The 288,358-nt window shown below is 40.5% G+C and overlaps 1 protein-coding gene across 2 annotated transcripts; it reads right to left on the bottom strand.

Moving 5' to 3' along the window:
* Positions 1 to 71,864: 71,864 nt before the first annotated feature.
* On the bottom strand, positions 71,865 to 267,489 carry MMP16 (matrix metallopeptidase 16). 2 transcript variants are annotated; one of them, XM_075826025.1, is made up of 11 exons: positions 267,072 to 267,489; positions 173,716 to 173,864; positions 168,615 to 168,629; positions 164,277 to 164,399; positions 146,999 to 147,303; positions 129,665 to 129,826; positions 122,240 to 122,460; positions 102,662 to 102,800; positions 90,904 to 91,054; positions 78,506 to 78,621; positions 71,865 to 77,283 (listed from the first exon to the last, which is right to left on the bottom strand). In XM_075826025.1, exons 1-11 carry the CDS (start codon positions 267,195 to 267,197, stop codon positions 76,949 to 76,951), a joined length of 1,842 nt encoding a protein of 613 aa, XP_075682140.1. In that variant the 5' UTR covers positions 267,198 to 267,489; the 3' UTR covers positions 71,865 to 76,948. The 2 variants fall into 2 exon arrangements, with proteins under 2 accessions (XP_075682140.1, XP_075682141.1); XM_075826026.1 differs by lacking the exon at positions 168,615 to 168,629.
* Between the last annotated feature and the right edge of the window lie 20,869 nt (positions 267,490 to 288,358).

Raw genomic sequence — 288,358 nt, 5'->3', positions numbered from 1 at the left:
CTAATTTTCTCCAAATCTTGGTGTTTTTTACAAATAAATATTGAATTTATCGACCAATTTTTTCACTAACATAAATTACAATGTGTCACGAGAAAACAATCTCAGAATCACTTTGATATGTAAAAGCATTCCAAAGTAATTACCACATAAAGTGACACATGTCAGATTTGAAAAATTGGCTTCGTCCTGAAGGCCAAAACAGGCTCAGTCCTGAAGGGGTTAATAAAATATAATGAATTTAAAAAAAACAAAACATAACACACAGAGGAGACAAGGAGACGAATGTAAGAGCTGCTCCTACACAGACACTGTCAGACATGATGAGATGTTGCTGTATGTATAATTGTGTATTTTTAGACAGAGGCATCTGCACTGATATAAGAAAGGAATTTAAGCAGAATTTTAAATACATGTATATAAAAAATTCATATGATTTCATATTGTTTAAATAAATTAATACAAAAATAAAGTGGACAACCCCTTTAAGTGTCGGCTTCACTTGGAAAAAACAGTAATAACTTGAAAACTATTTAATTTCAAGAAAAAATAAATACCGGCTAAATTTTAGTAAATTGTAGAAGCCGATAATTGCTTATGTATTAGAGCACAAATATAGCTTAAAGTAATGTTGAGATCCAACTGTAAAGCAGTAACTTCCAATTGACTACAGAATAAGTTCCAATCATGCCATGAAAAATCTGCCCATGTTTTAGCGGAAAGGGAATGTTTAATATAATCCACAATTAATCCAAAATCAAATCCCATAGACGGTTCGGGCATGGAACAACGTCGATATCTGCATCCGGAACAAGTTCCCGAAACCTGTTCAGCTGCCAACGAGACAATGAATCAGCAATTTGGTTTTTATGGCCTTCCACATACTTTGCTTTTAGCCAGATATTAAAGGGGTTGTCCACCTTCTGACAACTGATGACCTATCCCCCGGATTAAGTGCCATCAAACGATCTACAGAATCAGCTTTACGTACAAATAAAAAATAGTCTAAGTAGTGTAATATGCCAACATAGGGCAGCTCTTGTTCTACTATCCAATTAATAATTGAGGAAAACGCTTCAAAATAGAAGCATGAAAATGGAAATCCCATTGGCATTTATCTATTATGCAAATATTAATTATCAAATTGGATTCCTAATGAACTATATCTCTTAGGATTCACTAGTAAAAGCCTAAATAGTGACCTAATGTCAGTTTTGGCTAAAAGAGCACCTGAACCAAAATTACTCAACAGAGATACTGCACTGTCAAAGCAAGAATTGACAGAAGCATTCGTTTTGTTAGTAACATAGTTTACTGAACACTTCTCTGGATATGAAAAATTATGAATAGGCTCCTTTTTTTGGAATAATACCTAATGGGGATAACGTGAAATTCTTCACACTGATAGGACCAGCAATCCTTCCAACTTCTAACTTTTTAAAAAGCTTAATGGGGTTTTCCACCTTCTAAGAACTAATGACCTATCCACCGTATAGGTCATCAGTACATGATCTGTGGGGGTTCGACACCCGGGCCCTGTACAGATCAGCTGGTCCCGTGCCTCCGTGTACCGGACGTACATGCCGGAAGCAGTTGGCTCCGGCCACGGAAGAATGGCTGAGCTGCAGTACTGCAGCTCTGCTCCTATTCAAGTGAATAGGAGCGGACCTGCAGTTCTGCAACACGGCCGCTATGCTACGTACATAGCAATATGGGACATAACATCCGGTGCACGGCAGGCCACCGGAGTGGCTTATCGGTGCGGGGTCTGGGTGTAGAACCAGCATCGATGATATACTGATGACCTATCCGGTGGGTAGGTCATCAGTTGTCAGAAGGTGGACAACCCCTTTAACCCTAGCAACTTTTTTATGTGTATCAACAGATTTAAGGTTATCTACCCATATACATCCATTCCTTTCAAGCTCTGGTACTTCAAAACCAAACTGACAACCATTATATAACAGTACCGCTTTAGATCTATCTGGATACATTTCCAGCCACGGCAACATTTTTTGTAGGTTCACTGGAGTCCAGGATTTTTGTTACCAATTCCTCAGTACTACACTGCTGTTGTCCAGACTGAATTATTTTAAAACATTTTGATATCGAGTGCATTCCAGCACAAAAGGAGCACTCGTGATTGTTCTGACAATTGCCGGGCCATTTGCACTGCAATTCGTTGTATGTGAAGCAGACGCCTTTCCTCAGTGTACCTACAGAAGATGTGACTTGCTTAGCAGAGTGCTCCTTTATGGAAGCATTCGATTTAATCATAAACCCTTTGACTCCATTTCATGGAGGGATAAACTGCCATATTTGTCTGTGTGACTAGTCATAATAGTACCAGGCCATCCCCACAAAATACTGATACGCCTCAAGCACTATATCTAAGTGCTGGAATAATCCTGAGCATTTGTCAGGATGTTTTTCACCTAATACAGCAGAGTACACACAGACTGCTTGTGTCCAATTATTAAAAGAACAAGGGACTACCCTCTTCCTTTCCTCCATTTTTCCATCCGCCTTTTTATCATGTTTAGGGCTTATTCAGACGAACGTGATATACAGTGAAGGAAATAAGTATTTGATCCCTTGCTAATTTTGTAAGTTTGCCCACTGTCAAAGACATGAACAGTCTAGAATTTTTAGGCTAGGTTAATTTTACCAGTGAGAGATAGATTATATTAAAAAAAAACAGAAAATCACATTGTCAAAATTATATATATTTATTTGCATTTTGCACAGAGAAATAAGTATTTGATCCCTTTGGCAAACAAGACTTAATACTTGGTGGCAAAACCCTTGTTGGCAAGCACATCAGTCAGACGTTTTTGGTAGCTGATAATGAGGTTTGCACACATGTTAGATGGAATTTTGGCCCATTCCTCTTTGCAGATCATCTGTAAATCATTAAGATTTCGAGGCTGTCGCTTGGCAACTCGGATCTTCAGCTCCCTCCATAAGTTTTCGATGAGATTAAGGTCTGGAGACTGGCTAGGCCACTCCATGACCTTAATGTGCTTCTTTTTGAGCCACTCCTTTGTTGCCTTGGCTGTATGTTTCGGGTCATTGTCGTGCTGGAAGACCCAGCCACGAGCCATTTTAAATGTCCTGGTGGAGGGAAGGAGGTTGTCACTCAGCATTTGACGGTACATGGCTCCATCCATTCTCCCATTGATGCGGTGAAGTAGTCCTGTGCCCTTAGCAGAGAAACACCCCCAAAACATAATGTTTCCACCTCCATGCTTGACAGTGGGGATGGTGTTCTTTGGGTCAAAGGCAGCATTTCTCTTCCTCCAAACACGGCAAGTTGAGTTAATGCCAAAGAGCTCAATTTTAGTCTCATCTGACCACAGCACCTTCTCCCAATCACTCTCAGAATCATCCAGATGTTCATTTACAAACTTCAGACGGGCCTGTACATGTGCCTTCTTGAGCAGGGGGACCTTGTGGGGACTTCAGGATTTTAATCCATTACGGTGTAATGTGTTACCAATGGTTTTCTTGGTGACTGTGGTCCCAGCTGCCTTGAGATCATTAACAAGTTCCCCCCGTGTAGTTTTCGGCTGAGCTCTCACCTTCCTCAGGATCAAGGATACCCCACGAGGTGAGATTTTGCATTGAGCCCCAGATCGATGTCGAATGACAGTCATTTTGTATGTCTTCCATTTTTTTACTATTGCACCAACAATATTGTCTCCTTCTCACCCAGCGTCTTACTTATGGTTTTGTAGCCCATTCCAGCCTTGTGCAGGTCTATGATCTTGTCCCTGACATCCTTAGAAAGCTCTTTGGTCTTGCCCATGTTGTAGAGGTTAGAGTCAGACTGATTAATTGAGTCTGTGGACAGGAGTCTTTTATACAGGTGACCATTTAAGACAGCTGTCTTTAATGCAGGCACCAAGTTGATTTGGAGCGTGTAACTGGTCTGGAGGAGGCTGAACTCTTAATGGTTGGTAGGGGATCAAATACTTATTTCTCTGTGCACAATGCAAATAAATATATATAATTTTGACTATGTGATTTTCTTCTTTTTTTTTAATATAATCTATCTCTCACTGGTAAAATTAACCTAGCCTAAAAATTCTAGACTGTTCATGACTTTGACAGTGGGCAAACTTACAAAATCAGCAAGGGATCAAATACTTATTTCCTTCACTGTACATCCGTGCAACCAACCTATATTAGTCTATGGGGCCGTGCAGACAATTGCGTGATTTTGCGCAGCGTGAGTCCGCTGCGTAAAAGTCACGACATGTCCGTTCTTTGTGCGTTTTTCGCGCATCACGCACCCATTGAAGTCAATGGCTGCGTGAAAATCACGCGCACCACACGGAAGCACTTCCGTGGGACGCGCGTGATTCGCGTAACAGCAATGAAAAGGATGAATGAAAACAGAAAAGCACCACGTGCTTTTCTGTTTACAAACATCCAAGCGGAGTGTCATAATGATGGCGGCTGCGCGAATAGCACGCAGCAGCGCATCATACAGGGCTGACACACGGAGCTGTTAAGTGCCTTTTGCGCACGCAAAATGCTGCGTTTTTTGCGTGCGCAAAACACACATGCTTGTGTGAATCCGGCCTTAAGGGTATGTTCACACAGGATACGCTGCAGATTTTCTGCAACAGAAAATCTGCAGCATAATCTCTAGAAAACAGCTGGTAAATCTGTCACAGAAGTGCTTTTTTCCTGCTCATATTGCTGCTGTAACACTGCATTTTTTCCGCAGTGTTTTTACCTGAGGATTTAGTATTAAACAATGGTTATAGTAAAGCATATGTGCACCTGCGGATTTCCAGCGGTTTATACTACGTTGCTGCTGCGTAAACGCTGTAAAAACCGCAACAACATAAATCTTTTGCAGACTTTCTGCTCTCCATTGAAGTCTATGGGCCAAACACACAGCATCTCCGCACAGAACACGCAGCATAAATTGACATGCTGCAGAATTGAAAAACTCACTGCAGAACACATTCCACACGACTTTTGTGTGTTTTTTTTGGCAGCATGGGCATGAGATTTTCTAAATCTCATTCACTTTGCTGCTACTGTACAGAATTCCGTTACTTAGCTTTTACACTACGTGGGAACCAGGGCCAATTCTAGCTTTACTGCTGCTTGAGGCGAAAATTTAAATGGCGCCTCCCCCAGATTTTGATTGACATTCCCCTGGCTGTTCTATATCACTATCAGCCACCTCCAACTCGCCGTTGAATTGTACTGTCATGCATGGTGCCGCCTGGCAGAGAACACTTCACTGCACGGTGTGTGCCCAAGGAGTACAAGGCAATGGGGCATCCAAGAAGGTTGGAGGAGACTGGTAGGGATGAATAACAGCCAGGGGAATGTCAATCAAGCATGGAACGGTGGGTTTGGAGGCAGGACTATGTGACTCTTCAGGATAGTGGCACCGCACCATGACCTTTTATAGAGTAATTAGCATATAGTGTGTGCCGTTTCAAAAGTTGATTTTATAGATTTTGCTGCATCTGAAAAAAACATACAAGGGAATGTTTGGAAATATTGTCAGGTCATTTATTACTGCATGGTGATTGTTCAAGAGGTTAAAACTATGAGACAGGTTCCCATTAAATATACAAAGAACTGAAAACAGTTCTATCTGCCCTGAAATTTTGTTATTATAAATATATCCTATATAATTACAGCTTCAGAACCAAGCTCTGACATATACGGCTCCAGAACCAAGCTCAATACATATATACAGCACCAGAACAAAGCTAAGTACATAAATACAGCACTAGAACCAAACTCTGACATATATACAGTACCAGAACCAGGCTCAATACTTATATACAATACCAGTACCAACCTCAGTACATATATACAGTACCAGAACCAAGCTCAGTACATATATACAATACCAGAACCAAGCTCAGTATATATATACACAATACCAGAACAAAGCTCAATACATATATACATCACCAGAACAAACCTCAGTACATATATACAGCACCAGAACTAAGCTCAGTACATAAATACAGCACTAGAACAAAGCTCTGACATATATACAGTACCAGAACCAAGCTCAATACATATATACAATACCAGAACCAAGCTCAGTACATATAGATAGACCACAACCAAGCTCAATACATAAATACAACACCAGAACCAAGCTCGTATATATAGACAGACCAGAACCAAGCTCATACATATATACGGCATGAGAACCAGACTCATTACATATATACAATACCAGAACCAAGTTCAGTATATATATATATATACACACAATACCAGAACAAAGCTCAGTACATATATACATCACCAGAACAAACCTCAGTACATATATACAGCACCAGAACTAAGCTCAGTACATAAATACAGCACTAGAACAAAGCTCTGACATATATACAGTACCAGAACCAAGCTCAATACATATATACAATACTAGAACCAACCTCAGTACATATATACAATACCAGAACCAAGCTCAGTACATATAGATAGACCAGAACCAAGCTCAGTACATAAATACAACACCAGAACCAAGCTCAGTACATATAGACAGACCAGAACCAAGCTCATACATATATACAACACCAGAACCAAACTCAGTACATAAATACAACACCAGAACCAAGCTCGTACATATAGACAGACCAGAACCAAGCTCATACATATATACGGCATGAGAACCAAGCTCAGTACATATATACAATACCAGAACCAAGTTCAGTATATATATACAATACCAGAACAAAGCTCAGTACATATATACATCACCAGAACAAACCTCAGTACATATATACAGCACCAGAACTAAGCTCAGTACATAAATACAGCACTAGAACAAAGCTCTGACATATACACAGTACCAGAACCAAGCTCAATACATATATACAATACTAGAACCAACCTCAGTACATATATACAATACCAGAACCAAGCTCAGTACATATAGATAGACCAGAACCAAGCTCAGTACATAAATACAACACCAGAACCAAGCTCGTACATATAGACAGACCAGAACCAAGCTCATACATATATACGGCATGAGAACCAAGCTCAGTACATATATACAATACCAGAACCAAGTTCAGTATATATATACACAATACCAGAACAAAGCTCAGTACATATATACATCACCAGAACAAACCTCAGTACATATATACAGCACCAGAACTAAGCTCAGTACATAAATACAGCACTAGAACAAAGCTCTGACATATATACAGTACCAGAACCAAGCTCAATACATATATACAATACTAGAACCAACCTCAGTACATATATACAATACCAGAACCAAGCTCAGTACATATAGATAGACCAGAACCCAGCTCAGTACATAAATAAGACACCAGAACCAAGCTCGTACATATAGACAGACCAGAACCAAGCTCATACATATATACGGCATGAGAACCAAGCTCAGTACATATATACAATACCAGAACAAAGTTCAGTATATATATACAATACCAGAACAAAGCTCAGTACATATATACATCACCAGAACAAACCTCAGTACATATATACAGCAACAGAACTAAGCTCAGTACATAAATACAGCACTAGAACAAAGCTCTGACATATATACAGTACCAGAACCAAGCTCAATACATATATACAATACCAGAACCAACCTCAGTACATATATACAATACCAGAACCAAGCTCAGTACACATATACTATACCAGAACCAACCTCAATACATATATACAATACCAGAACAAAGCTCAATACATATATACAATACCAGAACAAAGCTCAGTACATATAGATAGACCAGAACCAAGCTCAGTACATAAATACAACACCAGAACCAAGCTCAGTACATATAGACAGACCAGAACCAAGCTCATACATATATACAACACCAGAACCAAGCTCAGTACATAAATACAACACCAGAACAAAGCTCGTACATATAGACAGACAAGAACCAAGCTCATACATATATACGGCATGAGAACCAAGCTCAGTACATATATACATGGTACATATACATATATATATAGGTCTGCTGGGGCTGAACGACCAAAGGCATTAATTGACAGGGCAAGTCATTCTGCCCTGCCAATCAGCGCCTTTCAACAATGCAAGCGGCGCGACACAGTCATCGCGCCACTTGCGTAGTTGAAAAGTGCAGAATAGCTGGGAGCGGCGCTCGGCCATTCATCGCTTATGCAATTATAGTGCAAGAGGGTGTGGTGGCGGCTGGTTTCAGTGTTGCTCATCTCACCTCATGGATGGTGCTGCTCTGGTCGGAACTTAGCCTAAGTGCAGATTCCTTAGAAGATGGTAATAATACTAACAATTCAATAAATTTACCTCTCCAAATTTTTTCCTTGAAATCCCAAAGGGGAAATATCACAAGTTAGAGACTCTTTAACACATGACACTAAGACACCAGAACCTTTTTCAATAACAGGAGCAATAACTGAACAGTTCACCACAGAAATGGGCAAAGCTGTATGAGAAACATGTGTGGCTGTTACCTCAGGTTTGTCAGCCCCCACATTAGCAACAGCAATACTAATTTCACCAGACTTGGTCATAAAAAAACACATATGCACAGGGTCAGACTGGCCCACCAGTGATCCAGAGAATCCTCTGGTGGGCCCATGCTCTGACACATTAATGGGCCAGCAGAAGATAACTCTATTCTGAGCCAATCACTATTTCTTATGGAATGATTCACAAATAACCTATTAGACCTTATTGATGATATATCCTGTGTGTATAATGATAACAACCAGGACTGTGATGAAATTAAAAGTGGACATGTACATGTTCTATATAGATGGAGGGATGGCTCTCAGAATCGTCTCCTCTGGTGGGCCCAACGATCTTAGAACAAAGGCAGAAACTCATTTAAAATGGCAATTTGTCTCCCTCAATTTGCCAAAAACTCAAGTTTTAAACGCTTACAAGGCAATGCTGGTAATGCAATGGACAGGATTTGATCCCAAAAACTCTCCTGTTTAGGGTGCAGTTACACTCACTGACCTACCTGACATGCTAGTCAGCTCCTCTTCCAATGTCAGTGTCCACTTTTACCCAGGTCTCATCACTACTGTTTCTTGTCCTAGAACTGCTATCTCCACCTGCTGCCGTGCCTGTGAATTTCCTGTTGTGCTTTGCCTCTAATATAGATTTGTGTTACCAGACTCTCCAAACTTTGTCTATCAATTTGTTTAACATTTCATTTGACCACAAAGCTGCTCTTAGGCTGATTTCAAACAGTCATGATCCTTAATACAGACGATAAATGGCCCATATTACAGCAGTCTAAGGCTAAATTCACATGAGCGTGGGGAAACTCGGACGTGAAAAACGTGACGTTGTTTCAACGGTCGTCACACGGACGTCTTCAACGCACGTGTGAATAAGGCCTTGCACATTAAACTGTTGCTACTTATTTGTGCACTAAATTTAACCTGTTACTTGATAATTCTTGCTATATCAATAACATACTTAAAGGAGTTATTCAGGAAGTGAATTTTTTTTTAGTAGAGGCTGCAAGTGAAATAAATAAATCAAATATTTACCTATCCTTGCCTTCGGCGATCCAGCGCTAACGTCCCAGTGGTTGTTTACATGCAGGTAGTATTGCTTATTTGGTTTATTTATTTTATTTGCAGCTCCTATTAAAACATTTTCACTTTCCGGATAACCCCTTTCAGACCGCCACTGGACTCCAAACATAAGCAGAAAAAATGGGACATAGATAACATCAAAACCACAAAAAAGGCCATACTTACTAGGTAGGTGGGTGGGTGAAAACCCGTTCCCAGCAGGACGCAGACAGGTCAAAAAATGCTGCAGAAGGAGTGTGCATTAAATAGTGATAGCCACTCCCACTAGTCTTGAGGGGAGTGGCAAACTAAGTGCTCACGCTTTAGCTAACAGTAGCGGCGTTACAAATAGGCTGTGATTCGGCAAGATATGCTTTGCCTGACGACCAGCACATTATCCCTCCACGTATTACACATAGTACTGACACCCCATGTACTATTCACAGCACTGACCCCTATTCATCACATTTATTTATTATTTATTTTTATTACATTATCACACAGTTCTGACACTTTCATACATACACATTTCTTTTTTACCATACATTCACACCCTAGCACTACACTAACACTGACACTCATTTATCGCACACCTTTGAGCACTTAGTTCGCCACTCCCCTCAAGACTAGTGTTAGTGGCTATCACTATTTAATGCACACTCCTTCAGCAGCATTTTTTGACCTGTCTGCGTCCTGCTGGGAACGGGTTTTCACCCACCCACCTACCTAGTAAGTATGGCCTTTTTTGTGGTTTTGGACTCCAAACATGCTTCCTGATCTTGTCAGCAAAGGTCAACTCTTGCATTAACCCCTTTCAGCCACAGCCAGTTTTTGTTTGTTAATTTTCGTTCTTTCATCCGCCACCCACCAAGAGCCCTGACTTTTTTATTTTTCCTTTGAGATAGGGCTTGATTTTTGCAGGGCGAGTTCTATTTTTTAATGGCACCATGTAATCTACAGCAAAATTCCATGTTAACTATAGATTGCGGATTCAGTTGGATTACCAAATTTATATATTTTGCATTATGTATTACTACTTTTACAAAATAAAAATACTTAAATATTGTTTTTGTCGCCATATTCTGAGACCATAATATTTTTATTTTCCCGTCAATAGGGCTTTATGAGGGCTTGTTTTATGTGGAACACGGTGTTGTTTTTTTGGTACCAATTTGGTGTACATACAACTTTTTGATCAGGCAAGGTGACTAAAAAACAGCAATTCGGCCATTTTAATTTTTTATGGCAATAACTGTACGTGATAAATAACGTTTTATTTTAATAGTACAGATTGTTATGGACATGGGGATACTGCATCAATTATATTTATTTTGATTTGGTTACAATATTTTCCCCAAAAAATTAGAAAAGTTTTTAACTTTTAATGTTTTTTTATTTATTTTTAAAAAATGTTGTAAACGTTATTTACATTATTTTTCAGTTTTACTAGTAGATTTAAACATGGGATAGTTTGATTAATTGTACAATACACTGCAATACTTATTTATTGAATTGTATTGTGTCTTAAGTAGAGATGAGCGAACCGGGACAACCAAACCCGGTTTTGGTCCGAACATCAGGAAAAGTTCGGTTCGCAGCGAATCCGAACTTCACCGGGTTTGGCCGAACCCGTTTTTACCGAACCCGGTCAAAAATATTATACAAATCGGCAGCCACTTGTCTCTATCAATCACTGATAGAGAAAAGAAGCTGCTGATTAAAAATAAAATAAAAAGCATTTCATACGTACCCGGTCGTTGTCTTGGTGACGAGTCCCTCTTCTTCCTCCAGTCCGACCTTCTTTTCTGACGCGGCAGCCTGTGATTGGCTGCAGCGGTCACATGGGCTGTAACGTCACCCAGGAATGTCGGGTCGGATGTCGAGAGGGACGCGTCACCAAGGCAACGGCCAGGAGACCGGACTGGAGGAAGCAGAAAGTTCTCGGTAAGTATGAACGTCTTTTTTGACAGGTTACTCTATATTCTGATCGGAATTCACTGTCCAGGGTGCTGAAACAGTTACTGCCGATCAGTTAACTCTTTCAGCACCCTGGACAGTGACTATTTACTGACGTCGCCTAGCAACGCTGCCGTAATGACGGGTGCACATACGTAGTCACCCGTCATTACGGGGCCTCATGCACACGACCGTAAAAACACCCGTTATTACGGGTCGTAATTACGACTTGAAATAGCGGGCCCATAGACTTCTGTTAGCCACGGGTACCTTCCCGTTCTCTCACGGGAAGGTGCCCGTGCCATAAAAAAAAATAAAATATGTTCTATTTTTTTATTTTACGGGCCGTGCTCCTATACTTTATAATGGGAGCACGGCTCGGAAAAACGACCGGCTGCCCGTGGCCGGCCGTGCTCATCTCCTGAAATACTCTGTGCTGCCTTAAACTCTGTGGACCGGTCAGGATAATGTTCCTTTTAAATGCTGCTGGGGAACCCGCTCGATCCACTATATAAGGCTGCGCTACAGTGCAGCATTTAAAAGAAACAAGATCCTGACCTGTCCACAGAGTTTAAGGCAGCACAGAGTATTTCAGGAGATGAGCGTGCAGAATCAGTGCTGCTGTGAACTCTGCTCTTACCATTACGTAGCTCTCAGTCTGTTACCTCTCCTCCACTCAATAACACCTTCACATGATTGGCAAGTCACCACGTAATGGTAAGAGCAGAGTTCACAGCAGCACAGAGTATTTCAGGAGATGAGCGTGCGGATCTTGTGCGGGGTGGTGACTTGCCAATCATGTGAAGGTGTTATTGAGGACAGGAGTGGAGGAGAGGTAACAGACTGAGCTACGTAATGGTAAGAGCAGAGTTCACAGCAGCACAGAGTATTTCAGGAGAGGAGCGTGCAGATTCTGTGCTGCTGTGAACTCTGCTCTTATCATTACGTACCTCTCCTCCACTCCTGTCCTCAATAACACCTTCACATCATTGGCAAGTCACCACCCCACACAAGATCCGCACGCTCATGTCCTGAAATACTCTGTGCTGCCTTAAACTCTGTGGACAGGTCAGGATCCTGTTTCTTTTAAATGCTGCACTGTAGCGCAGCCTTATATAGTGGATCGAGCGGGTTCCCCAGCAGCATTTAAAAGTAACAGGATCCTGACCTGTCCACAGAGTTTAAGGCAGCGTAGCACAGAGTATTTCAGGAGAGGAGCATGTGGTTGGCTGCAGAGGCCGCTGCAGCCTATGATTGGCTGCAGAGGCCGCTGCAGCCTGTGATTGGCTACAGAGGCGGTCACGTGGGATGAAGCGTCATCCCTGGAGGCCGGCCTTCTGACGTCATCCTGACGTGCGTGACCACCACTACAGCCTGTGATTGGCTGCAGTGGCGACATGGATGAAACGTCATCGCTGGAGGCCGGACAGGAGGAATGTAAGTATGAACGTATTTTTTTAATTTTTTTATTACATTAAAATTGTATTTTCCGTGCGCCGAGCATGGTACTGTCAAGGTTGCTGAAAGAGTTAGTGCAGCCCATTAACTCTTTCAGCACGCTGGACAGTGCCATGCTCGGCGCACGGAAATTACAGGTTCGGTCAGAACTAGTTCGGTCCGAATCTAACTTTTTCGTGAAATTCGGCGAACTAGCAGAAATGAACTTTTCATAAATTCGCTCATCTCTAGTCTTAAGCATTCTAACAATACACCCCACCTATCCGAGGGCTTAATAGGAGGACTAGTATGGCAGGCCTGGGGGCCTCTCATTAGGCCCCGACTGCTATGACATCCCATTGGCACCCTTCAATTGTGTTGTGGGGTGGCAGATGGGATGGCAAGGGCCCGATCTAAGTGGTGTAACAGCTGGGATTGTCTGTCATATACAGGTGTCACCTCCTACTTATGCTTATGGAGCGACCTCGTCTCCTGTGTCTGCTCCAGGTACATCAAATTGGGAAGGGGTTAAAGTAACACCTCTCTCTACATACGGGATGTCTGATTCACTTTTCTAAATGGAAGGATTTTATACATGTATATATATATATATATATATATATATATATATATATATACACAGTGAAGGAAATAAGTATTTGATCCATTGCTGATTTTGTAAGTTTGCCCACTGTCAAAGTCATGAACAGTCTAGAATTTTTAGGCTAGGTTAATTTTACCAGTGAGAGATAGGTTATATTAAAAAAAAAAAAAAGAAAATCACATAGTCAAAATTATATATATTTATTTGCATTGTGCACAGAGAAATAAGTATTTGATCCCCTACCAACCATTAAGAGTTCAGCCTCCTCCAGACCAGTTACACGCTCCAAATCAACTTGGTGCCTGCATTAAAGACAGCTGTCTTAAATGGTCACCTGTATAAAAGACTCCTGTCCACAGACTCAATTAATCAGTCTGACTCTAACCTCTACAACATGTGCAAGACCAAAGAGCTTTCTAAGGATGTCAGGGACAAGATCATAGACCTGCACAAGGCTGGAATGGGCTACAAAACCATAAGTAAGACGCTGGGTGAGAAGGAGACAACTGTTGGTGCAATAGTAAGAAAATGGAAGACATACAAAATGACTGTCAATCGACATCGATCTGGGGCTCCATGCAAAATCTCACCTCGTGGGGTATCCTTGATCCTGAGGAAGGTGAGAGCTCAGCCGAAAACTACACGGGGGGAACTTGTTAATGATCTCAAGGCAGCTGGGTCCACAGTCACCAAGAAAACCATTGGTAACACATTAAGCCGTAATGGATTAAAATCCTGCAGTGCCCGCAAGGTCCCCCTGCTCAAGAAGGCACATGTACAGGCCCGTCTGAAGTTTGCAAATGAACATCTGGATGATTCTGAGAGTGATTGGGAGAAGGTGCTGTGGTCAGATGAGACTAAAATTGAGCTCTTTGGCATTAACTCAACTTGCCGTGTTTGGAGGAAGAGAAATGCTGCCTTTGACCCAAAGAACACCATCCCCACTGTCAAGCATGGAGGTGGAAACATTATGTTTTGGGTGTGTTTCTCTGCTAAGGGCACAGGACTACTTCACCGCATCAATGGGAGAATGGATGGAGCCATGTACCGTCAATTCCTGAGTGACAACCTCCTTCCCTCCACCAGGACATTAAAAATGGCTCGTGGCTGGGTCTTCCAGCACGACAATGACCCGAAACATACAGCCAAGGCAACAAAGGAGTGGCTCAAAAAGAAGCACATTAAGGTCATGGAGTGGCCTAGCCAGTCTCCAGACCTTAATCTCATCGAAAACTTATGGAGGGAGCTGAAGATCCGAGTTGCCAAGCGACAGCCTCAAAATCTTAATGATTTACAGATGATCTGCAAAGAGGAATGGGCCAAAATTCCATCTAACATGTGTGCAAACCTCATTATCAGCTACCAAAAACGTCTGACTGCTGTGCTTGCCAACAAGGGTTTTGCCACCAAGTATTAAGTCTTGTTTGCCAAAGGGATCAAATACTTATTTCTCTGTGCACAATGCAAATAAATATATAGAATTTTGACTATGTGATTTTCAATTATTTTTTTTATATAATCTATCTCTCACTGGTAAAATTAACCTAGCCTAAAAATTCTAGACTGTTCATGTCTTTGACAGTGGGCAAACTTACAAAATCAGCAAGGGATCAAATACTTATTTCCTTCACTGTATATATATATATATATATATATATATATATATATATATATATATACAGTCACTGTTTAGACTAAATATATATCATCCCCTGCTACTTCAAGATTGTTGACAGCCTTCATCATTTTCTCATAGGAATTTTTTTTAACCCTTCTCTATTATTTCTCACCGAAGCAGAAACCACTAACAGATATCAATAAAATGGCTGTAAAGCTGCTGAAATATTCCCCATAACAGCTGAAAAACTAACGTGTTAATTTTATGCTCAAGTCTTCTTTCTGCCTTGTTTCTTAATTACAGTTCTCCAGGCCAAAATCTGCCAGCTGCCTCCTCTGCCAGGGATAAGCAAATCAACTGTATAAGGCACTTATCAAGATGTATTCAGAACATTAAATGAACTCCAAAAATAGAAATTGTATTAGGCAGAAATTTAGTGCCTTACTGCTCAGGGAAATTCTCCATTCATTTTCCATTCATACTGAAGCTATTTTGTGCTCATTACACCTTACCAATAGAGATTGATGGGTTATGAGTGGTTAGAATTTTCATTTTAATTCATCATTTCCTGTAATTGCACCAGAATATGAGGATATTGTCTAAACTAAATAATCCAGGAATAAGGCCAGTCAATTCAATTGAAAAGAAATTATGTAGACCTCTGACAGACAAAGCCCTAGGCCCCATGCACACGGCCATCATTTTGATCTGCAATTATGGACTGTAATTGCGGATGAAAGTATGGACCTATTCATTGTTATTGCCCACGGACACCTTCCCGTATATTTACGTGGAATGTGTCCGGCCCGTAGAAATGACCCGCAAAAAATAGGACATGTCCTATTTTTTTATTTTAAACTTTAGACTGTGCTCCCATACTTTATAATGGGAGTACAGCCCGCAAATGCAGATGACTGTCTGTGGCCGGCCGTACCTGTAATCACGGACCATGATTACGGGCACGACCGTGTGCAGGTGGCCTTAGACTTCAGTTTAAATTCTTCTGCAATTTTTAAGGGTTGTTTCTTTGTTTAAAGGGGGTTTCCCACTAAATATATTTATCATCTATCCACAAGATAGGTAATATATGTTTTATTTTTGGTTGCTGGTTTCTAATTTCCCCAATCTTACTCACCCAGTTTGTATTGTGCCGGTCAAGCATGTGCAATTCCACTCCATTCAAACTATGAGCAAAGCAGTGAAAATTTGCGTAAACAGTTTTTTTGCCAGTGGAAGAGTTTCCTTTTATGCATCAGTGCTGATTATGCAAGAAAAACAGAGTCTCCAAGGGCGCTGCTGCACTAAAAACGTTTTTAGTGCAGCAGCGCCCTTGGAGACTCTGTTTTTCTTGCATAATCAGCACATCCTCTGCGGTTTTCCCTGGAACACCGGTCATGAGTCCTGGCAGCAGCAGCAACTGTGCTCTAAATTGTTCATTATCCTCTTACCCAAGGTGAGCAGTAATTGCATATTGCACCTCATCCTACCTGGGTAATCTGCACTATGTGGCGCTGTGTTTTCTATTTCTCATCTTTTATGCATCAGCATTTGTCTCAGAAGAAACTGCCGAAATACTTATCCATATTTTGACCTCCAATGTCTTATGTCCAGCAAATGTGGCACTGTGATAGGAAATTTGCCCATTGTCACATGCCAGGGAGGCAGATTTTTTATACTGATTTGCTCATTTTTAGTGACAACCAAGATTACCACCTGCGTTGTAACTCAGTTTACCAGTTCAGTACTAATTATAGTGTTTTTGTGCTGCTCCCCTCTTAGTACAATCTCCATGAGTGATCCCTATTTTCATGTAGCTTTTCCTTCGTAATGTGAGACTCCTTGGTTACTGATTTCTAGCTTGGATCTGACTAAGCTCTTGTCTCATGATTTGGTCTAATGTCCTACTCTCCTAACATATCCAACTTACTGCTTCACATCAGACTACCATACCCTAATAGATTCTTCCAGCCAATTTACTTATGGCTTATTTTTTTCTCCAGGTGATGGTTTAGCCCGAACGTTGGTGGCAACAGAATACTTACTTTCTCAGTCCAAATGTATTCTGGGAGTACACTTGGGAAAAACCAACTTGTTTGAATGTCCTGGTGGATGCAAAGTACTAAGGACCCTAACAAAAATCTATGGGAAAATTATATTGGCTAATGGGCTGATCCCACTCCATACAGCTGGGACTATTAGGAGCAGGTAGGTAGCACAATACAATGCAATTCATAAGTATTGCAGTGTATTGTACCAGCGAACAAACAATCAATGTTTAAGTCTCCTACAGGGACTAAAAACCTTAGATCCCCCCATAAAATGTAATAAAAGGTGATAAAAAAAATTACAGTATGTGTACCCCTAAAGGGGTTTAAATAAAAACTACATCTCGCCCCGCAAAAAAACATGAAGCCCTTTAAACAACCAAATATTCAAATATCTAACTAAATATAAAGAAATTTAGTTCAAAATTATAAAAGTATCACTGCCTGTGTGAACGATTAAAAACGGAAGTTTTTTTAGGTAAGGGCGTTGCTGCGTGGGAAAGGCCGGCCAGTTGGCGCATCATCGTCTAGTGGGAGGAACAATACTTATAAATGTCCGGCGTCTACCCGGCGCGTGTAGGGCCAGTTGACTAGTGTTGTGTACACGCCGGTAGACTATAGAGCATTCAATAGGTGCTCACTGTCTATTGGGTGTTTAATAATTAATAAATGTGACCCCTGATGATGGACTCTAAAAACGAGGGCTGTAGAAACGCGTAGGGATGCAACTCTAAGTAGCAATAGTGACCAGACTGCTATTTAATAAGAAGGGACAGTGGCATATTGGTGCTGTAGATATACATGGAACTGTGATACCAAATACGTATATCTACACTGAACTGTGATACCTCATAACAAACCCTCCCCCTTCTGGTCATATTACTTACGTCTGTTTAGTATCTTGGCTATCGAGCCTTATTTTCGAATTTTGAATTGCCTAAAAAAAATTCAGTTTTTAATCTTCAATACAGGCAGTGATATCTTGAAATAACCACAACCCAAAAAATCAATGCGAAATATTCAGATAAACAAGATATTTATTTGTTAATAAATCCATAAGAGTATTTTGGAGATCTCCATCACTAGAAATCTCTCACAAAACACTTACAAATAGACCATCATTCATTTTTATTAAGAGACTACATCAATATCCCTTCTGACGTGGCTATATGATGTGAGATTTAACTAGGAAATCCCAATTTCTGAAAACTGTCATTAGCCCCAAAATTGTTTAGTTCCACCTAAATCTGTGTGAGTAGTTAAACTTTTAAAGAGTAGACATACAGTAGATCATGCCTTGGTGCACGGCCCTGCAAATAATGTATGGGTTAAAAGTATATTCACATGCGCTAGATTTGCTGCAGAAATTATTGTGACTGAAAATCCATTCCATACATCTGAATGGGGTTATTTCTAAAGCATGTGCATGGATTTCTGAAAGCCCCATTCAGTTGAATGGAACAGTCACAGAAATTTCTGCAACAAATCTGCCACGTGTGAATATACCCTAAAAGCTATTATAACATTTTGACTTATTTTAAGAATGACCTGTGACACCACATGCCCATCATTAATCAAAACACACCACTGATATATATCCTAATGTGTTAAGTATTATCTGTACATAAAAATATTGTAAGACTAAACTCAAATTACACTAAATCTATATGTTCTGAGGAAGCCACATTGGCGAAACGCGCGTCGGGGCGCTACGTTGTCAGGCTGCAGTGCGGGGCCTTTACCACGTCCATCTGCATGGGTAAGCCCACCTTCACATTCTCTATGTAAGATACTCGACTCTCTCTCTGGCGAACCTAGTCACACCACTATACTCTGATCTTGGTCTATCTTTTCATTTTATTTATGTAATGCGATTATTAACTATGGACACAAATCTCTAACATTCTGAGTAATTTTCGGACATATATATATATGACCCTTTGAGTGATTTCCTTTCACTCCAAATTTGCACATACTCAGTAGTCATTATCTCCACAGTTACGCATGTATAATTTCACTTAGACTTTGCCACCTACCATTCATTTTGGATCGTGACTCATTGCCAGGGAATTTGTGTCGTGGTGGGCTTAATATCCCAAATTTATAATACCTTTGAAGCCGCCACACTGTGTTCCTATTTTTATTCGGATCTGTCTTTGAATTTTATGTAATACCTTTTATGTTGTATGTCCTAATAAAATGTGTTACATTTTTTACTATATCTATGGCGTAATGACTTCTCTTTCTCAAAGTTTTTCATGATATAATGAAGTTTGCTACATTTTTTATATATAATGAGGCGTATTGGACACTTGTTAATGACGCCTAACTCTCTACTTAACCTGGTAAGTCCTTATATTTCAAATGTTTTTCATCTAGTGGAAAAATCATGTATTACGTTTGCTTTGTCGCCACTGAAAGTCCTGAAGTTTTTACTTAAATTGCCATTGAATTTTGATGTATTATTTGTCTGTGCCATTGCATGGAAAGCTAACTTTGGATTTGCTAAAAGGGTCTGACAGTCGGAGCAGTGTACTTTTCATTCCAGTTAATTAGTAAGGACACAGGAAATAATGTGCCGGTTTTGCATACAATAAGTTTCTTGCAATATTGTTCTATATATGATTAATTAAGCTTGGAGGCAGTGAGCCCCTAGACAACAAAGGTCCATGTTATACTAAGGGAAAATGTTATAAATTCTCCCAATTCAGCAGTATAGTACATAATTAAAGTAATCATGTTTCATTAATGTCTCATTGTGAAGGAATAATAATATAGTCTGAAACAAAGTGTGAAACAAACTGTACAGTGTAATGCTGAAATAAAGGTGCCGGCTTCTTTTATTACGGTAGCCCATAAATTTTGGCTATAAAAGACTTCTATGCCAACATGTGCCATGCTGTGATTCCTTAATGACCATATGAAGACAAATATGAAAACATAAATCAAAAATACTAAATCACCTATTGTAGATTTACACTGCTGGAACCTGTAGTGACACTACCAATGGTACCCAAAGTATTAACGTATCTAGTTGGCACATTATACCATATTCTGTAGTCCCATTACACCAGTTGTCACCAACCAATAGCCAACAATCTACACCTTCCACTCTTTCAACATATATATTATTTGAGGCTGGAAATATTGAGGGAGCGAAAGGGGCTTCATGTAGGCAGGACTAGGTCCGTAGGGGATTTTAGGTTTTGGATGTAAATAAGAATTCACTGACAGCTAGCATAGACGGTAAAAATAAGAGGAATTGCAAAACAATGTATAAGTTAAAAAACTTCTTATTAAACACTAAGTAAGATTTATTTGAAATAAACCAAAAGCTCCATTAAAAACAGTTTATATCTTGACCAAATATATCTTCAAAAATGAATAATCTGTATTATAACTGTGAGTTGCAGAAGGCAAAGGAAACACATAATCCTCTGTTTGATGTATTTTGGCTGATTTGTAGGAAAGGATTGGACATTTTTTTGCTGTGTAATAAATGAAGTACTGTGTTCTGCTTATGAGAGAGCCAAGCACTCACTTTTGAGTCAGCAGCAATGAGACGAGGATATTTTCAAAAAACCTTCACAAAGAAAGCTATTGATATGAAATATATCACTAAGAAGCACGGCTGCTCTAGAGCCCGTGACGATAAACAATCGCACAATTTTTTAGATACTGATGGTAAATATGTTTTTCAACAGAAATGCTTAGTCTTAATTAAAATATTTTTTACAATGGTGAGTTATGTTACCAACAGCTCCATTTTGTGTTCAACAATTAAAAGGGGCTATAAAGTTAATTCTAGCCTATGATTTTCTTTGGGATCTTATGCACTTCTTGACATCCAGATCCTTATAAAACCAAGCAACTAAGTCCACATAGATTTTACATTGCAACTACAGAATTATTTCCAACTTTAAACTGCAGTCACATACCATGCCCCCCTAAAACTGTCATTGCTAATCTTCATTAAGTAGAAAACGGTATTTAAAACTATGGCAGAGCATTGAGCCATTTGCTCCCTGCCCTGTCATTTACTTTTGAAGGCCACAGGCTGGTTTAGGCGCACGCTGAAGACGCCATAGAAAGGAAGAAGTACCAGCACATTGTGGGAAAGGAAGGGTTAGATAAGTATAGTCTTTTTTAGGGGCGCAGAGGGGGCACAAAAGAGACACTATTATTGTGTGAGGGGAAAATTACATCGGTAAAGGCACAAAGGGAGGCAATACTGTGTAGGGGGATATAAAAGGGGCATTATTACTGAGTGGGGGCACATAATAGGGCATTAATAATAAGTGGCATAAGGAGGACATTATTACTGAGTGGGGGCATAAAAGGGAGCATTATTACTTAGTGGTGGCATAAAAAGGGCATTATTACTTAGTGGGAACCTAAGAGGGGCATTATTACTGAGTGGGGGCACAAAAGGGGAACTTTTACTCTGTGGGGCACTAAGGGGGCCACTTTTACTGTGGAGAGCACTATTTCTGTTAGGGCACTATGGTTGGGGAGTTTGTGTTGAGGGGGGCTACTGGAAAAGCAAAAAGTCAACGATGTAAGTGTGCATATTCTGCAGATACAAGTTGTGGCTAGAAGAAATCTTTATGGCGGTCTGGGCCAGATTGAGAAGAATCGCTAAAAGGAACAACTCCAATCAGAGAAAATGTCAACTGTGAGACACTGGAGTAACCTGTAGTCTGTTCATTGATATGGTCTGCAGAGTGCCTGTATAGAACTGCTTTTTACCACTATATGGTCAATGTATGATGGTAGTATGTCTTTGTATAGTTGTTTCTTTTAGTAATAGTATGGTGGTATTATTCAGTCACTATGTGGTGGATAATATGTGGTCCAGGTGTGGCATTATTCAGTCACTATGTAGTGGAGAACATCAGGTTCTGGGGAGGAGGTATTATTTGGTAACAGTATGTTGGTATTATTCAGTCACTATTTGGTCGAGAATATCTGGTTATGGTAAGAAGGTATTATTTTGAAACAGTATGGTGGTAATACTCCTTATATATTGTTATTATTGGTAATATTGGTCTTGGTATACTTGGTTTTGTTCAGTAACACTATGATGGTAATATGTATGGTAATAATATTTGCTCCTTGTATAGTGGTATTATTTGGTAATTGTTTAAGTGCATTATTTAGAGGTATACTATGATACATACAGTAAAATTGTGCTTTTGATGAAGCAAATTATTTGTAGGCCCCACAGAGCTCACTTTCATAATAAAGCATATCCAGGGAGGCACTGTGTCATGTGCCATAAATGTTAATGATATTTTTTTTATTTTTTTGGGGGGCAGGCAAAATATATGCCTTGGTTCTTGTGTCCCTGATCTTTAAAGACCATAGCAGCACCCCTACCAGTCTGGCACACTATGTCCTGACCAGACACCTGCCCAGTCCAGCACACAAGATTATGAAACTGGCCAATGTCAGGAGTTTTTGCAAGGTGGCGCCCGGAAGTTAAATGGACCAAGAAAACCTGAGATTGAAAAGTATATAGGGGTCTGATCTGGGGTCTGAATGTTTTGGTCTGGTCTAATAAGGATTCTGGTCTGGATTCTGTTAATTTAGGAGTCCTGTTAGGAAACCGATAATTAAGGGGTCTGGTCTGGGATCTAAAGAAATTTAGCTATATCGCTATGTGCAGCCACATAAACACATTATAACGTTACTGCAGGGTCCTGACAATGAATAAACATTACCTCCAGCCGGGATGGGATGTGTATTCAGAATCCTGACCACTTCTGTAGCGTCTGTGTGAGACTACAGCACTCATTCAGGATTCTGAATATACATGACGTCCTGGCTGGAGGTAATGTATATTCATTGTCAGGACACTTGATTAACATTAATGTGTGTGTATGTGGCTGCACATCGTGTTCTAGTAAGAACACAATGCTGCTGTGTAAATGAATGGAGAGAAGTGTATGACGCTGATTGGTCACTGATTGGTCAGCGTCATACACTTCTCTCCACTACGCCCACTTGGTCAAAAAGTAAAACACGCCCAGTTGGTCATTAAGAAACTCATTAACATAAAGCTAAAATAGGTCATAACTCCGTCAAAAATGATTGTTTTTCTAAATAAAAAACACTGCTGTAATCTACATTACAGCGCCGATCATATTATGTAGAAGATAGGCCATTTATAATGTGGTGACAGAGCCTCTTTAATGGTTTGTTATGTAATTCCTAAACCTGTAAAAGGGTCCAAAGAGGCAGGCCTAGTTGTATTTTTTTTTTTCGCAACTCAGCAGGAGATTGTGTACTTGCCCTAACTTTAGCGTGGTGCGGGTAAATGTTTGAATTTTCTCTGAGGCCTAACCTCTTCTAGTTCCTTGACTGCAGTCTTTTGGTCTCCTCTGAGATTATCCTTAGCGTCATTGCAGTTTATGTTTAGGAGCATACATCGTATATATAAATTTGGGTGGATGGGAACAGGTATACAGTTGAGGGTATAGCACGCATCTAGTGAACCTTGAGGACAAAACAATAAAAATAATTGACTTGCTTTATATTAATAGTAAGACCTCAGAGGTTATTTGTTGGTGCTATCAACCAGCATCTTTGGACATTTATACTACGTCTAAAAGATTTCTCGTAAGTGTAACAAAAAGTAATTTTTGCCTAGAAACACTGAAACATGTTTGTTATTATTATTGTTAGTGCTACATTCTACACACCATCCAGAACACCAAAATTTGATATAAAAAAAGAAAATTAAATTATAGCGACCCACCAGTCAAAAGTACATATTCGACTATACATTACAAATCATTGTCAACATACTGGTGTCCTCCTCCTGAACAATCCTGCCACCATTTATATGTTTCGGTCTCCCATTTTCTTATACCAAAATGGCAGCTACAGTCTCAGACTTCCCTAGGCTGTGCGTTATTATGGAGTCTGACACCTTCTCCTCCATTTCCCTTTAAAGGACCAGTGCCGATGACGTCTATGGTGCTATGAGTCATCGTGCTGGTTCATCGTAGGGCAGTAGAGGTAGGTGTTTGTGTCCCAAGCTTCCTAAGAATGCCAACATAGGGATGTCTGAGACTGTAGTAGCCATACTGGGAAGATAAAAACAGGGGACTTGAACACAGGAACAGCGGCAGGATCGTTCAGGACATCAGGTATGCTGACTATACATTTGAAATACATTTGAAATATATAGTCACATTTTTTCTTTAGCCTGGAGGCTAAATATATTATATTTTAAAGCTAACATTCCCACCGCCAGTCATGCTGTCTTATGAAAGACATGCTACTAGCTATAAGGAAATCTCTCCAAATAAAGTTTTTTTCATACGATGCAAAAGTTTAAATCATGTTTAAATGATTTGGAATAACAAAATATACCTTGAAAATCTAGAAATGAGAGTCTTTGTCAACACTTACAACCAATAGTTCCCATAATTTTAATTTCTAAAGATAATATGGATCTACTCATATTCAACGTATCAGTCATAGGCTAGTTCTGCAGAAATAATATTAAATTTAGATGGATATCTATAGTAAGTAATTCAATTGATCCTCTTATTGTAAAAGCCCATAGGTTGCTTAATTAAAAATATCTACCAAAAAAATCTATTGATGCTCTAAAATTCACTTCTTCTCTTCTACCATATGAAGGAAAATCTTATGACGACATCACACATAACCCAATGTCAGCCAGAGTCATAGCCCTGCATTACAGACATGGGAATAACTACCAGGGTAGCAGGCACAGCGACTGCTATGGGATCGATTAGCCAACAGGGTCCACCTCATAGTTGATGTGTAGTTAGGAATCATTGGGGATAATGGAATTGGAGAGTGAAAGGTGGCAGTGGAAAATTAGATGCAGATTACTGAGAGACCAAGGAAGTGAGAAAAATACACAATGCCAATCTTTTTATGACCTGGACTCCATTGTTGAAGATGGTTGTAGTAGACTGGGGCCCCATTCCAAGCATTTCAATTGGGTCCCATGGTTGGTGCGCCTCTGGTCCTACTGTACTATGACCTTTCACTGGCAACTCTCCAAACAAGAAAAAAAAATGTTGCGATAGCAACACTGAATCAAGGTCTCAGCACAGGGAAAAAATAAACTTTCCCTAGTATCAGTATTCATATTTAGTAAAACAAAAATATATCGAACGCAGAATGGATCTCAAAGTGGATCTCCATTCAAAAGAAAAAATTTGCCATATGCCAGTAAATCAAGATTTAGCAGTGTTTGTTGGTTAGTTTGGTAATTATATTCCTTGTAGTTACGAAAATGTTTTTTGTATTCAGCTATGGTGGACATTTTTACAAATGTGATCATAATCAATTGCCACCTTGTGCTAAATATAATTACTGACAAAATCACACTTGAACAATAGTTTCTGAGAAGTTAATACAAAAGTGACAACTAAAATGGCGCCACTTTCTGTGTTTTTTTTTGTTAAAAAAACCAAAAACAGTTTACATGTTGACTTTTTGCTATCAATAGCCATAATCTTAAATCAAACAAACATATTTTATCATTAAAACGTGATTAAATTGCACCCAAAAAAAAAATTTTTTTAAATCTTTCGTTATATATTTTACAGATTGCTAATAAAAATAAAAAATAAAATACAAAAAAAGTCAATGTAGCTAAAAATGACTCACATTTTGCCAAATGTCTAACAACCTAACAAGATTCCTTTAACCTTTAAAAATGCTCAGTTTCTTGACTTTTCTTTTCACTATAGTTTGTCATTGGCTTTAAGGAAAATGTTAAAGAGATTTAAATGTCCACATCAGTTTTAAAGGTCAGTCGTCCAAACTGGTATTTGATCTTTTTGTTCAGAGGAAAATAAAATGTTTAACTCTCTTCTGTAGAGTATTTTGCAAACTTTTGTTCTCCAATCAATCATGATATATCATTTATATTACAGGGGCTTTTATGTTTCTAAGAGGTGGTCCACCTTGTAATAAATATAATCGAATACAAGTGGAATTTAGACAATTGCAATGGTTACTACACCATTACTGAAAATTATTAAAAATTATGCTCCATAGGAAGTAAGATATCTTTAAATAAAGTATAGGAAGAGTGATGGAATTTAGATAATTAAAAGTTATGACTGGATCTAGTTTGCAGAAGATTGTACACTTGAAACTTATTTTACTGCACTACAGCACTGAGCGCAAAGCACTTAATGTGTATGTATTTATATTTGTTGAGTCAGGAATATTAGTGAGACAGTACATCAATACTTCCAAAAAGTTGATAGCTTATACAATTGCCATGCTCTGGAAATAATTATTTCCAAAATGTCTGGCTGACAGGTCGACTCTAACAAGGCATATATTCCCATATCTACCAAAAGCCTTACTTCAAATGTAATATAAGAAACACTCATTTATCCAGTCTTAGCCAGTCATAGAAACTTCTTCAGGATTTGAGACCTAGGAAATGTATGGTTCAATTAATCATATAGTACAAGTGCAACACTAGAGCAGATTGGATGCCTTGGCAGGTGTTAAATGACCACAATTTAGCCCTTCTTCTCAAACTGCGAGGTGGGCCACAGCAGTGAGGGGCGCCCTCTAGTTTTTGGTGGTGTGCAGCTGGGGAGGCAGTTTTCCCAGAAGTGGTCATAATCTGCACAGTCCTTTCTCTGTACCAATCTCTGGTTTAGCAAAATAATTGACTTCTTGTGTTCTTATTTTAATGTTCTACTGGGATCAGGAAAAAAATGAAAGGTAAATTAAGCAATATTTTTCATTTTGTCATTGACTTCGCCCATTGGTGCTGAGGCCCAGATATCACCATGCTCTGAATGGTAAGGCCCCAGTAGAAAAATATTGAGAAACCCTGGTTTACAATATTCATCTACATAAATAACCCGTGGTTGTTCTGACATCTAATTGCATGTTTAGGACACCATGAAAAATAACGTTATGTAGTTAGTGACTCTGCTGAGGAAACATTAGTATTTTTATTTACAGTAGACTTCATAAATTACCCTCAATAAGCTCCTAAGTATGGATTGGTGACGTCTAGAGCTGGCCATACACATGAAATGACTGTTGGTCCAACAGCTATGTCTCCCCACTCCACCAAAAACATACACGCTCAGCTTGGCCGAAGGAACAAATTACTTACTGTATCATACAGCTCTGGCAGTGGCCTATTTTCCCATGTGAATAAAGGATCAAGCATTTTGAAATACAATATGCAAGATGCTTCTTTGCCCAAGATCTTCTGTCCGGAATCTCACATACAAATAAAATTGTCAGCTAATCCCACTGCTATTGGCAGGTTTGGCTGACTTTTATCTTATTTGTTTAGCCAGCTTAAACAATGGAGTTTATATAAAGTAAATGTCCACTTTTTAAACACAATTTTATTTTTCAGTCTAAATAGGTCCAAATTCTGTGCTGATTCTTTTCATAATATGTCTTTATAGGGGTCTGAGCTCTGATAAATAACTCCTAAATAGATGTAATAACAACCCCACTCCATATGCCCTGCCATATGGACATCTTAGAGGGGGTCCTTACTGCTCAGGACCACCCCTCTATGAGTCAGAATGAGGAGCAGCTCTGTATAAGCGAATTTTGTTCTGACTGGATCCAGCCATCCTAGTAATACAAGGATGACCATTCACCTGAATGGGTGCCATATAATTTTATGCTGCAGGGGAAATATGCCTGGCTAGCTGTGGCGTCCCATGACAAAAATTAGCTGTTTGCCGGGAACACGAGGAGCCAGACCAGGGGTAATCTGCTGATCGTCACGGTGGGCGCATTTTAAAAGAAGCTGTCTCTAATGATAAAATTCCGGCATACTGCAGTAACCACTAGGGGGAGCTTACTTTTCAATGTTCACACATTCTGTTTAATTTCTTATTTAGAATTTAAAAAAAAGCACAGATTAGCAGCAGCACCAAGGGTGAGGGGGGGGGGGACGGGACACAGAGAAGCATTAAAGATGAGAGAGGTATTTCAATACAGCAAATTACTTTCAAACAGCATTTATGGATTTTTGGTATAACAATGATTCATGGGATCACCCCTTTTAACATCAAGCTGTATGTACTACCACAAACATCAGATCTAAGAGTTTTTGCTTATCATTCATCATCGTTTGTCCCGGAACAATGGGACAATGCCGAAGGTACTGTACAGTTCTGCAATGTGCTTGGGAGCCATAGATGTATCTTACTGAAGAAAGGCCTTTATAACTGAAATGTCAATAGGTGTCTACTTTATTGTTTATTTTAGTTTCAAATCATTTTAGTGAACATAGTTTTCTCAGTTTGTGTTGTTTTCTTACACTTTTTGTTATGATACTGTACATTGTATATTCCTTGTGTAGCATACTGAGGCAGCTATACTATATTCTACTATTTTAAACAGTTTTTTAAATTACTAAGAAAATTGGTAAATTCAGAAAAAGATATACACTTTCGACCCTTGTTATTTATGTAATTTTCAGAACGCCATATGTACAATGGTAAATTTGCTGTGCATCTTCTATTGGTGGTAGGGATATTTAATATGGGTACTTTAACAGGTATCATTGATGTATTATTTTAGTTAATTATACATTATACAAGCCTAACAACTAGTGGGGTACCAGAGAGGTAAATATTGGGTTGTATTATTTACAATATATTTCTTAACTCCTTCCCGCTTTGGCCACTTTTGACCTTCTTGACAGAGACCCATTTTTCAAATCTGACATGTTCCACTTTATGTGGTAATAACTTTGGAATGCTTTTACCTTTCCAAGCGATTCTGAGATTGTTTTCTCGTGACACATGGGACTTTATGTTAATGGAAAAATTGACTTGATACATTCAGTATTTAAATGTGAAAAACACCAAAATTTTGCGAAAAATTGCAAAAATTTGCATTTTTCTAAATTTGAATGTATCTGCTTGTTAGACAGGCAGTTATACCACACAAAGTTGTTGCTAATTAACAACCCCCATACATCTACTTTACATTGGAATCATTTTTTGAACATCCTTTTATTTTTCTAGGATGTTACAAGGCTTAGCACTTTAGCAGCAATTTCTCATATTTGAAAGAAAATGTCAAAAGGCTATTTTTACAAGGGCCAGTTCAGTTGTGAAGTGTCTTTGAGGGACTTATTTATCAGAAGCCCCCACATTTTAAAATCTGCACCCCTCAAAGTATTCAAAACAGCATTTAAAAAGTTTCTTAACCCTTAAGACGTTTCACAGGAATTAAAGCAAAGTAGAGGGGAAACTTACAAATTTCATTTTTTTTTGCAGAAATTCAAATTTAATCTATTGTTTTTGTAACACAGAACGTTTTACCAGGGAAACGTAATTCAATATTTATTGCCCAGGTTCTGCAGTTTTTAGAAATATCCCACATGTGGTCCTAGTGTGCTTATGGACTGAAACACAGGGCTCAGAAGTAAAGGAGCACCTAGTGCACTTTGGGCCTCCTTTTTATTAGAATATATTTTAGGCACCATGTCAGGTTTGAAGGGCTCTTGTGGTGCCAAAATAGTGAAAATCCCCACAAGTGACCCCATCTTAGAAACTACACCCCTTGAGGAATCTATCTAGGGGTATAGTGAGCATTTTGACCCCACATGTTTATTGCAGAAATTATTGTAAGTAGGCCGTGAATATTGATGTAGGTTCAGCTGATTCTTTTTCTCATTTCTACAAGGACTAAAGGAGAAAAAGCACCACAACATTTGTAAAGCAATTTCTCCCGAGTAAAACAATACCCCACACTTGTTCATAAACGGCTGTTTGGACACGCAGCAGGGCTTAGAAGTTTGGCATTTGGAGCTCAAATTTAGTAGGAATGGCTTGCGGAGGCCATGTCGCATTTGCAAAGCCCCTGAGGGGACAAAACAGTAGAAACCCCTACAAGTGATCCAATTTTGGAAACTACACCCCTTGAGAAAATTATCTAGGGGTATAATGAGCATTTTGACCCCACAGGTTTTTTGCAGAAATTATTGGAAGTAGGCCGTGAAAATGAAAATCTAAATTTTTTCAAAGAAAATGTAGGTTTAGCTAATTTTTTAGAATTTCCACAAGGACTAAAGGAGAAAAAGCACCACAAAATTTGTAAAGCAATTTCTCCCGAGTAAAACAATACCCCACATATGGTCATAAACGTCTGTTTCGACACACAGCAGGGCTTAGAACGGAAGGAGCGCCATTTAGCTTTTGGAACACATATTTTCTGGATTGGTTTCTTGACACCATATCGCTTTTGCAAAGCCCCTAAGGTACCAGTTCAGTGGAAACTACCTAAAATTGACTCCATTCATGAAACTACACCCCCTTGAAGAATTCATCTATGGGTGTAGTGAGAATTTTGACTCCACAGGTGTTTCATAGATTTTATTAGAATTGGGCAGTGAAAATAAAAAAAAATCCTTTTTCTTCAATAAGACGTAGCTTTAGCTCAAAATTTTTATTTTTCTCAACAAAAAAAGGAAAAAAAGAACCCCAACATTTGTAGCAATTTCTCCAGAGTATGGAAATACCCCATTTGTAGTCATAAACTGCTGTTTGGGCACACAGTAGGGCTCAGAAGGGATGGAGCGCCATTTGGCTTTTGGAGTGCAGATTTTGTTGGATTGGTTTCTGGTCACTATGTCGCATATGCAAAGCCCCTGTGGGACCAAAACAGTGCAACCCCCCCCCCAGAAGTGACCCCATTTTGGAAACGACACCCCTCAACATATTCACCTAGGGGTGTAGTGAGCATGCTAACCCCGCAGGTGTTTTGCAGAAATTAGTGTGCACTCGATGTTGCAGAGTGAAAATGGGATTTTTTTCCCATAGATATGCCAATGTGTGGTGCCCAGCTTGTGCCACCATAACAAGACAGCTCTCTAATTGTTTTAGAATCACCCTACATTTGGCCCTAATCTTTTGCCTGGACATTCGACCAGGCTCAGGAGTGAAGAGTACCATGCAAAATTGAGGCCTAATTTGTCGATTTACAAAGTATTGGTTCACAATTTCAGAGGCTCTGATGTGAAATAATAAAAGAAACCCCTGACAAGTAACCCCATTTTGGAAACTGTACCCCTTAAGGCATTTATTAAGGGGTGTAGTGAGCATTTTCACCCACAGGTCTTTTCCATAAATGATTGCGCTCTGGATGGTGCAAAGTAAAAATTTTAATTATTCCCTAGATATGCCATTTCAGTGGCAAATATGTCGTGCCCAGCTTGTGCCACTGGAGACACACACCCCAAAAATTGTTAAAAGAGTTCTCTCGGGTAGGGAGATGCCATATATGTGGAAGTAAACAGCTGTTTGGGCACGCTGTAGTGTTCAGAAGGGAGGGAGCACCATTTGGATTTTGGAGCGTGGATTTTGCTTGGTAGTAGTTTTGTTTGGAGTTTTACTGGTATTTCAGTTTATAATGTGGGGATAGATGTAAGCTGGGCAGAGTACATCAGGGGGATCGTCAGGTTGTATAATAATGGGGTAAAAAAAAACAATAAAATAATTCATAGATGTGTGTTACACTGTGAAGCAATGCTTTATGCACAGGCCAGTGTTGCACTGAAAATTGATGTCCTTACTTATACCCCTTTTGGTCCGCACTCCGCACCTTTGCAGTTTGGGGAATTGTGCTGGGAAAGCGTTGTCCTGGTATAATACGGGCACCCTCGCTTCCAGCAGATATGTTTGGGCCCTACCCTCACTGGTTCCCTAATTTTCGGGCCTTGATAAATCCCCACTTGAAACAGAAGAAATGTTCCCCTCGGGCCGGCACAACTGCATATTTTTTATTTCCTGACTTATTGGAGCCTTAACTAATTACATTTTTTCATAGACCTAGTGGCATAAGGGCTGTTTTTTTGCGGGACAAGATGTAGTTATTATTGTTACCATTTTGGGGTACATGTGACTTTTTGATCACTGCTTATCCTATTTTTGGGAGGCAAGGTGACCAAAAAACTGCAAATCTGGCATAGTTTTCTTGTTTTTTTTTTTACAGCATTCACCATGCATTATAAATGACATGTTAGCTTTATTCTGTGGGTCTGTACGATTCCGACAATACCTAATTTATAGCACTTATTTTTTTTACAACATCTTTTTGCACAATTTCTTTTGTAAAAAGAATGTATTTTTTATGTTGTGAGAACCATAACTTGTACATTTTTTCATAGACGGAGCTGTATGAGGGGTTGTTTTTTGCGAGACAAGCTATAGTTTTATAGGTACCGTTTTTGGATACATGCGACTTTTTGATCGTTTTATATTCCAATTTTTGTAGGGCAAAGTGACCAAAAAACTGAAATTCTGGCATGGTTTTTTTTTACGCCGTTCACCGTGTAGAATAAATAACATAATATTTTTATAGTTTACGGACGCGGCGATACCAAATATGTATGGTTTATTATTTATATTCAATAATAAAGGACTTGATAAGGGAAAAAGGGCAATTGTGATTTATTTTATTACTTGAAACTTTTATTATATTTTTTACAACTTTTTTTTCCACTTTTCTTTAGTCCCACTAGGGGACTTGAAGGTCCAACTGTCAGATTTTTTTTTTCTAATACATTGCATTACCTATGCAGTGCAATGCATTAGATCTGTCAGTCATTCACTGACAGCAAGCTGATTAGGATTCGCCTCCGGAAGGGGCCTAATCGACTTCCATAATGGCAGAGCAGGATGCCATTGTTAGGCCTCCTGTTGCCATAGCAGCAGTCGGCAGCCCTGTGATTGCATGGCAGGGCTGCCAATCTGCTACAAACTTCTAAGATGCAGCGATCGCTTTTACATAGTTACATAGTTCGTATGGTTGAAAAAAGACACATGTCCATCAAGTTCAACCAAGGGATGGGAAAAGGGAAGGTAAAAATTTCTACACATAGGAGCTAATATTTTTTTGCTCTAGGAAATTATCTAAGCCTTTTTTTTATAGCCATCTATTGTCCCTGCTGTGACCAGCTCCTGCGGTAGACTATTCCATAGATTCACAGTTCTCACAATAAAGAAGGCTTGTCTCCTCTGCAGCTTAAACCTTTTTTTCTCCAGATGGAGGTGCCCCATTGTTTTTTGAGGGGGTTTTACATGGAACAGGATTTCACCATATTTTTTGTATGTCCCATTCATATATTTATATAAGTTAATCATGTCCCCCCTTAGTCGTCTTTTTTCTAGGCTAAATAGGTTTAGTTCTTTTAATCTTTCCTCATAACTAAGATTCTCCATGCCCCTTATTAGCTTCGTTGCTCTTCTTTGTATGTTTTCTAACTCCAGGGCATCCTTTCTATGAACTGGAGCCCAGAACTGCACTGCATATTCTAGATGAGGTCTTACTAATGCTTTGTAAAGTGGCAATATTACATCCCTGTCCCGCGAGTCCATGCCTCTTTTAATACACGACAGTATCTTGCTGGCCCTCGAAGCAGCTGATTGACATTGCATGCTGTTATTTAGTTTATGATTTACAAGTACACCCAGTTCCTTCTCAACAAGTGACTCCCCCAGTGTAACTCCCCCTAGGACATATGATGCATGCAGGATGTTGGTACCCAGGTGCATAACTTTACATTTATCTACATTAAACTTCATTTGCCAAGTGGACGCCCAAACACTTAGTTTGTTTAAATCTGCCTGCAATTCACGAACATCTTCCATAGTCTGAACTATATTGCATAGCTTGGTTTAATCTGCAAAAATAGAAATAGTGCTATTAATCCCATCCTCTATATCATTAATAAATAAGTTGAATAATAGTGGTCCCAGCACAGAACCCTGGGGTACACCACTTATAACCGGGGACCATTCAGAGTAGGAATCATTTACCACAACTCTCTGGATACGGTCCTTGAGCCAATTCTCAATCCAATTACCAACTATACTTTCTAAACCTATAGTCCTTAATTTACCCATTAGACGTCTATGAGGGACAGTGTCAAATGCTTTTGCAAAGTCCAAAAACACTATATCCACAGTGGCCCCTCTGTCTAGGCTTCTGCTTACCTCTTCATAAAAACAAATCAGGTTAGTTTGACAACTTCTGTCCTTAGTAAAACCGTGCTGGCTGTCACTTATAATACTATTTTTTTGTCACATAATACTGTATATAGTCCCTCAATAGCCCCTGAAACATCTTCCCCACAATGGATGTTAAGCTTACTGGTCTATAATTACCCCGGGAAGACCTAGAGCCCTTTTTGAAAATAGGAACCACATTTGCCCTGCACCAGTCCCTTGGCACTATACCAGTCACTAGAGAATCTCTAAATATTATGAAGAGGGGACAGAAATAACTGAACTAAGCTCTGTAAGAACTCTAGGGTGTAACCCATCTGGTCCCGGGGCCTTGTGTACATTTATTTTGTTTAATTTAGCTTGAACCTTCTCTATATTCAACTAATTCAGTATATCAATTGATATATTAACAGCACTGGCACAGGCTACATCAGCTGCTCTTTCTTCTGTTGTATATACAGAGCTGAAGAACCCATTTAGTAACTCTGACTTCTCTTGATCCCCTGTGACCAACTCCCCATTACCACTATCTAGGGGTCCTACATGTTCAGACCTTGGCTTTTTTGCATTTATATACTTGAAGAATTTTTTGGGATTTGTTTTACTATCCTTGGCCACCTGCCTTTCATTTTATATTTTTGCTGATTTTATTACCTTTTTACAAATTGTATTAAGCTCTTTATAATTTACAAAGGCTACAGCTGTACCCTCAGATTTGTATTTTCAAATGCCCTTTTTTTTGTTATGTATTGCCCTTTTTACAGAATGTGTAAGCCATGTGGGGTTTAATTTTAGTCATTTATACTTGTTACCTATAGGAATAAATTTTGCACTATAATTACCAAGAAGTAGATTTGAAAATCTCCCATTTATCATTTGTCCCATTATTTGACATTAGTTCTTGCCAGTGTATATCCTGTATTGCAGCCCTCATCCTGGGGAAATTGGCCTTCTTAAAATTAAGTGTTTTTGCCCTCCCAGCCTGTGTCTATTTTTTACAGTATAGGTAAAATATAACTATATTATGATCACTGCTACCAATGTTTTCACAAACATTGACGTTCCCAACAAGCTCTGCATTATTAGAAATGACCAGATCCAATGGCGTTTCACCTCTAGTCGGGTCTTCCACAAACTGGCCGATAAAATTTTCCTGCAACACGTTGAGGAAATTTCTCCTCTTTGCAGTTGAAGCCGAAGCATGACACCAATTAATATCCCGGTAATTAAAGTCTCCCATTATCACTACAGTACCCGCCTGTGCAGCCCGCTCCATCTATTTATATAGCTGAACTTCCATCTCCTCAGTTATATTGGGGGGTCTATAGATTACACCAAAAGTAATTTTTTCAGTGTTTGCTTCCCTTTGTAATTCCACCCACAAGGTTTCAACCTCCTCACAATCTTCACCCTCTGTCTCCTTCACACTCACCTTCATATCACTTCTCACATACAGACATATACCACCACCGTTCCTATTCGCCCTGTCTTTCTGAAACAGTGTAAAACCCTATACATTTACAGCCCAGTCATGAGAAGAGTCCAGCCATGTTTCAGCAACACCAACTATATCTATATTTTCTTCCAGTACCAAGGCCTCCAGCTCCCCCATTTTGCTTGATAGACTTCTGGCATTTGTGAACATACCCTTTAACTTGCCTTTAAATGTTTCACTTTCATTATCAGAAATGTGATTATTTGGGCATTTTTATTTTCATTGCTGTTTTGTAACGAAAGGATCTCCTTATCTTGTTGCCTAGTCCTCTCTCCACAGTCTGTTTCTTCCCCCAAAAATATAGTCTGACCCCTAAATGGCTCTGAGGAAATCCCGGTTCGGGATGAAACATATCAGCTGATCAATTAGTCTACACCTGGCAGGTAGTGACGTCAACCTTGCCTCGTCTTGCAGTCTCCAGTGTTGCCAGAAAGAAACAACGTGGATACCAGCATATTACGATACCGACTCTCCAATGAGGAGTGTGTTCCATTGCTATAATTTGCTCACCTTGGGTGAAACCTCGGCTGCCCCCGAGTATAGGAAGATCCAAGCTATTCAACATAAGGATTGACCGTGGATGGAGTGGATATAAGGAGAACCTTCCATGTGGGAATTGTGATCTGCCAATGATGAGATTGAAGGGGTGAAAAACGCGATTGATATATTTTTTTAAAATCTGCCTTAACTCTACAATTGCTCCAGGAGGAGGAACATAGTGAAAAAGAGTGAACTTTCAGTCCACCTTGAGTTGCGAGATCAACATAAAGATGAGTATTCAACTCTTTATCTATATTTGCATGGCTATTATATAAGAGGAACTGCTCCTGTTGGTTTCGGACCAAAATTCTAAAAGAAGGAGGAAAAAGCAAAAACTGCAAGTGTGAACTGAGACCAATGGTGTCTGAATAAAAATTTAACGTGGATACCAGCATAGCAGGATTCCGACTCTTAAATGTAGGAGCGTGCTCCATTGCTTAAATTTGCTCACCTTTGGGTGAAATCTCGGCTGCCCCCGAGTATAGGAAGATTTAAAGATGAATATTTAACTCCTTATATACAATTGCATTGCTATCACACAAGAGGAACTGTTTCTGTTGGTTTCGGACCAAAATTAGAAAAGAAGGAGTAAAAAGAAAAAAGCGCAAGTGTGAACGGAGACCAATGGTGTCTGGATAAAAAAAAAAAAAAAAAAAAAAAAATCTTCAGAACCGGTTCTTATAGCTAATCTCTTATATGGGTCTGATTTTGGCTTATGTATAGAACACCTATTACCTAGATATCTCATCATGACATGTCATTGTGTTTAGAGGGGGATAAATTAATGGCAGTAATGTTATAAAAGTCTGTGTTGGTATCCTGGCCAGGAGACATTTTTTTTTTTTTTTAAATTATGTACATCTAGTTTGAAACAAATGTGTTTTCTCAAACCCTTTTCTTTTCCTATAAAAAATCTTTGTATTATGGATAAAAGAGGAAAGAGATATATTTATATATGAAAAATCTTTAAAATATATTTTTATATGGAATTTAATAAAAATTTATATAAAATTATTCTTATCCCAAAGAGTGCCTGGTATGTTTTGGAAAATATTTTTTGTTTTTTTCTTTTTGAATTGTTGCTCTCCGAAACGGCACCGTGCTATATATGGATTGCATATTTTGGGATTTCTATTAGGTATGGTTTATAACCATTTCTTGTGTTTAGCTCATAGTCTGACCCCTCTCTAGCTTAACTACCCATTTATTTTCTACATTGACCTCCCTCCTCAGCCCTAGTTTAAATACTCCGCCACCCTAGCTAGAATTCTCTCCCCCAGCACAGTGGACCCCCTTCCATTTAGGTGAAAATCATCTGCAAAATACAGTTTGTACCCCAATGAAAAGTCAGCCCAGTGCTCTAGGAACCCAAAGCCTTCTCCTCTACACCAAGACTTAAGCCATGCATTTAACTCCCTGAACTCCCGCTGTCTTTCCTGTGATGCGCATGGCATAAGCAGTATTCCTCAGAATACTACTTTGGAGGTCCTTCCCTTCAGCTTGTAGCCTAGTTCTTTAAAATTATTCTTAAGGCTCCTGCATCTACCATTTATTCTGTCGTTGGTACCCACATGGACCAAAACAGCTGGATCATCACCAGCCCCTCCCAGCAATTTGTCCACCCGTTCCACCACATGCCGAACCCTGGTACCAGGGAGACAGCAAACCATTCGGTTGAGGCGGTCTTGGCGACAAATTATTCTATTTGTCTTTCTGATTATAGAATCCCCTACAACTATTAATTGTCTTAATTTACCTGCATTACCATCCTGCCGACTACTAGCTGGGCTGTTCACCCGGCTGTTAGGGAGATCAGTATCCACTAGGGCTGCCATTTCTGAGACCGACACCCTCGCATCATCACCCAACTTGGCAATTTTGCTTGGAATATCAGAAACAGGATTGGCCTTCCTTTTCTTGGACCCCTTTCAACTGCCCATAACTACATTAACCCAGCTACTTGCCTGATCGTGCTGACCCATGTCTTCACCCTCCAGATCTACCCCACTAACTGCTTGTTCCGTCAGCAGCAAGCTCAGCTCAAGATTGTCTATCTTCCTCAGTGTTGCATTCTGCTCCTCCAGATCTCTAATGCGAGATTCCAGGTGACCAACATGCTCACATCTGCCACAGAGGTATTCACCCTGGGACTCCAGCTCCAGTCGTGCATACATATGGCAAACTGTGCACTGAAGAAAACCTACAATCTTGCTTTCCATTATCCCAGTTACAAAAAAAATGTGTAAACAATTGAAAATGTAAAAGAAGAGTACTTAAAGGGGCTTTAACCCCTCTTTTTAACTCCGGTTTTATAACTCAACTTATATCACAAGCCGCTTAATTAAGCTAGCTCAGAAAAGGGCTAGCTCAGAGTGAGTTCTGCAGGCTAATTTATATCACCTGAGAGCAATTAACCCCTCCCCTAGGCAGCTGCTCAGCAGGAAGGAAGCTGCAAAGATAAAAAGGTTTTTAAATTGTGTCAGTTTTTGCAAGTTTCTATTTCCAAGCACTCAATTCAGTTATCTCGCACAGATTCGCACACAGAACACAGCAACACTATCCGGTTTTATAACTCCACTTATATCACAAGCCACTTAATTCAGCTGGCTCAGAAAAGATTGCTGCATCTAAGGGGTTAATGGCAGAAATCAGAGCTAGCTCTGGTTCTTGACATTACAGGTGGATGTCAGCTGTAACATACAGCCGACATCCACCACTGATGACGCCGGCTCAGCTCCTGAGCCGGCGCCATCTTTCTGGCAGCTATGGAAGCCTTTTAGGCCCCACCTCCAGGCGGGGCCTGACAGGCTTCCATGTTAGGCATACTGGGAGACTAGTGTTAGACCTCCGGTTGCCTTTTCAGCCACCGGAAATTTAATTGCTGGGGTGCCGATGAGCTGAAAACTCCTTAAATGCAGCGATCGCTTTTGACTGCTGCATTTAAGGGGTTAATGGTGGGGATCAGAGCAAATTTCTGTCTGCGCAATTACCCCAGGGTGTCATCTGTAACATGCAGCTGACACCCGGGGATGGTGGCACCGACTCAGCTTCTGAGCCGGTGTCCGCCATTTGTCATATGGATACGGCAAAATGCGGGAAGCACTAGCTTTCCATGACGTATCCATACGACATATGTCGGGAAGGGGTTAATGATCTTGGAAAAGGCTTGGAAAAGGACTTAGGTGTGTCAATGAATGGCAAAATGAACTTTAGTAACATGATGGACTTGATGGACATGTGTCTTTTTTTAAACCGTACTATGTAAGGCATCATTTACATGACCGTGATATACGTCCGTGCGACGCGCGTGCTTTTCACGCGAGTCGCACGGACCTATACAAGTCTATGGGCCAGTGCAGACAGTGCGTAAGTTTTGCGCAGCGTGAGTCCGCTGCGTAAAACTCACGACATGTTCTATATTCCCCCATTTTTCGCACATCACGCACCCATTGAAGTCAATGGGTGCGTGAAAACCACGCAGGTCGCACGGAAGCACTTCCGTGCGAACTGCGTGGTTCGCGCAACAGCTGTCATTCTCTGAATGTAAACAGAAAAGCACCACGTGCTTTTCTGTTTACAAACATCCAAACGGAGTGTCAAAATGATGGCGGCTGCGAGAAAATCTCGCAGCCGCGCATCATACACTGATGACACACGCAGCTGTTAAGTGCCTTTTGCGCACGCAAAACGCTGTGTTTTTTGCGTGCGCAAAACGCACACGCTCGTGTAAATCAGGCCTAACTATGTAACCAGTGCCAGGTAGCAGCTGCCAAGAGAAGTGGCAACTCATCAGTATTTTGCACCTGTATTACCTTCCTCATATAACATTGTGGCTTGTTCGCATGCTGCTGGGAAGTTGTATCAGTAAGTATGGTCTTTTTCTGTGATTTGATCCCATTTTCTGTGATTTGCCAAGACAACAGCACGTTTAGGATAACTATTTAGCTATAACTTCAGTTAAGTACAAAAATTAACATTCCTAATGTATAAATATATTTAAATAGTGCCCTCTGTGTAAATCTGCTACCCGAAGACCAAATCTACAGTATATCTGACCTCTTTACAAATACAGGACTAACATCAATTCTGCGCTCTATTATTTATTATAGAGAGTAACACAGACGTAACATATTAACATACTGTATGTTACCAGTTATCTGGAGTACGGCGGTTTCCATGGCCCGGGTACTCCAGGCAAGGTGGCCAAAAGCTGATTCAAGAGGTGGCTGAGTACATTTGGGAGGCTTTGGGAGTACTTTAGGAGTTTAGAATAAAGCAGAGAAAGCTTGTAGGGAACCCCTGTTCTCATTCTACCGCTGGAATTCCCACTGGCAGACATTTTTTGGCACGTGTAATGAACATAAATGTCTCAGATGGAAATACACCTTTCAAGGTAGGAATTGTTGTACACAAGACTATTACATATTTTAAGTTCTTATGATCCAATCTGATATTATTGTTCACCCAACAGTATTTTGTAATTCACATATTTAAAAGACATAATAAAATGGGCACTAAAAGCTAAAAAAAAACATACAAAGTATACATTGTAACTAAGTGGAACATTTTTACTGCAGCAATAAGAATAGAACTCAAGTATTTAGTGGTTTGTGAACTAGAAAATCACATATAAACAGTGTGGATAAATCTTCAGCTCAAAATTGCCCTTTAGCTCTGACATATTTTAGAAACCAGATTTAGAAGGCAAAAACTTTGTTTCAATTTTTTATGAAATAGTCAGAAAAATCTTCAATGCGACAAGATGAAAATATGTCAGCATGAATCACAAATCTATCAATTAGACAGTGAGAAGGCTAATGAAGGAACCTACGCATGTCCCTTCAGGGGTCTGTTTAAAAATAGATGAAAATGTCCTAGTAAAAAGGAGAAACATAATCAATATAGTGATTAATGGGAAGGAATTCACACAAACATCTGGGCAATTAATTCTGCTCTTTAGGATATTTCCATCCCTGAAATATTTTTTTTTTTAAACTTGCCTCATAGACTATAAGTTTTATAGCAAAAGTAAGTACTCAGAGAAGCAACTAAAATACTTTCCTATCTTTTTAATGGTGACATTTTATTTTTATACAAACCTAAAATGTCAAATTGGAACTATGTAGAATAAAAAACAAAACTTTGTCTGAAAACGAAATCCATATTTTTAAACATGTCTATTTCAATACACAGTCCACATTTCTAAAAATGGACCATGCACTAATGGAGGATGAACGATTACGGTGATACCAAATTTATATATATTTTTTTATGTTTTACCACTTGTACAAAGAAAAATTATTTTATTGTTTCTGTCTATTGGGCGGTATAAGGGCTTACTTTTTGCGGGGTAAGCTGTACTTTATATTGGTACCATTTTGGGGTACAATCAACTCTTTGATCACTTTTTATTTTATTTTTGGGGTTTTAATTATCTTTTCTTTTTTTACATCATTCACCATCCTGGTTAAATAACATTATACTGTAATAGTTCGGACTTTTATGGATGCGGTGATACTATATATGTTAATTTTTTTATTTTTTAACATTACTTTAGGGATAAAAAAATTGTGAATAAAGTTTTTTTTTTAACTTTTAATATACATAATTGTTTATTATTGCTGCCACTGGCTAGACACAAATGAATCTATCTTTTATTATTTTATAAAAAATAATTTATTGCTTGCCTGACAAACATTAGCAGCACACACACACACACACACACACACACACACACACACACATACACACACTGTTAGGTAAACACCTGTTCCCTTAAGGTCGCTTTGACAACTTGTCTAGTTTATGGGCGGTTCCTCTTTTACCTTGAGCATATCTCTCTTCTCTGTCCTTCTGCCAATCTGCTGTGAGGTTTTATTTATATCTGTCTTCCTCCACCTATCTGTGCTTGTGAATTTTCCTGTCCTGGTGTCTGATCAAGCTTCCTACATTTTGGAAACTGACCTACATAGATAGATATGAGTTGTTTTGTGGGGTCCTCACACTGTAGAGCTACTTTAGCCTCCCCTGTACCTACCTATGATATGGTAAGAGTACAGTGGTCACCAATGGTTTTCTTCTTTCTTCTAACTAAACAACAAATCTAAAAGACAGAAAAAAAAATCTATTTTGGTCTTTTCTTGTGCAGCAAAATCTGAACGTTTTGGTTTTGAGAAGAATTAGACTTTAACCCCTTCCCGACATTTGCCGTATGGGTACGCCATGGAAAGCATTGACTTCCCGCAAATTTCCGTACCCATACGCCAAATGTTTGGCACCGGCTCAGAAGCTGAGCCGGTGCAATCATCGCCGGATCTCAGCTGTATCTTACAGCTGACATCCGGCTGTAATGGCAGGGACCGAAATGAGCTTCGATCCCTGCCATTAACCCCTTAAATGCAGAGCTCAAACGCGAGTGCTGCACTTAAGGTGTCTGCAGCTCATCGGAACCCCAGCAATGAAATTGCCGGGGTTCCGGTGGCTGCAATGGCAACCGGAGGCCTAATACAGGCCTCCCGGTCTGCCTAGCATGGAAACCGGTCAAGACCCGTCCGGCTCTGGAGCCTGATCGGCTTCCATAGCCGCTGGCAAGTTGGTGCCGGCTCTGGAGCTGATCCGGCGTCATCAGCGGTGGAAGTCAGCTGTATGTTACAGCTGACATCCACCTGTAACGGCAGGAACCAGAGCTAGCTCCGATCCCTGCTATTAACCCCTTCGATGCAGCAATCGTAAGCGATTGCTGCATCGTAGCAGTTACTAGCAGATCGCCAGCCCTGACAGGCAATCAGGACTGGCGACTGCTGGTATGGCAACAGGAGACACAATGGCCTCCTGCTCTGCCATTACGGAAGCCGATTAGGCCCCGCCGGGAGGAGAAGCCTAATCGGCTTGCTGTCAGTGAATAACTGACAGATCTAATACATTGCACTACATAGGTAGTGCAATGTATTAGAAAAAAATAAATCTGACGGCTGGACCTTCAAGTCCCCTAGTAGGACTTGAGAAAAAGTGTAAAAAAAAAAGTATAAAAAACTATAAAAAAAGTGAAAAAAATAAAAGTTTGAAAACAATAAAAGTTTCAAGTAATAAAATAAAACACAATCCCCCTTTTACACTTATCAAGTCCATTATTATTGAAAAAAATAATAATAAACCATACGTATTTGGTATCGCCGCGACCGTAACGACCTGAGGTATCAAAATATTATATCATTTATTGCACGCGGTGAACAGCATAAAAAAAAACGTAAGAAACTATACCAAAGTTTCTGTTTTTTTGTCACTTTTCCCTATAAATATAGGAATAAAAAGTGATCAAAAAGTTGCACGTATTCCAAAAATGGTACCTATAAAAACTATAGCTCGTCTCGCAAAAAACAAACCCTCATACAGCTCCGTCGACAAAAAAATTAAAAAGTTATGGTTCTCACAACTTGGCGACAGAAAAAATACATTCTTTTTACAAAAGTAGTTTTATTGTGCAAAAAGTTGTAAAACGTAAAAAAGTGCTATAAATTAGATATCGCCGGAATCGTACTGACCCGCATAATAAAGGTAACATGTAATTTATAACGCTTGATGAACGCTGTATAAAAAAAAAAAAAAAACTATGCCAGAATTGCGTTTTTTTGTTTAACCGGCCTCTCAAAAAATAGGATAAAAGGTGATCAAAAAGTCGCATGTACCCCAAAATGGTACCAATAACACTACAGCTTGTCTCGCAAAAAAAAAGCCCTCATACCACTACGTCTATGAAAAAATAAAATTAGTTATGGCTCCAATAAGTCAGGAAATAAAAAATATGCAGTTGTGCCCGAGGGGAACATTTCTTCTGTTTGAAGAGGCAATTTATCAAGGACCTAAAATTAGGGAACCAGGAAAGGGAGGGCCCAAACATATCCGCTGGAAGCGATGGTGCCCGTATTATACTAGGACAATACTTCGCACCTTTGCAGTTTGGGGAATTTTGCTGGGGAGTGTGGACCAAAAGGGGGATAAGAAAGGACGCCATATTTTAGTACCACACCGGCCTGTGCAGAAAGGACTGCTTCACAGCGTAACACACGTCTATGGATCATTTTATTGTGTTTTTTTTACCCCATTATTATACCACCTGACTATGCCCCTTATATACTCCGCCCGGCTTACATGTACCCCCACATTATAAACGGAAACACCAGCAATACTCAAACAAAACTACTACCAAGCAAAATCCGCTCTACAAAAGCCAAATGGCGTTCCCTCCAAACTGAACCCTACAGCGTTCCCAAACAGCAGTTTCCTTCCACATACACTACCGTTCAAAAGTTTAGGGTCACTTAGAAATTTCCTTATTTTTGAAAGAAAAGCACAGTTTTTTTCAATGAAGATAACATTAAATTAATCAGAAATACACTCTATACATTGTTAATGTGCTAAATGACTATTCTAGCTGCAAACGTCTGGTTTTTAATGCAATATCTACATAGGTGTATAGAGGCCCATTTCCAGCAACCATCACTCCAGTGTTCTAATGGTACATTGTATTTGCTAACTGTGTTAGAAGGCTAATGGATGATTAGAAAACACTTCAAAACCCTTGTGCAATTATGTTAGCACCGCTGTAAACAGTTTTGCTGTTTAGAGGAGCTATAAAACTGACCTTCCTTTGAGCTGGTTGAGAAACTGGAGCATTACATTTGTGGGTTCGATTAAACTCTCAAAATGGCTAGAAAAAGAGACTCGACAGTCTATTCTTGCTCTTAGAAATGAAGGCTATTCCATGCAAGAAATTGACAAGAAACTGAAGATTTCCTACAACGGTGTGTACTACTCCCTTCAGAGGACAGCACAAACAGGCTCTAACCAGAGTAGAAAGAGAAGTGGGAGGCCCCGCTGCACAACTAAGCAACAAGACAAGTACATTAGAGTCTCTAGTTTGAGAAATAGACGCCTCACAGGTCCTCAACTAGCAGCTTCATTAAATAGTACCCGCAAAACGCCAGTGTCAACGTCTACAGTGAAGAGGCGACTCCGGGATGCTGGCCTTCAGGGCAGAGTGGCAAAGAAAAAGCCATATCTGAGACTGGCTAATAAAAGGAAAAGATTAATATTGGCAAAAGCACACAGACATTGGACAGAGGAAGATTGTAAAAAAGTGTTATGGACAGACGAATCGAAGTTTGAGGTGTTTGGATCACACAAAAGAACATTTGTGAGACGCAGAACAACTGAAAAGATGCTGGAAGAGTGCCTGACGCCATCTGTCAAGCATGGTGGAGGTAATGTGATGGTCTGGGGTTGCTTTAGTGCTAGTAAAGTGGGAGACTTGTACAAGGTAAAAGGGATTTTGAATAAGGAAGGCTATCACTCCATTTTGCAACGCCATGCCATACCCTGTGGACAGCGCTTGATTGGAGCCAAATTCATCCTACAACAGGACAATGACCCAAAGCACACCTCCAAATTATGCAAGAACTATTTAGGGAAGAAGCAGGCAGCTGGTATTCTATCTGTAATGGAGTGGCCAGCGCAGTCACCAGATCTCAACCCCATAGTGCTGTTGTGGGAGCAGCTTGACCGTATGGTACGCAAGAAGTGCCCATCCAACCAATCCAACTTGTGGGAGGGGCTTCTGGAAGCATTATGGTGAAATTTCTCCCGATTACCTCAGCAAATTAATAGCTAGAATGCCAAAGGTCTGCAATGCTGTAATAGCTGCAAATGGAACATTATTTGACGAAAGCAAAATTTGAATGAGAAAATTATTATTTCAAATAAAAATCATTATTTCTAACCTTGTCAATGTCTTGACTATATTTTCTAGTCATTTTGCAACTCATTTGATAAATATAAGCGTGAGTTTTCATGGAAAACACAAAATTGTCCGGGTGACCCCAAACTTTTGAACGGTAGTGTATATGGCATCGTCATACCCGGGAGAACCATTTTAACAATTTTTGGGGTGTGTGTCTCTAGCGTCATAAACTGGGCATGACATATTTGCCACTGAAATGGCATATCTGGGGAAAAATATACATTTTTAATTTGCACCATCCGCAGCGCATTCATTTATGGAAAAGACCTGTGGGGTGAAATGCTCACTACACCCCTTAACAAATGCCTTGAGGGGTGTAGTTTCCAAATAAGGTCACTTCTCAGGGGTTTCTTTTTATTATTTCACATCAGAGGCTCTGCAATTGTGAACCAATACTTTGTAAATCGCCAAATTAGGCCTCAATTTCGCATGGTGCTCTTTCACTCCTGAGCCTTGTCAAATGTCCAGGCAAAAGATTAGGGTCACATGTAGGGTGTTTCTAAAACCGGGAAACACTGCATAATAATTAGAGGGCTGTCATGTTTTGGTGGCACAAGCTGGGCACCACATATTGGTATATCTATGGAAAAGAATCCCATTTTCCCTCTGCAACATCGAGTGCACACTAATTTCTACAAAACACCTGCAGGGTTAAAATGCTTACTACACGCCTAGGTAAATGCATTGAGGGGAGTAGTTTCCAAAATTGGGTCACTTCTGGGGGGTTTCCACTGTTTTGGGCCCACAGGCACCCAGAAACCAATCCAGCAACATCTGGACTCCAAACGGCGGTCCTTCCCTTCTGAGCCCTGTCGTTTTCCCAAACAGCAGTTTGTGACCACATATGCGGTATTGCTGTACTCAGGAGAAATTGCTTTACAAATGTTGGCATTATTTTTTTCCTTTATTTGTTGAGAAAATGAAAACATTTGCGCTAAAGCTACGTCTTATTGAAGAAAAAGGATTGTTTTTATTTTCACTGCCCAATTCTAATAAATTCTATGAAACATCTGTGGGGTCAAAATGCTTACTACACCCTTAGATGAATTCCTCAAGAGCTGTAGTTTCCTAAATGGAGTCACTTTTTGGGCGTTTTCATTGTTTTGTCCCCTCAGGGGCTTTGTAAATGTGACCTGGCCTCCGCAAACCATTCCTGCTAAATGTGATCTCCAAAAGCCAAATAGTTCTCTTTCCCTTCTAAGCCCTGCCGTGTGTTCAAACAGCCGGTTATTACCACATGTGGGGTATTGTTTTACTCGGGAGAAATTGCTTTACAAATTTTGTGGTGCTTTTTCTCCTTTAGTCCTTGTGGAAATGAGAAAAAATTAGCTAAACCTACATTTTCCTTGAAAAAAATGTAGATTTTTATTTTCAGGACCTACTTCCAATAATTTCTGCAAAAAACTCTGGGATCAAATTGCTCACTATACCCCTAGATAATTTCCTCAATGGGTGTAGTCTCCAAAATGGGATCACTTGTGGAGGGGTTTCCACTGTTCTGTACCCTCAGGGGCTTTGTAAATGTGACATGGCCTCTGCAAACCATTCCTGCTAAATGTGAACTCCAAAAGCCAAATTGCGCTCCATCCCTTCTAAGCCCTGCCGTGCGTCCAAACAGCCGTTCATTACCACATGTGGGGTATTTTTTTACTCGGGAGAAATTGCTTTACAAATCTAACGGTGCTTTTTTCTCCTTCAGTCCTTGTGGAAATGAGAAAAAATTAGCTAAACCTACATTTTGTTTGAAAAAATTTAGATTGTAATTTTCCGGGCCTACTTCAAATAATTTATGCAAAAAACCTGTGGGGTCAAAACGCTCACTATACCCATAGATAATTTCCTCAATGGTTATAGTTTCCAAAATGGGGTTACTTGTGGGGGGGTGTCCACTGTTTTGTCCCCTCAGGGGCTTTTTAAATGTGACATGGCCTCCGCAAACCATTCCTGCTAAATTTGAGCTCAAAAAGCCAAATAGCGCTCTTTCCCTTCTAAGCCCTGCCGTGTTTCCAAACAGCCGTTTATTACCACATGTGGGGTATTGTTTTACTCGGGAGAAATTGCTTTACAAATTTTGCGTGCTTTTTCTTTTTTTAGTCCTTGTGCAAATGAGAAAAAAAAATTGCTAAACCTACATTTTCTTTGAAAAAAATGTCGATTTTAATTTTCACGGCCAACTTCCAATAATTTCTGTAAAAAACCTGTGTAGTCAAAATGCTCACTATACCCCTAGATAATTTCCTTGAGGTGTGTAGTTTACCAAATGGGGTCACTTTTGGGGGATTTTCACTGTTTTGGCACCGCAAGAGCCCTTCAAACCATGGTGCCTAAAATATATTCTAACAAAAATAAGGCCCCAAAATCCTCTAGGTGCTCCTTTGCTTCTGAGGCCGGTGCTTCAGTCCAGTAGCAAGCTACAGACACATGTGGGATATTTCCTAAAACTGCAGAAACTGGGCAACAAATATTGAGTTGCATTTCTATGGTAAAACCTTGTGTGTTATAAAAAAAATTGTATTCAAAATGTATTTCTGCAAAAAATTATGAAATTTGTAAATTTCACCTCTACATTGCTTTAATTCCTGTGAAATGTGTAAAGGGTTAAGACATTTTCTAAATGCTGTTTTGAATACTTTGAGGGGTGAAGTTTTTAAAATGGTGTGACTTTTTGGGGGTTTCTAATATATAAGGCCCTCAAAGCCACTTCACAACTGAACTGGCCCCTGTAAAAATAACCTTTTGAAATTTTCTTGAAAATGTGAGGAATTGCTCCTAAAGTTCTAAGCCTTGTAACGTCCTAGAAAAATAAAAGGATGTTCAAAAAACGATGCCAATCTAAAGTAGACATATGGGAATGTTAATTAGCAACAATTTTGTGTGTTATAACAGCCTGTCTTACAAAGCAGATACATTTAAATTGAGAAAAATGCTAATTGTTGACAAAATTTTGGTGTTTTTCACAATTAAATACTGAACATATCGAGCAAATTTTGCCAGTAACTTAAAGTGTAATGTGTCACGAGAAAACAATCTCAGAATCGCTTGGATAGGTGAAAGCATTCCGACGTTATTACCACATAAAGTGACACATGTCAGATTTGAAAAATGAGGCTCTGTCAGGAAGGTCAAAAGTAGCTAAAGAGGGAAGGGGTTAAGATTACTTAGTAGGTTTTATGTTGTAACAGTTTTAGTGAGGGAAGGGGCTATCATAAGTTTCAGCAAGGCTACATTAATTTACTGGTTTTGGGACAATGAGCACTTTGCATGCATATATCTTGCCACTTGCACCAAGCAACAACATTCAAACTTCAGTAGGAATTTTACATTATCACATTATTTTCACACGTGTCCTTCCAGGTATTGCGTCACAACAATAATGAATGATTAAATATTAATATGTGGTCTACTTACCCCTCTGTTGTACACATTATAAAGTAAGTGATTCACAATGTGGATTGGTAACCGTGCACTTTGTGAACATAAGTTGTATGTTTGGAGAGGAAAAAGTCAGCACTTATTTACAGGTGCAAGCCATATGAAGGGCTATCTACCTAAATGCAGACACACAGTATTGATTCTCTGTGTTCTACAACTTACATCACTGTTACAATATGATGACCTATTTGCCTTATAAATAAGTTGGCTTATCATTCCCCTTTACTTTGTCAACTTACCCTATATTTTCACGTGTTTCCTGTTTTTTTCTATCTGCCTCACATGTTCACCAGATTGTTCAGGGCATTCACCCGGCTGCTTAAACAGACACTTGGGTAAATGCAGACTTGCCCCATTTGTTTGTTCCTCCCTGTGCCCTGTTTCCTTTACAGATGATTCTCTACCCTCTTCACCCTTCTAGACAAAGACAATGAATAGGCTACAAACCTAGCCCTCTGCAGAGACCATCTAATGCCAATGTGAGGGAAGAGCCTGGAGGGAAGCTGCAGCAGTGAGATGAATACCGTGCTGGTCTGGGACACAGGAGAATGAATGGTGAAGAGCGTGCAAGGTCATAAGACTGAAAAGACAAGACAACAATGAGCCCAGGAACAAGTAGAAGGACTGGTTGACGGGTGGATGGGTATAGATGGAGGTAGGACAGAGGAATGAAGTAAAGAGCCACATGCTTCCTACAATGTTCCTTATGATATGACATTAACACTAAACTGCCCTAGACTACCAGGGATATGTTAATTAACCACATCACTACAGTAGAGCATATGTTAATTGACATCTTTGCCATTCTAGACCACCAGGGAAATGCTTATTAATCCCTTGACGACCCAAGACCACCAGAAATATGTTAACTAACCTCTAAATCTCTCTTTTTATAGAAAGACCTTTAAAATTTTGTTTGTAAATTTGGAGACATCTCTAAACTTAGCAGCCCATGTGGCTGTAGTGGAGGTTCGAGTCCGCTTTGGGAACAACCAACGTGATCAGTGCTGATTGTCCCTATAAGTATGTTTTTCTGCTCTCCATTCCACATGATTTCAAAATGTTAAAGATCTAAGAAATCTATGATTAATAAAAAATAAATAAGTAAATAAATAAATATATATATATTTATTATACTGTATATTCAACTTTCCAGCATGATATGAGTTGTAGTTGCCAGACAGCTGGAGAGCCACAATTGTATTTGAAGATTTCTATAGTGTTCTCAAGAAGCCAGTGACTATGGCTGCAAAATTGTGAATGGTTCTTGGTTACCCAAAAAAAACTCCATTCTTGGGATTTACCTTACAGCAGAAAGAATTTGGGTTTAGTAAATTTTGCACATCTGAATAAATCTACATCCAGAACTGCAGAAGAAAATGAGATTAAGACTTTGTGGAAACTTCTGACTTCAGGAAGGGAAAATATTTCTTATTCAACGTAAATGTGAAGTATCTGTTATTAACATTATTCTATGCAAATGCAAATAGCTACACCTCATCTAGAAAAATAAATATTAATAGTCTACCTTCTCATTTGTAAGTGTCCTATAAATAACAAGAAACACATGGAAATATGGAATTTACTGAAGTTTCAGCAGTCTGAGAGAGGTACAGGAATATTCTGCACTAGTTCTATATTTCCTATTAACAGATTTATTCCTAAATACTAGCAAATGGAATTGTAACTTTTTTTTCAGATCCGACCAACTTAGGTTAAGTTCAGACTACAGTTGACCATACAGTTAACTGTATATATATAAAAATATAAAAAAGTCCAAATACAATGTGAGCCGCACAGCCTTATAAATCGTAGGTGGGTGCCGAGCTGCCCAGGTCAGGGCTAACAGACCTGCTGAAGTAGGATCCAAAAATCAGGCAGCACTCCAAGGTATAAGCAAAGTAGAAAAAGGTGCTTTATTGGTCCATATACACACGACGTTTCAGCTCCACGCAGGAGCTTTTCTCGAGTGAATAGATTCATGTCATGACCACACATTTATAAGAGAACCAATATTATAAAAAAGTAGTGCCAATAAAATGCAACAACACATATAAGGTTGCCAAAAGGTACATAGTGAATTCATATATGCAACATTAAATGAGTGAGGAATGTGTTATAAAGATACTATCACAACAGAGCTGTAATACATAATATAATACATTACAGAAAGTTATATAGTTTAACAATCTTTTAATTGTATATAATTAGATAGGATCGTGCACATGTGTAGATATCACTACACTTGAGGGACTCACCGAGAGTAAGGATCCGGCTCCAACGTAAACACAAAACATGTGCTGCAATCACCATTGTAGAGCTGTCAGAAGCATTAGTATTCGTGCTGCGCATGTCACGCATGCGCAGTCACGAAGGGAACGCCAATCAGCCATGCCTGAAGAGGGCAAATGCTAATCATAGACATGCGAAGAAAATCCACAATGAGAAATGGAATTTTACGAGTGAAGGGGAAAAACCTTTATCACTCCTATTTGATACAGGAAGACAATATGTACTAGAATGCCAAATATGTATGTGTATATATAAAGAGACCTCAGTCTACTACGTAGAGGATTAAAAACAGAACCCTAAATCACAGGTATTCTGCAAAGATAAATCAACTCCTGATAGTGTATATATATATATATATATATATATATATATATATATATATTACATAGTTACATAGTTACATAGTTAGTACGGCTGAAAAAAGACACATGTCCATCAAGTTCAACCAAGGGACGGGAAAAGGGATGGAAAAAATTTCTACACATAGGAGCTAATATTTTTTTGTTCTAGGAAATGATCTAACCCTTTTTTAAAGCCATCTACTGTCCCTGCTGTGACTAGCTCCTGTGGTAGGCTATTCCATAGATTCACAGTTCTCACAGTAAAGAAGCCTTGTCGCCTCTGCAGCTTGAACCTTTTTTTCTCCAGACGGAGGGAGTGCCCCCTTGTTTTTTGAGGGGGTTTTACAAGGAACAGGATTTCACCATATTTTTTGTATGTGCCATTAATATATTTATATAAGTTAATCATGTCCCCCCTTAGTCGTCTTTTCTCAAGGCTAAATAGGTTTAATTCTTTCAATCTTTCCTCATAACTTAAATTCTCCAAGCCCCTAATTAGTTTCGTTGCTCTTCTTTGTATTTTTTCCAACTCCAGGGCATCCTTTCTATGAACTGGAGCCCAGAACTGAACTGCATATTCTAGATGAGGCCTCACTAATGCTTTGTAAAGTGGCAATATTACATCCCTATCCCGCGTGTCCATGCCTCTTTTAATACACGACAATATCCTGCTGGCCTTTGAAGCAGCTGATTGACACTGCATGCTGTTATTGAGTTTATGATTTACAAGAACACCCAGATCCTTCTCAACAAGTGAATCCGCCAGTGTAGCTCCCCCTAGGACATATGATGCATGCAGGTTGTTGGTACCCAGATGCATAACTTTACATTTATCTACATTAAACTTCATCTGCCAAGTGGACGCCCAAACACTTAGTTTGTTTAAATCTGCCTGCAATTCATGAACATCTTCCATAGACTGAACTATATTACATAGCTTGGTGTCATCTGCAAAAATAGAAATAGTGCTATTAATCCCATCTTCTATATCATTAATAAATAAGTTGAATAAAAGTGGTCCCAGCACTGAACCCTGGGGTACACCACTTATTACCGGGGACCATTCAGAGTAGGAATCATTGACCACAACTCTCTGGATACGGTCCTTGAGCCAATTCTCAATCCAATTACAAACTATATTTTCTAAACCTATAGTCCTTAATTTACCCATTAGACGTCTATGAGGGACAGTGTCAAATGCCTTTGCAAAGTCCAAAAACACTAAATCCACAGCGGCCCCTCTGTCTAGACTTCTGCTCACCTCTTCATAAAAACAGATTAGGTTAGTTTGACAACTTCTGTCCTTAGTAAAACCGTGCTGGCTGTCACTTATAATACTATTTATTGTCACATAATCCTGTATATAGTCCCTCAATAGCCCCTCAAACATTTTCCCCACGATGGATGTTAAGCTTACTGGTCTATAATTACCCGGGGAAGACCTAGAGCCCTTTTTGAAAATAGGCACCACATTTGCGCTGCGCCAGTCCCTTGGCACTATACCAGTCACTAGAGATTCTCTGAATATTATGAAAAGGGGGACAGAAATAACTGAACTAAGCTCTTTAAGAACTCTAGGGTGTAACCCATCTGGTCCCGGGGCCTTGTTTACATTTATTTTATTTAATTTAGCTTGGACCATATCTACATTCATCCAATTCAGTATATCAACTGATATATTAACAGCACTTGCACCGGCTACATCAGCTGCTCTTTCTTCTGTTGTATATACAGAGCTAAAGAACCCATTTAGTAACTCTGCCTTCTCTTGATCCCCTGTGATCAACTCCCCATTACCATTATCTAGGGGTCCTACATGTTCAGACCTTGGCTTTTTAGCATTTATATACTTGAAGAATTTTTTGGGATTTGTTTTACTATCCTTGGCCACCTGCCTTTCATTTTGTATTTTTGCTAATTTTATTACATTTTTACAAATTTTATTAAGCTCTTTATATTTTACAAAGGCTGCAGCTGTACCCTCAGATTTGTATTTTTTAAATGCCCTTTTTTTGTCGTGTATTGCCCCTTTCACAGAAGGTGTAAGCCATGTGGGGTTTAATTTGAGTCGTTTATACTTGTTACCTATAGGAATAAATTTTGCACTATAATAACTCAAAGTAGATTTGAAAATCTCCCATTTATCATTTGTTTCATTATTTGACATTAGTTCCTCCCAGTCCATATGCTGAATTGCAGCCCTCATCCTGGGGAAATTGGCTTTCTTAAAATTAAATGTTTTTGCCCTCCCAGCCTGCGTTTGTTTTTTACAGTATAGGTAAAATGTAACTATATTATGATCACTGTTACCGAGGTTTTCACGAACATTAACATTCCTAACAAGATCTGCATTATTAGAAATGACCAGATCCAACAGAGCTTCACCTCTAGTCGGGTCTTGCACAAACTGGCCCATAACATTTTCCTGCAACAGGTTGAGGAAATGTCTCCCCTTTGCAGTTGAAGCTGAACCATGACACCAATTAATATCCCGGAAATTAAAATCTCCCATTATCACTACAGTACCCGCCTGTGCAGCCCGCTCCATCTGTTTATACAGCTGAACTTCCATCTCCTCAGTTATATTGGGGGGTCTATAGATTACACCAAAAGTAATTTTTTCAGTGTTTACCTCCCTTTCTAGTTCCACACATATAGCGCAAAAATTGCACATATTGCATAGTTGTACATGTCTAACTCAAACCACATGTCAAATATTGGCGCGTCTCAATGCATTTGAAAATACTAATTATAGTTGTCAAGATTTTCAACAGAAATTACAATAAGCATATTTCTTTAGTATAAATGAGCCAGTCCCAGTATCGGTGAGTCGATCAATGACGCGATGTGATATGAAAATACGTGATCTGTGAATAAAGAGAAGTGTATTAAAAACATGTAATAAAATTTTGAAAAGGACATGAAATGGTAAGCAATCCTGATACCAAGGAAGACGTGGATTGAATATCTAATGTAAGAGGTGTGACTGTATGCAAAATGTATTTAATAACGGTACCCAGAGGAAACTCAACGTTTAAGCCACCTGGTTTAAGTGTACCCAATCTGTAAATCCACTGCAACTCGCGGCGTTTCAACAATCTAACTCTATCGCCACCCCTGCGTAGTGGGGGTACATGATCTACTATCCAAAATTTCAAGTCTCTTTCACCGTGTTTAAAATCAGAAAAATGTTTAGAGACCAGAAGATCAAGTCTCTTTTTTCGTATAGTATAGCGGTGTTGGTTCAGTCTCGTTTTAGCATCAAGTGTCGTTTCTCCTACATACAGGAGACGGCACGGGCATTGGAGTAAATAAATAATAAATTCAGTATTGCATGTCAAAAAGTAATTGATGAAGAATTGTTTACCAGTATCAGGATGCACAAACTGACTGCCCTTGACCAAAAGCGTGCAGTTCGTACAACTGAGACATGGGAAACAGCCCTTCCTGGGGGAAGATAAAAAAAGTCTGTCATTTAATTCTTGATGGACCAAAGTCCGATTTGACTAACTTATCTCTCAAATTGGGTGGTCTACGGTAAGTGAACAGGGGCGGTTTTCTGAAAGGTTCTACATGTGGGAAACATCGACCCAACATGGGCCAATGCAACCGTATAACATCATATATCCGATTACTCATCTGTGTATGAGTGGTAATAAATGGGATACGTTTTTGATCCCGGTGTATCCTGTCCTGTAAAAGATCAGCTCTAGGGCTAGAATCTACCCTAAGTCTGTGCTGTTCTAATATACGTTTTGGGTATCCTCTGGCTTTGAACTTATCCATCATCTGATCAAGGCCAACAGAAAGTTTGTCAGGTCTATCTATGATTCTCTTGGTTCGCATAAGTTTACTAACCGGCAAAGAATTAATCATTTTTCTAGGATGTGAGCTGTCATATCTCAGTAAGCTATTCCTATCCGTAGTTTTAACGAATAAGTCAGTGTAGAATGTAGTTCCACTCAGTTCCACTAGCACATCCAAAAATTGCAAAGTACTTTTGGAACTGACTAATGTAAACTTCACTGTCTGATCTATGGTATTCAAGAAAATATGGAAATCCGTAAGCTCAGAGGAACTAAGGGAATTTGCTATGGGGGCACGTACTTATATACGAGACACAGCAGATTTTTAAAATAAATTACAGGAGATTAAACTTGATGAAGGAGCGGAGGTCATCTTGGCCTCCTTCGATGTAACTTCGCTTTACACGTCCATACAGCATGAGGGTGGATTGAGAGCCGTTGTGATACTATTACAACAATCGGATTACTCTATTGAATGTAGATCCTTTATATTATCACTTTTGGAAATGATTCTATCAAAGAATTATTTCCTTTTTCGTGATCAGTTTTTTATCCAATGCCAGGGAACTGCCATGGGCTCCAACATTGCCCCTACATATGCCAACATATATATGCGTTCACTCGAGGAGGATCCCGTCTATGTGTCCCACCATTTTCAGCATGTGCTGAGATGGTGGAGGTACATAGACGATGTCTTCCTCGTCTGGACTGGCAGTTCCTCTGAGCTTACGGATTTCCATAATTTCTTGAATACCATAGATCAGACAGTGAAGTTTACATTGGTCAGTTCCAAAAGTACTTTGCAATTTTTGGATGCGCTAGTGGAACTGAGTGGAACTACATTCTACACTGACTTATTCGTTAAAACTACGGATAGGAATAGCTTACTGAGATATGACAGCTCACATCCTAGAAAAATGATTAATTCTTTGCGGGTTAGTCAACTTATGCGAACCAAGAGAATCATAGATAGACCTGACAAACTTTCTGCTGGCCTTGATCAGATGATGGATAAGTTCAAAGCCAGAGGATACCCCAAACGTATATTAGAACAGCACAGACGTAGGGTAGATTCTATCCCTAGAGCTGATCTTTTACAGGACAGGATACACAGGGATCAAAAACGTATCCCATTTATTACCACTCATACACAGATGAGTAATCGGATATATGATGTTATACGGTTGCATTGGCCCATGTTGGGTCGATGTTTCCCACATTTAGAACCTTTCAGAAAACCGCCCCTGTTCACTTACCGTAGACCACCCAATTTGAGAGATAAGTTAGTCAAATCGGACTTTGGTCCATCAAGAATTAAATGACAGACTTTTTTTATCTTCCCCCAGGAAGGGTTGTTTCCCATGTCTTAGTTGTACGAACTGCACGCTTTTAGTCAAGGGCAGTCAGTTTGTGCATCCTGATACTGGTAAACAATTCTTCATCAATTACTTTTTGACATGCAATACTGAATTTATTATTTATGTACTCCAATGCCCGTGCCGTCTCCTGTATGTAGGAGAAACGACACTTGATGCTAAAACAAGACTGAACCAACACCGCTATACTATACGAAAAAAGAGACTTGATCTTCCGGTCTCTAAACATTTTTCTGATTTTAACCCCTTCCCTCTTTAGCCACTTTTGACCTTCCTGACAGAGCCTCATTTTTCAAATCTGACATGTGTCACTTTATGTGGTAATAACTCCGGAATGCTTTCACCTATCCAAGCGATTCTGAGATTGTTTTCTCGTGACACATTGGACTTTATGTTACTGGCAAAATTTGCTCGATATGTTCAGTATTTAATTGTGAAAAACACCAAAAATTAGCGAAAAATTGCAAAAATTAGCATTTTTCTCAATTTAAATGTATCTGCTTGTAAGACAGGCAGTTATACCACACAAAATTGTTGCTAATTAACATCACCCATATGTCTACTTTAGATTGGCATCGTTTTTTGAACATCCTTTTATTTTTCTATGACCTCACAAGGCTTAGAACTTTAGCAGCAATTTCTCACATTTTCAAGAAAATTTCAAAAGGCTATTTTTACAGAGGCCAGTTCAGTTGTGAAGTGGTTTTGAGGGCCTTATATATTAGAAACCCCAAAAAAGTCACCCCATTTTAAAAACTTCACCCCTCAAAGTATTCAAAACAGCATTTAGAAAATGTCTTAACCCTTTACACATTTCACAGGAATTAAAGCAAAGTAGAGGTGAAATTTACAAATTTCATATTTTTCTGCAGAAATACATTTTTAATACAATTTTTTTTATAAAACAGAAGGTTTTACCAGAGAAATGCAACTCAATATTTGTTGCCCAGTTTCTGCAGTTTTAGGAAATATCCCACATGTGGCCGTAGCGTGCTACTGGTCTGAAGCACCGGCCTCACAAGCAAAGGAGCACCTAGTGGATTTTGGGGCCTTATTTTTGTTAGAATATATTTTAGGCACCATGTCAGGTTTGAAGGGCTCTTGCGGTGCCAAAACAGTCAAAATCAACCAAAAGTGACCCCATCTGGGAAACTAGACACCTTAATGAAATTATCTAGGGGTGTAGTGAGCATTTTGACCGCACAGGTTTTTTACAGAAATTATTGGAAGTAGGCCGTGAAAATTAAAATCAACATTTCTTCAAAGAAAATGTAGGTTTAGCGATTTTTTTTCTCATTTCCACAAGGACTAAAGGAGAAAAAGCACCGCAAAATTTGTAAAGCAATTTCTCCCGAGTAAAACAATACCTCACATGTGGTAATAAACGGTTGTTTGGAGACACGGCGTGGCTGAGAAGGGAAAGAGCGCTATTTGGCTTTTGGAGTTCACATTTAGCAGGAATGGTTTGCGGAGGCCATGTCACATTTACAAAGCCCCTGAGGTGACAAAACAGTGGAAACCCCAAACAAGTGACCCCATTTTGGAAACTATACCCCTTGAGGAAATTATCTAGGGGTATAGTGAGCATTTTGACCCCACAGGTTTTTTGCAGAAATTTTTGCAAGTAGGCTGTGAAAATGAAAATCTACATTTTTTCAAATAAAATGAAGGTTTAGCTAATTTTTCTTCATTTTCACAAGGACTAAAGGAGAAAAAGCACCATAAAATTTGTAAAGCAATTTCTCCCGAGTAAAACAATACCCCACATGTGGTAATAAACGGCTGTTTGGACACACGGCGAGGCTGAGAAGGGAAAGAGCGCTATTTGGCTTTTGGAGTTCACATTTAGCAGGAATGGTTTTCGGAGGCCATGTCGCATTTACAAAGCCCCTGAGGGGACAAAACAGTGGAAACCCCAAACAAGTGACCCCATTTTGGAAACTACACCCATTGAGGAAATTATCTAGGGGTATAGTGAGCGATTTGACACCACAGTTTTTTTGCAGAAGTTATTGGAAGTAGGCCCTGAAAATAATAATCTACATTTTTTCAAAGAAAATGTAGGTTTAGCTAATTTTTTCTCATTTCCAGAAGGACTGAAGGAGAAAAAGCACCACAAAATTTGTAAAGCAATTTCTCCCGAGTAAAACAATACCCCACATGTGGTAATAAACGGCTGTTTAGACACACGGCAGGGCTTAGAAGGGAAAGAGCACTATTTGGCTTTTTGAGATCACATTTAGCAGGAATGATTTGCGGAGGCCAGGTCACATTTGCAAAGCCCCTGAGGGGACAAAACAATGAAAACGCCCAAAAAGGGACTCCATTTAGGAAACTACACCTCTTGAGGAATGCATCTAGGGGTGTAGTGAGCATTTTGACCCCACAGATGTTTCATAGAATTTATTAGAATTAGGCAGTGAAAATAAAAACAGTCCTTTTTCTTCAATAAGACGTAGCTTTAGCGCAAATTTTTTCATTTTCTCAACAAATAAAGGAAAAAAAGAACCCAACATTTGTAAAGCTATTTCTCCCAAGTACGGCAATACCCCATATGTGGTCATAAACTGCTGTTTGGGCAAACCGCAGGGCTCAGATGGGAAGGACCGCCATTTGGAGTCCAGATGTTGCTGGATTGGTTTCTGGGCACCTGTGGGCCCAAAACAGTGGAAACCCCCCAGAAGTGACCCCATTTTGGAAACTACACCCCTCAATGCATTTACCAAGGGGTGTAGTAAGCATTTTAACCCTGCAGGTGTTTTGTAGAAATTAGTGTGCGCTCAATGTTGCAGAGTGAAAATGGGATTTTTTTCCATAGATATGCCAATATGTGGTGCCCGGCTTGTGCCACCATAACAAAACAGCTCTCTAATTATTATGCGGTGTTTCCCGGTTTTAGAAACACCCTACATGGGGCACTAATCTTTTGTCTGGACATATGACAGGGCTCAGAAGTGAAGAGTACCATGCGGAGTGGAGGCCTAATTTGGCGATTTACAAAGTATTGGTTCACAACTGCAGACGCTCAGATGTGAAATAATAAAAATAAACCCCTGATAAGTGACCCCCACTATGGAACTGCACCCCTCAAGGCATTTATTAAGGGGTGTAGTGAGCATTTTCACCCCACAGGTCTTTTCCATAAATGAATGCGCTGTGGATGGTGCAAATTAAAAATGTATATTTTTCCCTAGATATGCCATTCAGTGGCAAATATGTCATGCCCAGCTTATGACGCTGGAGACACACACCCCAAAAATTGTTAAAAGGGTTCTCCCGGGTATGACGATGCCATATATGTTGAAGGAAACTGCTGTTTGGGGACGCTGCAGGGTTCAGGGCCGAGGGAGCACCATTTGGCTTTTGGAGAGCGGATTTTGCTTGGCACTATATTTGTTTGAGTATTGCTGGTGTTTTATAATGTGGGGGTACATGTAAGCGGGGCGGAGTATATAAGGGGCATAGTCAGGTGGTATAAAAAAATAAAAATAATCCATAGATGTGTGTTACGCTGTGAAGCAATCCTTTCCGCACAGGCCGGTGTCGCACTGATAAATGGTGTCATTTCTTATCCCCCTTTTGGTCCACACTCCGCGCCTTTGTAGTTTGGGGGAATTTTGCTGGGAAAGTATTATCCTGGTATAATACGGGCACCGTCGCTTCCAGTGGATATGTTTGGGCCCTCCCCTTCCTGGTTCCCTAATTTTAGGTCCTTGATAAATCGCCTCTTGAAACTGAAGAAATGTTCCCCTCGGGCACAACTGCATATTTTTTTATTTCCTGACTTATTGGAGCCATAACTAATTTTATTTTTCATAGACGTAGCGGTATGAGGGCTGGTTTGTTGCGGGACGAGCTGTAGTTATTATTGGTACCATTTTGGGGTACATGCGACTTTTTGATCACCTTTTATCCTATTTTTTGGGATGCCAGGTAAACAAAAAAACGCACAGCTTTTTTCGTTTTTTTATACAGCGTTCACCACGCATTATAAACTACATGTTAACTTTATTCTGCGGGTCAGTACGATTCCGGCGATACCTCATTTATAGCACTTTTTTATGTTTTAAAACTTTTTGCACAATAAAATTACTTTTGTAAAAAGAATGTATTTTTTCTGTCGCCAAGTTGTGAGAACCATAACGTTTTAATTTTTTTGTCGACGGACGTGTATGAGGGCTTGTTTTTGCGGGACGAGCTATAGTTTTTATAGGTACCATTTTTGGATACGTGCGACTTTTTGATCACTTTTTATTGTAATATTTGTAGGGCAAAGTGACCAAAAAACAGAAACTCTGGTAACGTTTTTTACGGGTTTTTTTTACGCTGTTCACCGCGTGCAATAAATAATATAATATTTTGATACCTCCGGTCGTTACGGTCGTGGCGATACCAAATACATATGGTTTATTATTATTTTTCAATAATAAAGGACTTGATAAGAGTAAAAGGGGGATTGTGTTTTATTTGATTACTTGAAACTTTTATTGTTTTCAAACTTTTATTTTTTGCACTTTTTTTTTACACTTTTTTATACTTTTTTTACACTTTTTCTCAAGTCCCACTAGGGGACTTGAAGGTCCAACGGTCAGATTTTTTTTTTTCTAATACATTGCACTACCTATGTAGTGCAATGTATTAGATCTGTCAGTCATTCACTGACAGCAAGCCGTTTAGGCTTCGCCTCCCGGCGGGGCCTAAATCGGCTTCCGTAATGGCAGAGCAGGAGACCATTGTGTCTCCTGTTGCCATAACAGCAGTCGCCAGTCCCGATTGCCTGTCAGGGCTGGCGATCTGCTAGTAACCGCTACGATGCAGCAATCGCTTTCGATTGCTGCATCGAAGGGGTTATTGGCAGGGATCGGAGCTAGCTCCGGTTCCTGCCGTTACAGGTTGATGTCAGCTGTACAGTACAGCTGACCTCCACCGCTGATGACGCCGGATCAGCTCCTGACCCGGCGCCATCTTGCCGGCAGCTACGGAAGCCGATCAGGCTCCGCCGCCGGGCGGATCTTGACCGGCTTCGGTGCTAGGCAGACCGGGAGGCCAGTATTAGGCCTCCGGTTGCCATTGCAGCCACCGGAACCCCGGCAATTTCATTGCTGGGGCTCCGATGAGCTGCAAACACCTTAAGTGCAGCGATCGCGTTTGAGCGCTGCACTTAAGGGGTTAATGGCGGGGATCGAAGCTAATTTCGGTCCCCGCCGTTACAGTCGGATGTCAGCTGTAAGATACAGCTGAGATCCGACGATGATGGCACCGACTCAGCTTCTGAGCCGGTGCCAAACGTTTGACGTACATGTACGGCATTTTGCGGGAAGTCAATGCTTTCCATGACGTACATGTACGTCAAATGTCGGGAAGGGGTTAAACACGGTGAAAGAGACTTGAAATTTTGGATAGTAGATCATGTACCCCCACTACGCAGGGGTGGCAATAGAGTTAGATTGTTGAAACGCCGCGAGTTGCAGTAGATTTACAGATTGGGTAAATTTTGCATACTGTCACACCTCTTACATTAGATATTCTGTCTACATCTTCCTTGGTATCAGGATTGTTTACCATTTCATGTCCTTTTCAAAATTTTATTACATGTTTTTAATACACTTCTCTTTATTCACAGATCACGTATTTTCATATCACATCGCGGCATTGATCGACTCACCGATACTGGGACTGGCTCATTTATACTAAAGAAATATGCTTATTGTAATTTCTGTTGAAAATCTTGACAACTATAATTAGTATTTTCAAATGCATTGAGACGCGCCAATATTTGACATGTGGTTTGAGTTAGACATGTACAACTATGCAATATGTGCAATTTTTGCGCTATATGTGTATATATATATATATATATATATATATATATATATATATATAATGTATACACTATGAGGAGTTGATTTATCTTTTCAGAATACCTGTGATTTAGGGTTCTGTATTTAATCCTCTACGTAGTAGACTGAGGTCTCTTTATTTATGCACATACATATTTGGCATTCTAGTACATATTGTCTTTCTGTATCAAATAGGAGTGATAAAGGTTTTTCCCCTTCACTCGTAAAATTCCATTTCTCATTGTGGATTTTCTTCGCATGTCTATGATTGGTATTTGCCCTCTTCGGGTATGGCTGATTGGCGTTCCCTTCGTGACTGCGCATGTGTGACATGCGCAGCACGAATACTAATGCTTCTGACAGCTCTACAATGGTGATTACAGCACATGTTTTGTGTTTACGTTGGAGCCGGATCCTTACTCTCGGTGAGTCCCTCAAGTGTAGTGATATCTACACATGTGCACGATCCTATCTAATTATATACAATTAAAAGATTGTTAGACTATATAACTTTCTGTAATGTATTATATTATGTATTACAGTCCTGTTGTGATAGTATCTTTATAACACATTCCTCACTCATTTAATGTTGCATATATGAATTCACTATGTACCTTTTGGCAACCTTATATGTGTTGTTGCATTTTATTGGCACTACTTTTTATAATATTGGTTCTCCTATAAATGTGTGGTTATGACATGAATCTGTTCACTTGAGAACGGCTCCTGTGTTGAGCTGAAACGTCATGTGTATATGGACCAATAAAGCACCTTTTTCTACTTTACTTATACCTTGGAGTGCTGCCTGATTTTTGGATCCTATATATATATATATATATATATATATATATATATATATATATATTACAATGCATTCGGAAAGTCTTCAGACCACTTCAATTTTTTCACATTTTGTTATGTTGAGGCCTTGTGCTAGAATAAAAACAAATCCAAGTTTTTCCCCCTTCAGTCTGAACCCATAATGGCAAAGTGAAAACAGAATGTTATTAATCTTTACTAATTTATTGAAAAGGAAAACCTAAAAACTTGCATTGACATGAGTATTCAGACCCTTTACTCAGCACTTAGTTGAAGCACCTTTGGCAGCGATAACAGCCTCCAGTCTTCTTGGGTATGATGCCACTATGTTTGCACACTTGGATTTGGGGGTTTTCTGCCATTCCTCTTTGTAGATCCTCTCAAGCACTGTCATGTTGGATGGGGAGCGTTTGGTGGACAGCCATTTTCATATCTCTGTACTTTGCTCCATTTATCTTTCCCTCAAACCTGGCCAGTCTCCCTGTTCCAGCCACTGAAAAACACCCACACAGAATTATGCTGCCATGACCATTCTTCACTGTAGGGGTAGAATTGTGCAAGGGATGAGTCTGGTTTCCTCCATACATGATGCTTGGAATTGAGGCCAGAAAGTTCAATCCTGGTTTCATCAGACCACAGAATCTTGTTTCTCACAGTCAGAGTCCTTTAGGTGTTTTTTTTGCAAACTCCTGGTGGGCTTTCATGTGCCTTTTACTGAGGAGAGGCTTCTTTCTGGCCACTCTGCCAGAAAGCCCAGATTGGTGGAGTGCTGCAGTGATGGTTGACCTTCTAGAATCTTGTCCCATCAGCACACAGGATCTTTGGAGATCAGCCAGGGTGACCATTGGGTTTTTGGTCACATCTCTTACCAAGGCTCTTCTCCCTTCTTGATTGGTGGGGCGACCAGCTCTAGGAAGGGTCCTGGTTGTTCCAAACTTCTTCAATTTAAGAATTATAGAGGTCACTGTTCTCTTGGGACTTTTCAGTGCAGCAGAATTTTATTTGTACCCTTCTCCAGATCTGTGCTTCCACACAATCCTGTCTCTGAGCTCTACAGGCAGTTCTTTCCTCCTCGTGGCTTGGTTCTTGCTCTGATATGCATTGTCAGCTGTAACACCATATATAAACAGGTGTGTGTCTCTCCAAATCAGATCCTATCAAATAAATTTTCCACAGGTGAACTCGGATCAAGGTGTAGAAACATTTCAAATGGGAGGCCCCCCAGACCTAAATTTCTAGTGTCATAACAAAGGGTCTGAATACTTACGTCCATGAGAAATTTGGGTTTTTAATTTTTTTATAAATTTGCAAATAAATAAATCCTGTTTTCACTTTATGGGGTATTGAGTGCAGAATAATGGGGAAAACGTGATCTTTTTTTATTTTACCACAGTGCCTCATCATAACAAAATGCGAAAAAAGTAAAAGGGTCTGAAGGTTTTCCGAATGCACTGTGTATATATATGTGTGTCTGTGTGTGTGTGTGTGTGTGTGTGTGTGTGTGTGTGTGTGTGTAGATACATATGACATTAGCTTCCATTATATAAAGAACATTTATACCATAATGTATACTTTTTGTGGTTTTATGTTGTTTTTTTGGAAGCATAGCTAGCCACAATTTTCAATACTGTAAAGAAAAATAAGGGATCGAAAAGTAATTATGTAAAAAATATTTTTAACCCGTTAGTGACCGGCCCATCGTGTTTCTACGTCGGTCACTAACGGGCCTTATTCCGATGCCATAGACTTTTTACGTCGCGGCATCGGAATAAGTTTACAGAGCAGGGAGATGTCAAATCTGCCTGCTCTCAGCTGCTAGAGGCAGCTGAGGGCTGGGAGCGTCCCTGCTCTGCCGTGTGAGATCGATATAAGTATCGATCTCACACGTTTAACCGCATCTGAGTGGTTTTGGAGAGAGGGAGGGAGCTCCCTCTCTCCCCCACCGACACCCGGTGATACGATCGCCGAGTGTCTGTGTCTCTAATGGCAGCCGGGGGTCTAATAAAGGCCCCCAGGTCTGCCTGGAGTGAATGCCTGCTAGATCATGCCGCAGGCATGACCTAGCAGATGCTTGTCCGTGTTAAACGGCCAGGCAGTAATACACTGCAATACAAAAGTATTGCAGTGTATTATAAATGCGATCGCAGAATCGCATATTATAGTCCCCTAGAGGGACTAGTAAAAAAGTGAAAAAAAAGTTTAATAAAGTTAATTTAAAAAAAAATGTGAAAAAAATGAAAAACCCCCACTTTTCCCCTTACAAAATGCTTTACTATTAAAAAAAACAAAATAAAGTTAAAAAGTTACACATATTTGGTATCGCTGCGTCCGTAACGACCCCGACTATAAATCTATTACATTATTTAACCCGCACGGTGAACGGCGTAAAAAATGTAATAAAAAACTATGGAAAAATTGCTGTTTTCTGTGAATACTGACTTTAAAAAAATGTGATAAAAAGTGATCAAAAATTCACATCTACTCCAAAATGGTACCAATAAAAACTACAAGTCTTCCCGCAAAAAAAAAGCCCTCATACAACCGCATCGGCGAAAAAATAAAAACGTTACGGCTCTTCAAATATGGAGATACAAAAACAAATAATTTTGAAAAAAAAGCGTTTTTACTGTGTAAAAGTAGTAAAACATACAAAAACTATACAAATTTGGTATCGTTGCAATCGTAACAACCCGCTGAATAAAGTTATTGTGTTATTTATACCACACGGTAAACAGCGTAGGTTTAGGACGCAAAAAAGAGGGGCGAAATTTCTGATTTTTTTCTATTCCCCCCCCAAAAAAAGTTAATAAAAGCTAATCAATAAATAATATGTACCTAAAAATGGTGCTATTAAAAAATACAACTTGTCCCGCAAAAAACAAGACCTTATACAGCTATGTCGACGCAAAAATAAAAAGGTTATAGCTCTTGGAATGCGACGATTGAAAAACGTAAAAAATAGCTTGGTCATTAAGGTCCAAAATAGGCTGGTCATTAAGGGGTTAAAGGATGACATTTTGTGTGGACTCCATCTTGTATGGTTGGCATTCATTTTGGATCATTGGAATCCATCTTGTGGCCTGAAGGAGCCATTTCGAGATTAATAAGTCATGGCTGCTTTAAAGCGAATATATCTGTGAGCATTGTCTGAAACAATTCTATGTTGTTTGTTCTTGAGTTAAATGTTTTTGTTTTTTTTATTTAGTCTCTCTCTTGCTCTGGAGAATACAGATGAATATTTACCTAATTTTGTATGATAAGGAGCCGATCATCCTTGGGAAGCCTCTGGAGAATGACATTGTTTATTATGAGGGGGTGGGTCAGTTTGACTCTTAGGGTATGTTCACACGGCCTATTTACGGACGTAATTCGGGCGTTTTAACCCCCGAATTACGTCCGAAATTACGGCTTGAAAGCGTTGACAAACATCTGCCCATTGAAAGCAATGGGCTGACGTTTGTCTGTTCACACGAGGCGTATATTTACGTGTCGCTGTCAAAAGACGGCGCGTAAATAGACGCCCGCGCCAAAGAAGTGTCATGTCACTTCTTCAGACATAAATGGAGCCGTTTTCCATGGACTCCATGGAAAACCAGCTCCAGTTACGTCCATAATGGACGCGGCGTTCAAGCGCCTCAACATGCCGTTACGGCTGAAACGACGGGGCTGTTTTCTCCTGGAAACAGCCCCGTAATTTCGGCCGTTACGGACGCTGCCGTGTGAACATACCCTTAGTCTTGAAGAAGGGTTTTGTTTAGTTTAAGGGAGGGGGTAGCCTGACTACTAGCATCTATGGAGGAGAGAAAAACAGAAATACACGGTGCCACATGGTGCAAATAAAAGATAATAATAAAACACAAATGAAGGGGAGCAAGTAGAATGCTCACCTTGTGGGGGGCAAATCCCAGGCACAACTCTGTTGTGGGCAGAGAGTAATAAAGGTGATTAGCTGCAGCCAGGTCCAATCTGGTAATAGGAGGTAGTTACTGCTAGTTGTAGAGAGTAAAGTATGAAAAAACATATATTGGGGACCTATAGTGAAACTATCCTATAGAAACTGGATAAATCACTGAAGGGTGGGTATTGGTTGACATATCCAATACAAATTTCAGTCTAATATATTTTGGCTCAATTGTTGCGTCAACACACCCTCTGACAGTAGGGCTACATTCAGACAAGCGTGTCCAATTTGCACACATAAAAAACAATGAAGCGTTTTTCCATTTCATGTCCATGTGCCATCAGTGTGCTTTGCGTGTGGCATGCGTTTTTCACTTCCATGCAAGCACTTTTTAAAAAAAAAAAAATATTTCTCTGCAATTCTTTGTAACTGATGTGTGAAACACGGACAGCACACAATGTCGTCCGTATGCTGTCCGTGGTTTTCACGCACCCATAGACTTCAATGGGTAAACACACCAATATAGGACATGCAATGTGTTTCACGCAACAGATGTTCGCAGCGTGAAAACTCACGCATGTCTGAATAGCCCCATTAAAATTAATGGGTCAGTGTGCTGTCAGTTATTTTTGCGCACAGCACACGGACGAGGAACACGCTGTCTGAATGAGCCCTTTGAATCGTGGCTCCATATCATATCATGAAGCATATTTCTCAGTGATATGCAAAATGATGGGAAAGACCTATTAAAGTTGCCAAGTTACACACTAGAGACAGTTTTATAGTAGGTACTATGCACATAGTATTGGGGCATTTTTCTGGGCATGCAGGACACACGATTAGTAAGGGTAAGTCAATTGATTCACATCTATTTATACATCTATTTCTGTGAGACTATCTTTTTTTTTGAAGTGTGAGGGGTCACTCCCTCCATATGACAGTGCATACATATGCTTACCACGGTCTTCCCCAAGTAATTATAGACCAGTAAGCTTAACATCCATTGTGGGGAAAATGTTTGAGGGGCTATTGAGGGACTATATACAGAATTATATGACAATAAATAGTATTATAAGTGACAGCCAGTGCGGTGTTACTAAGGACAGAAGCTGTCAAACCAACCTGATCTGTTTTTATGAAGAGGTGAGCAGAAGCCTAGACAGAGGGGCCAATGTGGATATAGTGTTTTTGGACTTTGCAAAGGCATTTGACACTGTCCCCTATAGACGTCTAATGGGTAAATTAAGGACTATAGGTTTAGAAAATATCGTTTTTAATTGGATTGAGAATTGGCTCAAGGACCGTATCCAGAGAGTTGTGGTCAATGATTCCTACTCTGAATGGTCCCCGGTTATAAGTGGTGTACCCCAGGGTTCAGTGCTGGGACCACTATTATTCAACTTATTTATTAATGATATAGAGGATGGGATTAATAGCACTATTTCTATTTTTGCAGATGACACCAAGCTATGTAATATAGTTCAGTCTATGGAAGATGTTCATGAATTGCAAGCGGATTTAAACAAACTGAGTGTTTGGGCATCCACTTGGCAAATTAAAGAGGCTCTGTCACCAGATTTTGCAACCCCTATCTGCTATTGCAGCAGATCGGCGCTGCAATGTAGATTACAGTAACGTTTTTATTTTTAAAAAACGAGCATTTTTGGCCAAGTTATGACCATTTTTGTATTTATGCAAATGAGGCTTGCAAAAGTACAACTGGGCATGTTTACAGTAAAAGTACAACTGAGCGTGTATTATGTGTGTACATCGGGGCGTTTTTACTTCTTTTAATAGCTGGGCGTTAGGAATGGGAGTGTATGATGCTGACGAATCAGCATCATCCACTTCTGTTCGTTAACACCCAGCTTCTGGCAGTGCAGACACACAGCGTGTTCTCGAGAGATCACGCTGTAACGTCACTTCCTGCCCCAGGTCCTGCATCGTGTTGGCCACATCGGCACCAGAGGCTACAGTTGATTCTGCAGCAGCATCAGCGTTTGCAGGTAAGTAGCTACATCCACTTACCTGCAAACGCCAATGCTGCTGCAGAATCAACTGTAGCCTCTGGTGCCGATGTGTCCTCGCTCGTCCGACACGATGCAGGACCTGGGGCAGGAAGTGAGTGACGACACAGCGTGATCTCTCGAGAACACGCTGTGTCTGCACTGCCAGAAGCTGGGCGTTGTGAAGAGAAGTGGATGATACTTCTCGTCAGAACGCCCAGCTAGTAAAAGAAGTAAACACGCCCAGATGTAACACACATAATACACGCCCAGTTGGACTTTTACTTTAAACACGCCCAGTTGGACTTTTACTTTAAACACGCCCAGTTGGACTTTAGCAAGCCTCATTTGCATAAATACAAAAATGGTCATAACTTGGCCAAAAATGCTCGTTTTAAAAAAAATAAAAACGTTACTCTTATCTACATTGCAGCGCCGATCTGCTGCAATAGCAGATAGGGGTTGCAAAATCTGGTGACAGAGCCTCTTTAAGTTTAATGTAGATAAATGTAAAGTTATGCATCTGAGTACCAACAACCTGCATGCATCATATGTTATAGGGGGAGCTACACTGGGGGAGTTACTTGTTGAGAAGGACCTGTGTGTACTTGCAGATCATAAACTAAATAACAGCATGCAATGTCAATCAGCTGCTTCAAAGGCCAGCAAGATATTGTTGTGTATTAAAAGAGGCATGGACTCGCGGGACAGGGATGTAATATTACCACTTTACAAAGCATTAGTGAGGCCTCATCTAGAATATGCAGTTCAGTTCTGGGCTCCAGTTCATAGAAAGGATGCCCTGGAGTTGGAAAAAATACAAAGAAGAGCAACAAAGCTAATAAGGGGCATGGAGAATCTAAGTTATGAGGGAAGATTAAAAGAATTAAACCTATTTAGCCTTGAAAAATTAAAAAAAGATGACTAAGGGGGAGACATGATTAATTTATATAAATATATTAATGGCACATACAAAAAATATGGTGAAATCCTGTTCCATGTAAAACCCCCTCAAAAAACAAGGGGGTACTCCCTCCGTCTGGAGAAAAAAAGGTTCACTCTGCCGAGGCGACAAGTCTTCTTTACTGTGAGAACTGTGGAATCTATGGAATAGTCACTGCAGGAGCTGGTCGCAGCAGGGACAGTAGATGGCTATAAAAAAAAAAGGCTTAGATAATTTCTTAGAACAAAAAAGTATTATCTCCTATTTGTAGAAAATGTTACCTTCCCTTTCCCATCCATTGGTTGAACTTGATGGACATGTGTCTTTTTTCAACCGTTCTAACTATGCAACATGAGATTTTGTTGCTACTTTTATGTGTTACTGCTCTGTATGTAGCCCATATACAGTTATCTATTCGAATTCTCTATTTTAATAAGTGTTGTTATTTAATAAAATTAGAATTTTTTTCTACTCTTTGAAATATTGGCAATAGTTTATGACTCCTTTCTTTGTATATAAATAGTATGAGCTTGTTTCCAATATTTTTAGGACTATGGGGCAGCCATTCACAATGAAAGTGCTCCAGTTAGTCCAAGTGACCATACTGAAACCAGAACTCCTGAGTTAAAAACAAGAGTTAAAAAACAATACCTACTGCTAGAAATTAGCAGCTCCAAAACGCCAAAACATACTTGATAATATTACAGTTCTCTTTCCCTAGTACTATGCTTTCTGCTTTCCCTGACACATATACAGATGAAGACCTTTACCAAAATTGAAGATGCATTGGCCCACTAGTGATGGCAACAGACAGCTGGATTTTTGTTAACATGTTTGGGGGGGGGGGGGGGGTGGAGCACCGGAATGGAATCTATACTACAGAAAAAGTTCTATAACCTTATCAAGTAAAATAGAGGATCACTTCAAATAACTTAAGTTACTAGTTTTCAAGGTAAACTTTAAAAATATAACTTAGTGTAAAAGTTTTAATACACAAGACATTAGAAATGTCCAGATAGAAAAGCAATAGTAATAACAAGATAATCATATTGTCTGCTATTTATTTGCAGCTTTATTTGTCTTTTAATTACAACACAATAAAACAATGGTAATTACAGAAGATGCAATAGTATAAAAGCCAATGATCCCTTCCCTTAAGACACTTACAGCAGACAACCTGCGTTACCTGCCCTATCCCCAAACAGCCCTCCTTAAGAGAAACATAAAATAAATAGTAATAAATAGAAATGAATCACTGCACAGCCTTTACCACTATGACTGACATGGTGAACACTTGTTGGAAAGCACAGAGGCTTGCAATCTGTTGCTCACTGTTTGGTGAGTTGAAGCTGCTAAAAACTGTGCTACCGATTTTCAGAACGATGCAGTCACAGTGATAAAGCTTTGTAAACATGTTTTTCCTTAAAAAACAAAACTTGCCGTGTTATGGTATACAATACATTAAAATAAAATTATTAATAATAAGAGTTATTGAGCCATGTATCTTAGATGATGCAATAGGAGGCATCACAAAGCCTTTTTTTTTTTTAATTTCAAATAAATTTAAATTTTTACTTTATTTTCTGTGCATTGACTTTAGGTATTAAAATATGACTTATGCAAATAACATACTGTTTATGCACTGATTTCCAATAACCCACGTAAATAGTCAGTCTAAACACTACAGACATTGCCCGGTTACTTCTCACAGTCTCGATATACATTAGCACCAGTTATTCAACTCCGCACTTGCACACAAATGAACTTTGTGTTTGTCATTAAAATCAAAATAGAATATTTTAAACTACCGGACCCTAAGTGAAAATAAAATAAAACTTATTTCATAAAGGAAATCTAATCTGGCGACATTTAATTAGAACATAAATAACACAGTGAAACTTTCTATTTCTTTGTCCACCATGTGTACAAGGTAACTCTGTTATCTGTATCTATATTACATATCGACCCTTATGGGACGTAAATCTCTATAGGTTTCTGCTTCTCATGTAATGTAAAATACAGATTTTCTGCTTGGCTTGCTAATAGTTTTTACTTTATGTAGGTTAATATTAGTTTTTGTTATAGTATAAATTTAAAATTAATTAATTCAATGGGATTTGTGGTTTCTGCTCTTCAAGCCCTACTGCATTCAAAGACTAAAAATTCAGGTATGAATGTAGAGAACCCCAAAATCTTACTCCACTCCCCCATTTTGCACTCACATAGATATAGGAAGGCTTGAGAGAGAAAATACCCACCAGTGATTGTCTCTCCTTGGGACTGTATTGTTAGTTAGTTAAGCAAAATCACCAGGGCAAAAGACAATGCTAGGCTTCATTGCAAATATTAATTTCAGTGCCCCTCCACCACAAAGTAATACATTCACAGCAAGTGCTACTGCTAGGGTGCAGCCCTCTCTCCTCCACCACCAAGATTGCAAACTATGTATTCTCGTTATTATTCTTCCAAGTACTCTGTTTTCATCACATACTCCAAAAACATACTGATAGGGTAATTTGTGTTTGAGATTGGGGAATTAGATTGTTAGCCCCACAGGGGACATAGACTGATGTGAGTGATGATAATCTACATGCAGTGCTGCAGATTATGTTGGCACTATTAAAGCAACTGGAGTTGCATAAGTACATACATAATTATGACATGGGGCAATAAGATATTGGTGTTACTCTGCGTGGAGTTAGGGTCTAAGAACTGAAATGTCAATATAATCTGATATAGGAAGGTGATGCTATATACATATAATGACATTTTACAGGTCACAAACACTGACATTTCTCATTCTATGTTTCAAACACTGCCATAGCAATCTATTCTCGCTGCTCCTGCTTGTACATGGAGTACAGCGGGGTCGGTCACATGACGAAGAGTTGCATCGTCATCAAAGAAGGGTGTGCAACTAGAATTCCAGTCCCCTGGCAGATCTATAAAAATCAATGACAATCTCAGAATCAGCGCGACAGGGATCGGAATGTATATTAGCGAGTGTACTCACAAACTGCAGTGATTACACTGCTAACAATTTTTGGTCCCCACATAACCCCCTTAAGCAGTGCCAGAAGATTGCACTTGAATGTAATTTAACATCCTGGATTTTCAAAATCCACTTAATTTTTTTTTTATTTGGGAGGGGAATGGAATTGTGCCAATAGGAGTCCCAATATAGGGACAACTTTAACAACTATCTTTATGATATTACTGTAGTATAGCCCAGTTTTTTATAAGCTCCATTTATTTTATTTTATATACATCTCTGTTTATTATGACAATATTCCAAAATATTTTATCATAAATTGTACTACTTTTAATAGGTTATAATCTGAGTAAAGTAGGAGGTGCAATGTTTTAAATCACTTAATGTGCAAATCTGATACTTTTTATACCAAGTACTTTTCTATTATATATTCTATGGTAACCTTGCTCTGCTCCCACAAAAAGTCAAACCTAAAACCAGCAAGTAATCTTTGTATGAAAAAAATAAAATGTATTGGACTCCTTTTTAAAGTCAACTATAAATACATGGGCATTTTAATGGGATTTTCCAACCACAGACATTTCTGACATATCAATAGCATATCAATATCAACCTTATGGCTCTTTGGCTTTTCCCTGACACAACTCCACTTTCATCCCAGCGCTGTGTAGAACACCAACACAGGTCCATTCATTAGAATTAGGTTGTGTTACAATTTACTTCACAGCACCTGGTTGGGAATAGTGCTTGGCCAGAAATTCCAAAGAGCCATAGCATTGATATCAATATCCTGTCAATATATCACTAATGTCTCTGGTGGGAAAACCCCTTTCAGTGAACTGTGGTTTAGTACATAACTTTTCAAACCTTAAGAGTAAATGCTAAAGGATTTTTTAACCAAAATATAAAAATAAGCTAAGGCTTAATTAATTCACTGCAAGACAATGGAGATGTAATTGTTAATACACTTTGTGGGACCGTGATGGGGTCTGTCGGAATCCCCAAAATAAAGTATGTCTGCCATAATTGTACTTAGCCTATAAATTTCACAATGAAATACAACAGTTGGAATGATAAAAAGGAATAGAGCCGCAAGGTTGCCGTTTTCATATGTCTATCTCCCGTAAGTAACATTGCAGGGATGAGGCAGTAATACTATGTGCTATATACTAAATGCCCACATAGACATTTGTGTGCAAATTATTCCACCTGGTCATACACAAATATTCTTTCAAAATTCAAGTATTCTTGAATTTAAAAAAATATGCGATATCGAAATGCGAGTATATGCACACACCCTATGTGTTATAAATATACTAGACAAACCTAATTTATAAACTGTCATTCATTTACAACTTGCATTCGCCGTACATCTTAAGTATAAGTTTCTCTTGCTTAACATTAGCTAAAGGTCAGAGGACACAAAAAGCGAGAACGTTGCTCTGTTTTACACAGAAAAGCTTTCTAAAAAACAAAAAAGTTTAAGTCATGACAGTCAACAGGACTCAATGTTGGGTAAAGGCATACTGGTTCCATAGAACATCCAGTTCCCTATATGTGACTTTAAGATAAAGCCAGCTGACCACTCTGCAACTGCATTCAATATATCTTGTATTAAGTGTTTATAGCATAGTGCTAGTAAAAGTATAATACTGCAAAAAGCAGTTTTAAAATCACTCACTGACTCCTCTAGGAACGCAAAAAAATTAAAAAGGACTTAACGCTGGAGATCAGATGGAAAGATGAATATAATACGTTTGACAAGAAGAAAATGCTTTGGTGCTCCTCCTACTCTGGTATGCCTCTGATGAGGTTTTACCACTTTTTCACCCTTTGAGAACTATAGTAAACATGCAATTGGAGGACAAATTAGTTTGATTTCTGAAATATTCAGATTTCCCCCTAGTTTTGATAGTACTTATGCCCAGGTGTAACCATGTAAGACAATGCAGATTTCCATGCAACAATATATTTTGTTCCATAGCCTCGTCTTTCCTACCATCGTTAGTTATTACAAACACCATCTCCCTTTACATATCCTTTTTTTTTATATCTCTGTACTACAATAAAATAAAATTTAGAATCTGTTCTAAAATTCTTTTATCAAAATACGGAATTCTGTATCTTCTTATTTAACTCTTATTTCATTCTTCTGCACATTCATATTATTTAACTGACATGCAAGCCTAGTCAATTGGAATCTGAGAATTCATACAATAGTCCTCAAAGGGTTACAGAGTCATAATACTTGTTGCAATTTTCTTCACAACAGGACTGCCATGTTGCCGCAGCTCATAGCAACCCACTTCAGAGACAATCTGCTTCCCGCCAAGGTTCCAAATGAATGTTCCTGTCAGACCTAATAAGTGCCCTAGGCAGTTGATCAAATATCATGATGCAAAAATAAAATAAAAAAGAAAATTAAAGTAAAGACGTTTTTGTTCAGTATATTAATGACTAAAAATGTGTTCAAAACATTTTGGACAAAGCTCAGAAAAAGTTGTATAAAACACAAAATGAATGTATCATTAAGGCTGTTACTGTATTGCAGATAATTTGGCCCCTTGTTTGTTGGAAAAAAAAAGTCTGTCCAAACAGTCTCAAGGTCCCACATCACGTTGTTCTCCCACAAGTTTAGTTATGGGCATCTAGCCATAGCAGACAGAGAATCAATCCTCTTTGGAAACAAAGCTGTTTTGGGTCTTCACACTCCCTCGAAGGTTCATTTTGGGTGATTCTTCTGTTAATTTGATGCTTGCAAATTGCAGCATAAAACTTTTCAAAGAATATCTGCAGTATTCAAAACAAGAGTAATTTAAAAAAAAAGGTATTTCAGGATTTATTCTACCTCTTCGTTGGTACTTCTGGACACAAAGTTTGCCTCCAGAGTGCAGAGGAAAGGTATAAAACTGAATGACAAAGAAAAACAAAAACTGGAGGATCGGCAAAAACTGTATTTCATGGAAGCTCCCCAGATGATTGAATCCCCACTCAAGTGCAGGACACAAAACCTCTTGGATTTTAAAGATCAGCCATATGACCCTGGCTCACAGATGCCAGTGTCTAGCTAGGGAACAGCATAATAGCTCTGATGTTGAATCTCAAGTAACCTCAAATTTCTACAATAAGAATCTCTACATCACACCCACTCTTGCATAGAGCGTTTACAGTACAGTATGTGGCGGGGTGTTCCTTTCCTTTTGAATTGAAACACGGTGTAAACCAAGACAAGGAGGCACAGGGCCAGAATACACGGGATTACAATAGCTATGGCTTTCACAGTGCTGGCTGTGTTGTCTAGCTTCATGACAATGTCTACATCATCTTGAGTACTGGTACGATCTTTGTCTCGGTCAACTGAAGTCTCACATCCCATGTAATCTTTAAGAATTGACCGTGGGTATCCAGGTTCTACTTTCAGTCTCTGGTTGTGAAATTTCCAGTATTCTTTGCCTTTATAGAAGTAAGTGTAGCCTGAAAAGATAGAAAAAGCTTAGAATGCATTCTATTTTAGGTTAAGAAATATCGAAAAGGAGATCATATTACACTTCAATTGCAGGGATGGGAACCAGTTGGTTCATCCCAGTGCTGGCCATCTGGATTATAAAATCACTGCTGGATCACAGAACCAGGGAGAAGCGTCCTGACCTGGCCCTTCTCCCTCATTGCGTCGGTCGGCCACACTTACAAGTCCAGCTCTCACTGCCCTCAGGTAAGATGTGAACTGACATCCCCTGCGGAGGCAGAAGCTATGCTGCAACAGGAGCTTAATCTGCCACAGTCTCCTCCTTTCTCCTCACGTCTGTCATGCTGTGCCAGTGCACGCTCTGCAGTACTGGCACAGTATTTCCCTGTATTTTTTACTTTCTCTTTCTATTGACTGGCAGACAATTATTTTGCAGGCTTAGACAAGGCCAGGCAGACAAACATTCCAGGCAGTGAAGATTCCCCTTTTTTTTACTGGTGGGGTGCATTGGAGAGCAGGTTAAGCCTGCATGTATATAAATTGGAGTGTGAGGCAGGACTAAGTTACTGTGCCTTTGCAGATTGTGTGGCTTTGAGAAGAACCCTATTTGAATAGGTATGGTACAAAGGCAGACTGTTATGCATTTTTATACCAAACAGAAACTTCACTGTTGACCTCCGCATCAATCAAATACCTTACTATTTCTACTAACCCCCCCCCCCCCCCATGGTGTAGCCAAAGATTTTTGAGGGGTAGACCAGATAGAGAGGGAAAGGGAAAAAAGAACAACTACAATTAGAAAAGTTGTCACCTGTGAGTGATTTGATTTAAATGGTGTGTTATCTGCCTCTGACTGCTTCAGATGAAAACTGTGTTCACGTGTCTGGTCTGAAGCGTAATAAACATAACGCTCTGCAAATGCTGCCATTTTGTTCTGTATACCAGATTGGAGAAAAGTCAAAGCAATTGTTATGCCTCTCAAAGTGTCTCTAGGTGCTAAGCTTTGATGTTTTGTACTTGTTCTCTGTCCTGCATTCAATAAATAGAAGTTACAGTAGTTACAGGATATTACCAAGGCCAATGGTGATTTACATGGATCTGCTCTTGATAATGTGAACCTATTATGTTTAGTCGTTCTTGTGGTATGTAACAATAAGTAAAAGTACATACAGTAATGTCCAAATGATCACACTATATATACAAGATAAACTGGATAATAGTTATGTATACCGTTCTCTTTGTCAACAAAAGCTCCTTCAGGGGATTCTGGTATTCCTTTCCAAATAGTTATTGATTTGGGGTAACCAGGGTCCATAACTCTCATTTCTTCATTATACCTCCAGTACCTGAAATAAAGTAACTCCATTTAAATCCATATTTCCATAGGGTATCAGTAGAGGATCAGTGGTTTTAAAGAGTTGCCTCCCAGAACCCTAAAAGACCACAATGCCATCTAAACCTAAAAGCCACTGGATAGTGCAATTCATTTTATTAGGCAGTCATATTTTATGATCATATTTTAATCTGAAGGTCATCCACATCAGTAATTTTGGAATACTGTACCCTGTTATCCTCCCCTTAGGTGCCACTCTTGACAGCACTTTTAAATGACATAATATACTACATATAGATAAGAGACACCAGAAGACAAAGGGGTTGTAAATAACCTTGCTGAAGAAATAGCAATAGTGTTATTCTGCTAGAAGAGGTTTTCATTGAGTGACCAATTGTAATAATAATAATAATAATAATAATAATAATAGTCTGTATTTATATAGCACCAACAAATTTCGCAGCACTTTACAAATTAGAGAGAACATGTACAGACAATATCTGACATTACATATTGACAAAACTAATTTACAATTCAAACAAGAGGAGTGAGGACCCTGCTCACAAGAGTTTACAATCTATGAGCAATTAGAGGGAGGAACAAAATGTAACAAAGTGCTTGTTAAGTACAATGGTCCAGCCATCTTTTATATACTGTATTTGGGGTAGTACACATAAAGCTGCATGAGCCGGTCACCAGCCAGTATCTGTGTATGACAGACATGAAGTGCATTAAGGTCAAGGAGTGTGGGGGACAGTGGCGTAGCTATAGGGGTCAAAGCGGTCGCAATTGCGACAGGCCCCAAAGCCAGGGGGGCCCGCGGCCCCCCGCACCACATCACTAAAAAGTTACTATAGTAACTGGGGCCGTGGGCCCCTGTTACTATAGTAACTACAGTACTTGCCTTCCTGCTTCCGGAGCGCACCGGAGGTTCTGACGTCACAGCGCTGTTCGCCGCACACAGCATCCTGATCCTGGATAGAGTCAGGAGCTCCGCTGCGGCTGAAGAGCAGGGTAAGAATAATATCCCTGTCTGCTGAAGCTGATTGACGGGGTCCGACTCCCGGGACCCCCGCCAATCAGCTGTTTTGAAGGGGCTGCAGCGCTCGTACGAGAGCTGCTGCCCTTCATTCCGGTCACTTGCTCACACTGTGAATCTGTGTCAGCGACTGACCATGTGAGCGAGTAAGGAAGTGAAGGGGAAGCAGCTCCAATACGAGCGTTGCGGCCCCTTCAAAACAGCTGATTGGCGGGTCCCGGGAGTCGGACCCTGACCCATCAGCTATTAATGGCCTATCCTGAGGATAGGCCTTCAACGTGTAGGGACTGGACAACCCCCTTAAGACTACGATGTAGCAGACTTAGAGTGCCCATGAGAAAGGATCACAGACAGTTTGTGTGATGCTGTCTGCTGAGCCCTGTATTTAAGCCAATCACATGGTAGGCTTAAATACATGGCCCATGTGTGATCCTGTCTTATGGGCCCTGTATAAGCCTACCACACGGTAGGCTTATATACAGGGCCCCAGCAGACCGTAATCTTATACTGTATAAGATTACTGTCTGCTGAGGCCCTGTATCTAAGCAGCTTACCATAACCACATGGTAAGCTTAGATACGGGGCCCATATGTGAAACGGTCTGTTTGACCCTGTATCTAAGCCTACCACATGGTAGGCTAAGATACAAGGCTCCAGCAGACAGTAATCTTATACTGTATAAGATTACTGTCTGCTGGACCCTGTATCTAAGCCTACCTTCACAGACAGTATCACACATGGGCCCCTGTATCTAAGCCTACCACATGAGTTACTAATCGTTTTTTTGTTGTGTTTGTGTTTTTTTTTACAGGTTCGGTCATTGGACTACGTCGGATTCGAGGACTACTTTGATGACGGCTTTTTTTAATTATCAATAAAATGGTTAATGAGGGTTGTGTGTTTTTTTTTTTATTTCAATAAAATATTTTTTCTGTGTCCTTGTGGTTTTTTTTTTAAACTATATTACTACCGCCTTAGTAATGGCTGCTGGCTGAGTGACAGCGTCCATTACTAAGGTGGGGCTTAGTGTTAACCGGTGCAGAGGCTAACACTAACCCCCATTATTACTCCGGTACCCACCGCAACCAGGGGTGCTGGGAAGAGCCGGGTACGATCCAGTACCTGACCATCTGTAGTGATGGTCGGGTAATGTTGCGGCCGCAGGATGGTATTATCAGGCTGGGACAGGCCAGAAACTGCAGCCTTTCCCAACCTGGTAATGCTGGCCTGCTGCTGCTTTATTGTATCTGGCTGGTTATGAAAAATGGGGGGGGGGACCCCACGTCATTTAAAAAAATAAAATAAAATTGGAAAGAACGATGTGGGGTCCCCTCAATTTTCATAACCAGCCAGATACAACACAGCAGCAGCGGGCTAGCATTACCAGGGTGGGGAGGGCTACTGTTTTTGGCCTTCCCCAGCCTAATAGTACCAGCCTGCGGCCGCCTCGGTGCCCGTTCATCACTACAGATGGTCGGGTACTGGTTCATACCCGGCTCTTCCCAGTACCCCTGGTGGTGGTGACCGGGATAATAATGGGGGTTAGTGTTAGCCTCTGTACCTGCTAACATTAAGCCCCGCCTTAGTAATGGAGTCAATCAGCCAGCGGCCATTACTAAGGCGGTAGTAATAAAGTTAAAAAAAATACAAGGATATAGAAAAAAAAATGTATTGAAATAAAAAAGCACACACATGCCTCATTACCCATTTTATTGAGAAAAAAAAAACACTGTCATTGAAGTAGTCCTCAAATCCGACGTAATTCAACAACCGAACCTGTAAAAAAACACAAACACAAAAAAAATTAGTAACACATAAAAAAGCAAAACAATTATTATTCTTACCTTTCCTAGGTCCAGCGCTGGAGCCGCAATGTCAGCGAGCTGGGCCCTATATCTAATCCTATCATGTGTGATACTGTCTGCTGAGCTGCTGTATCTAACCCTATCCATCGTTTATAGGGTAGTAGTGCTATAGATATGCTGTCTCCTATACACACACACACACACACACACACACACACACACACACACACACATTTTTTGGGGGTATACAGTGAAGGAAATAAGTATTTGATCCCTTGCTGATTTTGTAAGTTTGCCCACTGTCAAAGACATGAACAGTCTAGAATTTTTAGGCTAGGTTAATTTTACCAGTGAGAGATAGATTATATAAAAAAAATATAAAAAAAATAACATTGTCAAAATTATATATATTTATTTGTATTGTGCACAGACAAATAAGTATTTGATCCCTTTGGCAAACAAGACTTAATACTTGGTGGCAAAACCCTTGTTGGCAAGCACAGCAGTCAGACATTTTTAGTAGTTGATGATGAGGTTTGCAGACATGTTAGATGGAATTTTGGCCCACTCCTCTTTGCAGATCATCTGTAAATCATTAAGATTTCGAGGCTGTCGCTTGGCAACTCGGATCTTCAGCTCCCTCCATAAGTTTTCGATGGGATTAAGGTCTGGAGACTGGCTAGGCCACTCCATGACCTTAATGTGCTTCTTTTTGAGCCACTCCTTTGTTGCCTTGGCTGTATGTTTCGGGTAATTGTCGTGCTGGAAGACCCAGCCACGAGCCATTTTTAATGTCCTGGTGGAGGGAAGGAGGTTGTCACTCAGGATTTGACGGTACATGGCTCCATCCATTCTCCCATTGATGCGGTGAACTAGTCCTGTGCCCTTAGCAGAGAAACACCCCCAAAACATAATGTTTCCACCTCCATGCTTGACAGTGGGGATGGTGTTCTTTGGGTCATAGGCAGCATTTCTCTTCCTCCAAACATGGCGAGTTGAGTTAATGCCAAAGAGCTCAATTTTAGTCTCATCTGACCACAGCACCTTCTCCCAATCACTCTCAGAATCATCCAGATGTTCATTTGCAAACTTCAGACGGGCCTGTACATGTGCCTTCTTGAGCAGGGGGACCTTGCGGGCACTGCAGGATTTTAATCCATTACGGCGTAATGTGTTACCAATGGTTTTCTTGGTGACTGTGGTCCCAGCTGCCTTGAGATCATTAACAAGTTCCCCCCATGTAGTTTTCGGCTGAGCTCTCACCTTCCTCAGGATCAAGGATACCCCACGAGGTGAGATTTTGCATGGAGCCCCAGATCGATCGATGTCGATTGACAGTCATTTTGTATGTCTTCCATTTTCTTACTATTGCACCAACAGTTGTCTCCTTCTCACCCAGCGTCTTACTTATGGTTTTGTAGCCCATTCCAGCCTTGTGCAGGTCTATGATCTTGTCCCTGACATCCTTAGAAAGCTCCTTGGTCTTGCCCATGTTGTAGAGGTTAGAGTCAGACTAATTAATTGAGTATGTGGACAGGAGTCTTTTATACAGGTGACCATTTAAGACAGCTGTCTATAATGCAGGCACCAAGTTGATTTGGAGCGTGTAACTGGTCTGGAGGAGGCTGAACTCTTAATGGTTGGTAGGGGATCAAATACTTATTTCTCTGTGCACAATGCAAATAAATATATATAATTTTGACAATGTGATTTTCTTTTTTTCTTTTATATATAATCTATCTCTCACTGGTAAAATTAACCTAGCCTAAAAATTCTAGACAGTTCATGACTTTGACAGTGGGCAAACTTACAAAATCAGCAAGGGATCAAATACTTATTTCCTCCACTGTATGTATTGGGGCTATTTCCCCAGACATTTTAAGTCCTTAGTGAGGCCCCTGGCTGCTAGTGCTGCATTGTTGGGTCACTTAGGAGACCCAGCGATGCAGCTGAAAGCTGCGGGCGGTCGGCCATGAGAAGTTTACAGGGGGGGGGGGCAATAAGAGCTTTTGCATTGGGCCCATGAGCCTTTAGCTACGCCCCTGGGGGGGATACTACTGAATGAGGGGTTCAAGTCCTCATGACTAATGTAAAAGGAGGACCAGGGAAAGGAGTTAGATGTGGTTTAAAACTGTGGATGTTGGGAATTAATCTGATTTTCTGGGGTAGAACATTCCAGAGGACTGGTGTAAGATTGGTGTAAGGAGGTGCAGCACTGTGGAGAGCTTTGTGGATGAGAGAAATACGTTTTAATTTTATTCTGAAGTAGATGGGCAACCACTGCAGTGACTGGCACAGGGTAGAGGCATTGGTGTAGTGGTGGGTCAGAAAGATGAGCCATGCTGCGGCATTAGGGATAGATTGGAGAGGGAAGAGTTTAGTGAATGAAAGACCAATTAGTAATGAATTACAGTAGTTAAGACCAGAGTGAATCAGAGCGACAATGAGAGTTTTGGCTGTTTCCACAGTAATAAAAGTGTGGATTCTGGAGATGTTTTTGAGGTGAAAGTGACAAGAGCGTGAAAGTGATTGAATGTGTGAAGTAAAGGAAAGATCTGAGTCAAAAGTAACCCCAAGACAGCGGGCGTGCTGCCTGGGAGTTATAGTAGAGCCACACACTGAGATGGAGACGTCAGGTTTGGGTAGGTTAGTAGATGGTGGGAATACAAGGAGCTCAGTTTTATAAAGATTCTGTTTCAGATAGAGAGAGGACATGATGTTAGAGACAGCGGACAGACAATCACTGGTGTTTTGTATTAGAGCAGGGGTGATGTCATGGGTAGAGGTATATAATTGGATGTCATCAGCTTAGAGATGGTACTGGAAGCCAAATCTGCTGAAGGTTTGTCCAATAAGGGTTGTGTAAGATTGTGTAGAGAAAAGATTAACGGACCTAGGACTGATCCCTGAGGAACCCTGATAGTAAGGTTAAGAGAAGAAGAGGTTTAACCAGCAAATGACACACTGAACGTGCGGCCAGAGAGATAGTAAGAAAACCAAGAGAGAGTAGCAGGGACATAACTAGGAAAGACTGGGCCCCATAGCAAACTTTTGACTGGGCCCCACCCCTCCCCCTGTGTGCCACACACAGCCCCCCTTGCAGATAGTGCCCCCTGCAGATTCTGCCACACAGCGCACCCTTGTTGATAGTGCCCCCCTGTAGATAGTGCCATAAAGCCCCCCCTGTAAATTGTGCTATACAGCCCCCCGTAGATAGTGTCCCACCCACTTGTAGATAGCGCCCCCCACCTCCGCCTTGTAGATATAGTGCCATACAGCCCCTCTTGTAAATAGTGCCATATTGCCCCCTGTAGATAGTGCCATACAGCTCCCCTTGTAGATCGTGCCATACAGCCCTCTCCTGTAGATAGTGCCATACAGCCCCCTGTAGATAGCACCATACAGCCCCCTCCTGTAGATTGCGCCATAAGCCCCCCTGTAGATAGCGCTATACAGCCCCCTCCTGTAGATAGCGCCATACATGTGATTCCTCTGCAGGAGTTGCCCCTGATGTCACTGCCCTTATATGGACAGTGAAATCATGGGCTACTCCTGGAGGACCAGAATCCCCGGCCAAAGCGTTGCTGAAGCCCTGGCTGGGAATTCTGCTCATAGAGAGAACCCTGACTTCATTGTCCATATAAGGGCAGTGACATCAGTGGCACTTCCTGCAGCGGAATCCCCGGCCAGGGCATCGGCAATGCTTTAGCTGGGGAATTCACTCCAGGAGGAGTGAATGGCAAAGCAGGAAGCGGATAGTTTCCTGAGGATGCAGATACAATTGAATGTAGCAGTTGCCGGGACAAGATCCGAGACAGTAATTTGCCGGGACTGCCTCTGTAAAATCCAGACAGTCCCGGCAAATTCGGGACAGTTGGCAAGTATGCACATGTATCTCCTAACCTGTGGATAGGGGATACATGTGTTTTGTGGGACAACCCCTTTAATGGCAGAGCGGGGAGATACCTCCCTGCTCTGCCGTACTTTCAATAGTATCTGCGTCCTAAGGACGCAGATACTATTGAACGTGGCATCGCTGCCGCTGTAGCGGCCTTAGCGGCTGCTAGCGGAGCCGCCGGCCATAAGGGGGGAGGCCATGAAGGGGGCGGCACGGGCCCCCTCATGCCGAGGACCCCGTAGCAGCCGCTATGGCTGCTATAGTGGTAGTTACGCACTGAAGAGCAGTGTCTTTAAGGCCAAAAGAGTGGAGCATGTTAAATAGGTGTTAATGGTCTACAGTGTGAAAGGCTGCAGAGGGATCCAGAAGAATCAGGAGAGGGTATTTGCCCTTAGATTTAGTCGCCAATAGATCATTTGAGACTTTAGTAAGGGCAGTTTTTGTGGAGTGTAGAGTGCGGAAACCACATTGTAAGGGGTCAAGAATGGAGTTAGCAGAGAGATAGCGGATAAGGTGAGAATAGACCAAGCATTCCAGGAGTTTGGAGATGAAGGGGAGATTAGAGAGGGGCCGGTAGTTAGCACCGCTGGTTGGGTCAAGAGTTGTTTTTTTCAGTAATGTGTTTATAACGGCATGTTTAAAAGAGGAGGGAAAGATTCCAGAAAAAGAGAGGTTAAATATTTTAGTCAGGTGACTAGTGACAGCTGGGGAGAGGGACTGGATGAGGTGTCACCAGGGCAGTAGTAGGACGAGTAGAAGAAAGGAGCCTAGAGACTTCTTTACTTTCAGCATTTGACCCAATAACAGAACAAGAAGAGGGGGTGCGGGAGGGAAGGGGATTGATGTTACTAGGGGACTGGGAGATAATATCATGCCGGATGCTGTCAATTTTAACTTTAAAATAAGTGGCCAGGTCTTCAGCACTGAGATCTGTGATTGGCGTCTGCACTTTAGGACTAAGGAGGGGATGAAAAAGTATCCAGGAGGCGTTTTGGATTATTAGATGTAGAGGTGAAATAGAGTTGATTGGCTCGGAAGGGCGTAGTTGTAAATTCTCAGCATAAATTTGTAATGGAGGAAGTCTGCTGACAAATGCGATTTTCTTCACAGACGTTCGGCCCATCTCGAGCACTGCTGAAGAAAGCGCAATTGGGGCGTGTGCCAGGGTTGTGGATGTCTTTGCCGTGTGGTTCGGAGTGTAGGGGGGCTGCTTCATCCAGAGTGTTATTGTAATATTTGGCAGCCAGATTGGGACAGGAGAGGGAAGAGATTGGGGGCAATGTGGACTGTCTATGAGTTGCTGAGTGTTAATGGAATGTAGATTTCTGTATATCTGATGGGTAGGCAAGTTTTGAGGTGGCAGAGAATTTTTGATAGTAAAGAGAGAAGGTTGTGATCAGAGAGCGGGAGAGGAGAGATATTAAAGTCAGAAACTGAGCAGAGACGGAAGAAGACCAGGTCAAATGAATGCACGTCTTCATGTGTAGGAGAGTTGTGACAGACCTCGGGAGGAGGTTAAAGATAGAAACTGGGAGGCAGATGGGGAGATTGGGTTATCAATGGGTATCAATGGGGATGTTAAAGTCACCCACGATGAGAGTTGGTGTTTCAGATAATAGTAATTGTGGAAGACAGGCAGCAAAATGATTCAGAAATTGCTGTGGTGAGCCCGGGGGCGGTAGACAACTGCCACTCGGAGGGAGAATGGGTGAAAGAGTTTGAGGGTGTGGACTTCAAAAGAGGGAAATGTGAGTGAGGGTGCCGAGGGAATGGCCTGGAAAGAGCATTGTGGGGAAAGAAGTATAAATTACACAATAGGGGAAACCACAATAAAGGCTTTTCTACTGGTTGTATGTTACTTCGCCAAATCATTCCGTAATTATTCCTAGTGAAAATATTTGTTATGTACAAATCTTCTACCTCATTTCTTTCTCTTATATTAATCATAAAATGTCCTCACATGGTACACCTTCCATTACTTTGTTAGGTTCACAAAGCTTCATTAATGGTAGACTTGCATATGATGCAAAATAAGGCTTTATTCAGACGAACAAGTGTAAACTCGGATGTCAAAAACGGACGTTTTTCACGACTGAGTTGCAACGGTGTGGGACCCGTTTTCACTGAATACATCATAGACTTGAGTCTTTTGAGGGATCTGTGAAAACGGACAGAAATAGGACATGTCCTATTTTTTCACGGGCCCTTCACAAGGTTCGTTAAAACAACGGCCTTGTGAACAGCCCCATGGAAATACATGCAGCCGTGTGACGGCCTTAAAACAATGGCAGTCACCCAGACTATATTTCCGTTTGTCTGAATAAGCCCTAAGCCACATGCATCTCAAGCGTCCTGATCGTATAATATTGCTTCAAGCTGCAAATGTCATGATCACAGCTCAGTTGTCACATTAGTTTTATGACGTTGGATGTCATCAGCTTTCAATGACCACAGCAGGAGACATTCATGATATTGCAGTCATATTCTACTAGTTCATAGAGTTCTCCACCAAGGAGACAAAAACAATAAAAAGATGGGTTCTTGGAGAATCTACGTACACTTTATACATTTCATTGGAGTTATCCTTCGATATTATCTCTGAAATTGGAAGTAAGCTAAAATTCTGAAACAGATCCATCATTCCTGCAAGCTGGGACAGTGATGAGTTGAAGTGTTGAAGTGTTCTTTGAAGCCTCCTGTGATACCACACACTATTTTTGGAAAGTGCGTGATTGCTGAATACGATAATTAGAACTAAATAATGATTATCTTCACCATAATGACTCTTCAAAATGAATCAACAACTACATAGATAGCTACTTCATATGCCAATAAATGCTTATTACTTTAGACAGAAATTAAATCAAGGCATCTGGGTAATGCATGGAACAACTTGATTTAATGAAGAGATTTAATATTATTTTGTACCATATGTCTCTTTTTGGATTGCAGCATGAGATGACATACCAGACACAGATTACATCAATTTGGGAATTATCTGTACATAGAGCATTAATGGTCTGTAAATTGCAAAAATATACAGATAATAATTTACTATATAAAATGGGTCTTAAGTAAATGTCTGTGCCACATCATAATATTAATCTTGTTTTTTAAGTCAATGCATCCGTTTGCATACGATTTCTAATGATCCCACACACATTAAAATATGTTGTGCATATTAATTCCTCAAAATTTTCATGAATAGGACTCGGAGGTTGTCATAGCCCTACCACTCTTACTGATATCACTTCTTAGTGATGTGGAATTGATCCCCATTGGCATTTATGATTTCATGATATGTCCATCATCCTTGCCATCAAAATTCACGAATAATTGTCCATTTCTCCTCAGTCCTTCATCCAAAGCTTTCAATCGGGGAAGAGCGAGAGTGAGTTCAAATAACAATATCAAAGTTATATGGTTTGATTTAAATCGGGCATTAAAGGGGACCTGTCAGCAGCATTTCACCTATTAAACCAGCAATACCAGGTGGTAGTGGGTGAAAAATCATTTCTATATAACCTATAATTATCTTCTTAGTCGGCTCTATAGCTTTAGTATTCAGTTTTTTGGTGTTCCCACACCGTATGCTAATGAGTATAAAAGAGGTCATATCTTCATTTGAAAAGAGTTAAATCTTCATTTGAAAAGAGTCAAATCTTCATTTGAAAAGAGTCAAATCTTCGTTTGAAAAGAGTCATATCTTCATTCCTCAAGCCTTTCCGAGTTTACCCCGTCTCCTTACTTTTGATTAACAGCTCCTCGCCTTCCCCCAGCACACAAAATCCTGTGCTTGTGCATTGATGTCCTCTCCTGGGGTGTGCGCACAAAGGAATACCGGATTATTACGATAAAAGGCGCAAAATGTTTGCAGACCGTTATTTGCGGTCGGAGGAGGAGTTTAGAAGAGGGGAGAACGGCAATGAACTTTTTATAGCAGCGGCCAGTGAGGGATAAGTAAAGTTCAATAGGTGAAATGCTGGTGACAGGTTCCCTTTAAGTTTGAAGTACACAACTTTGGTGTCCAGTGGTCACCTTACATTCCACTCCTGGGCAACTCCTCTGCTGAAAGAAAACTTCAAAGCTTCATGAAAATGAGTGGCATTTCCGTCATGGTCTCCCTCAATTTACCGAAAAAATAGCGCAGCATGCTGCACTATTTTGTCTGACAAATCGAGGGAGTCTCCAACGGAGGACCCTAACGGAGCCTCCAACACAGATCTGAGCACAGTCTCTGCCTTTCTGAATAGAGCTCTTGGTTTTACATTACATATGGTTCTTCTTGGACCTTCCCAATTTAATATTCTTGTACTAAATGGGCATCTAAAAGAACATTTCTGCCTGTAGATAATCTCTTTAAAATAAAGGGGTTTAGGGTAGTCAATAGAAATGAGGTGCTACTGTACTGATTTCCTTAACCAATAAGGCTTTTTTTTTGTGATAGACCTACTGTGAGAACACCAAGTGACACAAAGACTGCTCTCTGGTTCTTCTTCAAGCTGTAATATATTTATAATTTTCCGAGAGACTCTTTTCATCATTAAACCATAATACATACATTTTACCATTGCTCTGTTGGCTTATCATTGGTTTACTTGTGCAGTCCTTCTTGAAAGACTAATAACGGTAAAGCGCAACCCTTATAACAAACATAAACGGATAGCAAAATAATATGAACTAATGCACCTACACCGATGTAGAAAGGATAATTTCACCAAAAATATTTCTTTTTTTCTTGAAGTCTACAGAATATATTCTTCCAACTTGTGCCAGATCCATTTTTTAGTTGTGGGAGAATATAGAATTTTGATTGATTCTTCATTAGGCTCTTAGCTTGTATACCTAGACATACCCCCATTGAGCTACCACAGATTTTTCTTGTTGCTTATTTAGTTGCTGTGCTTTTCTTTAATACCTTTTTCTAAAGAGGAACTAGATGTAATTCATTCACGCCATAATTTACTGTGCTCAGTTTTGAAACGATTGGCAATATGAAAGAACATGGACTATTTTGGAACATAATGAATAATGTCCCTTGCGGGTGTAAAATAATCACATTTCTGAATAACATTAATGCTTTCCAAATACCAGAATATATTAACGACAGCAAGGATTTGCTGAGCAGCATCTTTAAATCTAGCAAAGGCTCACATATTTTAATTTTCAATACTTCTGCTCCGAACCAGAGGATCTTGCTTAATATTTTGCAGGAAAGAAATTATATTTTATTTTATTCTGACATAGTTAATAGATTAAATGTTCAAATTTCCCTGTGCCTGTCAAATTGCCGTCGAATGCGCTCCCTTCATTTAAATCACTTTCTATCAGCAGCTGCCCGCTACCATATAAGCTCTATCGCCCCAGGCAAAATACATGACAAATTCTTTTTCCAGCATTAAAATTTCATTGGTAAAATAAAATGGCTGAAAATATTGCAAGTGGACCTTTTTTGGTTTATCATATTACATTTAAAAACGTACATATACTCCAACTTTTTTGCTGGGTTCGATCATTTTGAAGATAGATTTTCCTTTTTCTACTTTTACGTACCTGTCGCCTTTGAAAAAATAAGTCTTCCCGACATCTTCCCACCAAACTGCAGTGTCTATCCCATGAGGCGGAATACCGTGTCCTAAATGTATCAAGTCGTAAGGATAACCGGGTTGTAATGTTGTATCTTTGAACACCCAATATTTGTTACCTGTAAAGTAGAAACAAAACTGTAAAGATCCAAATAAAGAATTTGTTTTATGCCACTCTTTACACTGGAGTCCAAAGCAATTCCACTATTGTTATTTGTGTTTTTTTTTAAAACTTTTGTTAACTTTAATAAATATTTTTTTTTAATGTTTGATAACTTTTTTTAAATAAATAATATTTTTATAGATGAAATGTGTTTATTCTAGATTTTATTAGTCTTTCTTTTTTTGTCTAACTTTTTTTTCCCACTGGTGGACTTTTACTTATGATTTCTACTTTTAACAAATAATACATTAGAATACCTCTGTATTCCAATGCATTAGTGCCTGTCATTAAAAAAACTGACTGGCACCTATTAGGCCATGCCTAAGACACGGCATAATACAGTAAGCCTGGCGTGAGTTTCGGCGATGGGGAGTCAAAGGGCGCCCCCTCTCTCTGTTTTTATCACTTAGATGTTGTGGTCATTATTGACCGCGGCATCTAAGGGGTTTAATGGCTGAGATCAGCCAGCTGTCATACCCAATACTCACAATGTGACCACATCATCACATCGCCATACCTTTACGGTACTGGTCCTCAACATCAGGCTTTCAGGGCCAAAAATGCACGTCACATGTTGTCAAGGTGTTAAAGAAGTTGTAAACACAAAAAAACAAAAATGGTCCCTATAAAAAGAAAATGTTTATGCATGCAGGACTGGCTCCAGCTTTATGTGATCCTTTGGGCAACGGATTCACATTGGACCCCGCTTATGCCTCACCCTCACTCATCCACTTAGTATATTATACACCAATAATGGCGCCAGTGGCACTAAGACATCTGTTCCCAAGTAAAGTTTTTCGCCACAGTTTTTTGTGTGTGTGTGTTTTTATTATTTTTGTAAAAATGAAAAAATATATATATTTTCCAGCTATTTTTACCAAATAAATGTAAAAAAAAAAAAACACAGGGGAAAACACCTTAGTAGGAGAGAGGCAGCTTTATGCCGCAAAGTTTCTAATTTAGCCCTTTTCCTGCTGGAAATTATTTAGATAGGCAGAAGATTTTTCCTTTGTTTTTGCCTTGTTTTTTGACAGACGAGCTGTCGATTTTTAGGTAACATTTTGTGATACACGTAAGTAACCATTTACAGTAATATATTTTAACTATAATTATGGTGGAAATGAAGAAAAAAAGAAATTCCAGCAATTTTTTTTTAACGCTATATAAATATTGTGATAATTGTATGTATGGGTTTGTTATGGGGATCCCAAATATGTTTATGTTATTTATTGTTTTGTGATGTTTATTACTGTATTCAAATATTGATTTTATTGTAATTTGTTTGCTCCATTGTTTTCTTTAGAAATGTTATCTTTACTAGAAAATATCATCCTCAGGGCACTATAAATGTTTCAGGAGGGCCCCTCTCCCAACGTCCCATGTAGGAGAATCTACACGGGGCGTAAGAATATAGCAGGGTCCTGTGTAGTTTTCCCTACTATCCTGTGTAATAGAAACTACACAGGACATAAATACAGGGCAAACTTGCCGTAGGCTGACGACGACCCTGCATGCATGAAATGTGAATGTGATTATATACAAAATTGTCACATGCTTCTTTCTAAATGTAATATGACTTTTTAGTGTAATGCAAGTCATAGGTATTTTTGCCTCACTTTTACATTTCCTTAAAAATATCATATTATTTTTGCATAACCATTACATTGCAATCCATATGCATTTTCTGCTGGAAATGACAAGCTGCATGATTATATGTTATACAATTTTATAATACTTTACCAAGAAAGTGGACGGGGAAAATGGAATTCAGGAAATTGCCCTGATGGCTGAGTTGTTTTAAATTGCAGCTTTTACATTGCTTTTCCTTTTTGCTACCATGTTTCAAGAACAAACTTACACACAACAGCCTTGAAATTTTCCAATTTAACTCAATTCAGTTAGCCAATACAGATATCACTAGCAGTTCCATTTTCCTTGGATTAGAGGTTTATTGTATGACGGGTGATGCTTTTGTGATACATATTTGCTTCTGGCATTGACTAGATGACAGAAAGGAGTTTTAAGCTGATGGTTTGGGAGGCAGACATGCCACTTGAATGCGCTGTGCTGGCCACATGCAAGTGGTAAACATTTATACTCTCGGAAATTGGAATTTTAATAAATTAGTAATGAGCAGTGAGCCAACAAAGCCAGATCTATGTAAACCAAGAATACAATGACATAGAATTAACCATAAAAACATTTCGTATTGGCTTAAATATAAATAGATCAGATATATAAGTAAATACTTCTAGGCAATGAAGAGACCTAATTTATTGAGACATTAAAGGGGTATTTTAGGATTAGAAAAACATGGCTGTGTTCTTCCAAAAATAAAAACACTAATGAATACCTATAAAGATACAGACCAAACGATAAACGCTTATAATAAACGTCCACACATATGAAAAGAGAAATGAAGAATGAATACCCATAACTGTACGTGTGGACAAATCACACATCCAAACAGGAATAAATACAACAAGTACACATTTGTACCTTGTAATAATGACAATACTTTATTCAAATGCACATAAAAACATATTGGCCATCAAGACCTAAAATAAGACACACAATTTAAAATGCATAGATGTGGAGCACATAGAGGCTATTGTGAGTAGAATATACTCAGTAGATAACAACATCAAAATATATAGAGGGTAACTCGGGACGGCATATACAAATGAAAAGATTCAAATACCACAAGTGTGTTACTTACACCCAAGCCTTCACAAGAAATCAATTAAGCCATGATAAGTATAGACAGGGGAAGGCACACCACACGCTGGTATACGTGTGATGGTAAAGATATCAACAAAGAGTAGCCATAATGAAGCCTAATCCCCAAAAACTATACCAACCAGTATATGTCATGTTGAGCCTAGATATGAACACCACACTGCAAGCCCCGACACACGTTTCGCGGTAGCTTTATCAAGGGGTACTGACAGGAGAGGTGACTGACGCTCTATTTGTATTGCAATGGTAGGAGGGGTTAGATTAAGGAGGGCCAATGAGGGCATACTGCTGCAAGTGAATACTAATGAGGTTTAAGTGGTGCATCAGGTCTATGCATCACCTAGAAAGACCGTTTATAATTTCCTGAGTAGCAAGAAAGGAACGGCCGATGCCCCCAATATGGCTCTTAGCAACTGCGCACCCGACACGCGAGTGCGCATGCGCGTATACGTAACTACAAGGCGCTGTGAGAGGGCAGTGTAGTCACGTGCATATGACATGTCAAAACGCGGTGGCCATTTTAGAAGCTGGAACAGACACCCGAAAGTGTCTACGTCGCATGGGCCAGTTACATAATGCATAGTTCAATAACCCGTTTAAAGGCCGGCCAAACAGGAGAGAAAAACGAAATATAGTATTGTGCCAGTGGGGGTCATCAATAATACAATAAAATATACATACAGCATAAATATGTGCAAAAATCATGTAAAGTATTACAGACAGTGGTAAATTTTATATAATGTTCAAATATAATTATATGATTACATAAATATACATAAATGCATTCAAGTGTATATACAAAAAATAAGCAGCCCTGTTGTTTCTAATTGTGGACAACCTCTTTAATTAGCTAAGTGGTTTATTGTTATCGTCTAATTTTACAGCCCAGTTGACGTAATCCATGTCCATTTTTGAGTACACAGCTATCACATTTATATAATAACTGTAATGACAGGGATAGGGAAACAGACAAATGAGCCCTAAACTACCCGCCACTCAGTCCCTGCCTACTTGCAACGACCCGCCCTAGGCGACGGGGTACAACTGGGTGACGGTCCCTATACTCAGTAAGTGCACGACAGACAACCAGACAAGGAAACACAGAACAAGGGAAACGGGGCAGTTGCCCACGGCAACACCGTGAGCAACAAGAGTAGTAAACGAGCCGAGTCAAACCAGGAGAGTACGAGGTGCCAAACGCAGAGCAGGAGAGTAGTGAACAAGCCGAGTCAAACCAGGAGTGTACGAGGTACCAAACGCAGAGCAGAAGAGTAGTCAGTAAACCAGGGTCAAAACGAAGCAGGGACAAGTAGTTCAAGAAGCTGCAGCAGGGCCAGGAAACCACACGAGAAGAATCACAAGCAAGGAGGAACAGGAAAGGCAGGTATAAATAGACAGCTCCGTCTGGCCAGGCTGTGATAGGCTCTCCCACTCCTAAGCCTGCCATCCTGAGTGGTGGAAGATGGAATCAGTCTCACAGACATAGAAGCAGTTGCAGACTGATTACCAATGGGCGTGGATACAGAAGCTGTGCCTGGCAGATCCTTAACAGTACCCCCCCCCCCTTTATGAGGGGCCACCGGACCCTTTCTAGATGGACCTGGTTTATTGGGGAAACGAAGGTGGAACCTCCTGACCAATACCCCAGCGTGAACATCCCGGGCGGGTACCCAAGTCCTCTCCTCAGGCCCGTATCCTCTCCAATGGACCAGGTACTGGAGGGAGCCTTGGACCATCTTGCTGTCCACAATCTTGGCCACCTCGAATTCTACCCCCTCAGGGGTGAGAACGGGGACAGGAGGTTTCCTCGAGGGAGCCAAGGACGAGGAGCAGCGTTTAAGGAGGGAGGCATGAAACACGTCGTGTACTCGAAAAGATGGGGGCAACTCCAGTCGGAAGGAGACAGGATTGAGGACTTCAATGACCTTGTACGGCCCTATAAACCGGGGAGCAAACTTCTTGGACGGGACTTTAAGGCGCAAGTTCTTTGACGATAGCCACACCAGATCCCCGACCATAAACAAGGGGTTAGCAGAACGTCTTCTATCTGCCTGAGTTTTTTGTATGCTCTGGGATGCCTCTAGGTTCTTCTGAACCTGGGCCCAGACTGTGCACAGTTCCCGATGAACGACCTCTACCTCGGGATTGTTGGAACTACCAGGTGAAACGGAGGAGAACCGTGGATTAAACCCAAAATTACAGAAAAAGGGGGAGACCCCTGACGAGTTACTGACCCGGTTATTAAGGGAAAATTCGGCGAGGGGAATGAATGAGACCCAATCATATTGTCAGAGATAAAACACCTTAAATATTGTTCTAGAGACTGATTAGTCCTCTCGGTTTGGCCATCAGTTTCAGGATGGAAGGCAGAGGAGAAGGACAGATCAATCTCCAACTTTTTACAGAAGGCTCTCCAAAACAAAGAAACAAATTGTACCCCTCTGTCAGAAACAATATGGCCAGGGACCCCATGGAGACGCAGGATGTGTTTGACAAACAAGGTAGCTAACGTCTTAGCATTGGGTAGTTTTTTGAGGGGCACAAAGTGACACATCTTACTGAAGCAGTCTACTACAACCCACACCACCGACTTGCCTTGAGATGGAGGCAAATCGGTGATAAAATCCATGGAGATATGGGTCCAAGGTCTCTGGGGAATGGGCAAAGAACGTAGTAAGCCCGCTGGTCGGGACCTGGGAGTCTTGGACCTAGCACAAACCTCACAAGCGGCGACGGAGGCCTTAACGTCTTTAGGCAACCCAGGCCACCAATAGTTTCTGGCAATGAGGTGCTTGGTACCCAGGATGCCTGGATGACCAGATAGTGCGGAGTCATGATTTTCCCTAAGTACCCTTAGCCGGAATTGCAGGGGAACAAACAGCTTGTTCTCAGGAAGGCTCCCGGGAGCTGAACCTTGATCAGCAGAAATTTCAGAGACTAAATCAGAATCAATAGTGGAAATGATTATACCTGGAGGCAAAATACAAGCAGGATCTTCCTCCGAAGGAGGGCTGGCCATGAAGCTACGTGACAGTGAATCAGCCTTAATATTTTTAGACCCAGCCCTATAGGTAACCAAAAAATTGAATCTGGTAAAAAATAACGCCCATCGAGCTTGTCTCGGGTTTAGCCTCCGGGCCCATTCTAGGAAAACCAGATTCTTGTGGTCGGTAAGGACCGTTACCTGGTGCCTAGCCCCCTCCAGGAAGTGGCGCCACTCTTGAAATGCCCATCTAATGGCTAAGAGTTCGCGGTTGCCAATATCATAGTTACTCTCAGTGGGCGAAAACTTCCTGGAGAAGTAGGCACAGGGACGGAGATGGGTGAGGGACCTGGTACCCTGGGACAAGACAGCCCCCACTCCCACCTCGGACGCGTCAACCTCCACGATAAATGGCTCCATTTGGTTGGGCTGAACCAACACCGGGGCCGAGATAAAGCACTTCTTAAGGGCCTCAAAAGCCTGGACAGCCTCAGGAGGCCAGTGGAGGAGATCAGCACCCTTGCGAGTGAGGTCCATAAGAGGCTTAGCGATGACCGAGAAGTTAGCAATAAATCTCCTGTAATAATTAGCGAACCCCAAGAAGCACTGTAACGCCTTCAGGGAGGCAGGTTGGACCCATTCTGCCACAGCCTGGACCTTGGCGGGGTCCATGCGGAATTCATGAGGAGTGAGGATTTGACCCAAAAATAGTATCTCCTGCACCCCAAACACACATTTTTCGGTCTTCGCAAACAGTTTGTTTTCCCGAAGGACCTGGAGCACCTTCCTGACATGCTCAATGTGGGAGGACCAGTCCTTGGAAAACACAAGTATGTCATCAAGGTACACTACAAGAAATACCCCCAGGTAATCTCTTAAAATCTCATTTATGAAATTCTGGAAGACCGCGGGAGCATTACACAACCCAAAGGGCATAACGAGGTATTCGAAATGACCTTCGCGCGTGTTAAACGCAGTCTTCCACTCATCCCCCTCTTTGATGCGGATAAGGTTATACGCCCCCCGTAGATCAAACTTAGAGAACCACTGGGCCCCCTGAACCTGATTAAAGATATCAGGAATCAAAGGAAGGGGATACTGGTTCCTTACAGTGACCTTATTCAAGTTACGGTAGTCATTGCATGGCCTAAAAACACCATCCTTCTTCCCTACGAAGAAGAAGCCAGCACCTACCGGAGAAGTAGAGGGGTGAATGTAACCCTTGGCCAGGCATTCCTGGATATACTCTCTCATGGCTTCACGTTCGGGACAAGAGAGATTAAATATCCTACCCTTAGGGAGCTTAGCTCCTGGTACCAAATCGATAGCGCAATCGTATTCTCTATGAGGAGGTAACACTTCGGAGGCCTCCTTAGAGAAAACATCAGCGAAGTCCTGAACAAACTCAGGTAGCGTGTTCACCTCCTCAGGGGGAGAAATAGAATTAACAGAAAAACATGACGTCAAGCATTCCATACCCCATTTGGTAAGATCCCCAGTATTCCAGTCAAACGTGGGATTATGCAACTGCAGCCAGGGAAGGCCTAAAACCAAATCAGACGATAATCCCTGCATCAACAGTACAGAGCACTGCTCCAAATGCATGGAGACAACAAGGAGTTCAAAAACAGGGGTATGCTGTGTAAAATAACCATTAGCAAGAGGAGTGGAGTCGACCGGGACAGGTTTAGGCAAATCAATCAAAGGCATAGCTAGAGACATAGCAAATTCCACAGACATGATATTAGCAGACGACCCTGAATCCACGAAGGCACTGCCGGTGGCAGACCTACCACAAAAAGAGATCTGAAAGGGAAGCAAGATTTTATTACGTTTCATATTTGCGGGAAATACCTGTGCGCCCAAGTGACCTCCCCGATGATCACTTAGGCGCGGAAGTTTTCCGGCTGCTTATTCTTACGCCTAGGACAGGTGTTCACTTGATGCTTGTCATCCCCACAATAGAAGCAGAGACCATTCTTCCTGCGGAACTCTCTACGTTGTTGGGGGGACACAGAGGCCCCGAGTTGCATAGGTACCTCCGAGTCTTCCGTGGAAGAACGAAGCAACGGAACCTCGGGAGGCATCATGGGGGAGTCAGAGGAGAAAACACATAAACGTTCACGTTGTCGTTCCCTGAGGCGTCGGTCAAGTCGTACCGCTAAAGCCATAACCTGGTCTAGGGAGTCAGAAGAGGGATAGCTAACTAGCAGGTCTTTCAGGGCGTTCGACACACCTAAACTGGCACCTTAAAGCAGGGTCATTCCACCGAGAAGCTACGCACCACTTCCTAAAGTCAGAGCAATACTCCTCAACAGGTCTCTTACCCTGACGTAAGGTCACCAGCTGACTCTCGGCAAAGGCAGTCCTGTCAGTCTCGTCACAAATGAGTCCGAGAGCAGAAAAGAAAAGATCATCGGAGGAAAGTTCAGGGGCGTCAGGAGCCAAGGAGAAGGCCCATTCTTGGGGCCCTTCCTGGAGCCGGGACATAATTATACCCACCCGCTGGCTCTCAGAACCTGAGGAGTGGGACTTTAAACGAAAATAGAGCCTACAACTCTCCCGAAAGGAGAGAAAAGTCTTCCAGTCCCCTGAGAACCGGTCAGGCAACTTGAGGTGGGGTTCAAGAGGTGAGGTGAGGGGCACTACCATGGTAGCATCAGGCTGGTTGACCCTCTGAGCCAGGGCCTGTACCTGTAGGGAGAGACCCTGCATTTGCTGAACCAGGGTCTCAAGGGGGTCCATAGTGGAGTGAGGGACCAGGGTAGAGTAGGTATATAGGCTTGTGATTATGTAATGACAGGGATAGGGAAACAGACAAGTGAACCCTAATCTACCCGCCACTCAGTCCCTGCCTACTTGCAACGACCCGCCCTAGGCGACGGGGTACAACTGGGCGACGGTCCCTACTCTCAGTAAGTGCACGACAGAGAACCAGACAAGGAAACACAGAACAAGGGAAACGGGGCAGTTGCCCACGGCAACACAGTGAGCAACAAGATTAGTAAACGAGCCGAGTCAAACCAGGAGAGTACGAGGTGCCAAATGCAGAGCAGGAGAGTAGTGAACAAGCCGAGTCAAACCAGGAGTGTACGAGGTACCAAACGCAGAGCAGCAGAGTAGTCAGTAAGTCAGGGTCAAAACGAAGCAGGGACAAGTAGTTCAAGAAGCTGCAGCAGGGCCAGGAAACCAACAGAGAAGAATCACAAGCAAGGAGGAACAGGAAAGGCAGGTATAAATAGACAGAGGGCGGGAGCTAGCTCCGTCTGGCCAGGCTGTGATAGGCTCTCCCACTCCTAAGCCTGCCATCCTGAGTGGTGGAAGATGGAGTCAGTCTCACAGACATAGAAGCAGGTGCAGACTGATTACCTATGGGCGTGGATACAGAAGCTGGCCTGGCAGATCCTTAACAATAACACTATAGTTATGTTACAAGCAATGTCATAGTAAAAAGAAAATAGGTTTGTCATTGTGACCAATTGGAATCTAGTGGGTACACAAATTCAATGATATACTTATCTTAATGAAAACCTGTCACTAGGACATGGTCTTTTACAATGGGTCATATTTCAGGTATATTAAGGGTGCAGTCACATGCGGCAGAAATTTCTGCTACCAAAAATCAGTTCAATTTATCTAAATGAAACTTCAAAGAAACCCATGCACCTGTTGCAGAAACAATCATTCAGATTAAGTGAACAAATTTTTGGTCACAGAAATTTCTGCAACAAAATCTGCCGCGTGTGACTGCACCCTAATGATACAGAACTAGTGGTGCAAATGCCCCCTCTTAACATTGTGTTAAAACGTGCCAGGGGAATGGAATACAAATGGCCGCTTTAGTGATTGCGGTCATCTATGACATTCACCGACAACAAGGAAAGCTCCTAAAAATAATGAGGAAATGCTACACAATGAATATTAGAAACTTGCAGACATTTTCCTTATAAAATTAATTTGATTTTTTAACATAAATCGGCAACCTTCTATAATGAGCTTTCCGTACTAAACATCCCTTATTTTGCTAATGGCAGCAAGAACACTGCTCTGATTCTACAATGTGCTAGGGCTTATGCACGCCTGCCTGGACTTTGCTACTGCAAATGTTGTCTACACTTGCCAAATACAGCATTATGTAATTTCGAAAGCTGAGACGAACAGGAAAATGTTATTTTTATTTCACAAGTGACTGAATTTAATAAATAGGGCAATCTGCTTTAAAAGTTTGATTCTGCTTGGCTACAGCTAAGGTGACATAAACTTCTCTTTTGCTATTCGGAATCCAAGGACGTTATCTGATTTATAATAATATTAGGATAACTTTTTTATTTAGATCAGCGGTCTCCAAACTTCTCTGGCTTGAGATCCATCATTACAAATTCAAGTACATTTAGTAATAATGTAAATAATACATTGTCTATTAAAAAAATATTCATTGATCACCTAAGGGGGATAAATCATACATTACCGATTTACGAACTAAACAGAAAATTTCAATGTGAAATAGATTAAAAGAATCACATTTATTTAGTCTTGAAAAGAGACGACTAAAGGGGGACTTGACTAACTTGTATAAATATATAAATGGCCCGTGCAAAAAATATGATGAGACATGTTCCATGTAAAACCGCTTCTCCGGTGCTCCCTGCCGGATTGTTACGTTTTACAAGAAGTGATGATGTCCTGTTCCATCCATGTGACAGTTTCAGCTAAACACTGGCCTCAATGGTGATTCTGGCAAGAATGGCGCATCTTCGCTGAGGTCAGTGATTGACTGCAGCGGTTACATGGATGGAAAGGGACATCATCACTTCCTGTAAAAGTAAACAGAATGGCGGAAACCAGCATGAGTGTTAATTATTTTGTCATTTTAGCACATCCCCTGCCTGCAAGCCATTTTTAAAATGTTCCGGACAACCGGAGAACTTTGAATCTGTGAAATCGCCTACCTCAGGAGCTGTTCACAGTAGTAAGAGAGGTTTTGAAGATTTCTTAATAATATCAGCGCTAATGTAAATGTATAAAATTCCTGTTTGAATGTTAATCCAGTCTGATTGCCGCTTGGGATTAGATGGGCAATATTTTGCTTTTTAGGGAAGATTAGTTCATGTCATAGTTTTTTTTACCTTCCTCTGGATTAAAAAGGGTAAAGCAAAGTTCTAAAGTTTACCCATATCCCTTCCCTATCTCCCAACCCTTGGTCGAACTTATTGACATATGATTATTTCAACTGAACTAACTATGTAACTAATGCTAACTATGATAGCATGCTGGTGCAAGGTCCAGTTCTATCTAATATGAGCCTGACCTATGGAGTACTAGTGACGATAAATGGTTTTGGGTCTGATTTTAACTTCTGGCTATATAGTTCTAATGTTGTTACAAAATATCATGAATATTGCGGCATCACAGGTGGAAATACCTTGATGACACATGGTCAATACTTGTCTCAAGAGAACAACAATATCTGTAGATGCCAGTAGCCTGGGAGCCAGATGCAAGAGATCTACACTACATATGGCTGGTGATCTACTGGTTAGGGAATACCGGTTTTAGATAACCAGGAACCTGGAAGCAATGCATAGTACCCATAGGAACAGTATTAATGGGGCTTTCTAAAGGCATTGATGGCATATTGCTAGAATAGTGGGGGTTCAAATGCTGTGACCACCGATTGCTAGTACGAAGTGGTATCAGCGCTAGGAAAGCAATGTGTCTTCTGGAGTTTTCTCCTACTGATATGCCATCAATGTCTTGTGGTAAACCCCCTTCAATCTGAGACTTGGGTTGACATTACACTTAAGATAAAGTATTTATAGTAATAAATAAAAAGTTTCTTACCTTTAAAGAAAACAAAGTTTCCCTCACTGTTTTCATAGACGGCATCAATACTTGGTGGCAGTCCCCTCCAGAAGACACTTATCTGCATCGGATATCCATCCATTACTTTATTTTTTCTAACTCTCCAGAACCATTGATCCTGTAAAATGAAATTCACTAAGTTTGTAATATAAACTAGCAATATAGCTATACTTATTCTAAAATGTCTACATACAAAGCATCTGCAACAGTAATAATTGTCTAGACCAGGATAAACAATAACTGTATAACTAGACATTAATGGTGTTGGTGGACCCTGGAAACTCTAACTTCAAGTCTGCGGCATCCCCAATAATTCAGTCCATGCATTGCAGTATACAATGTAATCTCCACATAGGTATCGAACAACAAACTTTTCAAATAACCTACCAAGGCCCAGACACCACAACAACTTCAGTATCTGTAGTCCCACTATGGACGCTGCTATTTAAATGCCGTTGGGTACAAATCAATGATACCTCCTTCTGAGGGTTAAACAATCCTTACCATCACTTTTGTAGGTAGTAGAAAAAGCTTTTGCACCTTAAATCGCTCTTTTGCCTGGGCCTTAGGCAACAGCCTTCATTTTTTTTTATGATACATAAACTCCCAAAGAATTACATTTTTTTAATTAAATTAAATTAAAAAACACATTTTTAGTACATTAGTCCAATGCTATATAATAAGAAAATGTTCAGGCCCTTTGTCAGCACAGCAGGGCATTGCCCTCATGACAGTGCTTTTGGCTGTGTTTGCCAACAGTTCAGCATTGTTATTTGGAGATCCAAGACACCATCCACATAAATGTTCACACCCAAACCAATTTGGAAAAAAAAATCTGAATGTAGATATAGATGTATATAGTGAATGTATTAATAGCAACGAGTAACTGCTCGGCACACAAGCAGAAACCTTGTCACCGGGTCATTGTTAAAGACATTCTGATTTAGAGAAACTGGCAATTTGATCACTTATTACTTAACCCCTTCACGCTTTGGCCAGTTTTGACCTTCTTGACAGAGCCTCATTTTTCAAATCTGACATGTGTCGCTTTATGTGGTAATAACTTTGGAATGCTTTTATCTAGACAAGCTATTCTGAGACTGTTTTCTTGTGACACATTGGACTTTATGTTAGTGGTAAAATTTGGTCGACTCATTCAGTATTTAATTGTGAAAAACACCAAAATGTAGCAAAAAATTGCATAACACAGAAGGTTTTACCACAGAAATACAACTAAAATTGTATTTTTTAGAAATATCCAACCTGTGGCCCTAGTTTGCTAATGGACTGAAGCACCGGCCTCAGAAGCAAAGGAGCACCAAGTGGATTTTGGGGCCTTCTTTTTATTAGATTATATTTTAGGCACCGTGTTAGGGTTGAAGAGGTCTTGTGGTACCAAAACAAAAGAAAACACCCCAAAAACTAAACCATTTTGGAAACTACACCCCACAAGGAATTTATCTAGCTGTGTTGTGACCATTTTGACCCACAGGTGTTTCATAGATTTTATTAGAATTGGGCTGAGAAAATGAAAAATTAAATTTTTTACAATAAAACAAAGAGTTTTTTCATTTCCACAATGACTAGAGGAGAAAAAGAACCACTCCATTTGTAAAACAATTTCTCTCGAGTACAGCAATATCCCATATGTGGTCATATACGGCTGTTTGGACACACGGCAGGGCTCAAAAAGGAAGGAGGGTCATTTGGCTTTTGGAGCTTAAATTTTGCTGGAATGGTTTGTGGAGGCCATGTCACATTTGCAAAGCCCCTGAGGGGACAAAACAGTGGAAACCCCCCCCCCCCCACAGATGACACCATTTGGGAAGAAACTGCACCCCTCAAGGAAATGATCTAGGGGTATAGTAAGCATTTTGACCACAAAGGTTTTCTACAGAGATTATTGGAAGTAGGCCGTGAAAATGAAAATCTTCATTTTTTCCAATAGAATGTAGGTTTAACTAATTTGTTTTCATTTCCAGATGGTCTAAAGGAGAAAAAGCATTCCAACAGTTGAAAAACAATTTCTCCTGAGTACGGCAATACACTATATGCAGTCATAAACGGCTGTTTGAACACACGGTAGGGCTCAGAAGGGAAGGAGTGCCATTTGGCTTTTGGAATGGTTTCTGGGCGCCATGTCACATTTGCTAAGCTCCTGTAGTAATAGCACAGTGGAAACACCCCAAAAGTAACTTCATTTGGGAAACTACACCCCTTAAGGAATCATTCATGGGTATAGTGAGAATTGTGACCCCAAAGGTTTTCTGCTGAATTAATTAGAATTAAGCCGTAAAATAAAAAAAAAGATGTCGTTTTAGATCAGCATTTTTTATTTTCACAAGGAATAAAGAAGAAAAAGCACCCCAACATCTATAAAGTAATGTCTCCAGAGTACGGCAATACCCGATATGTGGTTATAAACGGCTGTTTGGACATATGGGATGGTTCAGAATAAAAAGGAGTGGTATTAGACTTTTGGAGCGTAGATTTTGCTTGAAAGGTTTGCAGGCGCCATGTCGCATTTGCAGAAACCCTGATGTACCAAAAAAAAAGTCACCCATTTTAGAAACTATACCCCTAGAGGCATTTATCAAGGGGTGTAGTGAGCATTTAGACCCCACGGATGTTTTTCAGAAATTAATCTGCAGTGGGTGGTGCAAAGTGAAAATTGCAATTTTTCCACTGATCTGCCATTTCGCCCCACAATGTGATGTGCCCAGCTTATGCCACTGGAGAATCTTACCCCATAAATTGTTAAGCGGGTTCTTCTGGGTATGGCAATGCCATACATGTTGACGTAAACTGCTGTTTGGGCACACTGTAGGGCTTAGAAGGGAAGGAGCGTGGATTTTGCTTGGTAGTAGTCTTGTTTGAGTATTACTAGTATTTCAGTTTATAATGTGGGGGCATATGTAATCTGTGCGGAGTACATTATGGCATAATAAGAGGGTATAATAATGGGGTAAATAATACAATTATCCATAGATGTGTGGTACGCTGTGAAGAAATTCGTTATGCATAGGCCAGTATTGCACTGATAAACGGTTTTCTTTCTTATCCCCCTTTAGTAACACTTTGCACCTTTTGAGGACTTTTCCTCCTTTTTAGTTTGCGAAATTTCGCTGGGAAAGTGTTGCCTTGGTATAATACGGGCGCCCTCGTCTCCAACAGATGTGCTATAGCCCTTCTGGTTCCTAAATACTAGTAGGGCCCTGAAACTGAAGGAATGTTCCCCTCCGGCCTGCACATAGGGATGTTTTTTTAATCACCGCATTACTAGTGCCATAACTTTTTTATTTTTCGGTTAATGGAGCTGTGTGAGGGCTTGTTTTTTTGTGAGACAAGCTGTAGAGTTTATTGGTAGATTTTGGGACACATGACTTTTTGATCACTTTTTATTTTATTTTTTGGAAGATGAAATGACCAAAAACAAGCAATTCTGGAATTGTTTTTTATTTTTATTTTTTTTCAAGATTCACCGTGCGTCATAAATTAAATGTGAACTTTACTCTGCGGGTTGGTACGATTACGGCCATACCAAATTTATGTCGTTTTTTTTCATGTATTGCAGCTTTTGCACAATAAAATCACTTTTTTTAAAAATCCTTTTTTTTCACAAAATCATTTTGTGTCGCCATATTCTGAGACCCATAACTTTTTCATGTTTGTGTGGACAAAGCCACGTCAGGGATTTTTTTTGCAGGGCGGGCTGTCATTTTTATTGGTACTATTTTGGGGTAAAGGTGACTTTTTGATCACTTTTTATTTAATTTTTTGTGAGATGTGACCTAAAAACAGCGATTCTGGCGTTAATTCTCATATTTATTTTTTTTTACGGCGTTCACCGTGCAGGATACATTACCTAATCGTTTTAGAGTTTTGGTTGTTATGGATGCAGCAATACCAGTTATGTATAAGTTTATTTTTTTCGATTTTTCCAATAAAAAAAGACTTATGGGAAAAAAAGGCAATTTAGATTTTTTTTAATTTGAAACGTTTATTTTGAACCAAATTTTTTAAACTTTTTTTTTGTCCCACTAGGGGACTTGAAGGCCTGCACGTAGTGCAGTGTATTAGAGCTGTCCTCATAGGCTTCCGTACAATGCACACACGGAGGCCATTGTTAGGCCTCCGGTTGCCATACCAACCATCGGCACCACAGCGATCACATCGCCGGGGTGCCGGTCGACTAAAAACCACTCATATGCTGCAATCGCTATTGAGCGCAGTATCTGAGGGGTTAATCAGCTAAGACTAGCCCCAGTACTGGCCGTTACAGCAGTGTGTCAGCTGTAATATACAGCTGACACCCGGCGATGATGGTGCGGGCTCAGCTTCTGAGCCCGCACCATAACCGCAACGTAATTGTACTGCACTTTGCGGGAACCTCTTCCCGACTAGGCCGTATATATACGGCGGATGTTGGGAAGGGGTTAACATCTGAGGTATTAAAAATAAATTCACATATTTACTCGTTCTTAAAAAGGACCGGTCACCGCTCCTACAATTCTGTTTTAGTAAATAATTATATTTCCCATAAAACAACAGTTATAAAACTTTTTTTTTTAGAACTCTGCATTGTACCATTCCTCTGTTATCCCTCCTAGAAATTTCTGAATACATTTCTGAATAACTGGATGTTACCAGGGGTGTGTTCCTACACGGGCTGACACGATCCAATCAGTGTTCAAAGTCTCAGATTGTGTAGGGACACGTCCCTTTGACAAGGGGAATGTTAACACCCAGTTGTTATTAAATTTATTTTTACATTTATAGGAGGAATAACAGAGGAATGGCAAAACGCTAATTTAAGTGATAATATACCTGTGGGGACCTCCAGGTAAGAAAAGATTTCTAATACTTGACAATAACATTGAATTAAAAATGTTGAATTTGTACTGTCCAGTAATATTTTCTCGGAAGTCGAGTTGCATGCTATTGTAAACATTGAGGTATCAGCAGGGCAGACTGATTTTGCAGAATCTTAATTATAATCTATAGCCTGGAGGAAAAGAGCAGAAGGTCACATTTCCTGTTTTATAAACTACGGGAATAAAAAGGTCATGAAGTTAACAATTAAAGGATGTGTTATGTGGAAGGTAGAGACAAACATACCTAATGACATCCTTGGTTTGGGTACAGGGTATAGACATATCAGGCTGCACTTTTTCTACAGCATTAAATGAAGACAGAGCTGAGTTGCCAATACAATTATATTAAAAGAGTCTAATATCTGCTTGGATAGAAAGCACAAACGCTTGGTTGACAACGTGAAGAAAATGTTTGCAACCTGACTAATTATCTCTGCTTACTCATATATGAAATGACTGTGAGTATAAACTATAGGGTTAAGCCAGGGTTAGGCTGGAAACAGGGATTAGATGGTGGTCGGATGTGTGGGAAATTTCTGACCACCAAAACATCTGGCTTTTTAAAGAACATTATTGCAGCTGGTTGAGGATCTAAGGGGAAATAATAGCAATAGTCTGGAAAACCCAAATTATCCATGAACTTGTAATTTATTCAGATCTACCATTGGAAGGGTTTTACCATTTTGGACATTTATGGCATATTTACAGGATATGTCATAATAGTCCCATAGATGCGTGTTCCACCTCTGGGACCTGCACCTATCTCTCGAACGGGGCCCCCTAAACCACTTACTGGTTAGGTGGTCGGGAGTTATGGAAACAGCCGAGTTCGCTGAGCTACTCTGTTTCCGTAACTCCCATAGAAGTGAATTGGAGTTACGGAAACTATCGGACATTTATGGCATAGCCTATGGATATGCATTAAATGTCCAAGATGGGAAAGTCCCTTTAACCCTGTATATTTAATTTCTCTAGAAAGTTCTCTAATCCTTTCTTAAAAGGGTTGTCTCACTAAGCTAACCCATTTCCATATGGATGTCATGCTTTGCGAAAGCAGCTGACCACTGGGGGTTTCAAAAGTCAGTCCCACTTTGATCAGCCGATCAAAGGGCTAGCTTAATTTTATAAAGAAGGGTTGTCAAGATGAGACAACCTATTTAAATCTATCCACACTTTCAGCATTTACTAAATCCTGTGGGAGAATGTTCCATAGCTATACAGTTATTACCGTCATTGGTCATATACAGTTGCTCGGCTGTTTCCGTAACTCCCATAGAAGGGAATGGAGAGAGCCACGCACAAGGGTGGCCACCTCTCCAATCAAACTCTACCGAGATGTGGTGGCAGGCGACATCAGGGTGGGGTGACCCCTGTTCTGGAGATGGGTGTGGGTCTCATAGCTTAGAAAAGGATCCTGTGGATATGACATAAATATTTAAGTTGGTAATACCTCTTTAACGTATTGTTGTTAGTGCAATCGATTTTGTTACCACCTGGAACAATCCATACATAGAGCAAGGCTGCGCCAATATGTAGTCTATATTTCATTTATAGACACCATACACAATTCAGGAATAACATAAAAAGTGCCCGCCCAATATTGTGTAGGCCCCCCTTGTGCCGCCAAAACAGATGTGATCCAGCATGAATCCCAAGGCTTCTGAAGGTGTCCTGTGGTATCTGGCACTTAGAAGTTAGCAGATTTTTCAAGTCCTGTAAGTTGTAAGGTGGGGCCTCCATGGATCAGACTTGTATTTCCAGCACATCCCACAGATACTTGATCGGATTGAGATCTGGGGTACTCTTTGAATGCCTTGAACACTTTGTCATGTTCCTCAAACCATTCCTGAACAATTTTTGCTGAGCATTATACTGCTAAAGAGGAGAATACTGCTGCCAAGAACGGGTTTTCTTGGTCTGCAACAATGTTTATGTAGGTGGTACGTGTCAAAGTAACATCCACATGAATGCTAGGATCCAAGGTTTCCATGCAGAACATTGCCCAGAGCCTCACACTGCCTCCGCCGGCTTACCATCTCCCCATTGTGCATCCTAGTGTCATCTCTTACCCCGGTAAGTGTCGCACATGCACCCGGCCATCCACGTGATGTAAAAGAGTATCTGATCCATCAGACCAGGTCACCTTCTTCCTTTGCTCCATGGTCCAGTTATGATGCTTATGTGCCCTTTGTGGGAGCTATTGGAGCTAAACAGGCGTCAGCATCGGCACACTGACTGGTCTGTGGCTACCCAGCCTGAAATGCAGAACACTTTGAGGCACTCTGTGTCTTCTGACGCTTATCTATTTTAGCCAGCAATTACTTTTTCAGCAATTTGTGCTAATGCAACTCTTCTGGGGGATTGGACCAGACGGGCTACCCTTCACTTCCCACGCACATCAATGAGCCTTGGGTGCCCATGTCTCTGTCTCCTGTTCACCGATAAGTCCTTTCTTGGACCATTTTTGCTAGGTAATAACCACTGAATACCAGGAGTACCCCACAAGACCTGAAGTTTAGGAGGTCCTCTGACCCAATTGATTAGCCATCATTTGGCTCTTGTTAAAGTCGCTCAGATTCTTATGTTTGCCCATTTTTCCTGCTTCCAACACATCAACTTCAAGAACTGACTGTTCTCTTGCTGCCTAATGGTTTTAATATTATGGCTGTCTTTTTAGTAGCTTTTTGGATAAGTACACTTTACTGCATAAACAAATCTACATAGTTTGCTGACCAGAATGAAACACTATTAATAATATGGGCAGTAAATAAGCAAATATGTCAGAGCAATTGCAGTGACATTTGAATGTAGAACAAGCTATTTATGGGTAGTATAAAATGTTATAGCATCCCGCTATGTACTTCCATCATGATAGATTTTTACCATTAAACAATCAGACATCAATCGAAAAAGCAACATTCCCTGTGATTTCCTTTCGTCCAGGCTACAGAAGACAGCAGCATATTTTATGGTTAATGGTCAGTGAACCGAGCACTATGGATAAAACGAGGAGCAAATTAGGAAGGGTGTTAATCTCGGCTGAAATTAAAACAGTTGGATGCTTATAGTTAATAAGGAGACAACATAGATTTAATAGCTTATTTCATTATTTCTTTTTGCATTATTGTATTATGGAGTATTTTGTTCAAATTTACAAATTATTGCTATTTCGTTTTTTTAGCTGAAAAACTGATAGCAAATTGTACTAGGCGGCAATATGAAGAAATGTTTCAACCACAACTTAAAAAGAACCATAAGTTAGTAAATCAGAAGTTTAGTAATTTTTTTTGTTTCCACTGAAGCTGACAGTGACAGCTGGATGTGTCGCCATATCAGTCCCTTTTGCACTAGGGTCTCAGCAGCTGACATACTGTCACTTTTTTTTATGAAAAATTCATACTAAGAAAGTGATATTTTGCTGTCACTTGCTAAATAAAATGTTATAACCTTTGGATATTGCTATATTGTTGGTAGAAATGCTCTTGAAAATGACATTGGTGCTGCCATATAAATGGCTTGTGAGTGCTCCTTTTATGTCATATGCCCGTGCTGAATTACAAGAAGGAATTACAAGGAGGACACTATTGCCCTTTTGCCGTGAAAGGGGCTCTATCTCTAAATTTTCTTGGGTACTTACAAGACACTCCCTGCAGCAAGACATAGGCATTAGAGCTCATTTCTATTTGTTCGGAGCTGTAACACAAGTCGAAGAAATCCAGTGGCTCAACAGTCATGTTTATTGCCGTAGGGATAAGGGAATAAGCAAACACCTCTAGTAGAGATGAGTGAATCAAATCTACACTAATCTAATTAGTTAAGAATTTTTCCAAAAGTGTCTGATTTTCGGACCAAATCGAATCGGCTTGGCGGTTTGACCAAATCGGACCCGAAACTAATTTTGGGAAAAATAAGAGCAGCACAAAAGATATTAAAATAAATATAATTGTGTGTGCACAAGCCTGAGGACCTCAGACTCCAGTTCCAAAAGAATAGGCAGCACAACACAGGTTCCATTTCAGTGAAAAAAGGTTTTATTCACCCATACGACAGTGCAACGTTTCAAGCATGAGAAAGGCCCATGGGGGCTGAAACGTTACACTATCGTATGGGTGAATAAAACCTTTTTTCACTGAATTGGAACCTGTGTTGTGCTGCCAATTCTTTTGGAAATATCTATCTATCTATCTATCTATCTATCTATCTATCTATCTATCTATCTATCTATCTATCTATCTATCTATCTATCTATCTATCTATCATCTATCTATTAATTAAACATTCCTTCAAAATACAGATGGTCCCTTGAAAACAATAAGCAGCTGCCCATATACCAGAAACATATGTATATATATATATATATATATATATATATATATATATATATATATACAGTCCAAAAATAGATGAGCACAGCACTCCAACGTACCTATATATTAGGCCATGTGCTCGTTATCAGGGGGTGAATCAGTTCCTCAGCTTGTATATATACCGTAGAACAAAATAATGGCACCAGGACTTCAGAGTAGATGAATAGGGTGGATTTATTCACCTCAAGTGAGCGACGTTTCGGTTAGTCTCAGAACCTTTCTCAAGCTCACTTGAGGTGATTAAATCCACCCTATTTCATCTACTCTGAAGCCCTGGTGCCGTCATCTTGTTCTATGGCATATATATATATATATATATATATATATATATATATTGTGACAAACCGAGGGACCACTTAGCTCACAGGATCGCCATCTCCACGGGGTGATGGTTGGCACACATAGAAAGTTCACTCCAACACGTTGAATAAGGGTTTAAACCAGACGCAGCCAGCTTTATTGTCTTTAACACAGCAAGCAGTTTTACATCAAAACTGTACAAAATAAAACCCTAGGCCGGCCAGCCTCTAAATAATACATTCAGTGTCCCTCACTAAGAGACCCTGAGCCTTGTGCCCAGTACCTCAAAACATACCCAGCTTTACCATACGTGGTGGTAACTCTCACAGGCCGGCATGCCTGTTGTCCCCAGACTGAGAGCCCTGTGTGAATCGCCCACATCTGATTTAAAGAGCTGCCTCAGGTGAAGCCTAACTAAGCTCATCAGACAGCCCAAGACATGGACTGTCTGTATGGAGTGGAAGCCCGCCCTTCTCCTTCACACTCCAGCAAACCAGGCCCTATTCCGGGCTTTACACCCAAGCAACAGCAGAGAAAACCCTCTCTGCTGTACATGCTCCCTGGTTGCTTGAAACAGGACAGTTTCTGCCCTAAACCTGCACTGTCCAGTAGCTGCACTGCTACAATATATGTGTGTGTGTGTGTGTGTGTGTGTGTGTGTGTGTGTGTGTGTGTGTGTGTGTGTGTGTGTGTGTGTGTGTGTGTACTGAAAGAGCTCATTTTAAACCACAAAGTGTGAATTTTAATATGTAGATTTTATTATTTATAAAATGAGATACATTCAGTATCTAGAAACATAAAAAGCCACTATAAAAATTAAATAGTGTTCTAACTAAAGCTTTATAACATTGCAAATTTAGTAGTGAAATTTTAATGCATATACCCAGAGCTTCACATCAATATTCTTAATTAATCTGCAATGTTGCAAACATAAGTAATTGAATATTGATTTGCAAAATGCAGTGTGTTTTATACACATAGCAAAAAATCTGCGATGTCTCGGTGCAGTTCTAAATTAATGGAGGCGTATTACCTAAAATCCTGAACTACTATGAAATATTATGCTAGTTAAAGGGGTTCAATACTGCTGTAATATGAAATACTGTTATAGAAGATGGACTTGTACCAGGGTGAAACGTTCTTATTTAAATCCTGTCTTGATTCTGCTTCTAAGGAGAGTGTAATGAAGGGGTAGAGAGACAGACAGGTGAGCCCTAATTTACCCTCGACTCAGTCCCTGCCTACTGGCACGGCCCGTCCTAGGCGACGGCGTACAACTAGGCGACGGTCCCTACGCTCAATATGTGTACGACAGACAAACACACAAGGGTACACAGAAGCTAAGGAAAATGGGGCAGTTGCCCACGGCAACACCGTGAGCAACAGGAGTAGTGAACGAGCCGAGTCAAACCAGGAGTGTACGAGGTACCAAATGCAGAGCAGGAGCGTAGTCAGTAAAGCCAGGGTCAAAATGAAGCAAGGTCAATAATAATAGCAGGAGCAGCAGAGCCAGGAAACAGGAAAGAATCACAGCCAAAGACAAGCAGGAAATGAAGGTATAAATAGGCCGAGGGCGGGAGCTAGAACCGTCTGGCCAGGCTGTGATAGGTTCTCCCACTCCTGAGCCTACCAGCCTGAGTGGTAGCAGATCGAGTCACTCTATCAGACCTAGGAGCAGGTGCAGACTGATTAAACACGGGCGTCGACACAGAAGCTGTGTCTGGCAGATCCTTTACAGAGAGATTGTAAGGCTGGGTTCACACGACCTCTTTTCAGACGTAATGGAGGTGTTTTACGCCTCGAATTACGCCTGAAAAGACAGCTCCAATACGTCGGCAAACATCTGCCCATTAGTTTCAATGGGTTTACGATGTACTGTGCCGACGACCTGTCATTTACGCATCACTGTCAAAAGATAGCACGGAAAATGACGGCTCGTCAAAAGAAGTGTAGGACACTTCTTGGGATGTAATTGGAGCCGTTTTTCATTGACTCCAATGAAAACCAGCTCCAATTACGTCCGTAAAAAACGCAGCGAAAAACGCGAGTACATGCAAAAACTTCTGAAATTCAGGAGCTGTTTTCTCCTGAAAACAGCTCCGTAATTTCACACGTATTTTGCGTTTGCGTGTGAACATACCCTAAGGCTTGTGGCTGTATTATGTGAGTTCTGGCAAAGTAAAATTTAAATTGCCTATGCTATAAAAAAAAAAAAAGGCTCTTCTGTGTTCATTGAAGTAAAGAGCTAGGGCGTGAACTAAGAGATATTCAATTATCACATTTTAGCTGCTTGCAGTCACCACTAGGGGGAGTTTTTGAACTTAATGTATACAGATTACTATTAAAATCAATGAGAGCTGTAAAAATTTGTCTTCAGTAAGTTATCCTCAGTTGTGCTTGTAAAATTTTATCATTTGAATTGTATGCAGAGATACGGGGGAACTCTGCACCCATTTATGAGAGTGACAACTGGTTGCACCGTGCACAGTCTATATGATCTTAATGGCTTATATTTTTTAGTGCTGGGTAAGTAATTTGATTAGAATAAGACATACAAATTTGAATAATTTACTAGAAAATATATACATTGATGCGCAGTCCCCCCCCCCCCCCCCCAGCCAGAGCATTGCCAATGCTCTGGCTGGAGATTCCGCTTCAGGAGAAGCCCTTGACGTCACTGTCCATATATGGACAGTGTTGTCAGGGGCAACCCCAGAGCCATAGTCCCGGGCAGAGCACTACTAGCACTCTGCCTGGGAATCCTGCTCTGCTCCTGACTTCACTGTCCATATATGGATAGTGATGTCCGGAGCAGAGCTGAAGTACCAGGGAGAGCGCTAGTAAAGGCCCTGCTCCGGTACTCCATCTCTGGGGAAGCCCCTGACATCACTGTTCAAATATGGCTAGTGATGTCAGGGGCAACCCCAGAGCCAAAGTCCCGGGCAGAGCGCAACTAGCACTCTGCCTGGGACACTACACTGTTCCTGACAACACTGTCCATATATGGACATTAATTTCAGGGGCTTCCCCAGAGACAGAGTCCCAGAGCAAAGCCACTAGGGCTCTGCTTGGCACTCGTTCTCTCCTCCCGACATCACTGTCCATATATGGACAGTGATGTCTGGGGCTTCCCCAGAGAGGGGGTCCCGGAGCAGAGCCGCTAGCACTCTGCCCGTGACTCCTTCTCTCCTCCCGACATCACTGTCAATATATGGACAGGGATGCCGTGGCGACGGCAGCGACAGCACCCGGCGGCCGAGTGGGCCCCCCCAGGTGTAGTGGGCCCCCAGCACTTGCCCGGGTTCGCCGGGTGTTCATGCCGGTTTTGTTTGGGGTATTGGATCAAACTTTCCAGGTGGAGCAGAGGCGACACCTCAGTTGTGAAACTTCAAATACTAGTTTGTCATTAAAGCTTCAGACTCATCCATAAACAGTTAAACATAAAACACATAAATAATGTATATGAAGACTAAATTATATATAGACAGGCACTAATAACTCCCTTGGGTACCATCTGGCATGATCGCTGGACAATGTAGTTCCGTGATGACATCATTGAGGGATGAGGTTATTGCATGCAGAGGACTTGGACTGCCCCTCTTCCTATATTCAATGTAGTGCAGTTTATTTAGGGCCTATACTACTGTAATATTAAAAATGCTTCTATAGAGACTGTATCAGAATGATGGGTTAGACAAGGGATTTTTTTAATAAAAAAACAACTAAAGCAATTTTATTAGATATCGTATGACATTTACCTTTGATCAAATGCTTCTCTTGTATTTTATTAAGTTATCTATAGCTTGTCTCTGTTTATGCTTTGTGCCACTGCAGCTCCCATATTTTATATCTTTTCATTTGAGGGTTGTAGATATTGCTAGTGTTAATTTACTCCCTTAAGGGATGAGCCTCATTGTATCTGGAATCTCACATAGAGCATTGGAAGCCAAAGGGAAGACGCTTATTGCTGAGAACATCATAATGTAAAATAACATCTTCAGAAAAATATCCCCAAGTCTGTTTACTCTTTACAGAAAGACACCGTGCGTCTTTAAAATAGGAGATAAAAACAAACATACATTAGACTTTAGACACAGCTCTGCCACATAGTTTCTTGTTTGAGATATGCCGTATTTTTCGGACTATAAGACGCACCTGACTAAAAGACGACCCCAGGTTATAGACAACAGAAAATATAAACATATTCTGAGAGCCATCACTTATATTTTTCCATCGTTTGAGCGGTGCAAGTGCTTATTTTTTTCCGGGACAAGCTGTAGTTTTTATTAGCACCATTTTTTTGGTACATACGATTTATTTATCACACTTTATTTAATTCTTTTTAGCGCTATGGTAACCAAAAGACAACGATTCTGGGGTTGTAAATGTATTTTTTTTAATGTCGTTCACTGTGTGAGTCAAATAATGCTATATTGTAATAGTTTCAGACTTTAACGGACACAGCGATACCAGTTTTTTTATAATTTTTTTTTATTTTTACATTGTGCTTGGGGAAAAATGGGAACAGGGTTTTTAAAAAAAATGTACACTCCTGAAAATGTATCTTTTTTTTGTTTTTTTTTTTACACATTTTATTAGTTCCTGCTAGGGGACTTGAATCGCTGGTACAATTCATGGATGAGTTACGGAAACTTTTCGGAACTCCCATAGTAGTGAATGGCAGTTTCAGAAGCAGCGTAGCATACTACTCTATTTCCGTAACTACTACTCAGTTCTATGGGAGTTACAGAAACTGCGTAGCTCTGCGAGTTACGCTGTTTGTGTAACTCGACCATGTAACCAGGAAGTGAAGTGGCCGGAAGACAGCGGAGCCGGGTAAGATAGAACAGGATTTAGGGGGCCCCGTTCTAGAGATAGATGCGGGTCCCAGAGGTGGGACCCGCATCTATCTGACATTTATGACATATCCTGTGGATATGTCATAAATGTCCTTCATGGGAAAACCACTATAAATGCTGCGGTCGCTGTTGACCGCGGCATTTAACTACTTAAACGACCAGGAACAGTGCGATCACTGTTCCTGGCTGTTTGAGCAGTGCATCAGAAGCGGACACCTGCAGTGTATGGAGCTGGCTCAGGGGGCTGCCGGGTCCCTTGACTGCTGACTATAAGATGCAGGGACTTTTTAGCAAGATTTATTCTTGCTAAAAACTACGTCTTATAGTCCGAAAAATTCGGTATATATATATTTAGATTGTAAGCTTATATGGATAAGGCTCATCTTCTCAGAATTTAAATCACCAGAGCAAACTCTTTACTGATACTAAGCCAGCGCGGAATGGGAATGCTGGGATATTTCAGCTTTGAAGCCAGTAGAATTTTAAATTCAGTTCTGAAGTATAACACAAGCTGTGACTCAAAATTAAGATAAATAGTGCAATGTACAAAAATAAAGAGAGAGAGAGAGAAAGAGAGACACACAGAGAGAGGGAGAGATAGATATTAACCCAGGGTCGTAACTAGGAAAGACTGGGCCCCATAGCAAACTTTTGACTGGGGCCCCTCTCCCCTGGGTGTCACACAACCCCCCCTTGTAGATAGTGCCTTTTTTACAGTCCCCCCCTGTAGATAACGCCATACAGCCCCCCCTCTGTAGATAGAACCATACATCCCCCTGTAGAGAACGCCATACAGCCCCCTGTAGATAACGCCATACAGCCCCCCTGCAGAGAACGCCATACAGCCCCCCCTGTAGAGAACGCCATACAGCCCCCCCTGTAGGGAACGCCATACAGCGTCCCCCCTCCCAAAAAAATGCGACCTACAGTGTGTCCTACAAAATACATGTATCCCCTCTCCACAGGATCTCCACAGGATAGGGGATACATGTGTGATCGCTGGCAGCGATAGGGAGAACGGGGGACTGAAAGTCCCCTGAACTTCTCCATGACAAACCTCTGACTTCCGGCGTCTGCGCAGCTCAATAAAAATGAAAGGAGCACTGGTCACGCATGCGCACAAGCACGACCGGCGCTCCATTCATTTCTACGGAGCTGCCGACACAGACCCCGGAAGTCCGAGGTTTGTGATGGAGAACTTCAGGGGACTTTCAGTCCCCCGTTCTCCCTATCCATGCCAGCGATCACACATGTATCCTCTATCCTGTGGAGAGGGGATACATGTCCTGTGGAGATCCTGTGGAGAGGGGATACATGTCTTTTGCTCTATTTTGCGCCTTCAGGACCAGACACCGTTTAGCCATTTTTAGCACGTGTTAGTTAAATGGGTATAACTTTTTTATTTGTTGGGCTAATTTTTGCGACGTTTTTTCCGTAGACAATGCAGGTTTCATTTTTTATCGTTTTTATACACATCCTTTTTTGCTATTTTAGAATTTTTATTCATAAAGTTTGAAAATAATAGTAAAAAAATAAGCTTTTTTACTTTTCAGCTATTTTTTTGGTAATGACATAGTTTTACCCTAAAATAGACCTTTTATTTGTGATCGTCATTGTCTACCGTAAATTTTAATATATTACATGTCTGTATTAGGGTAATTGGGTCAGCGCTAGCGTTACAACAATGATTGGCGGAGGGGAACGGTTTTTTTTTGGGGTGGGTATTTTATGTGTATTTATTATTTAAATTTTTTTTGCACTTTACTTTATTATTTTTTTATTACTATGGTCTGTCCCCCAAAGGTCAAAGAAGACCTTTGGGGAACTTTATATATTTTTTTTCTTTCTTTTACACCATGTTTTTCCACTGTAACTGGAGCTGCACAGCAGCAACAGTTACAGGGGAAATCAGCCCTCTCATAGTGACTATTGTCACTAAATGGGCTGTGCTGGGTCTAGTAAGACCCAGCAGCAGTCTGTCAGTAACGGCACCCGGCGATCATGTGACCAGTCACATGATCACCGGGAGGAATAGAGACAGCGCCGCTGCTGCTGTCTCTATTCCTGTACACAGCGCGCATTCAGCGCTGTGTATAAGTGATCAGAGAAGACAGAAGCAGCGAAAGCTGCTTCTATCCTCTCCTCAGGGTCCCCGGCAGTCACTGACAGCCGGAGACCCGACATTCAGCTGCCCGATCGCGCGGGCAGCAAGTTAAAACCCGAGCCGTAGAAAGTCTATGGCTCGGGTTTTAAGGACCCTGACCGCTGGCCGTAAAAATACAGCCAGTGGTCGGGAACCAGTTAATGGCAGAGCGGGGAGATACCTCCCTGCTCTGCCGTAGTGTTCAGTGGCGTCCCGCTATAGCAGCCATAGCGGCTGCTAGCGGAGCCTCCGGCCATGGTGGGGGCCCGTGCCGGCGGGCGACACGGGCCCCCTCATGCCGCGGGCCCCGTAGCAGCCGCTTCTGCTGCTACGGCGGTAGTTACGCCACTGTATTAACCCCTTCCCACCGCAGCCCTTTTTCAGATTTTCATTTTTGTTTTTTCCTCCCCACCTTCCAAAAGCCTTAGCGTCTTTATTTTTCCGTCTATATAGTACTATGAGGGCTTGATTTTTGCGGCACGAGTTGTAGTTTTTTGTAGCATCATTTATTTTGCCATATAATGTACTAGGAAACGGGAAAAAAATTATTTGTGGAGTAGAAAATTAAAAAAAAAACAGTGATTCCTCCATGTTTTTTGCCGCGCCATTTTCACGGAATTCACTATGTAATTAAAACAACATGTTAATGTTATTCTGTGGGTCAATACGATTACGGCAATACCAAATATATAAAGTTTTCTCTATATTTTACTACTTTTACAAGTAAAAACCTAAGTGTAAAAAAGAAAACTTATTCTGTGTCGCCAAATTCCGAGAGCCATAATTTTTTATTTTTCCGTCGATTAACTGGTATGAGGGCCTATTTTTTGCGGGATAAGCTGTAGTTTTTAATAATACCATTTTGGTGTACATGCGATGGTTTGATCATATTTTATTGTATTTTTTGTGGGAGATTAGGTGACCAAAAAATAGAGATTCTGGCATTTACAATTTTTTATTTTTACGGTGTTCACCGTGCGGGTAAAATAATGATATATTGTAATAGTTCAGACTTTTACGGACGCGGCGATACCAATTGTTTTTATTTATTTTTTTACTATGCTCTAGGGGGGAAATGGGAAAAGGTTGTTTTTTTGAACTTTAACTTTTTTTTTTTACACAAAAAAACAACTTTATTTAACAAATTTTTAGTTTTTTTTATTAGTCCCTCTAGGGGACTTCAACCAGCGATCGTTAGATCGATTGCACGATATACTGCAATACTAATGTATTACTAATGTATTGCAGTATATTGTGTTTCTGACAGGCATCTATTAAGCCCTGCCAAAGGCAGGGCTTAATAGGTGCACAAAATGGCAAACATGGGGGCCTTCATTAGGCCCCCAGGCAGCCATAGCATCCATCGCCCCCCCCCCCCCGCGATTGCGTTGCGGGGGGGCGCAATGAGCTGTTAGAGGGGGTCGCCCCCCTCTTTCTAACGATTTAAATGCTGCGGTCGCTATTGACCGCAGCATTTAACGAGTTAAACTAAAGGGATCGCGCTCCAGCGCGATGCCGCTCATTACTCTGAAGTGTCGGCTATAACAAACAGCCGATACCCTCATCGTATGGAGCGGGTTCACTCCGTGAGCCCGCTCCATACTTGCCCTACCCGACTTTGGCGTAAGAATAAGTCAAATGTCGGGAAGGGGTTAAAGAAATGTTCAAATGTGAAAGAGCATGTGATATGTCAATACAGTTAACTTGGCAATACATTATTTCAGACGGCGGTTTTCTAACTATTTTACGAGACTACATCCAACCACGACCGAAAAAACCCAACAAATGCAGATAAACTTTTCACAGTTATCTGTCTTCGCTCGTTCAGATCATGATAAGGTGCCGACGGTCGGCAGAAAATAGTCTAATTTGTCCTTTTCGTCCAACCAAAAACTTAGTGTATGGCCAACTTAATTATCCGTGTTCAACAAAGTCTAAAAGAACAGTGATACAGGGAACATATGTGGGGATAGAAGTTTTTTCAGTTGTTTGTGTTCCTAATGCTCAAATGTCTTGACAGCCATGTGAGGTAATAGAAATGACAACTGGTGCGATCATATAATGTGTGCTCTAAAAGACTTTCTTGTGCTGCTAACAAAAGTTTTTCTCTGACAGCCGCAAACTGCTTACAGACAACTTTTATTTAGACAAGTCCTAAGGGCACGGACACAAGTAACAAGATTCAGCTGGAAAACTGGGCCACCAGGTCAATGTCCGCTCTGTTTTTGCAGGTAAAAATAGTGTTTAACTACAAAAAATGCACAGACATTAACAATCATCTGAAAACGGCAAGAATAGTTTTTGACTACTATAGCGCGCATCACGAGCGGCACACGGAAGTGCGTCCGTGTGCCGTGCATGATGCGTGAAAAACGGCCAAATATAGGACATGTCGTGAGTTTTACGCAGCGGACATACGCTGTGTGAAAATCACTGACAGTCTGAACGGCCACATTGACTAACATGGGTCCGTGCGGCGCGCGTGAAAATCACGCGTGTAGCACGGACGTATTATACGTTCGTCTGAATAAGCCCTAAAAGTTATACAATTTTCCAATATTTGTTCTGTATTTTTTCTTAATGGTTATCAAGATCTCTGCTTGTTGTCATTCAGTGTGGACATTAATTGTTTGCTTCGAGTGGAGAAAATTCTGTCCATGGTCATGTGATGGACACAGGTGCTGGGGTCGTTACAGTATGTGTCTCAGAGCTGTGTCTTGTAATGATCCCAGCTCCTGTGTGTCCATCACATGGCCACAAACAGAATTTTATCCACTGGAAGCAAACAATGAATGACAAGAAGCAGAGATCTTATAACCATTAAGAAAAATTTCAGAAAGTATATTGGACAATTTTATAACTTTTAATTATACAAAAAAATAACATTCATTTGCTGAAAGCGGACAATGCCTTTTATGCTGCAGTTTTAAATGAGTTTTACGATCTTATGTGAATAAAGTTTAAAAAGAACTTGTCTCGTCAAACAAGCAGCACAAAATACTTCATATTCTTACCTTAAAGACAAACATCTCTCTGCGTAGGATAGCCAGGGTGTTAAAATTGCCATCACAAATGTTAGGTTTAACTCCTGGATAAGACGGCCTGTCTCCCCCACTTGGAGGCCTGGGAGGCCGAGGTTGTCTGTCATTCTTGCGAGGATCTGCTGGTGGGTTAGGCCGGTGTGGTGGCACTGTAGGAAGAGGTTTTGTTGGTGTAGGGATCTTTTCAGGCGGGCCTAAAAATAAATACAGTAAATACAAATACATCAGTAGTAATATTTTAAGCTTTGGATATACCGTTTCTTGGAGCATTTAAGGTAGGCAAAAAGGAGCAGGTGATGGAAAGCCTAGCTACTACCCTGTCCCATAAATGTGGCTGAAATGACTGAGCACTGGAATTGCTTAATAGTTTCTTTTAAGATTCCGGCCGAGAACACTAAGCTCAGGACCTTGTCTTCTAGGGTTAGGTGCAGAACAAAGTTTAAAACTCTTGGATCCCAATGTCAAATATTTAAAAAAAGCCCCCCACCTAGTTGCCAATGACTTACTGTGGAATCTATATACACTACATTTGTGAAGTGAAACTACAGGATTGTTTCTATATTTATGAACCTACAGACATAATATACACCACATCAGACTCATATGAATACAAATTGTGCAATGTGATGAATTCTGGGGTGAATTTGAGGTTTGCATGTTTATAGGTATGATGTAAGATGTCTCTTTTTCTCAGTATAATATGTATATGGTCCAATTTCGTAGATTTATAATGTTTGTCTACATACCTCTCATCCATAGTTTTCTATGTATGTGTCCTATGTCCATGGACAAGACATAAATTAAAATACTGTATACCCCAGGGGTGTAGCTAGGGGGGTGCAAGTGGGGCATGTTCCCCGGGCGCAGTTCAGAGGGGGGCGCCAGCGCCCCCTCCTCCTGCACTATAATTGTACCTGTGTCGCAAGGACACAGGTACAATTAGAAGCAATGAATGACCGGGCACGTTCCGTGCCTGGCCATTCAGCACCTTTCCACGAATGAAGCGACTGGTACCTTTTGTACCAGTGATGCTTCCGTCGATGAAAGGCGCTGACTGACTGACAGGGAAAGTCATCCTGCCCAGCCAATCAGCGCCTTTCATAGACGCTGTGTTCAACCCCCTGGAGACCTGCGCAGAAGAGAGCAGGTCTCCATGGCTGCCGGACGGCGTGGAAGCGGGAATAAGGTGAGTTTGAATATTTTTTTTTTAAATTGTAATAGAAGTGTGGCTGTATCTGCGGGGGAGGGGGACTTTGTCTACACGGGGGACTTTATCTACAGGGGGTGTCTATCTACAGAGGGACTATATCTACAGGGCTGGGCTATATACAGGGGGACTATATCTGCTGGGCTATATACAGGGGGACTATATCTGCTGGGCTATATACAGGGGGACTATATCTGCTGGGCTATATACAGGGGGACTATATCTACAGGGGGGCTATATACAGGGGGACTATATCTACAGGGGGGCTATATACAGGGGGACTATATCTACAGGGCTGGGCTATATACAGGGGGACTATATCTACAGGGCTGGGCTATATACAGGGGGACTATATCTACAGGGGGCTATATACAGGGGGACTATATCTACAGGGCTGGGCTATATACAGGGGGACTATATCTGCTGGGCTATATACAGGGGGACTATATCTACAGGGGGGCTATCTACAGGGGGACTATATCTACAGGGGGGCTATCTACAGGGGGACTATATTTACAGGGCTGGGCTATATACAGGGGGACTATATCTGCTGGGCTATCTACAGGGGGACTATATCTACAGGGGGACTATATCTACAGGGGGACTATATCTACAGGGGGCTATATCTACAGGGGGGCTATATACTGGAGTTGGCTGTCTATAGAGCACCATATACAGGGGTGGGCTATATAGTATATAGCCCCCTGTAGATATAGCCCACCCCTGTATATGGTGCTCCATAGATAGCCCACCCCAGTATATAGCCCCCCTGTAGATATAGTCGTCCTGTAGATATAGCCCAGCCCTGTAGATATAGCCCGGCCCTGTAGCTATAGCCCAGCCCTGTAGATATAGCCCCCTGTAGATATAGTTCCCCTGTAGATATAGCCCAGCCCTGTAGATATAGCCCCCTGTAGATATATTCCCCCTGTATATAGCCCACCCCTGTAGATATAGCCCCCCTGTGTATAGCCCACACCTGTATATAGCCCCCCTCTGTAGATATAGCCCCCCTGTGTATAGCCCACCCCTGTAGATATAGCCCCCCTGTGTATATCCCATCCCTGTGTATAGCCCAGCCCTGTAGATATAGCCCAGCCCTGTAGATATAGCCCAGCCCTGTAGATATAGTCCAGCCCTGTAGATATAGTCCAGCCCTGTAGATATAGCCCAGCCCTGTAGATATGGTCCCCCTGTAGATATGGTCCCCCTGTAGATATGGTCCCCCTGTAGATATGGTCCCCCTGTAGATAGCCCACCCCTGTATATAGTCCCCCTGTAGATATAGTCCCCCTGTAGATATATCCCACCCTGTATATAGTCCCCCTGTAGATATAGCCCACCCCTGTATATAGTATCCCACATATAGCTCCCCCTATAGTGCTCCACAGAAAGCCCACCCCTGTATATAGCCCCCTTGTACATATAGTCCACCCCTGTATATAGTGCTCCACAGATAGCCCACCCTTGTATATAGTATATACAGGGGTGGGCTATCTGTGGAGCACTATATACAGGGGTGGACTATCTAGTGGAGCACTATATACAGGGGTAGACTATATGTACAAGGGGGGGGGGCTATATACAGGGGTGGGCTATCTGTGAAACACTATATACAGGGGTGGACTATATGTGGAGCACTATATACAGGGGTGGGCTATATCTACAGGGGGGCTACATACATGGTTGGGCTATCTGTAGAGCTCTATATACAGGGGTGGGCTATATCTACAGGGGGCTATATACAGGGGTGGGCTATCTGTAGAGCACTATAGGGGGAGTTATTTGTGGGACACTATATACAGGGGTGGTCTATATGGGGGCACTATCTACAGGGGCTCTATGGCAGGCACTATCTACAGGGGGCTCTATGGCAGGCACTATCTACAGGGGGCTCTATGGCAGGCACTATCTACATGGGGCACAGTGTGTGTGTGTGGGACACGGTGTATGGTGCTATTATAATTAGAGGTGCAGTGTATGGTGCTGTCATATTTAGGGGCGTAGTGTGTGGTATAATGATAACTTTATATTTATTTATAGGTGCAGAAATGTTGGAAAAGTGAGAAGCTGAAGACATGTGAGCGGCAAACTACAGAAATGGACCAGGAGAAGTCATCATAGAGGTCTGGACCAAATGGAGAAAAAGAACTAGAATCTGAGACGTCACCGGTGAGTCACTTAATGTAAATGTTTATTCTGCCTCTAATCAGCACTGTAGTCACTGTATGATCTGCAGTGAGATGATGGATGGTATGATTATGATAGGATTTATTTTTTGTGAAACGGCATCTCCCAGCATATCCTTATCATTGTTCGCGCTATGCTGGGAGCTGTAGTTTTACGCCGTACAAACCTATACGGCAGGGGTTGCACTAAATTGAGCTGTATTTGTTCTGGGGCTGTATATATGTACCGAGCTTGGTTCTTGTGTTGTGTATAGAACCATATTGCTTGTGAAATGTACAAATAATTTTATGCTCGCGTTACATAAAAAGAAATGAAACGTCGATTGGTAGAGAAAACAAACACGGCGAGGGGGAAGGAGATGTCGGGAAAGAGGTTGGGGGGGGCGCCAAACTGAATCTTTGCCCCGGGTGCTGGAGAACCTAGCTACGCCTCTGGTACACCCTCACCCACAGCTGCCAGCCCACAGGTAAGTGAGGCAAATTCTAGCATACAAACATTGGGGGATATTTATCAAAACAGGTGCAAAGGAAAAGTGGAGTAGTTGTCCTTATGAACCAATGATATTGCTTTGGTTATTTTCAAAATGGCCCCTGAAAAATGAGAGTTGGAATCTGATGGTTGCTATGGGAAAATGTTTTTGCTTTTCTTTGCCACCAGTTTTGATATCCAACTATTGTATTAGGATATCAGAGCGCATCTAGCAGTCAGTTATTACAGTGATAGCGGGGAAGATTTATCTAAGTAGTGCAAAGGAAAAGTGGAGCAGTGAACCAATCAGATTCCAGCTCTCATTGTTAAACAGCAACCTGATTGGTTTCCATGGGCAGCAACTTCAATTGTCCTGTGCACTTGTTTTAGAAAATCTCCACTATTATCTACCTTGGAGAATCCCTTCAACTGGTCTTTGTCAATTGGCTACACTAATGCCCATACATGCCCCCTAACCGATCCTGAGTGAGAATTCTGCCAATGTTATTCTGCAAATTCTAAATTCATTAGATTTATATTTACTGTAGTCTAGTGTGCACTCTATTATTTCAATTGTACTTTTACTCTACCCATTTAGCCCCCTCCAGTCAAGTGGGCATCAAAATTGTAAAGAAAACACAGCGCCATGATATCCAAACAGTTTTTTTTCCATACTATTGATAAATAATACATTTCTAATATTTCCTACACATTACAAATATCAGGATCAGCTCTATCCGTGCCAATGATCCAATCACTGATAGTAATATCAATGCCCCATCTCCTGGTGCTGGAAACAGTAGTATATTCTTAGTTATAAGTGACCTGTCAGCAAAAAAGAGATGACAGCAGCCATTTTTCCTCCAAGTGTACAGATGCCAACCTTTTAAAAATAATTCTCATGAATGTGAGTCTCAAGAAATCGACTTGCTCATCAAAAAGGAATGCTGAGTTCGTTTTATAAAAAAAGCAAGGTAAGTTATGATAATAAAGAATATTAATAAGAGTAAAGGTGTTTTCAGCAATTCTTCATCGTACTTCCAATAAGAAAAGTACATTTAATTCCCCCGCACACCCATGTTCAGGGCCAATCTAAATGTATATCCAGCCGTTTCCCAAGGGACAATATTTCAGCTCGAAAGCCAGGATAGTGTTCCACCTGGCAGACAGTCAACAAACAGCGTATCAATGATCCTCAGTGGTCCAGTTCTAGGAAGCGCACCGTTACAGTGTAGCACAGGGGCGACATGTCCCATATAATACAGTGTAGCACTATTTTCTAACAGACTGTAATTCATCAACACTTGAGAAATTATTTTTAGGATGACAGTCCAATTGGCTTACACAATATTCTGGAAATGTTAAATGTTTTACTGGGAAATACAAGGTGGCCAAAATCACGAAGAATCTAGAACTATTTGTATCAGTTGATATCAACAAACATGCCTCCCAATAGAAATAAGTCCTGTTACTGTACTTCAGACCTACACACCAGCCAGTCTGTTCTTTTAATGTCTGGAGGAAACCCACACAAACATAGGGAGAGCATATAGTACATATATGTTCAGCAGTCCTATGTAAAACCACAGACAACACATTTTAATATCACACACCAAATGACAAACTCTGCTAACAAGTTCCGATTCATTTGTAGAATGTCCAAGCAAGATGTGACGGGATGTGAACCCTCAGGGACTGAACTAATCCAGTGTCTCCCCAGATAGACATAACCATCATTTTTAAAGATTTACACTGGAACTAAACAACGGCCATGTATTAGTAAATCAGAAGTTACAGCAGCAGCCAACATTTGGTAATTATGTTTCTTTTACTTAAGAGATATTGGCATTTTTGCAGGATGTGCAGCCACATTGATTGTCACCTATGTTACGTTTCGGGTGGAAATCCGCTTTAAAGGGAACCTGTCACCAGCATTTTACCTATTAAACCAGCAATACCTGGTGGAAGTGGGTGATTTTTTTTTTATGTAGCCTATAATTATCTTCTAAGCAGATCTGTACCGTTAGTATTCAGTTTTTTAGTGTTCCTCTGCCATATGCTAATGAGCATAAAAGAGTCATATCTTTTTTTGAAAAGAGTCACATCTTTATTCCTCAAGCCTTTCCAAGTATATCCCGGCTCCTCACTTTTGATTGACTTCTCCTCGCCTCCCCCCAGCACACACAAAATCTCGTGCTTGTGCATCGATGTTCTGTTCTGGTGCATGCGCACAACGGGACACAATAGTGGCGCAAGTGGCAGTAACTAGATTGAGCCCCGGAAGAAGCAGGGAAGGGCGTCGGACCATACATGACGTGACATACATGACATGAATCTCGGACGAGATTTTGGCATTCAGCGTGGGCTGGTTTTCAGTGGTGGGCGGGCATAATTAGAGGAACGAACGAGACTGCCGATTATTACCATAAAAGTCACTAAATGTTTGCAGACAGTTATCTGAGGTCAGAGGAGGAGTTTAGGAGAGAGGATAACGGCAATTAACTTTTGACAGCAGCGGCCAGCGAGGGGTGAATAGTGTTCAATAGGAGAAATGCTGGTGACAGGTTCCCTTTACGTTCTTTTGCTACCTGCATTTGAGATCTGCCCGCCCTTGGCATATCAGTTAATGTTTGCAAGTGTAAAAATATAGGTATTAGATGGCATCAGACTACCCAAGTGCAAAAGCAGAACCTTTAGTTTGATAGAAATTTATTTAAGTTAGGATCAGATTGAGTCTGCTCTAGTCCAGGCATGTAGGACGGGAGGTGCAGCTAGACAGATGATCTAATAAAATGCATAGCAACAATCACTGTATTTCATGTAGGCTGCTTCCTGTATTTGATGAAAGACAATTGCCAACCAATCATCTCTGCTCCTCCCTGCAGTGGGTTGGGACTTGCAGACTGCCTGTGACATGCATGCTGCTGCACAAGAACAGTCTTCAGCCCCTCCTGAGTCTTTTCCTTGGCCTTACACCTGCATATCTGGCTTTCCAGCATCCTCCTCAAATTTGAAATTATTACTATAGTTTCTGCTAGATCCATCCTGGCCACACCAACCTTTGCTTGAAACTGCTTGAGGAAAACTAGAAGAACACTGTGATAATGTGGCTAGGTTATGGGGTGGTGAGGAATATTTTTTGTATCTGCTGGAGGTGCTCGTTTCTATTCTTATGGGGATAGAAGGGTAGGTTTCTAATCTTTCAAAAATTTTGAGGTATAAGTATCTACTCTATCTATAGATTTCGTTATATGACTATGGTTTGTGTTCGTTTCATATGTATTTTGACAAAATACCGTATTTTGCCAAGAGCCACATTTAAGGCCCCCATAATAACTTGGGTTGACCATGACTGATCTATACAGTAATTAAAATCCACTAATGCCAAACATAACAATTCCTTAAGCCCTCCAGTCTTGGGTCTACTTTTGTGCATGAAAATCCATATACTAACTCAAAAGCATCATATGCATCAGTTTCTACAGTTTCTATAAAAACTGTAATAGCAATATATAGAAGATAAAAAATCTTACCATATATTTTCTGAATTCCCTGTAAATCATCAGTAGGTAGCTTGAAGTTGTCGGTTTCCATGTATTGGTAAAAAGGAGCCATGATTGCAGTGGGGTCATTGGAGTGTTCCAATCCCAACGCGTGACCCAATTCATGTACGGCGACCAGAAATAGGTCATTTCCTATGGAACAAAATAATGAGAAGATTTTTGTCGAAGACTGGAATCAATTATGTCATTACACCCTCATAAACAATTCAAATAATACTTAATTAGCTTAGGAAATCATTCGTGAATAATTGTATAACAGACGAGCAGGTGCTAACAATCGCTTTGTTACATTGTCACTAGTTGTTTGCGTTATCGGGAATAAGACTAACAAAGCACAATCGGATCTGCCCAGCAACACGTATGTTAGACACATGACACAATGCCAGTGACACCCCCAACAGAAATTGCACACTGACCATATAAATTGCTATACGGCTACGAGCATTTGATCTCTGACAGTTTATTAAAGCAGAACAAGCAATTTATTAGTAGAACAAGTTATATACCAAGATAGCTATTGATCGTCCTGTAGCAAAAGCAACCGGTTTTACTTCACAATCGCCAACTGGACTCACTCGGATTTAACCCCTTAGTTACCAGCCTATTTTAGGCCTTTATGACCAAGTTATTTTTTACGTTTTTCCATCATCTCATTCACGGAGCTCTAACTTTTTTCTTTTTGCGTCGACATAGCTGTATAAGGTCTTGTTTTTTGCAGGACAACTTGTATATATTAATAGCACCATTTTGGGGTACATATAATTTATTGATTAACTTTTAACTTTTTTTGGGGGGGAGAGAAAAAAACAGTAATTTTGCCACACTTTTTTGCGTCCTAAATTTACGCCATTTACTGTGTGGTATAAATAACACAATAACTTTATTCAGCGGGTTGTTACGATTGCAGCGATACAAAATTGATATTGTTTTCTTTATATAGTTTGATATAGTTTTACTACTTTTACACATTAAAAACACTTTTTTTTTAAAAATTATTTGTTACTGTGTCTCCATATTTTAAGAGCTATAACATTTTTCGTTTTCCGCCGATGCAGCTGTATGAGGGTTTTTTCTTGGGGGACGACTTGTAGTTTTTATCGGTACCATTTTGAAGTAGATGCGACTTTTTGATCAGTTTTTATCAATTTTTTTTAAGGCAGGATGCACTGAAAACAGCAATTCTAACTTTGTTTTTTTTTTTTTTCATACGGCGTTCGCTGAGCGGGTTAAATAATGTAATAGATTTATAGTTGGGGCCGTCACTGACGCGGTGATACCAAATATGTGTAACTTTTTTACTTTTATTTTTATGTAATAAAACATTTTGGAGGGGCAAAAGTGTGTTTTTAATTTTTTTTTTACTTTGGATTTTTATTTATTTATTATAAACTTTTATTAAACTTTTTTTTACTTTTTTATTTGTCCCACTAGGGAACTTCACTATGCGATCATCTGATCGCTTTTATAATATAGTATTGCAGTATTTTACTGCCTGTCAGTGTAAAATGGACAGACATGGCCTAGCAGGCATTGACTCGAGGCAGATCTTGGGGCCTTTATTAGGCCCCCGGCTACCATAGAAGACACCGGCACCCTGCAGAGAGGGAGCCCCCTTCCTCCAAAACCACTCAGATGCTGCGCTGGCTATTGAAAGTTGCTAAATTTTACATGAGATGACCACAGAGCCAATATTAATCCAAGATAGACTGTGATAACACTTTGAATTTGCATAAGTCCAGAACAGACATTAACTCCACCTTGAGGGCTGAAATATAACAATAAATAAATTGCAAAAATTGGAAATTGGAAAAAATATAGAACGTGTTGTGCTACATTACTAATATGCTATGTATATTCACAGAGAAAACGTTTTAAATACGTAGAATGTATTACTGGTATAGATGATGCATTTAATCAAACAAATAACTTAACAGAAATATATGTCAAAATTATTATAATTTAAACCGGGATGTTCTATAGTGTACTCATTGTGTACACTCTATGAGGACACTCATAAAATCGATTTTACTTATTGAAGACAACACCTTTAATATGAGAGCTACCGAGTCCGGCTACAAAGACCACCGGCAAACAGCTGAAGTTGTCATGGGCTGATCATTTTCCCTGCAGTGGCTGCTACAGGTGAAATGTAGTATTACATGTGGCCATTCAAATGGATGGCTGTCCATATGAAAAATGGACGAACCTGTTCCACCAGAGTGAGAGACACTTAGTGGTCTCTCCGCTCTGGCTCATAGAGGGTAGTCTCGAGCAGCGGACTTCCCTCTATGATGTCCATAAGCCCTAGTAGGGTGTATGGAAAGGGATTATCAAGTTCAGACAGCCCTTTTAAGTGAGTACGCTCAAGCTTTATGCCGAAGAAACTAGGCTCCTGAATATATTTCTATGACCAACGGCTTATAGAGCATTTATAATAAGATAGCACAGAAACCATGGGAATGGATCCGGTTTCCTCCAGGTGCTACTGTATATACACTTCTAAGAAAATAATTGTGGGATTCCTTTAGGAAGGAAGTCCTTGCCCAGACTCTTCTAGCAGAGCTGCAGTACTTGGCACTGGTTAGATAAAACCTAATAATAGCGCTCTGAAGTCAAGCATGTTAATGTTATTCTTATCTGCAGGGATTCAGCGTAGATATAGGTAAGGTATATCATGTCAGTGGAAAACCAGTGCTTACAAGAGATGTACAGTGCTTGTCTCATTGCTATGTCTGAAATTGCTAACAAGTCCCAGAAACTGACAACAGACGCCATTGGAATTCATATATAAACTTTACTCGCTAAACATACATTACTGATACACAGATTTTCATGACCCTAAAAGGCAGAGCTGACAACTTAGACCCCTGAAATCATGTCTACTAGAACTGGTTAAAATAGCAACTTGAAAATATTACATACCGTACATTTTTCAATTCATGGTACAGACTAAACTGTATGGAGCATACACAAATACATATGATATAATGTGTTTTTATGTGTCATTCACATTTACAGGTATAGCACACTCAAAGGAGCAACAAACTTAAAACACAATGCATCTAAAGGTTTAGATAATCAGAAGAGCAGTTAATATAATATACACATATGTATGTCAATTTTTCGAAAGGTTCTCAGAACTGAAGGTATTAAAGGGTTATTTCCAGAATTGACATTTATCACCTATCCAGAGGATACGGAATAAGTATCTGATCGCCGGGACCCTCACCGCCGGAACCCCCATAAGTCACTAGACTACAACTCGTCCCGCAAAAAACAAGCCCTCATACGGCTATATCTATAAATAAAAAAGTTATGGATTTTGGAAGTGGGGAGGAAAAAACGAAAATGAAAATCTGAAAAATGGCTATAGCGGGAAGGGGTTAAAAAAATATATTAATATAAAACAGAGCCACAATTTAAAGCAAATAACCTTATATTTTATAGCAGGATGCTACTCCGATGTTGATGCTCTGTAATTCAGTGGTTATGTTTTCACAAACATTTGCTGCATGTATTTGAACTGTGATTCAATGGGATATAACTTGGCTTCTAAATGATTGAGAACACAATATGCTTTGCATAATGGATGGAACAGAGTGGTGGTTTGTTAATATGTGTTTATATTTTCATGGTAAAAGTGCCAAAATAAGGTTAATTTCATATACTTCTGCAAAACAAGTTAGGCTAAGTTCACACTGGAAATGCCGGGGGATTTCAATTTTTTAATTTTCTCTAATTTTAGAGTGGACAAATAGTGCTCGTCAGTGAATTAAAAAATATGATGATAGCAAAAAGGATATTCAATTGTTTTATGGTAGTTGAACAACTGCAACCTTAATAGAATTGTTTCATACAGACCACCTCTTTCTATATAACCTATTAGGACATATGTATGTCATAGAAGGGCAGTTACCTGCTTGGGACAATCCTCTATGAGCCACAGAGGAGAGCTGCTTACAAAGAGCGGCTCGGACTGACCCAACCGGTCCTTAGTTGTCCATTTATTTTAATGGCAGCAAGTAATACAAAATTTTCCCTGCACTGGAAGCCCGCTGGTTGTAGTGTTCTCCAGCAGTGACAGCTGATCATCGGAGGTTCCTGAAGTTGGTCCCGTGGAGATCAGCTGATCGCTGGGCTAGCTTAATTGTGAAAAGGTGTTGTCTTGATAAGACCACACCTTTAAGAAATGTAACCAAAAATATATATGTATGTGTGTATATATATATATATATACATATACACACACACACACACGCACACACACACATACACACACACACACACACACACACACACTCAGACACACACTCAGACACAGTTGAGTCACATTATTATGACCACCAGCTTATATCCAGAGTAACCTCTATGCGCAGCACGGACAGCAGCTAGACGGGCTGGGAGTGACTTTATAAGATGCTGGTAGTTTTCTCAGGTATCTGGAGCCATGCTGACTGCAGTTCATCTCATATTTGATGGGGGGTGCGTGGGCAAGGATCCATAGTGCGATCAACACTATCGAGGTGGTCCCACAGATGCTCAATTGGTTTCAAGTCTGGTGAATAAGGGGCACACGGAAGTATTCGTCGGTCTCTTCCAACCCCTGTCGGACATTTCTAGCCGTGTGAAAAGTCGCATTGTCTTGCTGGAAGATTCCATCTGCCCCAGGGAAGACAAACAGCATGTATGAGTGGACGTGATCTGCAACAATGGATTCATACCCAAATCGGTTCAGAGTGCCTTCCATATGGATGAGTGGGCCCAGAGAATGCCATGAAAACATTCCCCAGACCATAACGCTGCTGCCACCAGCTTGTGTTCTTCCAGCAATGGTTGCAGGGTGTTTGTTCTCTGATGTTTCTCGTCTGACACGCCAACGTCCACCCGTTCGATGAAGCAGAAAACGTGAATCATCGGAGAAGGCAACCCTTTTTCAATCATCAGTGTTCCAGTTCCAATACTGCCGTGCAAATTGAAGCCTTTATTTCCGATGCACCTTTGTCAGCATAGGAGCAGTGATCATCCGTCTGCTTCGGAGCCCCATACGCAGTAGGGTTCTCTGAACTGTTGTTTTAGACACACGTCTGGTAGCCCCCTGGTTGATTTTCAAGGTGAGCTGCTCCACTGTAGCTTGTCAATCGGTCCATGCGCACCGTCGTAGCCAATTTTCACCTCTTACATCAATGACACCTGGGGTTCCATAGTTTCCACGTCGGTTATTCCCATTGGTGCCATTTGTCCACTCGTGATACACATTCACCACAGCAGTATGCGAACAGTTCACAAACTGCGCTGCTTGAGAAATACTGCCACCCTTGGCCCGAAAGTCAACTCTGCAACTTTGATAAATCGCCGCTTTTACCCATGGCAACAATGAGTGATATGTGTTCAGACAGCCTATCTCACACCTTATATACCCACCAAGCCAGCCCACAACACATCACTTCCTTCATGGGCTATGCGCTGCCAACGTCGAATGTAGGAGGTGGTCATAATGTGACTTGACTATATATATATATATTTATATATCTATATATATATATATAAGCTTTTGATTAATCCGAACAAAAATGAAAACAAATCTTTATTGAAAGAGTTGAGGAAATAAGGTACAACTCTTGATCTACTAATTCTACTTACACCTAAATTTTCAGGTTTTACGAAAATGTAGCCATTGTCCCAACCGGGCATCCCCTAGAACTGTTTCACTCCTGCGATCAGCTAATCCTGATGGAACAATCCCTTATGTCTAGATACTCCCACTGCCCAAATATAATGTATACCATCTGTACATAGCTAAAAAAAAAACGAGTGTAATTTATCAACTTTTCTCTGCCAGTTTTCTGTTGTAGAAAAGTTGCAGATGCATCAAAAGATGCAATTAGATTTTTTTTTTTTTACAAAAGTGGTTGGGCCACCAGCACATTTACTATAATTTACTCCCCATACTGGCGCAAATTATAGCAGAAATTTAGGCCAGCTACAAGCTGGTGTAGGTTTCCCTTTCTGGAGCACAGACAGCAGAAGAAGCAACAAATTTATTACAAGGCATGTGCCAGAAAGATACTTTTTACACCGGCCAATTAATCGGGCAAATATGTATTTACAAAATGATCATTCCCGATAATTGCCCTATGTAAACAGGGCAACAATCAGCCGGTGAACGAGCTCGTTCATCAGGTGATAGTATAGTGAACGCAGGCTAAAATATTATTTATAAACAGGCAGATGCGCTGTCGCCATGATAGAAATATATGGGGACGAGCGATCGGAGTAACGAACACTCTTCCCCATACGATATCCTTGTGAAAGGAGCAAGCGAGCGCCGATCAGTCTTAGTAAATTTGCCCCAACGTTCTCCATAAGCGGCAGAATCTGGAGAAGATAAGATGCTATAAATGACTTTGTTCACACTGTGATGTGTTCTGGATTCCTTTCAAGCTAACGTGAAGGTTTTAGAATTTGTAATCATGTATATTGTCTCCGTTTAAGTCTTCTGTGAACCTATGGCAGATTGTGAGGATGTTTTTTTCCCTGTCGGTAAGAAATTAAATTTGACGAACAGAGAGAAAATAAGCTGAACACAAAATTGGTAGTTGAAATACAGAGATAGGTGAAGTACAGAGATTGGCACTTATGCCCAGGTGAATGAACTGAAGTGCTCGTAATCAAAAAAACTGTCCTCGAAACCTCAGGGTAATTACCAGTTTTCAGATGATTGGCAATCAAGTAATTAAACCGTACTTGCTAAGTTTCATCAACATAAAATGTGTTCGTTGTTAAGGAAAAAATGATTTTGAGTATTCATTCTACTGGGAGCAAAAGTTGTCAGCACATCATAGGAGTAAAGCAATTAAAATGCATTAGACTGTAACCAGCCATGAAACTGTGACGTTAAGAGACAAACAGTTCGCTCAAAGTGAGCAAATTACAGTGACAAAGCGACAGACCACCGGACTTTACAGTGGCATCTAAACTGAGGACCTTCAAAACCAACGACTTATCTTTTATTGTAAAATGGTGTGATATATAAGAAGTAGTGGAAACTATAGAGAAAATTTGACAGTGACAACAATTGCCAAAGATCTCTACATATTCAGTGCCCAGTGACCTTGCAAGATCCTTACTGTTCTTTAATGGGGCTACACAAGAATGTTTAAAGAGGAGAGCACCCGCTCCAGGGCTGGTTCATACTAAATCAAACTCTAACCCTCAAAGGGGACCTGGCAGATTAGTTGTGGTCAGGATTTATGCTTTGCAGCACTGTGGTTATGGGTTAAAAACAATCCTGGCCAACACGTTGGTTGCTTTGGAATCCTATCAAAACGGTTCAAGCGTATATACTGTATGTATTTCTAACATTTCCTTTCTAGTCCAACTATTCTTAACGTGGACACAAAAATCGGTTTCTACCTGTAATCCCATTAATCCCCATCTATGTATTTGAACCAGAAGGTCTCCAAACGTACAAAATAATAGCAATGATTGACCAACGCATGCTACACCCACAGCGTTTTGTTCATTTTAGGGAAAAAATGTGGTAGATATCCTAAAGCAGTAATACATAACTCCCAACATTTTTGAATCTCAAATCGCGTTCCGACCAGGAATAAACTCAAAACAGCCTGGAAATGCCTACTGTAAAGGGAAGTGACCCCTTTCAATGGAGATGGGGGGGTATATGTGTGTATATATATATATATATATATATATATATATATATATATATATATATATATATATAATATGTATATCTTGATGTCCCAGGAGCCAGGTCTGTAGATTCACAGACCTGGTCGTAGGAATCTACTCAAAAGAAGACAATGCCAATTAGTCATTGTCCTGATTTGATTAGCAGAGAGTGAGTCAGGAGATACTGCCTTTGATTCCCTGTCTACTCAGAAGGGGACCGGAGAGGTAATTGGGGATGTATCTTGTGATGCACTCCTGTACCACAGGACCTCCCCACTGATTAACTTACCTCCTTCCCCCTCGAGATTCTGGGGGGGGGAGTGAAAGATTCCTACTGCTTGCGCCCCCTCGCCAGGTAATGAGATTCCATGGGGGAAGCCATAAACCCATGCCCTCCCCCCCTTACATGTGCATGAGCATGTGATGTCACACAGATGTGCACGGACAAGGTATAAGAGGGTCAACTGTCCCACACTCACAGTCTCCCCCCTCCTTACTTTAACCCTTTACCTGTACATCCCCTGGTACCTGTACATTCCCTGGTACCTGTGAACCCTTTCCCACCATTTACCTGTTACATAGCAACCCATTTCCCTTGTTAACCCTTTATCCTCCTTATTCCGTGTTAACCCTTTAGTGCACAGGGACAGTTATTGCTAGGAGGGAGTGGGACAGAAACAGTGAGCATGTGTATTGTATAACGTAACTCATATGTATGTTTAGGTAAGTGGGTGGTGGTATAACATAGGATTGTGATACCCCGTTTATACTATACTACGTATAGTGTGAGTATACTCAATATATATTAACTTGTTATATGTATTGGGGTATACTGATACTATACTGTGATTGGTTACTGTGTATTTTATATGTAAGTGCGATTATTGTTAGTAATAAATATTACACTTCATTAACTATACAATTGTATTTACTCAGTCGTATACACTTACGTAGCAGCAAAGCAAGTAGACAAACGTTAGTATAAGGAAAAGGTAGGGAAACTAGGCATAACCCTAGTGACCCTGATTATAAAGGAGGTAATAATAGCGGGTGATACAAGTAGGTGAAACCCGCCATTACCTCAGCCCTTTAACACCTACTTTGATCAAACTTGCATAAGCCCTAACAATTTTGGGATCCATTTCTCTGGACAGAGACTGTTGACAGGGTACTGTTCACTGTATTGCGGTCAGTTCAATTATGTATGTATGGTATATTATGCAACATAATTCTTCCTAGAAGCACTAAAAAAATAGAGCATAAAACAGAGAACAAAACAGAGCACAAAACGTCATAAAACAGAGCACAACACAGCATAAAACGGCATCCTATAATTACGCAATGTGTGCGGGACAATATTCTTGTAACATATCAGAGGCATCAACATCTCCACAGAATAACATTGGCACCAAATTCTGCACCTACTCCATATAAACATAATGTAATGCCAACACATGCAAATGTGAATGATGTTTAAGTAGAAGATTGTACAACTCCACCATGTGCCTCAGCGCCATCTTCCGAGTGTCTTAAACACCAAATCAATTAATATTTAGAACAAACCCTTTTACTTTTATTGTGAATACAATCTCACTGGAGTTTAAAACAGAAACTATTATTTTTGGCTCTGGCATAATTTCCTGCACATTTGCTACTATCTATCAAAGGAAGCATTGAAGTAAACATCTTAGATTCAACGCCAAGTATTTTTTGCCTGTAGAAATTAGACAAAGAGTCATTTATGCATGCAAAAAATAGATTTTCACTTGTCAGCTTTCAAGATCTGTTTGCAGCAAAATATAAGCTGGCAAACATTTTTAGATCTTTATTGTAACTTGTTTATGTAGGTTTTTCATGTATTACATCAGCTCCAGTTCAATCAAATGTGTCGAGGCTTTGGAATAAAGAGACAAAAGTTTCAGATCTTACAAGCACTTTATTCTAGCATTAGAATAAGCTATCGGAACGGCAGAAAGATGTCCATTACTATTACCATAATAAAATGACAGCTTGGGCCGCCCACATGTAGAACAATAGTTTTTTTTGTTTTTATATAATGTTTATATAAATTACATTTTTATATCATCCAAAAAAAACATCATGAAAGCTATTATGTCCTATCCATATCCTCCCACCAACCTCTTACCTATGAGAAGAGGAAAGAAAAAAAATAAGAGACCGCCCTATTATTGCATATTCACAAAATATTTAGAAGAGACATCCCAAAACATATTTAATTTGGTTGTGTTATTCCGTTTTTGGTATATAAATTTTTCCAGTTTTATCATTTGAGTGATTTTATTTCTCTAATTTGCAACCAATGGCATATTATTGGACATCTAAATCTGTAGAGTTATCTTGCTGACCGTCAAAGACCTTAAGATGTGTTTGAATTCAGAGTGTCTTAAATGCCTCAAATGTACCAACACACATATCTTTGGATCCAATGGTATATCTAATGTACAAATATCGTTTAACCACTTGCCGCACCATGATTACACTTTACGTCATGGCGTGACGGGAGAAGTATGGAGTGGGCTTACAGGCTAAACCCGCTCCATACGCTGTGGGTGTCAGCTGTGTATTGCCGGTGTACAACGTTGGAAAAAAAAATCACAATACTAGATTTTTTTTTCTTTGTTCTCCTTGTTCCCCCCCAATGGAATAAAAAGTGATCAAAAATGTGTATGCACAATAAAATGTTACCAACAAAAATTGCATTGTGCAGATCTTTAAAAGAAAGCAAGCCCTCACACCACTCAATCAACGGTAAAATAAAATAATGGGTCTCAGAATACAGCGACACAGTTTTTTCTTTGTAAAAGAAAGACATCATAAAAACAATATAAATTTGGTATCACCATAATCGTATTGATTCGCAGAATAACACGTTGTTTTTTCCGCACGGTGAACTCTTTAACAACTAAATCTAAAAAACAATGGAGGAATAGCAATTTTCCAATTTCACCCCACAAGGAATTATTTCGAAGTTTATCTCAAACCCATCTTCCCCCAATTACATGGAGTCATTTGTATGAATTATAAACCAAAAAATAAATCCTATGAGAAGCCTTGAGAGACATCTCCTTCATGAACCAATTGTTATGCCACCACTGGCACGTCCCACTTGCCGGCAACCGCGATCGCAGGACTGTATCTTCATGTCGGCGTCTCCCTCCTCAGAGATGTCGACACACATGGCTGCAGTGTTCTCCTGTGTCCCGTAGGGTGCGTGCACTCACTCCCGGCCTTAAAGGGCCAACACGTGCACCTGTCTAAAGTTTCCCAACCAATCCAGTGATACCCTGGATGTAAAAAGGGCTCTGCCCTTCTGCTCCTTGCCTGAGCATTGTTAGTCTTCCTGTGTTCGTCTATGCAAGTGGTTCCTTACTTGTATTCTGCTCACAGTGTTCCCGTTTCATGCTTTCCATATACTGTCGCTGTGTTTCGTTCCTGTTCCTAAGACTATTGTTGGAGTCGTGTGTGCCTCATCTGCTGCGTCTGGTGTTATCTGCCACATCTGGTATAATCTGCTATGGCTGGTATCATCTGCCATGCCTGGTGCCATCTGCCACATCTTGTGTCCTCTGCCCCGCCAAGCATCACCTGTGCCATGTGTCTGCTACTCCGAGCAACTGCCTGAACATCCTCCCAGGTACTCTTGTCCAAGTGACTGTTATTGGCTATTGTTTGGCCAGCTGCTACTCTGCTACGGTGGAGCGGTCTAGTGGGTCCACATACCCCACAGCCGTGACACCAATAACGCTAAACCACTGATTATCTAAAAAAAATTACCAATGTCCTTTTCCCATTTCTCCCTACACCTCATTGGAAATCTATCCATATAATAATTAGACTATTATATCATTTAGACACAAGGGAAGAGATTATTAAACACTCTACGCATAGAAAAGTCAAAATTTGGGGGAAAAAAATAGATTTTTGCGCAAAAAAATGCCAACTTTTCCATTTTTACGCTGCATCCTCTACTTTTAAACCATGGGCAGGGCTTAGCAGGGTGAGGGTCCACCACAGCCTGATAAACTTACTATAATTGACAGCAGAAAACTGGTGTAAATTATAGCAAAATAACTACGCCAGATCACAGCTGGTGCAGATTTGATTTACTGGAGCACAGACAGCCAGAGATGGGCCTAATTTATTAAGTCTTTTGCCTCTAATTAAATTAGATGCATCTTGCTCCAGCGTTTTTTAGATTAGGAATGGCGTATAAAACGTCAGTGACGATAATTTGCCCCCAAGATGTTTTTGTATTTCTTCTGACTCCATAGCTTTAACTAATTTTATTTAATACAAGGGTTACCTGTATATACTTTCGCTTCCAGCTAAAAAAGATAGCAGTTGTATATGTCAGTAAAATGAGTTCTCTGACCAGTTTTAATCCTTAATCCCCAATCATTTTTTTTAATTTCTTTATCATAAAATGAGCTTAGCAATTAAATCTGTCTATTGTTTCAATGAGGCAATTTTATAGTCAGGCCTCTAAGGGCTTGTCTACATGTAACGGATTTGTTGCAGAAAATTTCTGCAGCATTTACGTATCAACTGGCAGACAATTTGCTGTGAAAAATCCAGACCATTTCATGTTTTTTTTTTACTGCGGAAAATAGTGCAGATTTTTGCTGCAGTTTTTTGGTGTGTTTTTTTCAAGGGCTGTGTGATGGTGATATTTCTTCTTCATGTGATGTCATTTGCACCCCTGTAAGAAATTCTGCAGCGTTTCCGCAGAAAATTACGCAGTACATCAGAAAAACGCAGGAAATCAGTCCACTTTCCTCAGCAATAATTGACATGCTGCAGAACTAAAATTACGCACCGCAGGTGAATTTCTGTACTTTTTTCCGCAGTGGATGACGTTTGTTTTTCCGTGTGGATGACGTTTGTTAGATCACACCCACTTTGCTGCTACTGTGTTCTGCCGCGTATTTTTATTCCGCAATTTAGAGGGAAAATACGCAGCAATTCTGTTACGTGTGGACAAGCCCTTATTGTTCCCAATTGCCTGACTTTATTATTTTTATTATTTTTAACAGTAAAAGAATTGATGGAAAAATATATCTGCTTTGCTTCCCTTTAATTATCCTGATTCCAAAAATTCTTAGATATCATTAAACCCTCTCTGTACATTTAAATTCAGAATGTATTTAATCAATAATTCTTCTTTCCTACCTCAAAGGCCTTATTTACACAAGCGTTTCCGAATTACGTCCGCAAAAAATGGTCCGTTTTCATTCATATGACTGTCCGTGTTGCGTCAGTGTGGTTTCCATATGTCATCTGTTTTTCTCATCCGTGTTTCTCCTCTGCAAGCACTTCCTGGTATTACTTTAGCAACGGATGCGTGACAAACACGTATAGCACACGGACCACATCCTGTGCGGTCCATTTTTCACGCACCCATAGACTTCAATGGGCGAGTATGATCTGCAACTACGGACCAGAATAGGACATGCGGTGAGTTTCACGATGAGAAAACACGGATGTGTGAATAGCCCCAGTAAATTGCATTGGTCAGTTTGCTGTCAATTAGGACAACACATTAACGAGAAACACGCTCATGTGAATAAGGCTTTAGGGATGCCAGCTGCATTGCCAGAAAATCCTTATGTTTGTAGATTCATTTGGACATAAGTTGATAAGGTAGACTGAGCTGGTCATAGAGAATTTTATGTTTATGGGAACAGCCCAACTGAGAGAAAAATTAGACAGACTGGATTTTAACCAGCCCATTCCTTTAGTTCCCCTGAGATAAGAGGCGCTAGTGGACTCTGGCACCCACTTATCTCGCCTTCTCCATAGAAATCACATGCTTGTTTAGCCTTGCTGAATGGACAAGTTAATGGGGAAACTTCATGCTGAACAATTGAGTGACATGGCTTTTTATATTTTCTCTGTCCACCACAGTTTCAACAAAGGGGAAAGCCCACTTTAGAATCCAACATCTTCAGCAAGTGGTACCCTATTGCCTAAGAGAAAAATATGAAAATGGATCTGTAAAGCCTTCTATGCTGTGGTGTTTGAGGGAAGCATAGGTTAGAAGATGACCTTTGAGCTTCAGCATATATATATATATATATATATATATATATATTTATTTTATTTTTTTTTTATTTATTTTTTTTATTTTTATTTTTTTATTCATACGTTAGCGTAGAAAGCTATATACATTTTTCCTCCGCCCAAACAAAGTGATTGTCAGCTTTTAATGTATGAGCCTGTATGCAGAAAAAGCTGTCAATCACCCTGTGAGCGGGATGACCCAAACTTACAGGATTACTCAGTGAGTCTGGGCAGCATTTGGCTAAATCAAATCTTAGCAAACTATATATTTTCAATCTAAATGTATATGAAGTGCATTTATAAAGATGTTATCTGGCTGGTGACAAATTTACAGCATTAAACTAATGTCACATGGTCATTTCAAAAATATTGGACAAGTCACATGCAATTTCAACCATTGAGATTTTTGTGCCCCTTTAAACTTCGTTTTTCCTATCTATTTTCACAAAAAGCCACATGCAAAATATTTCCCCATAGGGAACCAAAGTGCAATTTTCATAAAAGTTGCATGTGATTTTTTTTGCACTTACCATTGACATTTACTGCAATTTTGCTGTCACAATCAACAGCATGGAACTCTTGTCTTAAAGTGGTTGTCCCATCAGGACAATTACTGCTTAAAATATATCCTGGGGAAGCTGCTGGTGTTCCCACATTTCCCCCGCATGGCCCAATTCATTTTATCAACCAATGGCGCTCTGCTCTGGCAGATAAAGGCAGGTCCCAAGTGGAGGACCACCTCTGGGACATCGGGGATTAAAATGATGTTTTAAATTGCATAGTACAATATTTGAGTAACAGCATCAATGTACCAAAAAATAACAAAATAGCAATGTAGAAAATACCACCTAGCACACTGTATACTCTTTATATTATCTCAAACAAATCTGATGTTGGATGATTTATTGAACAGGAAAGTTCCAATCTAACATATGTCCTTGCATCTCGACATGCCGTCTGACAGATGCTTCTGAAAAATTGAAAACAATATTATACAGTGTTCCAGTTTTATTCTTTCTTGAAATGAAGAAAATGAAGTGCCAATCTTTCCTGATTTTCCTTATGAATGTTTGTAGCCAGTCAGCAATCTTACAATTACATTTACATAGTTAGACGTAGTGTACTTATTTAACAGGAGAAAAATAATCTACTGTATGTCGACAGGTACATGTCCTAAACTAAACAATCCACCAGTATCTGATATTGTTCTCTACACATTTAATGAATTAGGGGTAAATAATAATTTCTAACAGAAGATATGAAGACTTCATATGTGCCGCCTGGGGAATAAAAAAGCAAAATGCGCTCCTCTAGAAGAAGACAGCCATTTACATGACAGTCATGTCTTAAGTCTCCTTCTGAAGACTTACATTGTAGGAATGTAAATGACTCTTCAGAGACAGTTTTCTTCCTTCTGGTCGAGAACTATTTATATATTTTTTCCCTGAAATCTTTATACCAGCTCTATCATTCAGTTGTATTCCAGTAACGTCGTTCAGATTGTATCTCTTGTAGTTAAAGGGGTTAAAAAACCCAAAAAAACTCCCCAAACACATCTGAAATGCTCCTCTAATGTTAATACCTCCTTAACTATCTAATAAACACATTTTAGTAGCAGTAACTTACTTCCGATATTGCGGCCTAATCGCTCCTTCACTTCCTGTTTGAACCGGGAATTGGGCGCTTCGGCACTACATATCCCGTCACGCCTTTCTCTTGTTTCTGCTGCTTAATCCCAGCCCTCTTTACTATTTGACCAATAGGTCCGCTCCAGTCCGCCAAAACCTGAGCTCTGTACATCCTCCCCAATAACACTTCCCCCATTAAAATCATGTACTACTGCATTTTCAGCGTTTTCCACCAGCCCAGCACAGCCAAAATGTCTCTAATACTATTACTATTCTCAATGGAAAGCCGTGCCTGCTATAATAAAACTATTATTTAATTGGCTGGGAGGTAAGGAGAATGCACAGTCAGTGCAAGAGACAAACTCTTGATTCATGTACGCACTGATATACTGCGCATGTACTATACTTAGCTCTTGCGTAGAGTGATGGAAATAAATAATGTGACCTAAAGGAGCTGGAACTGTGACTGCTCCTTTCCTAAGCCTGTCCCCTGTAGGTCAGATGTTTGATGACGCGCTGTCATCAGGTAGGTTAGCTTCCGGGATCATGTGACCATAGATTCTGGACATAAGTTGGAATTCATCACTATTGGTAAGTATCTTACCAACCCTCATCTGTGCTGAGGAGGCACAAACAAATCTCACCAAATATATGTCTTTAGCTAACACCTGGTCATGTTGTAAGGCTCCTCCTGGAGTATAACATCAACTTAAAGAGTAGACATAATTGGGATCTTAGCGGAAGTATATTTTTCACTGGGATCATTACCTGAAATCTCTATCTCTTCCTGCTGGTTTTGCCAATGGAAAGTTAGTATTGCAGTTGTGGCATCCTACATAGGTAACTATAAGACCAAAAATGATCTGTCTACAAGCAGGAGTCCCCCTAGGCAGCCTTTTCTAGAGTGAGACACTAACTTCAATGACAGCCATTGAAAAATGTTTACTCTGAAAGAGTACCCTGAAAGAGAACGACGAGCTCAGATTGTAAAGTTGGCGCAACACAGTCAATATTTGCCAGTTTATGGACTGTGGCATTGATCAAGGCGCACCTTAGCAGCTCTTTTTAAGGTACAAAAGTTGCTGATACCTTGTAACATTATCGTAAAAGGAAATTCTAGTTAAAAAATTAACAACATCATTCCCATTGAAACTATTCCTTCAGGAGTCTTTCAGATTTCCCAATGAATGATTTCTAAGCCAACCTGTTTGCTATGGAGTACACAAATATATTAACAACAGAAGACGCAATCTAAGGCTATGTTCACACAGAGTATTTTGGGGGAGGAATATCTGCCTCAAAATTCCGTTTGGAACTTTGAGGCAGATATTCCTCTCCCTGCACGCCGATTTTCGCGGCAATTATCGCGCCGTTTTTCGCCCGCGGCCATTGAGCGCCGCGGGCATAAAACAGCGAGATATACGCTTTCTCCTGCCCCCCATTGAAGTCAATGGGAGGTCAGAGGCGGAAGCGCCCGAAGATAGGGCATGTCGCTTCTTTTTCCCGCGAGGCAGTTTTACTGCTCGCGGGAAAAAGACGCCGACGCCTCCCATTGAAATCAATGGGAGGCGTTCTCGGGCCGTTTCTGCCGAGTTTTGCGACGCGGTTTCCGCGTCAAAAAACTCGGCAAAATACCCCGTGTGAACATAGCCTAAAAGTGGCGCCGGAACTGTACTTTCCTTTCACAGGTACCTTCAGTGCCTAATCCCAGATGTAAGGGAGAAGATGATGCTGAGTTGGCCCCGGTGTGGACTGCCGTTAGACAGGTTATTGCTTTGTGGTATAAAAGAGGCCAAGGAAGAGATCGATTTTGTGCCAGAATTTTTCTTTAAATGCAGAAAAGTATAATTTATTATATGAAAACAAAATAAGGAACACATAAATAAAAGATGTCAACTCTTACCATCATGATTGGGATTTCCTAAAGTCCATGGTTCATCAGAGTCAAAATGGGTATCTCCTCCTATTCCAGGTCCTGGGAAATAAGCATGAGCCAAAAATCCCCCCTCTCCGTCAAATGGCGAGCTATCTCCATGGAAACCTGATGCAAAGATGATCGTAATGTCCACTTCCCGTTTTCCATTTTCTAATTCATTGTATGGAATTTCTTCAAATGTCAATGGAGTTACATTCTGCCAAACATCAAAGGCACGGCGAATGGCTTTACGTGTTTCTGTGTCTCCCACTTTTGGAGTGACGTTCTTTATACTACAAAAAATAAAAAATGATGATGTATTAATCACAAACATGATCTTATGTAGGTTAATGCTGATTTAGACTTTATCCCACTCCAAGAGATTGAACAGATTGAAGAAGATATATTAATATGGAAACAAGCAGCCAGATACGGTAGAACATTTCAGTAAAAATGTGGGTGTAGGATAAATCATATACTGATGTAGTAGAACTGACTTACTATGATATCACAATATAGTATCTGTAGTTTTCTATAGGACTTGCGCTATAAAGAGAATTAAAAGTCAGTGATTTGAAAAAAGTCCTTATGCATCACAAGCACGGAAAATCGACTCCTTATGCACAGAAACTGGTGGATTGATCATCCTGCTTGGTAAAAAAAAAAAAAAAATTGCTTTGCTTTAGCACTCTATATATCTTTCATTACAGACATATGTAGTTAACTGCACAGAAACTAAAGGAAGAAGTGGATGTCAGTGTTGGCTGCTTTTTAGCTGTGCTCTGTCAGGGCAGACCTGTGTTCAGTGACTACAGAGAACTAGCTGCATCGTGCAATGGGCAATGTCTAAATCAGGCTCTGTTCATATCACATTTTTTGTCTCCGTTTAACTTATACACTGTACAAACTACTGACGTATACATTAAACAGAGGCTGTAAAGGAAGCTTAACAGTGGCATCCATCACCCAAAGAATGTAATGGCATCCAACGGATACGTCATGAACTTTTCAATACCTTTCCATGACGTATCCATGAAATAGATGCCACTATAGTCTATGAGCGACGGATGCCACTGTTTAACGCATGGTGTCCCGGAAACCATTGAAAAGCTCATGATGTTTCCGTTTAAGGGATGCCTGTGACATATACCATACAGTGGCATCCATCACCCATAGGACACTGTATTAAAAAACATATATTTAACATATACGATTTTTTTACGTAGTTAAGAATAGTGTAGTCTATTAAGTTATGCTTTGTTTTTTATATACTGATGTATACCGGACAGACATAGGCCAAAAGGAACCACTTGGAGCCATTTGGACACGTTTAGAATGTGTGTCGGGAGCTTTCCAAACGTACACGCTAAGTGTAAATGACAAACATGATGTGAACAGGGCCTTGGTCTGAAATTCACCTCGTGCCCAGACTGCTCGTACCCGCCAACATACTTTCCACTGCAGCTCTGCCTGTTAAGTTTAGCAGATGTTTTTAAGGACAAGCCCATTACAAACACACCAAGGAGTTTACCATCACTGAAAGTTACAATCAAATAACAGTGCGTAAAAAAAGATTACCAGGTAATTGTCTCACATATACTGAGCTAAATGAGTCTAAGCGAAGAGAGAGGCCTGGCGGCATATCAGCTTTATCTTTTAAGGAAAAAGATAAAAAACACATTATATTCTTCATATACATTTTAATGTCGGCCGAACCCTCTGATTTCAGCGGGACTGAAATGTATAGGCTCCGTGCACACGGCTTTGCTGTGTGTATGAGGCCTTAAACTATTATGAACCCTCACTCACAAATAGTAAAAAGAATGAATATGACTTGGACATATGAGCAAAATATATTAATCAACAATAATATTTATGTAGAATCTTTATATTGTAATTAGGATTTCACCCGGGCTGTAATTGTACTCTTGTAACATTGATTTTACATTTTGGAAAATTGTAAACCAGATGCACAATAAGTGTCTTGTTACTGAGCAGAAATTGTCCTGTGTTTTATGCGGCTCCACAAAATATTGGATCTTGTTATCTGGCATGATCAATCTCATCAGCCTGCAGGAATCAATGAATGGTCTGTCTGACAATGGTTTGCTCTACCTATTCATCTCAACAATTCTCATATCCTTTGTGTGTCAGTCCTGATGAGGGTGATGAGGCTGTGTCTCCAGCGTAATGTTTTGCCTCCGTCTGTCAAACTCTACTTTTTACGTCAGAGAACTAGACACAGTGCAAATAAATACACAAAGAATTTATAATTATTATAAGACTGAAAATATGGATTTATTTCACCCGAGTTTATAAACTACAATCAACGTCAGATAGTGAAGAGGTAGTTTGACAACCAGGACAGTAAGTCAGCATCTAGAAATAGGCTATCAATGGCAAACTTGTTGGTGTTGTTTTTTCCCTCAGAGTGAGTTAATTGTAAAAATGCAGCTACAATTAAAGTGTACCTCTAGTGAAAAATAAAACCTTCACAGTAAGATCCTCATGTGCAGCACTTTAGTATAGAATCCTTCAAAACTCAGCTGTTTGTGCTACAGACCTCTTCTTCCTGATTCACTAACAGGAAAATGTAATAAGTGCCTACCATGTTACACATAGAGTGGAGCTGCAGCCCGGACACCGGTCACTGTTTATACAAGCCGGCATCCTCACATCTATCTATCTATCTATCTATCTATCTATCTATCTATCTATCTATCTATCTATCTATCTATCTATCTATCTATCTATCTATCTAATAATCTCATATCTATCTATCTATCTATCTATCTATCTATCTATCTATCTATCTATCTATCTATCTATCTATCTATCTATCTATCTATCTATCTATCTATCTATCCATCTATCTATCTAATAATATCATATCTATCTATCTATCTATCTAATAATATCATATCTATCTATCTATCTATCTATCTATCTATCTATCTATCTATCTATCTATCTATCTATCTATCTATCTATCTATCTATCTATCTATCATCTATCATCTATCATCTATCTTCTCTGTCTGTCATCTATTATGGAATGTAGGAAAGTGAATGAAGCTAATAAACAGCACAGATCATTTTATTTATTCTTTATTAGAAACTAGGTTTTACACACTGAGGTGCATATGCTAAGAGGTTTGTAAGTGCAGGTACTTTAACTAAAAAATTACTAAAACTAAAAAATTTATCTATTCATCCTTAGTAAATCAGCTGAAAGACCTCTGTGTTCCCTCTTCTAGGAACCATTCCAAACCAACAGTGCTTTATACAAAACAAATGGGGCACCAAAGCCTAATAGACTACACAGTTTTACCAAGAAATGTTTATTAAAGCCTGGGCGAGATGACTTTTGACACTGTTAACTTGACTTTGAAGTCGTACAACAAAAACATCCATAGGAAAGACTTGTGAACATTTTATATGTGACAATGCACCAGCAACAATCACAGGATATTAACAGTCTTATAGAAATGAATGGGGACCAAGGCAGCCAAATAATGCTTCCAATGCACTTGCAGAAAAAAAAATTGTGTAACTTACAGGGGATTTTCACCTTCTGACAACTGATGACCTATCCACTGGACAGGTCATCAGTATATGATTGGTGTGTATCCATCCCCCGGACAGCGCACCCATCCGCTACCCCGGCTGCCTCTGGTTGCCGGACGATGTTGCCGGAAGCAGATGGCTCCGCTCAAAGAATAGCGGCTGAGCTGCAGTATTGCAGCTCTGCTCCTATTTGTCACTGTGGGATTGTGGACCCACCGGGCCGTACCGCCGCAGCGGGATAGCAGCTGGCCAACAGGATACCAAGTCAATGTCTATAGTTCGAATAAGGGTAACTGTGGAACTTCAGACAGTAGCGATGGTTGGGCTCGGATGGGACCTTGACAACAGGCAGACACCAGGCGTGGTGTAACACAGCAGGCATAGTATACGGCACAACACAACTTCAACTCTCTATCGTACAAGAACTAGGTAGCACGGGATACAGGATACAGGTAGCTGGTAGGGACACACTGGGAACTGGAAAACACTAAGGGACCATTTGCAAAGACTAACATGGGTAAACACAACAACACTCCGGCAATGAAGGAAGGGGCAGGGCCCTTCTTATAATCCAGGGAGATAATGGGCTAATTTCACATACTGTTCACATCATTTAAGGCCGGGCACGAGCGTGCGTGCACCCTAAGGGACACAGCAGAGTGAAGCGAAAGTGAACGCTGGCGTCTCCTCAGGAGGAAATGCGGGCCAGCACTCACAGATTCATGGCTGCAGCCGTCGGGAGGTGGGTAATCCTGACGGTCCGTGGCCATGGGCACTACACTATTCAAGTGAATAGGAGCACAGCTGCAGTTCTGCCGAACGGCCGCTATGCAGTGGTCAGAGCCATCTGCTTCCGGCTCCAACTACTGCATCCCGTTCCAAACATCCAGTGCACGGAGGCAGCCAGAGTTGCGGAACGGTGCAGGGTCCGGATATCGGGCAAGCACCGATCATATACTGATAACCTGTCCGGTGGATATGTCATCAGTTTTCAGAAAGTGGACAACCCCTTTAAATTACACAACATTGAATCATTTAATTTGAGTCACACAACCTGCTTCTAGCTGAGATCCACCAACTAATCTAGCCTTGGCTGAAATAATGTCTCATACTGTAATCATGTTTTCAGTACAGGACAGTATTCCCACGGGGAGGCAGTGACTTATAGCATCATGGGTGACTATGATACTAGGAGTCCGGCTTACTGAACTGTGTTGTCTGCTGTATGTCGGCTGTTTAGATTACCTTGACAGGACTGACCCCACATGCTGCTATTGCATTAGTGATTAATTTCATTAACATACTCCAGGATAGCATTTCTTAGAAAACCTTCAAATATGGTACCCACAAAGAGGTTAAACTTATAGACCTATATTTTCCGGGCTTACTTTTTGACCCACATTTGCTATGCGCCAGTACTGTGGAACAGATCCTGTCATGATAGAATCCTTAAATGTAAGGAAAAAATGTCTATCATGTACTTAAAGAGGACCTGTCACCTCTCCTGACATGTATGTTATATTAAATAATTGTATTCCTCATAATATATACATTTTGGAACATATTTTCTTAGAACTATACGTTGTGCCGTTCCTCTGGTTTGCATTCAAGAAATTTAGGTATAAATTGACAACTGGGTGTTACCAATTAGGGGTGTGTCCCTAGAGAGACTGACACTGTCCAATCAGTGCTGATAGAGTGAGACTGTAGGAATGGTAACACCCAGTTTTCAATTTTTTAACACATGGTCAGGAGTGATAACAGAGGAATGGCATAACGCAGAGTTATAAGAAGATATGTACTATAATTGTTATTTGACGGGGACTATTATTATTTACTAATCACACATGTCAGGAGAGGTGACAGCTTCTCTTTTTATTTTTGAAGAACACGGGGGGGGGGGGGGGGTATGCCCTCCTGGACTCTGTGATTTGTCTATTTTAGCATATTTAAGGCGACGCTACTCTTCTTGCTGGGTTAGGAGGGAGATATTTAATGGTGAATTTACTTTATGCTTAATCATGTCATCTTTCATTGGATTTGCCTGTGTAAATACAGTAGAGAAGAAGGCGTTTAATAGGTCAGCCTTTTCCTCATCCTCCTCCACCATTACACCCACATTATTTCAGAGAGGGCCAACACTTTCAGTTTTAAGTTTGTAATTATATATGTAGCTGAAAAATATTTGGGAATTATTCTTACTTTTCTTTAATCTCTCTCTCTTTCTATCTTCAATCTTCGCAGCCTTTATTTGTCTTTTACACAACTTATTTTTTTCCTTAATTATTCAATGCCTTGTCACTACCTTCTTGTTTGAGTTTTCTTACAATTTTTTGCCCCCCCCCCCCCCCCCCCCCCCCCCGTACAGTTTTATTCAACCACTTCGGTTTCTTCCTGTTTCTAAATCATTTATTCCAGTATGGTATACATTTTTAAACTGACCTATTTAAGAGGCTTTTAAAAATGTCCAGTTTGTATTGTGTACTTTTATTTTTTAGGACATTTCCCTGTTTATGCCTAAGGTCATCCCTTAGCTAATGAAACTTGGCCATCCTGATGTTTAGTGTTTTTGTAGCTCCTTTACTAAACATTTTATTAAAAGATAAATGAAAACGTATTACCTTGTGATCACTAATACCTATATAACCGCCAAATTGTACTTTTAATATCCTGTCGGGTCTACTAGAAAAATTAGGTTTAGAAGTTCCCTTCTTCTAGTTGAGTCCTGCATTGGTTGTAAAAGGAAATTGTCTTTTATTACTGTCAAAAACCTGTTTCCTCTATCTATGCTGTAGAATCTATAGCCAACAGAGAGGTGGGCCCAGTTCTCTAAGAACCCAAACCCCTCCATCTTATCCTTGAGCCACTTCTTTACCTCTCTAATTTTGCGCTGCCTCTCTGGTTTGGCACATGGTACAGGTAGTATTTCAGAAAATACTACATTTGTCCAAAAGTTACACTTTTTATTCTTTCTGGTTATAAATCTCCATCTTGCCCCTTAACAGAATTCATGGATCTAATTGTCATAATCATTTACAATACTCCATCTAGGTCACCTTAGATAACTTCAGCGTGGCTAATACTTCTCACTTTATTTTCACTCGAGCTTTTCCTAATTTGCATTTTTCGGTATCATGAGAAGTTGGAGCTGCTAGTGTCACTCCACCTAGTAAATCATTCTAGAAAAGATGCCCCAATGTAAGCTATGTAGAAATTCACAGTGACAACATTTACATGTCATCCTTTCACGACGTAGAGAAGAGCATCAGGGAGATTAAAAGCCGTAGTATTGATATACATGAATGTGTCTTCTAAGCTCGACTGCTGAATTGCATTCAGAAGAAGCTCCCGTAAACACAAGCCATCCTAATCAATTAATTGGGGTATACTACATAATTTGTCAGGGTCTCGTAAAAATAAAAGGCTTACGTTTCCCTATGATTTGTTACACCTGAATCCTTTCATTCCAGCTGGCATCAATCACAGCTTAGCTGAAATAAGGACTTTTTGCCGGGGTTTTCTGGCTCACAGTATGGCTTATTGAAATAAATGAATTGCTTCTAGTCAAGTACAGATTTCATTTTCTGCTCCTCTTTTTTTTCTCCAGACACTTGCTATTGGGTTATTTCATTATTTTTTTTGCTGTTTGTCCGCTTTCTACATTCTCGATCCTTAGAAAGCTATAGCTCCTGTATGTGAATGATAGGTGGATGGCAAAATGACGGTATTCATTGTGCATGTATAAAGCAATTATAATATTATACAGACTGAATGCCCAGTCAACAAATATATCTCAATATGCACATTCAGTTAGGTCCAGAATTATTTGGACAGTGACACAAGTTTGGGCATTTTATCTGTTTACCGAAATATATTGAATATACAGTTATATAATCAACATGGGCTTAAAAAGCAGACTCTCAGCTTTAATTTGAGGGTATTCACATCCCAATTTGAGAAAGGAATTAGGAATTACAGGTCTTTAACCCCTTAGTAACCACCAATACGCCTTTTCACGGCGGTCACTAAGGGGCCCTAAGGGGCCCTAGGCTAGGCCGCCGCCTTTTCACGGCGGCCCAGTCTAAGCCCTGCACGGGTGTCCCGTGCAGGCTAACCTCAGGGCTCGGCTGTCTGATGACAGCCGGGCTCCAATGACAGCAACCGAAGTTAACTTCGATCACAGCAGTTTAACCCGTTAAATGTCGCGGTCAACAGCGATCGCGGCATTTAACTTATTTACAGAGGGAGGGAGGTCCCTCTCTCACCCATTAGCGGCCCGCAAATGCAATCGTGGGCCTCCGATGGGGTGTCATGGCAGCCAGGGGCCTGATAAAAGCCCACAGGTCTGCCCTGGGCATATGCCTATTAGGATGTGCCGCAGCCATGTCCTAATAGATTGCCTGTGAGATTTACACTGACAGGCAATAATGCTACTAAGTATACCAAAGCATTATAGCAGCAATCTAAAGATCGCATAGTAAAGTCCCCTAGTGGGACTAAAAAAAGAAGTAATAAATGTGAAATAAATTTTTTTCATAAAAATGACAGTAAAAAAATAAATCTATTTTTTTCCATAAAAAGTTGTTTTATTTAGAAAAGTGTAACAAATACATAAAAGTACACATATATTGTATCGCTGCGACCGTAAAGACTCAAACAATAAAGTTAATATGTAATTTAAACCGCAAGGTGAACACCGTACGGAAAAAAAAGCAAAAAACAATGGCAAAATTGCTATTTTTTTCCATTGCCCCCAAAAAGTCATAATAAAAGCTAATCAATAAGTTTGATGTACCCCAAAACAGTACCAATCAAAACTACGTCTCGTCCCGCAAAAAACAAACCCAAAAAATCACTACATTGACGGAAAAATAAAAAAATTACGGCTCTCGGAAAGCGACGATGCAAAAACCAATAATTTTAGTTCAAAAGTGTTTTTATTGTGCAAAAGTCGTAAAACATAAAAAACCTGTAGATATCTGGTATTGTCGTAATCATACCGACCCATAGAATAAAGTTAACGTGTTATTTATGCCGCACAGTGAACGGCGTCAATTTAAAACGCATAGAACTATGGCGGAATTGCAGGTTTTTTTTCTATTCCACCGAAAAAAAGTTAATAAAAGTTAATAAAAAAATGATATGTACCCCAAAATGGTGCCATTAAAAAGTACAACTAATCCTGCAAAAAACAAGTCCTCATACAGCTATGTTGACAGAAAAATACAAAAGTTATAGCTCATTGAATGCGACTATAGAAAAACAGCTTGGTCATTAGGGCCCAAAATAGGTTGGTCACTAAGGGGTTAATATGTAGCTGCCTCTTTTTCAAGGGACCAAATGTTAGTGGACAATTATCTCAAAAGCTGTTTAATGGACTGCATGGGCTATTCCCTTGTTAAAGCATCATCAATTAAGTAGGTAAACGGTCTGGAGTTGATTCCAGGTGTAGCATTTGCATTTGGAAGCTGTTGCTGTGAACCCACAACATGAGGTCAAAGGAGCTCTCAATGCAAGTGAAACAGACCATCGTTAGGCTGAAAAAAAAATGAAGAAGTCCATCAGAGAGACAGCACAAATGTTAGGAGTGGCCAAATCAACAGTTTGGTACATTCTTGAAAAAAAAGAGCGCACTGGTGATCTCCTGAACTCCAAAAGGCTTGGACGTCCAAAGAAGACAACAGAGGTGGATGATTGCAGAATTCTTTCCATGGTGAAGAAAAAACCCTTCACAACATCTACCCAAGTGAAGAACATTCTCCTGGAAGTAGGTGTATCAGTATCTAAGTCTACCATAAAAAGAAAACTTCATGGGAGCACATACAGAGGGTTCACCACAAGGTGCAAACCATTAATCAGCCTTAAAGGAACAGTGTCATCACAATTTTTTTTTTAATATGTTAAAGATGTTAGTGCTTTATTAAAAACGTTTATATTTATTTGTGTGTTTGTGTTTTACTTTTTCTTATTTTTACACTTTTTCTTCCCTATGGGGGCTGCCATTTTTTTTCCATTTCTGTATGTGTCGATTAACGACACATACAGACATGGAATACGGCAGCCACAGTCCCATAGGGACTGCGAACGGGTCCCGTCCCATCCACTTCTGTGTACGCCATCTGTGTGGGAACTGCGCATGCGCCGCTCCCACACAGTCCAATTTGAAATGCGCGCCGTCCGGCGCCATTTTCCTGTGGACCGGAAGTCGCGGCCGGACAGTAAGATTACTACTTCCGGTCGCGGCTTCCGGACTTGTGCACTTGGACCAGCGGCAGCAGACGGAGCGGACGGGCCGGAGGGAGCCGCGGCGGCAGGAGCAGGTAAGAGATTTCTATGTATGTTCGTGTTTGTGTGTGTTTTACTACTGTATGTAAACCTACTACACTGTGTGTTAGCTCAAAAAATGGCGACACACAGTGTAGGAGGTTAGACCGTTCAAACCCCTCGTTTATCCCGGCACTAGCCAGGATAAAGGAGGGGGGGATTCTCAGAGCTCACTAGAGCGAGTGCTTTTTTCCCAATTTTGCAGCAAAAAGCAATGTGGTTGCTTTACCACATGCAATGCTGCAATTTTGGGAATAGCTCCATCTAGTGACCAGCAATGGGAAATATTATAAATTAGAATCTAATTTATAATATTTCCTGACTCGTGAAAAAAATAAAAAAAATTTGAACAATGTTTAATCACCTACACACTAAATGTTTAATTAAAAAAAAAAAAAAACATGTTTTGCTGGCAACACATTCCCTTTAAAAATAGAAAGGCCAGATTAGACTTTGCCAAACAACATGTAAAGAAGCTGCCAAGTTCTGGAACAGCATGAAACTAAGATCAACCTGTACCAGAATGATGGGAGGAAGAAAGTATGGAGAAGGCTCATGATCCAAAGCACACCACATCCTCTGTAAAACATGGTGGAGGCAGTGTGATGGCATGGGCATGCATGGCAGTGAAAGGCACTGGGTCACTAGTGTGTATTGATGATGTGACTGAAGACAGAAGCAGCCGATTGAATTCTGAAGTGTTCAGGGATATAATTTCTGCTCAGATTCAACCAAATGCAGCAAGGTTGATTGGACGTCACTTCACAGCACAGATGGACAGTGACTCAAAACATATTGCGAAAGCAACCCAGGGGTTTATAAGGCAAAGAAGTGGAATATTCTGCAATGGCCAAGTCAATCACTGGATCTCAACCCGATCGAGCTGCATTTCACGTGCTTAATACAAAACTTAAGACAGAAAGACCCACAAACAAGCAACAACTGAAGACCGCGGCAGTAAAGGCCGGGCAAAGCATCACAAAGGAGGAAACCCAGCGTTTGGTGATGTCCATGGGTTCCAGACTTCAGGCAGTCGTTGCCTGCAAAGGATTCTCTACTAAGTATTAAACACATTTTATTTGTGGTAATGTTAATTTCTCCAATTACTTTTGAGCCCCTGAAATGAGGCGGCTGTGTAGAAAAATGGTTGCAATTCCTAAACGTTTCTCAGGATATTTTTGTTCAACCCCTTAAATTAAACCTGAAAGTCGACACTTCAATTGCATCTGAGTTGTTTCATTTCAAATCCAATGTGGTGGCAGCAGAGCCCAAATCATGAAGATTGTATAGTTAGGTCCAGAATTATTTGGACAGTGACACAAACTCAAAGAACCAATTCAGTTTTCCAAACCAGCATTAGTCTTCCTCCTATAGGCTCCCCATTTTGAACATCCAAAGAGGTTGTCTGACTTTACTAGCAACGTTCTATGCTGTAGAAAGTTGCTAGTAAAGTCAGACAACCTCTTTGGATGTTAAAAGTGGGGAGCCAATAGAAGAAAGCACAACCATTATCATGCCATAGGCTTCATCACAGCCCCATGTATAAAATAATTCACTCCCACATAATAACATAATGCAGAGCCATAACTACTGTAGGTTTTTCTTCACCCAGGGCAAAGGTTCAGTATGTTACACTAGTCCAGTATGTTCATACCCTGTCCAAGGTAATGTGGCTTGTTGATGCTCCCCTGGTACCAAGCATTCGGGATATAATCCCTGGTAGCCCTCTCCAGCTACGCACCTGCATAATGTTGTTCTGTCTGCTATTAGCACTGTATAGAAAATGGTAATGCTGACAGATCGGCCTAGTAGATGTCTAAAATGAAGGTGCCATTGAATAAAGTTTAATGCAAGAACAGTTGGGTTGTTTGGGAATGTTGCCTTCTCAGTTTTATTGAGAGTAGTTCCCTAATCACAAATTCAGCCATGTTTTAAAGAATCATATGTAATTGTTATGCATTCTTGGTTGTTATTCGTCTGCCCCTGGATACAAATGTACATCTAATTTTCTTATGTTAAAAGAGTTATATACCTATTCTCATTTATAGTGCGGAAATAAGTCCATCGTTTCATAGAAATAGGACAATGATGTGGAAGTGAAAATCCAATCTTATGCAGGTACAGAGATCTCTGGATAAGATGTAACCCCTGGAACCAACCCTTATTGCAGACCTACCGTACACATAGAAGTTAGATAAGCAGGGCCATGACTAAGGACTAAAGTGTGAAACACGTCAACCTGTCCAGCTGAGATTTTAGATGTCTAAATGCAATAGAATTGAAAATGTATTTACTATTAATGTTGTGTTGGGGCCCCTATTTAGCATCTGTAATACAGGCATAACATCATTAAAGGCTATGTAAACCTTTGAGAGGGATTTTTTTTAAAATAAAACTTTATAATTCGCTTTTATTAATTATTTTTACTTTTTGACATACAGATGCTTTGTATTTTGTATACAGAGCAGCTGTATAGTTCGCTCAGACCTTAATCCGTCAGTCCCGTGGACCTGACGGGTTCAGTGTCAGTGGGTCCTGCGTGTCTCTGACACACAGGATACACCTGTAGTCTATCACATCTAAGTTATGAACTTAGATGTGATGGATAACCAGTGGATCCTGACCCGCTGCCAGTCACTGAGCCCATCAGCCCCGTAGACCTGACGGGTATAGGATTCAGCGAACAATACAGCTGCTCTGTATACAGAATACAGAGCAACTTTTTCTAAAACAGTAAAAATAATTTTTAATAAAAACTAATTATAAAATTTCACAAAACACACTGATTGACCTTTTTATTTAAAAAAAAATTGCTTTCAAAGGTTTACATAGCCTCTAAGCTCATACATTTTTAAACTAAGTTGTTAATTAAATGGAATCACTTGAGCCTCTAGGGTCTAAGATAGTCCATCCCGTTAAGTTGAAGTATATTTCCACTGATCTACCAGATCCCCCCACCTTTACTATAGGAATTACTGAATATAACTACATTTGGCACATAAATGGTCAATGATCAGAGTTGAAGAACAAAGAACCACCATAGAAATTGCACCTATGAAAGATCTGCACCTCTATAAAGATACACACAAAAGCTTGTCCAAATATTTGTGCATGCTATGATTCACACATGTATGCCCTAAGGTACATTTTGGGATGCTACTAATAGAGCTTTTTCTTCTGGTACATGATCTTCTAATTACGAATAATAATCATCACATTTATCACAGTAATTGTTATTGTTCATGATTATTAATTATTCATTCCAATAACTGATGGCAGAGGAGTTTTGTTGTAAGTATCAGCTGTCATAAATTTCCTCCAAAATAGTGATGCAAATTGTCATAGAAATGGTTGAAAATGTCACTTACAGGATGTGTCATTGCATCGAGCCTACATGCCTACTCCTCTGTGCGATGTATTTACAGATCGACATATAATCAGTACATTAGCTCTTACACGTGCTCTTTATGTTAATAAGTGAAGGGTATTTATTTTAATCTCCTTGGAAAACAAGACTCTGCTGGCAGGACCACAAACATGAAAATGTGTGCATTAGTAGATACATCATAATTCCTTATGTATTAATCTATAAATACGCTTTCTCTAGAGTATCATTCTAAATAGTTTTTTTCATTAACTTCAATTTCTCAGGCTATAAAATTGATACATATTATTTACTGGAAGCAATGGACTTATGAAATTTCATTTAGACAGTCCTGCAACCAAAACCCTCAAGAGTCGTCATAGTATTACAGTTTTTAAGGCAGAAAAAGATATACCATATTTTCGGACTATAGGACGCACTGGACCATAAGACGCACCCATAAATTGTAGCATAAAAGAGGAGAAAAAAAAGGTTTTGCCTTTAACTGTACATTTCCTGGGTAATATTGAGTACCACAGTGCCCCAACAAAATGCCAGCCACAGTGTCCCATAACAATGCCAGCCACAGTGCCCCAATACAATGCCAGCCACAGTGCCCCAACACAATGCCAGCCACAGTGCCCCATAACAAATACAAGATATTAACAGAAAACACTCGTTCATCTGCTGATCGTATCATTTTAAAATTGTGAAATATTATCGTTGTCGGCAGCACATCTCCCTGTGTAAACAGTGAGACGTGCTACGGACATGATGATAATGTATGGGGACAAGCGATCGTAGTAAAGAGTGCTCGTCCCCATACTAGCTCCTTGTGAAAGGAGCAAACGAGCGCCGATCAACGAGTTGTCTCATTGATCGGCACTTGTTTACATGGCTCACGTCGGGCCGTGTAAGAAGACCTTTAATATTAATGAGTATTATTGTTTGTGGCTCAATTAATAGTAGAGGTGTAGATGGAGACTTCTATGATTGGTGCAATTTATGGCCACTAGCGTGGCTACCAATATAAATATGCACTAAATGGTTTGTCATATTAATGGACACTGCAAGTTATGGCACTATTAATGGACATTACTACAGTATGACTGCCTCCAGATGGTCACCACTATTAAAGGGTTTTTCTCGTAACAAAATTTCAAAGCATATTGAAAAGATATGCCAAAAAATGCCTGATCAGTGGCGACCAATTGGAGCATATGGTCACTCTCTATTATAGTGAAGGTGAATACAGAAACAAGCAAGCACACCCCTTGTTTCATTCTCTAGGACTGGTCACGTAACCGCTAGAGTAGGGACCCACTTTAAAGAGGTCGCCGTGAAGTGGCAAGTGGGCTTATACAGTTTGATCAAAATGTTTACAAAGAACCTCATGTTCATGTTTCTAAATTATGCCTAGCGGCTTAGATCAACGTATATACTGTGGATTGTGCGGTCCATGTCTAGTTTCTCACAATGCTGATATTGTATAGTCTATCCTCCTCATTTCCTTTGTTTTACTTGGTACCAGCACTCCACGCATTTGAAAAAATACCCAGCTGATTTTAATTCAGGAATGACCTCATAAGTGTTCCTGCTCTTGCTTGTGCTCTCAGTTTGGCCACTGGGGGCACATGGCAACGTGAGCTCATTCCATCTGCTCACATGTTGTGGTGCTGTATGGTGGTGTCTGTTGCTGTAGTGCTGCACTTGTGGGGGGACGTGGCCCAGAGCCAAGGAGGCTTGGCACGGTCTGAAGGCATGGGTGCTTTTGGGCCCCTGGGTTGCTCCCTCTGCAGGAGCGGTGCTGTGGTGGTGGTAGCCGCCATGCGGTGCTACAACCGCTAGAGTAGGGACCCACTTTAAAGAGGTCGCCGTGAAGTGGCAAGTGGGCTTATACAGTTTGATCAAAATGTTTACAAAGAACCTCATGTTCATGTTTCTAAATTATGCCTAGCGGCTCAGATCAACGTATATACTGTGGATTGTGCGGTCCATGTCTAGTTTCTCACAATGCTGATATTGTATAGTCTATCCTCCTAATTTCCTTTGTTTTACTTGGTACCAGCACTCCACGCATTTGAAAAAATACCCAGCTGATTTTAATTCAGGAATGACCTCATAAGTGTTCCTGCTCTTGCTTGTGCTCTCAGTTTGGCCACTGGGGGCGCATGGCAAGGTGAGCTCATTCCATCTGTTCACTTGTTGTGGTGCCGTATGGTGGTGTCTGTTGCTGTAGTGCTGCACTTGTGGGGGGACGTGGCCCAGAGCCAAGGAGGCTTGGCACGGTCTGAAGGCATGGGTGCTTTTGGGCCCCTGGGTTGCTCCCTCTGCAGGAGCGGTGCTGCGGTGGTGGTAGCCGCCATGCGGTGCTGCAACCGCTAGAGTAGGGACCCACTTTAAAGAGGTCGCCGTGAAGTGGCAAGTGGGCTTATACAGTTTGATCACAATGTTTACAAAGAACCTCATGTTCATGTTTCTAAATTATGCCTAGCGGCTCAGATCAACGTATAAACTGTGGATTGTGCCGTCCATGTCTAGTTTCTCACAATGCTGACGCAAGTTGACATAGTTTTATCTGAAGGGTATTACCAGGAGTCAATGTTGAGATATGACCAGTTTATACAGATTAAGGGTGGAATAGAATAAAACTAAAATAAATTATCCTCTATCCAATCTCCAAAAGTTATGACCAAAGCAACGCTCATAGTACAATACTCACTAGACTATATTATGTTACCTTTACACCAAAATGTCCATCAAATTCTTAATAATTAATAATAAAATAAAATGAAGAATAAAAATGAATACTTTTTCCTAAACCTGGCATTCAGTATATTCTAGCTTCTTCATAACTCATAAGGATCAAGAAATGAAGCTTCTGAGCCACTCTGTTACCAAATAATTATTTCGAATGATCCAAAGCTTTACAATCTTACGAACTTATCATCTAAGAACAGCCAAACAATTGCCTCTGCAATAAAACCTCCCTATGAGATGTCTATGGAGTTGTATTTAACTCACTGTAATTAACTTGACAGCTTCAATCAATTTTTTAAAGACCCAGACTTTATCAAGTTCACACAAAAGCTCTAAAAATCTTACTACAATAATCTGCGAAATGAGAAAGACAGAAGGTAAAACAAACATTTAAAGCCTGCATGAAAAATTCCAAAATATCTCACGTGTTCTCCAAGACTTTTCCTTTGGTAAAGCAACATATATAGGCCTGTCATTTTCTTACCAATTTGTTTTACACAGTAAGAGTACATGCACACGGCTTATTTTCAGCCGTTTTTCAGGCCGTAAACAGCCGAAAAACGGCAGAAAAATCGGAAAGCAGAACGCCTCCAAACATCTGCCCATTGATTTCAATGGGAAATACGGCGTTCTGTTCCGACGGGCCGATTTTTTACGTCATTGAGTAATTTTTGGAGCCGTTTTTCATTGACTATAGAAAAACAGCTCCAAAAACGGCCGTAAAAAATGCCACGAAAAACGCGTGTTTGCTTAAAAAAAGACGAAAATCAGGAGCTGTTTCCCTTGAAAACAGCTTCGTATTTTCAGACGTTTTTTTAGTAAGCATGTGCACATACCCGTAAGATATGACTGTCGTATAGGTTAGATTTTAAACAATAAATTATTATTTTTTACTTAAAATTACTTAAAGGAGTTCTTCGGGACTGTTATATTGATGGCCTGCTCTTAGGTAGGTCATCAATATCAGATCGGTGGGTATCCAGGTCCCGTCACCCCTGCTGCTCAGCTGACTGAAGGGGCCTCTCAATGTTTACCAGCCACAGTGCCATACACTTCTGTAGGGGCTGTGCCTGGGGTTGCAGTTCTGGTCCCATTTAAGTTATATTTCAAGGTCACGGTCCACACAGGTCAGCTGATCGCTAGGTTGACTTTCTTAAAAAAAAAGGGTTTTGTCTTGTTGAGTCAGCCTCTTTAGGTATTTTACATTAAATAAGAAACTAAATAGAGAGAAAACCCATACAATTTCATTTACCTGTACGTGATATGCTTGTGATTCCACTTCTGCCCAGTTAAGGCATAACGTTTTCGGCGGATGCTAAATCTGGAAACACCACTTTTCTGGTCAGGCACACCACATCGTGGTTTCTTCATCCAGCTACAATAAATGAATAGAAGTGTTACTGAAACAGGCAGCCGCCTCACCCCAAGCTTCAGACCAGACTGTGTAACAGACATTTAGGACAGAAGGTATTAATAAATAATAAATGTATAACATCAGAATAGATATTTTAATGACTCCACAGCTGATTGGTTGTAGGTCTGACAAAATACAGAAAGGTCCACATATGATACTTTCACATTCCTTATATTAACATATCCACTTAAAAAAAATGAATATTCAGGTTTAACTGCATTGATCAATCAGCATCCAACACCCCTTCTCTACACTCAAGGGGTTCAGATAGCGGAGATCTATGATGCTTTATGTAAGTCACACTGGAGAGCGTCTTTCTATGGTCCCTGGTTGTGATATGGAGGATTTATTTTCCCAAATACTAATATAGAGGATAAGAAGAAGAGTCAAAAATACATGTTTGGCACATTAACCCTGCAATATTTTGTTAGTCAGGGAAAGGAAACCAGACGCAGTCACACCTGACCAGTTTTAAATTAGAATGTCATTGTATTACCGATTGTTTCAATTGGCAATGAGGCTTACATAAGCATGACATAGGTGGGTAACGAGTCGGATTTTCCAAGTTAGAATTGCTGTAATTTCCCCTTTTGAAACATATTACACAATAATCCACAAATTACATCAATAACATAGCTAAGTAGCTGCTTTTATATTTTTAAAACTTCTGAACCTCTTGTGCAATACAACCCGTACCTTCTACATAGAAAAAAAACATCATATCTGAAGCCTATATCCGGCAGCTAAATACTACACAGTTTATACTTAAAGGGATTGTCGAAAGTTAAAAAAAATGTTCAACTAGCAGCAGCAAATGTCCGGAAATAAAAAACACCTGTACTCATCTGGTAAATCCCCAACCGCACCTTTGGCAACTCTTCAGTGGTCCCCCATTGGTCTTTGTTTATTTTCCTGGCATGTTGACGTGCTGTATCGCCATGTGATCATTGCAGCCAATCACGTATTGACTTCACCTCTGCATCCAGTGATCTGTACGTCAGGTCATCGCTCCGGAAAAGTAAACAAAGACCGCTTGAGCAGCAGGGGATTTTACAGGTGAGTATTGTTTTAACCTTTAACCTTGCAGCCAGTCTACAAGCTCTTTGCCTACCTTCATACAAATCGTAATATTCACCTACAGTATATGTAATCACAATGATGCTAAAAAGACATGGCAGATGTGTAACTTTGAGAGAGATCTATGCCAGGTCAGATCCATGCACAGCATTTAGGTGTTTTTATCAGCATTTTTTGGAAGAATTTTTCAAAGCCAAAACGTTGCATCCAGATATTTGCTGTTAGGCCCTATGCACACGAACGTGTTTTTGCGGGCGCAATTCCCCCGAAAATCCATGGGAGAATTGCGGCCCCATTCATTTCTATGGGGCCATGCACACGACCGTAGTTTTTACAGTGCGTGCATGGCCCGGGAGCCCGCACCGCAGAAAGAATGGACCTGTCTTATTACGGCTGTGTTCTGCGGTCTGGGCTCATTGAAAATAATGGCCGCGGCCATGTGCATGTCCCGCGATTTGCGGGCAGCTCGCGGCTGACAGTCCGCAGCCGGCCGACCCGAAAATCACGGCCATGCACACGGCTACAGTCGTGTGCATGAACCCTAAGTTTGGAGGAAGATATGACACACATATGTCTACACACACAGCATTTTGGTTTGTGACATTTCAAAATGCAGCATTCTTTACTTAAATAAACCTTAAAAAAACATTAAAATACATTTAAAAAAAACAAAAACTTTTTGTTATGCTTTTTTTTTTTGCTTGTGTAAAAAAGCCATGAATTGCAAAAGTTTTTCGTTTAAGTTTTGATGGTGATTTATGTATTCAAAAGATTTATAAAATGCATTTTTTTCTGGCATTTTTCAAGTCCTATAGAGAAGCCTATTGGAAAAATGCCAGAAAATCTCCATACCTAGAGGCCAGATAAAATCCTCAAATAAAAAGAGCATTCTTTGAAGTGTGTTTTATATTTCATTATATACTATCAGCTAACATCTGGCCAAAACAAAGAAAGGCAAAAAAACAAAAAGAAAAATACTGTAATGCTGTATGGGGGAGCTATGGGGCATTATACTGTATGGGGGAATTTGTATGGGCATTATATTGTATGGGGGAAGCTATTGGGGCATTATACTGTATGGGGGCATCTGTGTTGGCATTATACTGTATGGGGGCAGCTAAGGGGCTAATGTATGACCCCATACATTATACTGTATGGGTGTATATACTGTATGGGGAATTTGTGTGGGCATTATACTGTATGGGGGAATTTGTGTGGGCATGACACTGTATGGGGGCATCTGTGTGGGCATTATAATGTATGGGGGGTCTGTGTTGCTTTACACTGAATGGGTGCATCTATGGGGTATTATACTGTATGGGGGCAGAAATGGGTGTATTATGCTGTTTGGGGCAACTATGGGGCATTATAGTGTATGAGGGAAGTTATGCGGGCATTATACTGTATGGAGGCAGCTATGGGGCATTATGCTGTATGGGGGCAGCTATGGGGGAATTATACTGTATGGGGGCATCTGTGTGGGCATTATGCTGTATGGGGCAGCTATGGGGCATTATACTGTATGGGGGAATTTGTGTGGGCATTATATTGTATGGGGGAAGCTATAGGGGCATTATACTGTATGGGGGCAACTGTGTTGGCATTATACTGTATGGGGGCAGCTATGGGGCTAATGTATGCTATGGGGCATTCTAATGTACGGGCTCAGCTGTGGTGGCATTATACTGTATGGGAGCATCTGTGTGGACATTATGCTGTATGGGAGCTGCTATGGGTTATTAAACTGTATCAGGTAATTTGTATGGGCATTATACTATATGGGGGCATCTGTGTGGGCATTATGCTGGTAGGGGGCAGCTATAGGGCATTAAAATGTATGGGGGAATTTGTTTGGGAATTATACTGTATGGGGGCATCTGTGTGGGCATTTTTCTGCATGGGGCATCTGTGTGGGCATTATACGGTATGGGGGCAGTTATGGGGCATTACACTGTATGGGAGAATTTGTGTGGGCATTATACTATATGGAAGCATCTGTGTGGGCATTATGCTGTATGGGGCAGCTATGGGGCATTATGCTGTATGGGGGATTTGTGTGGCCATTATACCGTATGGGGTATCTGTGTAGGGGTTATACTGTATGGTGGCTGCTATTGAGGCATTATACTATATGGGGGCATATGTATGGGAATTAAACTGTATGGGGCAGCTATGGATCATTATACTGTATGTGGGAATTTGTGTGGGCATTATACTATATGGGTTCATCTATGGGGGATTATACTGTATGTGGACAGCAATGGGAGAATTATGCTGTATGGGGCAGCTATGGGGCATTATACTGTATGTGGGCATATGTGTTGGAATTGTGCTGTATGGGGCATTAAACTGTATGGGGGAATTTGTGTGGGCATTATAGTGTATGGGAGCAGTTATGGGGAATTATACTGTATGGGGCATCTTTGTGGGCATTATACTGTATGGGTGCATCTATGGGGACAATATACAGTATTGGGACAGCTGTGGGGCATTATCATGTATGGGGGCAGCTATGGGGCATTATAATGTATGTGGGCATCTGTGTAGGGCATTATACTGTATGTGGGCAGCTTGGGGGGGGCATTATGCTGTATGTGGCAGCTATGTGGCTTTTTACTGTATGAGGGCATCTGTGTAGGCAATATACTGTATTCGTTCATTTGTGTTGGATTTATACTGTATGGGTGCATCTATGGGGGCATTGACTGTATGGGGCAGTTATAAGGGCATTATACAGTGGGGGGTTCTATGGGTGCATTATACTCTGGGGAGGCACTATGGTAGCATGATACTGTGTGGGCTGAACAGGGTGTATATGGCTGGAAATTGGGCAAGGTTAGAGGCGTGGCTTAACAGGGTGCTCTGCATCGGTTGTCCGGATACTTGAAAGTTTAGAGGTATGATACTACCCAATGAACAAGTAGGTTTTGTCTGTGTAGTGAATATTAGTCAGGGGCAGAGGCACCAGTGACTCAAATTCAGTGCAACATTTGCACCACAATATTGGTAAGTGAAGTTTTATTGTTTGACAGATTGAGAAAACAATAGCAGCTATTGACTTGCATGATAATATCAATGTACAGTAATACGAGTTCTCACCTCATTGTGATTTGACTACATCAAAGGATGGAAGCAGAGGGAAAAAAACAAAACAACACTATTATTCTCCTTTAGAATAACTTCTTCTAGCATAAGGAACACATTCAGCATGCAGGTGTAATTTGTAATTACATTTCTATATTAGAATTTATTTTGCAGTTTTAATTGATGAACAATAAGCATTACTAGTTTGTCAAGTTTGTCAATATACTATAAAGTAAAGACATAAACCAGCAGCATAAAGATACTATGCAGTTTGCTGATATAGTTGATATGGCAACACTGTTCAGCTTCTAGTTTCCCCAATACACATACCAAGACCCTTGTTGATCAGCTACCGTTATATAGGATCTGATGTATGTATGGATAGATAGATAGATAGATAGATAGATAGATAGATAGATAGATAGATAGATAGATAGATAGATAGATAGATAGATAGATAGATAGATAGATAGAAATGAGACTTCTACATTCGTTTTCTGACGTAGAAAAGTTGCAAAAGGGCCAATGTGCGCTAAAAATGTGACTTTTGGCCTTTTTGCGATACCCTTGCTACTTTTGTGTGAAGGGGACTTGGCGTCGGGGAAAGGGGGCATGACCACCGAGGCCCGACAAATTTATTATAATTTATGCCAGAAAACTGGCATAAAGCATAGCGGAAATCTACGCCCCTACCTTGCCCCCCAATCTGATTACCCCAAGATTGGACAGTTAATATAAAATAAAACTGCTCATATAAGGTAATGAAGCCGGGCAGTATCAGAATGTTGTATGTGATGTATCTACCATTGACATACAATGGGTGAATCAATTTTGCATTTTTCAGGTTTACTTTAAATGTATTAAAAACAATAGTAGACAGCTCAATTTGCTCACTGTATTCTATGGACTTGTGAATTGGGCACTGGTGAATCTGGAGAATTGATGTTCTCAGGGTTGGAACGGCTGAAAAAAGTGCAAGAGTATCCTCCAGTGGGCCCAGGCTCTGACATAGTAATGGGTCCCAAAGGTCTGGCAGAAGACAACAACTTTTGGAGATGACTTTAGAGCCAATTACTCCCCCTGGAGTCTATTTTTTAAGGAGAAATGGACATGTTTTTAGAATAATTTTCTCTGGTGGGCCTAAGGAACCCCAGAGTGGCACTGAATATGAATCTTCTCTAATCCGAATACAATGCTCTCTGCGAATTTCAGGCAAGTGCCAAGTGACAAATCAAAGCCTTATACATCGGTTCAGTCTATGCACAAATGATGAAGTTAAATAAATGGAAGAGCATTTCATGGGCTAAACTAATTTTCATGGGAATATTACCTATAAAGTAAAAACAGTCTTCATATAATTGAATTTTATAGCTAGAACAACATGTTTGAAAAATAGGCAGAAAAACATAAATAGTTAAAATAGGAAAAACGAAATATAAGGGCATTGTACCGGGATATCAAACATTTGCCACCTCTTTGGTTGTTTGTTTGTTTTGCGACACCTCTGTAGAATTACAATATCTAGCAAGTGTTGCAGATGAATAAAATTAGCCATGTCATTTGTATTTTGATATTGACTTATTACAATATAACATCATGACAATTATCCCCTACAATGCAGTGTCTTGCACATAACGTTTCTCTCTGCAGAATTTGACAGTTATCCGCGACTTCCTGACAGACTGTGAAATTTGCTGCAATCGCTTCATTAATCAAGTTTCTAAAATATATTTTTTTAATGTGTCTAATCTGTGCTATTTTTATAGACAGTTGAAATGTTAAAATTATACTCAGAGGAAAAATACTGGCCTGCATGTATCGGTATATTGAGCTCAACCAAAAGTTTTCTTTTTACTGACCTATTCATGGTGCCACCTACTAGAAATAACTAAAGGGGTGACCGTAATGACCCGCCCCCAATATACCCCATGTAATACTACATCTACATGGGCAGCTATACATATCGCTTTTCCGTAGTACATCATAGTTCAATAGTAAGAATTTTGGTAGTATTATTTAACCAAAATTGGGAATGGGTCCAAAAAAGAGGAGACACATAAAGATTCCAATTGTATTACTCCTACCTTTAATCTCCGGTCCAAAAATGACCGTATCATTTTTACACCTTAGTAATTAGTGTATGTTTCTTTATGAAGTTATGGCTAAGGGTTGTCACTAGGCTAAACAGGCTGCTTGCAAAAAATGCACCAAAAGTGCAAAATCTAATCCCCAGACATTTTTTGTTTTTACTTTTTTCCTCCTTGCCTTCTAAAAGCCATAACTTGTAGTTGTAGTTTTTAATGGCACGATTTAATGTACCATATAACGTACTGGGTAACTGAAAAAAAAATTGTGGAATGGGAAAAAAATCAACGATTCCTCCATTGCTTTTTGGGTTTCACCGTGTTAAAAACAACATGATAACTTTATTATGTAGGTCCATATGACTATGGTAACACCAAATTTATAGTTTTTTTTTTAAGTTTTACCACTTTTACAAAGAAAAAAATATCTGTTTAAAACAATATGTGTTTTGTGTCTCCATAATCTGAGACTCATAACTCTTTTAGTTTTCCATCGATTGAGCAGTATGAGGGCTTGTTTTTCACGAGGTAAGATGTAGTTTTATTGGCACTATTTTGGGGTACATGCGACTTTTTGATCAAGTTTTATTAAATTTTTTGGGGAAAGCTAGGGTGACCAAAAAACAGCAATTATGGAATTTTTTATTTCTTTTACGGCGTTCACCGTGTGGGTTAAAGGGGTTTTTAAGTCCCAAAAAATGTATGGCCTATGAACAGTATAGGCCATCAATATGTGATCGGTCGGGGTCCGACTTTAGACTCCCCCGCTGATCAGCTGTATTGAAAAGCCAGCAGCCTCCACTTTGTTTCTACTTGCTCACTGTGAAGCGTCGACACACTTGTAGCAGTAGTTCACAGTATTACAGCCTTCTCCTATTCAAGTGACCCCTTCAAAACAGCTGAACGGCGTGTGCGCTGGTAGTCAGACCCCGATCGTTCACATATTGATGGCCTATCTTGAGGAGAGGCCATCAAATTTTTAGGATTGGAAAACACCTCTAAATAACGTTATATTAGAATATTTTGGACTTTTACAGACGCTGCGATACCAATTATATTAATTTAAAAAAAAAAATTTTTGTTTATTAAAAAATACTTTAATAGTTTTTTACTTTTAGTTACCCTAGAGGACAGGAACAAGCGATCCAATCGCTTGCACAATGTACTGCAATATTTATGCATGGCAGTATATTTTGTTTTTTGACAGCTCCTATTAAGCCCTGGCTCTGACTGGGAATTATAAAAATCCCCATAACTCTAGGCAGTTAAGAACCACGTGTATTGTGAGGCATGCACAACTTATTTTAAAGTGCACAATGCCCATTCCCTGATGTTTTTGTGGCTTTCTTCCCCATTAACTTCAAACATCATTACTAAATCGTCTCCTTGTTCTCAGATCTTATGCGGCCCTGGGCTTGACGCGATAAGCAACTTGCTGGTGTATGCTATGGCTAAGTGGAAGGTGGCCGCATAGGTAGTGAACAAATGTACATATGTCATAGTAGGAACACAACTATAAATGGCAAGAAAATAGTACCAACATACATCCAGCATACCTACTTAGCCTAGTCAGGGGCGTAACTAGGAAAGACTGGGCCCCATAGCAAACTTTTGACTGGGCCCCCTCCCCTATGTGTCATATCCAGCCCCCCTTGTATATAGTGCCACTGTAGATAGTGCCCCCCTGTAGATTGTGCCATACAGCCCTCCTGTAGACAGTGCTATACAGCCCCACCTGTAGACAGTGCTATACAGCCCCTCTGTAGATAGCGCCCACACCTTCCCCATATAAGTTGTGCCATACAGCCCCCCCTGTAGATAGTGCCATACAGCCCCGATTCCTGTAGATAGCGCCATATAACGCCCCTCCTCATGTAGATAGCCCCACCTCATGTAGATAGTGCAATATAGTGCCCCCCTTCTGTAGATAGCGACACCCAAACAAATAAAACAAAAAAACTTCATAGTCACCTAGGCCCCGTTCCTGCGACGAACGGAGCAAATCAATGCTGACGGGATCTTTGCGTAGGCCGGCATGATCCAGTGATGTCATCACACCAGCCTGCGCAGTTTTCCTGTCCCTGCGCCTGATAGGTTGCAGGCCGAACGTGGCATGTAGCCTGGTAAATGGCAGCGCAGGGAGCTACCTCCTTGCTCTGCCATAGGGTTCAATAGTATTTGCGTCCTAAGGACGCAGATACTATTGAATGTGGCGTCGCTACTGCTGTAGCAGCCATATCAACTGCTACCAGTGCTACCAGGCTCCATGGCTGCTACAGCAGTAGTTACGCCACTGGGCCTAGTTCTGAATGCCAAAAAGCACAATCTGTAGTAAGTTCCTCCATTAGTTTCTTGCCACTTAGAGAACTGCTGTCCTTATATTAGGCAGAGTGACCCTCAGGCACCATGGCCCACCCATATAACTAAGCAGGTATAGAATGAAGATAAATCCCAGATAGCAACCCACAATGTGCGAAATCCCTCATGTTAGCCAGTCAGCACCCCAATTCATAGCTATTAATCACATTGTGCATAAACAACTACATACACAAATCACGACAATAAACCACATTTCTGGCCATATTGGAGGAGATTTATCAAATCTGGTGCAAAGTAAAACTGGAAAAGTTGTCCATAGCAACCACTTAGATTTCACCTGTCTTTTTATAGCAAAATGCAATAGAAAAAAACCCCAAGGATTTTGGGCACTTTTGAGAAGGACCAGATGGAGCATAACATTTAATATTAATAGAGATTTATTATAATTGGCAACACATTTCAACATTAATGTCAATTAATGTCTATATCAGGCCACTTTTCCATTGCAGTAGTTAAATTGTGTATCGGAAGCCGCAAATATGAGTAAGTGACTAATGCAGAAACTACCTCCGGGGGAAGACCAGTATGACAATGGAATATAGCCCTCAAGAAGTATTATAGACCAATGGGGATTTCATTAAAAAAGAATGTTTATGGAATAAATTCCCAAAAAATCTATGCAGTAAATACCAATATAGGAGGAATATACTTACTCAATTGTATATCTGTCAACTGTTTGTGTAATATTAATGCCATAGAATTGCTGCATAGCAGCTATAGCTGATTGCATGGTTTCTGCAGAGCGCAATACCGACATTCTGGGGTCTGATGGTGGAAGGTAGCCGTATTTTTGCAGCCAACCCTGAAAATGATAAAAAAAATTATGAATATCTGTTAAAAGATTGAACAAAGACAAAAGATTTAAAAAAACAAAAATAAAAATTGTAATAATAATAATAATAATAATAATAAATTGGTGAAATAATAAACTACATATTATGTTATTCATATAATACACAGGCATAAAATGAAAAATAATAAGCCAGATTCAACAACAATGTCTAGAGTTATACATATCCGTACTTTGGGATTTCTAAGGCAGTCACGTTTTCTTTTTTAACGTTAGTGGTCTCATTAAAATGTGAAATGTCCTATAAGTAAGGACATGCATCATTTTGACAAGCAAGTGAACAGGCAGTTCCGTCGATCCAGCATTGGGTCTGTATGGAAAACCCTGTTAAATTTATTGGAACCGAAAATGATTCATTCTTGCATATTCGCATGTTCAGGACTATGTATAAATATAGTTTCTTTATATCTGGCCTCCTTGTTATTCGTAGATACAAGATATCCCGATTATATTCCCATTGTCAGCTTCTCTTCCTTCCTGCTAGTTATTCTTGTATTAACTATCCCACGATTATTCTAATACAACGATGTAATGACAACTTCTTCCATAACCAACATCAGTGTGGATTATAGGGAGGGCAAAAGGACCAATTGCCAAGGGACCTCCACCACCTAGGAGACTCCACAACTCAGTTTCCTCCTGCCCTTCCCATGGAACTCCCAGCAGAAAAAATACTTAAAATGTACCTCCAAACAATACAAGCTTTAATATCTGACAGAAGAGGTGATTATGCAATTTTAACTAATATTTAGCACCTAAATTGATTTTACACGGACAGATTTTTATCCGATAAAATCAACAAAAATAATTGGAATATATGGGGACGAACGATCGTTAATATGATCGTTGGTAAATTTTGCATTTTGATGGCAGCACATCCCATTTACACAGGGAGATGTACTGCCGACAAGAGACCATTTTTTAGGCTGCATAAAAGATCAGATGGGCATTTGCTCACTTGTCAACTGATCACTGCCCTGTTTGCCCCACCATTTGCCAGTGTTAAAGTGCCTTTAGGGTCCGAGGTCCACTCTGCTTGCAGGAAATATGGTGACCTGAGACTGGAATTTTATTGCTTAGGTAGCAATAAATTCTCAGACCCCCCCCCCCTTTATTTACCCAACCGGCTAAGCTACCATAGGATCTATTTCAATATATACACACGATAGATAGATGATAGATAGATGATAGATAGATAGATAGATAGATAGATAGATAGATAGATAGATAGATAGATAGATAGATAGATAGATAGATAGATAGATAGATAGATAGATAGATAGATGATAGATAGATAGATATGAGATAGATAGATAGATAGAGAATTATTAAAGCAGTCTTCACCGTCACTTCCCCAGTAGTCACAGCAGTCCACACCTTACATTCAAAACAAGCCTATGACAGCATTGTAATATTTCTCTGACAACATCCATCTCTATGCATTTGGCATATGGTGGGAGCGCACAGCTACATAATGCACAGTATTTAGTCGTCATTGTGACCTGGTTTCGTCCAGCCTTGATGGGCCTAATGTATAAAATCTGTCGAAAACAAAAAGTGGTGCAGTTGCCCATAGAAAAATAAAATAAAAAATCAGATTGGCTTTTACAATTTCACTTTTTTTAGTCTTTATTGAGTCTAGTGAGTCAGGTGTGTGTTTCACGTAATACTAGTATTCTGATTCTGACTCAATTTCCCAGATAAACTTTAAAGCCAGCCGGGTTTATGAATATCTTGACAAGTCTGGTTGTCCAATATATATCACTAAAATATCACCGAGTATTAAGCAAGAGCATGTAAAGGGCAGTATCTCTCCTCCGCTGCCTGGCTGTCGCTTCTGACTATTATAAATGAGTGCAGTAATTTACAGACCGACTGTAGCCTTGGAAAAAAAAAACTGCCTTGAACAACACTATAGTACAAACAATAAATCTTATTTAGCACTTACGTTCCTCTACTGCACTGACCCCACAACTATGTTATTACTGGAGGCTCTGTTCAGCTCTTTTTTTCATTTATTTATTACTCTTATTTAACTGATCACTTGAAATTCTACCCAAAAGGAACATTTTCATTTCTACAAACCATAATGGATGTTTTAAAGAAAGCAATTACTCTTCTTACAATGTTATATGATTTTAAAGGAACACTCTGTCTGGGCAAAACTGATGCACTGTGTAATATCTAGTGCGGGCCTGAGGGGGCGGTGCATGACACCGCGGTTCTCTGTTTTGTGTTCTTCAAATCCCTGTGTCATGCATCGCGCCTCAGGATTTTCTCCTAACACAAGGAAACCAAAATATATATCGGCCTTTTATTGTTCTCTTTAGTTATTTCTGAGTTATCTTTGTTCTTTAGATGCATGATGATATCCTCTAGTGGCAGCCATTACAGTATCCATAGAGGCTGTCACCCAGTGTTCCACATAACCTCAAGGAGTGGGGATTCCTAGAGGGAGAGGAGGGATTTGGGTAAGGGTGGAAAGTAGGAATAATTGTATCTCCCTTAGGTGACTTTATATTGCTATTTTGTATGCACTCTGCTAATCCTGGTATACATTACACCCACCGGGAAGATTTGAACTATACTATAGGTAGCAAACAGACAGGATAGGGATTGAAAATTGAAATAAAAAGTTAAGATAAAAACATTGATCAATAGAATTTTCGCAAAAAAAAACCAAAAACAACAACATTAAAAATGGCCACTGTATTAGCTTAATTTATTCTTCCCTCAGATGTCAACTGTGCCTGCTTTTCCCAAGAGCAGGTAAAGATGACAGAGTAGGGGAAGCACAAATTACAGAAGAGGAGACAACAGGACATTACCCGATAACACCATAGTAATTGTCTCCTTAATATGACAGCCGTTAATACCGGAGGGTGGCAATTTACATTGCAGATTACAACTTTTGAAGAGAGCAGTCAGTGAGGACAGTGAGCTTCTAATGTATTGCCAAATAATAAAATGTTACACATGCTGATGAATGTTCCTCTTATCTTAGTACAGTAGCATTTTGTGCTCCAGAGCTGGTCTTCTACCTTTAACAGGAAGTTTCAACCACAGGACAGGAAGTTTCAACCACAGGACAGGAAGTTTCAATCACAGGACAGGAAGTTTCAACCACAGGACAGGAAGTTTCAACCATAGTCAGCTATTTTGATGTTATGGAGTAGTCTTCTAGTCCCCTGATCACCCACCAACATGCAAGTTTACACCTCTGCTCCCTACTCTCCGCTTCCCCTACTTCAGTCTCTATGTCTGTCAGTTTTGTATACTGTATGTAAGGCTTTGTTCACTCCATTGGCCTATACATCTGTGTACAATGTGGTTATAAAATATTTCCCATGGCTTAAATAACTTCAACATATTTCACAGAATTGGCCAAAATAAATCTAGAGTTTTGACGAGGTGAAATATTTCTGTATATCAGTGTCCACCAACCAGTGGCTTAGGAGTTAAATGTGGCTCTTGGACCAATGGCACGTAGCTATCTAGCTGCAGATAGAGTTGTGCTCCAGTAGCACAAAGATTATCAACGCATGACTGACACTTGGCACCAGGGCAAGTACCATACTACTGGAACTTGCCTAAAGAGGCCGTCCATTTAAAAAACCAAAAAACATTTCCATGCACCCTGTTAGGGAATTCTGAGTTAAAAGAGGAGCATCCACTGTTCAGGATACTCATCTCTTGTCCAGATTGGAGACCTTTTATCTCCTTGATTACACAGATAATCCATTGTTATGAATGAGAACTTTGTAATGCTTAATTTCCTCTGTGGGGGTGCTGCAGGAATACTGAACAATACAAAATGTGGGCTGTGCAAATGAGCGCCACTCAACGAGACAGCTCGTTGATCGGCGCTCGTTTGCTCCTTTCACAAGGAGCTATGTATGGGCTACGATACGCTCGTTACTACGATTGCTTGCCTCCATAAATTTCTATCATGTTGGCAGCACGTCTCCCTGTTTACACAGGGAGGTGTGCTGCCAACAACAATAATATTTTAGGCTGTCAAAACGATACGATCAGGCGATGAAGAGCGTTTGCTCGTTTATCGGCTGATCATTGCCCTGTTTACACAGGGCAATGATCGGGAATGAGCGCTTTGTGAATTCTCGTTTGCCTGATATTTGGCCCATGTAAAACGGCCCTTAGACTGTTTTAGAAAATCGTCTATGAGAAAAATTGACCTTTCATGGTCCCTTTTATGCATTAAAAGGCTTCTTTAGATTATGATCAGTAACGTATGGGGACGAGCAATCCTTATTACGATCACTTGTCCTCATACATTTTTATTATGTCGGCAGCACATCTCCCTGTTTATCAGAATAAATCAAGCACAGTAGAAGGAAGTCGGCACCACTCTCAATCTTCACAGCATGGAACAGGCAGATAGATGCAAGTGGAGTCAGGGTTTCCTCATTTAAGCAAACTTCGGGCGGTGCTCAGCATAAAAACAGACAGTCTTGTAGTATAATATAGATGAAAGAAATGAAAATGCGGCACTCACCCGTTTGCAAATCTTTTTAACTTTATTGTGTCACCTTGGCGAGGATAAAAGCATTACAGGGAGGACAGCTAGTTGTAGGTTACAGCCTGTTTCGCGCTGGAGATTGCGCTTCTTCTGACCTAGGTCAGAAGAAGCGCAATCTCCAGCGCGAAACAGGCTGTAACCTACAACTAGCTGTCCTCCCTGTAATGCTTTTATCCTCGCCAAGGTGACACAATAAAGTTAAAAAGATTTGCAAACGGGTGAGTGCCGCATTTTCATTTCTTTCATCTACATCTCCCTGTTTACACCAGGGGGATGCGCTACCGACGACGATAATATTTTCTGCTACATGAACGCTTGTTTGCCCGATAATTGTTCCATGTAAAAGGGCCTTTACTACAAGGTTTCTTCACAGATGATTGCTGGGGGTCTCTGCAGGAGGACACTTTGTTCTCTGCCTATTGTCAAGGGACCATTCTAGCAAGTAGGGATTGTTCAAAGCGGAGTACCCTTTTATTATAACTAATAATACCTATGTCTGGTGTATTATTAAAAATATACACACATGCACACACAATAAAATATAATTACATTTGCTCCAACTAATCTACCCTACAACAAGATCAGCTGGCAGCTGACTGTCCTGCCATGTGACCACATATTCCCTTGATAACCAAAAGTGTTTGTGACTGCTCAGGACCATTTTTGAATATGTCTGCAATTCCGCCTTAAAGACCAGCTATGTGGACGTAAAGGGTCTAAGGACAAGGACTTTAAAAAGGCAAGAAACATCCACAATCCCAAGAAATTATATCACAAGCTAAAACTGATTCCAAACCTTTAACGATGACGATAGAATACTTCACATAATATTGTTCAGGACGATGGCAGTTTGGTTAAAAATGCATTTGACTTGTCATCATTAGAATTTGTCTGCACTAGTTTTAGTGTTGGCCCTTATGCTCAGGGGGTAATCCCAAAATCATAAATTGGATAGGTGATCATTTTCTGATCACTGGGGGCCCCACCGCCAGGACCCCTACCGATCGTGAGAACGGGGGTACCGAAACTCTAGATCCTCCTCACTGGTCGACTGTAGTGATGAGGACATTGAATGGAGCGGTAGTCGAGCATGCGCACTGTCACTCCATTCGAAGTCTATGGGAATGACGGAAACAAACATAATAATCCAGTAATTCCCAGGAAATCTAACATTCGTACAAGTAACTTCAGCAGATTTTCATTTACTCTAGTAATATTTGTAGTTCTAATTGTAAGACATGAAAATTTTATCTACATTCAAGAATTTGGCCAACATAAAACCAAGTCAAAGCACGTTCTTCATATTCCCATGAAAGTTTTCCTCTGCTGTGTTGTTAACACATCTGACGGAATGAAATCCTGCTGAAGAGCTACAAAACCAAGCAGAGATTGAAAACACAAACAAGTTATTAGGTGAAATACGAGAGCGCTCTACTATAAACATCAGCTCCGCAGAAAAAAAGAACGCCAGATGTCACGATTAAAAGTAAAACTTCAGCCTTTTGACGTTAGTAGCGCAATTCATATCCAAGTCGGAACTGCATTGTCTGCCAATGTAAATGATTCCCTGACTCAACTAACAGTTAATCTTTAAAATAAAACTGTGCATATTTTTCACTTGCGTATTCTTAGGTGTACGATGATAAAGTGTCTCATCAAGATATCCAGTTTATACAATTGAATGCATGGCATATTTATAAAGATAAATTACTCTCGCATGTTACTTATTTATGCCAGACAGGCTGTTTTCCTAGGTTATTCCAGGACAATGCTTAGCAGAAAAAAAATTAAAATAAAATTCATATGGGGAAAAAAGAGTGGGATTTGAAAAGATGTTTGCTAATGCAGTAATCTAGTAACATATTGTAGGCGTAAGATACACAGGCAGTTCCCGTAACATGATCACTCTACCAAAATCTAGATCAATTTCTCTTTCCATTAATTAAAGAGGGCTTTCTGACAAATTACTTTTATTGCATGTTCACTGGATAGGCCATTAAAATCTGATAAGTGCGGCCTTCATTAATCTAGGGAGCAGCGGTGCCTGGTCCCCGTTTTTGAAGGATAAGTTACTCATATATATTTAATTTCCATTAGAGTCTATTGGAGATAGAGAAACATGCACAGAAACTTCTGCATTGGGGATTGAGCAGCCCATTCTTTGGACTGATGGGGGTCTATCCACTGGCAACACCCACCAATCCCGAAAATGATCCCACCAAGCCTGAGAATGAGCCCAAGATCCTGATGACTTTCATGGCGTCTCCACTGGATTAGTGGTTGTTTAATACGGAGAACATGGGTTCCTGGTCCAAGTTCTTAGAGAAGAAGTTGGCACTCATGTACAGTCACTTTCCATTATGGAAGTGAAATTGTTGGCACCTCCACCAATGATCCCAAGATCCTGGTAACTTTTATGATATGTCATTCGGATCTGTCATGAAAATCTGATCAGTGGGTGTTCAACTACTGGGGCTCCCACTGATCTAAAGTATCTGGGTACTCAGTCACATTCTTGGAGGAGAAGTAGGCATTCATGCATAGTCACTCTTCATTATTACAGACACAGAAAAAAGGTGCAGAAACATCTGCGTTAGGGTCTGAGCACCCCATTGTTAGGACGGATGGGTCCATCAATGGTACCACCACCAAACCCAAGAATGATCTCAAAATCCTAATCATTTTTATGGCATATCCAGTGGATAAGCCATAGATATCGTGTTTTGGAGAACACCTTTAAACTATAGTCGAGTGCACTCACATTTAGAAAAGAAACCAGTGGGCAACCTTCTGATAAACTGGGACAGATTTTAAAGAATCAGATGCAATTTGGTTCCAGATTAGGTTAATATGATAGAATAAAAAATGAGCAAAACAAAAAGGCTCACAACATTGTAGTGGTTATGTGCCTATGGACAAAAGCAGGCTTTATTTCACCTATGGCAAAGATTACGTATGTCGCCCCTCTCCACAACATAAAGATCATAATCCTAAGCAGTAAGATAAATGCATTTATAAAGGACACAGAAATCTAATACTGTATGCAAAGATGTAGCAGAGCGGAATTTGTCATATGGTACAATGTCTCGTGATTTCACGATGCGTATTCAGTGGTTTTCCTTTGGATTGCAGGTAAACCTACTTGTTAATGTATTCCTATTCTTTTTCTAGTGTTTTGTGTGTTTATTTATGGAAATAGCATTATCATGGGAAGCAGGCTCAGTAAGAGAGTATTAACAATTCATTCAGCATTCAAAGGTATAAGAAAGAGCTGGCTAATTAAATCAGGAAATACTGTTCATGTGCTTGTGCAATGGAAAATCTCTGTATAGTTATAGAATTAGACTGTACATTATTTCTCCATATAAGTCGTATGTTTAGTGCAAAGTTTTGGAAAAGATTTCCTGATCTCACAGGCTGGGATGTGATCTCGTCATTGACTTTGTATATTTGTCTCTTTTACAGAACTGTATTATGGCCATGTGTATGATGCTTTAAAATGGATCTGTCAGCTTAATATGCTGTCTTATCTAAGGGCAGCATATGACAGCTACATGCCCGTACTCCTAGTAGCCAAGACGGCACAAAAAATTGTATGCCCCTTGGCTAATAGGAGTATTGAAAGAACATAGCAGACTCAAAGTCTGCTGTATTCATGGGTGGAACGCTCCCCCCACCTCTCCTCCACCTCCCCTATACACGCAGCCGGTCAGTCACCGCAGAGAGGGACAGGGGGACCGATCACCCATGAATATGACAGGCTCAAAACTTTGTGTCTTGTGTATTCCTTCAGCACTCCTATTAGTCAAATGGCACAAAGATTTTCTTTGTGCCGTTTTGTGCTGCTTTGTCTTAGCTGTAATATGCTTACCTTACATAGGACAGAAAATTGAGCTGACAGATCAGCTTTAGAGAAAGTGTATTTTGACTGTTTTTTTTTTAAAAAAAAAAAAGGAAAATGTAACAATAATAAGCTTCTTGATATATCTATCTTAAAATTCATCACCATTTCCCGACTGCCACTGTGCACATCCCCCGTTCCATCTCGGTTTTTGCTCTTGCGTCCATAGGGACCACACCTTACAGTGGGTAGGTCAGCCAATCACATCCCGCTCATGTAACGTATTGACCATAGTGATGTTACAGTGGGCCGTGACGTCATGTGTTGTCCCTATGAATGCGGTTGGGGACCCCAACAGTAGCAGCGGGGGAAAGGTAAAATATTCTAAAGGTAAGTATATGTGTAAGAAAAAATTCAAATATTAGATTGCCATTAATTTATTTTCTGTTGGCTAATGGATGGGTGAATTGATTATTTTCTTATATTCTGCTAATATTCTATGTTGACATAATGTTTATATTATTAATATGGTCATGTCATGTTTGACAAAAATCAGGAAATAATTATTATCTATTTGGTAATTATTTCTATTACTTACGATAATATTTTAAAAATTAACAATAACCCATCATGACACCGTTACTGATGAGACGTCATCACTTCTCTTGTATCCCCATGGCAATGCCTTCTCTGAATTTACTTCATACTAATTTTCACTTTCACAGTTTTTAATCAAATTTGTGTATTTATAGAAAAGTAATTTAGGACGCACAATATTGTCAGCATATTTTCACTGCTGTTCTGTTTTTGTGGCTAGAAGAAGAGTATAAAGGGAAGACTTTTGATCCAGCGATTTTTTTTTTAAAAGGAATAATTTCCACTTTATTGTTAATTCACTTAAAATTGCGACGAGCACAGAGGGGTGGATGCAATGAGCCACGCGTTCCGAACAAATCACTCGTTCATGAAGAGTATGTTAGAAGCCATACACTTTGACCTCTGCTCATCTTTATTCTTCAAAATATGGAATTATTATATATGGAATGAATAAAGCCAAGCTCAACATATTCATTGTAAGGGTATGTGCACACGCTAGCTGTCATTTACGTGTGAAAAGACAGACTGTTTTCAAGAGAAAACAGCTGCCTCGTTTCACACGTAAATGCTCCTCCTCGCATTTTGCGAGGCGTCTGAGACGCTCGTAAATCTTGAGCTGTGCTTCATTGAGTTCAATGAAGAACAGCTCAAATTACGTGGCAAAGAAGTGTCCTGCACTTCTTTGCCGAGGCAGTCCATTTACGCGTCGTCGTTTGACAGCTGTCAAACGACGACGCGTAAATTACAGGTCGTCTGCACAATACGTCGGCAAACCCATTCAAATGAATGGGCAGATGTTTGCCGACGTATTGCAGCCTTATTTTCAGATGTAAAACGAGGCATAATACGCCTCGTTTACGTCTGAAAATAGGTCGTGTGAACCCAGCCTAAATGTCTTAAACTGGACCATTGTAATGCAAAACAAAATCTAAATACAGTACAAATTTATTTTTAGCGGGGAAAAGTTCCTTTCCAATGCCATAAAGGACAATCAGTTTATTTCCCTGGATAATTTTTTCAAGGAAGATTCCACTTTTGTCCTTATTCGACATAACATTGAAAGATCAACAGGTATCATTTTTGAAGGGTCCATAAGCGGGGGCCAATGCTAAGAATCAAAAGGTCCTCAGCAGTTTTTGTAGATCCCTAGGTCACTGGTCAGTGATTTAATTAACATAGAAACTCTGACATAGCAATTATTTTTAACACCAAATGGGCCGGTGTAAAATGACCTTAAGGACTCATTCACGCATCTGTAGTTGTATGGAGCCGTAATAATGCTCCCATAGAAGTGTATGAGGCCAAACTGTACATCAATATGTCTCGGAAGCCACACAAAGTGTTTATTTTTTCTGTTGGATTCCATATAAATCCGACAGACCAAAATGTGCCATGCTCTATTGGATGCTGTATTACAGAACTATTGGTTGTGTCTATGGCCCCGTAGTATGTAGTCAAAGGGGCTCTGTGTGCCACCACACAGGCTGCATTTCCTAAAAAAAAATAATTGACATTTCATAATATTTCAGAAAAATAAATAAATAAATGAGACCAATTACAAACTAATAAATGGGAGTCTATTCGAATTGTTAGTCGCTATAGAGGGAGATACTAAGCCTGGGAGCCCCCTCTATTAACCAGAATGCAGAGGGAGAGTTGTTTTAATAGGTAATGCTACATTTCCCAGGCAATGGCTATAAATATTTGATTGCTTACAGCTTTCCCAAATGACAACCATGGTTACACCAGGAGAGCCACAACCCCTGAAAAGGACAGACCAAGAGTAATCTGAAAAGTCAAGAAACAACTGCAACTAATATTATAAGGATTCATAGGAATCCTTTGCTTTGACATCATTTGGTCTAAACCATTACTGGGACATACAAAGAATCAGTTGATTCCTTGATTTGATTGGTTGGCCTCCTGATAGGCTATAATAGATACATCATGATTGTTTATAGGAATGTCAGGATCAATAGATTCACATTACAGAGCAGTCAAGCTATAGCATGATTCTGATCGTTGTTATCCTGCAACTCGCTGACTATTCACTTTCTGAAACTATATTCTCATTTCACGTGATAGTTCAAATCACTTATTTGATGTGATATTCATCCAAAGGGTTCAATAGAGAAGCAACAGCACAAGACAATACATATTTATGTAAAATAACCTTAAATGTGAGCCAATAAAACAATACATATTGATCGACTGGAAATGCACTAGAAAACCAACAGTACTGGACCATATAAGTTCATCTACAGGAGCGTCAATAGAGAACAAACAATCAAACATACATTCATCTACAGACACAATATTATTTCATTTACAGGAACCTAAACAGAATTATAACAGTACAGACATTACAAATTCATCAACAGAAACTTATATAGAGAAAAAGCAATGAAAGACAATACAAGATTTTCAACAGAAATGTATATAGAGAACTAGCAATGAGAGACAATACAGACAACAACGCAAGACAATACAAGTTAATTTACAAGAACCTAAATAGTGAATAAACAATACAAAAAAATACAAGTTCATCATCATCAACATCATCATCATCAATAAGAACCTCAGTAGAGAACTAATAATAGGAGACATCCAAGCTCTTTTGAAGGAACTTCAATAGAATACCAAAAAAAAAAAACAAGTCTGACTACACAAACTTCAATAGAACACCAGAAATACAAGACAATATACGTCCATCTAGAGGAAGACAGGGAATAAATCTAATCAAGTCACAGTACTTATTGAATTTAAAAAGAAAATATGATAATAATTCTAGAGTAAATGTCCACCTTTTAACATCATCTCATTTTTAGGTCTTACATTCTGAGCTGATCAGTTTCTTAATATAGCTTAATAGCGATCAGAGCTTTGTCTGTCTGAAATAGAGTGCCAAATTCCCTGAATAGACATAGATTCAAAATCTAAATTTCTGCTGCCACCACTAGAGGGCGCATATGAGCTTACTGCATACTGTTTTACTATTGAGTTCAATGTATATGAGTATTTAATAAGCTCCCTCTAGTGGTAGATGCAGACTGACAGAAATGTATGTTTTAGATCTATGTCTATGCAGGGGATTTAGAGCACTGTATGAGACAAACAAAGCTCTGAACGCTATAAAAATATAGTAAGAAATAAATCCACTCAGAGTTTTTCACGTATTTCGATTAAACACATAAAATGGTGTTCAGTGGTGGATATTCACTTTAAGAAAGTGCATTTTATAATAACTAGTATTGTCATCTTCTGGAATGTATATTGTTGTTTAGGCAACGCATATTTTGGATCTTGAACACATCAGGAGACTAGTGAAATAATAACCATGTGCCTACACTATATTTATATTATTTACTATGTTATAATTGCAATGTGTTACAAAAGTATGGAGTAAAGGACGCCATGCCACTTCTGCCGACTCACGTCCAGCTGTTGTTTTTTTTTACGTAATAATACAGCTATAATTTTTTTTTCCATTACACATTACCCTGCTAAAAACATCCCGAGGACCAGGACTTGTCAGCTGTCAGCAGTGTTTCTCTAATCTACAATCTGTGTTCATAGTAAACTGTTATTACTGGTGGCAGCTGTAATAACTGCGATTTCACCAGGGTCAGCACTACACAAATCACACTACTTAGTTTAATCTAGGTCAAAGTTGTCTAGGCAATGAGTTATCCTAGTGAAACTAGAGTGAAAACTAGACAGAATCTATTTTCATTTTGAAAATGGAAAAAGTTCTCGTCCCCATCCAAAAAGTGAAATCCAACCAATCTACCTAATTATCCAGGAATCTTCTTGTTCTAGATTCCATCAATTATAGTCCTAAAAGCCATTTTAATCCAGAATAAAAAATTGTATCTAAAATCTCAAACCCCCCCCCCTCACTCCTAGGCCTTGGAAGTAAAAGTACAGGAACTTTAGACCAGTGACTCTAAGCACTGGGTAAACCACATGAAGCTTAAAAAGCAGCCTTTAGGGTATGTGCACACGGGGCGGATTAGCTGCGTATTTTCGGCAACAATTTCATTGCGGAAAATCTGCTGCGTGGTACGGTAGCAGCAAAGTTGATGAGATTTCAACAAATCTCATCCACACGCTGCATAAAAATATGCAAAATAGACTTGCGGTGCGGATTCTCAATCTGCAGCATCTCAATTTCGCATGTCAGAAAATCCGGTCGGAAATTCGACAGTGTTTACGTTGTGTGTGGACGTATCCTTAAACTCTATAGGCTTTTGAATACTGCTGCTGTAGGTGACCTGTGACAGACCTCTGATGAAGGTGTGGTCTTAAAGGGGGTCCTCTAAGGACCCATCAATTCAATAGATTTATATTATATTCTATTTATATACATTTCTGAAGTCACGTTGTTTCCTCTGGGTTCAGTATTTCGGTTTCCTTCCACACTCCGAAAAAAAACATAGAGATAAGGAATTTAGATTGTCGGTCCCACTGAGGACAGTGAGTAATGACAACTTCTGTACAGCGCTGCTGAATAAGTTAGTGCTATATATAAGCAACATAAATAAAAGGTATTTTTCATATTATGATTTGTATATAGTTCTTTAGGCTGTATATCAAGTCTTCCAGTTATGAGAGGTCCCATCTACTACTTTTGTCAGGTGCTGCGTGGACATTGACAGAAATGTTGTGGCTTCAACTCACTATCTACATCAATGTTTACATATATACACACAAAACTTTGTAACTCTTAAAGCCAAGCAGGATGTAGATATTGATGTGGATGGTGATTTTGTCATCAGAATCTCTCAGTAGTGCCACCTTAGGCTTTTGACCTGTAACTTCCAGCAATCATATCTCAACATAGAAAATAAGATGTTAAAAAAAAATAATAATAATTTTGCGTTTACTCTTAACCTCTTAGTGACATCCGCCATACATGTACAGCGGATTTGCTCTCTCACAATAGGGTGCTGAACCCATGTCATATGTACCAGGTGTTGGCTGTTTTATACAGCTAACACCCACCTACAACGGCCGGGATCGGAGATAACTCAGATCCTGGCTGTTTAACCCATCAATAGTCACAGAGGAAGGGGGCTTGATCTGTCCCCTGATTGCCCCCCCATGTAGCGAAACTACAGGATGCTGAGCTGTTTTCATGGCAGTCAATGGCCTAGTGAAGGCCTTTGGGTCTGCCTTCTGTACTTGATTATTAAAAGCTGCCAGAGGTAGGACTTAATGCTGTGGAAGAGCAGAAAAAGGCAATATACTGCAATGCATAAGTATTGCAGTTTATTACATGAGCGATCCTTTGATCGCATGGTAAAGTCCCTTAGGGGGACTAAAACAAAAGTAAAAATGTTTTTTTATTAAAAATAAAATAAAAATAAATTTAAAAAAGTTAAAAAAGGAAACCCTTTTGCCATTTTTCACATAGAATAATGTAAACAATAAGAGAGAAAACATAATTAGTATCACTGCAACCGTAACAGTTATTTAACCCACAGGGTGAATGCTACAGGAGACAAAAAAAAATCCAACAACAGGACTGCTGTTTTTTGGTCAATGTGCTTCCCCCAAAAAATGTAATAAAAAGTGATCAAAAAGTCCTATGTATCCCAAAATTAAACCAATAAAAACTATGGCTCACCCCGAAAAAACACGTCTTCACACAGCTCCATCGACGGAAAATAGAAAATAGTTCTTATTTTGAAAAAGTAGTCAAACATAAAAAAACTATATAAATTTGGCATCAAACTGACTTGCAAAATGAAGTTAACATTACATTTTTACCGCACAGTGAGTGCCGTAAGAACTAAACCCAAAAAACTCTAGCAGAGTTGCATTTTTTTCAATTCCACCCTCAAAATGTATACATTATATGGTACATTAAATAGTGCCTTTAAAAAAGACAATTCGTCCTGCAAAAAATAATCCCTTATATGGCTATGTTGACCGAAAATTAAAAACGTTATGACCCTTGGAATACAACAATGGAAAAACAAAAAGGAAAGGACGAAAATTGGCTTTGTCCTTAAGGGGTTCAGAACTTTTTATGAATGTCTTGTGGTAGGTTTTCTGGCTTACCAAAGTTCATATGAAGTGATAAATTATTATTTTTTTGGATACCTGCGCTGGATCTGTTCCTTTCTATATACTCGGACTGTTTAGCATCTCTGGTCTGTTTTTGTACTATTAGTAACATTGGTTTTGAGTCTCTTTTTTCGGCCAAGTCTTATTAGCTTTTCTTTTGGATGTGAAAGAAATCTGCTAGCAAGCACTTTTCAAACAGAATAAAGGAATATTCAAGACAACGTGCGCTGGAGACGTGAGCGGTAAATTCCCCTCTCAGGTGGTAAGGATCTTTTTTAAACAAGAACAGGTGGAAACACTTTTTTGCAGACTCACTTGGAATATATTAATACGAACAGGTTTGTTTCAAGATGATAGGAAAACATGAGCTTGTTATGAGACTGCAGTACACAGGGAGTCTATATACTACAATATATACTGTGAAAGTTGTCCATATAAGCAAGCATGTAAGAGGGGCCACAGATGATTCCGTTAGTCGAACAGATAACTGTATTCAAAACAGTGGCACGCTTTTCTGAGTGGTCCTAGAACCTGGGAGGTAAAACACACGGAAGTCCCCCAAGCTGGGTTTTGTCAAAGTGTCTGTCGACCTACAGGGTTGCTAAAAGGCTACTTTTTACCACAGTTTGCCCTACCTATTTGCAACTCATGGGGTTACACCAGTTACTTACGAAATTAATTGTTCTAAGCCTACGTAGGTCCTTGTAGTCACTACACCATTACATTCACGGTGTAACCAACCTCCCTTGGCAAATATCCACGTGAATGACCATTCATTTAAATTGCCACAATGTAACTACATTTTTCTTCAGCTGATCCCTGGACTGGCTTTATTTAAAGAGGATCTGTCACTAGTTTAGTAATGCCCAATATAAAATAATCTAATAGGCGCTGTCACACTGATAATGCTATTGAAAATTGTGTCCCAAAAAGTTTATTATTTTAAAAGTTATGAGTTTTTTTCTAAACATGTAAATAAGGCTATACTAGACAAGTTGGTATGAACACCAGCGATTCTCCTGAGGTGGAGCCTCCTCACAGCCTCTGATGCTGTCCTATCAGCATGAAGCTGCTTCACACAGTGTGAGAGACTGAGGCTGGAGGGAAGGGGAGCCATATCTCGGGCTGTGGAGATCCTAGAATAGTGGTTCTGGAGGAATATGAAAGATGAAACATGGAGGCATATGAAAGATGAGATTCTAATCTTTCATATACCAGGATCGCAGCTTTAGCTTTAGTCGGTAGTACCTCTATACTATATGATCAGGCTGCGTTGCTGGGCTGGGAAGAGGAGAACTGTATGATGCTGATTGGACAGCGTCATATAGAAAACATTACACCACCCAGAGTGAAAAGAAAGAGTCACCTCCTATTTGGCAAGTATAGCCAAATTAGAATGTTTAGAAAAATGCTCATAACTTTGCAAATAATAAAAGTTTTTTTAAAAAAAATTACACTATAGTTATATATAGTTATCAGCAGCAAGCGCCTATTGGATTAGTTAGGAAATAGGGCATTCATAAAATAGTGACAGATCCTCTTTTAAAGAAGGGGTTATCATGATTAGAGGACCCCTTTAAGAAACAACTATTAACAAAATATCATTACTTCAGAATGTATATTTAGAGGGATTTTCTTTTTATTTTAGCATTAAAAACTGTTTTAATATCTTTCGGATGGACAGTGATTCGAAAAGACATAGTTTATACAGGTTTTTTTTTAATACTTTTAGTTCTTGTGTCGACTCATCTGGAGCAAAAACACACAAATCCCTTTAAGATTACTGAAATAACAGATTAGTCATAAAGCCTGGGGGGCATTGACAGCAGCATATACAATTTATCAGTCTCACACAATACTGCAAGAATGTTCCACATTGATTTACCGGACCAGATTGTGTCCAGAGACACTAAGCAGTACAGCAAGGAGAACATTAGATACTGGGACAAGCTGGGATGCCATTTGTTGCAGGAAAATGCTACTTCACCCAGTGATCCTGCAACAAGGGATTGTCTCATGAATTCAACTCTTTTCCATATGCCATACTAGGACACATGGACGTCGTAGAGGGATTCCCCCGGCTCAGGACTACCCTCTATTATCTAGAGCGGTGGGAAGCTAACAAAAAAGTGTCTCTCACTCTGCCGTACTCGGTCCATCCACTTCAATGGCCGGCATGTAATTCTACATTTCCCCTGTGGTCACTTCACGGTAAATGTCTGACTGGCCTCAGTGTTAAAAGGGTTTGTCATGATATATTGATTAGATAAACCATAAATGTCTGATCAACGAGCGTCCTGTCACTGGGATCTAAAGAATGAGGGTGTCTGGTACCCCGATTCCAGTGAGAACTCCGCGCATGAGTGGTCACTCAAATTGTTAGCAAATGATAGATAAGGAAACCGCTGAGTATGCTTACTTGACTATTTGCTTAAATGAGCCTAGGCTGCAATACTAGACATAGCCGGACATATGGATGAACCTCTGAGCCTTGATAAACAATAAAGGGGTCACCTTGGCCCCTTCTTTCTGATGATAAGCAGAGATCCTAGTGGATTGGGAAAACCCCTATATTAAGGCTTACATCCCCTAAGTTGAGGTTAACATGCAATTCTCTTCGTGTACCCAAATAGAAAAAATTTTGGAGTCAGTTCTATTAGCTTTCAATGTAACCTCCCGGCTAAAGACACAAATTGTTGTCCACCTATATAGGCTCTAGAAGTGTAACTTCAACTCTCTTGAAGGAGGTTCAGGTTGTGTAAGCCGAAACATCACACGGATCAATAAAGCACCCTCTTTTTTCACTATAAGCCTTTGTGAGTGCTGCCTATTTATGCTTTTTATCTATCTATCTATCTATCTATCTATCTATCTATCTATCTATCTATCTATCTATCTATCTATCTATCTATCACATTCCAGCAAAATGAAAAAAACTTGAACAGGTGCAAGTACGCCTGTGACTGCAAAACAACACACAAGAAAATGGCGATCGCACTCTGCGAACACCAATGGCACCTAAAACACTATAAATAAATATGCTGCTGAATCTACTTACAATAGTAAGGTTCTTAGAGCACATTTTGATCAAATTGGTGTTCGCAGAGGGCTGTCGCCATTTTCTTGTCTATCTATTTATCTATCTATAAAATTTTTCTGCCTGTACGAGAATCTATTTATTTATCTATATCACTATAAACGTAAATGGCAAAAGCACTGCAACCAAGATGTGTAAAAATCCCCTTATGGTGTTAAATCAGAATTTCCCAAACTGTGGGTCGCAACCCCGTGGGGTGTAGTGTGAAGACATCCGTGGGGTCGCGTGCCACTCACCGATGTTCCGGTTCCAACTGTATCTGCATCCTCAGGACACAGCAGCAGTTGAATTCAATGCTAGAGCAAGGATTCTTGATCCATTTTTCACTATGCGATAAGCCATAAGCAGCTCAGCCCAGACAGGCGCGATGCAATGACGTCATCACTCCTGTCTGCACTGTCACTCATAGCACAGACCGGAGGAGGAGAAGGATCTCCTCCACTCATCGTGGGATCGGGGATAGAAGAGTATGTATTTTTTTATTTTTCTATTAGGCAATTTGGGGGCATTATGGGCCAATATACTGAAAGGGGGTAGCAGTAGGGGCATCATAATGGGTGGGGCATTATACTGTTGGGGCATCTATGAGGGCATTACACTGTGTGGGGTCAGCTATATGGGCATTATACTGTGTTGGGCAGCTTTGAGGAATTATACTGTGTGTGGCAGCTATGGGCTCATTATGCTGTGTGGGGGCAGCTATAGGCACCTTATACTGTGTGGGGACAGCTAAAGGGGCTTCATACTGTATGGGGGTAGGTATGAGGGCATTAAACTGTGTGGGGACAGCTAAAGGGGCTTTATACTGTGTGGGGGCAGGTATGAGGGCATTATACTGTGTGGGGCAGCTATGGGGGCATTATAGTGTGTGTGTGTGTGTATGGACATTATACTGTGTGGGGGCAGCTATGGGGGCATTATAATGTGTGGGGCCGCTATGGCGGGTATTATAATGTGTTGGGGCAGCTATGGGGGCATTATTTTGTATGGTGGCATTATACTGTGAAGGGAGGCACTATAGGGGCATTACACTATGAAGGTGCAGCTTTCGGTGCATTATACTGTGTAGGTAGGCACTATAGGGACATTATACTATGTGGGGGCAGCTATAGGATCACTGTACAGTGTGGGTGCAGCCTTAAGGGTATTATACTGAGTTGGGGACTACTCAGATGTGTTTCGACCCCCCCCCCCCGTGCTAAACCCTTAGCTACACCTCTGATGGCCACGTCGGGTCACATGACCCACCATCAGCGGCCATAGTCGGGCCTCAGCGACGCACATCAGCAGGATACTTTGAGCCTGCTCCCACACCGGCCCACACAATTTTCTCTGTTTTTGATGTTGCAGGGACTTATTTTTCTTATGGAGCTAAGTACCGGCATCTAACTACCAATAACGTTGACATTCGTCAGATGAAGTGGGGCTAAGTACGGTACTGGGGGGTACCAAAGAAATGTCTCTGCCAAAAGTGGGTCCCGGCCTCAGAAAGTTTGGGAACCACTTCTTCAAATTATTGCACAGTTTTGGCCATTTTGCTACATTTCTGGACATCTTTAATAGACAAAGATCATTTGATTCAGCAACTCAATAAATGCAAATAAACTGCAATTGCCAGTTTCAAGATAATTACTGTGATATAGCGAACCTATAAACCAAGTAACATAACAGTGATCACTATCAATTAAAAATAATTAACAATAGCTATCTTGGTAGAAATAAATTAATTTGGTACTACAATAAAATAAAATACAGATAAATAATGGAAGCATTTACAGAGTTTACAGATATCCTTCAAAATAATGATTACTGATATGATAGATAGATAGATAGATAGATAGATAGATAGATAGATAGATAGATAGATAGATAGATAGATAGATAGATAGATAGATAGATAGATAGATAGATATAATAAACCTTGGTTCACACTGCGATTTTGTCAGACCCCGTGTCTATAGGGGTCCACTATTCAGACGGAGGCCGAAAGAGTGTCCTTCTCGCTATTGTTTGATATACGTCAGTATACTGCAAAAAATAAAGTATGGAATAGCATAGTAGACTACGCTATTCCATCCTGTAGTATCCTGTAAGAAAATATTTCTGTTAAATGGATACTATATTAAGCTTTTCAATAGCTTTTAATGACATATCTGTAAAACAGTTGCCATTATAACCTATGGGTGATGTATATGTTAAATGGATGTCTAATAGCGGTATCAGTCAGCTATAGGCTATAATGGCCTCTCTTTAACGGATACATGATGGAAAAAGCTCACGATGTATCTTTTAAACAGGTTCCATAATAGTTTATAGGTGACTAATGTCACTGTTAGGCATCAGTCACAGCCTCCATTTAAAATATACGTCGGGAGCTTTTCCCGGCGTATACGATAAATGCAGTGTGAACATAGCCTAACACTACCTATACTTATTTATTATATTTATATTTATTATATTTATACTTATTATATTGGTCCTGAACCTTTTACATTTCTATGCATTGTAACAACCTTTTTTGATAGAAGATTCAAAGTTCCTTCCCCATCACTGCAACGTATCACCACAGGAATGGATTGGACATAAACTGAGAGATTTTCACAATTTTAGACACATACAGTATGGAGCCAAGGGCTTAGTTACAGGCACCTGAATAATGCCCGTGGCTATGCTGGGCCTTTCTGCTGGGAGAGTGGGAGAAGGAGCTGCTTCATTCACAGAGCTGTTAACATGACTGCCGAGAACACCTCAAGTAGTACATTTTTGGCAAAATAAAACATGACAATTTATCATAATAGTCGTCCCAATATTCATCGGAATATTTATTGTCTCTTTCTGGGGGAATGTTTTTGTGTTCACAGCCCCCTTATGATTATGCAAAGTCAATAGCAATAAGCAATTTGCCTAATAAACAAGTAGAATTAGACAAATTAGCTGCAAATCTATATTCTTTTTCTTAGCTTACTGATGACAAGTCAAGATGCTAGTCGACAGGAACTAAGAGTTGATTACAGGCCAAAACCATGGGTTGTGGAAGCTTTTAAGTAATGATGATTATAGAGGGAAGCATTTCACCTGATTATAGCTCACAAAGGTCATCTATAATCTCTGTGTCTGCGCTCGGCTACAAACGTGTTTGTTGAGATAATTAAGTAGAAGAAGATGCACATTTTAATGACTTTCAAAGAGCTAATGTAAGAAGTCATATAACACACAGGTCCAAGTGACACCGAGCACTTCACAAAATAGAAAGCTTAGGAAAGATCCTATGGGTTCTATAAAGCATGACACACTATTATTCCAATGTATCTTTGCATGTAAGAGGATCAGTTTTTACTGAGTATGGCCATTGACACTGACACGGGACCATACCTGAAAATTGCACAGTAATGGAGGAAGACACAGTACAATTCAAAGAAGCAAGACATTTGCTTAGGCTCACAAAGCATAATGGTTACAACAGAGGTACTTAGTGTAGAAGTTACAGGGTTTCCACACAGTTTGGCGGTTACAGACTCTGAAGGCCACTAACCTTGGCAGTTACAGTTTCTGTAGGGCATTTAGCTTGGCGGTCACATTCTCCAATCTTTGGTCACACTTGCAGGCAGGGGTGACTAGGCCTTCATACACCCTCGGGTACAGGATTCATGCTGGAAGTCATCTGAAACCACTTGCAGGATACTTGCACGGGGCTTCTACCGGTTACGGGAGCACCCCCATCCATGCGTCCCTAGGATATCTACATATATTTCCATGGGAAATATTATCCCTAAATATTGATGTCTTAGGTATCATGCACATGGTAGAGTCCTAAGAATGGAGCCTTTATGGAGACACACTCTGTGTGCCACCATATGGTGCCTCTGTATGGCACCATATTACGGAAGTATTATCTACTACAAGCAAAACTGGTACTACTACAGTTCAAGAGTTCAAGACAAAGACACCTGGAAATGACACTAGGAGGACAACATTGATGTATTTTATTTTCCCCTTTCCTGTTTATTTTCTGTAATACTGGTTAATAAGAAAATATGTATATCTCCTGTCGTCTTGCACTGACAGGTCTGTTTTATATTAACAGCATAGTAGCAGAAGTATCGTTAGATGTATAGATCCTGTTATCTCTAATTAGTTTATTTTGGGCTGCGTTTCATCCAGGATCATGATCATGAAATGGCTGTCTTGATGACACAGTCAGAATGCAAAGTTGTTTTACTAAGCAGTAGAGTAATTAAAGGGAGATCATTAATTTGTAGTGACCAGGTTCAATGAAAGAGATCAATATTTAGTTTTAAGAGCACTCTTATATTCCTAAAAGCAAGCCTTAATTGGGAAACACTTTTAATATCGCCGACAGTGCCTTACTGATAAATTGTCTGGTTTTTAAAAGAAAAATCTGTAAAGATAATAAGCTAAAGTGATTAGTCTTTAGGATAGTGCTGCCATTTCTAGGAATACAGAGTAATATAAAATAGATATGATGTATATCTCCCTCTCCTAAATGTCCCCTGTTAGTTGTGTGTAACATGAAATGGTTTCTGATCCATATTATGCAAAATAAATTTGCATTAGTATTATTACTGCAATCATTGCAATCAGTTTGGCCCAGGTCTCAATGCTTGGACACCCATTAATACTATCTTCTGACTCTGTCTACGAAAGATCAAAAAGTAAATTGAAGACATTACCTTAAAGGGGTATTCCCGGAATTGACAAATTATCACTTATGCACAGGATACATGATAATTGTCTTATCGCTAGAACCTCCTGTTCCTCCTCACTGCTCGAAAGAAGTGAGGAGGACTTTGAATGGAGCGGCTGTTGAGCTTGTGCACTGCTGCTCCTTTCAAAATTTATGATAATGATGGAAACAGCTGAGTACAGCTCAGAATTTTAACCCAGAAACTCCTGTCTTCTTGTTGATTTCCTGGTGATTCTGGACAACTCCAATGATGAATCTATTGTCTGGGTTCTCTTGATTCTTTCCTCTTAAGATTCCTTTCCCTGATTACCTAATTAGTTTCACCCTTTGGCTGGATAGATAAGCCTTGACCTTGCACTTCCTGTTGTCAGACTATTTAGCTTCCTGCCTGTAGTCTAGTTTATTGCTGCCTTACTCTACAAACTATTGCCGCATATCTCTGTACCGAACTTGGATTTTTTCTGGACCACGTCTCTGCCTTATTCTACAAATAGTTTCTGCTTACCTGTATACAAACTTGGATTGTTTCCTGACCATGTCCCTGCCTTACTCTGCAAACTGTTGCTACTTATCTGTGTACCGAACTTGAACTGTTTCTTCGCCATGTCTCTGCCTTACTCTACAAACTGTTGCTGCTTATCTGTGTTCTGAACATGAATTGTTTGCCGACCACTTACCTGCCTTATTCTACAAACGATTGCCGCTTATCTGTGTACCAAACCTAGACTGTTACTTGACTACTCTTGCTATTATCACCCACCTTCCAGATTGTTTCAGCCACTGGACTCCAAATCTGCTTTGAGACCTTGAGACACATTTTGCACCAAAGATAAACCTGCCTAGCTTATTATGTCTGTTTTTTCTGGTTTGCCTAAAGCCATAGTCTCTATGGATAGTGATGTAGTACTAATGATCTGGATAATGATCTTTTTGCATACCGACTAGGGATGGCAGATGTAATTTGCAGTTAGAAGCAAGTACTGAACATCGTGACAAAGTGTAAATTGTCAATCTATAGAAGATTTATTGTGGCATTTATTTACACTAATTCTATAGATTTTTACAGGGATTATAATATAAATATAGTGCAAGAATAGTAACAAATGATTTTTATAATTAAGAACTGGAAAATAGTTTTTTCCTCCTACCAGTATAGATCTACCTTGTATCCTAATCCTCCCCTTTCTTTCCATGGCACGCAGTACAAAAAATAAAAATTTTCATTGTAGAAGAACAAATGCATCCAAATTTTCAATAATGCAGTACTTCCGCTATCCCAAGCATTCAGGCTTTTACTCTATCTCTCCCTTTAGTAGATTAGAGTTTCGGTTTAGATACTATTTAACATATAGCACATAGGTCTCAATAATCTTTCTTTTCAGCCATATTAAAACTTTTATATTTTTGGAGATAAAACTTTGTTTTGGGGGAACTGGGAGCAGGAGGCCCCAGGGTAACATCGCCTCCAGAACAGCTATTGGCTGAAGAGGACCAGGATGTCTATTAAAAACAATGAACAACTCTAAGACTCTTTTACAGGGGCAAGATGATTGGCAGGACGAGTGTTTGTGCCAACGCTTGTTTCCCATCCTTGCCCTGTGTAAACATGCAAGTGATCAGCCAACAAATGAACATAGCGTGTTTGTTGGCTAACTTTATGCAACAAAAACAAATAATTTGTCATCAGTACATCTCCACGTGTAAATGGGATGTGCTGCCGACATTATGCAAACTTTATGGGGACGAACAATCATTGGGGACTGGGACTGCTGTGAGTGACCACAATCTATAAGAGAAAATAAATAAATTAATCTTCGAAGTTGGGCAACTGAAGTCATTGAGAGGAATTTATTAATCATTCTACAATAGTTTTCAGGCATAGAAAGGTACAAAAGTCGCAATTTACGCAAAAAGCTTTGACTTTGTGGCATTAGCACCTCTCACGGCACGTTAGCAAAAATTGGGCGGGGCTTAGCGGAGTAGACGGTGCAGGACATGGCAGGACAAATGAACTACAATTTATGCCACAAATTGGAGTAAATTATAGTGCAAATCTACGCCAGCTCATATCTGGCGTAGATTTGACTTTTGGCGCATTGAAGGCTAGAGATGCGCCTAATTTATTAAAAGGCTTAATAAATTAGGCGCATCTTAATTCAGCGCACTCTAGATTAACACTGGTGTATAAAACCCCAGTCTTAACAACGCCCCCCGTTGTCTACATCAGGCCCTGTAGCCATGAATTCCTTCTTTCTTCATAGAGGACAAGGTGTCCCTACTCAAATTCAAACCAAAAAGAAAATATACAATAAGTTGACTTCTCCCACTAATAGGTTCATTTAGAACCTGAAAATATAAAATAAGCTGGAAAACAACAATGTTGTAACCTCAAGTTAATGTATTTTCACATTTTTAAGGAGTAAACGCTTTAGTCCGTTTTTGAGAGCTGCTCGTATTCTGCAATGTTATTGATGCTGTCAGACCTGCTTTAAACCGCGCTCATCTGAGAGTATATAATCAATAGTTGTCCCATCTTGGATGTGCCATGTTATTAAAAATGCCATTCTTATCCCAATAAGTCTTTACAACAGTTTGCTGGAGCGTCTAATATTGCAAATAAAAACATAATAAAACACTCCATAGATTGCAGTTCAGAATACAGTTACTTTTATGTCTCCGAACGGAGCAGGATGAGATAACAAGCTCATAATCACTTCTAGCTTCTTACAATGACTGGAGAAATACAACATCCAAACTGTCGCCTATAAACCTAGAGAGGTTTATGTCACACGGATGATTCTCGCACAATGTATACAAAAGATGGAGTTCAACAAGTCAACTGTAAATAGCGGCATCGGGAGGCCTCTTGCATTGTAGCATTGCTTACTGATGGTTACAACATGTGTAATAGTATTTCTTTCTGCACCACGGTCTCAAACACTTTTCTATTTGGGTGGAATCTATCACACTGTTCATTCCAATCATCATCATTCATGTACAGAATGCCAGAACTACAGCATACCTGACAACAGTCCCGTCAAACGAGGGACCGTCCAGTGAACAGGACCACATAAGAGGTAGGTGTATGGACAATTACATAAAAGGGGCATTTCTGGCAGTTTTGGGATTGTTCTTTGGCAGGTGAGCTGGGAATTAAAATGTTGGAAGGTATGATTGTAGTGAAGTCTGCCATGTGCACAAGCGGAGGAATAGGAAAGATGGAGCAGGACATGGAGAGTAGATATTTCTAAGAATATAGATGTATGTAAGCAATACTTCTGGGAAGGAATACCTCCATAATATTTCATGCTATGGAATCCATGAGAAAAAACCATGTGGGCTCATGGCCGGCTACGGGCAGCGATGATTGTGATATGGATACGGATTGAGGCCAACATACAAAATAGCACGTATGCAAACCCATGAGCATTCACTGCAAAAATAATTGTGTAAATAATGACAGGACACCTGATATGCGCAGTACAGAACAGCTGCCATCTGCTGAACATCTCTTCACAAACTTCTACTACATTAAAGTAAATTAATATTTCTTCTTTTGGCCCTGTTCACACAGTTTTTTTGGAGCGTTTTTTGACGCGCAAACTGTGCCAAAGTACGGCCGAAAACGCCTCCCATCGATTTTCCCGTGAGCAGAAAAAAAACGCTCGCGGGTAAAAGACGCGTCATGCACTTTCTTCAGGCATTTCCATCTCTGACCTCCCATTGACATCAATGAGAGGCAGAGAAAGCGGTTTTCGCAGTGTATTTTGCCCGCGCCGCTAAATGCTACGAATATCGCGGCAAAGAGTGTGCGTCATTTTGAGGCAGATTTTTCTGCCTGCAAAAACTCTGTGTGAACAGGGCCTTTAAGTCCCTCTAGCTATTCCCTTTTAGAGCAGTCGGATGATATTGTCTACTATCTGATGTGTTCTCTGTCCATACGCCTATATCTCCATAGCTGTGTAAGAATTTGTGTATGTTTATTGAATTACAGATCATTCATCATGCAAGAGAAAAGCTGCAGGTGACAGAAGGATGGGAATACATGTGAGTATGACATACTGTTATCGGATATTGACTACATCATAAACTCTGTACAGTCATAAAGTAAAAGAATTATACCTTTCCGTCTGCCTGGGCTTCTCCAATACATTTTTTTATAATGCAATCAAATAGCAGAGGACTGAATTTATGCATAGATATAAAAGAACATAAGTGGTCTAGTGTAGTAAAGCAGAAAAACGTAGATTATGGAACATGAGAGAATACATGGTTCTATAACAATAATAATTTTTTTCCGATGGTTAGAATTATTCCTTCTATATTGTTATCAAACCATCATATTCCTATGAGTTTCAGTAAAAGGGGCTGAATGGAACAGAAACAAGTGCGCACGCACACTTTTTAATATATTTAATATTAAAAATGAGTTCCTGAGAGCTGATCTAACGGATTATTACTGCCCATAAAGAGAACCTGTCACCTGCCCAAAAGACTGTAGCTGACATCTCAGTTAGATTGCCAGCGCCCCACAGCTTCTGTCACTTTTTTTTCCTAGCCCCCCACCATGCCTGAGATATCAGTGTCATTATTTTTGGTGCCCATTATGCAAATTAGGCATTTGACTGTCAAGTGGGCGGTTAACACGGCTCCCCTGCCAAGGTGTAACCGCCCACTCCACACTCAAAGGCCTAATTTGCATATTGGGCACCAAAACTAACAGCACTGGTGGGGGCTAGAAGAAAAAAAAAGGGGACAAGTCCTCTGTAAGTCTGACATTGCACCCTCAATATGTATAAGTTATGATTTATTACCTATCAGTTATTAAGAAACAATGGGGCGAAGTAACTAGCACTAATGTACAATGCGGTACACCAAAGTGCAATTCTAGTGCAGTAAGCGCCATATTCTCCAACATGGCAGACTTTTATTGAGTACAGGAAAACTAATGAAAAATGCCAGTATGTAGCTGGTATAGTTTACTGTCATATAGCTCGCTAGATTTGTGCCCTGCCTCCAGCACTTTGGGCACTGGTTAGTTTGTACAAATGCTCCAAACCGCTCATCTTCACCAGGACATCTTGTAAGATCTCACACTTAAAAAGGTCTCTCCTCGTGACAGATGTTCTGTATACAACATTCATCTACTGTTTGGGAATCCCTTCCGCTATATAATATGATGTGATTATTACAAAACATTTATAGTGCACAGCCAGTTCTTTAAGTAAAACTCCAACTATGAACATCATTTAGTTTTTTGATTAATGTCATCATTTATCTTTATAGAGGTCAGAGCTCAATTTTTTCATATGAACTCCTAAACCCCTTCTTCCCAGCTCACAGTTCTAGAGTTAAATTATGAAATTCTCACTGTCTCCAGTCACCTCTAGGGGGAGCTTACTGATGACAGATTTATACAGCTCCCATCTTAAAGGGGTTATTCGACTTCATTAAATTCAGAAATAAAGCATGTATGTCAAGAATACATATTCACTGGTCCCCATGAGTTGTTTTCACATTTTTTGTTTTCGAAACAGGCTAAAAACTACACTTCCCATGATTCTTCTCTTCTTCTTGCAGTGTATAGACCATCCCTCCTCCAATACAGCTCTGCTTCTGGCCTCCTGCTCTGCCCAAAATAAGTTATCTTCTATATTGCCTGATTGTCAATCCCCCAGTGATGATGTTCAATTGGAGTTGATTGACTTTTAGAAAACGTCACATGATGTGACATTTCGTTCCGTGGCTATTTGCACCGAGGAGGAAATGTCACATGATCAGTCACTTTTCGTACTCTCAACGCTGGGTGTGATGGAAAATTGCCACATGATTAGAATAAGAAACATCACTGATTATGGGGTAACACAGCGGGGGCACAGTCAAGTGACTGCATTATGCAGCGGCGAAACGGGGCCTAAGTAGCATAACTTTAAGGGATTTATTGAAAGATATACAATTCTTAAAGACTGGATAACCCCTTTAATAATACATCCGTATACATTAGCATCCCCTAGTGGTGGCTGCATGCAGCCTGACTTTTATAATTTAACTATAGGTTTTCATGGGTCTTGGAGCTCAGTGTCAAAACAATAATGTTTCATCCCCTATAAATTTTAGACCTAAAATAAAATTTCTCCGTCGAGTCTTTCTAATAGCGACATCTATCTTTCACAGTGGGTTTAAAAATGGCAAGAAAATAAATCAAACCCTGCCGTAATTTAGTACTGAAATAGTAGAGTCACATAATAATAAATGTAAGCTCTGGGTGAGACGCCATCAGCAAAATGATTTCTACTCTATAGAATCTAAAGAAGCTAGATGTGAATCATGAGAAATCTTTGGAGGATACGTCAAACCTACTGAGAAGCGGCTTTAACCATTTACTATATTAATAAACAATACCTTTATATGCACAATCAATATGTTCCAGACTTTATTGAGTACTTTGTCAGCTTTAATAGACACAATAAGATATTTAGCCGGCAAAACGCCTGATTCCATGCCCTGTGTAGAAACACTATACCCTACACTAATTTCATGAATCATTTCTTAATATGGTATAGTCCCTGGCACAAAGACCTTTAAAATCTAATTTCAGCGCTGTGAATATCATATTTTACATTTTAAAATGGCAACCACTAGTTATTAGATTAAGATGACAATTTATAATGTGCGGGCACAACGGGTCCCTGCTGGCACTTTAATGTGTCATTTTAGAAGAATGCCTATTTCTTTATTCATGATAAGTAGTGTTCTTAGCCTTCTACATTTGTTCCATTTAATAAAAAGAATTTCATGCATTCCACTCTCGACCTGAGCGAGATTTTAAATGTTCATTTATAATAATCTCATTGAATTAATTATTCATATAGAGCAAGAATTCATAATATAAGGTGCAGCTTAGCAAAATGAGCTCCCGGATTTATTTTGTAACGAAGGTGTATGGTATATTATAGCTAGAATTCATCGCTAAAAATCAGCAATTAAAAAATTAATAGGCCTTGCACTAAAACGATGGGTTTGTTGCAAATGAATTAGTGCGAGGTCACTGACGTCACACTGCCGCCCTGCTCAGTTACCCTTCTGGAGCCTGTTGCTATATTCTTCTTAACTGCTTCTAAATAATTCATGAGGGCACAGTGTTTAGTGAAGAGCCCAAGCAGCAGGCGATGGGCCAAAACCAAGGTCGCTATGGAGATTTACGTGCGCCTTGAGATTTCATCCTCCTGACTTGGGTAAACAAAATGAAGCAACATTGTTTAAGATGATATAAAAATAGAGATGTGATAGCCATGGCTCTAAAAACGTAATCAGGCCAGTGACCATATGTATAAAACATGTAAGCCATACGCAGAATATACTACAGACAGCTAAGACTTCTTAAAGGAATAATAAACCTAAGGTAGAAAGCATATAATACCATTCACAATTTTTTATGCCAATGTTGGTCAGAACTGAAAATGTAAGATAAAAAAAGTGGTCAATGAGGAGTGGGATGTCTTTGTGGAAGGAGCCTTACCAATCATAGAGTATGTCTCACTTATTGTATTGATGTTGCGCTACTTGTATTGAAATCTCCCAGTATTCCTTGCTGGCTCAATGTGTTCCCAGAACTTTCTTTGGTGATTTGAATTCTGGAAAGTTTTCTCTATACATCGGGATCATATAGTAATCTGATGTTGGAAAATCTTTATATCCTACTACATTACAGGAGCTAAATACACAGGACCAGAAAGCCAACTTCTACTAAGTATTCTTGTATGACTACACTTTGTGCTTTAAACTTGGTTGCAATTAAATGCATTGTGCTTTGAGCATAAACTACATGCTCTTATATGTAGGCTAATTTACTTATGACCAGGCCGGGTATGTGACGTCTTTTATGTTTGTAAATTCATGTATGTGTTTGTTTTTTGTGTTGTTTCATTTTGTTGTTTATACAAGGGACTTCAATTCGTGCTACCTTGTTTCTTTTAACTAATTTTGCTAATAAATTTGATATTTTTTTCTATAATTGTGCTGAGCCGAGTGCCTGTTTTACCAGAGGTTATTCTCACCTTTTTCTTTCCTTTCTGTTTTTCTTTCTTCTCTTATTTATCTTTTAGGGCATGCCCACACGTGGCGGATTTCCTCCGCAAATGTCCGCATCAATGCCGCACAGAATCTGCGTTGCAGATTCTGCTGCGGATCTGCACAAAATGTGCAGTAAATTGATGCGGACTAGCTGCTGCGGACTGCGGTAAAAGTACTTCCCTTCTCCCTATCAGTGCAGGATAGAGAGAAGGGACAGCACTTTCCCTTGTGAAAGTCAAAGAAATTCATACTTACCGCCCGTTGTCTTGGTGACGCGTCCCTCCTTCGGCATCCAGCCCGATCTCCCTGGATGACGCGGCAGTCCATGTGACTGCTGCAGCCTGTTATTAGCCTGTGATTGGCTGCAGCCGTCACTTAGACTGAAACGTCATCCTGGGAGGCCGGACTGGAGACAGAAGCAGGGAGTTCTCGGTAAGTATGAACTTCTATTTTTTTGACAGGTTGCTGTATATTGGGATCGGTAGTCACTGTCCAGGGTGCAGAAACAGTTACTGCCGATCGCTTAACTCTTTCAGCACCCTGGACAGTGACTATTTACTGACGTCTCCTAGCAACGCTCCCGTCATTACGGGAGCCCCATTGACTTCCTCAGTCTGGCTGTAGACCTAGAAATACATAGGTCCAGCCAGAATGAAGAAATGTCAAGTTAAAAAAGCAAGACGGATCCGCAGCACACATAACATGTGCATGACAGCTGCGGACTTAATTGCGGAAATTAGAATCTCCATTGAAGTCAATGGAGAAATTCCGCCATGAGTCCGCCACTGCTCCGCAACAGACAGAGCATGCTGCGGACACCAAATTCCGCTCCGCAGCCTATGCTCCGCAGCGGAATTTTACGCCTCGTCTAAACGAACACTGCTAAATTAAAGTGTAAGTCAATGGACAAACGGCTCCGCTGCGGATTAACGCTGCGGAGTGTCCGCAGCGGAATTTAAGTGAAATTCCGCCACGTGTGAACCCAGCCTTACCCTTTGCTTTGTCTTTTCATGCCTTTAATATACCGTTGTCCTGTAGAAGTTCCTTACAGTATTTAAAGAAAACTTGTCATAAGAGCATACTCCTTATATTTTGGTGAGCGGTGCCCTTTCCATGAGTCTAGGTGAGAACATTGTATCAGGCAGTTGTAACGCCAGCAGTAGCTCCCTCTTCTGCCGGCGATCCCCGCCGCCGGGTATTGTACCTTGTCCGGCGGCCTGACCCTCCTCCAGGCCGTCGACGTCTGATTGTATCCCCTGCTTACAGCCACATTGGTCTTAGTTCAAAAGTGTGTCACCAATCGCTGTTGCCCCCCAGAGCTATTGAAGGCACCTTCACTATCCATTAGGTGCCTGAGCAATATTGGAACAACCCAGTGTTATCCAGCGAAGGTTCCGGTATGCACCTGTATTCAGTCAGCTTTAGCTGTCTGTTACCAGCCTGTATCCAGTCTGCTATTGCAATCATTTATCAGCCTGTATCCAGTTGTCTGTTGCCAGCCTGTTTCCAGTCTGCTATTTTTATCTGTGATCAGCCTGTACCATGCTGTATACAGTCCGTTTTTGCTATCAGCTATCTGCCTGGATACAGCAACCTCATACCTGTCTGTTTCCAGCTGCCAGGAATCAGTAATCCGCTGTCCGCTTCCATCCTTCAGGGTACCATCCGCCAGTGCTTCTTTCTTGTCTGTTTGGCCAGGAGCTACTACACCAGGACCACCTCGAGAGGTAGCGACCTGGTAGCCTCCCCGCGGTGAAGACCAGATCCCTGTATAGGGGTTAAAGGGTGAAGACCGGGGAGGCTACCTCGATAATGCCCTTAGAGGTGGCCCCAAGCCGGTGGAGTTGCCTAGTGGGTCCACCAACCTGCTGGTCGTAATAGCAGTAACCTTCCATGACTGCGGTAGGCAGCATTTTGGTAAATATATAGCCCATTCTTGCAATTTGCCATCTCCCCGGATAGACCACAGTTTTTGGCTTTACTAGGATCTCCTCCTGAGCAGACTTCTATCTATTACAGCTTTATACAAAGAAAACTAATTGGGATCAATAGTATTTAGCTTGCCCTACACATAGATGTAATTGTTCCAGTCTAAAAACAAATTTGAGCCGACCTCATTTTTGTATATATATTTGAATTTACCACCAAAGACATCATGAAACATGATGACTAGTCGGATAAAATGAATCACAACCCTACTGCCAGCCCCTATGAAGAGCATCAACCAAATTCACCAATTAATAATAAGTCTTCCTCGTCTGTAAAGCTGGCTGACAACCAATACCCATCCCTACAGCTTCCAAAGGGTTGATCATAAGCTCTTTCAGTCTCCTAAATGTCAAATCTGACTAGTTATATCTGGTTATGTGAGTTGTAGTGATCGACAAATTTAACATTTTGATATAAGTGGACAACTCAGCGACTTATATTCACATTAGAATAATGCTCTTTTCTGGCCAGAAACCAAATGGCTAAAAGCTGAAAATAATATATTATATTGCTGATACTAGAAGTAAATTTTCCTGCACAGGACAAGGTAGAATATGTTGATGCATTTTACAGATCGAAAAAACATGGTTTGTGGTTGACCATGGCCTAGATCCAACCACTAATGATCCACTTTCCAGTTGTAAGAGGACAAAACAAGCCAGGTGTTTCCCAAACTGAAAAAATAGGGCATCTTTGAATGGGCTTGTCTCATGTATACATATCTATCCTCATCTCTTCTCTCAAATCCCTTATTACTCACTCTATGGAATACCAACAGGGCTAAGCAGATATAATCACCTTCACCCGTGCTCCACTTCCTGCAGCAACTGTGTCCTGAATACATCATCTAACAAATCAGTTTATTATGTAAGAAATCAGATAACACTGAGCATTAAATATTGATTCCCTATCCCGAGCCGTGTGCGTTGGGGGACATTGCATGATTACATTATAGAGCAGAAGGAATATGAATTGATTGCAGCAGACCATGAATGTTACTGCATTCTATAAAACACGACGGTAAAATGCTAAAGGTTAAACAACTGTTAGAAAGACTAAATGAGTGAACAGTTAATGTTATGCGTAATGGACCATGTTTTTATTAAAGAAAAATTTCCACCTGTGAAAAAATAACTAGGTAAAGTATAAACAGGGGCACAACAAAAATGTTTGGCCCTCACACAACTACATAGAGCTTAGACCTCTTAAAGGAACATTAAACCAAAGGTAGAAAGGATTTATTATGTCAATGTTTGTCAGAACTGAAAATATGTGAGATAAGGTCAATGAGGAGTGGAATGTCTTTGTGGACTTTTTGTCAGTGAAGAACATGCCAGTCAGTCTGTCCAAAGCCTAAAATAATTGGTAACACGCAACAATACAGATATTTTCTTCCTCATTTTTCCTCTTATCTCAAAATATCATGATATGTGTGACGTGAGATGAACAGCTTTGAAAATAAACATGATTTTGCAATACTCTACCACGAGATGTCTATGCTAAATGTATCTATTTGTTGGCACCCAGTGGTTAGGATGTGACTTGTAGCCTGTCAAGGATTTTGCTAGCATGTCGCGATATTGTATTGAATTGGTTTCATGAGAAATTGGTAAAGGTAAAGGTGGACACATCTGTAGATTGTATTGCACAATAGCACAGCAAATGTAGGCAGTATAGGTTGTGTGTGTAATAGTGCTCATGTAAAGCGGTTGTGCGAGTTACGTTTTTTTTTATTGGCCATAAGTGGCTATATTACAGGAGATAAATTAATTTTATAATCGTTTCTTTTATCAAAAATTGTGTACCTATTTTATGTTTGCTTTTCCCCCTGGCTGAGCATGGCAGCATGTAAACATTGAAGCAGTTGGATCAGATTATATATATGGCTACACTTTACTCTCCCTGTACATTGTACAGCGAACAGCTCTGCGCAGCAGCCACGAGACCTCGCCATGCATTTGATAATAGTAATAGTTCTGGCGCTGTAGAAGTAAAGCACCAGATCTATTGGATAAAGCATCCACGTGACAAGGTGCTGTTCTCTGTACAAGATACGGGGAGAGAAGAAGATCCGCAGCCAGCCAAAAATAACAGGTACAACATTTTAAATAAAAATCAGTAATAAAGTTATTTTATCTCAGCCCAATCTCGGACATCCCCTTTAAATAAGTAGAATACACACTTGATGGTGGATTACCTGCACGGTAAATGATGGCAGTTGCCCTGGGCACCTCTATAGCGCTCCACCCTTGTGTTTTAATGTGTTTTAAAAGTGATTTTCTCTTTAATTAATAAAACATGTTTTTAGCAAGCTGGTCCACAGAGAATGCAGTAGAGCATATTTGGTTGACAAAACAATATTCAAATTATCCTTTCATATTATATTCCCCGGGTGATCAAGAGGATATTTCTATGAACTGATTTGGCGACTTAATATGCATTGCAGAATATAACCATGCATAAGAAAAATCAAATCTGAGTACAGTAACCTCCTGGCAAGCAGTGCCATAGACCTCAGCAATTTTTGACCTGCATAGATTTGTGGTGTTGTATCACCGTTTGGCAATGGCTTCAGAGCTACTTTAGAAGTCTTGGTGAATTCAGGAAATAAATGTGACTTTGCAGGGTTAAAAAAACAGTGTAAGGGCTTATTCACACGAACGTTGAATACGTCCGTTAAAACAACGGCCGTCACATGGATGCATGTATTTTAATGGGGCCGTTCACACGACCGTTGTTTCAATGGACCGTGTGAAGGGTCCATTAACGAATAGAACATGTCCTATTTTCTTCCATTTTCACGGATCCCTCCATAGACTCAAGTCTATGGGGATCTGTGAAAACAGGACCCACACAGATGAAACTCAGACGTGAAAAATGGCCGCTTTTTTACGTTTTTTGGTGCAGATTTTGACGCGGAAACCGCATCGGAATCAAAGGATGACCGAAATCACCCCTTATTGATTCCAATTGGAGGCACAAGCATCTTTTTTCCCTGGTGGCTTTTGGCCCCTCGTGGAAAAAAAAACGGCATATTCTTTCTTTGCCACGGTTTTCGCCTCCGAGCTCCCATTGAAATCAAAGGGAGCCAGAAAAATCCTGCGGCGGTCATTTCTGAGCGTTTTTCGAGGCGCTTTTTCTCCATGGGCCTTACATTAGCTTCAAAGGCTGCGGACGAAAAAACGCAGTGAAAAAAAAGTGCAGGCAGTTCCTAAAGGAATTCTGAGGCAGATTTTTTTTCTGCTTGCAAAGAACTCTGTGTGAGCAGGGCCAGAGAGCTCATGTACACAACTGAAGTAATATGGCACCCATAAAAATGTTTGAGACTCTGCTGTACCTCTGTATGCCTCTGATTTCATATGCAGGCATGGCAGAGAATTTTTCTGTTGGAGTTCGATTTAAAAAAAAATTCATTCATCCGATGCCGTCTCAGAGATATTCTCTGTGATATAGAACATCTCTATAATACGGTGCCATACAGAGACAGCATATGGCAACACAAGGAGAGCTTGCAGCTCCTTAGTACAGAGCCAGGGACACTCTGTGTGCCCACATGCATGCCACCTTATCAATGCAGAGCTACTAGTGAAAGGAAAATGAACAACTGACCACACTTCACTGGGAATAGGGTAGGATTGGATGAGTAGGAAACATAATTTATGGAATAGCCTTGACCCTTTTAACGCCCTATTGATTTACTATATACTATGTCATTGTTCTTATGGCTAGTCTTAAAAATAAAGAGCATATCAAGCATGACTTGGCTTTGACTACTCAAGTGCCAAGATGAAGATGCTATCCCTAGAGTCAGAGCGGTGGCAAGATCTTCTAAGAGTCTGCAGAACCTTCTCCCAATTGTGTGAATGCAAAGTGTTAAGTATATGACCCCCATTGCACTGTGAAGTAATCTTTGATTTGGGAATCTAGTAATTATGTGGAGCATTTCCAGTATAACTATGTTCTACAATGGGGTAATCACTCCTAATGTGTGCTGTAGAATGAATGCTGGTTACCGGGGGAATGTAAAACATGGAGTAGTGATGGAATGCCACTTCAGAGCTCAATGCCACCCTGTGGAAAACCATGTCTGGGAATGAAGCCGAGCCGAAATCTCATCATCATAAATATCTCATTGTTTCCTTCTTTTGGATGAATTCTTAGGTGACTTTTATTCATGGAGCATTAGTATCATTGGAAAAACAGCTCATTGCAAATTAACGTTATATACTGTAAAGTGATTATTGCCTCCGGCCTGCAATATTTTAGAAGAATCCAGCCCATTGCACTAATCCTTCATTTCACAGATAAAATGAGGTTTGTGCATCACATAAATGTGGATTCGTCGTCTATACACAGTGGTGGTAGCCAGGTCTATAGCGTTTTCTCCTGATAATGCAGCCCAGAAACTATTAGCCCCAGCATCTCCTTTTCCCATTTTTCTTTTTCACTTAAAGGGGTTATCCCACAATCCATTGTTTTTCCTAAAAGCATAGTATACATATAACTTCTAAAAATGTATTTTGATTCCTCTTCTCCCGTTGGACAGCTCTCTTGATAGAGCCAACTGAAAAGATTCTAACTTGGAAACTTCAATGCCCAAAAGCAATCCGCGTCTGTTCCCACCAGAATCTCCCTTTTATTGGTGGTTCAAGTGGATCTTCTTGTGCGCACCCTCGATTACAGCTGTGAAGCAGCCGAGCAGCACATAACGCTTGTATGGGCGATAGCTATAGCAGAGAGACACTACAGTCTTCTCTGCGCATGCTCGTCCTGTGAGAACGGGGATATCGCGCATGTGCGGTATTCACTGCACAGGAAGAGACCGTTATTCAATAGAAAGCAAACTGGGAGAAATAGCGCATGCTCGACCACCGAGTGAAGAATTAGCAATAATTTGCTGAAATAGAGTGTAATTGGGTAGGTTATTTATTTTACACTCTAAACAAACTGAGCCATTAATGATATATTTGGAATACCCCTATAATAGGACCTTACTTTTCTCTGGTTACTCTGCAGGTCCCATTATTTATATTGACATTATACTTTATGTTACATGCTTGAAGACAAATCAAAAAGCTGGTCCTAAAGTAACACAAATTCACAAGTTACATTTTCATACAATCTTTAGCAAATTTGCAAATATTTTGTTGGCAGACCTTGAGTTATTGCATGCTTTTCTCTCTCTCTCTCCCCCTCTATATATATATATATATATATATATATATATTTATACATATATATATTTGCAACTACTCTAAAAAAATGCTGGTTGCCCTTGGAAACAGACAGCAGTTTGTCTCCACTCTGCTGTCAGAGCTCCCACAATGCACTGCTCCTTAGCAACAGGAAACCAACAGAATTTTGAATTCAAACATAGATGTAAATAAATAGGAAAACTTTGTGAAACTCACAATTAGTGGCCATTATAACTGTGGAACCAATTTTTTCTCTAATATTAGTTGAACCGGAATAGTTTGAAATTATTTGTGGTTGGAAACTTTGCTAATACTACTAATAAAGGAATAGTGATGGCTCTTACATTCATAGTCCTTGCATCTACTGTTAACACATTGCAGCGATGGGAAAAACTCCCAGTTCTACAGTACATATCAATATAAAAAGCACAACAAGTCTTTATGTAGAATACAGAAAATAGTTCTCTTCTGTGAGAACACTCCAGCAACAGTTAAAGCTTCTTGTGCTAAAGGTTGTATGTTTATGGCCCAGACTGCTCTACTGACAATGGCAGTGCTATACACTTTCCAGCCACGTCGCCTGCAGTAGTTTGCATGTAGATCGGTGACTTAGCGAAAAGGTGAAAAACATTTACCTACATCTGTTATATCTTAATGGTCCCCAGTGTTGCCAGGAGGATACCTACAGCAGTGATCCCTTCAGCGTTTAATACTGAGAAATTGTCCTAACCTATATTTATCATCCACTAAGAAACAGATGTATGTAATACATTTACAATAAAAAAATAAAAATTAAAAAAATAAAAGAATGACATTTTTATATGATTTAAACGAAACAAAGAAAATTATTTATGAGAAGGATAAATAGAAATGAGATAGAGAGAGATAGATAGATATGAGATAGATAGATAGATAGATAGATAGATAGATAGATAGATAGATAGATAGATAGATAGATAGATAGATAGATAGATAGATAGATAGATAGATAGATAGATAGATAGATATGAGATAGATAGATAGATAGATAGATAGATAGATAGATAGATAGATAGATAGATAGATAGATAGATAGATAGATAGATAGATAGATAGATAGATAGATAGATAGATAGATAGATAGATAGATAGATCCATATCATTTAGCATTATTATAAAAAATATATGGCTCCAAACTACATGTGTAAATATCGAGTATAGAAAGTAAATGCTTGGCCATTTGATAATAACAATACAATCCACTGTAAGAAATGGAATGCTTTATCCTATGACCTCTTCTATTTTGAAGGGTATGTTTAATTTTCATTCACTGGAGCCAATATTTATCCCATTTTGTTGATTCACTGGAGTGGAGAAAGGGTGTATATGTCAATTTTATTATGCCTTGGTGACAACCTGGTCTATTTCACAACACACTTTACTGCCCAGGCGTACTGGGACTGAATACTGAATGGATAACGCCCTAAAGTGGAATAGAAGGCACCTATTCTCTAGTTACATATAAGCTTGTGTGAGTATATATATATATATATATATATATATATATATGTTGCAATTTATGTACATTTTTTTAAGCAGCACATCAGTTAACAGTATAAACAATGAAACAAAAATATAAAAAGGTTGTTGACAAAACTGAAAAAAGAATATCTGCAGCTATTTTTTATTATGGTACTGGCACCACTTTTACCCCTACAAAATAAACAGAAGAATGTATAGTAAATCTAAACCATTGTATCTCAAACTGAGTTCCAGGAAACCGTAAGGTTCCACCACAGGGGTCTCAGGGGTTCAGCCAATATTAAAATGGGTAATTGCAAAGGGGAGATGTGGCGCTGGTGCCATCCTGGCAGTTATGAACACATCAAGATTCAACACTGCCGCCAATAATTCTTCACAATGTTTACTACTTAGATAGACAATGCTGTTACAATACTGTTGTTTCTTCAGTTTAGCTTGTTGTGCGTCTCCACTTTAAGAGGGTAAAATGTAACTGTAACTGTCTGTCTAGAGGCATTCTGTATGCCGAGCTGTATTTGTGATGAGTTACTGAACCTTTTCTCAGCTTGGCATCTGACACTCAGATCTCTCTTGAAGGGAACATCAAACTGACGGTTGAAGCTGGCAGCCTTTTTCTTTTCCTTAACTGCAAGGATCATAGTTGCTGAACTTCTAACATCTTCCTCTCGTCATTCAGCTATCAAGTGAAAATCAAATAACAGCACAGCTGCGTCTTTTCCTTAAGCGGAACCATTGTGTTCACTATATTCATTAAGAAAATATAGGAGTGTGTTGAGTAAAGTCTCAGCTTGTCAGCTCAATCTGTCAGCGTGACAAATGTCACACCATTTTTGTTGCCTTGAAAAAAATAACGACAATTTACACTCATTAAAACCTGTTTTTATTCCTGACTCTGTGAATAGGTTTTAATAGGATCTATTGAAAGGCAAATGCTACTTTAAAGAAAGCAATTATTATCATTTATTGTAAAAGCGCACTCTAATATGTATGGGAATTTTTGTAAAGTTGACCCAATGCGGGACCTGAGGTAGAGGAAACAGTTGATGTTGGGACAACCAGCTTTCTTCTAAACCAGAACACCAAAGGTGGCTACAAACAATAGCTATCAGCTACCAGTCCCAATGTCCCAAATAATATGAACATTCAGCTTAATAGAAAAGGATGGAGACGCAAATGCCAGACCATTTTGGCCCCAAGTATCTCCCAGGATAAAAAATTCATCCTGCCCAATTTATGTAATGGTCTACCAAGGTTCATGTAATGGTCTACCAAGGTAAATAGACATTAGATTTTCAGCAGATCTTGCTCAAGTGGGCAGGTTCCGACAAGAAAATATTTCATGTTTGTGCCCAAATTCTATCTTCTGAGTCATGAAGACATATAAAAAGATTCTATCAGAGATGGTACGGGCGCTGAGACTCCCAATGATACAACAAAAAGACCATGGGGGCTCTTGAAAGATTCTTATTGGCCTCTTGACTTTACTCAGGAGAGATGCTGTTGGATCATTATAGCCTATACCATGAAAGCTATGAGAGATGCCACCAAAAACTATATGGGCATGGTGCTCTTAAAAGTGCCATAGCCCTTCCTTTATAGCCATCAGTGGGAGTATCATTGCTTGGACGCTCAACAATATTATCTTTTGACTTGTCTACATGACTTATGTGCATGAAGGGGAACATTAATTTACTTTAATGTCTGTGGGCAACCTCACTCTCACTTGCATCATCAAGGTGCAGTGTTGCTATGATATTTCAATTACTGAAGAATAGAACAAATAGAGACTGCCAGAATGATTGTCCATAGCAATGCCTCAGATCATATTAGTACATGGAGGAGCCGGAATCGAAGAATAGCATCTTGGTTCCCAAAACATCTTTTCCATCAGTGGCCTTTCATTACATACATTAACTCCTAGTTATTACTCACTATTGACGGCTACATATATTTCATTGTGTGAAAAATAGAACATCAGACCAACATAGCCTAATACCCCAGGACATAAATCTGTATATTTTTCTATGTTCTATAGCAAACAATGATTCCTATTTTAAAATATGTTGCCACAAACTTTAAATAATCTTCCTTTCCTAATACAATTAACTTAAGATTGTTCATGAACAGCCTTGATGCCATTACAGTATTTTCACATTTATTATTATATTACTACATTCAGGTGAGGATGTTCGCACATGTGATTTTTTTTTCTTCCAGTCTTTTTCCACATTTTCAAAACCTTAGTTAGTAAATGAACTTCTACAAGTACCTCTTACCATTTTTTAGGTAGGGATTAACAGTCATATTCTAAATCTAGTCACTAGGATAGGACATCCTTTTCTAAGCAGTGCAGTTCTGACTACTGGGACCTCCACTGATCCTCAGAGTGAAGTCTTCGTCACAAATTTTCTCGGACCACTGACACCCTAGACAATCTGGTAAATGAAGGGGCCAAGGTCCCTTTGGCTTTTTCCTTGCACAGTCGCAGTCCCATCCCCAAGTGAATGGGTGTGTTACAGTTTCCTGCAGCACTCCCCTCCGCCAGCTGTACAAGGAGCTGCAAGCGGACTAAAGCTCCACCGTGCAAGGAAAAAAAAACTAAAGATACCTTGGTCACTATATTCTCGGGCTTGGCAGGGGTCTCAGGGATTGGATCCCCACCCACCATAATGTTATGGCATATTTGTAATGTCAGGATAGGGAGACAGACAGGTGAGCCCTAATCTACCCACCACTCAGTCCCTGCCTACTTGCACAGCCCGTCCTAGGCGACAGCGCACAACTGGGCGACGGTCCCTACGCTCAATATGTGCACGACAGACAAACAAGACAAGGGAACACAAAAGCAAAGGAATGAGGGGCAGTTGCCCACGGCAACACCGTGAGCAACAGAGTAGTGGACGAGCCGAGTCAAACCAGGAGTGTACGTGGTAACAAATGTAGAGCAGGAGAATAGTCAGTCAAGCTAAGGTCAATATGAAGCAGAGGTCAATGGTAACAGCAGGAACAGCAGAGCCAGGAAACAGAATCACAGGCAAAGGACAAGCAGCAAATGAAGGTATAAGTGGACCAAGGGCGGGAGCTAGAACCGTCTGACCAGGCTACGATAGGCTCTCCCACTCCTCAGCCTACCAGCCTGAGTGGTAGCAGATCGAGTCACTGTAGCAGACCTAGGAACAGATGCAGGCTGATTAACCACGGGCGTCGACACAGAAGCTGTGTCAGGCAAATCCTTCACAATATTCTAGCGATATATCATACTATACCTAGTGCTGGACAAAGAGGTAACAATAATCTTAAGGCCATTTTACACCGGCCAATTATCGGGCAAACGAGTATTCACAGAACACTCGTTCCTGATAATTGCCCTGTGTAACCAGGGAAACGATCAGCCGATGAACGAGCAGTGAGTTTCACGCAACGGACACTCGCTGCATGAAAACTCACGCATGTGTGAATAGCCCCTTTGAAATCAAAAGGGCCGTGTGCTATGCGTTGTTTCAACGCACGGCACAAGAACGAGATTCACGCTCGTCTGAATGAGCCCTTACTGTAATAATCTTTTCTCTAAAGGAATAAACATGTCTGGTTCTAAAATCTGCTCTGGTTGGAACACATTCTTCATGCTTAACCCCTTAGTAACCAGCCTATTTTAGACCTTAATGACCAAGCTATTTTTTTAAGTTTTTCCATCGTCGCATTAAAGAGCTATAACCTATGTATTTGTGCATCGACATAGCTGTATAAGGACTTGTTTATGCGGGACAAGTTGTATTTTTTAATAGCACAGGGTACATATAATTTATTGATTAACTTTTATTCACTTTTTTTTGGGTGGAATAGAAAAAAAACCAGCAGTTTCGCCACACTTTTTTGCATCCTAAATTTACGCTGTTTACCGTGTGGTATAAATAACACAATAACATTATTCAGCGGGTCGTTACGATTGCAGCAATACTAAATTTATATCGTTTTCTTACTACTTATACACAAATGATTGTGTCGCCATATTTTAGGAGCCATAACTTTTTTATTTTTCTGCCGATGCAGCTGTATGAGGGCTTTGATTTTGCCGGACGACTTGTAGTTCTTATTGGTACCATTTTGCATGCAACTTTTTGATCACTTTTTATTACATTTTTCTTTAAGGCAGGATGAACAGAAAACAGCATTTCTGGCATTGTGATTTATTTATTGTTTTTATGGCGTCCACCGTGTGCGTTAAATAATGTAATAGCTCTATAAGTGGGGTTGTTACGGAAATTGCGATACAAAATATGTCATTTTTTTTTACTTTTCTTGTTTTGTTTTTATAATAAAGCATTTTGTAAGGGGAAAAAGTGGGTTTTTATTTTTTTCTTACTTGGGATTTTCATTTATTAATTCTAAACTTTATTAAACTTTTTTTTTTACTTTTTTTCTGGTCCCACTAGGGGACTTTACTGTGCGATCATCTGATCGCTTTAATAATACACTGCAATACTTCTTTATTGCCTGTCAGTACGGACAGGCATCTGTTAGGCCATGCCTCTGGCGCCGTAAAAAGGCTACTAGATTGGAATAAAGCCTGTTAGTGGTCGCCGTAAAAACACTTATGGACGATCATTAACGGGTTAGAAACTTTTTATAGTCGTATGGTTTACATTACGTAAAGATTTTTCTCAAATAAGGAGGCTGTCCTTTTTTTCTGATCTCAATGTGAATTCAAAAACAGACTTTTCCCATAATATGATCTACTTTTTTCCAAAATGGTTCATATTGTGAGAAATATTGACAATTTGTATTTCTTAGCCAATAGTAAACCATACGACTATAAGGCTGGGTTCACACAACCTATTTTCAGGCGTAAACGAGGCGTATTATGCCTCGATTTACGCCTGAAGATACGGCTCCAATACGTCGGCAAACATCTGCCCATTCATTTGAATGGGTTTGCCAATGTACTGTGCCGACGACCTGTAAAGTGCGCGTCGTCGTTTGACAGCTGTCAAAAGACGACGCGTAAAATTACAGCCTCATCAAAAGAAGTGCAGGACACTTCTTGGGTCGTTTTTGGAGCCGTTTTCTCATAGACTCTATGGAAAACAGCTCCAAAAACGGCCGAAAAAATGGCGCAAAAACGCCGCGAAAACGGCGTGAAAAACTCAGCGAAAAACGTGAGTTGCTCAAAAAACGTCTGAAAATCAGGTGCTGTTTTCCCTTGAAAACAGCTCCGTATTTTCAGACGTTTTTGGCTCAGCGTGTGAACATACCCTAAAAAGTTTTCAAACATGAAGAATGTGTTCCAACTGATGGAAAGGATTTTAGAAACGGACGTGTTTAGCCCTTACGACTCATACACATCATGTGCGCCGTCCGAGTCCCGTCAGTGATCCGAGGAAAAATAGGACATGTTCTATCTCTCCTCGGATTGGAGACCCGTACCATTTTTCATGGACCCGAATTACCCACTAAAGTGAATGGGTCCGTGAAGACTATCGGGTGCCACTCGGATGCCGTCAAAAACTGCATTATTGCTTTCTCCTTGGCCAGCACTAGGTATAGTATGTTGGATGTATATTCTTTAAAGAGGACCTGTCACCTCTCCTGACATGTCTGTTTTAGTTAATACTTGTATTAGTATTTTTTCTTAGCATTTTTTCTTACAACTCTACGTTCTGCCATTCCTCTGTTATTCCTACCAGAAATTTATGAATAAATTGAAAAGTGGGTGTTACCAGTTGGGGGTGTGTCCCTACACAGACTGACAATGTCCAATCAGTGCTGACAGAGTGAGCCTGTGTAGGGACACACGCCTTTCACAAGAGGAATAATAACACCCAGTTGTCAATGTATTTATAAATATTCAGGAGGAATAACAGAGGAATGGTACAATGCTAATTTTTGAGAAACAATTCTCCAGAATTATAATTTACTGGCGAATTACAAGTATTTACTAGAACAGACATATTAGAATGCTTATAAAATATTATAATGAATATAGGTCACGTTCATACTATGAAAGACATTGCTTCGCCAATAATACAGATGTAGCAGAGCTGAATTTGTTTATTTTGTGCATCATGATAAATCTCTAAATTAATAAAATAGGGCGGCAGTAGGTTTACTGGCAGAACCTATGGAGAAATCGATAACAAATGTTGATAACATAATAAGTCATACAAAAACTCAGCTTTGTTCTATTCACTCCACCCCAAGGAATAGAAAACTCTGTACAGCAGTTTAGTTCTCCAATCTAATTAGTATTACAAAGACTCATCACATGTTTTCAGCTTCTGCGGACATGTGGCAAATTTTACCATCTTGGGTTACAAACCTTATTGTATTTTTGTCTTCTGTAATTAGCTCTGCTGTACTATAATGGAACCGCATGGCAAGGGAAGAACACAAAATCACATACATAAACCTAACAATAAATCATAAGATATTTTACTTTTATTGTCTATGCATTAAAAGTTAGTAAATAGCAGCTCCAAATCTCCTGCAGAGATATTGGTTTAACCCTTTAAAGGCCCAGACATTTTTTTGGTTTTTGCGTTTTAGTGTTTTACTACCCGCCTTCCAAGAGGCAAAACTTTTTTATATTTCCGTCAATAAAGTGGTGTGTGAGGGCTTAATTTTTGTGGGGGGGGGGGGGGGGGAGTTGTAGTTTCTATTGGCACCGTTTAAAGTACCATATACAGTCATGTATTGGGAAACAGAAAAAAATTATTTGTGGGGTGGAATTGGAAAAAACTGCAATTTCTCCATTGTTTTTCGGGTTTTGTTGTTACGGCTTTCACCGCGATGTAAAAATAAACAACTTTATTCTGCGTCTCAATACGATTACGGTGATATAAAATTTATATAGGTTTTTTATATTTTACTACATTTACAAAGAAAAAACTATTGGTTAGAAAAAATTGGTTTTGTGTCACCACATTCTGAGAGTCATAACTTTCTTCTTTTTATGTCAATTGAGCGGTATGAGAGCTTATTTTTTATGGGACGAGCTGTAGTTTTTATTGGTGCTAATAATTTTTTAAGTCACTTTTTTTTTTTTTTAAATGGAGCGCTAAGGTGACAAAAAATAAAGATTCTGGTGTTTTAATTAATTTGTTTTTACGCCGTTTACTGTGCGAGTTAAATAATTTTGTATTGTAATAGTTCGGACTTTTACGGACGAGCGATACCAAATTTATTTATTTATTTATTTTTTACATTTCGGGGAAAATGGGAAAAGTTGTTTTTTTTAACTTTTAACATTTTTTTATATTTTTTACACTCCTGAAAACTGTATTTAACTTTTTTTTTTTACACTTTTTAATAGTCCTCCTAGGGGACTTGAACCAGTGATAGTTAGATCGCTGGTTCAATACCCTGCAATACTAATGTATTGACTGCGGCATTTCATCATTTAAACGGCCAGGAATAGAGCAAACTCTGTTCCTTGCCGTTGGGGCAGCGTGTCAGCTGTGATACACAGCTGACACCTGCAGCATATGGAGAGAGCTCAGCCCGCTCCAAACTTCACACACACCCCACTCCATGATGTACAGTTTCGCCATTGGATGGGAATGGGTTAAAGGGGTTGTACAGGATTAGAAAAAACACTTTCAGAAACAGTGCCACATCTCCCCAACTGTCGTGTCTGGTATTGCAGCTCTACAACTAAAACTCAAACTTCATTCCTCTGTAATAAAACCTTTCTTATTGTTAATTATTGAACTTAAAAATATTAAAATAACGTTAATAATGTCTATCCTTCAGTAACATTGTCCGATTGTTAACTTGTTGGAATAGGTTTAATTTTCCTATAACAAATATAGGAGTGAAATATAGTAGTGAAACTGCGCTACTCATTGTCGCTGTAGTCCACACCGAAAGAAACCGTAATGAACAAGGTGAACATGCCGGTCTTGGAAAGCAAAATCAAAGAGCTCCTCTATGTTTCGCCATGAGCACCGGCTTTGAAATGAAGTAAATAGGGCTGAGATGCTATTTTTTAAATTCTGTACAACCCCTTTAAATAATAAAATCCCCCCCGGGGGAGCCTAGGAGATCACCGAATACTGATATACATTAAACTCAATGTGTAGCTAACTCCTAAGCTCCCTCTAGTGTTGGATCCAGGCAGTCAGAAATGTATCATTTAATTCCGTAGCGGGATTGAGAACTTTTTTACGCCTGTTTTCTGGCGTAGAAAACTCACAAACGGCATAAAAGTTGTAAAAAATTAGGCCTCATGCACACGACCGTGTTTTTGCGTCCGCAATTCAACCGCAAATCCACGGGTTAATTGCGGACCCATTCATTTCTATGTGGCCATACCCACTATCCGTGTTTTCACGGCTCTCCGCATGTCCGCACATCCGTGCCGCAGAAACTCCGGACATGTCCTATTATGGGCCGCAAATGCGGTGCGGACATGCCAATAGAAGTCAATGGGCCCGTGGAAATTGCGGATACACCGCCGTGTGTCATCCGCAGTTTGCGGATTTGCGGATCATGTGACCTTCTAAAGGGGGTTTGACCAAGCTTTTGGCATCCTGTTTAAAAGTCCTTTTTTTTTTATTTTTTTTTTCATCCGCATTTTTGCGGATTACATACGGATGAACTGCGGATTACATACAGATGAACTGCGGATGACATTCCACGGAACACGGTCCTGGAATTTGCGGACCAGAAAAACACCACGGTCGTGTGCATGAGGCCTTAGACTTTTGTGCTATTTCTGCAGCTTACTTCACTTTTCTTAAAGCGGGCAGAGCTTAGCAGAAGAGGCAGGCCACTACTGGCACGACACATTTACCGTAATTTACGCCAGAAACTGGTGTAAATTATGACGCAAATATACACCAGTTCATAGCGTAAATTTAACTTTCTGACAAATGGATAGTTAGAGATTGCCTAATTTATTAAGAGATGTGTGCCTCTTAATAGAGTAGGCGCACTTTTCCCTAACTTTGTTCATATTAAGACTGTCATATAATTAAGACTGTCATATAAAACACCAGTCTTAATAAGTTTCCCTCTCTGTCAATACAGTTATTTTTGAAACTTTGTATCAGTAAAGTGGAGCTCCGACCACTATAAATTTACGCTATATGGACAAAAGTATTGGGACATACCTCTTAATAATTAAGTTTAGGCGTTTCATTCAGCCCCATTGCCACAGCCACCTCGCCATGCAGTCGCCTTTACAAAAAATTCTGAAAGAATGGGTCGTTCTAAAGAGATCACTGAATTCCAGCGTGGTACTGTAATAGGATGCCACCAAGGCAGTTCGTGAAATTTCTTCCCTCCATGATATTCCACGATCAATTGAGTAAAAATATTTTAAAGTTGAAGCTTTTAGGAACAACAGCAACTCGGCAGACCATGTAAAGTTACAGAGCGGCGTCGCCGAGTGCTGAGTCGCACAGTGCATAAAAGTCTCCAAAACTCTGCTGACTCAGAGCTCCAAACCTCCTCTGGCAATAATATCTGCACAAAAACTGTCCGCCGGGTGCTTCATGGCATGAGTTTTTATGACCGAGCAGCTGCATACAAGCCTAACATCACCAAGCACAATGCCAAGCTACTGGATTCTGGAGCAGTGAAAATGTGTCCTGTGGAGTGATGAATCACTCTTCTCTATCTGGCAGTCTGATGGATGAGTCTGGGTTTGGCGAATACCAGGAGAACGTTACCTGCCTGACTGCATTGTGCCAACTGTAAAGTTTGGTAGAGGGGGGATAATGCCATGGGGTTGTTTTTTACGGGTTGGCCTAGGCTCCTTAGTACAAGTGAAGGGAAAGCCTAATGTTTCCGAATACCAAGACATTTTGGACAATTGTAGCTTCCAACTTTGTGGGACAGTTTGGGATTCGGCCCTTTTCTGTTCCAGCATGACTGTGCCCCAGTGCACATAGCAAGGTCAATAAAGACATAGTTGGGTGAGTTTGGTGTGGAAGAACTTGACTGGCCCTCACAGAGCCCTGATCTCAATGCCATCCAACACCTTTGGCATGAACTAGATCAGAGATTACGAGTCAGGCCTTCTCATCCAACATCAGTGCCTGACCTCACAAATGTTCTTCTGGATAAATGGGCAATAATTCCCACAGACACAATTAAAAATCTTGTAGAAAGCCTTCCCAGAAGAGTGGAAGCTGTTTTAGCTTCAAAGGGGGGACAAACACCATATTCATGTCTATGGATTTAGAATGGAACATCAAAAGAGCTCCTGTAGGTGTAATGTGTAGGTGTCCCAATACTTTTGTCTATATAGTGTATATTGTGGAATTAATCAATACAGAAACATATATAAAAAGTTTGGGGGAATTTTTTTAAGACGTTTCAACATCTCGGCAGTGCACAGTCAATCAACTTGCAGCCGAATACATCGCTGGTGCTCCAACTAACATATCCGAAAGCACAACTCGTTTTTCCTTAGCACGGATGGGATATAACAGCAGACGATCAGTTCGAGTGCCAGTGTTGTCTAAGGAAAACAGAAAGGCTAGATACAAGTGTATAAATGAGCACAAAAATGGGATCACTAAGTAGTAGAAAAACATTGCCTGGTAGGATAGGCGCAAGCAGCATGAATCAATAAACCCTTGATGTCAGGTGTCAACAGCTCAGGAAGGTGGAGGTGGAGTAATAGTGTGGGGAATAATTTTTTCGGCACACCCTGAGAATGGACGTTTGAACAGTAGGGATTACCTAAGCATTGTGGGCGACCAAGTTCATCCCTTCATGGCAGCTGTTCACCCTATGGCAGAAGGACACTTTATCGGTAGCTGCAAGAAGCTATTCTGCCCGCACGGGCCAATATTCCTGCAAAACGATGCCAAATGCAGTGGAATCTATGCCACGACATATTGCTGTGGCTCTGAAGGCCAATAGAGGTCCAACACGCTATTATATGGTGTCTCTAAGAAAGGGAATATTCAGTGTGTGTATATATATATATATATATATATATATATATACATATATATATATATATATATATATATATATATATATATATATATATATATATATATACATTACCAAATTACAACAAAAAGTGGTCCTGAATGGCAAAATTAATCTATTTTATGTTATAGCAGATAAATGTGATAAAAATGGTGAAACATTTTGGGTTTGGTATTTGAACAGTGAAGACAAGTGCAGTATAATGTTCTAACTTTCAATGCAAGGGTGCAGTCACAAGCGGCAAATTTTGTTGCAGAAATTTTTCGCGAATCAAAATCAGTTCATTTATCTGAATGTGGTTGTTTCTTCAGCAATCACTTGGATTTCCGCAAGTGCCAGTACTCTGAGTGGGCTGAGGGATTGAATGGCTCATTCATACATGATAAAATATTGAAGACTGTATTAAAGTGTTAAAGGGGTTTCATCAAGAACTTCTCTATAAATAGCAGTTTCAGCGATCAGATGATTGACGCAGGTACTGCTCCTGGAACTGGAAGTCACATGCAGCCACACATTTACCCATTAGTGCCTCCTGTAAGGCAAATGTAGTATTACATGGTGCCCATTCAAATCAAGGGATGATCTTGTAAAATATGTTCGGGCCAAGTCCGCCAGTGCAGGAGCCGCTTTTAGAGGTAGAACCTGAGCGAAGGCCCGTTCTCTATGATGTCCAATATGTTGTTAGGAAGGGTTGTCTTGATGAGATTATCCCTATTATGAGCATCACTGCCGGGATTAATCTGTCTCTTGATACTTTCCCCTTTCCATACATTTTTATGGAGAGGAAAAACATTTAAAAAATATTTTTTCAATGAAACAGCAAAAAAGTTGATATCGATATATTACGAAGACGCTAGATGTTACGTTTGTTGACTGTAGAGCCAATACTAATCAAAGTCGGATCTTCATAGTATAAACACTCCTGTTATTTCGGATTACTATCCTGCTCATTGATAAAAAGTCTTTGATGCGGATTAAAACCTAATACCATCTGTAGCTGCCCTTTCAGGTCATCCCTCTTACAGACTACAAACAGTGAAAATAAATGCTACTTCAAAACTTCAGAGACGTCATTATCCCAAGTAGACATTTTTTATCGCATTTGCATTCCACAAAATTGCAAATCTTCAGATATTTTCTGCCTGTGCATTTTCCAGTGATCTGGCTTTTTTTCGGACTGAGTCTGCTGAGCTTGCACAATGGTAGATTCTTGCATTTGTCAAGCAGCAGGCAGTATTTGCAGTATCTGTATTTCATCCAGAATGTTCCACTCAAAAAATAAAGCAGCCAATATTCTGAAGGTTACAGAGAATACAAACACCTTGTTTTTGCTTTTAAGGAAGCTTTGTAGGATACTTCACTTTCCATAGCCCTCTGCTCTCAGCACCTCTTACTTCCGCTGTTCTCACTCATCGCAAGCTATCTGTGCTGCGCCCCCCGCTGAGTAAATATCAGATAAGCTGTATTACTAACTGGACTAAGAGGTTCAATGTGAAATGAAGATTAGTCATCTACCAGACTGATAAAATAGCCTGGACTATTCCATGAGGTTACAGCATTGCTTACTAATAATTATCTCATTTTACTTAAAAAAAAGTAAGCAAAAATGTAAACGTCTTTGTATTTAAAGGGATTCCATATGATCTTAAAGGCTATGTACACCATTGAAATAGTTTTATTAAAAAAAAATGTCTATCAGTGTGATTGGTGCAATTTTCAAAACACTTCTTTTTTTTTTTAAATTATTTTAACTTTTTGAGATACAGCCGCTTTGTATCCTATACATAAAGCAGCTGTATCTAGCGCTGGACCCTGTACCCATCAGGTCAGAGGGACTGACGGGTTCAAGTGTCAGCGGCTGTCTCTGACACGCAGGATCAATGCTGCTATAGATCACATCTAAGCTCATAACTTAGATGTGATCGATTACAGGTGGATCCTGCGTGTCGCTTTCACTAAACCTGTCAGGGCTGCTGACCTGACGAATTCAGGTCTCAGCGCATGAAACAGCTGTTCTATATACAGTATACAAAGCAGCTGTATCTCAAAAAGTAAAAATTATTTTTTAAATTATTTTTAATAATAAGTATTTTGAAAGTTGCACTAATCACACTGATAGACATTTTTATTAAAAAACATAAATAAAAAAAAAATGATTTCAAAGTTGTAAATAGCATTTAATGAGGCTCTGGCACCACGTTATAAGTGGCCTATCTTCGACATAATATGATTGGCGCTGTAATCTAGATTACAGCAGTGTTTTTTATTTAGAAAAACGATCATTTTTGACGGAGTTATGACCTATTTTAAATTTATGCTAATGACTTTCTTAATGCCCAACTGGGCGTTTTTTTAGCTTTTGACCAAGTGGGCGTTGTGGAGAGAAGTGTATGACGCTGACCAATCACCGTCATACACTTTTCTCCATTCATGTACTCAGCACATGGTGATCTTGCTAGATCATGATGTGCTGTCACTTACTCACACATTAACGTTACTGAAGTGTCTTGACAGTGAATAGACATCCAGCCCGACCTCCCTGGATGACGCATCAGTTTATGTGACCGCTGCAGCCTGTGATTGGCTGCAGCGGTCACATGGGCTGTAACATCATCCCAGGAGGCCGGACTGGAGGAAGAAGCAGGGAGTTCTGGGTAAGTATGAACGTCTGTTTTTTTTACAGGTTGAGCTATATTGTGATTGGTAGTCACTGTCCCGGGTGCTGAAAGTGTTACTGCCGATCGTTTAACTCTTTCAGCACCCTGGACAGTGACTATCCCCTGACATCGCCTAGCAACGCTCCCGTAATTACAGGTGCACACATGTAGTCACCCGTAATTACGAGAGCCCCATAGACTTCTATGGGCCTGCCCGAGCCGTTATTACGGCCTGAAATAGGACATTTTCTATATTTTTTAACGGCACGGGCACCTTCCCGTAAGCATACAGGGAGGTACCCGTTTCGAATAGAAGACTATGGGCGCGTAATTACGGGAGTTTTTACGTTCTTGTGCATGAGGCCTAACGAATGAATCATGAAAGTAAACAGGAGATAAACTTTCTCACACTGTTTGTCAGTCTGCAGGATCTTTTGCATGTTCCTGAAACAGAGTCTTGTAGAAATCTTGCAGAGAATACAATGGTTAATTTCCTTCTGATCTTTTCCATTTTTGGCTTCGGTGATGGGGCTTAGCAATTGGGTTGGGGCTTAACAATCCTTGTGTCCTAATGTAGACAGTTGACAAAAAGCCAGAGGAGAAGGCTTCTGCTGCAGCCAGTTGTCTTAGAGCCAGACACAGGATTGTGAGGAGAGGGAGGGGGAAAATGGCTGATCTCCTGGATCATAGACTCACAGGTTTTCTCTATATTATATCTCCAAAATATTTTCCATCCATAATGATAGTTTTTCCTCATCTTGTGTAAAGTCTTCTTAATAGTCCCTCATATAACTAGGAGCTTACTGACTGTTGGTAGCTTACATTTTTATCTAATCTTTCCTGAACAGAAGCAACACAAATCTCATCCTCATCCTGGACATCCTTATCTAGACTTCCCTCCTCCTGTTTATATAGATACATTGCAACAAACTCAGCAGCTGTATAAGCAAACAACTCTGCAGGAACCCAGCACTTTGGACAGGTCATTGATGTATTTTTGGTCTCAAAATAAAAGTATTTTTTTATGTTTTATAACAGCAAGCAGAGAACTTGAAAACAGTTAAATAGGCTCTGTCACCAGATTAAAAATGCCCTATCTCCTACATCATTTTATCGGCGCTGGAATGTAGTTAACAGCAGTGTTTTTTATTTTGAGAACCAATCTTTTTTCAGTAAGTTATGACCTTTATTACATTTATGCAAATTCGTTTCTTAATGCCCAAGTGGGCGTTTTTTAACTTTTAACCAAGTGGGCGTATTAGAAAGAAGTGTATGACGCTGACCAATCAGCATCATACACTTCTCTCCATTACATCGAAGCTTGTTTCACTGAACAGCGTGATCTCGTGTGACGTCACTTCCGCCCACAGGTCCTTCGTCTCTAGGGAGTTCTATATGCTTACCTGCACTGTGTGATGCTGCCTCCTCCGCTGCTGCAGATCCGACGACTGTAACTTCTCATACGCCTGGAGACGATCTATGTTCAGTCTTCAGATGCAGGGATGAAGGACCTGTGGGTGGAAATGACGTCACAGCGTGGTTTCGCGAGATCACGCTGTTCAGTGAAACAAGCTTGGGTGTAATGGAGAGAAGTGTATGATGCTGATTGGTCAGCGTTTTACACTTCTTTGTAATACGCCCACTTGGTTAAAAGTTAAAAAACGCTCTCTTGGGCGTTAAGAAACTAATTTGCATAAATGTAATTAAGGTCATAACTTGCTGAAAAAAGATTGTTTCTCAAAATAAAAAACACTGCTGTTAACCGTACCTCCCAACTTTTGAATTCGGAAAAGAGGGATATTTTAAGCCACACCCCCTTAACCACGCCCAATATCCGGCATCAACACATAAAATCGCGGCCAGATCCTTCTGCAAATAACACGCGCACATTCTCACTGCGGCTCTCTAGACTGTCTGGATATCACAGATATTATGGATCCGGTTACATTCTCACTGCGGATCTCTGGACTGTCTGGATATCACAGATATTATGGATCCGTTTATGTCGTCTTTGTGTTACTTTTCCTATCTTGGGTATAACATTTGCTCATCATGGCAGCAGCAGCTGCAGGACAAAAGGCTGAGAACAATGAAAGTCAAGAGGGAGACCCTGTGGTGGATGACTTTTCAATTGACAGGTAGCAGAATTACATGATGGGGATTTTTTTTCTTCCAGTTGTATAACTCTGCTACCGGTCAATGGAAATATCATCCACCAGAGCCCCCCTGTAGATAGCTCCAGATACAGCCCCCCTGTACATACGCCAGACACAGCCCCCTGTACATAGCGCCAGATACAGCCCCCTGTAGATCGCTCCACACACACAGCCCCCCTGTAGATTGCTCCACACACAGCCCCCTGTACATAGCGCCAGATACAGCCCCCCTGTAGATAGCTCCACACACAGCCCCCCTGTAGATAGCTCCACGCACAGCCCTCCTGTAGATAGCTCCACACACAGCCCCCCTGTACATAGCTCCACACACAGCCCCCCTATATATAGCTCCAGATACAGCGCCCCTGTAGATTGCTCCAGATACAGCCCCCCTGTACATAGCGCGAGATACATCCCCTCTGTAGATAGCTCCAGATACAGCCCCCCTGTAGATAGCTCCAGACACAGCCCCCCTGTAGATAGCGCCAGATACAGCCCCCTGTAGATAGCTCCACACACAGTCCCCCTGTAGATAGTGCCAGACAAAGCCCCCCTGTAGATAGCTCCAGACACAGCCCCCTGTAGGTAGCGCAACACACAGCCCCTTAGGCCTTATTCACACGACAGGGTCCGAGTGTCAGCCGATAAAAACGGCCGTTTTGCATCCATTCCGATTCCGTCCTGGGCCGTGTTGCCGTTTTTAACGGCCGATTTTGACCCGTTTTGCATCCGGTTTTTTTCCCTATCCGTTTTAAAATTGGATAAATTTCATTTAAATTTGTTGCCACACACTTCCCTCTGTAGATAATGCCACAGCCCCCCTGGTAGGTAATGCCACCCAGCCCCCTGGTAGGTAATGCCACCCAGCCCCCTGTAGGTAATGCCACCCAGCCCCCTGCAGGTAATGCCACCCAGCCCCCTGCAGGTAATGCCACCCAGCTCCCTGTATGTAATGCCACCCAGCCCTCTGCAGGTAATGCCACCCAGCCCCCGGCAGGTAATGCTACCCAGCCCCCTGTATGTAATGCCACCCAGCACTCTGCAGGTAATGCCACCCAGCCCTCTTCAGGTAATGCCACCCAGCCCCCGGCAGGTAATGCCACCCAGCCCCCTGCAGGTAATGCCACCCAGCCCCCTATAGGAAATGCCACACAGCTCCCTGTATTTAATGCCACCAAGTCCCCTGTAGGTAATGCCACACAGCCCCCTGTAAGTTGCACCCACCCCACCCCCCCCACCTTCCAGGGGAAGTCACTGACTTCAGTGTCCATATATGGACAGTGTAGTCACTGACTTCTCCTGGAGAATAATTCCCGGCCACAGGGTCGGGGATTCTGCTTGAGAAGTGAGTGATGTCACTGTGTCCGTATATGGACAGTTTGGTCACTCACTTCTTCTGTAGCGCAATCCCCGGCCACAGGGTCGGAGATTCCGCTTCAGAAGTGAGTGACGTCACTGTATCATATATGGACAGAGTAGTCACTCACTTCTCCTGTAGCGGAATCCCCGGCCATAGGGTCGGGGATTCCGCTTCAGAGGTGAGTAACATCGCTGTGTCCATATATGGACAGTGTAGTCACTCACTTCTCCTGTAGCGGAATCCCCGGCCATAGGGTCGGGGATTCCGCTTCAGAAGTGAGTGACGTCGCTGTGTCCATATATGGACAGTGTAATCACTCACTTCTCCTGTAGCGGAATCCCCAATCCCCGGCCGGGGATTGGGGATTCCGACTCCTACAGGGAGCAAAAAAAGACCCTCCTCCTCCTCCTCACATGCACTCTGCTTTCACTCACCGTCAGAAGAAGGCAGGAGTCTTGCAGCGGCATTCTCACTGGTGTCAATGCCAGCCCGGGAATGGATCAGTCCAATCACCTGACCGGTGACTACACCGCCGCAAAACTCCTGCCTTCTTCTGATCGCTGCTGCAGTCAGCAGCGATCAGCTGATTTGATGCAGCGGGACATTTTGAAGACCGGGCGGGACGGCGGCACAGCGGTGAGAAATCGGGACTGTCCCGCCGGAATCGGGACGGTTGGGAGGTATGCTATTAACTACATTCCAGCGCTGATAAAATGATGTAGGAGATAGGGCATTTTTAATGTGGTGACAGCGCCTCTTTAAGTAATTAAAGTATTCTGGTAATTCAAATACTGTTTGGTTTATACAATGATTACATTTAGCTGTAGTTATATTAAACTAGAAAAGCCCTTAAAGGGGCTGATAATACACCCCAAAAAGGGTGTGTATGTAATAACACTATTTGAACATAAAATACCATTAGAAATCATTAGTACATACAGTATAGGTGCAGCAATAGGTGTACAGCTGATATATTAGTTTTGTAATATCACAAAAAGTTGACAAACAACCCAAAAAAAAGGGATGTTTAGTATTTCCTCACCATTACCAAGGTCTTGCTGTTAGTGAATGGAAACAGAGGACCTCTACAGACAAAATGTTTTCTCCAGTTTAGAGTTTTCTACAATTGTATTAAATCTAAGCAAACCTGTGTGAGCTAAATAGCCTGTTCTCCGGGCTGATACACTTTATCTACATTGATATATTGTAGCAAACGATCAGGCCAGGAGAGAGATTATATTGGTTCTTAACAGGATGCAGCTTTTTTTCTGTTGTCCTCTGAAATATATCAGCAACAGGAACCTTGGACCACAAAATCTGTTCTTTTTGGTGGGCAAATCTGTGGCGGTTTGAAACATGCCGTGCCGCCTCACCACCCAGCTACACTGCCGACTATAACAAGTTGTGTTTCATGTGCCATTCGTACCAGTTGTCTTTACGATGCCCCCTAAACCCTGTTCCTACCTTTTTCTGCTGCAGCTGCCTCCCAACCACGTCCTGACTATATGGTCAGGAGTACGAAAACAGCGTAGCTCGCATGCTACGCTGCGTCCGTAACTGCTATTCGCTACTATGGGAGTTACGAGAACAGCGTAGTTCAGTGAGTTAAGCTGTTTTCGTACTCCCAACCATATAGCCAGGACGTGACCGGGAGGCAGCTGCCACAGAAAAAGGTAGAACGTGGTTTAGGGGGCCCCGTTTTAGAGATAGGTGCGGATCCCAGAGGTGGGACCCCCATCTATCTGACATATCCTGTGGATATGTCATAAATGTCTCTGATAGGAAAACCCCTTTAAATATAGCAAACAATCTACATCTGCCCGCACTTTCTGTATGTCTCAGCTCTGTGTTTTTGGGTGGTGTGCCCTGTCTGCTGCCACTTTACCTGTTTTAATATTCATTCCAATACTGCAGGCAGTTGTAACTGATAGTTGTCACACAAAGGGCATTAACATGAACCTACTGGATTGGGTTTCGTTTGATAAATTATGTATTTCTGCTTCATATTTAGAAGTCATTGTAACTCAAATTAAAACCACATGATACAAAGAATGTTCAGCCGTGTATCAGAGAATTCCCTCATCTGGATTCAGATATTGTACAGACTTATATTTTACTAATAAGTAACACACAGTTATTATTTTTTTCACTTGACCTCTAGCTGTAAAGCTGGCTATATTCTATTAGATAGCTATGTATCTTGTCCCCCTTCTTCCATAATATAATATTTATTTCAATGGGTAGAGGGGAATAATTTGTGGCCAGACTCATCTGCCGGAGACTTATATCCCAGAGAAATAAAGGATCATTCATGTTGAAATCCCCATACACATTAGATCGTCGGCTGATTGCGACGAAATCGATGGGTTTGGCCAACTTTAATCCATTTCTGTTGAGCATAAGCCCTTAGACCTCTGACTATTCAGCCACACAATTCCTCCTCCAAGCCAACATCATCTTAGATCATTTCATCTTACATCCCCAGAGCATTCATTCATTTACACACACATTTTACTTGGTCAGAAGTGCACATTGCGGAGTATGTCCAGAGGTGGTCTTAAAAATTATATGTAGAGTTTATGGTGCGGTTAAAATTGCATGAAAAAAATTTTGTTGTGCTAAAAATTACACCCGCATTGAAATCGCACCAAATTATTATTATTTTTTTCTGCTATATCTGAATACAGCCTAAGCCGCTCTCTTTGGGAAATGCTGGGATTGCCTTAGATACCAAGTCTGGATATATGCATAAATAAAGAGGATATCTCTTATGAAATGCAAAATGTTTCTAATCATTAACGATAAATAATGTGCACCTTTGAGCACCATTTTACGGTTTACATAGGTAAACATAGGTCCAATCATAATCCAATAATGCATTCACAATTCTGCTGGTTGCTATTGGACACAGTTAACAAGCTTGGTTGTAGGAACATAAAGCAGTGAAAGGCTTCGTTTTTCATACCAGGATGCAAAGAATGACAGCAAATACTGTGCAGACACTGAACAAGCAAGGGGTGCTAAGAGATTTTAGCTCTGAAGCTTACAGAAAAGATCTCTGCTCTCTTAGGTCCAGGTTGAGAGTAAATGGAGAGATGGCTGTGAACATGTGCATGGCTCTCTCCTTTTAAGTCAATGGGACACATCCTAGCCTCTAATGGTGCGGGTGCGGCTACCCTGACTGGTTAGGATTCCCATAACTTCAGATAAATTAATAATCAGCTGCATAATATACAGTGTATACTGTGATTTGCAGGCTTATATAGCAGGCTCATCAGATAAATGATTACTTGAATTAGGATTTATGACCCTAGCCATGATTAAATCCTCGGGTCATCTGTTCGGACAGCTATTTCTCAGCCTAGATAGTGATTAAATCCCATTTTTTCAATGTAGTTCTAAAACATTCAAATGGCCTTTTTATTTACAGGCCTGTCACGTGTGGGTACCCTATGTATGCCAGGGAAGAAGCCAAGTGACAGTAATAAAGAACACACAGTATTTCGGTATTGAACCACGTAGTAACGCCGCACTCACTACAATATTAGAAGGCGTCAACATATAACAAGTGCGATACAAAAAGGACACACTCAGATAGGAACGTTTTAGCGTTTTATTGCCATTGCTTGTACTATGTTAGTGAATGGGAGTCTATAACATTCATGATCAGTATTTTGTTTTTTACTGTGCTTCTCTAACAATTTTAGTTACTGAAGCAGGAAAATGGAAGTGATATGTAAAAATTTAATATGTTTGTGTTTTATATTTGCTTTTTTCTTTTGAACTCAATCGGGAAAATCTACCTCAGAAACACAAAGGAAGGACGATGTTGCTCGTAAAACATTGGCCCCGAAATGATAGTGCGCTACTAAGTTGCACTACACACCAGTGGCGTAGATGTAGCGGCTACAGAGGGTGCAGATGCACCCTGGTCCTGGATCCTGATGGGTTCAAACTATACCTCTGAGCCATATTATAAATGAAGTGAGATAGTTATGGGGAACCTGTTACAGATTTTGAAGGGGGCCCAATGAGTATTAATTTATGCCTCTGTGGTGAGGTATTTTATATGTATAATATCCCACATGACAAATACCACACAAATACCCTGCTTTATTGCGACCATATTTTACAACCATATTTTGGGATTGTATGTACTTTGTTATATTTTGCTCCGTAATACAAGGCCAATGTTTGTCAATTATACCTGTGTAACGAACCTACGTGTGTATCACATGACAGGACAGATTTTTATTACCTGGAAGTCAACAATAAGGGTATGTTCACACGCAAACTCAAAAAAGTCTGAAAATACGGAGCTGTTTTCAAGGGAAAACAGCTCCTGATTTTCAGCCGTTTTTTTAATCATACTCGCGTTTTTCGCTGCGTTTTTTACGGCCGTTTTTGGAGCGTCTTTTTATAGGGTCAATGAAAAACGGCTCCAAAAACGTCTCAAGAAGTGACAGGCACTTCTTTTTCGCGGCCGTTTTTTTACGCGGCCATTTTTAAAAACCGCCACGTAAAAAAACGGCCTGCCATTTACGGCCTTAAAAACTGCCGAAAATAGCCCGTGTGAATATACCCTAAAACATTCCTACTGAAAGACTGCAAGCAGAGATCCTGAAATCCAAGAGGAAATCATGCAGAAAGAATATTGCATAAATGTATAACTTAACATTATACATTCAATAACTTATTTTACTATAGTTTACTAGTTTATAATTAATTTGCTGAAACTTTTTACACGTCCGCCTTTTTGTCTGTATTTTACTACTGTCATGTACATGAGGCCATAGAACGGTAACAACACTTTTTAGTTACATTTTTATTGGCAGAGTAGAACATTATTAGTATTCTGTACATTTGTCACAAGTGCTGTTACATTTAACGCCAGCAGTAAAGAAATGAAAATATATTAAAAGCATTGATTTTGTCCATATGGCAAACAGGAGTCCTTCATAACATAAATTCTGAGCTGCAGATTTTAATCTCATCAGGCATGCAGTAAAAATTATGGCATGGGATCATTGCAGTACAGCTTTGTATTAAACCATTATTCTTGATATCTTGTGAAAGGTCTAGGGCTAGGTACATTTATGAGAACAATATTAGGAGTAGAGAACATTCGTTCGGAAATATCACAGTCTCCATTCTGCAAGTCGGGGGTATATAAAGTCATGAAGGAGTTCATTTAAACAGGCAGCCAAACCTATTATTTATGTGAGCCTATAGGAAAAGCCTAAATCCGCTATATAATGCTGCTAATTCTAGAAATATAATTTATACATGACTGCACCAAATGTTTTGTATGCATCTGATCTGGTTGCCTAGCTACCAGGCAACTTCTCTTCTAAGTGACCATCTAGTACAGGGGTCCCAAACACGCATGCAGCCCCTGAGGCTGTCATCTGTGGGGCACTGTAGCTCCCTCGGAAGAGGAGAGAGCAGGCCGAAGGACGAGTGTGCTGACGAATGACGAAGCCCCTGATGTCACTGTCCATATATGGACAGTGATGTCAGGGGCTTCCCCAGAGCCGGAGTCCCAGAACAGAGCTTATACTAGCGCTCTGCTCCGAGACTCCTGCTCTGAGGAGGCCACCCCCTGACATCACTGTCCATATTTGGACAGTGATGTCAGGAGCAGAGCTGGAATCCTGCTCCGGCACTCTGGCTGAGGAAGCCCCTGACCTCATTGTCCATATATGGACAGTGATGTCAAGAGCAGAGATGGAGTCCCAGGCAGAGCGCTAGTAGCGCACTGCCTGGGATTCCGGCTCTGATGTTGCCCATGACATCACATTCCGGTTGATTCCCAGCCAGAGTGACATCACACTCTGGCTGGGAATCACACTCCTAGAGGGAGCCCCAATACAGCTATCTACAGAGGTGTGTGTGTGTGTGTGTGTGTGTGTGTGTCTGTGTGTGTGTGTGTGGCACTATCTACAGAGGGCACTGTGGCATAATTTACAGAGGACACTGTGGCATTATTTACAGAGGACACTGTGGCATTTACAGAGGGCACTGTGGCATTTACAGAGGGCACTGTGGCATTATTTACAGAGGGCACTTTGGCATAATATATAGAGGTCACTTTGGCATAATCTACAGAGGGCACTGTGGCATAATCTACAGAGGGCCCTGTGACATTATCTATGGGTAGATGGGTGTCAGTATCTACAAAGGCCACTGGCATTTTCTACAGAGGGCACTGTGGCAGTATCTACAGAGGGCACTGTGGCATTATCTACAAAGGGCAGTGTGGTATTATCTATGGGTAGATGGGTGCCAGTATGTACAAAGGGTACTGTGGCATTATCTACAGAGGGCACTGTGGCACTATGTAAAAAGGGGCAGCCCAATCTTCATATTCTTGTGTCTGCTAAACGCTGCCAACTGAGCAGCCAGACTGCATTAAGCGACATTTAAACTGGAAAACTGGATTGTTAAAATAAGCAAGTGGAGTAAACTCGCAAATTTCCCTTAAGTTTAAACCTAGTGCGATTATTATAGTAATGTATTATTATTATTATTATTATTATTATAGTAATGTAGTATTATTATAGTAATGTAGTATTATAGTAGTGTAGTAATATTATAGTAATGTAGTATTGTTATAGTAATGTAGTATTATTATAGCTTTGTAGTATTATAGTAATGTAGTATTATTATAGTAATGTAGTATTGTTATAGTAATGTAGTGTTATAGTAATGTAGTATTATTATAGTAATGTAGTATTGTTACAGTAATGTAGTATTGTTATAGTAATGTAGTATTATTATAGTAATGTAGTATTGTTATAGTAATGTAGTGTTATAGTAATGTAGTATTATAGTAATGTAGTATTGTTACAGTAATGTAGTATTGTTATAGTAATGTAGTATTATTATAATAATTCAGTATTGTTATAGTAATGTAGTGTTATAGTAATGTAGTATTGTTACAGTAATGTAGTATTGTTATAGTAATGTAGTATTATTATAGTAATGTAGTATTATAGTAATGTAGTATTGTTACAGTAATGTAGTGTTATAGTAATGTAGTATTCTAGAAATGTAATGTTATAGTAATGTAGTATTATAGTAATGTAGTATTATAGTAATGTAGTATTATTATAGCTTTGTAGTATTATTATAGTAATGTAGTATTGTTACAGTAATGTAGTGTTATTATAGAAATGTAATATTATAGTAATGTAGTATTGTTATAGTAATGTAGTATTATAGTAATGTAGTAGTGTTATAGTAATGTAGTATTGTTATAGTAATGTAGTATTGTTATAGTAGTTCAAATAATTAGAATTAGAGGCGGATCCTACCACTGAGTAGTGGAATAAAAATGGCTCAAAATACAGAGGAGCATCCTGACATTAAATCATTTAAATAATTGGGAAACCATACTGACAAAAATACTTTAGATTTGTTTAGTCTATGTTAAGAAATGGAGGTTTGGGTGACAAACTATGCAGGGACTGGAGATAGGCTTTAGGGTGTGTTCACATCAGCGTTAAGGTTCCGTTGATGTGTTCCGCTAAACGGAGAAACCCGTCAACGGAAAGGCAAACAGAAACCATAGCTTCCGTTTGCATTACCATTAATTTCAAAGGTAATGCTCCCGTTGAAAATGGTTTCCATTTGTTTCTGTTCTGTAAAGTTTCCGTTTAATTGATGGAAACAATAGTGTAGCTGACTCTGCTATTGTTTCCGACAAAAAACGGAAACCTTACAGAACGGAAACAGACGGAAACCATTTGCAACGGAAGCTTTACCATTGAAATCAATGGTAATACAAATGGAAGCTATGGTTTCCGTATGCCTTTCCGTTGATGGGTTTCTCCGATGGAAAGATCTAGTGGAACCCATCAACGGAACCCCGACTCTGATGTGAACAGGTCCTTAAAGGGCATGTGCAAATCCCAACCAATCCATTCATTTTTTTATTTTTTTTTAAAGCTCAAAGCACAAAATAAAGGAACATTGCAAATCTCATACTGTTTGTATCTATAGCTTCTAATCTATGCAGAATTATTTGTCTCCATGGTTACAGGCTACAAACAAATCAGACTACAAACAAACCCCTGTGTAGTCTGATCATGCAGTCAAACTTCCTTCCATCTGTCCCTTACTTCTTAATAACCTATCAAATGTAATGTAGCAAAAAGTACTCAAGATGGAGGGAATCACAGTCTGTAACCATGGAAACACATAGGTCTGCATAGGAGCTGTAGACACAATCAATATGTGATCTTTAATCAAGACTATCAGCAAAGTTGCTTAATTTTTTTACTTTAGGAGCAATAATAAAAAGTGGTTTCAAAAGTGCGAAAAGACTTTGAAGTTATCAAACCAACCTCAGGAACCATTTATATTTTTACATGGTGGCTTAGACTGGCCTATATGCAAATCCAATAGTGTGGCATTGGTAATCATTTTACTTTTCATTCATTTTTGAGGAGATACTCCATAGAGGTCTTATTTGTTTTAGTCGCAGAATTACGTACTGATGATAATAACGGTAAATGTAAAATATGGTTCACGTTGACATGAAACTTTTTTCTTGTGTCCCCTGACATATCAATGCACTGCAGCACTCTTCTATCTTGGCGAGTTTATGATGATATTCCTTGTTCATAAAAAGAAGACTGACAAATAGAGAGAGGGGTGGAAAGGAACTAAAGTTTTTGTTTTTTATATTCAGTGTCTAATGGCAGCCAGTATCTGTTACCTGTGAGGGAGATCACGGTAACTCAGAAACTCCTAAAAGGAATATAAAACACTTCACTGGAGAGGAGAACCCATAGACTTCAATTTCCCCATAATTTATATGTTTTCTTTTATGCTTCATAAAGGTAACAGATGCTAAAAGTTTTATTATACGGCTATAAGTAATAACCCAGAGCTCAAGAACATCTGCATTAACAGCCGGGTTACTCAGCAAAGAGCAAATCAATGGTAGGACAATTCCTCAAACACAGTAATCCGCACAGAAACCCTATACTTTTACTGATCCTCCTATTATACTTTGTCATCTATATTCAGAAGGCATGCAAACTCTTCCATGACCAGATTCACCTTGCTTCATTGCTCTGTCACCTGACAGCAGACGATGTATCTCAGAAATAACATACTGAGTAAGTCTGAAAAAGTGCCAGGCACAGCGAGGTGCCGGAGACATTAGATTGGCACCTTGGCAGCAATAATTCTGTCAAGATTTTCTTTTAAAAGAAATATTGTAAAAATAAAAGTGGCAAGGAACGTTACAGGGAAAATTTCAACTGAGGACACACGGAGACCAGGATGGACAAAACGTACTAGATGACTAAAAAAATTATTCGAAAGTAATTATTGTTAGGCCACTGCCCGGCTTCTGGCTGCAGTAAAGACTAGGCAAGGTTAGGGTTTAAAAATGACTCAGGACTCTCAAACGTCACAAAACCTATGTTACATGTAGTGAATTTCTTGCAGATTTCTTCTTATAGAAAGAAATGTTGCGCTACTTTTAACTATATAAGTTTCCATTTATTTCTATAAACTAAGACTGTTTCATGGAGCTCAAAAATCACTTGCTTAAAATTACTACCATTACCATCACATAATATATTGGTTATAATATAGTTACTGTCTAATATCTAGTTATAATTTGTATTTTCTGTTCCACTAGCTAGAGGAAAAAGTATTAGGTCCATATATGCGGCACAAACATAAAGCAGATCATTTAGGCATTTACAATTGTATCTACCTCACTATATGTCTAAGTATTAACCATGGAAGGGACAAGCTGTCTCGGGTGCCCAAGGCCAGTGTTTTAAGCTGCACCTGATAAACTTTAGTCCCTGAAGTTCAGCATGATAAAGCTATCTCCACCCTTACCTTTGTTTGAATTTGGTTAAGGACTCTAATTTATTAAGAGATACAATATCGCGACATGTTGACAAAACCCTTGACAGGCTGCAATTCACATGGGTGTCCACACTTTGACACATATCGCATAGACATCTCGTGACAGAGTATCGCAAAATCATGTTTTGTATTTTTTTCAAAGCTAGTCATCTCACGCCACACGTCAGGATATGCTGAGATGAAAGGAAAGGAAAGGAAGGACACATCTATAGCTTGTCCTCTGCCGCCCACCTTTCTCACAGTCTCTAGAACTCATATATATAATATTAATGCCACACTTTTCTTCTGTCATCGTTTTCTTCCGGTGATTTGTTAGCAGAAGAGGCTTTATTATTTTCTTAATCGATGATCCGTATGAGAAACATACCGCCACCAATACAAAAACATAATGGGCTGGCAATATGGAGATTCCCATGTTTTTAAGGCATTAATAAAGTAGTTTTCTGGGAGTTAAAAATGTTTTATTGGCTAGTAATGAGCTAATAATAATAATAATAATAATAATAATAATAATAATAATAATAATAAATGAAGGCATTCACCAACATAACATATGTAGTTATTTTTTCCCCACTGGTAATCACTGTAGAAAACCTGCTGCTCTATTATAAAATCTTCCAATCCACCACCCATAGCATATGAGCATGGTCTGGAAGATTTCCACGTGATCTGCTGCATATATTTGTGTAGAGCTGGAGCTTATGGACAATGCAGGCAAGTCTTTATATCATATCACCTCACCACCGATAGACGACCTTTACCTGTGGCCATATTGTTTCTAAAAAAATAACTGGGACAAAATGACTACATGATATTGGTTAGGGTATGTGCACATACAAAATAAAAAACGTCTGAAAATACGGAGCCATTTTCAAGGGAAAACAGCTCCTGATTGGCAGACGTTTTTTAATCATGTCGCATTTTTCGCTGCGGTTTTTTTTCTATAGAGTCTATGAAAAACGGCTCCAAAAACGGCTCTTTTTCATGGGTGTTTTTTCCGCGCCTGTTTTGAAAAACGACCACGTAAAAAATGCCCTGCTTGGCCCGAAAAACGTCTGAAAACACTCCGTGTAAACATACCCTAATGGTGGAGTTTTTCCGCTGCAAATGTTGGTGCAGATTTGGGGCATTTACGCAACGAATCTGCACCAGCATTTGCATATTTGACAGGTAATTCAGACGTTGCAGAAAAAACTGCGGACTTGCCACAGATTTCCGCTTCACAGATTCCGCCAATTCCGCTTCTTCTCCGCAACAGACAGTGCATGCTGCGGAGGGAAAATTCTGCACCGCAGCCTATGGTCCACAGCGGAGTTTTCCGCAACGTCTGAACTACCTTCCCTAAAAATGTATTGAAACAAATGTAAAAAACGGCCGCAGGAGAATTCCACTGCAGACTGTCCGCAACGGAATTCCACAGCAATTCCGCCACGTCTGGCCGTGCCCTAACTGTTATCATGTATCATTGCTAGCCATTAAAACATATATCAAAAATGTATTATTCTAAGTAAACTAAATATTCTTCAGACAACACATACTTGTAATACAGATATGTTTATAGATGTTTAGATCTTATCGTTCTGTCTGTTATTATTCCTCTGTATTTTCATCCGTAGATTATCCTTAAAGATACAAATAATGATCACATATGGAAGTGAATACAGAAGAGGCAGTTATTTTCTCCGGCTCCATTGACTTCTATAGTGAAAATACAACCTTGAAGGGGCTGTCGCATTAAGACTAACCCTTATCTACAAACAACCGCACATCTGGCCCCCGGTACCCCAGTGATCAGCTGTTATAGCAGGGGCAGCTTTTATTCACCCATACATTTCACTGCAGGGGAAATGTTGTATTACATGTTGGCTATTAAAATGAATGGCCGACCATGTAATATATGGATGGACCAACACCACCAGAGCAGCTCTCTACTCTGACTTATATAGGGGGGGACCTGAGTAGGGGACCACCTTCTATGACATCCATATTACCTAGAGGACATATGGACAGGAGTTATCTTTATAAGACAATCCCTTTAATATAGACACATTGGGTATTTAAAATATGGGTGTAAAAAATACAGCCCTGTGATTATCTGTACTTACTACAATAACATTAGCTTTATAATGCTGACATAAAATTTTGTTTTTTGAACAGAGATTTAAAAGGAAAGTTACTTGTTATAAAGTGCGCATTACAAAAAAACACTTCAGAATTTATTATACAAAAAAAATAATTTTTCGAAAATTCTATTATTCTTATCTATCATTTAAATCCATATTGTTAATGCCATTCTTTTTTTTTCCTTTCTTCGGAACTTACCGTGAATTAAAAACAGCTTAGCATGATTAAATGAAGACGTGTACTGATAACACAGGGCCGAATGTACAGGTAAAAAAGAAGACAATGATGTAGAAAAATCCATATGAGATAGAAGTTTGCACCATCTTGTAACCTATGATTGAACAATGCTCATGTGTATGATTTTTATTACATTGATTGAGTGCGAGTCTACAGCTGGAGAAGGCAGACCACTTGTCATAAGAGCTTAGAAGTCCAACCATGTATTTCTGAGCGGCTGTAAATTACAGGTCTTCTTGTCCAGGGAAACTGACTCTGTGTCTCAGTAGAAAAGGAGAGAAGTAACGCTCTCACTACTTTTCCAGGATTAGAAAAAAAAAGTCTGCTTTTTCCAGAAACAGTGCCATGTCAATCCATGGGTTGTGTCTGGTATTGCAGCTTAGCCAAATTCATTAGATTGGGGATCAGCTGCACTACCAGACATAGCCTAAGGACAGACATGGCGTAGTTTCTGGAAAACAAAAGCAGACCTATTTTTTCTAATTCTTGGCAACCCATGTTAGGGTTGGACTGTCTCACCAGAATACGTACGATGGGTCCAGGCACTGGCACAATCATGGACACCTGTTAAAATATGGCCACAAGGGTCCAGCAGAAGAGAACCCACTAAAAGTTGATTTTAGATCCAAATACTTGCCACAAGTATCTATTTCTTATAACAAGTTATTACACCTTATTGATGATATGGTCTATGTTCTTTGTGAATGTGCACATGTTATCTATAAGTGGAGGTTTGACCCTCAGTGGGCCCAAGGGACCTGAGGCTTGACACAGCATCGTCTTACATCCATGAGCCATTTCTCAGTTGCAATCCAACGATCAGCTAAGAATTTGACCAATTGCGTCCCGATATTTTATGTTTTTCTTTACAAATAAAATTAGGAACACTGTTTCCTTTTAACGATCTTTCAGCGCTGGATCAAATTTCCTTTTTTTTCTACGATATCTGCCGTGAGCCATCGCGGGGAACCGAGCGAAGTTTTGAACGGGGGGTGCAGGACTGGTGAGCTGGAGGATTCCTCCATATTTTTCTAGAATTTGACCATGTATGGTAGATAAAATGGGCACTTCAGTCGGTTGGGCCACTCATTGTCATACACAAATAAAGTCCATCATGGCCGATGAACCATCCTTCTCTTTTCTATGGTGTTTTCCGCCTTCGTGTTGCTTTTGAGATATACACACATGGGATTAGTAGACTCACACTGACTATCTCTGTTGGTGACATATCTACCAGTCTATGGCCAAAGGATTCTTTACTATTCATTGGATAGTAAATTACCTCCAGTTATTAATGTACCTACTAGACCGAGGGGCCGCTGATTGATGATGGATTGCTGCGGTTCTAGATGACATTTGCATGTTTGATCAGTGTAGTTAAATAACAGAATCTTTTAGTAAATCAGATTTCCTTTAGTTTATACTAGTAACATTAAATTGCACATAAGTTTAGTATTTTCCTCCAGCTTGCAGCAAACAATAAGGCTTCTTTACCGTACGTATATAACCTTATCATTTCTGACTAGTAAATCTGTCACAATTTTTGGGCAGTTTTCCAGCCTGCATACTTTCCAAAAGATATATATGTTAAATAAATATGTTTTCCTGCTTAAATAAACATCCAATCAAAAATAAATATAGTCTTGTCCAAATTTCAAAGTCTCCAGGCCAACGCACTCTTAAACCCCCGGGGGGAATGACTACAAGACGAAGAGAGAATCAGCTTCATTCAGACGTCAGCATGAAACCACTAAGGGCCTGTAATCTCTAACAAAAGAGCATTTACATCTCCATTAAATGGCCAGACTGTCAGCTACTTAAGGGCAACTGAAACAGTAGTCAATATGTAGCTTTAATCTGTTAAATATCCAAACTGCAGTAACATTTTACACAGTTAGAAAGGTGGAAAAAACATCATAGGGTCATGATGGTCTGTCTTGTATTAAACGTAACAAAAATGAGACAAAGTGAATATTAATGTAACTACACGAGCAGTCAGGACTCGAAGAAAAAGAACCCGGGGGCATCTAGAAGGAATAAAAAAAAAAGCTGCCCACAATAACATCCTTCATGACTGAGTAATTCAAACCATGATACATTGAACAAGGGGCGACATTCAAACTTCTCCTTCCTAGATGATATGTTTTAGGGAATGTTCACATGGCTTATTTTCAGATGTTTTTGGGCCGTAAACGCTGCAAAAAAACAGCTGACAATATGGAAGCTGAACGCCTCCAAACATCTGCTCATTGATTTCAATTGGAAAAACGGTGTTTCGTTCTGGCGGGTCGTTTTTTTACCCAGCCGTTTGTAAAAACGGCACGCAGAAAAAAGTCCCTATAAAAAGAAGTGCATGTCACATCTTGAACCGATTTTGGAGCCGTTTTTCATTGTCTCAATAGAAAAGCAGCTCCAAAAACGTCCGTAAAAAACGCAAACGGCTAAAAATCAGAGGCCGTTTTCCCTTGAGAACAGCTCCGGATTTTTACGTTTTTTAGTTAGCCGTGTGAACATACCCTCAGGTAGGTTTATAGGTTGGACTTGATTGACCTGCGTCTTTTTTCAATCTTATCTTCTATGTAACTTTGTAAGGTTATAATGTGACAAAAGATGGTAAGGTATTTATAATGAAGACCAGTTGCTTCTTTTGTACAGTACATGGCCTTTATGGTCTTATTTCTGACTTATAAATGTTTCGAATTGAAGCCATGAAAAGAATGGTCCAAATTCACAGTAACATCTACCTGCGTATTAGAGAAGAACGTCTGGCAGATCTGTTTGTCTTCCTCAAGGCACAATGAAGTGCAAACAGCTGCTGCTGGGAAATGAGACTGAGCGCTCTCTCCCCTGCAGCCAGTTGTATTTTTATACTATTCCCTGTGAGATGGCGTACACACAAAGCCTGCACCTAGACAGAACAAAACCTCTAAAGAACAGAAAAGAACATGATTTGTAAGGGGAGATGTCACTGTACTAAGAGATACTACAACATCATTCCTGAATATCACTATACAAGCTCGTGTTAAAGGGGAGCGTCACTTTGGAGTGACTCTATATTGCAGGGTTTATTAGAGAATTGCTAATCCCTTTTCAGATTTAAAGAGGCTCTGTCACCACATTATAAGTGGCCTATATTGTACATGATGTGATCGGCGCTGTAATGTAGATTACAGCAGTGTTTTTTATTTAGAAAAACGATCATTGTTGACGGTTATGACCTATTTTAGCTTTATGCTAATGATTTTCTTAATGGACAACTGGGCGTGTTTTACTTTTTGACCAAGTGGGCGTTGTGGAGAGAAGTGTATGACGCTGACCAATCAGTGACCAATCAGCGTCATACACTTCTCCCCATTCATTTACTCAGCACATAGTGTTCTTACTAGATCACTATGTGCAGCCACATACACACACACTAACGTTACTCAAGTGTCTTGACAGTGAATATACATCACCTCCAGCCAGGATGTGATGTCTATTCAGAATCCTGACACTTCGCTAACGTTTGTGTGGGATTTACAGCACGGCAAGTGTAATCTCATTTTAAATGACAGTTTACAGCGTAATCTCGCGAGATTATGCTTGCCTTGCTGTAAATCTCACACAAACGTTAGCGAAGTGTCAGGATCACTGTCCATATATGGACAGTGATGTCAGGAGCAGAACTGGAATCCCAGGCAGAGTGCTAGAAGCAGCTCTGCTCCGGGACTCCAGCTCTGGGCAAGCCCCTGACATCACTGTCCATATATGGTTACTGATGCCAGTGGCTTCCCCAGAGTTCCGATGCAGAGCCTATACTAGTGCTCTGCTCCGGGACACCGACTTTGGGGTTGCCACTGACATCACATTCCGGTCCAGGAGGATCCCCTGACGTCACTGTGTATGGACAGTGACTTCATGAGCTACAACAGCAGAGGAATCCCCAGCCAAAGTGTCGGCAATGCTCTGGCTGGGGATTCCACTCGTAGAGGGAGCCCCAATGGAGCTACCTAGTGTGTGGCATTATCTGCAGAGGGCACTGTGGCAGAATCTGCAGAGCGCACTGTGGCAGCATCTGCAGAAGGCACTGTGGCAGCATCTGCAGAGGGCACTGTGACAGCATCTGCAGAGGGCACTGTGGCAGCATCTGCAGAGGGCATTGTGGCAGCATCTGCAGAGGGGAACTGTGGCAGCATCTGTGGAGGGCACTGTGGCAGCATCTGCAGAGGGCAATGTGGCAGCATCTGCGGAGGGCACTGTGGCAGCATCTACGGAGGGCACTATGGCAGCATCTACAGAGGGCACTGTGGCAGCATCTACAGAGGACACTGTGGCAGCATCTAAAGAGGGCACTGTGGCAGCATTTACAGAGGGCACTGTGGCAGCATCATCAAGTGGGTGTGTGGCAGTATCTACAGAGGACACTGCCATTATCTAGGGGTGTGTTGCATTATCTACAGACGGCACTGTGGCATTATCTACAGAGGGCACTGTGTAATTATCTACAGAGGGCACTGTGGCATTATCTACAGAGGGCACTGTGGCATTATCTACAGAGGGCACTGTGCCATTATTTACAGAGGGCACTGTGTCATTATCTACAGAGGACTCTGTGGCACTAAAAAGGGGCTGCCCAATCTTGACATGTGTGTCTGCCAAACACTGCCAACTGAGCCGCTGAGTGACTGCATTTAGCGACACTTAAACTGTAAACCTGGATTGTTGAAATAAGCACGTGGAGTAAACTCGCAAATTTTAAACCTATCGGTACTGTTATAGTAATGTAGTATTATAGTCATGTAGTATTATTATAGTAATGCAGTATTGTTATAGTAATGTAGTATTGTTATAGCAATGTAGTATTGTTATAGCAATGTAGTATTGTTATAGTAATGTAGTATTGTTATATGTAATGTAGTATTGTTATAGTAATGTAGTATTATTATAGTAATGTAGTATTGTTATAGTAATGTAGTATTGTTATATGTAATGTAGTATTGTTATAGTAATGTAGTATTATTATAGTAATGTAGCATTGTTATAGTTATGTATTGTTATAGTAATGTAGTATTGTTATAGTAATGTAGTATTATAGTCATGTAGTATTATAGTCATGTAGTATTATTATAGTAATGTAGTATTGTTATAGTATTATATTAATGTAGTAATGTTATAGTAATGTAGTAATATTATAGTAATGTAGTATTGTTATAGTAATGTAGTATTATTATAGTAATTCAAATAACTAATTGATTAACAATAATTTTGTATTGTATCAAATTTGAAAGTAATGCGGCCCATCAGCTTCCCATTTTTTCTATATGTGGCCCACTTACCCGCCCGAGTTTGAGACCCCTGCCTTAGATTCTGTTCACACAGAATGAAAAACGGCTGAAAATTACAGAGCTGTTTTCAGAGAAAACAGCCTCTGATTTTCATCTGTTTTTGAAGCTAAAAACATTTTTTTTGAGTAGTTTTTTTAGCTGTTTTTCCGTTGACACAATGAAAAACATCTCCAAAAATGGCTCAAGAAGTGACATGCTCCTCCTTTTTACAGGGTGTTTTTTGTGCGCCGTTTTTCAAAACGGCGGTGTAAAAAAAAAACCCAGTCTGAACATAACGCCGTCTTTCCCATTGAATTCAATAGGCAGAGGTTTGTAGGTGTTTAGCTAGCGTTTTTTTCAGGCGTATTTCGAGGCGTTTACGCCCCGAAATACGCCTGAAAACTCTGCGTGTGAACATACCCTTGAAGTGATTTGACACTGTTTGACTCATCTTGTTTGATTCCACATACCCGGTTCTGCTACATCACCATTACTGAACCCTGGGTCATCTGACTGCCCTCTTGACTACTGCTTCTCTACCGCATATTTGGCTTTTCTTGATTACTGTTTCCTGACCATTGGCTGTTTATGCCTCCCCTGGTACTGAATCTGTCCCTGCTTGCTTGCCATTGCTCATTTCTGTATTGCCTGACCTCACTTCTATTCTTCTCTGTGTTGTACCCTTCTCTGGGTATCTTAGGATTTAGACCATTAGACCAACATTGACTAAAGCTTGCCATAAAAGAAACCTCTCTCCTATTAGATAAGTGTTCAAATAGTTCCCATTATTTAAATGTTTGTTGTGTAGTGATGTACATAAGAACATATATTTTTATGATGGGAAAATTACACAAACGTTATTAGACAATTTATCTATTCTGTATCTATTATTTAACTAATATTCCAATTGTGGATATAGGGATGAATTAAAGTTTGTAGTCGGACCCGTATCCCACCTATTATAGTCACATAAAGGAGAGGTGGACGCTCCACTAAAGTTATAGGGAGTTATGGAGTCAGCATCTCCATTAGGCCAGGATCACACACACGGTTTTGATGCAGTTTTTGGCTCAGTTAATTGAGCCAAATACTGAAGTAAACACAAAAGAAAGGAGTTGCATCATTCTTTACTATATACAGGTCCTTCTCAATGAATTAGAATATCATCAAAAACGTAATTTATTTCAGTAATTCAATTCAAAAAGTGAAACATATATTACACACACAGTGATCTATATCCAGCATTTTTTGCTTTTAATGTTAATGATTATTGCTAACAGTTAATGAAAACCCAAAATTTAGTCTCTCTAATTCTAAATTTAGTCTCTCTAATTCAAACATTATTTTTAATACTGAAATGTTGGCCTACTGAAAAGTGTGTTCAAACCAAAGATTGAGTCTCTCAGAAAATTAGAATATTGGGAAAAAGTTCAAGAATGTAGACTTAGGGTATATGAACACACAAACTCAAAAACGTCTGAAAATATGGAGCTGTTTTCAAGGGAAAACAGCTCCTGATTTTCAGACGTTTTTTAAGCCACTCGCCATTTTCGCTGCGTTTTTCGCTACGTTTTTTGCGGCCGTTTTTTGGAGCTGTTTTTTATAGAGTCTATGAAAAACAGCTCCAAAAACGGCTGAAGAAGTGAGAGGCACTATTTTTTCGCCACCGGAACAGAACACCGTTTTCCCATTGAAAACAATGGGCAGATGTTTGGAGGCATTCTGCTTCTGATCTTTTGACCGTTTTTCGCCAAAAATAGGCCGTGTGAACATATCCTAATGGTCTCACACTCTAATCAGCTAATCAACACAAAACACCTGCAAAGGTTTCTTAAGCCTTTAAATGGTCCAACAGTCTGGTTCAGTAGGCTACACAATCATGGGGAAGACCGCTGACTTGACCGTTGTCCAGAAGACAGTTATTAACACCCTCCACAAGGAGGGTAAGCCACAAAAGGACATTGCTAAAGAAGCTGGCTGTTCATAGAGTGCTGTATCCAAGCATATTAATGGAAGGTTGAGAGGAAGGAAAAAGTGTGGTAGAAAAAGCTGCACAAGCAACAGGCATAACCGCAGTCTTGAAAGGATTGTGTAATGACGGGGGTGGGGAGACAGACAAGTGAGCCCTAATCTACCCACCACTCAGTCCCTGCCTACTTGCAACGACCCACCCTAGGCGATGGGGTACAACTGGGCGACGGTCCCTACGCTCAATAAGTGCACGACAGACAAATAGACAAGGGTACACAGAGCTAGGGGGAGAAAGGGGCAGTTGCCCACGGCAAAACCGTGAGCAACAAGAGAAGTGAACAAGCCGAGGTCAAACCAGGAGAGTACGAGGTGCCAAACGCAGAGCAGAAGAGTAGTAAACAAGCCGAGTCAAACCAGGAGTGTACGAGGTACCAAACGCAGAGCAGGAGAGTAGTCAGCAAGCCGGGGTCAATATGAAGCAAGGACAATGGTACAAGAAGCTGCAGCAGGGCCAGGAAACCAAACGAGAAGAATCACATGCAAAAGGAGGAACAGGAAAGGCAGGTATAAATAGACAGAGGGCGGGAGCTAGCTCCGTCTGGCCAGGCTGTGATAGGTTCTCCCACTCCTAAGCCTGCCACCCTGAGTAGTGGAAGATGGAGTCAGTCTCACAGACATAGAAGCAGGTGCAGACTGATTATCTATGGGCGTTAACCCCGAAGCTGTGCCTGGCAGATCCTTTACAGATTGTCAAGAAAAGGCCATTCAAGAATCTGGGGGAGATTCACAAGGAGTGGACTGAGGCTGGAGTCAGTGCTTCAAGAGCCACCACACACAGACGTTACCAGGACATGGGCTACAACTGTTGCATTCCTTGTATCAAGCTGCTCATGACCCGGAGACCACGTCAGAAGCGTCTTACCTGGGCTAAGGAGAAAAAGTACTGGTCTGTTGCTCAGTGGTCCAAAGTCCTGTTTTCAGATGACAGTAAATTTTGCATTTCATTTGGAAATCAAGATCCCAGAGTCTGGAGGAAGAGTGGAGAGGAATCAATCCAAGTTGCTTGCGGTCCAGTGTGAAGTTTCCACGGTCAGTGATGAATTAGAGTGCCATGTCAACTGCTGGTGTTGGTCCACTGTGTTATATTTAGTCTACAGTCAACGCAGCCGTCTACCAGGATATTTTAGAGCACTTCATGCTTCCCTCTGCTGACAAGCTTTATGGAGAAGCTGATTTCATTTTCCAGCAGGACTTGGCACCTGCCCACACTGCCAAAACTACCAATACCTGGTTTAATAACCACAGTATTACTGTGCTTGATTGGCCAGCAAACTCTCCTGACCTAAACCCCTTAGAGAATCTATGGGGTATTGTCAAGAGGAAGATGAGAGACACCAGACCCAACAATGCAGACGAGCTGAAGGCCGTTATCAAAGCAACCTGGGCTTCCATAACACCTCAGCAGTGCCACAGGCTGATCGCCCCCATACCATGCCGCATTGATGCAGTAATTCATGCAAAAGGAGCACCGACCAAGTATTGAGGGCGTATACAATACATACATTTCAGTAGGACAACATTTCGTTTTTAAAAATCATTTTGGAAATTGGGTTTATATAATATTCTATTTTTCAGAGAGACTACATTTTGGGTTTTCATTAACTGTTACCATAATCATCAACATTAAAAGAAAAAAATTGAATTACTGAAATAAATTAACTTTTTGATGATATTCTAATTCATTGAGAAGGACTAGTATATGTCCTTCCTTTTGGATCCACTCCTGGCTTTGGTTAAAATAACTGAGCCAAAAACTGCACCAAAAGTCGCATCAAACCTGTGTGTGTGATCCTGGCCTTTGGCTGCAAGTTTTTAACGGCTGTTTTTGGAGCTAAAGACAGTAGTGGATCCAAAAAGAAGTAAAAGTATAAAGGAAAGATTTGTGTAGTATAAAGTATAAAGGAAAGATTTGTGTCTAATTCTGTGTTTGGTACAAAAAACTGCCCCAAAAACGTGATGTGTGATTCCAGCCTAAACCCCCTATCTACAGCGTGCTCCGCTTCAGTATCATGTCACTTAGATGACAATTTTAACATAATATTGAAGACTCGCCACGTGCAAACACACGTCCTTCGTTTTTTACAAGTCCAGTAGTGAATAGGCATATGAGCAATAAATCGCCAAGTCATACACCTTATCGAAGCGTGTAAAGACACTTCAATAGAAGGAGCCACAGACAGGTGTGTCCACCTCCCCAAATCTTTTTAGCTAAAGAGGATCACCAAATGGCCATCAGGAAGGGTCGATGGTGGAGGCCCCCTAGGTCCTGGAGCCCCTGGGGCACGTGCCCCACGTGCCCTTCCTAAAGTCCAGCCCAGAATGGAACATCATTACAACCCCTGGAACAGTTCATTTAATTGCTACATACATAACAAGTATCTCTAATGACCATTATTATCAGTTGTATCAAGTGAAATAATTGTTTCCATAAGGCCAGTTTCACAAAGACAAATTTTATCATTTGTATTATGTCCGAAACATCTGTAAAATGGTGGGGATGTTGGAGGCCCCCTTTTGCCTCCAGGTGGAGGAGGCAACAGTCAATTGCCCCATTTGCCCTTAATACAGGGGACTGTACAAGGATGGTGCAAAAGTAAAGGCCTGTAGTTAACGTAACATCAGTGGTAAATGGCCAGTGACTAAAAATCAAAGCAAAACTGTCTTAGCTGCCGATAGCAACCAATCACAACACAGCTTTCATTTTCATGAGGCAAATTTGAAATGTGCTTATAGTGCGACATCAGATGGCGACTTCGAAGCAAGAAAAAGCTTTTTGCGTGGTGGAATTCCCAAGAACGAGGTCTGTAGTGACAGTACAGCGAAACTTTCAGAATAAACTTGGTAAATGTGCTCCAGATAGAAACTGCATTTTGCGTTGAGTGAAGCAATTTGAAACCACTGGGTGTTAATGACATGGGAAAAGTCCCAGATGCCGCAGTAAGACACAACGTTAGAATTTGGAGCTCAGAAAAACCATGTGCCCTTATCAAGCACATGAGGGACTCAAAGTAAACGTGTTCTGGGCAATGAGCAGGCGCAAAATCCACGGTCCCTTTTTTGCAGAGGATACTGTCACTGGCCTCTCCTACCTGGACATGTTAAAGGACTTATGACAGAACTCGACTGCCGCCTAAACATCTGCCATGTCACCAATGGAAATCACTTTGAACATTTGTAGTGTATAGATAAAACTTTATATAGATACTGTCTTTTCATGTTCATAAATGTGTGTTATGTTCTCTCGGTAATGAATACCGAGGCTATAATTTTGCATCATCCTTTTTGAATCACCCTGTATAATGCCTTATAATACCAACAGTCCCTGAGAACAAGCAACGCCTCAAGAGAAAGCCTCGGTACCTTCACTTAGTAAGTCTACCTCCCATCCTATAACTACTACTCTTTACCATCCTGGGGTGGAACACGGGTGACAACCTTGTTGAGCATACCCTTAACTCAGTGCTGTACTTTTTGGCTATGCTCACACAGGGCGGATTCGCTGCGTAAAAGCACACAGCGTATCCGCCCTGGTCGCTGCAGGGAATTCCGGATGAAAAAAATGCAAATTGTGGTGCAGCTTTTGGGCCGGAATATCCGCTGCGGAAAACCGCACATGAAAAGAAAAAAAGTTTCAAACTTACTTAGCCATGGCGAAGCGTCCCTCTGACGTCCTGCAGCCCGGCCTCCTGGGATGACGTTTCATCCTACGTTTCCACGGCAGCGGTCACATGGGATGAAACGTCATCCCAGGAGGCCGGCCTGGACGAAGAAACGCAGAATTCTGGGTAAGCATAAGATTATTTTTTTCTGAATTGAGTTGCTTTGCGGTGGAATCGCTGCTTTTCCGGTGCAAAAAAAATCTGCTATTTGTTACGGGTTTTACCTCCCCATTGATTTCACTGGGGAGAACCTGCAACAAATAAGAAGCGATTACGCAAACATAATTGACGTGCTCCGGATTAAAAAACCGCACCGCAGGTCAATTTCTGAACGTTTTATCCGCTCATCATTTACGCAGCGTGTGGAGGAGACCAGTTCAAATCCCATCCCCTCTGCTGCTACTTTATTATGCTCTAGATTTTTGAACTCACCCTTCCACTTTACCCAGACAATATCAGTATAGTGAAACTTTTAATGAACACTTTAAATATCTTAAAATGTACATTCGTAGTTCCAGCCAAACTGCGCCAACTTCTCTGCACATTTCTGTTAAAATAGGCGCCCAGATTTGTTTGGCTCCAGAATTAGACATCATTTTGTCCATGTTCAGGTTCTGATCTGCTGAGTGGAAGAAATGTTATATTTCTCTTTATATTTATGAGCTGGGAGCGCAGCCCCCTGCTGTGTTATTGGAGATAATAAAAGACATGTTACATAACGTCTTTCGGATTATAAATCACCTCTTTTCCTCAGGAGTATTTACTAGTGAGAGATATAGAGAGAGGTTACCATATCAGTGTCACAGGCTCCACTTCTGCTGAGGATTATTGGTAAACTGTTGTGACACTTCTCCGCCACATAGGGTAATGTCACATTAAGCTCGCTCTTCTCAGTTCATTTATACTGCTGCCTTTTTCTTCCCATTATTCTCTAAGTAGAGCTGAAAAAATACTTTATCTTAGCCACAAAACACTGTAACACTTGAGAAAAACAACGAGGAAGCTGTATAATCCCCTTGCCTCTGCAGCCATTTTTTTTATTTTTGTTTTTTCCTACCCGCATTTGAAAAGCCACAACTTTTTTTTTTCTGTCGACATAGCCGTATGCGGGCTTTTATTGTGGGATGAGTTGAAGTTTTTAACGACACCATTTTTGACACCATATAATGCACTGTGAAGCTGCAAAGAAATCTTTTGGGTGTGGAATGGGAAAAAAACTGTGATTGCTCCATTGTTTGTGGGATTTAGCTTTACAGCGGTCATTGTGTGGTAAAAATTACATGTCAACTTTATTCTGCGGGTCAATACAATTACGCCGATACTAAATTGATATACAGGGTGGGTCATTTATATGGATACACCTAAATAAAATGGGAATGGTTGGTGATATTAACTTCCTGTTTGTGGCACATTAGTATATGGGAGGGGGGAAACTTTTCAAGCTGGGTGTTAACCATGGCGGCCATTTTGAAGTCGGCCATTTTGTATCCAACTTTAGTTTTTTCAATGGGAAGAGGGTCATGTGACACATCAAACTTATCGAGAATTTCACAAGAAAAACAATGGTGTGCTTGGTTTTAACGTTACTTTATTCTTTCATGAGTTATTTACACGTTTCTGACCACTTATAAAATGTGTTCAAAGTGCTGCCCATTGTGTTGGATTGTCAATGCAACCCTCTTCTCCCACTCTTCACACACTGATAGCAACACCGCAGAAGAAATGCCTCCCGATCTGACCCCCTTAGACTTTTATCTTTGGGGTCATCTGAAGGCAATTGTCTATGCTGTGAAGATACGAGATGTGCAGCAACTGAAACTACGGATACTGGAAGCCTGTGCTAGCATTTCTTCTGTAACTAAATATTACTTTTGTATCTTGTATACGAGTTAATATAACATTGTAGTTTGTTTTAATTATATTGGTGGTTCTGTGGCTCTTTTCCCTGTAGGTTAAATAATATATATGGATCTATAAATAAATAGTGAGGAGCTTTGTAGGTTTTACATAGAAACATAAAATTTCAGTGGAGTGCAGTCCACTTTTTCACTAGATATGTCTAAGTCATTTGAAGTGTCTCTGCCATTGTATTGTTCCTACGACTGATGGCTAAATGATTGGCACTGTTGCCTTTCAGCACTGGGCCCAGAGTATAAACAGTACTGGGCAAAAAATGTAGGCAGTTGTGGAAGAATGCCGCAAAGTAAGATTGCTTTCAAAAATAGAAGTGTTAATATTTTTTTTTTCTCAATTAACAAAATACAAAGTGAATGAACAGAAAAGAAATCTAAATCAAATCAATATTTGATGTGCCCACCCTTTGCTTTCAAACCAGTATACACATGGATTGTGTAGGATTATAGTCAGGTGTATGATTAACCAATTATACCAAACAGGTGATAACAATCAACATTTTAATATGTAGGTTGAAACACAGTCAATAACTGTAACAGAAACAGCTGTGTAGGAGGCTTAAAACTGGGGGAGGAATAGTCAAACTCTGCAACAAAATTGAGATTGTGGAAGACAGTTTCATGTCACAGGTCCACCATGGCAAGACTGAGCACAGTAAGAATACACAAGGTAGTTATATTGCATCAACAAGGTCTCTACCAGACAAGGATTTCAAAGCAGACTGGGGTTTCAAGATGTGCTGTTCAAGCTCTTTTGAAGAAGCACAAAGAAACGGGCAACGTTGAGGATCCTAGATGCAGTGGTTGGGCCAAGGAAATTTAGTGCAGAAGATTAGACACATCATGCTTACTTCCATTCGAAATCGGAAGATGTCCAGCAGTGCCATCATCTCAGAACTGGTAGAAACCAGTGTGATCCAGGTAGACCCATCTGCCGTTCTGAGAAGTCTGGCCAGAAGTGGTCTTCATGGAAGAATTGCGGCCAAAACATCATACCTTCGATGTGGAAACAAGGCCAAGCGACTCAAATATGCACAAAAACATAGGAATTAAAAATGTTTGGTTGTAACAGAAGGCAGATGGTTTGCTGAAGGGCTGGAGAGCGGTACAATGATGAGTGTCTGCAGGCAAAAGTGAAGGATGGTTGAGTTTCCTTGCAAGTTTGGGGCTGTATTTCAGAAAATGGAGTTGGGGATTTGGTCAGGATTAATGAAACAACCTCCCTGCAGAGTTCCTTAAAAAACTGTATGCAAGTGTACCTAGAAGAATTTATGCTGTTTTGAAGGCAAAAGGTGGTCACACCAAATATTGATTTAATTTAGATTTTTCTTCTGTTCGTTCACTTTGCATTTAATTGATTAAAAAAAACTATTAACACTTCCATTTTTTATATATATATATATATATATATATATATATATATATATATATATACACTATATTTACACATTGTTCTGTCCTGTGACATCACATGGCAGGCTGTCATTGATATGAAACATCATGTATCAGTGTTATTATTCAGTGACATCATGTTGTAATGTGTCATTATTGTTCTGTGACATCAGATGTCATTGTGATATCATTTAAGAGTGCATCATTGTTGGATGACATTATGTATTATTTGATGACATCATGTTTCTGTGTACAATAGTTGTAATTGCTGTCTGACATCATGCATCTCTCTAGTATTTTTCTGTATAATTTTTCATTGTGATGTCAGTGACATCATGTGTTGGTGTTTCCTAAATATGTGACATCATGTATCAGTCCTTGATTATTCAGTGTCATCATATGTCAGTATCAGCTTGAGTAAAAATCTTTGTTCTGAGCCTAATTGTTGTTATTTATGGTCCATTTTGTTTGGATCATGTGCCAGTGTGTCATTATATTTCTGTCATAACAAGTGTCAGTGTATCCCCCAATCACTGTTGACGGCGGCACTCACCTCCAATATGATATAGAAAAATATTTCTTGGTCAGCAACTAATTCGGCCCAGATGTGTAGTCGGGCCTTTTTCAATTGTCTTGACTACGTATATGGGCCGAAATGTCATTGCTATATTTTTAGTTATTGGACCAATAAATATTTCTCTATACCATATTGGACGTGTGAGTGCTATCCTCAAAAGTGATAAGAGAATTTTATGACCAGAGAGCGGTTTGTCCGAATGGGACAGCGTGACAACCAGCCTGACTTTGTGGCATAGTGCTGCTCCACCAACTGTCCATTATCAAGTGTCATTAAATCATGGTTCTATGACATCAAATGATGTCACGTATATTGTGACATCATGACAGGAGTCTAGACCGAGAGAATAATTTGCTGTGGGTGGACAAATTAATGACTTTATAGTCTAACAATGTGCCTGGTCTGTTGTTTGAGTCTAAACTATATTTTTATGAATATGGTCACAGGATATACCAATTTACGAGGTGATAAAAATGTTGCAATTTGCACCAAGTTGATCAAAATCATTGCGCATGTGGCATGACAAAGTTGGTGCAAATGACTAGGCATGTTCCACTTTTCTTTTTTTTTCAGACATTTCCTCTCTTGGTCATGTCATGCACCTGGATCTTTACTCCCAGGAGATGAGAATATATTCTGGTCATGTGATAAGCAATGAAGGTTCACATTCCATATATACAAAAGATCGTAAAAACCATGAAGAATACATACAACAAGTTAATTATAAACCTGTAGAACTTTACATTGATCATTACCTGTAGAAACTGGAAAACTCCTTTAAATCATCTCCTTCATGTTTATTTTTTTATTTATTTAAAGAAAAAGAACAAGTGGCTCTTTTTTTGTGCTTAAAATTCAGTGACTTTTAATGGACTGTAATTTACCCAATTTTTCTGCGCAGTTATATATGTTATTGTGTTGTAATGTGGTCATTATAAGTTCTATCTACATTGCATGGTAATATGTATCAGCACAGTTTCTGAACGTCTGGGAAGTCCGCTCAGTTTATGCCAGCCAGTATGTAGAGCTGCAGAACAATCCCTCACTTTGCGTTATTCCACAATCTCACAGTTGTCTCTCTGTCTGCAGTGGTCGCTGGCTCAGGGCCAGCAGAGAGGTGAAACAGTTGCCATTTCCTGATAGAAAATCAACAGGAGATATAAATCTCTCATATGAGGAATATACTCGTATTTCCGAAAGGCAGATTTGGAAAAACCAGGGAAGCACATGTTTGAGTTATATATAGCGAACTTTAGCTTAAAGAGTTTCTCCGCTTTGGACAATCCAAACTTGTTTGAAGGGTCCCTTGAAAATAAGTTGATCACAAAGTGTACTCCTGTTAGGACCCCCAGAAATCAGCTATAACCTAAACAGCTAAATATAATACTACCACTGCAGGGAACATGTCTTGTTAGACGCAGTTTGCCCCAGCGATTTCAGATGATTGCTTGGACTTTCTGAAGCCAGCCCTGTGGAAATCAGATACCAGGCTGACTTCTATCTAAAAAGGGGTTGTTTTATAGATCAACTAGTGACAAGAAAAACTGGGAATAATTTGGCAATAGTGCGACAATGCCAATAATGTAACAACAAAATGGAAATGATGTCGGAATTGTAAAATAATGTAGAAGAATGATATATAGAGAGATTTTTGGATTGTTCTGTTCAGCAGCTGAGCGAAACACTGGTAAAAGTTTAATGAGGTGACCCTTTTAATGGGACCACTTGCTCATAAATAAAACAGAATGAAAATAGAAGCAGCACTTGCATGGTTAGTGCTCCCATAGGCAAAGATGCTCAAGAAACTAAGAGCAGTAGATGTCCGCCTTCTTTATTCCTCTGGATCAAACCAAAAATTCATGCATTTAATATATGTGTATATGTGAAAATACAAGTTTTATAATGTGATCTTTGCAATATGGAGGGGAAAAAAACCCAGACCCTTCTGTTTTTGCTGGCAAAATCCTACTCCATAATGGAGGACCAAGTTTGATCTTTGCTATGGGGTCTTCTATGTATGCCACTAGGTACAACAGACGCATATGTAGTTTCCTTTTTATGCAGAAATGCATTGACCTTGTGTTCCAACTAAAGGAACGTAAAATACAAAGTTTCTTGAGGCAGGACTGATGGCTTTTAAAGACATCCAGCGTTAATGGTGGGTACTTTTTCAGTAAAAAAAAAATTAAAGGCACAACTTATCCCAATCAGTTTTCCTCCAACTTTTATATAAAAAGCCAGAGGGATCTGAACGTGAACTTCAGTCATATGTAAACACATTCTTATATATTGTAATGATAGAAATGTGTATTTTCAAATTGAGCCATTTTTGGCCAAAATGTAAATAATAAAAATTATATAACATATAGAAAATATTAGAAAAATACCTTTGAGCTGTGTGTGATCTTGTTGAACTAGGCTGTAAACAGAAGAAAACTCCTGGTATCTAAGTGGATACTGTCAACATGTGCTGGTGTCGACAGATCCTCCTCCAGTAGGAAATACAAACCAGGAGGAGGTAAAAGGGGAAAACTCACTGGCTTATCATTTCCCTCTTTATGCCCTACACAAGCCCTCTACAGTAAGCAGTACAGGATATTTTAGTACCTATAGTGTCCATGACCAGCAGAAAGTTTTGCATCAAGCACTGGTGACATGCACAATTGAAACTGACATCTTCTATGATTGTTGTTTTTGTCCTAATATGTAATAATCACCTTGTCAGGTCCAGCATTCTATATTGAATACTGTACGACATGCTGGATTATTATTGAGTTCAATGTAGAAACAGTATGTAAAAATGCTCCCCTAGTGGTGACCACAGGAAGCCACCATTTTATTATCCAACTCTATGTCGGGTTTTTTTTGGCTAATTTTCAGATAAAATTGAGCTATGAAAGCTAAAAAGAGATATGAAATTAATCAGAATAAAATTTTAGGCCTATTTCCTATTTCGATTTTCTTTTTAAATGGGGCTCGAGGTTGGACATTCACTTTAAAGGAACAATCTACCAAAACTAGTCTGCAAATTCCACAAGACCTAACCTTACCCCCAAAAAGCTTGTATTCCACTAAACCCCCATCAAAATATGGTATTTGTTTTCAGATCTATCAATATTTTAATTCTGTTCATTTCACCAATGTGAAATACAAGAATATTAGGCCTATAGATGAGTATCAATATTCTTCTGAGCAACTCATGCTAGCAGGTTAGTGAAATCTCCTAAATAATGAATATCATGCAGGTTTGCATATTCACATGGAGGTGACATCTGAAATACAACCTGAAGTCAGCATGGAAGAAGCATCTCTACCAGAGAGGACTATTATAGTGTACTTATGACGCCTTAAAAGAGTCCGAAAGAGAGAACAAGCATTTTATATTCAAGCCATTGATTGCAGAATAGCCATAGACTGATTTCGTGCTTTCAGCCTCTCCAGAATGTAAATTATCTCCACCTTTCCATGACTGCTTCTTAAATAGACTATAATAATGGAGACTGAAAACGAGCTACAGCCTAGACTGAAATGCTATCACACACCAATAATATACACCGATCAGCCATAACATTGAAACAGGTTTGACCCAATGGTAGTTCAGATTGAGATTTGGGGAATTTTGAAGCCAAGTCAACACCTTGAACACTGTCATGTTCCTCGAATCATTGGCAGGGCGCGTTATCCTGCTGAAAGAGGCCATTGCTATTAGGAAATACCATTGTCATGAAGGGGTGTACTTGGTCTGCAGCAATGTTTAGGTAGGTGGTACGTGTCAAAGTAACATCCACATGAATTCCCAGCTGAACATTGTCCAGAGCATCACACTGTCTCCTCCGGCTTGCCTTCTTCTCATAGAAGCCATCCTGGTACCATCTTTGCCCGAGGTAAACGACCCATCCACATGATGTAAAAGAAAACCTCATTCATCAGACCAGGACCCCTTCTTCCATTGCTCCATGCAAGCTGCGATGCAGTGTGTGTGTTCATACACTTTTCTATCATAGCTAGCAGTGACTTTTTCAGCAATTTGTACTATAGCGTCACTTCTGAGGGATCGGACCAGACTGGCTAGCCTTCATTTCCCATGCGCATCAATGAGCCTTGGCCACCCAGGATCCTGTCGCTGGTTTTTGGCAGCTACCAACCATTGCAAACTGGGAACACCCCACAAGATGTGCTGTTTTAGAGATGCTCTAACCCAATCTTCTAGTCATCACAATTTGAACCTTGTCAAAGTCGCTCAGATCTTTAAATGTAACCATTTTTCTTGCTCCAACACAACAACTTCAAGAGCTTGATGACTAAAATATACCTTTATTCACTTCACTTCTCACTGTTTTTAATAATATGGCTTATGAATGCATATAGTTTTATTATACTATATACTGTATATGATATACTAAAGAAATATATGTATGGTTAGCACCATTTGTGTGTATAGTCCGGCACCTAACAGTCCAGTAAATTGAATCCAAAAAGGGGGAGCAAATTTAAAATAGTTTTAGACTCCTTTAAAGGGATTGCAGAGGACTGTATACACAACCCATGAAACCATATAGTCCTGCAATTTTCTTGGATACCAACAAAATTCAGTGTTTTAAAGAAAATCCATTAGCAGGCATCGAAATATGTCTATGGACGTGTACTGTGGCTATAAAAACTTACATAGAGAGGGGCTTTTATAAATGTCAGTGAAAAAAAAAACTTATTTTTCCATGACTTCGTTGAAGCTTGTGCAGATTATCGTGATTGTAATTATCAGCATTTTACAGATCACAGTAAATTCTGCTAATGGGTCCAAACATGCATTTTGACCTATAGGCATATTTTACTTCTAATATTTATCATCCATTATGGCTTTCCAATATGTCGGTAAAAAATGTTGTCTGTCCATGATTTTTTAAAAAGTTGTCCAGAAAAAATTAAAAAATTAAATAGGCAACCCTGATATAAGGTGAAGTTTAAATACAAGCCATGGAAGTTCTCGGTACTGGAGGAATACAGGGCACTCAGTGGAACATTGGTCATCATGGCCATCCATTGATTTTAATAGAAGGCCTATAAATAATACATTGAGCATCAAGTACTGTCTCTGCAGTTCCTACAAAAGTAACAGTTCCCATTAACGCTGAACCTCTAGCGATCAGCTGGGGGACACGCAATACGAGAAGGGTTATTCCAAAGTGGCCGCCTCAAGTGTTGCAGGGTAGGGTATTGTTTACAGACATGCTTCTGTATGAGATTTCACAATACCAAGTCCATATTGTAAAGCAAAATGAGCACATGGTCTAAAAAAGTCTCAGGAAACTCCACCATTTAGTTTATGCCTAAGCATTTATGCAAAATTTGCTTATCTTTTAGTTATTTGAAATTCACCAGTCAACTATTTAGTATTGAATTTGTCCATACAAGGATTACTGAGGGTGTTTATAGTGGTTCTCTTCAACCAGATCAGGGACTATGACTACAGGGACAATTGATCTCAACTGCCTAAACAGCTCTTCAAAGTGTAACTATAGTTAACATTTTTACAATTCAAATAAATACTAAATTCTGTGCTGCTTACTTATATATCATTATGGGGTTTGGGGCTTCACTGTTCTGTTATAGAGCTAAAAATCTCCTGCTTCCCTCCACAAAGGTATAGTTAAAATTCTGTCTACCTGAAGCTGCCACTAGGGGACGCTTAAAAGCTTTCAGAAGACGGTTTATCATTGGAGTTGCATCAATCTCTCCTCAGTTGGTGTTGCAGGCAGCTAGAATTTTATCATTTCACTCTCTGGTCATGTAAAGGAAAGCAGAAGACTTGGAAACAGAAAAAAAACAATATATTGAGAAGTCAGTCAGCACAAAAACAGTGGGTGCACTCTAAAGTCCACACATTGGCAATATTCACTTTAAATTGAAGGTCAACCTTGGAGTCCCATAAGCATTTATTAGGGAATGTCATTATTAGCAATTCCATAGTATATATTTATTACCCAAGCTGCTCCCTAATGGCTGCTAGTGACTACACAGCAGATGTCATCAGCAAAATATAAGTGCTTTATATGGAAGCCTGTATTCTGTCATAATGTAATCCAACACCATATGTATTAGGAAATGACTGATAATCACTTTTATTATTGCAGATATCTTGTGTAAACCAGTAACTACAGCAATATGGGGCCATACTACTCAGAGTCCCCAAGAGGCAGAGGCATCATAGTTCCACACACTGGGAGAATGTGATAGTAAAAAGTGTTAAAAGGCTCCCTTCCCCCATTCATGAGGTGTAATACTGGCAGTAAAAAGCACAAATAACATTACACCAATCAGAGGTAAGAAAAATCATCTAAGTCCACAGTGTCTAAGTATAGCAATGTCTAGAACACAAGGATGAATACATCTAAATACATTTTTTCAATCTGTTATTTTCACGATTTCCACAGTGATACAGATGGCGGCCCACTAAACAGATGTGCAGCTATTTTATATGGCAACTGTTCCAGATATATTTAAACCTTTATTATTAATTTATAATACATCTACCCTCCTAGTGTATCATGAATGACAACTTCCCTCTTGGGCCACTGACACTGCATGCAAATAAGAGGTAGGAGGCTTTATAGTCATTCCAACCGAACAGAAAGATGTGAAGAAACACTAACTTTTAATGCCATCTATGTGGTTTTATATAGTGAAGTTGATACAATGTATGTGAAATGAAAATAGGACACATTTCAATGATATATAGCACCTATATATCCAGCACCATGAGAAGTTGTCATACCAACAGTATAAATATATGACCCAATTATGTTTCCTTAGTTCACTTACATTTTTATTACAAATAAGTTATCATTCTGGATGCAGGGTAGATGATGTAACTTATATTACTGGATAAAATATCTTATAACACTAGATAATATAACTTAAAACACTAGATAATATAACTTATAACACTAGATAATATAACTTATGAGACTAGATAATATAACTTATAACACTAGATAATATAACTTATAACACTAGATAAGATAACTTATAGCACTAGATAATATAATTTATAACACTAGATAATATAACTTATAACACTAGATAATATAACTTATAACACTAGATAAGATAACTTATAGCACTAGATAATATAATTTATAACACTAGATAATATAACTTATAACACTAGATAAGATAACTTATAGCACTAGATAATATAATTTATAACACTAGATAATATAACTTATAACACTAGATAATATAACTTATAACACTAGATAATATAACTTATAACACTAGATAATATAACTTATAACACTAGATAATATAACTTATGAGACTAGATAATATAACTTATAACACTAGATAATATAACTTATAACACTAGATAATATAACTTATAACACTAGATAATATAACTTATAACACTAGATAATATAACTTATAACACTAGATAATATAACTTATAACACTAGATAATATAACTTATAACACTAGATAATATAACTTATAACACTAGATAATATAACTTATAACACTAGATAATATAACTTATAACACTAGATAATATAACTTATGAGACTAGATAATATAACTTATAACACTAGATAATATAACTTATAACACTAGATAATATAACTTATAACACTAGATAATATAACTTATAACACTAGATAATATAACTTATAACACTAGATAATATAACTTATGAGACTAGATAATATAACTTATAACACTAGATAATATAACTTATAACACTAGATAATATAACTTATAACACTAGATAATATAACTTATAACACTAGATAATATAACTTATGAGACTAGATAATATAACTTATAACACTAGATAATATAACTTATAACACTAGATAATATAACTTATAACACTAGATAATATAACTTATGACACTAAATGATATAATGTTTATTTCTAGATGATATAACATAACACACTAAATGATATAACTTATAACACTTATAGTACTATATGATATAACTTATAACACTAGAATATCTTCCAAATTAGACAATACTTTGTCCCATTTCCCACAGTGGGATAATAGAGTTATTCATAACATTGAAAATACAAAGACCCAGAATAATAACCATGATGGGTATTACGCACTACTATTAAAGAGACACTAAAAGTCTATCATCTCCAAATGCTATGCAATTGAATGTGATCTATTGTTCCCTGTTATCAGTTATTGGGCTGTGGAGACAGTGGCTGTGGAGTTTTTTTTAAAGAGATTACTAATAGGAAGCCCAAAAAAATGTCTCCCTCCATGATCCCCACTTTATCTAATATATATCCTATTTACATACATATGTGTGAATTGTTGTAGTAATTATTTTTATGCTGCACTGTTATATGGATTTCAGACCAAAATTGAAGATAAGGATAGATAGATAGATAGATAGATAGATAGATAGATAGATAGATAGATAGATAGATAGATAGATAGATAGATAGATAGATAGACACATTGATAAAAGTTCATTTCAAACTGTTACTTTTGCAAAATGCCACTTTGTAAATCCTCCTACACTGCCCTGTCTGCCACTCCACTAACTCCTGCATTTCATAAAACCTAAAGTCACAACTGTTTGCAAGACACAAAGAGCCATGTGGTATGGTTTACTATGATTGTGGTAGACTGCCCTCTAAAGTAACTGTATCACATAAAGAGACTATTGTATCTACTGTATTTACACATTTCATGGAAACAAATACAATAAAACAAAACACAAAACATTCTCCTACACAACCGATCTCAGGAGACCCAGGCTGCAGACATCACTATGAAGTCCACACAAAACCCTTCCATGGCTCAAGTTCTCTTCTTTGAGCTGCTCAAACTAACCTCCTGCGAGAACAAAGCCCAGAGTAACAGGGGGCAGTGACACTCCTGATGTGGCCCCTGCATGTCACGACTGCACACTATGACTTCCATGTAGCATCAGATGCCTTGTGGCCACATTAATTAATGACTAGTGTCAGCTCATCCAGATGTTATATAGCTGGATCACAAGTCAGCAGGCTGGTAGTTGTGGCATGCCCTGTACTCACTGAAGCCAATGGGCACCTCACTTGCACATGATGGGTAATGTAGCCTCCTATAGAGGAAACATTATATATATATATATATATATATATATATATATATATATATATATATATATATATATATATATATATATATATATATATATATATATATATATATATATATATGTATGTATAAATATATACATATATATATACATACATACACACACATAGATGGGTCTTACCTCTACATTGAAATACTGCTGCTCTGCACACACAGCACATACAATCCAAAGCAAGGTTTGCCAAAAAAGCACCAATGAATGCAAGAAATCCAGCGCCCTCCTAGAGCCTGATGTGATCCAGACCATGGTGAGCTGCGCCTTCAAGAGTCCTTATTCTCTTCCTTCACTAAGTCCCCAGTGTTGGTGCTGAGCAGTCCTGCACAATTAATACCCAGGCATAAGAGATGCTCTGCTGTGATGGGCACACAATCCACAGGGGCACAGGGGGATTGGATCTTATTCATAACCAGCTGCCAGGCGTGCCAGTGCTCAAGTGGAAGCAGCTCCTTGTATCCCCTGTGAGGAGAGAGGCCTGTGTGCCCAACCTGCCTCTCCTCTTCTTCCCTCTGTGTTCAGTCTCCTCTACGGGAATGTCCATCCTTCATCAGCATAACTCCTCCTTTGGAGCTGCCTCGTCCTTCTTAAAGGAGACAGGCTGTAAACATCAGGAAAGGAAGGAAATCAACCCCCCCCCTACACCCAGCCCCCTCCTCCTCATTCATCTCTTCTCTGTATCTGGGTGTTGGCTTATCCTACTCAAAAGCAAACTATCAGGTTTATTATAACGCTGTATTTCAATGCTGGTAATTTACTTAAAAAACATAAAAATATAAGCAGCAATTTCTGGCCATATGTGTAAAGATGAATAATTTGTCTCCAGGCAATGATAGTTCCCATACGATTTACTCTTTCATGTATGCATGAAGTCTGATTGTGCTGTAAGTCGCGGCGGCACGTTTAGGTCAGAGTGGAAAATAATTGTCGTGAAGCAGAGCTGAATTTATTCTCATTACTATCGGAAATTAAGATAACACAGTTAGGTTATCGGCAGTTCTGGGCTATACCTCATCATTGCTATTACAAAGTCAGCTCTGCTACATCTTTTATAAGGGAAAAAAAACTTAACCATTTCTGCAAATGCATGGATTGTAAAGCCCAGGATTGCTTTGACTATAACTCAATGATTAATTTAAAGTTGATCCCAATATGAACAACCTCTGCCTCTGCGACATTAGGGCATTTGGATGTCATGGCGGGTGATGCCCCACTAGAAGGCCTTCCTTTATATGTTTCTTCTGTTTAGGTTCCTGGTTTTGGTTTAAAAAGTACATATGAGCAAGCAGAAATGAAGGGGAAGCAGCGCACGTATGAGCGATGCACACCATTCAAAACAGCTGATCGGCGGGGATCCCTGGAGTCAGACCCCGACCGATCACCTATTGATGGCCTACCCTGAGGATAGACCATCAATTTTTTTCTGGCTGGAAAACCCCTATTATTCCTGTACATATAAAATGCAAAGGCATCTGCTTGAGCATATCTAAACAACCAGATATCACTTATGGACAGCCCTGGGGGCCTTACTTATACCCCGGGCTGTCAGCTTAAAGCTGTAAACCCTGATAATTGCAATGAAGGCTCAAACAAAAGGAGTCCCTTCCCTTTGTGTATACTACTTGGATACTGCGATCAGTATTGATCCAGGCATCTAAGTGGCTCAACAGATTGGATTGGTGATCTTTTATCCTGACCATTACAGCGGGAGTGCGGCTGTCAATCACAGACATCTTCTCGTTGCTTTGTCCGTGCGATCTTCCTGTAACTCCATGAACTGTAAAGTCATGCAGTGTCTAGGAGAGGCAAACCATGACAAACTGTTAAGTCACGGACGGTGCGCCAAGGGGTTACGCACAGCATATTATAGAGACTGGGCTATTAGACAAAACGGCACAAAAAAGGATTGTGAAACAGGTGGTCACGGGCAAACAAGACGGGTCACAATATTTTTCGTGAACAGCAGCAGCTTACTTTGTGGTGTAATTTTATTTAATGGGCAAAGCACCTGTGAAACCCACACTTCCAATCTCTTTGCCTTAATTGAAACACCTTTTGCTAATTAGCACTTGGAAGAAGTCATTTACACAGAGGTTCACTTACTTTTTCCCTGCACTGTTGATGTTTACTCAATTTGCTTCCTTTTTCTTTCAACTGTACCTCCCAAATGTTTTTTACTATATAATGTGCCCCTCTATGACTGTGCATTCTAACAATAGCTCCAAAAGTGTGTGCCTCTTCACTTGGGAATAACACTTTAACAAAAATGTTCCACAGTGTTCCAAATTATTTTTATAAAGGCATTAACTGTCCCCATAGAAGTCGGTTTTACAGTAATGCAGATTACTATATCTGCATGCTCCTCTTTATAGTTTTTACATGCAATGTATCCTAAAAACACACGCCTTCATTAATAATATTCAGGATCCTTCTATGGATCTCCAACAGTCCCTCAACACATCTGTGCTCCAAGCAATGAATCCTCCGCAGAGAAGGATGAAGGTTTTTCTGTGTCTGGCTCAGTTATAGGGGCACTGTGGTTGCACTGCAACATTCAAGAAAAGCCATCAAGGAGAAAGCTTCAAAGTTTGTATGGTCCCCAGAATGATAGCCCTGTAGCGGCCAAGGTGCCTTGATAACAACCATAGTGCCCCCTTCACAGCCACATTATCCCTAAAGCAGCCACAGTGCCCTATAACTGCCACAATCTCCCAATAATTGTCACAGTGACCCCAAAGTTAGAAAATTCCACTATAACACCCACAGTGATCCATGTATGCTCTTGGGCTATAACTTTCCCTTACTGCCAGACAGATTCCCAACAATGGGGCAGCATTGCTGGCCCTTCTGAAAGCCCTAGCGGTCCCCCCTTAGTTCTAGAAACAATTGGGGACAGTGTTCAGCTATTTGTTATGGTGACACTGAGTTCTTTCTGGTATGTACACAATGTTGGACTGAGATACATGGGACCCAGAAGATAAAAGATCCTGAGGGCCAATCTTTCCTCCAATTGTATAGATGAAATTTTATATGCAGTATTCACATTCATTGTTTCCAATACACACTGGTCACATCATCAGTAACGACTAATAGTTTATTTGTGAGGTAGACAGAAAAATCAATTAACCCAACAGCTGTTGAACCTCATGGGGCTGGGTCACTAGAGGACCCTCCGGTGGGCCAGTCTAACATTACACTACAGTTAGGTCCAGAATTATTTGGACAGTGACACAATCTTCATGATTTGGGCTCTGCTGCCACCACATTGGATTTTAAATGAAACAACTGAGATGCAATTGAAGTGTAGACTTTCAGGTTTAATTCAAGGGGTTGAACAAAAATATCCTGAGAAACATTTAGGAATTGCGACAATTTTTCTACACAACCTCCTCATTTCAGGGGCTGAAAAGTAATTGGACAAATTAACATTACCATAAATAAAATGTGTTTTTTTAATACTTTGTAGAGAATCCTTTGCAGGCAATGACTGCCTGAAGTCTGGAACCCATGGACATCACCAAACACTGGGTTTCCTCCTTTGTGATGCTTTGCCAGGCCTTTACTGCCGCGGTCTTCAGTTGTTGCTTGTTTGTGGGTCTTTCTGCCATAAGTTTTGTCTTAAGCAAGTGAAATGCAGCTCGATCGGGTTGAGATCTGGTGATTGATTTGGCCATTGCAGAATATTCCACTTCTTTGCCTTAAAACACTCCTGGTTTGCTCTCACAGTATGTTTTGGGTCATTGTCTATTTGTACTGTAAAGCGACGTCCAATCAACCTTGCTGCATTTGGTTGAATCTGAGCAGAAAGTAAATCCCTGAACACTTCAGAATTCATCCGGCTGCTTCTGTCTTCAGTCACATCATCATTAAACACTAGTGACCAAGTGCCTTTGGCAGCCATGCATGTCCATACCATCACACTGCCTCCACCATGTTTTACAGAGGATGTGGTGTGCTTTGGATCATGAGCCTTTCCAAGCCTTCTCCATACTTTCTTCCTCCCATCATTCTGGTACAGGTTGATCTTAGTTTCATGCTGTTCCAGAACTGGGCGGCTTCTTTTGATGTTGTTTGGCAAAGTCTAATCTGGCCTTTCTATATTTGAGGCTGATTAATGGTTTGCACCTTGTGGTGAACCTTCTGTATTTGCTGTCATGAAGTCTTCTCTTTATGGTAGACTTAGATACTGATACAACTACTTCCAGGAGAGTGTTCTTCACTTGGGTAGATGCTGTGAAGTGGTTTTTGGAAAGGATTTTGCGATCATCCACCAATGTTGTCTTCCGTGGACGTTCAGGCCTTTTGACGTTCACGAGATCACCAGTGCACTCTTTTTTTTTTTTTAGATTGGCCACTCCTAACATTTGTACTATCTCGTTAATGGATTTCTTCATTTTTTTCAGCATACCGATGGTTTGTTTCACTTGAGAGCTCCTTTGACTTCATGTTGTGGGTTCACAGCAACAGCTTCCAAATGCAAATGTCACACCTGGAATCAACGCCAAAAAACAGGCAGCACTCAAAAAGTTGTAGCAAAATTAGAAAAGGTGATTTATTCCATCAATCCAATAAAGCAACGTTTCAGTTCTTCAATAGAGCCTTTTTCAAGCTAGTGAATGCACACTCGAACAGCATATATATATATATAGGGGAAATACAATCAAGTGGGAAGTGCTTGCATCACATGGCAATCCACCATTTGACCACACATGCAGTGAATAATGAATGAGCCATCATAAAAAGAGTTAACAACAACACATGCAATGTTATGACCAGCCAGTGTGCAGGTTCCAATTCATAAGTGACACAATAAAATTCTGTGAATCTTCGTGATTGTACATAATCGGTTACAGAAATCACCTCTGAAAATAATACATGATAATATGAGGAAAACACACCATGTTGTAATCGGCCATAGTGTTTCAAATGCTGCCGCACTAATCGCGGCACCTTTCGTGCGCTACTGCACATGTCCGGGAAGTAAAATATGTCAGGAGTGTACTATTACATTGCGGATGTCCGCGCATGCGCAGTCGCACCGACTACGTCAGGATCGCCATTTTTATTGTGGGAAAAGACATCCATATCGTTAGATATTAGGATGGAGGAGAGCCCCAAAGATACAGCAGGCAAAGGTGTGGCACAAGGTATATAGTGTGAACAGCACCTTAAATGCGAGAGTCCACTAATTAAACTAAATTAGTAGTGCCACTACCTCCAATCGCAGTAGCGCACGAAAGGTGCCGCGATTAGCGCGGCAGCATTTGAAACACTATGGCCGATTACAACATGGTGTGTTTTCCTCATATTATCATGTATTATTTTCACAGGTGATTTCTGTAACCGATTATGTACAATCACGAAGATTCACAGAATTTTATTGTGTCACTTATGAATTGGAACCTGCACACTGGCAGGTCATAACATTGCATTTGTTGTTGTTAACTCTTTTTATGATGGCTCATTCATTATTCACTGCATGTGTGGTCACATGGTGGATTGCCATGTGATGCAAGCACCTCCCACTTGATTGTTTTTCCCCTATATATATATATATGCTGTTTGAGTGTGAATTCACTAGCTTGAAAAAGGCTCTATTGAAGAGCTGAAACGTTGCTGTATTGGACTGATGGAATGAAGCACCTTTTCTAATTTTGCTACAACTTTTTGAGTGCTGCCTGTTTTTTGAAAAATATATACCTTAGGAGACTATGGCCGTATCCCTGGCGTGCTTGCACCCTCATTTTTATGAGACCTGGACTGTGCGGTTGACATTTTTTGTGTACCTATATATATATATATATACATATATATATAAAAAATACAAAAAAAATGTAAAATACAAAAATAAATAATTTCATTTGTTAGTTTAGTGTTACAAAATAATGAACCGCAGAGGCCGCAGAATATTCTCTGCAGAGCAGGCATACGCCATGCTATGCTCTAGCAGTTCCGGCAGCGGTATGGACACTGCGTCAGAAGCAGAACTTGGCTCAGAAAGCGACACAAGTTCTGCTTCTGCCACTGGACCCCCCAGCCCTATAGTGGTGGATGCAGCTGTCATCGGTGAAGGGTCAGGAGCAGGGCCTAGTAATGCAGTCCCTCCCGCAATGTGGGATCCTGCAGTTTCTTTCTCCCCCCAAATTCTGCCATTTACAGCGACTCCAGGCATCAACACTGATGTTGCAAATTTTACCCCCTATAATTTTTTGAATTTGTTTATAGGCGATCAGGTCCTGGAACTAATTGTCCAGCAGACAAATTTATACGCTAGCCAATGTGTCACCCAAAATCCCAGGTTTTACTATGCCAGAGGATGGATCCCCACAACCGTCTGTGAGATTAAACATTTTTGGGGAATTACCCTAAACATGGGGATAGTAAAAAAAAAACTTCTATCCGCTCCTACTGGGCTACCAGCGCTATCCATAGCACGCCTGTATTTGCTGCTGTCATGGCCCGAACGCGCTATGAGATTCTAATGTGTTTCATGCACTTCTCAGACAACTCCCAAATTCCCCCAAGAAGTGACCCAGGCCATGATCGCCTCAACAAGTTAAGACCCCTCATCTCCCTCCAGTGGCGTAACTAGCGCTGTAGCAGCTGTAGCGGCTGATATGGGGTCCGCGGCATGAGGGGGCCCGTGTCGCCCGCCGGCACGGGCCCCCACCATGGCCGGAGGTTCCGCTAGCTGCCGCTATGGCTGCTACAGCGCGACGCCCCTGAACACTATGGCAGAGATGGGCGGTATCTCCCCGCTCTGCCATTAAAGGGGTTGTTCCTACAAAAGACATGTATCCCCTATCCACAGGATAGGGGATACATGTGTGATCGTTGGCAGCGATAGGGAGAACGGGGGACCGAAAGTCCCCCAATGTTCTCCATGAGAAACCTCGGACTTCCGGGGTCTGTGTCGGCAGCTCCGTAGAAATGAATGGAGCGCCAGTCGCGCTTGTGCGCATGCGTGACCAGCGCTCCATTCATTTTTATTGAGCTGCGCAGACTCCGGAAGTCAGAGGTTAGTCATGGAGAACATTGGGGGACTTTCGGTCCCCCGTTCTCCCTATCGCTGCCAGCGATCACACATGTATCCCCTATCCTGTGGATAGGGGATACATGTCTTTTGTAGGACACACTATAGGTCGGATTTTTTTGGGGGGTTGGGGCTGCATGGCGTTACCTACAGGGGGGGCTGTATAGCGTTACCTACAGGGGGGCTGTATAGCATTACCTACAGGGGGGCAGTATAGCCTTACCTACAGGGGGGGGCTGTTTAGTGTTACCTACAGGTGGGACTGTATGGCGTTACCTACAGGGGGGCTGTATGGTGCTATCTACAGGGGGGGCTGTATGGCGCTATCTACAGGGGGGCTGTATGGCGTTATCTACAGGGGGCTATATGGCGCTATCTACAGGGGGGGCTGTATAGCGTTACCTACAGGGAGGCTGTATGGCGCTATCTACAGGGGGGCTGTATGGCGCTATCTACAGGGGGGGTCTATATGGTGCTATCTACAGGGGGGGCTGTATGGCGTTAATTACAGGGGGGCTGTATGGCGTTATCTACAGGGGGGCTCTATGGTGTTATCTACAGAGGGGGCTGTATGGCGTTATCTACAGAGGGGGCTGTTTGGTGTTATCTACAGAGGGAGCTGTTTGGCATTATCTACAGAAGGGGCTGTATGGCGTTATCTACAGGGGGCTGTATGGCGTTATCTACAGGGGCTGTATGGCGTTATCTACAGGGGGATGTATGGCGTTATCTACAGGGGGCTATATGGTGCTATCTACAGGGGGCTGTATGGCGTTATCTACAGTGGGATGTATGGTGCTATCTACAGGGGGATGTATGGCACTATCTACAAAGGGGGCTGTATGGCGTTATCTACAGAGGGGGCTGTATGGAGTTATCTACAGAGGGGGCTGTATGGCATTATCTACAGAGGGGGCTCTATGGCGTTATCTACAGGGGGGCTGTAAAAGAGGCACTATCTACAAGGGGGGGGTTGTGTGACACCCAGGGGGCTGTATGGCGTTATCTACAGTGGGATGTATGATGCTATCTACAGGGGGATGTATGGCGCTATCTACAAAGGGGGCTGTTTGGCGTTATCTACAGAGGGGGCTGTATGGCGATATCTACAGGGGGCTGTATGGCGTTATCTACAGGGGGCTGTATGGCGTTATCTACAGGGGGATGTATGGCGTTAGCTACAGGGGGGCTGTATGGTGCTATCTACAGGTGGCTGTATGGCGTTATCTACAGTGGGATGTATGGTGCTATCTACAGGGGGATGTATGGCGCTATCTACAAAGGGGGCTGTATGGAGTTATCTAAAGAGGGGGCTGTATGGCATTATCTACAGAGGGGGCTCTATGGCGTTATCTACAGGGGGGCTGTAAAAAAGGCACTATCTACAAGGGGGGGTTGTGTGACACCCAGGGGAGGGGGGGCCCAGTCAAAAGTTTGCTATGGGGCCCAGTCTTTCCTAGTTACGCCCCTGTCTCCCTCCTATCTGAGTCATTTCTAAATTTGTACACCCCAGGCCAAAAAATAGCGGTAGACGAGTCCCTTATGTCCTTCAAGGGCCGTCTATCGTTTCGCCAATACATCCCCTATAAAAGAGCCCGATACGGTGTGAAACTTTATAAGGTGTGCTAGAGCACAACGGGCTACACCTGTGCCTTTTTTTATATATGAGGGCAGGGACCGCCACCTTAATCCCCCAGGATGCCCAGAGGATGTTGACATTTGTGGGAAAATTGTCTGGGAACTCATAGTTCCATTCCTACAGAAAGGGTACAATGTGTACACTGACAATTATTACACCAGTGTCCCCCTGTATAAGTCCCTCCATGCTGCTAATACAGGGGCCTGTGGGACGGTGCGCAATAATAGAGTCGGCTTCCCTCAACAACTGGTGTCCAGGCGACTAGTAAGGGGTGCGTCACTCTCATTTGAAAGCAACCAGTTGCTCGATGTCAAATGGAGTGACAAAAAGGAGGTTTACATGCTGACCACCGTGCATGAAGACACCACAGTGGCAGTGAGAGAGAGGGGCGCTACCTCTGATAAGAGGAAACCGGTCTGCGTGGTGGACTATAATAGGTTTATGGGGGGAGTCGATCTATCTGACCAGGTCCTACAACCGTACCTGGTCAAGCGCAAAACTAGGGCCTGGTATAAAAAGGTAGCAATCTACCTCATCCAGATGGCTACTTATAACAGCTATGTGCTGTACAAGACCCAGGGAATGCTCAGTTTCCTCCAATATCAGGAGAAAATTATAGAGCACCTCCTGTTTGACTACCTGGAGAATCCTTTGAGTCAGAGGATGTCAAAAGGCTCACTGTGCGCCACTTCCTTCACCCAGTCCCTACTACTGAGAATAAGGAATACCCCCAAAGGAGATGCCAGGTGTGCAGTAAACATGGAAGGAGGAGGGATACCCAGTTTTACTGCCCCATGTGCCCTTCAAATCCAGGCCTGTGCAACTTCCCCTGTTTTGAGACCTATCACACCGTTTCTAATTATTGATTTTATATATAACTTAGGGAACACCAAAAAGGGTGGGGTGGGGGATTCATTTTAGGGAGTCAATTTCATTTATTCAGCGTTTTTGTTTCGTTTTTGGGCTTTCCAAGGGAGAGAAGGATTTTCACGGGGAGGTAGTAAAGTATTTATTTCAGACTGTAAAACTAATTTTCCCCTTTGATATTATTATATATTTCTTGGACAATTAAATCCAGGACTTGATCACTCACAAATGAATACTGTTTATTGTGCAGGAGTCCATATCTGTCTATTCAGAACATGGACCCCACAAGTGTTCTTGAAATAAAAAATAAATGTGGGCATTGCATTTATTAGTAGATAAATCAAACACCTGCGGCCTAAGCCACCCCTGAATTAGTGGAAGTCGTGCATTTTAGCAATGATTACAAGAATAAATTGGGGATGTATTTCCTTTTTCTGATGACTATGTCCTGCCACATACAGCTGTTACATTCCAAATTCTGTACCGTGATATGGGCATGATTTTTTTTTTATTTGGAGGATCTCTAATAATCGAGCTGTTCCTTATCAATACACCATGGGCTTTGTTACAGTTCTTCTGGAAATACTGACATAATTTTGGGGATTAGTGATCCTTTACTGTTCCTATAGATGGTTTTGGACACTGCCCCTTTATATATACTTTAACCGATTGGTTGTTTTGTGCACATAGCGGTTCCTACCTTGCCGGGCAGAGGTCTGTTATGGTGTACCGTGTCACTTGGCACGTTCGTCCCTCATATAGGGATTGATGGAGCCAAAGAGACGTTGTACAACCAGTCACTGAAAAAAACAAAAAAACCTTGTCATGGCAGCCCTGCAGGTGTTCTTCTATCTAGTGAACAGACTCGAGTTTGCAACATAGTTGGATACATTTTCCTCCATTTGTTTGAAGATATTGCCCGTCACTCCAGTACAGTTTATTTTTTCCTCTCTGACTGATTTTATACCACACTGACATCATAATGGCACAGATGCGGGACAACTGCTTCTTCAGCAAGACATAGTCATACGTACAGGCAAATACGTCTATAGCAACATGCATCCGTTATGAATACATGGCTTCACTTCTCTTTTGTATGCCGCACAAATTTATTAATGTGGCATATTTCTAACGAAATAACCTTCTACCACATCTCCTCTATTTTATCTGGAAACGTAATAAGAATTTGAAGAAAATATTATATAGCCATAGTGTCTGAAATAATACCCATTATTTCCTCCTTTAAAAATGTTTTGGTCCGCATGCTCACTACACCACTAGATGAATACCTTTAGGGGTTTCGTTTTTAAAATTGGGTCATTTCTGCATGGTTTGTTTTTTTTGTTCAGGCAGCTCAATGCCTCTAAATGCATGATATGGGGCCTAGAATTTATTCAATTGTGCCCTGAAAGTCAAAGGGTGCTCCCTCTCTTTTTGGCCCAGCCACACGTCTAATAAGCAGATTGGGGGAACACTGGGAGTATTTTTGAAAACAGGAGGAACAGTGTAATGTCGGGGTAGGGAGACAGACAAGTGAGCCCTAATCTACCCGCCACTCAGTCCCTGCCTACTTGCAACGACCCGCCCTAGGCGACGGGGTACAACTGGGCGACGGTCCCTACACTCAATAGGTGCACGACAGACAAACAGATAAGGGTACAAAGAAGCAAGGGAAATGGGGAAGTTGCCCACGGGGACACCGTGAGCAACAAGCGAAGTGAACGAGCCGAGTCAAACAAGGAGATGAGCGAGGTACAAAAACGCAGAGAAGAAGAGTGGTCAGTAAAGCCAAGGTCAATCACAAGCAGAGGAACAGTAGTTCAAGAAGCTGCAGCAGGGCCAGGAAACCAGCAGAGAAGAATCACAAGCAAAGGAGGAACAGGAAAGGCAGGTATAAATAGACAGAGGGCGGGAGCTAGCTCCGTCTGGCCAGGCTGTGATAGGCTCTCCCACTCCTAAGCCTGCCATCCTGAGTGGTGGAAGATGGAGTCAGAGCATGCTGGGAACTGTAGTTTCACAACAGCTGGAGTGCCAAAGGTTGCTGACCCCTGCACTACATACATGTATCCCTCTTTGCTATCTCTAAAAGATGGAGTGTAGGATATTATATAAATATTCATGGGCCTATACTTTTCATTCAAAGCCACAATAACATGGATTGTGGATTGGATTAAGGAAAGACATTTTTAGAACAATGCGGGGACATTTTTTTAATGTATCACAGTCCATTCTTAAATTTAAAGCTCAACAATCATGTACAACCCCCCCCCCCCCCTCACCGCTGTTCATACTAAATAAACTTCAAACTGTGCAAAAATTGACATTTTGTTTTTTATCTGTATTTTATAACCACATCACACAATTGACTAATGGGTTTTGCTCGAGCAGCACACATTCTCTATGGAATGGAATGGCCGACCACAGCTCCAGATTCTAATTATCCTCTCTTAGAAATGAACTATTATCAGCAATTCCTGCCCAATCCCTAATCTACCTCCTATTACAGCAGTAGTAAGAATCACATCCTGTATATGTGCTGTATTTTTTTTATGTTTTGTGTGGTGCTTTAACACATTGCTTGGCCTAATTCAAAGATTTCATGCCCCCCAGCCCCCCCGATCATTTCCATAACCACAATTTTTTTTAAAGTGTAACATCGACCACTACCTCTTATATCGCCCGCAATATAAATGCAGATCACAGATACATACACAAACAATTTGGTTCTTGTGACAGTCGCTCAGATTTTTACACTTCCATTTTACACCCATTTTTCCTGCTTCCAACACATCAAGTTCCAGAACTTTTTTTTATCACTTACTACAAAAAATCTATATGAAATCAATGTCCATAGGAAAGTGTTGAGTAGCAGGAAAATCTCTTATAATATTAATAATGCAAGGTTTTCAAACACGCGGCCCGGGAGCCGCATGAGGACCCTGAGGCTGTCATCTGCGTCCTGCGGGGCACCAAAGCTCCCTCGGGGGAGGAGAGAGCAGGCTGAAGGAGGAGCGTGCCAGCGCTCCTACATGACGTCATGACGGAGCGCTGTCTCTTTCCCACGAGCATGTTACGTCCGTAATAGACGGAACATATTTCGGCCGCAAGTCCCGGACCGAACACAGTGCAGGGAGCCGGGCTCCTAGCATCTTAGTTATGTACAATGCTAGGAGTCCCTGCCTCTCCGTGGAACTACTGTCCCGTACTGACAACATGATACAGTACGGGACAGCTGTCCAGCAGCGAGGCAGGGACTCCTAGCATCGTACATAACTATGATGCTCGTGTGAACCCAGCCTTAAGTGTCCGAATGCACAACTTGTCATTCCTGTCATGGATGTGCTATAAGAGCAGATGACCAGTTCTAGTGCCATTGCTCTGTAAGGGAAACAGGAAGGCAAGACTCCAGCTGGCAAAAGAGCGCAAAACTTGGATCCCTGAGCAGTGGTAAAACATCGCCTGGTCAGGTGTAACCATATTTCTGTTGCACCATGCTGATTGGTCGGTCAGAATTTGGCATAAGCAGCATGAATCAATGAACCCTTCGTGTCAGGTGTCAACAGTTCAGGCTGGTGGAGGGGAGGTGAGGGGCATGTTTTCTAGGCACACCCTGTGTCCTCTGATACCTGTGGATTGGCGTTTGAACAGCAGGCCCTACCTAAACATTGTGGCCGACCAAGTTTATCCCTACATGGCAGCTGTTTACTTTATGGCAGGAGGACACTTTAGCAACAACTGCAAGAAGCTTTCCTGTCCGCATGGGCCAATATTTCTGCAGAACAATTTCAACACTTAGTGGTATCTATGCTATGATGAATTGCTGCAGTTCTGATGGCCCAAGTAGGTCCAAGATGCTGCTAGATGGGCGTCTCTTATAAAGTGGTAATTTAGTGTACTCACACACACTTACACAAAGTCTACCTACGTCAGTGAGGTTCTATTCACATCTTTGCCAAAGGCTTCGTCCCAGATACCATCAGATTTGATGGAAAGTATAGCACTGCATGCAACACTATTCTTCCCATTAAAACAATGGAACCAGACGGATCCCATTATCAGTGGCGGATAATTATTAGGGCGGTTCGAGCAGCCGCCCGGGGGCCCATGGTCGCTAGCACCGGAGGGGGCCCCGGTGCTAACGGCAGCCACATTCATTTGTAACGTAGTCCTCAGGACTTCGATACAAATTAATATTATAGGCTGCAGGCCACATTAGGCCTCCAGCCTATAAAGTGCTGGGAAGACTCCCTGCGCAGGCCAGCGTGATGAGGTACTGCATCACGCCGCGCCGGTCTGTGCATACGTCTAGTCCAGAGGATTCACATGTGTCCAGCTGGAGCGGCCGGCACGGGGCAAGGTAAGAAAAAAATATATCTTTTTTTTAGGGTGGCGGAAGCGCTGTGTATATATTCAAGGAGGGGGGAGTATTCTGTGACACTATATACAAGGGGGGGAGTTCTCCGTTACACTATATACAAGGGGGGAGTGCTGGGTGGCCCTATATACAAGGGGGAGGGTAGCGCTGTGTGGGCCTATATACAAGGGGGAGGGGAGCGCTGTGTGGGCCTATATACAAAGGGAGGGGAGCACTGTGTGACACTATATATAAAGCGGGGAGTCCTCTGTGCCACTATATACAAGGGGGGAGTGCTCTGTGACACTATATACAAGGGGGGAGTTCTCCGTTACACTATATACAAGGGGGGTGCTGTGTGACCCTATATACAAGGGGGAGGGGAGAGCTGTGTGCCACTATATACAAAGGGGGGAGCGCTGTGTGCACTATATGCAAGGGCGGAGCGCTATGTGGCCCTATATACAAGGGGGGGCGCTAAGTAGCCCTATATGCAAGGGGGGGCGCTAAGTGGCCCTATATGCAAAGGGGAGCGCTGTGTGGCCCTATATACAAAGGCGGGAGCGCTGTTTGACACTATATACAAGGGGGGAGCACTGTGTGCACTATATGCAAGGGGGAGCGCTATGTGGCCCTATATACAAAGGGGAGCGCTAAGTAGCCCTATAGGCAAGGGGGACCGCTGTGTGGCCCTATATACAAAGGGGGGAACACTGTGACACTATATACAAGGGGGGAGTGCTGTGTGACACTATGTACAAAGGGGGTGGGCTGTGTAGCACTATATTCAAGGGGGAGCTGTGTAGCACTATCCACAGTGGTATGTGTGTGGCGCTATTTACAAGAGGGGGAGGGCTGTGTGGCGCTCTCTACAGGGGGGGCTGTATGGCGCTAACTATAGGGGACTGTGTGTAACGCTCTCTACGGGGGGATGTGAGTGGTGCTAGCTATAGGGGGATGTGTGATATCTACAGGGGGCTGTATGTGGCGCTATCTATGGGGGTCTGTAATGTCTACAGGGGCTGTGTGTGGCACAATGTACAGGGGGCTGTGTGTATGTGGTGTTTTACAGTGTATGGTATTATATTCAGGCGCGCAGTGTTTGGTGTTATTATATTTAGGGGCACAGTATGTGGCACCATGATAATTTTATTTTCGTTTATAGGTGCGGAAATGTTGGAAAAGTAAGGAGCCGAAGACATCTGAGTGGCAAATTCTGCAGAAATGGGTCATGTTCGGGAGAAGTCGTCATTAGCTCTGGACCGGATGGAGAAGAAAAGAGGAAAAAAAGGACTTGAATCTGAGACGTCGTCACCTGTGAGTCACTAGATTTATAGAGAATCTGTCACCTCTCCTGACATGTTTATTATAGGAATTCCTTGTATTTCACAAAAAGTCTTTCTGCAGTCCAGGACTGATAGACAATTCCCCTTGTCAGGAGGATGTCCCAGCACAGTGTGATACTGTCAGTATGTAGGGACACAGCCCTCTGACAAGGGGAATCGTAACACTCATTTGTTAGTGCTTGCCCAAAAAGGTAGTGTTAAAAATAGTTACGGTGCAGCAGGGCGGCGGTGCGGAAGGGGGGCCAAAGTTTGGGTAACAGCCTAGGGCCTATGGTCTACTTAATCTGCCACTGCCCATTATAAGTCAAGTGGGTGCAATGGACATGGGTGGTATCTTTCTTAACAAACGGAGACGTTATAAATGCAGGTATGAACAGAGTCTGATATCTATCTCATTGCCCTGGGCTGCTTTGTGGTTCAGTATTAAGCTCCTCTTAGTAGGATCTCCATCACAACTACTTTCTGAAATTTACGACACGTGGCCCAGTGCAGCTGGACCATTTGTCCATATGATTAAAACAACCCTGTGTTGTGTCCTTTTTGTGTTGATGTTTTTTCCCCATAATCCAATAAAGTCAATGGAATAAACCACAGTAAAGCATAAATCTGGTTAATGCATGCTGCAGTTAAAAAAATTGGGCTCAAAAACTGTACATTACAAGATGGAAACTTGGACTGTGGACTACTGTGGACTATACAGTACTGTATGTATTGTATGTATGGGTGCCCCTCTACCTTACTTGCACATGACCAAAACCATGAGTAATTCCATGTCAATAGTGAACTGGCAAAAACAGTGCATGTAACTAATGATCATAGCACAGAAAAGTAATTTAGACTAAAGGCTATGTACACTAAATTAAATCAATGTTTTTTTGTGTTTTTAAGCACTTTTCTAATTGACTTTCAGTTCATTAGGGCATGATCAGACATGGCAAAAATGTCCCGCTGCAGATTTCTCTGCAAATTCCGGCAATTACGCAACAAATCTGTTGCAAAACCCGCATATTTGAGGATTGAGGCTGGGTTCACACGACCTATTTTCAGGCGTAAACTAGGCGTTTTACGCCTCGAATTACGCTTGAAAACACGGCTCAAATACGTTGGCAAACATCTGCCCATTCATTTCAATGGGTTTGCCGATGTACTGTGCCGACGACCTGTAATTTTACGCGTCGCTGTCAAAAGACGGCGCGTAAAATAACAGCGTCGTCAAAGAAGTGCAGGACTTCTTGGGACGTAATTTGAGCCGTTTTTCATTGACTTCAATGAAGAACAGCTCCAAATTACGGCCGTAATTGACCCCTTGCAAAACGCGAGTACGAGCAATTACGTCTCAAATGCAGGAGCTGTTTTCTCCTGAAAACAGCTCCGTAATTTCAGCCGTAATTGTCGTTATCGTGTGCACATACCCTTATCCACACATGGCGGATTTTGCAGCGGACTTGCCGAAGGTTTAAGCTGGTTCTCCGCAAGGACTGAGGATGATGCGGAATTCAAATTTCAGACCGCAAGCTATAACCATTGTTTTTTGCAACGTCTGCACTAACTAAACTAAAAAAGCTATAGAAACCAAGGAAATAAAAGTCTGCTGCGGATTTCAACTGTGGCCTATCCGCAGGGGCATCCTGTTGCAAATCTGCCACAGTTGAAGATGCCCTTACTCAGATTTGATCAATATTAGGTGGATCGTGTGTGTCAGAGACACATAGGACCCGCTTTTAGCTGAGCTGTCAGTCCAGCTGATCTGACGAATTCATCTGCGCGAGAACCATACAGCTTCTTTGTTGTCACGGCGCGGGGTGTGGGCCCGCTGGGCCGTACCACGTAGCGTGGTAGCAGCTGGCCAACAATGTACAAAACAATGTCTATAGTTCGGAACGGGTACCTGAGGCAATGTAGACAGTAGCAGAGGCACGACTTGACTTTCACAGCAGGTGGCACTGTGGATGCACCGGAAGACACGACTTGACTTTTACTGTTGATACGATAGCACGGGATACAGGGTACAGGCAGCAGGAACGGGTAACACTGGGACCTGGAAAACACTGGGAGACCATTTGCAAGACAAACTTAGGTATACAACAACGCTCAGGCGAGGAACAAGTGGGCAGAGCCCCTTTTTATAGTCCAGCAGCCATTTTGGATAATTATTGATGGGTGACAGCTGGACGTGTACTGGCCCTTTGAGGCTGTGCATGCGCCGGCGCGCGCGCCCTGCGGGAAACAGTCAGAGGACCCGGAAGTGAGTGCTGACACCACGAAGACAGATGACCATGGATAGGGCCGTCAGAAGTTAAGTCTGAACGACGGCCCCCGGCCATAGACGTTACAGCATCCCCCCTCTTACGCCCCCTCCTCTTGGGACCAGTGCGGGAAATAAATTTCTTCACGAGGATAGGGGCATTGATGTTCTCCTCTGGCTCCCAAGACCTCTCCTCTTGAACAAATCCCCTCCAATCCACGAAATAAAACGTCCTTCCTCCCACTTTCTTGGTGGCCAGGATCTCCCTCACTTCGAAAGTTCCGTATGAACCGCCAGGAGCCACTGCGGAACTAGGAGTCCTGGAGTAGCAGTTCAGGACCACGGGTTTCAGCAAGGAGACATGGAAGGAGTTAGGGATCTTGAGGGTAGGAGGCAGTCGAAGCTTGTACGACACAGGATTGATCTGTAGCAGAATCTCGAGGGTCCAGGGAACCTGGGGGCAAACTTGCAAGATGGCATCCTCAGCCGGATATTCCTGGAAGACAGCCAGACCTTAGTACCTGGAAGAAACTGGGGCGGTTCTCGTCTTCTTGTACCTGCCTTTCTCTTCATGCGTTTCACCGCCAGCAGAATAGAAGATCGTGTCTGCTGCCATATCTGCAGAAAGTCCCTGAAGGTAGAGTCGGCTGCAGGCCCCTGGGATATAGTAGAGCCAGGCAGGGGTATTTGGGGATGTTGGCCATAGACTATGAAGAACGGACTGGAGGTGGTGGACTCACTGGTATGGTTATTATAAGAGAACTCCGCCCACGGGAGCAGCTGCACCCAGTCATCATGTCGTCTGGTGACAAAGTGCCGCAGATAGTTCTCCATAATTTGGTTAACCCTTTCGACTTGTCCATTGGACTGAGGATGGTAAGCTGAGGAGAAGTCCAATATTACACAGAGTAGGCCGCAGAGTGCTCTCCAGAACTTTGAGGTGAACTGGACCCCTCGATCCGAGACAATATGCAGGGGCAAGCCGTGCAGACGGAAGATGGGTTGTATGAAGAGGTCAGCCAGTCGAGCAGCAGAAGGCAGGCCAGTCAGGGGAACAAAATTAGCCATTTTAGAAAAACGATCCACCACCACCCAGATCACACTGCATCCCGCAGAGAGAGGCAGATCTGTGACAAAGTCTATAGCAATATGCCGCCAGGGGGCATCGGGCACAGGCAGTGGTTGGAGCAGACCGGCTGGTCTGTGAGTGGGCAAATTTGCTTGCTGCACACACCGTACAGGAGGAGACAAAGTCCATGACGTCTTTGGGCAGAGTCGGCCACCAGAACTGACGGGCACTTAGGTCTCGGGTCTTACGGGCACCTGCGTGACCTGCCAGCTTAGAACTGTGACCCCAGCGAAGGATTCTTCCATGGTCAGCCAGACATAAAAAAGTTTCTTCCTGGAGGAATGTCTCTAAACTGCAGAGGGTTAATAGAGTAGATGCAGGAAGGATCGATAATATTCTGTGAGGACTCCACAGTGTCCTCTGTCTCAAATGACCTAGACAAGGCATCGGCCCCCACATTCTTGTTGGCAGGTCGGTAGTGGAGTTTGAACCGGAACCGTGCAAAAAACAATGACCACCTGGCTTGACGAGGATTCAGCCATTGAGCCATCTGTAGGTAGGTCAAGTTCTTGTGGTCCGTGAAGACCAGGATAGGATGAGCTGCGCCTTCCAGTAGGTGTCTCCACTCCTGCAGGGCCAGCTTGATGGCCAGTAACTCCCGATCTCCAATCGAATAGTTGCGCTCTGCGAGAGAAAACAGCTTGGAGTAGTAACCACATACTACCGTCTTGCCTTTCGAACCTCTCTGGAACAACAGTGCACCAGCACCAACAGAGGAGGAGTCAACCTTTAACGAAAACTGTAGGGATACATCAGGAAGATGAAGAATAGAGGCTGACGTGAAGGCCTTTTTTAAGGTTTTAAATGCGACTTCCGTGTCAAAGAAGAGAAGTTGGGAATGAACAGTCTGTAGAAGTTGGCGAATCCCAGGAAGCATTGAATGGCCCTTAAAGGGGTTGTCCCAAGTTGATAAATGGAGCTATAAAGCTCCCCCATGTAAAAATAAGAAGAATTCTAATTACCTGTCCGTCGTCCAGCGATGTCGTTTTCTTGATATCGTTGATTGAAGTTGCTGTCGGTCCCTCTTTGTATCCTGCTCGTTGCCTAGGTTCCCGGCCACCGCTATTTACCTTTAGCGGTGGCCGCGCATGCGTAATGACATCCTCTGCGCCCTGAGCAGAGGATGTCATTTGCTCGTGAACGCGCATCTCGTCGCTTCTCGGCGCATGCGCAGAAGATGCAGTGGAAGTCACCCGTCGCAAGGAGAAGTCTGCGCTCCGCTAAAGGTAAGTTGTGTATATGTTTGTGTGTGTGTGTGTGTGTGTGTGTTTGTGTATATGTGTTTGTGTATGTGTTTGTTTGTGTGTGTGTGTGTGTGTGTGTGTTTATGTGTGAGTGTATATATGGGTGTATTTGTGTGTATGTGTATATGTTTGTGTATATTTTTGTGTATATGTGTGTGTGTTTGTGTGGGTGTGTTCGTGTATATGTTTGTGTGTATATGTTTGTGTGTGTGTGTGTGTTTTTGTATGTGTGGGTTTGTGTATATATGGGTGTGTTTGTGTACATATGTTTGTGTGTATATATTTGTGTGTATATGTGTGTGTTTGTGTATATATGGGTGTGTTTGTGCATATGTGTATAGGTTTGTGTGTATGTTTGTGTATATATGGGTGTATTTGTGTATATATGGGCGTGTTTGTGTATATTTGGGTGTGTGTGTATATATGGGTGTGTTTGTGTATATGTGTGTGTGTGTGTGTGTGTTTTTTTTGTATATGTGTGGGTTTGTGTTTGTGTATATATGGGTGTGTTTGTGTACATATGTTTGTGTGTATATGTGTATATGTTTGTGTGTATATGTGTGTGTTTGTGTATATATGGGTGTGTTTGTGCATATGTGTATAGGTTTGTGTGTATGTTTGTGTGTTTTTGTATACATGTTTGTGTATATATGTGTGTGTTTGTGTATATATGGGCGTGTTTGTGTATATATGGGCGTGTTTGTGTATATATGGGCGTGTTTGTGTATATGTTTGTGTGTGTGTGTGTTTTTGTATATGTGTGGGTTTGTGTTTATGTATATATGGGTGTGTTTGTGTACATATGTTTGTGTGTATATGTGTATATGTTTGTGTGTATATGTGTGTGTTTGTGTATATATGGGTGTGTTTGTGCATATGTGTATAGGTTTGTGTGTATGTTTGTGTGTGTTTTTGTATACGTGTTTGTGTATATATGTGTGTTTGTGTATATATGGGCGTGTTTGTGTATATATGGGCGTGTTTGTGTATATGTTTGTGTGTGTGTGTGTTTTTGTATATGTGTGGGTTTGTGTTTGTGTATATATGGGTGTGTTTGTGTATATATGTTTGTGTGTATATGTGTATATGTTTGTGTGTATATGTGTGTGTTTGTGTATATATGGGTGTGTTTGTGCATATGTGTATAGGTTTGTGTGTATGTTTGTGTGTGTTTTTGTATACGTGTGTGTTTGTGTATATGTGTGTGTTTGTGTATATATGTGTGTGTTTGTGTATATATGGGCGTGTTTGTGTATATATGGGCGTGTTTGTGTATATGTTTGTGTGTGTGTGTGTTTTTGTATATGTGTGGGTTTGTGTTTGTGTATATATGGGTGTGTTTGTGTATATATGTTTGTGTGTATATGTGTATATGTTTGTGTGTATATGTGTGTGTTTGTGTATATATGGGTGTGTTTGTGCATATGTGTATAGGTTTGTGTGTATGTTTGTGTGTGTTTTTGTATACGTGTGTGTTTGTGTATATGTGTGTGTTTGTGTATATATGTGTGTGTTTGTGTATATATGGGCGTGTTTGTGTATATATGGGCGTGTTT

Source organism: Rhinoderma darwinii, chromosome 5 (assembly GCF_050947455.1).
Source record: "Rhinoderma darwinii isolate aRhiDar2 chromosome 5, aRhiDar2.hap1, whole genome shotgun sequence".
Classification (NCBI taxonomy): Eukaryota; Metazoa; Chordata; class Amphibia; order Anura; family Rhinodermatidae; genus Rhinoderma; species Rhinoderma darwinii.
The sequence above is the reverse complement of the archived record's forward strand: the minus strand, read 5'-3'. Positions and strand labels throughout refer to the sequence as shown.

What these genes read in the sequence shown, in the direction of transcription:
- MMP16 (XM_075826025.1), bottom strand. Translation starts at nt 267,197, where the DNA reads ATGGTCTGGATCACATCAGGCTCTAGGAGGGCGCTGGATTTCTTGCAT. An exon ending in GGGAATTCAGAAAATATATG is followed by an intron (nt 122,461 to 129,664) that starts GTAAGATTTTTT and finishes ATTTATTTTTAG; the next exon opens with GCCCGCCTGAAAAGATCCCT. An exon ending in TTTTGTTGACAAAGAGAACG is followed by an intron (nt 77,284 to 78,505) that starts GTATACATAACT and finishes CTATCTTTTCAG; the next exon opens with GCTACACTTACTTCTATAAA.